Source organism: Barbatula barbatula (genome assembly GCF_947034865.1).
Source record: "Barbatula barbatula genome assembly, chromosome: 11".
Classification (NCBI taxonomy): Eukaryota; Metazoa; Chordata; class Actinopteri; order Cypriniformes; family Nemacheilidae; genus Barbatula; species Barbatula barbatula.
In genome coordinates, this window is record NC_136774.1 from 5,666,705 (window position 1) to 5,947,212 (window position 280,508).

The 280,508-nt window shown below is 38.7% G+C and overlaps 10 protein-coding genes and 1 long non-coding RNA gene across 18 annotated transcripts; 3 read left to right on the plus strand and 8 right to left on the minus strand.

Moving 5' to 3' along the window:
- Nucleotides 1-25,364: 25,364 nt before the first annotated feature.
- disp3 (dispatched RND transporter family member 3) lies at nt 25,365-48,358 on the plus strand (the record flags this gene model as incomplete). The annotated part of the gene is made up of 20 exons (XM_079466933.1): nt 25,365-26,337; nt 27,203-27,422; nt 28,770-28,906; nt 30,861-30,995; nt 31,096-31,256; nt 33,023-33,162; nt 33,577-33,665; nt 33,953-34,117; nt 37,579-37,740; nt 39,591-39,722; nt 39,932-40,068; nt 40,446-40,615; nt 41,412-41,542; nt 42,010-42,185; nt 42,673-42,799; nt 42,879-43,024; nt 43,684-43,843; nt 44,054-44,167; nt 45,381-45,556; nt 47,253-48,358. 20 exons carry the CDS (start codon nt 25,365-25,367, stop codon nt 47,595-47,597), a joined length of 3,996 nt encoding a protein of 1,331 aa, XP_079323059.1. The 3' UTR covers nt 47,598-48,358.
- A 1,423-nt stretch (nt 48,359-49,781) lies between these two features.
- On the minus strand, nt 49,782-101,408 carry bmp1a (bone morphogenetic protein 1a). Its single transcript, XM_079466708.1, has 20 exons — nt 100,969-101,408; nt 82,534-82,647; nt 81,840-81,989; nt 80,710-80,827; nt 77,622-77,800; nt 76,161-76,266; nt 68,664-68,788; nt 66,510-66,625; nt 66,320-66,422; nt 66,111-66,227; nt 65,363-65,508; nt 64,209-64,404; nt 63,838-63,963; nt 61,501-61,661; nt 60,509-60,689; nt 60,288-60,413; nt 58,716-58,843; nt 57,875-58,088; nt 56,717-56,967; nt 49,782-52,414 (listed from the first exon to the last, which is right to left on the minus strand). Exons 1-20 carry the CDS (start codon nt 101,390-101,392, stop codon nt 52,277-52,279), a joined length of 3,219 nt encoding a protein of 1,072 aa, XP_079322834.1. The 5' UTR covers nt 101,393-101,408; the 3' UTR covers nt 49,782-52,276.
- Nucleotides 101,409-108,492: 7,084 nt separating this feature from the next.
- On the minus strand, nt 108,493-122,048 carry kansl3 (KAT8 regulatory NSL complex subunit 3). 4 transcript variants are annotated; one of them, XM_079467061.1, is made up of 22 exons: nt 121,816-122,013; nt 120,995-121,282; nt 120,690-120,860; nt 119,914-120,004; nt 119,614-119,799; nt 119,176-119,307; nt 116,068-116,184; nt 115,852-115,950; nt 115,509-115,580; nt 115,332-115,406; nt 114,988-115,145; nt 114,853-114,916; nt 114,519-114,680; nt 113,986-114,142; nt 112,688-112,765; nt 112,162-112,341; nt 111,936-112,011; nt 111,583-111,710; nt 111,405-111,493; nt 111,093-111,300; nt 110,113-110,225; nt 108,493-109,264 (listed from the first exon to the last, which is right to left on the minus strand). In XM_079467061.1, the coding sequence occupies exons 2-22, from the start codon at nt 121,207-121,209 to the stop codon at nt 109,262-109,264; spliced, it is 2,574 nt and encodes an 857-aa protein (XP_079323187.1). In that variant the 5' UTR covers nt 121,210-121,282; nt 121,816-122,013; the 3' UTR covers nt 108,493-109,261. The 4 variants fall into 4 exon arrangements, with proteins under 4 accessions (XP_079323187.1, XP_079323188.1, XP_079323190.1 ...); XM_079467062.1 differs by lacking the exon at nt 112,688-112,765; XM_079467064.1 differs by lacking the exons at nt 120,995-121,282; nt 121,816-122,013 and having other exon boundaries at nt 119,614-119,773; nt 120,690-120,829.
- Nucleotides 122,049-122,955: 907 nt separating this feature from the next.
- LOC306900972 lies at nt 122,956-125,351 on the plus strand. The gene is made up of 4 exons (XR_013787348.1): nt 122,956-123,177; nt 123,379-123,460; nt 124,051-124,168; nt 124,450-125,351. It is a non-coding gene; the product is annotated as an uncharacterized lncRNA (long non-coding RNA).
- Nucleotides 125,352-125,893: 542 nt separating this feature from the next.
- Nucleotides 125,894-137,406, minus strand: lgi3 (leucine-rich repeat LGI family, member 3). Its single transcript, XM_079468369.1, has 9 exons — nt 136,935-137,406; nt 133,946-134,017; nt 132,394-132,465; nt 130,585-130,656; nt 129,357-129,428; nt 129,112-129,281; nt 128,402-128,566; nt 127,606-127,696; nt 125,894-127,446 (listed from the first exon to the last, which is right to left on the minus strand). The coding sequence occupies exons 1-9, from the start codon at nt 137,147-137,149 to the stop codon at nt 126,717-126,719; spliced, it is 1,659 nt and encodes a 552-aa protein (XP_079324495.1). The 5' UTR covers nt 137,150-137,406; the 3' UTR covers nt 125,894-126,716.
- Nucleotides 137,407-146,064: 8,658 nt separating this feature from the next.
- Nucleotides 146,065-183,207, minus strand: fgfr1a (fibroblast growth factor receptor 1a). Of its 2 annotated transcripts, none has more exons than XM_079466848.1 (18): nt 182,521-183,207; nt 176,231-176,389; nt 168,356-168,613; nt 168,165-168,248; nt 166,968-167,140; nt 163,365-163,488; nt 159,761-159,951; nt 156,958-157,102; nt 153,766-153,956; nt 152,883-153,019; nt 152,612-152,733; nt 151,435-151,545; nt 151,018-151,208; nt 149,437-149,559; nt 149,191-149,261; nt 148,964-149,101; nt 148,774-148,879; nt 146,065-147,933 (listed from the first exon to the last, which is right to left on the minus strand). In XM_079466848.1, exons 2-18 carry the CDS (start codon nt 176,316-176,318, stop codon nt 147,754-147,756), a joined length of 2,433 nt encoding a protein of 810 aa, XP_079322974.1. In that variant the 5' UTR covers nt 176,319-176,389; nt 182,521-183,207; the 3' UTR covers nt 146,065-147,753. The 2 variants fall into 2 exon arrangements, with proteins under 2 accessions (XP_079322974.1, XP_079322973.1); XM_079466847.1 differs by lacking the exon at nt 156,958-157,102 and adding an exon at nt 159,185-159,332 and having other exon boundaries at nt 182,521-183,143.
- Nucleotides 183,208-200,905: 17,698 nt separating this feature from the next.
- On the minus strand, nt 200,906-204,511 carry ankrd39 (ankyrin repeat domain 39). Its single transcript, XM_079466709.1, has 5 exons — nt 204,418-204,511; nt 203,899-204,005; nt 203,715-203,818; nt 203,414-203,617; nt 200,906-203,290 (listed from the first exon to the last, which is right to left on the minus strand). The coding sequence occupies exons 2-5, from the start codon at nt 203,987-203,989 to the stop codon at nt 203,114-203,116; spliced, it is 576 nt and encodes a 191-aa protein (XP_079322835.1). The 5' UTR covers nt 203,990-204,005; nt 204,418-204,511; the 3' UTR covers nt 200,906-203,113.
- A 494-nt stretch (nt 204,512-205,005) lies between these two features.
- On the minus strand, nt 205,006-210,975 carry kctd9a (potassium channel tetramerization domain containing 9a). Its single transcript, XM_079466710.1, has 12 exons — nt 210,776-210,975; nt 210,241-210,362; nt 209,977-210,023; nt 209,783-209,882; nt 209,506-209,564; nt 209,297-209,425; nt 208,811-208,878; nt 208,641-208,736; nt 208,402-208,551; nt 208,067-208,172; nt 207,797-207,930; nt 205,006-206,683 (listed from the first exon to the last, which is right to left on the minus strand). Exons 1-12 carry the CDS (start codon nt 210,821-210,823, stop codon nt 206,567-206,569), a joined length of 1,176 nt encoding a protein of 391 aa, XP_079322836.1. The 5' UTR covers nt 210,824-210,975; the 3' UTR covers nt 205,006-206,566.
- A 12,379-nt stretch (nt 210,976-223,354) lies between these two features.
- npy8br (neuropeptide Y receptor Y8b) lies at nt 223,355-237,747 on the minus strand. Its single transcript, XM_079466932.1, has 2 exons — nt 237,677-237,747; nt 223,355-226,461 (listed from the first exon to the last, which is right to left on the minus strand). The coding sequence occupies exon 2, from the start codon at nt 226,246-226,248 to the stop codon at nt 225,094-225,096; it is 1,155 nt and encodes a 384-aa protein (XP_079323058.1). The 5' UTR covers nt 226,249-226,461; nt 237,677-237,747; the 3' UTR covers nt 223,355-225,093.
- A 23,289-nt stretch (nt 237,748-261,036) lies between these two features.
- klhl22 (kelch-like family member 22) lies at nt 261,037-267,546 on the plus strand. Of its 4 annotated transcripts, none has more exons than XM_079467563.1 (9): nt 261,037-261,181; nt 261,512-261,548; nt 261,679-261,965; nt 263,005-263,170; nt 263,592-263,903; nt 264,012-264,421; nt 265,654-265,846; nt 266,042-266,275; nt 266,403-267,546. In XM_079467563.1, the coding sequence occupies exons 3-9, from the start codon at nt 261,718-261,720 to the stop codon at nt 266,742-266,744; spliced, it is 1,905 nt and encodes a 634-aa protein (XP_079323689.1). In that variant the 5' UTR covers nt 261,037-261,181; nt 261,512-261,548; nt 261,679-261,717; the 3' UTR covers nt 266,745-267,546. The 4 variants fall into 4 exon arrangements, with proteins under 4 accessions (XP_079323689.1, XP_079323690.1, XP_079323692.1 ...); XM_079467565.1 differs by having other exon boundaries at nt 261,056-261,181; nt 261,655-261,965; XM_079467564.1 differs by lacking the exon at nt 261,512-261,548.
- Nucleotides 267,547-270,327: 2,781 nt separating this feature from the next.
- tbx16 (T-box transcription factor 16) lies at nt 270,328-273,146 on the minus strand (the record flags this gene model as incomplete). Its single annotated transcript, XM_079467112.1, has 9 exons — nt 270,328-270,787; nt 270,874-271,051; nt 271,221-271,300; nt 271,653-271,723; nt 271,858-272,004; nt 272,087-272,251; nt 272,661-272,763; nt 272,858-273,014; nt 273,131-273,146. The coding sequence occupies 9 exons, from the start codon at nt 273,144-273,146 to the stop codon at nt 270,328-270,330; spliced, it is 1,377 nt and encodes a 458-aa protein (XP_079323238.1).
- Nucleotides 273,147-280,508: the final 7,362 nt, after the last annotated feature.

Below are 280,508 nucleotides of genomic sequence, written 5' to 3' on the forward strand. Positions count from 1 at the left end.
TCAAAAGATTATTTGAAGCAGAAAAACATTTGAGTCTGTCTTTTAAAACACAGCTTTTCAAAAGTCATACTTTTAGTGATCTGAAAATGAGGGAACAGGTTCTGTAGAAGATTCTGTCATTTTGTACCCCTTGTGTTATACTAGTGCAGGTCGCATTAAGGTTTTCCTATAAAATCAATAATATTAGAAAGGTGATCAGCACATCCTTGAGTAGCGCTGGGGTCAGGCAGATCACACCACAACCTGAGAAAGTAGTTACAATGTCTGATTTTGAAGAAATTGATGGCAAAAATTTGGAAGAAACCGTTCAACACCTTAAAACATCAACCTGCGCCCTTGACGCACTTCCCACATCTTTTTTCAAAAGTGTGTTAAACTGTTTAGAAGCAGATCTCCTAGATGTGGTAAATGCCTCACTTCTCTCTGGAAGTTTCCCAAACTCCCTGAAAACTGCTGTTGTCAAACCCCTCCTGAAAAAGAGCAATCTGGATAAGACCATATTAAACAACTATAGACCGATCTCAAATCTTCCCTTCATAGGTAAGATCATTGAAAAAGTTGTCTTCAACCAGCTGAACAAATTCTTAAGCTCAAACGGATACTTTGACAATTTTCAATCTGGGTTCCGCCCACATCACAGCACAGAGACAGCACTCATTAAGATAGTAAACGACATTCGCTTAAGTACTGATTCAGGCAAATTATCCGTGCTGGTCCTACTCGACCTCAGTGCTGCATTTGACACGGTCGATCACAACATACTTATAGACAGGCTGGAAAACTGGGTGGGGCTTTCTGGGATAGTCCTAAAATGGTTCAGGTCATACCTAGAAGCAAGAGGTTATTATGTGAGTATAGGTGACCATAAGTCTGAGTGGACATCCATGACATGCGGAGTCCCCCAAGGCTCAATTCTTGCGCCTCTCCTATTCAACCTGTACATGCTCCCAATGAGCCAAATAATGAGAAATAACCAAATTGCTTACCACAGCTATGCAGACGACACACAGATATACTTAGCCCTATCGCCTAACGATTACAGCCCCATTGACTCCTTGCTCAAATGCATTGATGAAATAAATAGTTGGATGTGCCAAAACTTTCTTCAGTTAAACAAAGACAAAACTGAAGTCATTGCGTTTGGAAATAAAGATGAAGTTCTCAAGGTGAACGCGTACCTTCACTCTAAAGGTCAAACAACAAAAAATCAAGTCAGGAATCTCGGTGTGTCTCTAGAGTCAGACCTTAGCTTCAGTAGTCATGTCAAAGCAATAACTAAATCAGCATACTATCATCTGAAAAATATTGCAAGAATTAGATGCTTTGTTTCTAGTCAAGACTTAGAGAAACTAGTGCATGCTTTCATCACCAGCAGGGTGGATTATTGTAATGGGCTCCTTACTGGCCTTCCCAAAAAGACCATAAGACAGATGCAGCTCATACAGAACGCTGCGGCAAGGATTCTGAGCAGAACCAGAAAATATGATCATATCACACCAGTCCTCAGGTCTTTACACTGGCTACCAGTTACATATAGGATAGATTTTAAAGTTTTACTACTGGTATATAAATCGTTCAATGGCCTAGGACCTCAATACATTGCAGATATGCTCATTGAATACAGACCCAAAAGAACACTCAGGTCATTAGGATCGCATCAGCTAGAAATACCAAGGGTTCTCTCTAAGCAAGGAGAGTCTGCATTTAGCTATTATGCGAGCCGCAGCTGGAACCAGCTTCCAGAAGAGATCAGATGTGCTCCTACAGTAGTCACATTCAAATCCAGACTCAAAACACATCTGTTTAACTTTGCATTTGATTAATGTGCCACTGTGCCTCTGACCGTCCGACTGTTTGCGCTGTACTTTATTTTATTGATTATCTAATCTAAACTATATTTTATTTTATTTTATTAACTGGTTAATTTTTATTTTTCTTATTTCTTCTAAACTATGTTATTTTATTTTTTTATTCTTAACTGGTTACTTTTATTTTTCTTATTTCTTAACTGTTTTATCAAATGGATATTTTTAATTTCTTCTATGTAAAGCACTTTGAATTGCCATTGTGTATGAAATGTGCTATACAAATAAACTTGCCTTGCCTTGCCTTGCCTTGCCTTGCCTTGCCTTGCCTTGCCTTGCCTTGCCTATAAACATCTATGTATGACAGTTTTTCCTAAACGCTATGCGTGACACGTCTTGGAAGATGGCAGCAATTCATCACATCTGAATTACACACCATCACTTTCCAGAGGCTGTTATGGAGAAGTAATTGCGACACACAAAGCAAATATGCTGTAAAGTGTCATGAATTATGATAAGGAGACTGAAAGAGGGTGAGGACGTGTCTCGCATTCTAGATGAATTACGTATGCAAGTTATCTGTGACGGGAGTTGCACTGTTGCAAGCGGTTGTAACAATTGAGACCTTGGATTTGTGGAGCAAAGTTTGATTTAACTTTAATGGACCTGCAGTGCCACATCACGTCCAGACACAGATGTTAAGTATTTGGAACACACAGAAACAGAATGGCGATGCATCTGCTTTGCACGTGATGGATAGTCAACCAATAGCAATACAAAATATGAGTGATAATAATAAGTACTACATAGCAATAGCATTTTTATTTGCTAAACAGGATTTATAATAATTTATTACATGGTTGTCTGGAATACTTGATACTGATTGGTCAGCCGCGAAATTCCTCTGTATGTATCCCCTGCACTGTAAAAAAGCTATTGTGCCGCAAAATTACAGTAAAAAACTGTTTTCAAGTAAAAGTACGTTTTTATGGTTTGCAATCTTTTTCTGTACCTTTTTTACCCTAGTTCACTGTTAAAATAAAAACGGGGCAGGTGGGGCGCCAGAAAATATGGTAAAATAAAATATATTTTACTGTATTTCCAAAATACGTAAAAACATTGTTTTACATCATACATGAAAAATTTGTTATAACAGTCAAAATCTGTACAATTAAGTTTTTTACAGTGTGACCTTTTGGGAAAGAGACATTGCCTAACATTATAAGGGATAAAGTACAATAAAAATCTTGTAAGATATGTCCCTATGAAAAGCACAAAACGTACATTAATATATCTCCCAGATTTAACTTCCATACATGTGGTCATTCTTGCACAAACAGCAGGGCTAATGAATGCAGTAATAACTTTATTTGCCTTAGGACACATGACATCAAAGTTACTTTGCAGAAAACAAAGTGAGGGTTCAGTCAGATGGACTTCACGCGGAGACCCGTCAACCTCCCGCTGGGCAAAGCCAGGTAAAAGCCCAGCACCGGTTTCAGTATACCAGAACTGCCATGCAAGCATAAAAGGTCATCTGCTCCTCAGTGTGTACTGAAGTACTTATCAGCTGAAATTAAATTAGAAATCTCGGAGGAACTGGACTAGCTTTGACTAACTTTCTCCTTCAGAGGCATCAAACTATATCATTTTCTGTGGAATAGTGCAAGCACATCCAAACACATAAAAATGCTCTGTCAGCACTCATGTGAAGGCCATGGGCACACCGGCTATTTTTGCCCATCATCAGAAAATTGTTAAATGACTGCAGCCTGAACACAAAAAGGAATGTGCACTGAGAAATATTTCACCTTATATTTGTGCTAAAAATCACTGAAAGCGAACTAAACTGTAATCCCTTCATATGCATTCATGAGTCAAATATGATATTCCAAAGAGATGTGCAGTATATATGGAAATGGAGTGGTACAAACCACAAATTCTACACTTTGTTTTCAAGTCAAAGGTGCCCCACACTGAATTATTGATTTGATTTGAACAGATGTCTTAAAAGTGCTGGGTTGTTTTTGACCCATGCTGGGTAAATACTGGACAGAACACACTGCTGGGTTATTTTAAACCCAATCCAGAACCTTAGAGATTGCGTATTTTTGTAGGCTAACCCGTAAGTAAGCGCCACCCGCTCTGGTTCCCTCTACCGAAAGCCAATGCAGTTTTCCCAAATAAGCTGATTAACAAAAATATGATGTTTACACGTTTTTTTCTATCAAGATAATCTTTACAAATGAACCCAAAAGTTGGTACCGTTGTAGCCGAAATTCAATCAGCAGAAGTAAAAAACAAACACGATGCTATAAATGTCTCGATATCGCCACAATACCTCCGACAACTCTTTCAAGCTTTATCAAAAATGTGTTCCCTGGTCAGTAATTACTCTACGAATGAATCCGCATCTACGTTTTAAGAGATTTGTGCCCATGTTGCATTTTTTGTGAGCTTTATTTGCACGATGACGTCTACCGTCCCCGCCAAAGGAGATAAGTCGGGAGCTCCTGGGAGTCTTGATGCCAGGAAGTCCTGTAAAGACACATTTTGTCTCAGTAAGACTCTTGAATTTTGTTTGATTGTTTGACGTTGGTGTCAAATAATGATCGCTCTTAGTTTGCTGACATATTAAACCTACACTGCTAATGCCCTGCTCGTATTTGTTTGTGCATTTATGCAAGAGAACGTGCAATGCTGGATAATCATACAGCAATCTCGGCTGCTTGTTCCTGATTGTGGATCAACCGAAAGAAGTTTGTTCAGATCTAATAGCGGAGGCCAAATGTACCCTTACGATCCTCCCTGAAACAAATCTGACGGAGTCATTTATAAACAGATGCAAGAAATTTCGAGCCAGGAATTTGGCAGAGATCTCACGTCTAATCGAACACTATTACAGTTTAATACGATGTGATATGATTCAAAAGATTCATTGACTTGGGAAAACTATTATTATAACAAACTTGTCTATTTCGCTCGAATTCCTTGACCCACGTTTAGCATGCATGTGTGCTAAGGAACACAAACATGTCTAACCGTCTTTTGTTGAGTACATTTGGTGCAATCCAACATTTATAGAAATGTGGACTATTTGAGCATCATCATCTATTGCTCATGGGAATGCTCTCAATATGCACAAGCAATATATTTGGACCCAATGATCTGTCCTAGAGTGGACCACAGACTATTTTTAACAACGTAATGCATGAAACCGATGAACTGATATCAATGTAATGAAAGTCATGGGCCTCCTCAAGATTTAAAATGGGATTTTTGTGTTATATTTACATATATAAAATCCATAGCAAGTCATTTTTGAACATGACTTTGTTCATCTCACAGCAATGTGAGCAATGTTAGCAACAACAATTAAAACCAAACACTTCTTGAAGTTTGAAACTGCTTTGGATGAATTATGGCAGCATCGTCCTTGCAGATCCGCATACATATACCGTGACATTTTTAGGCTATCAAGCATGAACTTCACGTTTCAGGTCCTGCCACATTTTAATGCCGTGAATGTCTGACTTTGACTGGGCTAAACTGAAATGTTCTTGTTTGTTTAACCGTTCTGAGAAATGCCAGCATGTTTCAGATCACTGTCTCTGTCCCAGCTACGCCATGATTAGAGATGAGATGACATTCAGTGTAAAATATGCCAAAATATGGAGAATAAGACACTCTCACAAAGTCCCTATTTACATATTACACAACACGCTTCAAGAGACTTCACCAGTGTATGACTTCACCCAGTTTGAAACTTTTAGGAATTTTTGATCATTTTCTAAAGTATTCGCGATTAAACTTTATTTTACGTGTCTTGTGTAACAGTTGAAGTACACCGAGTAATAATAATTAACGACATAGTACTCTGATCAATTATTTTAAGGGGTTCTCAGCTTCGACCTAAAGGTTTTTAACATAGAGCCTTTTATTGTCTAGAACAGTTTCTTTCTGGCATCTTCATCTTTCAAATTTGTTGGTGGTAAAAACGACAGCACAAATTATAGAACATTTTAGCAATTGTATAAACGTTATAATGTTTCATGGTGATAAAGGTTTTTCTGGTTTAAAAATGACAATTATTAGCATTTAAAATAAGCAAAGCATAGAATAGAATAGAATAGAATAGAATACATTAGAATACAATAGAATAGAATAGATTAGAATAGAATACAATAGAATAGAATACTGCTGCATAAACTACATTTAGACATACTGCATAAAGAAAGAAAAGAAAATTGCACTTTTTTAAAATATAATGATTATTTCTCAGTTTTTTTTGTTGAGTTTTTACAATCCTTAAGAGAATACTATACTCTTTATATCAGGGGATGTGAACACTTCTGCTTCTATTGTTTCCATATAAGTCTAATGAAGCAAAAACCAGTGTGTGCATTTAAGATGAAGAACTAAGCAATAGCATTAGACATGCAAAATCAGAATCACATTAGAGTCACTAACCGCTTTATAAGAAGATATTTTGTGAACCCTGAGAATTAAAACTTAATTTCATTCCACACAAATATTTTATATTTCTTGCCCATTGTGTGTTTCAGGTGTTTGTTTTTGCTATAAATTATTGCTCTTACTTAAGGTCCTTGGACGAACTCTTCGAAATCTTCGTTTGCGTTTTTCCGTATTTGGCGTTCGTTTGTACGGTGTCTCTGAATTGTCAAAGCGCCTGTCAAAATGCTTGTTCAGATGCGGAAAACGCTGAAAATCGAACGCAGTCCGAATTGTTTTACGTCGGACGAAAATATCGTAGGCAGTTTGTAAATGTGATTGACGTGAGGTTGTATTTATTTTTTGACTTGAGGCAATTTGGTACACATATTTCAACGTGCAATGGCCTTAAGTAAAATACCCTTTCAATCCAAGTATTCAAATATCTCACCAGGCATTGTTTGGAAAATAAACGTTACATCAAATCACGTCATTACATTTATAAATGTCAGGACTACGTGGCAGTGCACAACACTGGTAAACAGCTAGCTTGAATTCTCATTGTGCTCAGCATGCAGAACTAACTGTCAATTTCTCTAAAGAAAATTGTCACATTTGCCTCATGTAGCTTGAAGGAGCATTAAAATCAGCAGCTGTGATATGTATCACAACTTTTATCTAGACTGTGTGAATTTCTCTGTCGGAGTAATGAAGCAATAAAGACAACTTTCAAACTCTTATCAATACTGTTTTCCAAAAACGATTGGAATGAAACTTTTATTATTGATGGTTGGAGAGAATCAAATCTATTTAAAAGCTGAACATCAAGAATTTCTGGCTGATGTAGATTGGTTTCTTCCAATAAAAGGCATTTATATCCAAGTCTATTGATTCTGCTAACATTTGATCCTGACTGGTGGTAATTTGGCTGTTCTGCAAATGCCTCATGATGGTGAGGTCATCTATGGGTCTGTTTCAAATTACCTTCATCTATCACCTCCGATTCGCACTGGATTCCAGGTTATAGTGATATTACTGATTCTGAGAAGAGAAGTTTTAAGGCCATCTCAGTTAAACAGCACACTGGAAACTTCAGCATTTACTTTTCCTCAACATCCACTGTTGACACGTTCATCCACACTTGCTCAAATGTCCTAGTTCAGTCACTTCCATCACACATACACACACGTTTTTTATGTTCCACAGAACAAAGCTGTATCTGGATATTCTTTTACTTTCATGGAATGAAAAATACACGTTTCAACAGTTGAAAACATTTTGATTTCTTTAGCCAAAGGTTGCAAAATGTGGATTTCTGATGGTTGATGATCAATATGATGCCACTATACGTAACAGATTGACAGCAAATAAGATAAGCAAAGAAAATGGCTTCATGAAACAAACACTTCTTTTTAACTAGGTGCACATTTACTGAAAATGTGCACTGGTGTCCATTAACAAGATTGTAATTTGTAGGTTGTTGGAACATGTAGGTCGCTTTGGATAAAAGCGTCTGCCAGATGCCTAAATGTTAATGGAACTGACAGCAGATTGAACATGTCTGTTAATCGACCAATCAAATGCAGTTATCCGAGTATTGTCAAAATTTCCAAATAATGGTAGAATTTATTAGGAGATATATTAGTCTATCACTATCCAATATTCCATATCTATATTCCCAACGGTACCCAATCATAGACAAGAATTAAATGGAAGTGTGTTGATCCGTTTACCTACATTCTAAGTCTGAATGAGTTTTCTTCCTTCTAACAAGCCCCCACGTTCCAGGCATTTCAAAGACCCAACAGCAATTCCATCATCATCATCATCCGAGCCTCAAAAACTTCAGTGCTTAAACGCAATGATCCCAGGGAGATGAGACATTTGGGCACAAGCATAAGATGTGATTACACGGCTCTTCCGAAATAACATATGATAAAGTGTCATAATGGAGCTCATCACCATTCATCATTTTCCTCGCATATGTGTCAAAATATCACACCCATAACTGTTGATGTAATGCGGAAATGTCGAAGAGTTTCAATGCCAAAATATAAAAGCCATCTGAATAAATGGGCATTGGGATTTTTGTAACAAATGTTTATAAGTTCCTATATGTGAAGGATAAATGTGAGATGAAGAGGTTGTATTTCTTTTTGAAAGCTGCCTTTATATTCGTGGACGTCGCTCAGAGGGTCTTAATGTCTGTGGTTTACCCCTCCTTCACAACCACGGTATATTCATTAAAAAGCCAGCAGGGAATGTCATCCTTCTACCAAACACTGCTGTTTAGCATCATGATGGATGTTGTTTGTTTACATGTCACTGACTTTTCGACTTCTCATCTTGAGGTCTTGTTGCGGTTTAAAGGAATGTTCAAGGTTTTAAAATAGTTCAACTTTATCAAGATCTGCGAGGCGTTTTTCATTACTACAGAAATCTGAATCAGAAAGAGCTTTATTGCCAGTGTCCTTGGACGCATAAGGAATTTGTCTTAGTGACAGAAGCTTCCAGTGCACATACAGGTTAAAAAAGTGACGAGGCACAGGTAACAAAAAGTACAAATAAATATGTGAGAGACAATACACATTTGACACAGAGGACCATATTAGACAAACGGACAACAGGCAGTATATTGTATGTACAGATGTGCTATATACAAATTACACTGCGTTATATATACATTATGCAGGAGAATGCGGATAGCAGCAACATATGTATAATAAATATGAGTATATATAGTTGTGACAGTAGGAGAACATTTAACTGGTCATGGGGTAGATGGCCTGAGGGAAGAAACTTTTATGTTTGGCTGTTTTTGGTGCTCAGTGCTCTGTTGTGCCGACCAAACGGCAGCAGTTCAAAGAGAAAGTGTGCAGGGTGTGAGGGGTCCGGAGTGGTTTTGCGACGTCTTTTACTCACTCTGGATGAATACATTTCTTGGAGGGCGGAAAGGGTTGTTCCAGGGATTCGCTCAGTAGTCCAGACAATCCGTTGTAGTCTTCGGAGGTCAGTTTTTGCAGCTGAGCCAAACCAGACAGTTATGGAAGTGCAGAAGACAGATTCAATGACAGTTGAATGATAACTTTAAGAGCAGCTCCTGTCGCAGGTGGAACTTCCTCAGCTGGCGATTTTGACAAGGAGTCAATGTGAATGTCCCACTTCAGGTCCTCTGAGATGCTGGTGCCCAGGAACCTGAATAACTCTTCTGCGGCCACATCGCTGTTCATGATGGTGAGTGGGGGTAGTGCCGGGGGGCTCTCCTGAAGTCCACTATCATCTCCACTGTTTTGAGTGTGTTCAGCTCCAAGTTGTTTTGACTGCACCAGACAGCCACACTCAAAAAAATGATATGTTATATCATATATGGAAATATAAATCCTCTTTTTGATGTTAACAAAACACAACTTCTTTATGTTGTCCCAACATAAAATAATTAAGTAATATGACTAAACATAATAAAACATTTTGTGACCAAATTTACCAAAAGTTATGTTGATTTAAGTTAAGTAAGTAAATTGGACAAGCAGCAAACATCTTATTTTTTCAGTGCAGCTGCTCAACCTCGCTTCTGTAAGCAGACTGTCCTGTATGAGGCCAATAACTGTAGTGTCATATGCAAACTCCAGGAGCTTAACAGAGGGGTCAGTAGAGGCGCCGTCATTGGTGTACAGGGAAAAGAGCAGTGGGGAGAGCACACATCCCTGGGGGGCACCAGAGCTGATGGTACGGCTGTTGGATGTGAATTTACAAATTCTGACTGTTACTTGTCTGTCAGAAAGCTGGTGATCCATTGACAGACAGAGCAAGGAACAGAGAGCTGATCTGGAGGAGTGTCAGGACGATGGTGTTTAAGGCTGAACTGAAGTCCACGAACAGGATCCTTGCATAATTCACTGGTCTGTCCAGATGTTGTAGGGTATAATGCAGTCCTATGTTGACTGCATCATCCACAGACCTGTTTGCTCGGTAAGCATCCAGTAAAGGTCCTGAAAGCAACTTTAACTCCTGTTACCCCAACAACATCAATGAATTTCTGGAAGATTTAAACACAGAAATGTAACTTGTATTTCAGTCACCCAGCTCCCAGAAATTTCCTTTTTTATAGGATTTTTCACAGTTGGTTGGTTAAAGTGAGTATTAACATTATTAAAGCGGCCCTGCAGTGGTGTTTCATGCTTGACATGGTCCACCTTTCAAAAAACGACGTGTGATGTAGTATTTCTGTGCTCGAAACACTCCCCCAAGGTTCGTACAAGTTTCGGAAAGTTTTTTTCGAACACGAAAAATCGTTACGTAACAACTTTTCTTAGTCCCTTATTGGACAATTCTCCCGGAAAAGCACGCTTTGTTTGTCTGTTCACTGCGTTTGGGCGATGAATGTTATATAAACGGTGAATATGGCGCTGGATTTGGAGATGGTTTGAAACTGATAGATGGAGCGGCGTTCCCAGCCCTAAACGATGCCGCACATGAACCGCACCAGGTAAGTGAAACTGTCTGTGTTTGCTTTAGTTCCGGCTCCACCTCCCCACGCGTAGCATGTTTTCGGAAATTGTCGTACAGTTGTATCTGTCTTTTATAAATGTGATCAATCCAAAGACTCTGCGGATAGTTCAAGTTGATACTGTCCTGTAAGTACTCAAGATTAATATGAGATATGCGGAAGCTCTGTGTGTTTTGGCCGCTTTAAAACAATTCCACAGAACACAAATCCCAATGTTACTAAAACAGGCTTCAGTGTTATATTCATTTTACACAAACTTCAATTTCAGTTTCATTCTATTTATTTTGGGTTGAAAAACGACCTGGATTATAATGAGATTTACTTTATTGCTCCTTTCATATATTCTCATTTGTAATGGCAAATTTTATTGTTGATTCTATTACTATCTCATTACTAGTTTATTGGTCTTCTCTTATCTTTCATCATCTAATATATCTCCTCCAGTTTATTCCCTCTCTCTCCCTTTCCCCTCTCTTTCTCTCTCTCTCTCTCTCTCTCTCTCTGTAAGACTAAACCATTAATGAAGGGGGGTGTACACATTGTCTTACTGCCACAGCATGACAATAGTCCCGGATTTGCAACCATATATAAATAAACACGTAAGTGTGGTCAATCTACAGCATCATCAACCCTCTGTATTTATTTCTTATGGTAAATCTTTATATATTACATGGTCATATCTTCTGCACCACCTCTCTCTATTTTTCCGCTGATTGGTAGGTTTGGATGTAGGTATGAACAAAGACGAGGGCGAGCGAGTGAGAGAAAGAGAGAGAGCGTGGTGCTGATGTGAGTGAAGGAACACGCTCTCATTCGGTGATGCTGTCGCCCGGACAACAACAGACATTAGAGAAACAAAAGATCGATGGATGCTGTGAAAAAGAGAAACAAAACGAAAAGCAGCCAGAAAATCACGTAGCGGATGAAAGATAAGGATTCATATTATCTTATACAGTATTAAGATTTTACTGAGAAGTTTGTGGTGTTGACATTAAGAAACAAAGAGAAGGCTTTCACCGCAGCTTTGACTGAGGAAGCTAGATATCTTTTAGAGCGGAAAACTCTTTTTGACTCAGGTAAGACGTTGTTTAAGTTCACTTCTATAGTTCATCCAATTCTCAGTCTAAAAGTAAATGGTGTTTTGCTGCTCATCTGGTTACAGCTTAAATGTTGAATTAGATTAAAAACAGGATGAAGAGTAAAATAGAAGCACAAATTTATTTCATCTCACTCCTGGATTAGCAGGAGGATGTTTTCATATCAGTCTCCAAAGCTGCTTTTTCATGAGAACAGACGAGAAATGCACACACCCACCCACCCATACACACACACACACACACACACACACACACACACATGTATGTTTTATTATCTCTGTAGCGTAATGAGTTGTATACTGTACAAACTGTATATTTTATCCCCTAACCCAACCCCTTAATCTAAAGATCGTAGAAAACTTTTTGTATTTTTAGATTTTCAGAAATGATCGTTCTGTACGATTTGTAAGCTTTTGTGCCTGTGGGGACCTCAATTTTGGTCCCCGTAGTGACACGGGTCCCCATGAGTTGATGTGCATTCATGTTTAGGTCCACTAACCAAGTCAACACACACACGCAATCTTGGTGGGGACTTTTTCCATTAACTTAACTATTGGTTTTACAATTCCTAAACCACAAATGCTTGACTATTTTCTCCAAGACTGAAACTGTGACAATTAAGGTTATTTCATTAAATACCTCTGAGAGTCTCTTCTCCCACCCTAAAACATAAACATACCCAGAAACTCCACCGAACCTCCCCATATATATGTATATATATATCGCACACCAGAATTGTTCATCCCGTGAGACCCGTGAGCACTCGATCTAATGGACAAAGCTTCCTTGTGGACATATCTGTAAGCACGCTGTGGCACTCCGATCGGTTATGCTCTCTCACACACCTCTGCAGTCCACACATACACACATTCATTCACACTGCATTTAGTGACGTTTATTAAACCTATAGGAGAAATATTTCTTTCTGTCTGAGACCCGGAGCAGCCGTGCCACCTGAAAACCCTGGACGTCTCTGCTTTTATGTCTCTCAGCCAGACAGCAGGATATTTATACTTGTGAACTTTCCTGATTTGGAGTGAGAACGCTGTGGAATGAGAATGCTGTTCATTTAGTGTGAGACGCGCATTTAAAAACAACCATTCCACTGTTAAGATGCACGCTTTTTAATACTAAACCCAGTGTTTATGGAAAAAGAAAGGTGGTGATGGTAATGTGGAAAAAGGTGAGCAGGGGCAGGTGGAGAAGGGAGGGGTCTGGACTATTTTTAGCCGCGATCTGATGAGAAGGTTGTATGGTCTGCCACATAGTCATGCGCATATAAAAATAATGCCCTGGAAATGTTTTGTACCGGGAGGAAAATTGCTAATAAGATCTCTACAATATTGCTTTTTCCTAGACGGCAATGAGATTAAAAGGAGAGATACTTTTAAACACCTTTATATTGACTTTATTCTATTGGATTTAAAAAATGATCTTTCATATACTTCAAAATCAAACTACTGTCTATATTTACATTATTATGTCCTTTTATCATTTCAAACCTGTATGACTTTCTTTCTTTTGCAGAACACACAAGAAGATATTTTGAAACATGTTGGCAACAGAAACCCGTTGGTCCCGATTGACTTTGGTTTTGTGTCCATACAATAGAAGTCAATGGGGACCAACGGTTTTCAAGATATCTTCTTTGGTGTTTTGCAGAAGAAAGAAGATCACGTAGGTAAACTAAATTACGACAGAATTTACATTTTGAGGGAAAACTTTTCCTTTAAAGGTGTCCTGAACTGGCTGAATTTTTTATTTTATACTGTTGTCTGAGGTCTACTTATGAAGTTTGTGCGGTTTCTACATTAAAAAACATCAAAATCAATAAGAATTTGACAATTTTCTACCTGGGTTTTGAGTCCAGCTCGACGAACGCTGGACGTGCCGCATTGATGACTTCGAAGTAAACACCCACTGCTATGATTGGATACCAGTTTGCATAGTAAATATCCAGTGATCTCTAACAAAGCAATAGTGACGCATAGTACAAATATGTTTAACTCACATAAGATTGCTGCGCCATTCCTGTCGGATCCAATACTGACTGCACAGCACTGCTTTTAAAGTTTAGTCTCTTCGCAAATCCAGAGCTGGAACGTCTTTAAAAATACATTTAAACCACACATTCCTAATGACGGAATCCAAGGTTATGCCACAACCAGGCACTGCACAATAGCGATCTTTCAATGCCATGTTTATTGCTTTTGCTCGCTCTATCTGGTTCCGCGTCACTTGTGTTACTTCAGTAATGTCATTCGTGAACAAGTGGGCGGGGCTAGAGAAGTGGTCGTTGATAGTCTTCTGTGGAGGCGGTGTTCAACCTATCTATGACTGGTGCATTCGCTGGGCCTGGTGTCAATAACAGTTGTCATTTTAGTAACAAGGGCGTTTTCAGTTCTGAAACTTAAAGGATGTTCGCTTGGATACGACTACTTCTTATATAACAAAAGTTTGTGTTAAAATGGATTTCTTAATTCATCGCCCCTTTACATGAAAACATATATGGAATCCCCATAGGCTTATTCTTATCTGGATTGTGATCATTTGATTGACATTTCTAATATTTCAAAAAGGAACATTGTTTGTTAAATATCCTGTTACATTGTTATTGATCTCTGAAGCAGCTTTACTGAACTTTCTTTATGAAGGGATATATTCAGGCAGTTTTGAACATTGATTCGAAAACCTAAAAATAATTATGAATGGTTATGAGGCAATAAGAATGAGGGTCATTTCCAATATCTAAAAAGTACATTTCACACTTGGATGGGTTGACCCTTTATAATTTCCTCTTCGTCCTGACATTACCGACTTTAATAGCAAATGAAAGTAAAATGATTCTGATTCAGGCGCTCAGTCTATTGTGTATTGACCAACATCCTACGAGAAATTTGTGACAAACAGATACATGATGGATAGAGTTTTCTGGTGTGTCAAAGACAACACAGAATCAGCAAGCAGCTGAAAACATATTGAGAAATAGACATTACAAATAAAGATCTTTTATTAAAATGCATTCAAATACTCTTACTTGTTTCTGAAGTAGGCTACACACATTTTTGTAAGCAAAATATAGACATTCTGAGCAGCGATCAAAAAGCATATTGCATGGAGTGTTGCATCCCACAATGCAATAAACTAATCCTTCAATTTCAAGTATGAAAAATAAGGCAAAAGGGATGTCCGTTAAAACGTTTAACATTTCTTTTCTACTCATTATTTCTTGTTCAGACTGCCATATGCAAATCATTTTTAAATGAAATGAATCACAAAGTTTTTTCCAGTGCCAGGAAACACTTTCTTTATTAACCATGCAATGTAGTGACATCACGTGACAATGCAGCACACTACGTTTCAAAATACATGAAATTGTTGCAATTCACATAGGCCTACAATTTTTTATAGCCATTCAGCAGATCATCATTTGACATTGATCATATGTAGACATTCCAGCGTGTTTGGTTCGGAAAACATACTATCTTTGCCTTGTTTGAATTATTTAAAGCAGCTCGGCACCGAACAGTGAACTCCCAGATAACATTAGATATCTCTGAGCCTCTTATCGCATGGAAAATGGCTCTTGAAAAGCAGAAGTTCTGTGATACAAAAGAAAACTATGCTCCGTCTGTCAGTGTGAAGTTCTCTGCAGGGCCACAACCCTGACAGAGATTTGATTCCAATCCATCCATCAGCCGCATGGCCTGAGGTTTCCCTCTAATGCTGAAAGTCTAACTTGAAACCTTTTGAAGAAATGACTAAAGCCCTCAGATCAGATGCAGAGGGACACTCGAGCAAACCCTTCTCGCAACAGACCGGGATTTCGAGAATGGAAGAAAGAATATAGTCTTGTTTGTCACAGCTCAAGGCAGCACGCCCACAGAACGTCTAATGCATATTTTAAACCAAATTGGAAACAACTTTCTCAAAATGGCAAGCTTCAATTTGACTCGTTGGCATACCCCATTTCTGATAATTGCACTACAAGGTGCTTTAAGTTTTTAGTGGAAGCTGTTACGATGTGCCATTCTAATGGAAATCTAAGCATAAAAACTCAACATCACAAAAGAAGACATTTCCACTGCAAGACCAAGAAGTCTAACAAATATCCCAGAGTTTGGAAGAAATCTCACAGTAATGTCACAAACCGAGCTAAGATTTGATTGATTGAAAACCCAAAGCTCCACCCATACATTTTCAGGACTGGCAAACGCATTTTTGTTGACCTGTGCTGTTTGAACACGTCATCTATAGGTCACAGTTTTTGGTCTTGACCCAAATGCCGTGCTCTACTTAAAGAATTCTTGGATTCTTCGAAATTTTTGTGGCATGAATGTCGTCTTTATGGAAATTCACGTTAGTCACTGTTCACATCTGCATCAAGAATAAAAAGGGATTGACTACAGTAATTCATTCATACAGACGGATAGTTTTTCAGCTGTTCTTCAAAGCTGTTGTATGAATGTGATAATGAACATGATAGCATCAAGTATAGCCAAAATTGAGCACACATGGATGCTACTATAATATAATGATTATTTTAAAGATAGTATATGGTATTTAGAAACATGGCATTAATTGCAAGTTTTTTTCTCCATGCATTGTACACTTAACTCAAATGAATGCTATGTCGTATTGTCAAAAACGGTCAATTATTAATAATAATTTAGGTATATTATTATTTGAAATATTGTTACCAGGAATGGAAACTTAAAATTGCAATATGACAGAAGAATCTGCAATAATACCAAAATGTGGAGAAAGAATACTTTTTGTGAAAAAATTATAAACGCAACATGGATGAGCTCTCAGATCTCTTTTATTATCCAGCGCTACAAAACAACACAAAAATACTGCACGATAACATTGAGATTTGTCACAACAACACTGAATTACTATGCAACGTCAAAATGCTACACAGGAATTAAATATTATTCAACAACATTAACATAAAACAACAAACCGAACAACTAAACATTACCGAAAAGCTATACTACAACAACTTCATACTCAAAACTGCCAAAATACTACACAATTCTGAACAATGTTAATTATTAAAACACTACACATTACCGAAAAAATATGCAATAAAAAGAAAACATTATACTCAAGACCACTGAAATACTACACAATGCTTAAACACGACTGAAAAGCAATGCACCAACATTAAAAAACGACATAAAATTGATGAAAAGCACTGCACCAACGATAATAAACCACACAACATTACTGAAAAGCTACACAACCTCATTACATACCACACAACATTACATAAAAAAGCTACGTGACACAATAAAAATACTTCACAGCATTACGGAAAATCAACACCATTAAAATACCAAACAACAACACTGATGCTGCACAATAATATTAAAATACTACAAAATATTAGTGAAAAGCTATACAAAACACCATCAAATATCAAACATATTACATAAAAAAGCTACGTAACAACATGAAAATACTACATAGCATTACGGAAAATGAACCCCATTAAAATACCACACAACAACACTGAAAAGCTACGCTTCACCATTAAAATACAACTTAACAACAGTGGAAAAACAATGCAAGATGATAGCAGAGTAGAAATAACAAACACAGCCAGTGAGCTGCTATCATAAAATATTTCGCTTTATTTTGTTACTAAACCATGACACCGTCTGAAAGATCTGCCTTGCATGTAGCTTCATCTGTCAATCATTAATGCTAATGAAGCTCTGTGACACAGTGGGAACGAACAGTGTAGCGAAAAACATGATGCCGCGGGAGACTGTACCTCACCACCTCACCACACAAAACCCTGTGGTCCGGCCGATAACAGCTCAGCCGCGTGCTGTCAATCAACAGCTGAATCTATTTAGATATCAGCATTCACACAGCACCCGGGTAAAAGGAAAAAATTCCTCCTCCAGTCTTTTCATCACTGTTTTTAACTACATTTGTAGTCTGGTGCACCATAAATATTGCATTTTCAATCCATACAAGCACTGGAACTCATTCTCTTACTTCTCGGATGGAGAGGCATATTAACATAGATTTTAAAGAATTCTGGCGGACTCCATGGACGGTGCAAATAATAGACCCTGTACATTCTCCTACCATGGTGCTTTTGATTCAATTTAGGTCAACTGAATATTACCGTGGCTCAATAAAGTGCATCATGAGTTAGGCATCAAGGCACAAAGTAAAATTGAACAGTGGCCTTGAATCTTTTCTTTGGTTTACTGATGACATCTCAGATCATGAAAGTGAAGCAGGCAAGAGAGTGCAATGTAAGTTTTGTGTTGTGGTTCTCGCTTTTCTTTAGTATCCTACATTTAAAAAGATTTCTACCTAAATTACCAGAAGACCGTAATGACACACTCTCTCAACATTGAAAGGCATGCTTTACACAATTGTCTTTTTTTCTTTGGGTGTCGTCTGTTAAAAACCATTTGCTCTTCTGAAACAAAATCAGCAGATATTTCTCGTTATTACCTTCTCATTTCACTTTATTTTGATGGTCCACGAAATACATTATATAAGGGATAATCCACGGCTTACAAGGCGAAGCAGAGGGTGATTGTCTCCACGAAGTGCATTAAAATCATTTAATGCACGACTAGCCATGGATTATCCTACTTATACAATGGTCATTTTTGCCAAGTTATAAAAAGGTTAACATCCAAGTGAAACGCCTCTATTCATATAGCCTTAACATACAACATTCTGTGTAGACTTGAATAGGTCGGTTGTGTCAACTGAAATGTGTCAGTTTTACATGCGTATATCTTCTAAACGGGAATTTTGTCAGCACGTAGGAGCATATCGGTTTATTGACGTCCTTAAAGTCCCTGTAAACTGGAAGTTGCGAACCGTATTCTGACGCATTTCCAATTTCCAAATGAGAAAAGGAAGTGCGCGTGGCTTGTTTTTATACTGCGATTTGATTGGATGTTTAAAAACAGCAATAGCATTTTGAAATGGAACTGTGACAGACTGACAGTTGAAGGGGAGGAATTAACGGATGCTTTGCCCAAAGCCATTTGATAGCCACTAAATGGCAAAAGTGCGTTTTCAGATTTGAACAGAAGATAATGAGGGCACATGAATTTTAAAAGGAGAATGACCCACATTGAAAAGGTATTTACAATAAATGCTGCAAGGTTTAATAAAAAATCATTTTTAATTTCACTGGGACTTTAAGGTCAACTTATTTTTAATAACAATAAAAAACTATAGTTTTTATTTCACTGGGGCTTTAAAACTGTTATTGATGTTTACAGTGCAATTTTTGATCAGACAGGTGAAAAGTTGCAGTTACCAAAATGAACCGAAAGACACATCTGTTTTCCCTGTATTTCCATGTTCTTTCAGTCTTCTCCGCCAGCAGGGAGAAGGTAAAAACCAACATGTAGTGAGCAAGTCTGGCCTATTTCTCAGCTGCTGCTTCAGAATCCTGTCTTTCACGCATGGGGACCGCCGGTGACAGCACAGCTACAGCAGGAAAAAACAGCCATAATTAATGTGCTCATGATATGGCATATCTGCCAGTGTTTCAATTCTCCAAGCATGAACACTTACGGTAAATGGATGAAGTCCCAGGCGTCATTTCACTAGAGATAACCGGAGACTGTTTTCCACCTGATTTAGAGAGAAGAATTAAGCCAACACTAATAACCGTTCAGCATTCTGTAGCCATTCCATACAGTTTTATCATTTTTAAACAAATAGCACAAATAGCACAGTTGAAAATGTAATTGTTAGTCAACATGAAATCAATACACACCCGATTTTAGCAAACACTCATGGTCCTATTATGCACGTCTTAGCACAGCATGTTACTACATAGAAAACCATTAGAAATGTATGCAGGAATTCCAGACACTTCGTTCTGGGTAATGCTTTAGTTTTGAGTTCAGGAGTTGATGGGACTCTCTCAACGTCTCTAGGCTATACAGTAGGCTACTTTACTAGACTTGTATAGAATTATTCTGCCACTTTGATCCCCAAACAGTTTCATTGTTCCATCAAATGTGTTACTTTTAAAATAGGCAGACTCACAGCGCAGTGGTATACCAGCACATGAAGATAGCACCTGATCGAACTAGAATGCAGGTGGTTAGTGAATGATGTTAGAGCAATGAAAATACTGTATAGCATGCAAAAGTGGCACTGTGCTGCCTGAATTCACTCTCAAATGTGTACTCTGGTGGTGTGGCAAATGTGCAACGAATGCATAATGTTGAGGTGTAAATAATGGGCCTCATTACCTGGGGTGTCAAAATGACACGTCTTACATTATATCGTAAGCTTTTTAGTATCAAGATGATACAATAAATAGATTGCAGGTTCTCTGCTGGTATTAAATATTTATGATTATCTACTGTATCTCTCTTGGAACTGTGAGTATATACTATGCATTATATAAAGGCTGGAGTACACTACACGAATTGTAAAATCTGAACAGATTTTTTAACAACCAGACATCACACACTTGCAGACTTTTTGAAAGTTTGCAGAGAAATTAGAGATGCACGGATATGTATATTTTGGCCGATAACCGATAATTCTTGAACACTGGAAGCCGATAGCCGATATGTTGGCCAATATACAGTACCTAAATATTAAAATAACATTTTCTGAGACTGAAATGTCTTTTTGCCCTGAAAATACCAAGCATACCATTTCAAGATTCTTAAATTTTTTAACTTTTCTGGTATAATGTTTATTTGATAAACAATTGATAGATACCGATAACATGAAAAATGACCATTTAATATCATTAATCGTGCATCCCTAAGAGAAATACAGGGCATCACACACTAATGCGATAAAAATCTGAATGCGAGACAGAAAATCTTGGCTAAATCTGAGCAAAAGTCTTGTAGTGTATATTGCAGCCTTAACTGAAACGTTTGTTTACCTCTTTCAACCACTTTTTAGACTGAAGGACGTTTCACAAATCACATTAGGAAATAATGGAAACGTGTTTAAAGCTCTGAGATATGTATTTTTGTTTAGTAAAGAGGCAGAACGTTTGGTGTTGGTGTTAGTCTCCGACTCTGCGGTCGTACACCGTGTCTACACCAGACGCGGCGCAATTACCCTGTAGCTTATGATGAAAATATTACTCTTCTACTCTACAGCCCAGCCACTTAACAGTTGTTAAGCCACACATACAGCGATCATTCAAACAACAGTTTACACCTGCAGGATGACTTCTGAACATAATGGCTGCATGGACAAAGCACCAGAATACACGTTTTTTTTTGCGAGTTCGATTGATACGGTAAGTGCTTTCGGAACCACGAAGAAAACCTACTGTAGTTGTTGGTCACTGGGTCATGGCATTTCAATATGCGAGGGTTATTCTATCTTTGCTCTCAATTAGCTATGTGCGACCTGTCAATAACAGAAAATATGGGCATTATGCAGTCAGAGAGCAAGAAAACTCCAGATAAGATGGAAAAAGAACTGACGGAAAACACAAATGTTTTTCATGCACATGATCCCAGAGGGTGAAAAGAAAACTTGCCAACATTTTTACAAATTGAATCCCTAGATATGTTTTAATTGTAAAATAACTAATGAAAAAATATACTTATTATTGTTTCATGGGCCATTTCATTTTTAATTCACGTAGCATTGGCAGGTGTGGAAAGTTCAGTTTGGATTGTGATTTACATCGTTTTTTGTGGCAGCAGCATATACAGGACAATTTGAGTTTTAACACGGTTGTAAATGATGTGAATGCATGGACTAGAGATTCTTCTTTTGGCAAATTTGTCCTCAGCATAATGAATTTGTCCTCTGCAGAGGCAGATGTTGAACTTTCTTCCCACTGTGAAGACAGATGTTGATTCTAATGCTCTTGAGAAGGCACCAATCATTGGCTTCAAAATAACCATCTCCCCCTGTGGAGCAACACGCGGTTGTCTTGACTGAAAACTAGTCCAAATGAAAACAATATGTTTGTTGTACATTGCGATAGCATATGGTTGGTGGCCTTTGTGATGGACATTAAAGTTTTTTGTCTCTCATACAGACAGTTTTTCTCCCCTTTAATTTACAACGTACAATAATAGAAGACATATTTGACACAAAATGATTTGGCATATTCAATTAAAATCGGAAAGTATTTTGTGCAGTTTTATACAAGATGTTTGACTACATACATACATGCTTACTGTGGGGTTATATAGACCCAGGAAATGTTAATATTTGACCAACCATGGGCTAAAACAACCCAGTATAGGTAAATTTTTATACCCATCAGTTGGGTTGGGTTCATCCTTTTTGGACACAGTCATGGATTGAAAATAACCCAACATTTTTAGAGCGAATATGTTTTATTTATTAACACTTGGAATGATTTTCTGTGAAAATAATCTGTCAGGGTATCATTACCTGGAATATGTTATACAAAATCATCTTAAATATATAAATATTTATTTACCCCAACATATTGCCTCAAACACTTTTTATTTTTTCAGTCCATAAAAGAAAATAATATATGTTTCAGATCAAGGTGACCTATGGCATATCCAGGGGCTATACAGATGAAAAATAGCCTTTGGCCAATTCTGGCGCATTTATGTCAATAAATAAATAAAATATAAATAAATAAAAGTCAAAATCAATGTATTAAATTAGAATTTTGGTCAAGAAAAATGATTTACTTCTTACTGTATGTCTCATACCATATGAACGTGAGATCTTTGAAGGACATAAAGTCTTTTCTACTTAGAACAAGGCCAAACATGACGACCGTGAAGGTCAAATAAGTACAAATTTTATGTTTTCAGTAAATCATTCCTTCAGAACCCCACAGAGCACCAAATTTACATCTGGGCTTATACAAAGCTGTGTGTGCATTGAAAGGTGACTTCTAAATGGCTCCTATCTCAGAATGCTAATTACTGTCTCCACAGCTTATCAGTTTTTCACATGGGTTTATTTAACGCCTAAATCAAGCATCGATCCACCAGCGGTCATCTGATCCCAGGAGGAAAATCTGCAGGCTCTCTGTGGGACAGAGATATAGGAATGGAGCGATGAGCCATCCATACCCGTCTCTTCCCTTATGTTGACTCCATTGCTCTGTCTGTAAGGCCCTTGGGCTTTACACTCTGCTGAAAGTCAATGACTTCCTGGCCTTGTCAAGTCAAGTCAAGTCAGCTTTATTTATATAGCGCTTTTTACTATTTTCATTGTTACAAAGCAGCTGTACAAGAAAACATTGACTATAAGCAAAACATATAAGGTTATGCAAGTCAAAACACAGATCAAATATCAGACTGACTATAAATTCCTATATGCATTGTGAATTAAATAAGTCTATCAAATTCTAGCAGCCCCCCGGCCAGGCAAACAGTGCAAAACAGTATGCAAACGGTGGCGAAGAACCCAAAATTCCATTGGAGGAGAAAAAAAAACCTCAGAGGGAAATCAGGCCTAACCAGGGGATTCCAGTTCCTCTCTGGCAAAAACTGCAGCCTCTGCACAAGCTAGACAGTGCTTGCACAACAAGGCAAAATAAAAAAAATTGAATTATGATCCTTGTGCTTGCATACAAGGCTCTGAGGGCAATCTTCGTCCAAAATCAAAGCTTCAAGCACACTTTCACACCGCTTCTGGCTGTATTGTACTTAAGCCAGGTCTTATATTGGGCTCCTGTGTCATTCTGTCAGTAATTAGGCAGTCTTACACCGGCTGAATGATTTCATCTTCAGTGTTGCTGCCAACTGGGTGTCAGCTGCTGATAGCATCTTATCTGTGTCTCTTTGTCCCTGTTCTCTCTCTTAGACTCACTCTGTATGTGTATCTCTCTCTTTATACATATGAAAACTGAGGCTGTTTTAAACCAACAGTTTAAAACAGCCTCTAGCATTCTAGCACCTAACACTTTTTAAAATTAAGATGCTACAAAGGTTTCTTCCCGAAGGACCATTTTTGGTTTCTTAAAACATTTCAGTCAAAGAAACATTTCTTACTTTCTTCCATGGCATTGTGTAGCCCTTTTTTTATTATATTTTTAACATGTTTTGTCCTTTTCCCTTTACCTATACGAAAAGTAATTTAAAGTGTAGTAACAATGTCCCAAATACATTTTATTGTACAACCAGTTTTACTTCAACTATCAAGGTTAAACAATGGCTACTATATAGCAAAGCACAGTTAATTTGTGGTTAACATGATTAAACGAAAGTAACCATGTTTCTGTTGTTCTTATCTGTGGTACAACTATGGTTCATTCTAGGGTTGTCAAACGATTAATCGTGATTAATCGCATCCAGAGTAAAGGTTTGTGTTTACATGTCTGCGTAATGTGCATATTAATTTTGTATTTATGTTTATTCATTTTTATATTTTTCTTAAATATATGCATGTGGGGTTTAGCCCCTACCTACCTAAAAGAGCTTCTATCACACTACAACCCATCACGCTATCTTAGATCTCAAAACTCGGGACTTTTGTTAATACCTAGAATAACTAAATCCACAGAAGGGGGTCGAGCTTTCTCATACGTAGCACCTAAACTCCGAAATAGCCTTCCAGACACTATTCAAGGATCAGACACACTCGCCCAATTTAAATCTAGATTAAATACGCATCTTTTCAGCCAAGCATTCACTTAATGCAAAATATGCTAAATTAACCACAGGGAGACTGCAGACATTAGATATTATTTACTAGAATAATTTAAGTTGTTATATAAACAGCATGTACTGTGTTTTACATTTTTTGTGTTTTTCGTTTTCTTATTTTTCCCTGTAAAGCTGCTTTGGAACAAGGCACATTGTGAAAAACGCTATATAAATAAAATTGAATGTATTTGTATGTTTTTAAATATTTAAATAATATACATAGTAAACAAACATATATTAAGTAAACAAAAACTTGTATTCTGGATGCGATTAATCGCGATCAATCGTCCGACAGCCCTAGTTCATTGTTCGGTGGGTGATATTTTGAATATACACATTATGTGTTCTGTAAAGATGCATTATAAAAAAAAGAGTTACTTCACAAAATACTATACAACTTAAAAAGTTAAATCGATTTAGGAATAAAGAAGCACTGGCCATTTCTTGACACTTAAAATAGGTGCTTATAAGGCTCCTGAAATCTGCTCAGAGTGATGAATATATTATCACACACAGTCGCACACCCACACAAACTTGCTCTGGGTTCAGCATCTTATGCCAGGGGCCAAACCATCTGCCAGGCTGATGGCTGCCCTGTGAGACTCGGTTCACTGTTTTCTTCATTTCCTTTCACCACTCACTACCCAGAGGCCAAACCCTTCCACTTTTACACTTACAGAAAGACAGAGTTAACGGCTGTGTCCTTGTCTCTGCAGTGCCCATCTGAGAATAACCTGCCACTTTTCTGCAGATGCTTCCTAAATCAACTGCGCTTTATCTCAGTATTCACATATCGAGGCACAAAGGCGAAAGCCCACAAGGCCGTAATTTACTTTAAGTGTTTTGTGTCTTTGTCACAGTCCCTGCCATGGACTCAGAAGACGAGCCATTGTTGCTCCAAGGTACTTGGAATGTAAGCGAGTTTGAGGAAGAAGAGGAAGAAGAGGAAGATGATGGAGAGATGGGACAGGCCAGTGGACAAGAGAAGGTCTGTAGAGGGGTGTGGTGGGCTTTAGGCTGGGTGTACACACAGCCCTGGGCAAGCGGGATAGTTCTGGTGGTGGGATTTCTGGTGCCCTTTGCCCTCTCGACTTACATGTTCCTTAAGTGTGAACCTTTAGATATAGACCTTTCCTACAGCGCCTTTGAGGTTAGGAGTCATTCCTCGGCAGAACGCTTTGATGCTCTCACCATTGCACTGAAAAATCAGTTGGGGTCTTGGGACAGGCACAGGCGGGACGCTGAGGGATTTGACCTCGAAGCCGATGCTCTGAGAGACCTTTTGTTACTCATGGTAAACAGACAGGAAGGGAAAGATTTATCTATAATGCCAAATGTTACAAGCCCTGCAGGAATCTTGGACACAGAACCGACTGATACAGGGTTACCCCTCGAAAATGATTATGAGAAAAATAACGAGAAGAAAATGCAAGAGACAAACTCCACAAGCCCTAAAATAGCGGCAAGCCTCAACTCCGATGAGGAAGATCACAGGAAACCCCTCTCACCCTTGATCAGGAAGCAAAGATTTGCGAGCTACTCCTACCTCCAGACTCAGGCCCTGTGGAGGATTGAGCTAGTTTTTGTAGCTCAGGGTGACGAAGATAACAACATCTTTACCTCAGAACGGCTTTACACTATCCACCATGTGGAGAGACTTCTAATGCAGCATCCGCAGTTTCAGCAGTTCTGCTGGAAGCCATTGGAGACGTTACGGGACTTACCCCTGGGACCCTCCTTTTGCTCTCCTCCAAGCTCCCTCCTGTCCTATCTCTTCCCCAGTGAGCGCGCGGCCAAGATCTACTATGACGGCATGGGACCTGATCTAGCAGATATTCAGGGTGAGTTTTCTGACGACCAAACTATTCCTCCTTGCACTTCCACACAGTAAAAACACGTAATTTTAAAGAACATTTATGTAATTTTTTACGGATTTTCCTTGTATAATGTTAAAACTGTAATTTACAGATTTGTACTGTTTCTTTTTAAATATTTTTCATGTCATTTAAAAAATATGGTCAAAAACGTCAAATTTACAAGAAAACGGTGAAAACACGTAATTTTACAGGGACTGTTATTTTACTGATTATTCACTTTTAATAACTTAGAATTCAAACTGATATTCAATACAGTTGTGGGTCTATTGGCTACACATACTTTTAGGCTAAAAAGTGTGTATTAAAGCTATCCTTTTCTACCTAATCTTATTCGTAACTTTACATTTGTTGGTATAAGCAAGTCAATAATTTCAATTGATCAAGCATGCTTATTAAAATATTACCAGTGGCGTCAGTCCGGGGCCAAATGCAAAAAATTGCTTGTATTCACCTGCATACACATTTTACTGATTATTCCTGGCAGAAAATGTTCATTTTTTATGGGATTTTTTACAGTGCACCAATGCCTCAATATATTCATAAGAATTTGTGTTGAAACTGAGTCTAATCATGTGTTTTAGGTTAATACTGATCATTACCTAACGCAAAAGACAATATCTACTTTTCCGATGTTAAATCGGCACTAAAATGATCTTTAAATGGTATCTTGGTAAAGGTAATCTCTGGCTCATCCGATTAGATCCTGGCCTTAGCTATTTTAAAACACCATTATGAACCAGCAATAAAAAAAGGCTGCCATGTTCCAAAAAACCCTCTAAAACCTCTTAAAACAAACTGAAACATATTTTTCAATGTTCTCTATCTTTAGGTGCCCTGAGCTTGGCAATTACCCATCCTCAGTTTTACTGGTATGTGGATGAGAAGCTTACACCAGACAGGCTTCAGTCCTCTCTCCTTCGCAGCGAGATCCATTTTGGGGCTCCTCTTCCCTCTTTCTACTCTCTACAAGACAGACCTTTGGAACAAAGACGTCAGTTCAGAGACTTTGTGGTGCGATATGCTGACATCCTGTCACAGCAATCCACCAGGTGGGTTTTGAAGTTTCCATTGGTGTTGGTAGAGCACAAGAGGGTTTGCTGAGGACAAATGACCATTCACTGCACTGTGTTTTGTTGGTAAATACAAAAACAGCTTCATATGAACAAGATTCAAGATGCACCTTTAACTGGAAAATATAATGCAATAAAGTATATTAAATATCCTTACATTTAAACCGAGTGCCATAAACCCTTCTAATATATTAACATTGTATTATTCTGTATACAGTATATCTATATATTACATTTACAGTATATTAAATCATTTAATATTTGCCCTTTAAGGAAAACATGTTTTCTTTGCGTAAGGGCAAGATGGTCAACTTAGCAAAATGTTCTATGCAAAACATTTATATATTGAGACTAAAATATAGGAACAGGTAAAGCATAGATAAACTAAAATATAAAAACTAAATATAATTTAAAACTGAAACATACAGTATGATACATGAAATAAGCTGTATTTAAAGCATACAAAGGATAGAAATGATCGATACACCAGATCGTTGTAACCTGAAGCAACGCTTCTGTCTTTCTGAAACCTCATATCTCCATGTCTCACCCATGCTTGTCGCTGGGTTTAGCAAAAATATCCAACCAATAAAAAGTATTAAAACGATACGTGTCTACTTTGTCAACACAGTTATCATTTAAAAAGTACAGTGATTTTTCCATTTCCTGAAAAACAGGACAGCCAAAACTTCAGAAGAACTTTGACGATATCCAACAATATTGTGTACATTTCCTCCATAGGAAAAAAATGTATATGTTTTATTGTTACTGTGTTATCTATTCTTCACAAAGAAATACAAACAGCAGTGCAACACACTTTTAGGCAGTTTGGTATACCACATCACATATTACCATTAATATTACTATAAATAACCAGTATTACCTAGTACCTGTGGTAAATAAGTCAGTACGCCATATACGTTCATGTTTTCATCCACCCATGTCAATAATTACATTCACAAAGCATTGCTTAGTAATACCAAGGAGCAATGTTGGATTTTGACAATAAAATATTTTTCCTGGAAGGAACGACGATTAAAGACGTCCTTAAAACTCTACATGTATGTGTTCTTATTGCTATTAGGTCAATTAATGCAAATCATAAATCATTATTGCCTAGATGACAATAGTAGAAGGAACTAGGCAATACTTATACTGTAATAACTTCTTTAAAAGCCCACAGATATAATTAACATAATCTTTTTCCATCTGGTAATATGCAGCTATCTCTTGGTATCATCTCTCTACCCCTCATGTATTTCACATTATATGTCCTCTGATTTCCATCAAGCTGTTCATGTCTCATGTCTTTCTCTTTCTCTAAAGTAAAGTGAAGGTGCTGTATGGGGGCACGGAGCTTTTTGATGATGAGGTGCGGAAGACGTTTCACAGTGATATGCTGCTGGCTTTGTTCAGCGGCGGCTGCATTGCTGTTCTCGTGTATGTTTTAACTTCCTTTTCCGGTAAGATGCTTGATCATTTTACATTAACATACTGTATGAATCCAATGAAGGTAGCGTATTACAGTAAAATTCCTTCACTTAATAGTACGGTGCAATGAACCAAAACAATTACTGTGTTGGATATTGTGTCTGTCATGAAACAATACATGTAACAAAGCTCACTTGTAGATAATTTCGCATAACAAACTATGCATGTTGGTATAATAACTTAGAATTTAAACTGATATTCAATACAGTTGTGGGTCTATTGGCTACACATACTTTTAGGCTAAAAAGTGTGTATTAAAGCTATCCTTTTCTACCTAATCTTATTCGTAACTTTACATTTGTTGGTATAACCAAGTCAATAATTTCAATTGATCAAGCATGTTTATTAAAATATTACCAGTGGCGTCAGTCCGGGGCCAAATGCAAAAAATTATTTCCCCTCCGTCCGTCCACGTTCGCCTCGCCTCTGTCCGCTCCCGATCGGGAGGTGGTAAGTGTAAGCGTAACGGTCATGCACGAAGGTCAAACGCGTGTTAACATAGAAAAACTAAGGAAAAGTAGTGCATTGGAAATGAATAACACGTTCTGTGTGATTGGACCCTGAGTATGACTGCATCAGACACAGCTGTAAGCCTTTTCTTCAGCTACTGATTCTATTCAAAATACAAGATAATCCATTGGGCTTATCAGTAAATGCACAGCCTTAGATAGTTCACCCCAAATTGAAAATTCACCCTCTCGTCATTTTGAATATGTACGACTTTCTTTATTCTGCAAAACACAAAAGAAGATATTTTGAAACGTGTTGGTAAAAGAAAACTGTTGGTGCCCATTTTGTAAGGTTCCCAATGGAAGTCAATGGGGATCAACGTTTTTCTTTTACCAACAATTTTCAAAATATCAAATTCTCTGTTCTGCAAAAGAGACAAACCCATACAGGTTTGAAATGTCAAGAGGATGAGCATATCATGGCAGAATTTTCATTTTGCGCTGAACTTTAAAACTGTACCAACTGTGGCTTCAATTGAATGCATCATCTAGTAAATCTGATAAATTTGTCTCGTGACTCAACACTTGACTTGTCATTTTATTATTTCTCAGGACAGATTTGACACAAGTCTTACTTTCTTGCAGCAGCACCGGTAACTGACTGTATCAGAATAACGGAACATTACTGTACTTTTACATTTTTTGTGTTTTTTTTATTGTGATGCATTTTCATGTTATATAATGTAAGCTCCTCGAATGTGTTCTTCAGCTGTAAATCATCCAACCTTACCAGAAATGTACATTTTCGATCACTCACCTTTACCATGCTTTGCTTTGTTGGAGACAATAGAGAGCCCACTCAGCTTGTACTCCAATTTGTAACTGTTTGTACCAAAACCTTTAACGCTCTCTCGGCTACAGCACTTTGTGTTAATTCAGGGATAAAACATGAATCCTCTGAGAATATCTACCAATGCTCTAAAGCTCTGCTATGGCAAAGAAGGCAAAAAATACCAAGTGTGGCTTTATCAATTGCTTTTGAATACCAAATCTAAATACTTTGATTGCGGAACGGGGAATAATTATTCACATTAGACAATAAGTTCTTGGTAAACATATGGATTTAACTAAAGTAACAAAAGGAATAACTAGACTTACTAACTTAAAGTGATAGTTCAACCATTTTAAACCTGTCTGACTTCTTTCTTCCGCAGAACACAAAAGAAGATATTTTGAAGAAAGTTGATAACCAAACAGCACCCGTGAATGGGGGCCGGTTAACAACGTTCTTCAAAATATCTTCTTTTATGTTCTGTGGAAGAAAGAAAGTCATACAGGTTTAAAATGACAAGACATTTTCATTTTTAGGTGAACTATCACTTTAACATTTTATAGTGTGACAAATGCAAAAGTTAAAAAGTATCTTCCTTGATTCTCCCTGAAAGATTTTCCCCTGATCCGATTTGTTTCCTTTCAGTATTTTTGACATTCTTCGGCTTGGCTAGCATCGGCCTGAGCTGTCTCGTTGCGCTCTTCTTATACCATGTGGTGTTTGGAGTGAAATATCTCGGCATTCTCAATGGAGTGGCAGCCTTCGTCATAATCGGAATTGGTGAATTTGAATTGAATATTCAATTGCATTTTACGTTTGCACATTTTGGGAGTTTCCCATCCGAATTGACCGATTCTTTCCTTTTTCTCTCTTTCCACAGGTGTGGATGATGTGTTTGTGTTCATAAGTACCTTCAGACAGGCAGCCCACCTGACTTGTTCAATACAGCGTATGATTTACACAGTAAAGACAGCAGGCAGAGCCACGTTCCTCACTTCCTTCACAACAGCAGCAGCGTATGCTGCCAACACCTTCTCACAGGTGCACTCAATAGAGCGAAACAAACATGTCCAGACAATTGGTGTTCAAAAAAGAGCCCAAAATTAAGTTTGAGCTGCTTTTGGAGCACTAGGTTCTTCCTGAAGTCTACATGAAACGTTTTAGTCGAACAATTCTTGTACTGAAGACAAGGGTTTCATATCTGACCAAGGTTTCAATTTGTATGCGCAAGCGAAATGTTTTTAATTGCCGTAGCATTGCAAACCTATTTATCAACATAAGCATTTGCAGTTTGGCTTTTATGAAGCAACATAATAATAAAATAAAGCAGTTAAATAATAGAGTGACGTACTCGCCCATTGTCTGGAAAAATTAAGCAATTTAGCTACAGTTTAGTTTGAGGTGTGGAATCCATTCTGTGGGGAGTATTTATCATTTAGAAGTACAATACATTAACAGTTCTCAATCTTCCAGACCCGATGACAATTTCAAACTATTTTTTTCTATTAAAGAAAACTATTAATGTAGAAATGCTTAGTTGTCTGTGCAGAGCTGAAGGTCTGTTACAAAACTGTGACACTGTTGTTGCAGTCACTCACATTGAGTCTGAAATTGCATACAATATTTTTGCACGTTAAAAATTCTCGCACAGTATGTGCAAAGACCTTTACAGGGAGTCAGAATTAAATTGCATACTTTTGCTACTGCACCTTTAAGAGTTCAGCATGGCACCTGTGTGTTAACAAGCTGCTGACTACTGAAGTTTTTATTTCAATATGTGCAGTCATATATTCTAAATTGATGTTATTTAAAATGGCAATCTGTAACTTTAGCATGTCTGTGTGAAACAAATAATTGCAGGTTATTTTAGGTACTTGGCTTTACATGTGTTGGGGTAAAAATGACTCTACATGCATGTTAAAAACTTCAAACTTTTAATTTAAAAAGTTACAGATTGCAGCTTTAATAAAGTTTATTACAACTACTGCTAGCATCCAACAATATGTTGAATAGGTTATGATTGGGAAAATGACACCAACCGGATATTTTGACCCAAATGTCGGTATTAAAGTTGTAAAATGGCAAGGCTCACAGAAGTGAGAAAAAAATAAAACATTTCCCTGTATCTCCTTAGGTTGATCATATTTTCAGTAGGTAGAGTGCCTTAAATACAAAACAATTTTAATAAATAATTTCAGATTTTATTTTGTACCTATTTGTCGTTGGAGCAGGGCCGGCCCTAGCTTTTGCGGGGCCCAAGCAGAATTTTATTTGGGGGCCCCCTTGTGTAAATTAATTTACAATTTGCACACAATTATTCTTAACCTTATTTAATTATAAATTACATGAATCACGTAAATTAAATATTTTTCATATAAATCTGTATTTTGTTGTTTGCATCAGTGAATAGTGTCCGATGTTCAACATTTCAATTGTTACAACTCCCCTCATTGAAGTTGCTTGGGGGGATTATCTAATCCACCAAATCAAAATTTGGCAAGAGCCATTTTTCGGCACCCCACTGGCTCTGGCTCCATGGTACAGTTGTTATCGTGTTCATTGTTTGGTTGATGTTAGATCCAAAGTTTCAAATGATGAAACTCGCTGCAAGAGCGTAAAACAGACAGTCAAATGATTGTTGTATCCCTAAAGAGTGATCCGATTTATACAATGTTGCTTTTGAAGCAATAGGATTATCAGGTTCCTGTCACCAACTCATGTTTATTCAGGAGGAGTGTCGTAATGAAAGTCATAGCTAATTTCCTTTGGCAACACCTGACCTTTAACTCTTGTACATGCATCATTAGATTCCAGCCGTTCATGACTTCGGTCTGTTCATGTCCCTCATTGTGAGCTGCTGCTGGCTATGGGTATCCATTCTAATGCCTGCTGCCCTTTGCATCTGGACGCAATGTGGAAGTGTCCGCAGCCATGCCTGTCCCAAATGGTAGGTTCCCTATACATTTTCTGTCCAGTTTTAAAAAACGTTATTTCTTGACAAAAACACATTTTTGTACGTTTAGCTTTTGCGCCAGTGATTGGGGCGGGGTTAGGGGTGGAGCTTCAGTATTGCTTTTTCAACTACGGATTCATACGAATTAGCCACCTCATAAATAGCTATGAATTATTGTTAGAATGGGTTGGTCATATGGACCACGTTAAATACTTATATTTATCTATTTAGACAAAAAATATTTGTATTACAAGTGTGAGTAGTATATTCTTTGTAAATGCAACATAATGCAAAGCCAATGATGACAGAATGTTTTTCTGGATTGTACAAAGGTGTCTTCTTTGACAAAATTTATTGAAAAAGCACATCATTTAAATTGTACAACTTACATTTATGTCATTAACACAGGTGGAATACTGTATCTAAACTCTCAGCCAGCCCAAGTCCTCTCTCAGATGATGATGATGTAGCTCTGTTAACTGTAGAAATGGACCCAGGTAAAATCGACTCATCAGTGGTCATTCACAATGGCCAAAGCAATCACACAAAGTGACAAATGTGCCCGGAAGAAACATAAGGGATGGACTGACCCGTAAGTGGTCTGGTGGTTGAAGGGAGGGGTTGGAGCAAATTTTCATTTCATTTTGCAATAAACATTTGTATTAAGGAAGACAATACCTTAATACTGTCAACTTTGGTTTGATGTTAACTTTGTAAGTAACCACACACAGTTAGTGTACACATATTGTTGAATAACGTTTTCTTGTCTTCTGTTATGGTCCAGGTGTGTATGACTCAGATTCAGATGTCGCCCTGCTGTCTCTCTCTGTAGAAGCCCCATTGACCGTGTCCACCGACGGAAGTGTTGGGATCATCAGTGCCCACCTTCAGAGGATACTGAGACACTGGGTGGCTGAGCCTGTAGTGAAGAAACGGAAAACAATAATAGGTGAGAAAGTTTCTTTGGTGATAAATATATGGAGGATTTACAGAGTGTGTCAATAAACATGGCACGCTTTCATAATCCCAACATTAGTTAATCATCTTTAATGATTTAGTCTCAGCCGGTACTCGCACAGACCACAGGTTGTGGGACATTCACTTACCGTATCATGCATATTTCAAACACAAATAGCTAAAGCTGGCTGAAATCTTGCCTGGCATCTAAGAAACTTTCTGATACCAGAGAGCAAAAGCTTTAACCAGTTATTTTGAAGAGAAGCGTGATGGGTTGTATTATGATTAAAGCACTGTTATGTAGGTAGGGGCTAAACCGCTTAATGCTTTATAAGTGATTAAAAGAACTTTAAAGTCAATACGATACTTAATGGGTAGCCAGTGAAGGTTTGATAACATTGGGGTTATGTCATCGTATTTTCTGGACCTGGTTAGAACTCTGGCAGCTGCGTTCTCAACTAACTGTAGTTTGTTTATTGATGATGCAGGACAACCACTATGAAGTGCATTACAGTAGACAAGTCTTGAGGTCAGAAATGCATGAATAAGCTTCTCTGCGTCAGCAACACATAGAATATTTCGTAATTTGGCAACATTTCGTTTTTGTGACATTTGAGATGTGATTTCGAAATGACAGGTTGCTGTCTATTATAACGGCTAGATCTTTTACTATATTTGTTGGAGTAACAGTATATCCTTCAACTTGCAGGTTATAATCCGAAATATTCGGTTTACGTGTCTTTGGTCCGATAAGTCACATTTCTGTTTTATTAGAATTCAAAAGAAGGAAATTACAAGTCATCCAATGTTTTATGTCTTCGATGCGCTCTGCGAATTTGGATAGCGGGGAGGAATCCTCTGGTCTTGATGAGATATATAGCTGAATATCATCTGCATAGCAGTGGAAGCTAATTCCATGTTTTTTAATAATGTTTCCAATGGGAATCATGTATATGGAGAATGGCAAGGGTCCTAGAACCGATCCCTGAGGTAATCCATAATTTACTTGCATTAGATTTGATGATTCACCATTTAAATGGACAAATTGATCAGTACTATGATACGGTCTAAAGCCTGCAGTTTTTAGTTTACGTAATTTTTTGTAAGAAAGAGCACAACTGAGTGCACACTACTTTTTCTAGTATTTTTGACAGGTAAGGGATATTTGAAATCGGTCTATAGTTTCCTAGTTTATTGGGGTCTAAGTTTGGTTTCTTGATAAGAGGCTTAATGACGGCCATTTTAAAGTGTCCTGGGACATGGCCTAGATTAATTGACGAGTTGATAATGTTATAAATTTAGTTGGTATGGGGTCTAATAAGCAAGTTGTAGGTTTAGATGTTGCAATAAGTTTAATTAAATCTTCCTGCTTTATAGGTGAAAAACACTGTAGCCTTTCTTTTGGGGCGATGGTTGGTCCTAATTCATAGGACAGACTTGGAGGTTGAGTTTTTGCTATTTTGTTTTACTATACAAATTTCATGAATTCATTGCTACCAAGGTGCGGCAGAATAACCAGGTCAGATGATGTCTGTTTATTTGTTAATCAAGCAACTGTGCAAAATAAAAACCTTGGATTGTTTTTGTTCGTTTCTATGAGGTTACGGAGGTGCTCAGCCTTTGCAGCTTTTAGTGCCTTTTTATAACATTTTACACTCTCTGTCCACGCAATTGGATCTCTAATTGGATTTGTTTCCCTTTGCGCTCCAGTTTACGTGTTTCTCTTTTAAGGAAGCGAATGGTGCTATTGTACCATGGTGCTATGTTTTTCTCATTAATCTTTTTTGACTTCATAGCGACGGCTTCAAATGTATTAGAGAAAATAGTGCCCAATTTGCTGGTCATGTCAGTGAGCATTTCTGTATTTATTGGTATGGTTATTAAAGGAGTCAGATCTGGCAAGATCTTTGTGAAACTATCTTTAATAGCCAAGGTAATTGTTCTACCCTGTCGATAACGAGTTAATAATAATAAGTACAAATAGAAAATAAGTACAATAAATGTTATTGGACGGGGTTTGACCAGAATGGGCTGCAGTCAAAATCACATGTATTATGTTCGGTGCGTTACTGCTTTCTGCACATCCTCTCAAAAAGGGCGTTTTACAAAATCAAACATTTTGGGGGGCTATGGAATTCCTACACATTGTGTTTTTAACACCTAATAAGTCATTTTATGTTGAATAAATAAAAAGGACAACACAAGATTGAGTTAAAGGTGTGTTCTTTATAGACATAATTCACACCCACAGAAATTTCCTCTCCCATCTGCATTTTTTTTTATTGCGCTCTCGCACTATTTTGCCCTGTTTAGTAAATCTGGCCCATAGATGTGTTCAGTAAAAGACATTTGGTCTTGCTCTTTACACTGTGAAAAATGTTGTTTCATATGTTTCATGTGAATTTGAGTTCAGGTCTGGTCTTGTTCTTGACTCAATCTCGCCCTGCCTTGGTCTTGTCTTGGTCTCAACACACTCTGGTCTTGGTCTCAATTGGTCTCGGTTTAGGTGGTCTACAACATTACACTTTATACAACAGAAGATCCACAAATCCAGCGGATCAAGAACGTGTTCTAAGCAAACAATGAGGGGCCCATTCCAAGGGGCAAAATTACATTAAGCGTTTATATAATGTTTATGCAATATTATTAAACAAAGCTTTATGCAATAATGAAGACAAAAATGGATTCCTCATAAAGCTACAAAGTGCTGATTTATGTTTATTGAAAAAAGAACAAAGCGTATAATGATAAATATTCAAATATAGATTTTTCCTTTGTGCAGGAGTAAGATGTTTTCCTGGCTTGTATTGTTTTAGCCACGCATTAATCTGTTTCTTAGTCTCAAGGTCAGCGTGTTCACAGTTCAAACAAAAGAGCTACCAACGTCGTCCCTTACGTGCCTTAGCGTTTATTAGCATGGCAAAGCTTAGCAAGACATTTCAGCAAATTTCTATTGTTTAAATTCATAGTAAGAGCAGCACATGCATGTCAATAAGCTAAATCAGAGCCACATTTTCCCAGGTCACAACTGCTTTTTTCTTTTATGTGGTGAACAGCCTCAGCGCTGTTGATACAAAGGCCGTGTAATTATAGACTCAGAAACAGTTACAATGCAGACTCATGCATTATGTAGAATACATTTTAATCCCAGCATCAGCTTTTTGAAATAAACATCGTCCACATCAGCAGTATCTGTACAGATTGTGATGCTTACACACATGCATATTTAATGATGCTATAATACGGTTAGAATCATATAGACACCTCACTGGTTTTACAGCTAGTAATGTCAATTGTAATGTTTTTCATTCTATATTTTCTTTTTTTCCTGTTTCTACTGTTTTTGTGCAAAAAAATGCATTCTCTGTAAAGCTCCTTTGCCACAATGCAAAATAGTGTATAGCGCAATGGAAATAAAACCGACAACATCTTGCTCTCTCTCTCGTTTTGCAGGTGTATACGTTTTGATTCTGTTGGGTTCCGTCTGGTGCTGTTGTCTCCTGCGGCCCGCCAGTCACGCCCCCGTGCTGTTCCACCGAGACACAAACCTTCAGCGACTCCTGGATCTCCGCAGCAACCTGAGCGCCCAAGGAATCTCCTGCCATATGTGCTCGGGTGGGGCTTTTAATCAGTAAAGAATTGATTTCTTGAATATACTCCAGTGAATCATGGAAAACAAATGCCTTGACTCATTAATGCCGCTTTATTTAATTAGATAACAGATCCCCGCATTTGCTCGCATGGCATGATGCACTTCAAGTAGACTAAAGGGGCAGGCGACAAGGCATTTGGTTTTGAAAGATGACCTCATTTGAGTGCGTTGTAACACTTTGTAATCATTTCATTAATATGTCATTTACCAACGTTAAGTAAAGCTTAACAGATCAGTTGTCCATGAAGTGCATACAAATATGAATATACAGATGAGTCCAACTCCGAGACCACTAGTCTTCCATCTGTGTTGCAAAAGTTTTGGAAAAGCCTTGTCTGTTCTGAAATGACTGTTGCCTTGTATGGAAGTCAATGATGGGTTTGGTAATGAGTGTTTGGCTGCGTTTCCCAATACGTTGTCTCTTAGCGCGCTACAAAGACTCTAAAGGTACAGCTTAACTCCCGTTATACCTTTTCTACGTGTGTTCCCCAAACTAAAATGGCACAAGCAAATTGCGAGCGCTGCCAAAGCAATAGGGGCTGCAGTCCGGAGAGACAGGACCCAGTTTTGTGCCGGCACTGAGCCCCGACGAGGAAAATGCCCTGGCAATCCTCAGAGAAGCAGCCTCACAGGGTATCTCAGGGGGGATTGATCTGAGAGCAGGTGTGGATACATGCTCTCAGAGCACGCCATCGTTACCCCCTCGCACCAATATGCCCTATAACCCCATCAGCAGCGACAGTGCTTCTACAGCAGCGTCATCACCACACCTCTCCGCACCTTCACTAGCCTTCAGTGACGTCTTACTCAGCCCATATCCAACCCCAACCACCTCCAGAAAACTCCCCACGGCATAAAAACGAAGAGCCGCCAGCAGCTGAATTTCGGGTCTGAGGGGGTAGCTCCGGCGAGCCAACAAGATGTAATAGCTGCAGAATTTTCTCTCGTGGCAGGCGAAATGTTTGTAGACCGGTCTCTTCTGACATAGTAGCCAGGGGACTCAAATATTCCGTTATGAAATAGTGCACATACACTAACTGGCCCCGTGGACGGCTCCGTCGCTGTCTCGCTGCCGTAGTTTGACCTAACTCCCCATAAAATTAATTCCCTTATAGACTCCTAAGCCTTTAAACGAAGTTAGAGTAAAAATATAAATGCAATAATAAATAAACTTTTATTGTAAATTATTATATTACATTTTATATGTGGAATTAAACTGCGATGCAGAATGAACCGTCAACAGTGATAAGGTTAGCTAAGAGCGGTCCGGACCAACCAGGCACAGCTACAGGTATGAAGAATGACGTAGCGTTAAGAAGGTTTCGGGAAACGAAGCCTTGAGCTTTTTGCAGACCAGTCAAGTTCTTTCACACTAGACTGAATCAATCTTTTGTTTTGGAATCTTGCTTGTGCCAGGCTATTGGAATAGAAAAGGGCTCTTCCCAAACTGTTGCTATAATACAAGAAGCACGCAACAGTCATGGAAATCATTATATGCTGTAGCATTAAAGGAACAACCCTCAAAATTTTGTCTACCTCAAAATAAAAATGTTGTCATCATTTACTCACTCTCAAGTTTTTCCAAATTTGTGTTCATTTTTTTGTTCTGATGAACACAGAGAAAGATATTGTGAAGAATGTAGAAAAACTAACAGTTCTGGGGCACTTTTGACTGCCATTGTACTTTTTCCTCCAATGGTAGTCAATAGGGTTCAAGAATTGAATTGTTAACTTTGTATCAAGTATTTGATTCTGAATGATACGTACGGGACAGAACATTAAATGAAATATCTGACCTGTTTCACTCTCACAGGTGTTTTTATGGAGCGACCTCATACCCTGCACAGCACTGCTGTCTCCACAAGCTCTGCCTCAGGAAAACATGCCACAGTTCCCTCAAACCAGACCAAACCAATATCCGCCGACACGGCACAGACACTCGCAGGTTTCGTTTTCTGCTCTATTACTGTATGATGAACGGCTGAAAAATACCCACACCTGTTTAAAGTTTGTTTTAGAAAGATCCACTGGAACAACTAGGTCAGATTCAAGTGGTCAGGATGCTAAATGACTTCAAGTAGATTCTCTTTGTTGACCAGCTGGTATACATAGATGCCACATTAAACAGTACTTTCGTATAATGTTATTTTTCAGGTGGTCTTCTTACTGTTTTTGTCTTCAAACTGGATCTGGGTTCTCCTGTCCCTGTATATCGCTATTCACTCACTGCCAATGTCTCTGCACCTTGGCAAGCATCATCAAGCGGGCATGGGGATGTGCCATTCTTTCAGGTCTGGCATGCACAAAAACAGCTTTAATCGTGTTGCTATTTGAATACTTTCTAATAAACAGAAAATATATTGGTTCATACAGCTGGAATAAGCCATTTTTCAAGCGTAATATGGCTGGCAAATGTGTGTTTTCACAGTGCTTAATACCTTCATGCATTACAAAAAAACATCACTGCTTGTCTGCTCATGCCTCACTAAAAAAACAACAACAACGCTTTCAATGTACGCAATCTATTCATCACTCTCCAAATTCCATCATCCTCCTAAGAATTGACACGACATAATGTCTATGGCGTCCTCAGCACGCCTCAATTGCCCTTATAGCCGCATTCCATCTGAGCCGACAAACACTGATCGATGTGTTGTCACGGTAACAGGCCTACAGAAGTCCCCATAGCAACTTCAGCACACGGATGACTGTGTGTGTTTCTCACGCGTATCACCCTCGCCCGAGATGGATGCTTACTCGGCGGTCATGTGACGGCACCCGGCGCTGGATGTCGGAGTTTGAGTTTTATGTGGCTTTGGATGAGCAGCAGAACAGCAGGTGGGGGACACGTGACTTTCTGAGGCTTTCAAAAAAATTGGAATCATGTTTTATGGGCATACCAGGGTGGAATACAATGACAGACTCTATATTTGGTCCACGTACAATATCAAAATATTTCGAAATAATAACTGCAATGACTGGAAGTTGAATCAAACGTGTCACATTTCATCCTAAAATAAAATAAAAGTGTACTTTACGCAAAGACCTTACATGAAAAACTATTATTTGACATTGTTTTCATAAGTTTTTATCCATTTTTTGACAATTAAAGGGATAGTTATTTACTCACCCTTAAGAAAATGTATTTGTTCTGATGAACATAGAGAAAGATATTTGGAAAGCAAGTTCTTGGCCACCATTGACTACCGAGTAGGAAAAATATCACCAGAGTGCACCAGAGATTTCCTTCATTTTTCAAAATATCATCTTTTGTGTTTTAAAAAAAAAGTGTTTTCCTACTATGGAAGTCAATGGTGGCCAAGAACTGTTTGGTTCTTGAGGGCGAGTAAAAGATGACAGAATTTTCATTTTTAGGTGAACTGTCCTTTTTATAGGTCTATACCTTTTGAATTAAACACCCACATTTCACATTACAGAAACACTCATTTTAATGATCGTATAAATAGTTTCACAATGTGAAATAAAAATCATTTGAAATTCATTTACTTTAACATGTTTATTTGCATAGGATATCCCGTATCACTCAAACATATTCTTTACGTGTTTTGTCTGATTCATTCCGTTTTACAGTCAGCTTTGTCTATATTGTAGAAATGCATTTCTCTTTTGACAGGAAGCTCTATTTTGCCCAGCATACGATCAGTCCATACCCCAGTCGCGTGTGCGCGGAGCCACCGGGCTGCGTGTTCAGCTCAGGGCCCGATGGACCCACTCAGGGCCGTTTCTATGCACCACTGCCCCCAGGTAAGCCTCTTAAGATTGACACCTTGTGATGTTAAATGTGTTAAGAACTGTGTGTTTAATCTTGACAAATAGGATGTAAAAATAGCGAATATACAGTACACTTTTTGAGTAGTTACGTTTCCACACGTGTGTGCTCCTCTAGCTCATTGCATTACATTAACTGTGCAAAAGTCATTGGTTTGAAACCCTGGGACAAACACGTACAACTTAATATAGTCAATTAATATGGGGCCATAAAAACAACATCTATCGTAATTAAACCTAAATGAGAAAAAGTGTTTTTTCCGAAAAGTTGCCGTGGTGTAAGCCGTCAAACATCACACTGCTGCACGAAACGATCATTTAAAACATGCTGCATTCCAAAATACCCTTGAGCAATGTTCCTTGTACGTTCTTATTTGGCAACAGGATGTTTTCTTGGTTCTTGTCTTTCATTACTATGCAATACATCATATTTATCTCATCAGTCACTACTCAGGTAAAGGTCTCCAGGACATCGGGATTTAACCCTTGCGACGGAGGTGGTTGTGGGAAACCAGCAGTGCGCCCTCTAGTGGACACCGGAGCCATGGTGTTTGTGGTTTTCGGGATACTGGGGGTCAACCGCACTCAACCCTCGGACAACCATGTTATTGGAGATCTGGTGAGACAGAATTAAACTATAGTCACTGTGGGCAGAATTATCGGTTATACACGCTAGGTTTACATGATAAAAGCGTTTAGTGTAAACTAACCATGGCTGCATCGTAATTTGTATACTATGAGAAATAAGAATTATGGCATTCCAAAAAGAAATCATGAATATGCCGAAGACAACTGAACATCTGTTCATATTTTTGGGGTGTTCACTTGTCCTTAAGGGAGGAATACAGTACTCTTATCAATATGTTCGTATCGTTCATTTGGTCACGAATAGTACAGAATCGACATACACTTCTCGGTTTTAGCGTGAGAAACGTGACGTTTCTTTATTTGCTAGTTTTCTAAATCATTGCACTTTCTATTGATATCCAGGCTTAAGCTAAAACAAATCCCAGACTTTTGGACCCCACTGCAACTTGATAGATTTTCTTTGAAGCTGATTTATGAATTATTCATTTTCTGATTATAGACTTTGCTCTTCCTCAAAGGGCAACGTGATCTATGATCCAGACTTTGATCTCTTTAATGAGATCGGGCACTTGTGCCAGCTGTGCAAAGCCATCGGTGCCAATACCAAGCTGGTGAAACCTGGTGGAGCTCAATGTTTACCGTCAGGTGAGAGAGAATCATCCACCAGAATCTTGTTGATCCGATCGTGGTGGTCTTGCTTTTACCACGCTTTTTTCTCCCGCAGGCAACAGCCTCACGTCCATTCTGCCCCTGCTCCACCCTGACTGTCACTCTCTTCCTGAACCAAACCTCTTGCCGGGTCAGTTATCTCACGGTGCGGTGGGAATGCAGGGCGGTAGAGTGGACTGGATATCTATGGCTTTTGAATCGGTGAGTCCACTCACTCATGTGATGAATTAAAGGGATAGAATGAAAATGTACTTACTGTATGACATCTGTTTAACATTCTTTCTCTAATCTGTGAAACAAAATGAGGACTGTAACCCAAGCTTTACAAGCTACTTAAAATTCTAAAAGATTGTTTTTGGAAAAAGTTTGATACGTTTCTATTATATACTGTTTGTGTGTACGGCGTGTATATTTTAATGTATAGTGTATATAAATACACATCATATGTGTCATATGTACAGTATTTACTGTGTATTAATACTTCATATAAATGTTTTATATATATATATATATATATATATACTGTTTGTGTATATATTTCTTTTATATACTGTACGTACATATACGTGTTTGCACTTAACAATATAAACATAAACTTTTATTTTAGAATCGATTCATTGTGATTGTGATTTATCACCTCTAGACTTGATAACCCCCCGGCCACGTTCTTTTGGAATTGTATGGAAAAGAGCAACGTTACTAAAACAATGTGAAATGAGGTGAAACATTTGAATCGGATGAGAACAATATGAGGGCGACGTAATGATGCCAACATTTTGCTTTAAAGACTAGAAATGGCAAGAAATTATAAAGTGGCTAAGCACTCTCCGTTCTTTGTTTTCATTGTTTCCGCACTTCAGACCACCTACAAAGGAAAGTCTTCGTTTCAGACTCACTCCGATTTCCTCCAATGGGAGAGCTTCCTGCAGAAACAGCTTGCATCGCTCCCAGCTTCATCTGCCTTGAGGAAGGGGTTCCAGACCTGCCAGCACTGGAAACAGATCTTCATGGAAATCATAGGCAAGAGAGCAAAAATAGCAAGCGGCAGAGTGGCAGAGAGAGAAAAGAGCTTTGATTTACATGACCAATTGGAGAGGAATTAGTCTAGATCATTAACATGAGTATCTATTAACCTGAGACTCAAGAAATGACAAGGAGAGCGAGACCGCATTCATGTGCTCTATTTATAATGCAATGAACGACATGTAATCTCCCCCTGATGGCCTTTAGGTGTGGAGAGCGCCCTCTACAGTCTGCTGCTGTCTCTTGCCATTTGCATAGCGTCAGTAGCTGTGTTTACTGCTCATCCTCTTCTGTTGCTGCCCATCCTGCTGAGCATTCTGGGTAAATAATGTCTTTATTGCGTCATATTTCAATAGCTTTCTTGCACTGAAACATTGTATGCTGCAAATTTAACAGCATACTTCATACTTCAGATACTTTACATAGTTTAAATAAAATATACATCATTTTTCTCTAAAGGAAATGTCAGGTTTGATTTTATTTTCATTTTGGCATAGGCCTTAATACGATTTTGTCTTTGTGGTAACATCAAAGATGTTTTAACATTTTTGTACATTAAACCATTACATTAATAACATTTCATGGCATCATCCTACAGCTCATAAACAACCATAAAAAAGGGTCACGAAACATGTCCAGGAAATACTTTAGGCCACAATCAAAACAAAAAAGACTAAATGTAAAAATAGATAAAACATTTTTAGGATCCTGTCGCTTTGTTACATTATAATACATCACTTTCTAAATTATTTTGCAGTGATGCAAAAACAACTCCAACGATAATATTACACATAAAAAATACAGAAGTATAACATCTGGATGCTGACATAATAATATCAAGGGTTAATTACTGTACATACTGTAGTCTTTATTTACCTAAAATATATAATCATTTAATTTTCACCTTTTCTTTTGGGGTGAAATGGAACCTAAACATCTTGGAGATTCACTCTTTAATTTTCTACTGCTGCTTCTTAAAGGGCTTGAAAAGTGGTTTAAGCAAATCCCTTTGGATTTCGTGATTCAGTCTCTGTGTTTGAATAGTGACATCAGCCTGTTTCTGTCCTTCTGTTCGATTTAATTGACTCAAGTAATACGTACAGGTTGTGAAAACCAATCTCATTTATATGGTAATACAATATGCCAAACATGGCCGTAATTTTACTCGCTTTCAACAGGGAAATATCATCACTACAAGTGATTACTCAGACTGAACGAATACACAAATGATTCCGAATGAAACGAGACTCTGAAAATCAGCACACGCCTGAGGGCTGAACAAAACAAGGAAATATTCAAAAAATGGTGCAATGATCAGTGAATTGAACACTCTGACTCACACAATGGCATTTTTCCCACAATCATTCCTTAAACTTTCTTTTTGAAATGTGGCACTCACATCACAAATGGTTGAGCTATAAAAATCGCTTCTTTAGCCATGAAAATTCAAATTGTTTGGCTGTAGAGACAAGAATGTCAGTTAGTCCCAAATGATGTAGCCAAGGACTTTGTAAAATGTGTATATTGTTGGCAGGTATGGTGTGCCTGGTGGTGGCTGTGATGTATTGGCTTGGCTGGGAGATGGGTGCAGTAGAAGCTATCTCTCTCTCCATATTGGTGGGCTCTTCGGTAGACTATTGCTTACATCTGGTGGAAGGATATCTACTGGCTGGAGACGTTGTGACCTCAGGACTGACGGATCATAGTTCGGTATGATTACCATTTATACGTTTCATTATGTTGCTGAGTGTTGGTTTCTTACACGTACAAAAAAGTATGAGCATACTAGCCCGGTTCTGTCAACCTTGCACTGGTTACCTATAAAGCTTCGCATTAACTTTAAAATCTTTCTTATTGCCTATAAACCCCTACATGGTTTAGCTCCTCACTACTTGAGTGAATTTTTTTATATTGCCTTGTTTTGCAAGCACTGTTTTTGCCAGATTTTACCAGAGGGGAACTGGAATCCCTTGGTTAGGCCTGGTTTTACATAACCTATAGTCAATTGTTTCTTGTACAGCTGCTTTATAACAATGAAAATTGTAAAAAGCGCTATATAAATAAAGCTGACTTGACTTGGAATATGGTGGTTCATAGTGGTTAAAGATCTGAGCACGTAACATGAGAGATTCCAGGCTGGATCCCAGGTAGGGGCAGTACTTGAACTGTTAAGCCACTAGGCTTTCCTATCACCACTTTGCCCTCGAGCAATACATTGAACCCGGGGGTGCTGCAGGGAAGTCATTTCTTTCAGTGCACTATAAGCCGCACTGAATAATATAGCATCTTCTAGATAAGATCTCACCAGTTCGCAAAGCCATCTTCATCATAACTCTGTAAGGTGACCTTTTAATCAATTAAAGGGATAGTTCACCCCAAAATAAAAATGCCATCGTTTAAGTAAACGATGACAGAATAAAACATTTTGGGTGAATTATCCCTTTAGGAATGTAGTCATGTGCAGGGAGCTAATATAAGGTATTGATAATGTGGTCATGGTTGATTATTAAATAAATGATGCATTACAACATGTAATGTAATTTTTATGTTCATAATGGATTGATGATACAATTATACTGCATTATATATTCCTGCAGTGTTATCAGGCAAATGTGCATGTGTGCTTCTCTTAAATTTCACTCAAATTTCTAATTTATATCTAATTTATAGAATTGCTATAAATATGTAATAATATGTAATTGCTATGTATGACTGCAACTTTGACTGAATGGCTTTGAAAAGAGGCCTTGCTAAAAGGAAGATGAATGCAAACTTAAGTGCTGACAGATCAGCCCTCACTATGAGGTCATAGTGTCTATAGACTTTGTTTCAAAGCAACGGCATAAACACAGGTTTCTTCGCATGCGTGCGTCCGTGGACTGACCTTAACTTTCGGTACACATTCGCAAATAATAGAGTGTCTGAAGATTATTTCTGATAACATGCTAAAGGAAACCAGGAACCATGGCTTGGCTAAACTTGCCCCTCAGATATTCTGAATTTAGAGTGCGATACCGAACTCAACCATAGGGTTTCTTTAAAAGCAACAAAACTACAGGAACCATTCGACAAATTGTTTATTTAATAAAATGAACAAAATTCAACAAATCGTTTAATGAATACAATTAAAATATAATAAAATAATAACATAAATTGACTTAAGTAGTAGGAATGAGAATAACTATGTAATGTGAATGGGGGCAAATTTTGAAGTGAACAACTCCTTTAACTGCAGTCCCGGCGCGCGTGTTTTTGTGCATCATTTTGATTATATATACAGTACGTATATGTATTTTTTTTGGACAGTTGGCCAACAAGTCAAGCAGAAAAGTCCCCTTATGGCCAGTGCGTCCCTTCTTAAATTGAATATGTTTTTACAACTATACAAATGTTCTTTCATTAACAGGATTCATCCATCAAGCGACAGCTACGGACCCTCGAAGCAGCCAATCATGTGGGGGTTGCAATCGTGTCTAGTGCCGTCACCACGGTGATATCGACCATTCCACTCTTTTTCTGTGTCATTGTGCCTTTTGCAAAGTTTGGTCAGATTGTGGCCATCAACACAGCAATTTCCATCGTGTACACACTATCGGTCACTAACGCTCTGCTGGCGACAATGGGACCGACTGACTTCACTCGACCCCCTGGAGCCGTGCTCAAAGCCGCTGGGGTCGTCCTCATACTGGCTGTCTGTGGAGGTCTCTTCTGGTGGACTGGATCGCAATTTGCTCCAGGCGGACTGATGTGAAGGTGGTGTCAACAAATCACACAACACATTCCTGCTGTTGTGATTTCAAAACCAAGAAAAAGATTATTAGGTTTTACGTGGTATATGTGTGTGATGTGACTGTATTATGAACATAAGCCTGTATGAAGTTTTACTGGAATTTGGGAACGATATGATATTAAGTATTATGTGTCACAGTTTCAGAAGGTATAGCACGTATTAGAAGTAGATTAATAATGTCGGAGACATCTGTAAAACCCTCTCTGAATGTATTATCAGCTATGAGAACCATAAGTGAAGTCTGTCTGGGGTTTACATTTTGTCTTAATGTATGACTAAAAAGAACGGATTAGTTCTCACTGCTTTGTTCCTCATTCATCACTTCAACTGAAGTGACTCAGAGGGCACATGAGGATATGTTTTACTCTGGTTCTTACGAGATGTGTGATGAGGCCCTCGGGTCTATAAAGAAGGAAAGAATATGAATTCTGTGAATTCTTCAATGGGGAAAACAAAAGCGACTTTAGCACGTTCTGTCCTTGTGAAGCGTCGTGACAGCGTTGGAGTTTCAAGTTTTACATAGTCGTCTGACTATGTATATAAACCAAGCCTGGTTAAGGTTAACAGATTACAGTAACACTTTTTCAACTGTTTTTCAAAGTAAACCACGGAAAAAGCATTCTTTGTTTTCCTGTGAAACGTTCAGGGGCATTGTCTGGACTTTTGTATGATGAAACTGTAATGTCATGGTAAATTTCATGCTGCCTTTTAAAACTCTTGTGAAAGAAACATTTGAGTTCCACGGGGTGTTGTTGTGCTTGAAATATGGTTTGTTAAAAGCTCCCGGTGAAACCTTTGTATGTTTGTGTTTCTGTGTGCTGAACCGATCCACTTGACGTTCCCCCAACATGAAAATTCCGTCATCATTTACTCATCCTCTTGTGATTTCAACCCTGTGTGAGTTTCTTCCGCAACCCATAAAAGAAGATATTTCGAAGAATGTTGTTATCCGGCCCCCACGTTCCTAGAATAGAAGTGAGAACCGCCCTGTTTGGTTACCAACTTTCTTCGAAATATCGTCTTCCGTGTTCTGCGTATGAAAGAAACTCATACAGGTTTGAAATGACAGATGACAGAATTAAAATTGAACTATCACTTTAATCCAGTGTGACTTTTATCTGTTTTGATGGTTGCCGTTTATCTTTCAAAAGGCACAGAAACAAAACAGCAATGACCAGAGCTGAGCTTCAATTGCCTTGGTCCTTTAAACAGCAGTCTGGAAATTGTACACCGCTTCAGCATCAATCCACTTGTAACCACATACCCACTGTCCCTGTAATAGCTCTCTACTGTGCTCGGAACAACCTCTTACAGAGAGAGTTCACCTTCGCTAAGAAAGGTTACGACTATAAATGCTCACCTCAGGTGGTTCTTCTGTCCATTCAAATTCAGTACAACATACTTCATATACAGTATTCATTACTGATGTTACAGCATTAATGGAATAACAGATGTTTGAAAATACGTCTGGGGTGCATTACATTTGAAACGACACAATATAAAACATTAAATCATTTTACAATGCAAAGCTATCTTGCTTAACCATTTTTTAGATAAAATATCATGACTTATAGACAGTATATATCTGACGAAATGACACGTTTGAGGTATTTATGAAATTTTAAAAGGCATTAATAAAAAAGATAAACGGCACCTGCACTTTCCTACTAGACTTTGCAACGTGCACCTCCTCAGTCGCCGACTTCATATTTGACTTTATTTAGCTTCTCCCATCAATTCTGCTTAATTTTTAATGCTGGAAACGGTAGATAGGCATTAATAATGCACCGCGGTGACCATTCATAATTGATGATCCGTTATATAGCAAATGCAATGCTGATATGTGGTTTATTTGTAAATCCACGCAGTCATCAAGATGCGCAGGGAAACCAAACTCCGTCCTCCTTCGGCTCAGACCTCAAAACCATTGGACAACTACATTCATGAGCACTGCAGGGATCTCCACATCTTTACACACCAATAAATCTTTAAAAGCATTAAAAATGACACGGCTTTGGCAAGTGTGTTCATGGTCAGGCATATTTTCTTACATTTCTTACAAACTCATTTAATTGTTATGTTCGGGCTTTCATTCATCTAACGCTTTTCCCGAGTCTGCAAGACAAAACGTGACACGAAACATTTCAAAATGAAAATAACATTTTATGAAATAGATGCACTTGTTAACACTATGTGCAATACATGGGTGAAAATTAGCTATACAATATAAATAAATTGCATCTTTTGTCTGCAATTACACATAGCCTAAATTCTCATCGAGTTACCTATGGTTTAGTGTACTTTGAATACATTAATACATATTTACATACATACATATGATAAAATGCATAATCATGTACCAAGTCTTGTGGGAATGCCGGTCAAAGTGAATTGCTGAGGTAACATTTCAGATTCGTGGTAAAACATTTGACGCTTGCCTTTCCCACTTTCTCCTTAAAACAAACACCCTATTTCAAACGTGAAATAACAGGGTGATTCCGAACATGAATAACGCTAAAGAAAATGTGCTATGCTTAGCAAAATGTTCAAGTGCTCCGCTACTCTAAAGCCCTATGCTAGTATGCATATTCCGATACATTTGAAGAACTAGATTAGGAGTTAGTTGATCATTTGCGGATACGACGGTACGTCCGTATTCTCTTGCAGAAATGTATACAGAGCAACTTGCCTGGTCAAGAGCACAGCACACGTGGCTTGAAGTGAAGTAATTCAGTGCTCAGGTCAAAGGCGTTACAGATGAATCACATAAACCTCGCAACATCCTTTAAAAACGAAACAACACGATTCAGCGGGTCGGAACCTGAGATTTAAAAGAGCTTTAGGTAAATCCATAAAGGCAAACGGGTGTGTTACGCTATCATAAGACGAAAAGGGTGCCTGAAATGGACAAAGTCAACAGCCAGTTCTGCAAGAGACAGAGGTAAGACAGCCGTGATGTCGACTCCGTACTTCACTAAATGATCTAACAGAGTAACCACGGATCAAATAATGGAACCCCTGTGGATGTTCACTAGCACACAAACGCACTATTCAACACGATTCAAAACTGTTTTAAAAACAACTCGGGAAGGTCAATAGCTTTAGCCGAACTTGAACCGTCTCTTTTCTCAACTGACATTGGACATCAATACAAACGAGTTATTTCAAGAGACCGACCACATGCGCGTGGCTCATTTGCAATAGCACCATCCTTCCGCTCTACCACACACTGAGGTACAGTATTGATAGAAATGACGACGTCTAGGTGCGGCCTGAGCGCGAAATGCTATCTGAAGATTTAAAACCTGCTAGAACTCCATTTCTTTTAAGATTTCCTACGCCACACTGGCCAGAAAAGCCTCGACATTAACAAGTTTTACGTAAAGAACATGGATCTTTTGTCAGGGTAGATAGCATATTTAATTGAATAGAATGCAAACGGATGAACTGTAGTCCGTTCAAAGTCATGTGAAAACTAGTAATGATGAGTTCAAAGTGACCCCAGGAACTGTGATCTAATTTGACACTTTACAACGATTGTATTTACATTTCTTAAAGTGGCATCTACCCTGACTACAGATCCACACATCCAGATTTCATTTATGACATGTTGGTTACAAAAAGGAGTATAACATTTTAGTGTCGGACTGCAACCAATGGTATAAAAATTATAGAAAAAGGAAGTTCATACATCAAGTCATTGGAAAATCAGTCTGCTAAAACAAATGATAATTGTATATTTTTAACAATAACTCCTTTCTTCTTTTTAGCAAAAGTAATTAACAGCAAGAAGACATGGGCCACGTTTTGTTTATTAGTCTTTTTTAACATAATAATTGTGTCTGGAAAATGTCCTGAAGTATGATAATACCGGTCAGGGGAACTTTCGGATTACTGGTCTGGAAATATCTGGTATTACAGATGCTGGTGCCATCACGTTCTCAATTTCTTGTTAGTGTCTACGTCCTGCTATCCATACTACATGCATCTCTTTGACATACAGTGACATGAGCTCAACAACAAATAATAAACCAGACCAACAAGGCTCTTTATGAACAAACAATGCCTGATAATCTTTTACGTAGAGTTGGAAGTTCCCCCACACTGCAGCGGTAATCTTGTTTCAAGGTTGAAAAATCTGCGAGGAATGCCCGACTCCACTTTTCCAACTCAATCCCAGTCTTGTATAGTCGACTGGCTTGATGAAGGTTTGACTGCTTGGTTGTCCTGCAGGAGGTCCTCAGTGTATCTGCGTTTGTCGCTCTCGGCTCATGAAATAAAAAGGGGGGGGTTCCATGGGGTGATCAACATCCGCCCACCCAACCCACCCTCAAGTATAATTCCCAAAAGTATCCATCAAACTGAATACATCCCCCCCTCCACGTGTTGCCCCAAATGTAACAATTAAAAAGTAAAATGTAAAAACAAGGTCTACTGCGGAATGGCTTTACTCCTCACAGTCAGTAGGGGATGCCAGAGCCCCTGTGATCTACTGAGGTGCGGTTGGCGTTCTTGCGGCTGGTCCGTCGAGTCTGGGTGTTCTTGGCGGCCGGGGGGTTCCGAGCGATGGGCGAGACCCTCCCCCTGGGGCCTCTTCGCTTCCCCTTAGGCCCTGCACGGCCCCTCCCGGCCACTAGGGGTCACTTCTTACGGGAGTGAAGCGTGTCCTGAAACTTGGTGCTCGTGTAACGTACGTGGAAGCCCTTCTTGTTAATAGTGTCATCCGAGCGGAATTTGATGACAATGGAGTCACCAGCTGAATAAATCTCCTCCGGAGGCTGGAAACGCAAAAGACGACAAGGTCAAATGTGAACATTCGAAACTATACTTTGTTATTTACATCTTTACAAAGTTGAGTTGCTAAAGGGACGATATTTAAAAAAAATACGTCCTTATATTGAGGATACACACAGAAAAGAAAAGTAATACTTTACACTTGCATACGATGAAGACTTTATCAATAACCTCAAAATATAACATGTTATATTACACACAGCAGGTCAAATCACGAAGGCCAACATGATAAACGACAATCTGCATACTACACTATATTTCAGTAATGTTACTGTTATCGGACCCCATTGCAGTCTAAATAATCGTGGCTGACTGTGAATTAGGGTTGTCACAGTACCATAACCATATCTTACGATACTATACCAGCCGAAGTATCACGGTACCAAGAAGTGTCACGGTGCTGTGTCATGTTCATAATTCAAATCTACAAAATAAATCAAATTTCCTAAATACACAGATTTAAATGAAACATTTTGTATTTACTGTAGTGAACTCTATTATGCTGTACACTACAATGTTGTATATTATCAACTACAGAAATGGGATAGGTTGTAGCAAATACCGAAGTATACTTTACTATGATAATATTTACTATGGTGAGATTAAAAAACACTAGTGTCTAGGAATTTTACCAAAGTTTATTATAATACTAAAGGACACTAGAATTTTTTTTACCTGGGAACGTATGCAAATGTGCGAGAAATGTTATTTATAGAAATTTGTTTAAAAAGGGAAATGTCAGGATTGCTTTTAAATGTGAATCTAAAATGAGCAGTAGGTGCCGGCAAATTTTTACTAAGTCGCGGCTGATTTATTCAAGAACGAAGCAAGTGACTTGAGGAATGACTCACTGAATCATTATCTCGCCAGAGTCGTTGAAAACACGGATTCATTTAGGAGGGAAACACATTAAAAGAGATATACGTAAGTGTTCATATGAACGTTAATGCGCATGTAACATTCCTTACTGCACTACAGTGCAACTGTTTGAAAAATAGAGCGGTATCGCAGGTATTTTAAAGCGTTAGCATAGCAATGCTACCGTAACAATGGTACGCATTGCAACGCTACTGGGAATAGCACATTTACGCAATAGCATCAGTTTGTAAACCATCCAAATCAGAAGATTCACAAAAATGAATTGATACAGATTATCGCTTTAGATCGCTCAGTTACAAACCTGTTTGAGTAATACGACGTGATGTTAAAAGGTCAGATAACGCGTCATATCAACGGATATGGAGCATTTTATCACGCCACACCACTACAGTAGTTGTTAAACCGCGGTCACACTTAGGCATGGGCCGATATGAGATTCTGACAGTATGATTACCTTGAGCAAAACTATCACGGTTTGACGGTATCACGGTAAAATGTGTTATTTTTAAACAAAAACAAGAAACATATTTTTATTTGCAAGAAACATATAGAACATTTTGGAACAGTACCAGTTTTTTGTCTATTTTAAACCATAATAAGTTATGTATTGCGACTTATTTTAATATAACAATAAATAGCATTTGCATCTAAAACAATTTAGTTCAATACATGTACATTTTATTGTGCTAATTACAATGGCTAGCTTAGCAACATGCTAACAACACTCCAGTGATTTATTAGTAAAACCAAAGCCGATATTAATATTTAATATCTAAAAATATTAAATAGCAACCCGACTGCTGTACCATCAATGCTGTTCCAAAGCTTAAATTGCACAAAAAAAACACATTTTCAAGGTCGTTTCAGCTACAAGCTGGCAAGTGCCTTACAAGACTCGAGATCCCATATTGTATCATTATTTTTTTAACGGTTTTGGGACGGATTCCATTGTGCATTGAACAGCGCAAAAGAAGATTGTATTTTGATTGTGACAGAGTGTTTGACTCTTCTCCGACCAAAACTAAATGGGTTATTTTGGGCTGTGACAGCCTAATGGCACAGTACGTTAAAGCCAATGTTGCTCCAGGGAGACATTCCCTGCTGTTAGTGAATTGTCAAATGCTTTGGATTAAAAGCATACTCTAAATGGCGCGTAACCAAAACATGATTGAGACAAATGTATAGTGTGTAACATCTATGTTTACATTAAACAAATCTTTTGGTCAATAAACAGATTGCATCTGACAGCAGAACAAATACCAGACATCAACATATGATCTCGTCTGAAGTCAGCATAGTCTTCTTCTTATTTAACAAAAGTAAATGAAATCACACGGTCTTGCAGCCCAAATTATCCTCTCACTAGGAACTAGATTTTTACATTTGTTCCATGCAAAATCACCACCTCAATTCACACTTGTGGGTGATTGCCAATGTATTGCACTGTGGTTGCTAAGGTGTCCGCTCTGGGTGCTAGGGAGTTTGGGTAGTTGCAAAACTCGAGTATGTTTACTAGATGGCTCAGATTCCACCTTCAATATGAATCTACAAGTTTTTTTGCCCATTATTAATCTAAAGATTACAGCACATACCAATGAGGTGATTTATTTTTACGATTCAAGTTATCATTTACAGTATGAGAGTAGCACACAATAATAATTTAGGTTAGAGTCAGGTTTTTCTTGATGGGGGGCAATAACATATTCTGGTTGGGCAGATATATCTGATTATTTAATAGATAATAAAAATAAAAATAAATATTTGGTAAGTATTTAATTTTCAATTATTTTAAAAGTCAGCTGGATTTTTTTGGGCGCAAGTAAAATCTGGGGGGACCCTGGTTGACTCTTAAACACCAGGCAGCTCATAAAAATGTAATAATTCTAACGTTTGTTCATTCAAGTCACTTAATAAATGCTAGTTTTGTAGACGTGGTTGCCTGGAAATGTTTTTTATAATTGAAATATTAAACAATTGAACATTTCAATGGTGTGTGCAAAACAACAAATCCATACAAACAAGATCATTAAAGTAAAGTGGAAATAAGCTGCTGTTGCTAATGTATGCACGGTTAATTAAACTAAATTGTTAAGACCACTATAAATATGCAAAACACAATATAATGCATACACCTTTCCAAGTCTTTTGAAGCCATGGTGGTGTTGTAACGGTGTTTCATGCATTCTGACTTCTTTACAATGTTAAACATGCTTAACATGGTCAATACGTAGTATTTCTGAGCTCGAAACACTCCCCCAGAGTTAGAAAAGGTTTTGTAAAGTTTTTTTCGAACATGAAAAATCGTAACGTAACAACTTTTCTTAGTCCCTTATCGATCAATTCTCCTGGAAAAGCACGCAGCATGCCTGCGCATCAACCATGGAGAGCGGGAGGAGGAGCATACGCACAAGTCACATTCACTTGTGTGCAGGAGAGAGAGAGAACTATGTTCGCGAAGTTCAGCCATGTTGTTTGTTCGCCGCATTTCAGTGATGAATGTTATATAAACGGTGGATATGACGCTGGATTTTTCTAGATCATATGAAACTGATAGATGGAGCAGCGCTGAAAGATTCTGGACATGAAACGCACGTGGTAAGTGAACTGAACTTTTCTTGGCAGTGTTCGCGCACATGCTTTAGTTCCGCCTCCTGCCGCGCCTCGCATGTTTTCGGAAATAAACGTACAGCTGTATCTGTCTTTTATAAATGTGATCAAACTAAAGACTCTGCAGATATTTGAAGGGTGCGATTATATTCTGTAAGTACTCAAGATTAACATGAGCTATACAGAAACTGAGTTATGGCCGCTTTAAAAAAAATTAAAATCTCATGCATAATGCCCACGTTGGCATCGTGATGCTGAACACCATTGGTTCTTATGTGGCTTAATGCCACAAGTGGAAGAGCAAATGAGATATAAGATCTGTGTATTAGAAGATCTTCGTCAAATAATGACTTGAATTTTATGTTTATTCAAGTAATTCCACAGAAAAAAGTAACCTGTTTGGAAAGTAACCTGTTCGTGTGGACATAAACTGAACATAAAATCTGAATTTGGAATATTTTATTAGCTCATTTTTACCGAATGCAGACCTTCCGCAAGGAAAAGCAATTTACTTTAGTTTTTAAAGTAAGAAACGACGTTCAAACGTCACAAACAGGCAAAATGGTTAAATTTTTGGTAAATATCATGTCATATATGTTATTTAAAGACATATATAAAATAATTTTTTGTGTAATATTACACTGCCCCTCTCAAAATGATTTTCATTATCCGGTTACAGGGTGTTATTAGTTTTGAGGGGATTTATTCGAAAATAACAACCCTTGGAATGTCGTGACTGGCCAATCAGAATCAAGCAAAATGTTGAAACATAGCAAATAGCAAAATCTTTAAAGCCTTACCCCTGATCCACAGTAGCGTCCCAGTCTGGGAGACTTGACATCGGCCCCGTCAAACAGCTCCATGTAATCATAACCACAATCAGCCTCTTCTTCAATTTCAAAGGTCTGGAAGATGAGCTCCACTCCATAGCCCTTCTCTGCTGAGATCATCCACTGGCAGTCGGATGCTCCAGGGTAGTTATTATCGCCAAACTGGGCGTGGGAGTAAAGGTCTTTAGTTTTGACCTCCGCTTTCAAACGGCCTCCACACTCTGGAAAAGAGAGGAAATGATATGTTGGGAGGTAATTCACTTCTCAAAATAGCACTGCACATCAATGATATACTTCTACACAGCTGCTGCTCTTTTTTTATAGTACATGTAATATAATATGTAATATACATTGTATTAAGTTACATGGAATGGTACTACCGTTGATGTGTGGTTCAAGAAAGACGTATGGTATTCTTTTATCCGATGACATTCATATATTTTGAAGTGCAAAAGTGCAATGTCCACAGTCATGATTTGAAAATGTTTTATATATTGTATAATCGGATAACAATTCCAACAATATTGACTCAATAATAAAGATAATATGCTGTGTTTTTAACTAACATGCTTGTAAACAGTAAACATGGACTTAATTTGGTTAGGAAAACAATTGGAGGGTCTTGTATGACACTAAAGGGGCTTATTTCGCTGTAACAGCCGGCTGGTTGTACATTGTCCCGCTTATTACACGGCTACTTGGACATGAAGTGTGAATTAGAAATATATGATTAGCTCATTTTTACCAAAAGCAGACCTTCCGTTAGGAAAGGTGAAAAACGACATTCAAATGTCACGAACGGGAAATTTGGTTTAATCATTTGTAAATATAATGTCATATATGTTATTAAAACACATATTTATATTTAATTTGACAAAAAAAAGTTCAAAATGATTTCATTGGTTACCGTTTTATTCGTTTTGAGCGGTCGTTATCCGGGAATAACGAACCTGCGAATGTCGCGACTGGCCAATCAGAATCAAGCATCAACGAGCCGTGTGATAAAGTGATTTAACCGTATCATATTATTATGCAAACAAAGTAACTCATGACTTTGGCTGCTCCTTATGTACTTACAATAACAATTCCAGTTTTAACAGTAAATATATTTAAGACGTGACTGCTCACCTGCAGTATGGGAGGCCTCGAATCCTTTCTTCTGCACCGAGTTATCAGAGAAGAACCGTATGAACATCTTGTTGCCGGTGGATATGATCGGTGGAGGTTTCTTTGTGCCGCAGTAGCGGCCCAGACTGGTCGCCTTCCCATCCCGACCGTCGTAAATCTCAATGTGGTCATAGGCACATTCTAAATGAGGCTCCATGTCGATTTCATTGAATGCCTGAAAAACAAGTCCAAGTTTGAACCGCACACAAAATATCAAGTTGTTCAGAGATACGCTATGAGTACAAGCTACTGTAACGATGAATAAACAGGTCAAATCAGACTTTGAAGAACTTAAATCGAAGTTGAAAATAGATTTTTTTAAATCAAAGTTTTATAAATGATATGCACATCGATTTGAGATTAATTCTGCATATGGATTGTTACACTTTCTAGATCTGCAGTCAGGTTTTAAAAGGCCTAGTCAATCAAAGCTTGAGACGTTTTCTCATAAGAGACTTAAAATTTAACATTTCACTGTTATTTTACTAAACCGCAAATGGTCCAAAGCACAAAAATGCATTTTTATGGGCCAATACACTTGTATTCAGTATTGAATTAAATTAAATCAGCATCTCTATCACATCGCAGTGTATTTTTGGATTATCATATCCACAAATATCTACTGTATACCTAATGCTGCCTTATAATTTGAAGAAAACATATTTTTGTCTCCTTACCGTCTAAAAGGCATAAATGTGCCTTCAAATGTGGGCAGTTTGCTTTAAGTTTGTAAGAATGTAAGCACTTGCCTGGATATGGTTTTTGTATTAAAGTAAAGAGATAGTTGAGTGATATTACATACTATTTTAATCCGATGTCCTGGAGTAGTGGAGAGGGCCCAAGTGCAGGCCTTCTTACTGGGGTATTTATCTGGCCAGTTGGGGCTGGTGATGGTTCCACTCACGCTGTTCACAACGTGATCACAGCCGGCTGCAAAAGACACCTCTGACAGTCAATAACACGTGACATCCCGAGCTCCCAAACAGCACTCTCATCATTTGAGCAATGTACTCTCAACGCTGAAAATCACTTCGACGCACAGACCCCCACACTTCCAAACCCTTTCATGCACTCTTTCCCTCTCATTTCATCTTGCTCTTTTCTCTCTACCGCTCCCTCGATTCTTCTATTTCTGCCAACGACTGGCAGACGATCTCTAAAAATATCCAGACGCTAGTTAGTGTCATCGAGCTGAAATCGATGGCGAAGCTTTCTGAGCTGTCTTGAGAGAAAACGGTAAATTAAACCAAGCAGACCGCGGATGCATATGCTACCCAGACAGCACCACAAAGCAGAGACCCTTCAGACACAGGGTAATTCTGCAGGGTTTTGTGAAGAAACCTAAACCAAATATCTTAAGGATTAAGTCACCTCCTGGAATTTTGACACGTCACCATTCCAATATTTGGCTACTATGCCAAGCATGTGTGTTTTTTTCTTCATTTTAAACCCACTTTATGTGTGTACATACGTTTATATTTTCATATTTCATATAACTTCATATAGTAATATCTTTCTTTATTCATTGTGTTCAACATGTTTTTGTTCATGTTCTTGCTTTGATGCAATGTAGTTTGCAAAATCGCTTAAACATTTTTTGATTCATTTTATCGATGAACACACACTTAGGCTGTGCTCACATTTGACTTTTGGCACGGAGGTATTTAGAGAGAGAGTTTTTGAAAACATGGTTTACTCCATAGGATTATAATGTAAAACAGACGCTAGTAGCATCAAAAAAGTCTAGTGTGAACACGGCCTTAGTCAGCCTCATGTAACCCACACCAATATGGTGATTTTTGTGGAATACGAAAGCAGTTTTTATCTAAACTAGTATAAGATAGAAAAAACAAAATGTACATTAATTTTTGGTATTTAGCAGATGATTTTATCCAAAGCAACTTTAAAGCGATATAAGGAATGAAATAATAAGAGAAGTGCTCTACCAAGTTCATAGTATATTCACAGTGATCAGTACTCATTTATTGTGCATCTTAAAAGCATCATAATACGTAGTTAATATATCTCATGTGTAAGTGTTCTGAAGATTGGTGCAAGAAATATTCAAGCCATTATCTGTGATAACAATAGCTAGGATGAGTTTCCCTTCTTCCATATCTCGTAAATCTCATCCGTGCTTACGTTCGATTCAAATATGATTGTTAGTGAATGAGAAATTACATTTCAGTCTGCTCACACAAAACTATTATTCGACTCCAACAGTTATGGAGCTTTACATCTTGGTTACATTCAGCTGCTATTTTTTGTTTTCCAATAAAAACTTACAGCACACCGTTTCGAAAGACAAGATGCTGAGTAAAGTCCAAAATTCAGGTTTTGGGGGACAACTAGATAAGAAAAGCGTATTTCTCACCTTCCTTGCAGTCGTGTTTATTGTCATGCAGTACGAAGCCACTTCGGCACTGACAACTGTAGCTGCCAAATGTATTGACACATTCGTGCTGACAACCGCCGTTCTCCTTTGAGCACTCGTCTTTATCTGCAGAGAGAGCGGCAGATTTTGGTAAAACACACATAGTGACAAACAACACCATGTCGCTAAATCCAATAACACATCCACACGCAGCCACTCACCTGAGAAGAACTGGGCCTTGAAGCCCTTTTTGGAGACGGTGTTGTCAGACTTAAACTCAATGCGCATGTTGTTGTATTGAGAGGTGATGGCCTCTGGTTTCTCGCCTCCGCAGAACTTCCCGTGCAGCCTGGCGTCAGCAGACAAGCCGCTCCTCACCTCAACAAAATCATACTTGCACACCTACACGGAGAAGAGTAAAGTTGAGTCAGTATCTACAGCTTGAAGTTTGGTCAACATGAACCTGCTCTTTATTGTTTTTAATTCACTTTCCTGGTCATAATAAGGAAACTGACATTTCTAGGACAACATTGACTACCATAATAGGAAATTATCCTATTATTTCGGGGGGGGGGTTCATTTTTTTTTGGGGGGGGGGGGGGAGTATCCCATTCATTTAATTGAATTAAGACGCCGTTTTGAGCACTCAACTAAATGTTCCAATGACGGTCCTAGCTTTTCAGAAAAAATACATACGTCACCTTGGTTTTAGTCCATCACACAACACAAGCAACAACTTGGCAATACTTAAATCATGGCTGGTGTGCCAGCTGTAGTTCTCTGGAATTAAATTTGGCAATGCACAACTAAACGCAGCTGAACACAGCTAAAGGCTATTTACACCTTTCACTGTTAAACCAACGTGTTAATTGACAGGCAATTTATTTAGCAAGCAATTTTATATCAAGCTGGTTATTCAGAACACAATCTCTTAACTGCTTATTAAAGCTAGCAGCTGCTTAAATAAAACACTATTCTCAGTACGTTCAACAGACTAATGGCTATTTTAAAGTCCAGGCAAAGCCAATTTGCTGAACTACTCATGATTCATTACATGACTGTACAAAAGTGGCATAAGCCATCAGCACTTCGCGAGTGAGAAAGAAATGAATGTGATTTGCCGGTTGCCAAAACGCCCTGGTGATTTACGCCAATTGAACAGAAATGGACCAGACAAACCCACCCCACTCTGAGGCAAAAACCTAGTGCTCACATCGTTCCCCTCGGTCTCGAATACGTCGAACAGGAGGGTGATGCGGTACTGCGTGGGCGCAACTAGCTGCCAGATACAGTTCTTGTTGGGTGGATACTCCTTGGGCCAGCCTGGGCTGGTGATGGATCCATTCAGCTTGGTGATAAAACCGCCACAGGCAGCTAGAAAACAGAAAAACAATCAAACAAATTAGATTTATGGTAAAAGGCGATTGTAATGGATTGCTGCTCTATGGCAGCTTAGAGGAATGTGATGGGTTCAATACAAGCTCTATCGACTGCATGCTGTCAGTTACCACTGGAAATAATATTGACTACAGGCATTCGTACGGGAATTCATAACTTTGTTCGACGTGGCTAATTGATGTGAACTTGTACGGTTTTATTGGTACATTGGTAAGATCTGCTTCTGCACCAGTGACGGTTAGCTTTGGGTGGCATTTCATAATAAGGGTTTTCTAAAAATCTAAATCGACATGTTTCGTAAATATGTTATATCCTCTGGCAAAGAAGCGAATAAGTGACGTTTGTCCTGCGAGATCCGCCGACGTGCGACGTAGTGTGGAGTGTGACGTTGGTTGCAATTCACTCTTTCACCAACAGATGGCGCTAAAATCTCCACGTTGCTCCTTTAACAAAAAGCCAGAAATGTTTGCGCTTACTGGCTTACTGTCCAGAATGCCTTGCGTCATAGACATCCACATATGTGCACCACTGTAGATGATGAACGAAAGTACGGATGAACCACGGCAGTAGATTTTACAACTGAACTTTTATTGTCCCTGGCAGCCAACCTGTTTATATGTGAAGTCTTTAAGGTACGGTAGCACAAACAACATGTTTACATCATTCTAAGGTTCAAACGGTCAAGAAAAATGATTGATTTCGATGCAGGAAATCCTTTATAAATCAATTACATCAGGGAAAATACAAGACAAATATATGCAAAACAAACAAAGATGGCCTCTTTAAAGAGTGCTTGTTTTCAGAAGAACTGGAGACACACACTTATATTTATGTATATATTTTATATAAACTGTATATACATAAATATACACATTTCATAAAGCACACAAGACAACTATGCACACGTCAAGCTGACCAGAGCTGTGGCATATGATACACATAAAACAACACGAACGGACCTGTTTTAATTAAAACACACAAAGAACAAGCTCAGTCTTTATATCTCCGAAAGCCTAAAGCAGAGTAGTTTAGTTAAGTGCGGTATGATCCAAATTAACGGACGGATCCCCTACAGCGATTTCCACTGAAAACACGCACTTGGGGAAAGATGTTTCCATGGTTACCACCATGCCACTTAAACGCCTTTGGAAAACCAGCGCCTTGAAGTTTTAGCTTTGTGCACATTTAAGCTCCGTCTTTCTCTGTTCCCACAGGACTGTCGCCCAATGATTCCTTTCTACACCGTGACAAAGAAAGAAACAGCTATTATCATTGTGTTGGATTTTCTGCTGATCTTAAGTCACCCATAAGCCACGTTTGGCCAATTTTCCGTTTTATCTAACGGAGAATCATTTTCCAATCTGTCTGTCACGATCACAGCCGTTGAGTCATTGGGAGTGCATGTCTGAACACAGACAGTTTTTTGCTCAATACGGCTGGAGGGTACATGCTGTCCTCGCAGCCGATTCACGGATCTAGATGCAAGCCCACACTATAGTAAGAGACGTCGGATGTTAGCACACTCTGGATACTTTTGTTGTGCGTGCCAGTGCTTTGTTCTGGAAGAATACTTTTATAAACAGACCCAAACTTCCTGACAGTTTCTGACAACAGAGGGACGCTCTGTAATTGCTGTGCAGAGGATGGCAAACCTGATGTCAACGTGAGGAAGGTGCTCATAACTCGCTGGCAGCCTCGAGCCAATAGCACAAAACAGATGTTGGCGGAAAGTCAACAGAGCGTTTTAATACAGAGGAAGCCGTAATACAAAGAGGCTTAAAAAACAGCTTTTTCCTCAAAGATGAAGAGTGTCATGCTCAATGTTGAAATATTGTGTTCATGTGCAAGGCAAGAACAAGAAGGAACAAGTAGGATGTACCGCTTCTTAAAGTTCAACCAAAAATGAAACTTCTTCATCGTTTGCTCACCTTCCTAACCCCTCTTCTGGGAAACACGTGAAGGTACATTTTGAAGAACGTTGGTGATCCCCAAAACCCCTTTTGACTCAATGGAAACAAAACCACTGAGACAATTCTCAAAATGTCTTCTTTTGTGTTACACCGTAGTCATATACAGGGTGAATTTGAAATCCGTTCCTGTTTTTTTCACGCAGTGTCAGTGTCATAAACGTTACAAATGTTCACATACTGACCCTCGCAGCTTCGTTTGTCCGCAGCCAGCTCGTAACCAGGGTCACAGGCGCACTTGTAACTGCCGAGCGTGTTGACACAACGCTGCTCACAGCGACCATTGTCAGGCCTGGAGCACTCATCCATTTCTGCATAAAGAGACAAAAGAATCCGACTAGAATGTGGTATACTTAACAGAGCAGCATCGTTCAAGCAAATAAAACGAAGCAACACATTTTTAAAACCAATATGAATGCACTGTATATGAGAAACTACTGTATATGTATCATAAACAATATTATTATTTGGTCTGAATCATCTAATAATGAATACCTGGGATTTTTTTGGCATACATTATATTGACAGAGATGACACCGTACAACAAATTTCTCACCTTTGAAGAAATTAGCAGCAAACCCAGCCTTGTTTACAGAACCGTCCGACACAAACTTCATCCAGAGCTGGTTGGAGCTGGATTTAATATCATCAGGTTTGTCATAACCACAAAATCTGCCCAGCAGGGGGCTGCTTTCCGAGTTCCCATCCCGTACTTCCAGGTAGTCATACGCGCAGTTGTCGTGTCTCTCGATCTGTGATCGAAATAGCAGAAGATAAAAATATCTTTAATGTACGCATAACATGCTGTTAAAATTACCCTGAAATTAACCAAGCGGGTTTTCATCACTCTGGTTTTATTAGCATTTTGAAGTTTTGCATAAGAAACGAGCGATGGAAAGGCTAATATACGAAATAAAAACACTTAATTCGCAAAAAGTTTTTGCGCTAGCTTGAAGTTGCTTTAAATTTTTGTGAAAGAGTGTTAATGCGAATAATAGGAGATGGAAATGCATTTGCCGAATAAATTCCCCCAAAAAGTCGTAAAAAAACTGCACTATGTGACGGCGTAACCTCACCAACCCGAGTACTGATCTTGTTACACAGCATCAGAAATGTTGTTATGGACTTTCTTAAATGCTTGAGCAAATGTATTGTGTTTCGTAATCGCCTTCTTGTGCAAGTATTTATGAATATAGTATATATGAAAATTATCATATTCAGAGACTTCTCTCACTTTTCTTACTGATATTTAGTGGCCGTTTAGGAAGTGACGGATATCTAGTTGGATGGAAACGGTGCTTATTCGCAAACGTTTTATGCAATATTCCAATTTTGGGCATAAGCTAAATTCGCAACTTTTGATGGAAACCCAGGACTGTGTAAAGGTCTTTCTTATTTACTTACAAATATTTTAAGAAAACATTTCAAATATGGAAAAAGTGCACAAAAAGACTTTAATAAACACCCGATTGAAGATGCTAATGTATCGCTGATCGGAATTTTACATCAATTACTCTCTCACAGCCAGACGAAACTAAGCTTTTATGTATCCATGATAATTTTCTTCAGTCATGAACTATTTACTTTCGGCTTTATACCAGCTTCTCTCAAGCACTGACAGTAAAACAAGGTTTATAAGGCCTTAATTACACGTATAATAACTAACAAAGTAATACGTTATATTATAATAACAGTAATAAGTAATAATACCTCAAAAGACTGGAAGGTGAGGCCTACATGGTAGCCCTGAGCCACGGTTATCTTCCACACGCACACTTTGTTGGGCCTGTAGTCATCCGGGTAATTTGGAGACTGAATTTGACCGTTGTCTTTTTTCACTTCCCCGCCGCAAATAGCTGCAAGACAGAACGATGCCATCATCGAAATCATAATCAGGTGGAAAAAAAGATATTTCTGTAATACAACAGGAGGATACTGAACATGAAAACAGTGATGACATATTAAAGTATACTTCCATTACCACAGACATAACTGGAAAGAGAGGTGTTTACCTAATGGAAACCCTCTGTGATTCATATGTCTGGATGAAGGTTTGTAGTACAAAACGACTCTCAAAACGAATGCATTTGACATCGTTTCTGTTGTTAAGCTATTTCAATTTTTCCATTTCCCCTCACCTCTGAACAGTGACCCCAAAATGTGCAGTTTGGTACATTTCTCACTGGCTACATCCCATTTACATACAATGTGTGTTTGTGTTTTACAGGATGCTCTAATACTAGAGTAATGCCTTATTACAATACATGCTAACAAGTATGCACTTTGCCATCACCAGCCAAGCATTAGTAATAGCCATTGTTTTGAGTATTGAGCTAATACTGAAACAAAGACAGAAAAGGGTACAAAACAGCTGTAAATTCCTTCTACAATACTTTCTTTAAATGTCAGTTAAAATATCGAATAGTGCATTTATGTGTTTGAATGATTCTTCCAGTACCTTCATAAACGGCAGAGAATCCCTTGCCCACCCAGTTACTGCTACTGCGAAACTCAATCCACAGCCGACTGTCTGTCGAAATGATCGGCTCTGGTAATTTATCACCGCAGAATCGACCTGCACGTACAGTCACAAACAAGCGATTCATTAACAAGCTTTATTTTCCGCATCTTTCATCCTTTTGTGAATTTCATAGGTTCATTTCAAACCTTTCAAAGGTGCCTTTCTCCAATATCCGTCTCTGATCTCCACGTGATCATACCAGCACAAATGACTCCGGTATAAATCCATAGAGGTAAAATTTAGGATGATCTTAAAAAATGAACATAAAAAAACGAACAATGATTACACGATAGGTGACACGTAACGCCAACATCAATAAAAAAAAGTAAATTTCACCTTTTCTCCAGGTGTGACGGAGATTCTCCAGATGCAATGCATGTATGCTGAATAACCATTGGGAAAGCCAGGGGAAGAGAAGTTCCCACTGCTCTCCTGTAAACTGTCTCCACATCCTAAGAAAGAAAGAAAGAAAACAAAGAAAGCATTAATATGTATCAACATTTTTCTATTGGTACTGTATGAAATGCTGTGGGGCAAAATGGACCAAGGCAAACGCAAGCTCTCTTGCACAGCTTACGCCTTGAGCACGTTCATGTGATAAACCGCATCTGCGTCTAATTTTATGCACCCGCCTATTATTTACAGTGAAAAAATCTATTTAAAATTCGATATAAATGCAAACTTTTTTGTAGGTTGATGAGTTCAATAGAAAAGAAACAATGGGTGGCAAACTGGATTAAATGTGCTGACTATTTAAAGGCTCTGATCGTCACTGGATGATAACATTTGGTAAAACCGAAAGTACAATGTAATTATAATTATAATAAAAATATTAAAATATGCAATGAAGATGCAATAATCTATTGATTGCAGGTAATGCAACAAGGTCTTATAGAGGAGCTGCAGAATTTTCATCTCAAATTGATCAGATATTTCCGGCTAAAATCTCTTACTACTAGACAATATCAACCAGTCAGTGTACCGGCTTGGTCGCATGTAAAATTGGAGTATTGCAACAGCAGAGACTCTTAGAGGCAAGTGTTGAGTCGGTTCAGTGTTTGAAAACCTTTTTGCATTTATTTGCAGAAAATGGAAACCGGAGTAACAGGTAAAAATAACAGAAAAGATACTGCACAGTTCATGTTCACTTTTAAGCAATGCAACAATAATATTTGAACATGTATTTAGGAGTAATACAGTATACAAATGCATAATCATTTTCCAAATAATTAAAAATGACCAGTCTATAAAATGTCCATATGGAAAAACCAGTGTGCCTAAATGTTATTTTACACATTGTCTCTCAAATGTGAACATAAACAAACGCAAACCCTAAGACGGAATGTGTCATTAAGCGCATGCAAGAAACTATATTACGCACTCTTAATGTGCAACACACGGCAAGTGTAACTTCGTTTTCGTAGTTTCGCGACATATATTTTTATTAAACTAATAACCCGTTATACATTTTTCATAATCAAAATGAAATTGTTCAATTGCGTTTCAAAACCGCAAAAGAAAAACGTTTCCGTTTTTCATCGTGTAAACGTGGCCTTGTACCGTAGTGTTACTGTATTCTTTGAGGTGCTGTAAACAATTCTCTCGCCTCTGTCTGAAACTGTATAACATGGCCTGTTATCCCATATGTCTTAGAATGACCTTATGGACACTGGTATTTCATTCAATAGATTAAGTTAGTGTTCATTATCTCACCAGTGAATGAGAAAAAGCGTTTTTTTCTGACATGCATCTAATCTCACAAAATTATAAAAGACGCCCTGACGACGACTTCTGAAAAAGAACATGCACTGACTTGGAAAATACTGTCAGTTTCATGCTGTCCTAAATTTTTCTCATTCCTCTAACACCGCTATGATGTGTTTGCACACTGCTGTAAGGTTTACACACGTTCACTCTCTGGTGGTATTTGTTTGAAGTTCACTTGGTAAATGTCTTGACCCCCTTGTACTCCATTCACTTGCTGTGTCCTAGAAAGCGACTTCCTTTTTATCTGGAAAAGAAGACATATGGCAAACTTCCTGTGCTTGGCCAGTGTTTACTGTGTCTTTCCTCGGCCTGGGAGTCACCGAGACCGTCGCCAAGATACCGTACCACATCAATCGGATGCTTTGCTATATCCAGACAAGGCAAACTACATTTGAGAACCCTTGATTTGTTCCACCGGAGTACATTGCAATGTAGGGAAACCATGCTAAGGGTCACCAAAATGAGCGTTGCACTATTAGCCGTTCCAACATGAATCACTGCGCGTACTTTTGGGGAAGTGTTGCTGCCCAGACCTAACTGCTCGTGAAGTTTGCGAAATGCAGAGAACATGCGAATAGTTTTCACATCTTCTATTCTCTTCGAAACTGACAGAAGGTTTTCCGTTAAAGTTTGTATGACATTTTCGAAAAGTGCAAAATGCAAGTACGTCTGTGCATTTGTTACGTTTTGAGTAATTTACTTAAGATTGTTTGGTTATCTTACTTGGACACTTGTAAAGTTTGCGTGCCTGTGTGATGTCTCCTTTGCTTAATCTGGTCCTTTGACCGATTGGTGGCCGAACTCCATTCACATCATATCGTGGCAAAATGGTATCCAAAAATATCCCTCTGTAACACAAGGCGAATAAAAAAAAGATATAGTTAGAAACCAGAGATACAAAAGGATTTAAATATAGCGTAACCCACTTATTTCACTATAATACATTTTTCCCTGGAATCCCATGGTAGAAGACCCATTTTAATGGTAACTGAGGAGTTCTGAAGAGTTTTGAGGAGAGTAAATGTTGAGTATATTGAGAAAGCTTTGCTCGGCTTTCAATATAGAAATTTAACATTGCACACAGCTAGAAAGATTATGTGTCTAAAATAGGTATGACAATTTATTGACTTCTGGAGATTGGATTTGGAAAAGAGTGGCATTTTTGCTAATGCATTACTTAAAGTAAGCTACACAAAAACTTTACTTCAAAATGTATCATTCAGTCATCAATTATTTACCCTTGTATATGACACAAAAGAAAAACACGAAAGAAGACATTTTGAGAAATTTTGTCCACACAATATAAATCAACGGGGTTCAATGTTGCTTGCTATCAACATTTTTCCAAGGATCTTCTTTTGAGTTTTGCAGAAGACAGAAAGTAACAGGGATCGTTCACAGAACACATCTTTGCTCCTAAAAACGCACGGCGTACCTTTAAGGAATATTTTTAAAAAAGAACAGTGCAGAATGTGCTTTCGAAAACAGAAATTGCCACGCCAACTTGCGACTGTAAACAAAAGCTCTCAATGGGTGTCAGCACGCCGTTACATAGAAAAACTATGGAAAAAGTTAAGCGTGTGAACCGCTCTATACAGGTTTGGAATGACATGAGGTTGAGCAATGAAAGATTTGTCCTTTTCGGGTAAACGATTTCCAAATTGGTCCAAATGTCCAACGCAAGTAGGTGGTCCTTGAACGTTATCATGAATGCGGGAGTGACTAAGTAGTGTTTCCTTTATAAATACGACGTGGTCGCAAATAAATTGCATTTACAACTTTTATTTTTGACCAGACCACCCAAGATGAATATTACTAACAGGTGTTTACAGCGACTGATTGTCACAAGGACACGAGCACAAAGACTGTGTATCACAGAAATGTTGGAATGTTAAATATATTATATGAATATATGCAACATACAGTATGTAACCCTGGACAACAAATCCAGTCAAAAGGGTACATTGGTCTAAATTGGTTGAAAGCATAATAAATTAGCTTTCCATTGATGTATGCTTTATCAGGATAGAACAACATTTGGTTCACAACGTTCGCCCAGAAGTTTTTAATGCTCAGATGTGGCAGCTCATGAGATTTGATGGATTTCACAGTTCTGTTTCATGTAAGTATCGACTTAGTCTCAGATACTTCTCCTAAAATTGCTTATAAGAAACTGAAAACCGAAATATGTAGATGAATGTAGATTGGTGGGGTAAAATGGCTTGCTTTCTGTAAACTTGATCAGAAATGTCAAGATTTCATATTGAAATCTTTAATAATCTGAGCTCAGTCTGAGACATTCTTGAGATCTCTTTTAAAAATAATAAGAGACAGATTTCTGGGTAGTTTACAGGCATGTTTACATTTCCTCTCCATTGATGTCCAGCAGAAATAATTAAAATATTAAAGAGATTCCAACCTTGATTTTAATTTAGAGTAATTTATTAGCAGCTGTGGTTTGGATCTGCTCACTGGTCAACTCACTTTTGTGTCCATAGCCCCAAAACATACGGTTACTCCAACATATTTATAAGCACAAAGTCACAAGACATTTTCTTTCCTAGGACCTTGGATTCAACATCTCCACACCGTGAACTGTACGCTTGATCTACCGTCCCGGGCCTACAGCATCCTTAAAACTCAACCGTGACATCATGAGAACATGTGGTTGAATCCAAAGCTATAAACGAAAGAAAAGTTGTGTAAATATGGAATGAATTTGGCTTCGGTCGCCTGAGCTTTGCAACAAATCTCATTCTCTAGGTCTACGGACTGAGACCGAAAAAAACAAACGTTTACATAGTGCCACAAAGAATGATTCAGTATCAAAAACCTGTCTCTTTTCTCACCCTTCTTTTCGTACTTTGACACTTTTTGCTAGTTTATCGTCTTGCTTTTCTCTCAGTGGTGCCCAGTGAGGGTCTGCTCATTTGTTTGTTCCCATGGGAACCTTCCAGTCAACAGCAGGCATGTTCAAATAGGGAAGGATGGCCTTTTCAGCTTAACTACAAGCTTCATGTGAAAGACATCTGTAGAAAGAACGTCGTATTTTTGGAATAAAAATACAGTAGGAGACTTAAAATACGGAATTGCAGTACTGAGAATCACCATGGAGAGCGATAACACAAAAAAACCTTATTAAGATGTCCCAACAATTTACGGAGACGGAGTTTAAGCATAAAAATAGTCTTGAATGGAGCATACAAATTGTATTATCCTTAAATACATTTCTTTTTATTTGGAGGAGAAATATGCCAGTGTTTTCATGAGATGTACTCTTGTTGTCAATCTGTGTGTATAGAGGTCGAACAGTAGATGTGTGGGTGAGCGCTAGCACTCGGCTTGGTGTCATCTCACACTAAAGACATACTGCTAGCTCTTTATTTGCTTTTGGCTCGAATGGCCAGTACCAGCATCAAGAAGAAAAACCTCCTTGACTAGGGTGGATAGAATGGGGCTCAGGCAACAAAAGAGAGGGGTCGGAAAACATCCTCCAGACAAAAAGGCAGGACAACCCACTCGCTTCTCAGAGAGAAAAGTTGAGAAAAAAACTTGAAGGAAGGCCATTACAACCTCCCAATACAAGTGCAATCAAATAGCCAATCTTCCCACGGAGATTTACAGTACGAGCGCTTTCCGAACACAGCGGGCATGATGGGAAATAAAACAGCAGGACGGTCGTGCAAATACAGCAGCCAATAACAATACAGGGACTGGTATGAGCCCATCCTTTGGTATTTGGAATAAAGTGGAATTTGTAGGGGAGGAAATATATAATAAACTCCCTCCTGTGACCCACAGGTCTTGATCATACAGTCTCTAGTTATCATCTAAGAAGTATGGGTTGCTGTGAAATGATGTGCGAGGAAGCCCTGGATGACTTCTCACTGTGCTCATCTGTTCTGTGCTATACTTAACTCTGGGGGTTGAGTTTTCCAGAACACTCCCAAAAGATGTTTTTGAAGAAACCAGTCCCTGAATTGACCTTATATAAAAACAGCACCATCTCACGCAAATACTCTCACGCAGAATAGCAAGTGAGGTCAGGCGACAATGTTAAAGCGGCGATCCATCTATATCGACATCTCTGTTCAAAACACATTTGCAGGTTGCTTTACGTACGTTTTTTAGGCGCGTTGTAGACGAATGAAGGCAAACTGGCGTTTACAGCTAAATGTGATGGGACAGGTCAAATAAACAATAAACGATTAACAATTACGATCACTTTGCAAAACATATATCTTTTGGTACTATTTTTGTGTATTTCAACCAAAAAGTTAGTTATTGCAGCTTTAAAAGAAATACAACCCAATGTCTAGAAATATATATATTATAATGTAATAAACAACATATATAAAATACTAGAGATGCACTGACACTAAACTTTTCCACCGACACCGATTATTCTAAGTGATAGCTGCAAATACAGATCAACAAATTCATTGCGTTTCAACAGAATATATTGGCCCTGATCATCAGCTGTTTCTTAACTATCGGCCGATAGTGTGAAAATATGCTTTTATCGACTGATATTGTTTATATAGATGGTTGCATCTCTATAAAATACCTCCATATATACAGTATATTAATCATAATGTTACATATATGTAATATTTGTAGTAATATACCTGTAAATAAAATATTTATATAAAAATACCACGTGAAGATGATAAAGCGTTTTGACGTGGGCTGTGAATTGAACAAATAGAATAATGAAATGATGAAAATAAATGTTTAAAATTTGATTACATCATATCACTTCTTAATAGTCTTAAAAGCATCATCATGTGTGTCCGTAAGTTGGTAAATCAAAAACCTCATTTCAAGAATTCTTAGAGATGAATCTTGTTTGGGAATAAACTATAGACAGGCACCACCAAGGCCCTGATAAGTCAGATAGCTCTGATGTGACTATGTGACAGTTCTAATGTGTCTATCAGAAAACATGATCATTTAGATTTCCCCTGTGGCATCAATAAAGTCTTTCTTTTTCTACATTCTTCAATTCATGTCTTGAGTAAAAGACAGACTTACATGGCTCGACGACACAAAACTTCCCCAAGGAGATATCACAGGCAGAGCAATTCAGATCAACTGACAGTACAATATAACAAGAGAAATATTACAAAGACATCAAATCAAATCTCCCAAAAAAATGAGTAAAAACAAGAACACTGTTCAATAGCAGAAAAGTTACAGAAACGTGACATCTGTTTCCATCATTGCTGTGATTGGCTTAAATGCCTGTCAATGTGTTAATGCCCGCCTCTCATGTTCACGATCAATCCACAAATCCAAAACCTCAGAAATCACCTCTTCTGAACAAAATGAAGCTCAAAAGATGACCTGAGAGTGAATTGTACTTTAGTGATCACATCATTTAAACCTGCTGTGTATGAGACCTTCATGACTTTAAACAGCATTTGTTGCGTGATGGTACCAAACCTACAAGAGCCTTTTACTGCATCATATATGTTTTGGACTTCTGAAATAAAGTAATCCAGACATTCGCTCTCTTCCTAGAATCCTGCAGCCATGAACAAATAGTAATTTGTTCGAAAATAAACCAGAGGCCAGAGGAGAACTGAAGGAGAACAAAAGCTGAGGAAACAGATGGTTCTCATAGACGCAGTGCAGAGCTGAATTCGCTTGTGTTTCGACTCATGTTACCTCGGGCGAATGTTGGCTGTAGGCTGTCAAAACTGTTCTGGATAATATTCGATAAAATCCCGAAATAAGGAAACCATTCTTATATCCGATCAGCAGAAAGTCCCATAAGCTTACTTCACTTAGCTAAGGACTATTCAAGACTTCCTCTCAGACTAAAGCTACATCTTAAATCACAAACTACACACATAAACGGTAAGGTTAAAACCATATCTCAAACCGATTTCTGTAAAACAGAAGTACCTGCTTGGGATCGTACCTTTTCAAATGAAATACTTATATATTTGGTCACCTAAGCCACACTTAAAAATACATAAATGCTATTACATTACATAACTAAGTGATCTTCACGCAAATGATTCTAGACCTGATCCAATATTGTTTGACTACCACAGAGCGTGTCAAAATACTGTATAATACATTTAAACAATTGATACAAATTTGTTTTTGTGTAATGTTTGACTTGAAATGTGTATTTTATCTAAAGAGATGTCGCTTGATTGGTTCACTGGCCATTATGCCATGCTCAGAGTACATTTTGCAAAATGACAGGATAAGTCGAAGTATGGTTTACAGATGTCATAAACAGAAATAAACTGTTTTCGTGTGTGGATGGGACAAAAGATCAGTCGGTCCATTGAGGCACATGGACAAAGGCATTAAGAAGATAAAACATCAGCGGTGCTTAACCCGAATGAAAGACACGACTTTCATTTGAGGTAAAAGTCATTACCATATATTACTGCATCAAAGCCGGTCCGTGTCATACACAAAGAGAAGTGTATCCATGCCACAGCATGCAGAATGAATCTGAATTGTATCTGAATGCAAATTTAATAAATGCATTCGCAAATGTAATAAAGATGAACTGGACTTCAATGCTGGTACACGGTGAAATGCGTAATCCTTTTCTCTAAATGGCACACCAGCAGAATAAAATGTCCTTATGGAAGTTACTTGTGCTATGGACAGTAAGTTCTGCAAATGTTCTGACACTTTACAATACCTCAAGTAAAAAAGTAAAAAAATTGACAAACATTTTTTCAGAGCTAACATACTCCAAAGATACCACTTTAACATTAGCAGCATTACTGTATTAACAATTAACAACATCAAATAGCTCCTTGTCTAAATGCTGGCGGTATTTCTTGCTTAGGTGACATCAGCTAAAAAACAGGTTGATTGTGAAGACAGCAAAGAACAGAAGGAAAACAGTGTCGACATTATGTAGACTTTAAAGTCCCATTGAAATGAAAAATGACAATGCCTATTTTTTCATGAAATATTGCAGTGTTTATTGTAAATAGTTGATCAATGTGGGTCATTTTCTTTTTAAATTCGTGTGCCCTCATAATCTTTAGTTAAAATCTGAAAATGCACTTCCTTCCTGTAATGACTAGCCATCTTAAATGACATATGTTAGACGGCTTGGGCGGAGCATCTGTTAACTCCTCCCCTTCAACTGTCTGCTGCCAGTTCCATTTCAAAACGCAAGGGCTGTTTTTATACATCTCATCAAATCGCAGAGAACGACGAAAGCAACGGCCACTATTTTGTTACCCGGAAATGCAAAAAAATACAACAAGTAAAAACAAACCCAACTTCCGGTTCACGGGGACTTTAAAACCATATGTACAAAAACGTATCTAACCTTTTGGGGTAAATAAACCGCTGATCAGTAGTGCACATTGTACTGCTTTCTGTCGAGTTTGAAAAAGCACTTACCTCACAGAGTCCTCCTGTGACCCTGTTTATTTAAACTTCCTGTTCTTATGGTACACGGTTCTTCCAAAACACTAAAACGTTTGGCTTCATAATTTTATTAAAATGTGTTGAGGAATGTGTCAGAACACATACCACGAATGAAAGGATGTTCCTCTTCCTAGAAGCAGGAAATACAGCAAAGGTAAATCTGGTAGCAGCTTTTTCAAAGCTGAATAAAGCTTAATCCCTAAACTCATGCCAGGATATATTGGCTCCATCACACGGTATTGCCACAGAAACCACGAGGAAACATGAAGCCGAGTATGAATTCAGTTTACCAAGAGATGAGATCATGAAACAGATCTGAAATTATATGAACTTCTCATTCTTTCTACTGATCGGCATGCGAGAAGCACAAAAGCTGTCTTGCGAAAGCTCAGCAGAAAGAGAGATGCTCAGATAACCATGTGCATCTCACAAGTGCTGATGCCACAGAAAAGGGTCACCCTGACACAACGTAAAAAGCCACAGAGCGTGTGTGCCAGAGCGATTTGACTGTTACAGAATTATACAAGATAAAACTGATTTCATGTTGCACAAAAAACTAATGAAGACCCATAAGTTGGTGCATAACGACAATGAATGTGTTTACTGTGTTGTGTATGGCAACAGTCTATAGCACAGTGAGAACATCCTTAATCTCAATGTATATATTGTCCCTTCTGCGTGCAAGCCAATGCCATTTATACCTGTTCATCCCTCACAGGGCAAAAAGAATCACTTAGGAAAGTTAATAAATAGTAAAACGGTATATACAATTGAGACACCTGTTGGAGGACGGGTTCTTACCTGGAAAACGTGTTTCTTGCATAGTGCATGATACTGTCAAAGTCATAGACCTCTCCGAGTGAGTCCACCTCACCAGGCTCCATCTTCAAAAAGTTGTACTCTTGTCCTGTGGGAGGATATCAAGAATGCTTGTGAAAATAAGTAATGTCGATTTACTACTGTTCTGGCTTTTGTTACAAAGTTACACAGCTTAGATATTATTATTACAACATTATATTTTTCAGATTACCTTTTTATTATGTTCAATACATTTAGAGCAGCACGTATGCACTCTGGGAACGTTCCCAAGTATCGTTGGAGGGTAAACATAGCTTACAAATACTGAAGCGTACATCCTGCAAGTTGGCAATAATTCTGAAAGCCGCTGAAAGTATTGTGCTCAAGCAAGGTAAAATTGTACAAAATCTATAATATTTCTTCACTGCATTTTAACCCTCTGACATTTTTAAAGCTATAGAATAAATGCCCTCATTTGCTACAAATATTTACCACATAATAAGGATGTAATAACAACACTATTTCCATAGATGTTGTCAGTCCTTATTTCAGGATACCATGTGCCTTTGTTCATGGGTGTGCTGCGAAAAAAGATTTGATGAATTTTCAGCTTCACGGACAGATCTGTACATGTGCGGCTGGTTGGTTGCCAAAATGACCCGTGGTGAGTTATTTTTGGGTGTACAGTGGCACTTTCAAGAACTTTGACGCTTGGGCACATCTACAGATATATGAATTTTATTGAATTCAATAACAAAATATGAAAACAAAGAGCCAGTGGTAATGCCAGACCTTCCGTCACGCATCCAACTATTTTCAACAATTTCTAATGACTTTAATGATGGCTGGTGATTTGAAACCAAATAGCATTTATGCAGTGTTTAACTGTTGTGGCAACTGTACACTTGTCTCTTGTGTAACAAATGTTTCACATCAAATATTCTGGACGGCAATATCGAAGAGAAATGGATATGCAGGTGGGATTTGTGCTGAGCTCAGCAACCAAGAATGTGTTTTACGAAACGGGCCACGTTGTTCCAAGCATGTGGTGTAACAGCTGATTATGTTCTCTGAATATTGGCACGAAACAATGTTTTGTGCTTTTTGCCTGAACTGGCCTCATGCCTGAACTGGCCGAACGCATCTGTTCGATCTTCTGCATATAACCATGACAATTTATGTTTTACAACAATATATGCAGATTCCTAACACACCATTTGCGCGTGAATCTAATAAACTCTATTAAAGGCCCACGGAGCAGTGCATTGTTGTTTAAAACCCCCTTAGTTGCACTTGTAACCCACTGCTTCGTGGGGTTTGTTGCTTGTATAAAACGGTTATTCCATATTATATATCATTTTACGTTTATAACGGTTTAGAACTCGGCTCAACCAATCAGAATCAAGGACCAGGTGTGACCATTTAATATAATGATCATTTGGGGTGTGTGTTTTTTTGTCCTACCTGGCTGAATGTTATCCCGTATAATACTGACGTGTTCGTCTCTGTCGGGCCGCGTGTGCTCGTGCCAGAATCCGATCACGTGACCGAGCTCATGCACCACAATTCCAAACTTGTCACAGTTTTTCCCGATGGATATAGCCTGAGGACCTCCTCCCCTCCGTCCAACGTACGAACAGCACCTGTGAAAGTCAGGCACCATTATTTATAATATACACTGTTTTATTGCATTCTTTATTTCATTGTATTGATGACAAATGCATGCGGTGGACGGTTATTTAGCCAAATTGCTTTTTTTACTAAATGTAAGACCCTGTGCTGCATTCAAAGTTCCTTTAAATCTATTTTATAATTATTTATTCGCTTGACTCCTTCGTTTCTTTTCCTCTTTTACACATTTCCTATTAAAAGAGTAGAGCAGGACATACGGAAAGGCTTCTTTTATTTTATAAACACCCAGTAGCTTAGAGTTTACTTCACAGCCACAAACCATGATTTGCTTATTCCCACCTGGCCTGGTGGTTTGAAGGAACATCTTTACTTTTGAAAAACGGCAACGTTAAGTCTTCAGCATTTTGGTCTTCGGTTTCCCCAGAAGAGAAACACAGTAGAAGCATATCTGCTAAGCGTTTTTGTTGGAACACGTTAGCATATAGACAGCTCCAAACTAACAGACACCTACAAGCTTAAGCCACAAGCTCCCATTTTGATTTGGAGGGGCCCTTAATACCGCACATGCACAAAACACACAAAAGGCAATATAACAATCTCTTTCTGAAAGGTCATGTTATTTGTGAGAGAAAGACCGCTGAGAGCAGGCTAACACACACAGAGCACAAACACATGAACCTACACGCACAGACTTTGTGGGTGCAAAAAAACACTCTTTAATTACTGTGCAACCAGCAGAAATTTTACCTTGAACTTTACACAGCGTGAACACACACACACACACACACACACACACACACACACAGAGGCTCATCAGACCATGGCTCCCCCCATTTGCAACTACCGCTGGCTGCAAAGGGCAAAAAAGCGTAACGTGTCATCACCTCCCTAGCCCCAGCTCCACACACACACAGTGTTTGCTTGTCCATCACGGCCTGCAGTGTGAGACATAAAGGACCCCTGTACTTTCACAGAACTAAAAATGACTAAGAAGGCGGCACATGATGAAATGTCGTATATTTTCCATTGACCGCTCGACCGCAAAGTCTACTTAAACAAAGAGAAAGCAAACTGTCCATGCAACATTTACCTGTCAATGTTACTTTTTCCTTAAAGGGATAGTTCACCCGGAAATAAAAACTCTGTTATCATTCACTCACCCTCGGGTTGCTCCTAACCTGTATACATTTCTTTGTTCTGCTAAACACAAAGGAAGATATTTGGAAGAATCAAACAGATCTCATTCTCCATTTACTGCCATAGTAGGGAAAATATATACTATTGGAGTCAATGGGGGGATGAGATCTGTTTGGCTACTGACATTCTTGTAGATATCTTCATTTGTGTTCAGCAGAACGAAGACATGCATACAGGTTTGCAATAATCTGAGGGTGAGTAAATGATGACAGAATTTTCGTTTTTGGTGAACTATCCCTTTAAGGGCTTTTAAAGGACTAAATTGTCTCATTATTTATCTTCATGCCATCCCACATATCCAAACCACTGAGTTATTATGTATTTAATGAGGTGAAATTGTAGGCTTGTGATAGACAACTATTAATACGTCGAGCTTATTTAGCACAACTAAAATGTAAACAAACAGATCCAAGCACTTACTTCAAATCTCTTGCATACAAACACAAGAAACACGTCGGATCCCTACAGGAAGATAACATGACAATTTAACATGAAATGATTCAGCTAAAGGATGTCAGACATCTAGGATGACATGATGCTAAATTATGAGCTTCTATTTTTGGTATCCAATCCAGTCCATGTCTAATAAAATGCCACCTAGAAGGGGAATGTCCCCTACCCCTTTAACTGCGGCTAGATTTCAAGATGTAGTTCACCCGAAAAATGAAAATTCTGTTATCTCTAACCCACTCTCAAGTTGTTTCAAACCTGTTTAAATGTCTTTGTTCTGTTGAACACAAAAGAAGATATGTCAAATCAATAATGTGGGAAACTACACCGTTCTGGGGCACCATTGACTACCATAGTAGATTTGTTTCTACTATGGTAGTCAATAGTGCCCCAGAAATGTTTGATTACAAACATTCTTCCAAATATATTTTTTTGTGTTCAGATAAACAACAAAATGAATACAGGTTTGAAGGGATGACATTCATTTTTGGGTGAACTATCCTTTTAAGTGCAGTAATGAATTCTGCGTAAATGGCAAACGCACTATTATGCCAGCCTATACCTCTCTACATCTGTGTAATTCACATGTAAATGTGCTTATGGATGTTGTATCATAACATCATGATTTCTGAACGACACAAAGGTTTTACGGCTTAGTTTTAATACGTTTTTTGGGTGGACTTGAAAATGAAGCTGTGTGTGAAGAAGTTAAAGTACACAGTACATAAAACTCTGTCACTATGAAAAAGTCCTATTTCAATAGATCAAAAACCCCATTCCTGCAGGGGAAAACAGCTCCACGGTGCCAACATTGATTCCAGGGCTCTGATTTGTCAAACAAGCTAGGGGTCTGAACCCTGACACCCTCTGAAAGCATCTACAGGGAGCCATTGTGGGAGATTAAAACCCATACTTTCAGGTGACAAGTCCCGCGGTGAACACTGTGAGAAAGTCGCCTGGTATTTCCTCAGTAAAGAATAGAGCAATCGGTAGGTCAAGACACGAGGGCCCACACACACACACAAACCCTTTTATTGGCACGCAACGAAGATAACCAGGAACAGTGGAACAGGACGGATGAAGAGGACAGAAAACCATTTAGGCGATAAATCAGGAAGGGCTTGAAAAAGAAAGGCCGAGTAAAATACAGAAGAAAAGCCCATGCTCCACATGAGCAGGAGAGACAGACGTGATTTCTTCCTGAAGGAGTCACATCCTCCTGCTGTGGAAACATTTAAACATACTACAGACAGACAGACACACACACACTTACCCACACGGCCGGTAGGTGAAGACGATGTAGCTCTCCTCTGTTGTTCTCTCAATGAAGGTCACGCATGTGTGTTTTTCCCAGTGTCTCATAGCCTGTCTGAATATGGCTCTCTGGCTACCTGTGCAACACACCCAAACACACACACGCAGTCCGGTTTATTAACTGTACAGGTGAGTAAAAGGCATTCTGATAGGACTGTACAACTAAAATTCAATAAAAACGGTTTTAAGTGAATTGCCATAGTAGATGGCAAAATCACAGCCAATCCGAGTGTCACGGCCAACATCGAATGTTTCATATGCTGATGTCCTTCTGAAATTTTGTATTTCCAGAATTCGTGATTTTTCTTTTTCACCCTTCACCCTTTATGTTTCTCGCTGGTTTTTGCAAATGTCTAACTGATATAAAGTATTAAAAAGTACTGGTCAATTTTGACAACACACTATGTAATCATATAAACGTTCAGAGATTTTCTGAAAACCCAATTTGGACATTCGGCTTTGTGAAGCAAGATTTCGGGATTATGAGATTTTGTTGTAGGCGGGGTTATCCATTGCCAAATAAATCTACCAGCCTTACTGATAAATTATTTTATTTCTAAAAAATGTAATTTAAGTAAATATTCTTTGACATAAATAGTTAAAACTATACTTTGTACTTTTTGTGAATTATTCCCTAATTGCTCATTTTAGTACATATTATTTTTTTTAAATGATATGAAATGGCAGAATATGTCATTTTCGCCGCCAGAGGTCGCAGAATATAACAAAGGCGTAGCTTGATAACAAAGGCTCAGTGCGATGCTTTGCCAAACCTTCTGAGCAGCGCCGCATGAAGTCGAACACATGTATGATTTCTAAAGCTGGGATAACACCGAAGTTGACCGGCACCCATTTTCACGCAATACAACTTTTGAATTTCTCCGGATTCAAACATTGATAAAAACATCGGAGATAATAAAAGCACAAAGTGAATCAAATATATAGGGCTGCGATAGAATTTTTTTGTTTATTCAAAGAAATCTTACATATTGTGTCTTAAAGGTCCTCGTTGAAGGCCTGCAAACCATTTTAAACTGTGCCTGTAACCACAATAATGCACATCCTCTCATATCAAGTGAATTCACTTACCACTGAAGTTCCCACTGATGACATAAGGGATGACACCCTCAGGCCACACCCTCTCAGGTCTGGAGGTCGCTGCTCTCTTCCTGCGACGGGACCCCTGATCGGATGCAGTATTGTTTGGACTCGTCTCATTGGATAGTGAACCTACCATTGCTAACATCAAATAAACAGGTTTAATTATAAATAAGTTAGATTTACATTTTAGATGATGATTTCTTACTAAACAACACAGACTGGCCCAAAAAATCTGTTTCGATCAACAATATAGGAATCATTTTATTACGTATTCATTTCAAACTTTTACACAAATACATTTTACTTTCATTTAGCTAAACAGACCGGTCTTATCTAAAGCTTGAACCCGACCCCTGTTTCCATTTATTCATCACCTGCTCATTCGGCTCTCACACTAAACTTTCTATCCTCTCTTTGGTGAGAACATCCTTAAAGTAAAGAGGAATTATGGGAGGAATCTTGATCGCTTTCCCTTTTCTGTATTTTGTATTAATTACGAGAAGTTGTGAAAATCGTTTTTTATCAGCTGGTTTATAGACTTGTGGAATAAATTTATCCTAACGCGTTTTCGAGCACCAATTAAGACAATTTATTATAAAGCACTTCCATCTGTGTGCGCACACAAAGTCACACACACACACACACACACACACACACACACACAGACTTCAGTCAGACTTACCAGTCTCCTTGTTATTAAGAATCGTGACTGTTCTCTGGGCTAGATTTATAATGCGGTCCACTTTAAACATGCGCATGTCTTCTTCATCAAGTGCAATGTCTCCTAGATAGGCAACTGAAAACAACACAAAAAAGTACAGTTTTAATTTCAAGACAACAATCGTTCATGTAAAGCACAAACAAGGCAAAGGGGCTTCTCAGTGAACACTACACACTTAAAAAGAAGGTGCTTCAAAACTGTTGGTACCATAAAGAACCTTTAACATTTCGTTTCACAAAAGGTTATTTGTGGCGAAGAAAGGTTCTTCTGATTATAAAAAAGTTCGAAAAATATGCATCTTTAAAGAAGCTTTGACTGAACGGTTCTCTGTAGAACCAAAAATAGTCCTTCTACGGCACCTTTATTTTTAAGACTGTACTTAACTAATACAGCAAATCAGTCCATTCACCATTAACTCTGATAGTGTTTGTGGCAGATGCACGCATTTCTCCAAACGGTTATTGAAGAACACCCCCGATGAAGCCTGCGGGGTCTAGCTAGCTGATAGGCGCCTCATGTTTTTTTAATGATCATCTTGCGAAGCCATTTATAGATGGGGTCATCACTCGGCCCGTGATAAATAAATCATACATCGGGAGAGAAAGGCGAGAGAGAAAAGGCCGAGTAGTATCACAAATTGAAGTGTGCTACCGCAATAAATAAGGAACTTCTAACAATCACCACGAGATGCTGACCTACGTGGAAACACATGCCATTCACAAAGTTTAATGTGCAATGACAGAAGGACTTTCTGGAACACAGCGCATTGAGAGGGACCATATTTGGCACATCGGTAACATTACGCCCCACTTTAAATCCAAGGTACTTGAAGTGCCGTGTCTGCCATAGAAGGACTATTTTTGGTTCCGCAGAGAACCATTCAGTCAAAGGTTTCTTTAAAGAACCATCTCTTTCTTACCCGCAGAACCTTTTGTGAAACAGAAAGTGTCTTCTGATGTTAAAGGTTCTTTACGGAACCAGTTAGACAAAAGGCGTTCTTCTATGGCATGGTGAAGCACCTTTATTTTTAAGAGTGCAGGCATGCAGAACTCCAATATTCAGATAAATATAAATAAGATTTGAGACATTCATTCTGGATGTGACCCAGGTACTGAGGGTATCTCACAGTGCACGAATGGTACAGGGTAATACAAACAACTACTATATTTATATTTCACTATTTCAACGATTGTGAATATAGATTATAGATAGTTCCAAACTTTTTAAAACATTATAGATCGTACCAAACAACATAAATTTGAGTTATAAACTTTTTCGCACAATGCAACACAATTTCACACCTTAATAAAAACGGAGTGAGCTTTTAGTAATGGGCATCGAAATACTTCTGTGTAGCGTTTTGTTTTGGCAAGAAAATGTTAAACATTGTTTAGTCAGCGAGAACCTGGAAAGTAGAGCACATTCTTTCTCATAATGAGAGTGAAATTACGAAACACAGAGACATTTTACGAGACTCATAAAGCTGGCTGTTTGCGTCTTTATGAAAATGTCCCAGTATGCGTTTGCATGTGTTTCTTTTTTTTTCATGTGTGTGAAAAGTGCGAAAGAAAGAGACAGGAACAGATCAAAAAGACCCTATAGCCCGCTAATAACCCAGCCTGGGGCCGTGGGGCAGTGACCTGTAGCTTCCTGTACAAGACAACAAGGCCAATTATTCCTCCACCAAGAAGTCTGCTGCCTCTGCGTTGAACATTTTAATACTTTTTGTCTCAGGGGTTTGACATCCACAACACTACAAAACAACGTGTCTAACTTCCAAACAGCATAACTTGCTCTTTCGTACTTGGAAAAAGCTGTTTGACCCTAAACAAACACATCAGAACTCAGTTTATGTTTATTATCCAGCTAAGATGAGTTACAGTGACCGGTGGGTTCATAAAGTCTCCAGCGTTCATGAATACCTATTTATATAAAGGTATAGTTCAGCCAAAAAAGATATTCTGTCATCTTTTACTCAACCTCAAGCTGTATCAAACCTGTATTTCGTTGAGCGCAAAAAAAGATATTTAGAAGAATGTTTGTAATCAGACAGTTCTGGGGCGCCATTGACTACAGTGGTAGCAATAAAATGTACTATTGGAGTCAATGGCGCCCCAGAACTGTGTAGTTTTATATATTCTTTAAAATATCTTCTTTTGTGTTCAACAGAGCAAAGAAATGTATACAGCTTCAAACAACTTGAGGGCCAGTAATTCATGACTGAATTTTCATTTCTGGGTGAACTGTTTCTTTAAATAGTCTTTTATAAAATGGTTATATCTAAAGCTATTAACAACGCGATTTCCTTTCTTTAAATATCATTTTAGTTTTAAGCCCAAGGAAGTCGTACATGTTTAAAATGTACATACTATTGCAAATACAATGAAAAATGAAATTACTGAATTTTGTTTTCAAAACTACACATTATACCACTACCTGAGAATAAAACTTTTAGAGGAACAACATAAACAGTTACTGTCACTATTTATATAAAAGTAAAAGGAAATTGTGCAACTTTTTAATTACTATAATTATCTCTTTATGCCATTATGACACTCACTGTGGAATATCCGGTCTGTTCTCGTATGCCTGCAGACAAACTCCACTGAACTCTAAAAACAGGCTGAACTAAAGCGGTTGACAGCATTGAAATAACAGGGTTTTTCTTCTCAAAGTACATCCACACAGACAACCACATTCCACGAGAGGCAGCGTGAAACCATCCTAACAAGAAGCTCCAAAAGAAACATCTATAAGAATAGAGTTTCATCTCACTGGACTTTTCATTGCAGTATCTGAACTTAAAGGGATAGTTCGCCTTCAAAATGAAAATACTGTCATTATTTACACGCCGTCTTGTCATTTCAACCCTGTATGACTTTCTTTCCTCTGCAGAACACAAAAGAAGATATTTTGAAGAATGTTGGAAACAGAAAACCGTTTTTCTAAATATCTTCTTTTGCGTTTTGCCCAACAAAGAAAATGACACAGGGTGTTACAGGGTGAGTAAATGATGGTTTCTGTCGAAGGTGAACTGTTCCTTTAAATGTATGGGATTAACTTCATTAAAACAACCATAACCATAAAAATGATGCATGGTATGGTATTTATACGAAATGATGTTAGTCTCTCTGTCTTTGTTTTACACGACACTGTTGAGGCTGCAGACTAAAACTGACCCAAACAAAGGTATTCAATTCTCCCGACAAGATCGGACAAGAAAATCTTCCAAGACGTAACGTTTCTCTTGCTAAAACTAACATTTCTCCCGAACTCAGACACAGATAAAAGAAGAAGACAAAACCAGTGTAATGATGCCATGTTCTACATCAGAGATCTTGAAAAGCTGTCCAGAGGTGTTCTCATAAGAACCAGTTACCAGATGTCCGCAGTTATATGAGAAACTCCAGTGGTAATGAATGCAGACAGACACGTTTTACTCGTTTAGTCGTAAAAAAACTATTAAATATAAAAATGCTTCATTTACACCAAGAAACACTAAGTCAAAGTAACGCTGCCTTCAGGTCATGTTGGGATTATTGTAATTACAAGATTTAGCAGCAGGGAACATCAACACCACCACAATCACCTGTGTAAAATGTGCATTTTCGTCAAGCCTTTTAATATCACGACTAAGAAAGAATCGTGGTGAAAACCAATTTGTCTTAATCGTCAAGTTTAATTTTTAAAAGCGATCATTTATTTCCATAGCACAAACGGTACGTGTTAGGCACAAACGTTAAATGCCAGCGTTGAAAGAACGGGTAACATGCTATTCCGACTTCTTTAAACGTGCTGGCTTCTCATGCTTAACACGGTAAACTTATAAAAAAATGAGTTGGACGTATGACGTATTCTGTCCAACCGATGAGTGATAGGAAGACCCGCTTACCATCAAGATACTAGGCTGCGCTGCGTCAAGATCGGCTGCGCTGTGGACCTGCAGCTGCAGCTCTTTACTCTTGTGATAGTGAGAGAAGTTGTGCTTTTGTTTGTCAAAGGCATTTCAGTGATGGATGTTATATAAACTGTGGATATAACGCTGGATTTGGCGATCGTTTGAAACTGATAGATGGCATGGTCCCACTGCTAAAGTCATGTGTGTGTGTTTTGTTGGCAATCGGCGTGTACGTGCAGAATGTAAAAAACAGGAAGGGAATATTGCTGCTACCCGATCTTTAAGTGTTTGTCCAAACGCATAAACAACTTAAACAAATATATAAAGAATGCTATATTATGCATTCTGAACAATGCTAAAAGGCTTCAGAGTATACAAGTGCATTAGGGCGTACAAAGGAACTCCAAACAAGCGCACGAAAGATAGCCCCACCAATGCTACGACTGAAACCCAAACAAACAGTTGCTAGGCCACAAAACCTCTGATCTCAGAAACATGGACTCCGAAGGCACCGACGCCAACAACACTGTCTCAAGGGAGAATGCCAGCAACACATGGCACACACAGACCTAGCCAGACGTAAAATTATCTTCCGTGCAGCCAGAGACTCTGAATTTCACCCTCCAAAGAAAAATACACAATCTTCTGTATCTCCACAAGCTTTTCAATCTAGTCCATCAGATCCCAAGGCTAGTGAGGACAAGTGCACTACAGCAGCTCAGCCTCCCTTGTTTGATTTCTTCGTCCCGCGGTGGTGGCACTGGGGACACCCTTTTAATCCCTCCCTCTCACAACCTCGATTTCCTCACCTGAAAAATCCAAATCCTCATGCTTTCTATAAACCGAAATGAAAAAGCTTATCAGAGCGTAGGGCTTGAGATAAAAGAATGACAGAACCTCATCACACAGGGCCTCAAGGAGTCAAAGATATTGTCAGAACATAAGAGCTGTGAACTGATGAACTTCAGCGATCTATAAATGATGACAGGAAACCAGAGGTGGTGATTTTTATGAAGTGGAATAAAGGAGCGCGTGGCAGATTGAGGTTTGGTATTTAGCTGGTGGGGTTAGTCTTTATCCCGACCCATTCATCATAAAGACGTATAACAGCTGCAAAATAACCTCAGCAACCACTGCATGCTATGGACTTGATGTTTAAAACAAAGAAATGCAATTGGGAGGAATTTCTGGGACGTTCTGCCAGTCTGTAAGGTTTTGTGTGAGATATTAAATGGATACTCCACCCAAAAATGAAAATTCTGTCATGAATTACTCACCCTCTAGTGGTTCCATACATGTACACATTTCCTACTATGGCAGTCAATGGTGCTTCAGAACCATTGTCGGTTGCTGACATCCACGTTATCTATAGGTTAGCAACAAAATGACTGAAACTAAATCTGAAAATCGATTTAGCGGATCAATAGGTTTATGGCGTAAAAATTATATTTGCACGGTCTCTTGAAAATCAAGTTTTAAAGGGACAGAAGCATACAAGGAACGTACACTGCAGAATCGTTCCCATTCTCCACACGTGTGTTATGAGGTAAAAACATGTAAGCAAAAATACTTTTTACATTTAGAATGTTTTACATTGTCAAACTGACATCATAAACATCAAATAAAAGATGCTTGGCATACTTGTGCTATCACATTTTACGATATTGCCCAGACAATGAAGAAATGTCTAAAATGATAAAGAAAGTAATGTATTATGACATTATGTATATAAGTTTTATTATATAACATAAAAAGCAGAAATTTAACAATTTCAAGGTTAAAAAACATCTTCCGAATGTCATTATACAATTCAGCATGTATACCATGTACAATATGTACGCAAATGAGCATTGATCTGATGATTTGTCTGTCTTTGTGATATTGGTATAACTCTGCCTTCCAAGGTAATAGACTAAACAAACCAAGAGTCGCAAAACTGACCTTCTCATCTATGTCTGCAGGCATTTTAATAATACACTGTCCCACATAAAGACAAACAGATAGTAAAGCGGTATTAAGCTATGCAATTATACCTGTCAATCAAAACGTCCAGCATCCGGACAGATTTTTGCTGTGAAGCTGGAAAGAAAATACTTTAAAACAGGACAACGGTATCTCTGCTGTAGATTGAATAGGTTAGAAGGCTCAGCCTGGATACTTTGAAGAGGATCTTTAATGGCATCGCAGCACCAGGTCCAGCTGGGTAAGCCTTTTTCTTTACTTTCATGCCCTTTTCCGTCGCCGGGCCCATCTCGACCATCACCTCCAAATACAACGGCAGTTCCATTAACAAAGCCAGTCTGGCACCTATTTCACCAAAACTGGTTTCTATTTAAAGCCCCGAGGGTATAACATGTGAGGTCTAGACAGGTCTTAAAGTTACCACCCACAAAATGAGAGATTTCTCCCCCTTCAGCATCTTTGAGGTAAACAGTGGGAAAGCACGGCCTAGGGATCTTCATGCAGACGCACATTAGACTACAAGCCCACTGCGCATGATAATACCAGTCACGGCCACTACAGCGGCGCCTCCTTAAATGTAAACGCTCAATTCACATTCATGAAGGGACTGTCTATTAGATGCTGAATGCTGGTCTCAGCAAAGACCCTCGCTGTAGTTTCACTTACTACGTGATGCAAAATCAACGAGCCAATAACAATTCACTCACAGTGGGACTTGTTGATTTTGGGTAAATAATGTTGCTTAATCCTCTAAAGTGGTGCTAATTACTACGTACTGTTTTTAAGAGGTTTGATGGAATCGTATAACGAAAATATATTAAACTCCAGAATTAAAGCGGTACAAGAAATACAGTTCATCCAAAAATGGAAATTCTGTCTTTATTTACTCATCCTCAAGTACTTCCAAATCTGTTAAAATGTCTTCGTTCTGATGAACACAAAACACAAGACCTTTTGAGGAATGTAGGAAAGCAAAGAGTTCTGGGGCACTTTTGACTACCATTGACATTTTCCTACTATGGTAGTCAATGGGGGCCAAGAACTGTTTGGTTACTAACATTCTTCCAAATATCTTTCTCGGTGTTCATCAGAACAAAAAAAAACTGATTTGGAACATCTCGACGGTGAGTAAATGATGACAGAAGTTTCATTTTTGGGCGAACAGTTTAAGGAAGCTTTAAGGAAAAGAACAGCAATTTAAAGAACATTATTTTAATTTATTTTTACTTACTTACTCATTCTCAGTAGTATAGAATTACTATTAAGAAGTAAAAGTTTAACTCAGAAGTAAACATGCAGCCAGTTTACTGTAAATAGAATGAGGTAGAAAAATGCCATGAAAAAAATATTATAGTACAACTGTTTGAAGAGATTGAAAAGATCTAGAAGATTAGTTTAATGGGAAGTTCATATTACTTAAATACAAAATGACAGCTTTCATCACAATGTAATCCATATTCCAATATTCTACAGTATATACATTTTCTATATCTAATCTTATTTCTTTTGTTCATACATAATCTGTTACTCGACTTCCTTAGCCTACGTGGTGAAATATGACATTGACATGTTTTCACGAGATTCGGTCAGACAATCAAAGGTCTAAAGGTCCAACGGTTGAGGATTGAGAGCAGGGGTTTGAAGTCCTGAAAATAGATCAAACCGTAGTCAAATACACCTGAAGTAGCTCACTCTGGTTTGAGTTATTCTCTGTATGACAGGCGGTCTCTAGAAGCAAAAACCCCTGATTGAGAGTAATGGAATAAAAGTACACACAAATCCAGTAACAACTGTACATTTCCCTGGAGAAAATGGCATGTCTCTTCTTGAAACACAAACCCTTTTTTCTCTGGACGGACTCGGATAGTGGTACTCTTTTGCGTTAGGATCACGAGGATATGGGATTCTCATAAACACCAGAGCCCCTTTACTGTTCTCTCCTGTAAAAACACTTCCAGCTGTTACTTCTTAACAAATGCTTACCTTGATATTTCCTGACTCTGCAATTTGAACCTCAGGCCACAGAGGCCACGAGTTCCTTTTTCAAAGAGTTAATCATAGATTGCGTTCTAGACCAGACTACAGACCAACGGCGAACCGGGTTTATACCCTAACAAGCCGTGTTGCCTTCAGGGATTGTCAAGGGGGGGCCATGGATGCAGAAAGTGTGATGAAAGTGCAGTGGGGGCTGGGGGGATTGCGTTTTCAAATGTCTGGACACAGAGACAGCCGGAGGGAATGAGACTTCAGAAGGCACGCGGCCAAAGAGGTGCCGGACATTTGGAAAGCAAACAGGTCGTTCATCATGCGCCCTAATCATCACGTTCAGTCACAAATCACACGCCATATAGTCGCTGACTCTGATTATTTGGGAATATTCCCATTACAAAGACCTGCTTAGTGTCTGTTTGGTTTGGCAAAGACTCCATAACATTGCTTTGAGTTTAAAGGTCCAATGTTTGAAATTAAGTGGCATCTAGCGTTGCGGTGGCAAATTGCAAACCAACGACTCATTCAACCCCTCCGTTTGGAAGCACGACAGTGTTCTCATCAGGTGTTCTCTTCTTTGTAGAAGGAGATTATGTATTTATGAAACACACTCTGTAGAGCAGTTTGTCCATTTGGGGCCACCGTAGAAACAACATGGCGAATTCCATGCAAGGGGACCCGCACTGTACTATGTAGATAGAAATAGCTTGTTCTAAGGAAATACATAACGCTTGATAAACAGTCTTTATACACCCCTGAAGACATAGTTGTATTGCATTTCTGTCAATACATCCTACAAAAAAATGATTGGACCTTAAAGGTTGAAGGTATTAAAAAGGGTGCTTAGCACTATTAGCATATATTATTATCGTATGTAGCATTTAACATGCATATATTTGAGCTGCAAAATGTTGGAATAAAAGTAGGAAGTTAGATAAAAATACAAAGTGGTACGTGCTTCGGGACAAGAATGCTGTTATCAATAGGCATTAATTACAAAGATTAAACCCTAAGACCCTGTTTATCTAAAGAATGTTTTGAAAACATATTCCCCAGCTATCACTACATGTTCCCTATTAAACCCCACTAAGCACACACACACAAACACGTGCATGTCTGTGTTAAATGAAAACAGTTGCTATAAGGGTAGCAGGGGGTCAGAACAGTGGCTGCGGTCAGTCTGTCTATAACAAACCAATTACTGTGTCTACAAAGAGCTATTGATCCGACCGGCCACCAAACTTCTTTAACACATCTATGAATAACACCTGGCGAATGGAAACGCTGGTAATATGACCAATTTCATGTACAAATGTCTTCTTTTTAGTATTTGTAAAAGCCTGTGCAAGCCGATCTTTGTTTTGATCCGAGACTGAATGTGTAAATAACGGTACTTCTGAAGACCACCTGAGCACTTAAGCACACATTACATTTGCATTTTTAAACCTAGTAGCCCAAGTACTCTGCACTGAACCTCAAACGGTTCTATGCACGGGAACAAACAACATGCGTTGAGTTAAAATACATGTGAAAGGTCACGAAACGTTTGTTCGCGGCTGAAGTCACTGACAAAAGCGAAAGGGTGGAATTATTCAGAACGACGTAAAAGTGGGAAAGGTGTCGCTGACTCGGTGAGCCAATGAACACCCGCTTTTCATGGTCAGTTTGCGTTCTCATTATCGTGACTAATTAGGTGTGAAAAAGATGATTGGAGCGTGTTCGCCGCAGGTTTTTGTTATTGTTTCACACCAGCCAGACAACATATTGTTCTCTCTAATGCGTCACACGGTGCTCCTCTTTATTTAGAAGACAATGTGCAAAGACGTTTGAAGCTAATGAGCTGAAAACTTCAGAGAATGAAGACAGCCAGACTTGGGGGACAAGTTTTAAAACACTTACGCTATACACGGCGCCTGGCCTATTACTCGAGCTCATTTGTACAAATGCCTTTTGAAGGTACAAGCTACACCTAAATGCAAGTAGTCAAGCTGTGCATGAACAGAATGTCGCTATTAAAACAATGGAGCGATGATATTTAAGATATTTATTTTTATGATCACTTTAAAAACAATAGATCAACTAACTGCACAATATAGATAAACTTTACGATTCTGTGTATCACCACGCACGCTTAGCAACCACCCCAAAACCGTTTCTACACCTTAAACGGCTTGTTCTTATAAGATGTCACACGCCATGTCCGGTGTCGACAAAAATTTAAATTATAATGGGTTCTAACACGTTCGTCTCTTGTATCCGGTGTAGATACGGTGTTAGCTATTTTTTCCAGCAGAAGGAAAGCTTTCAGTGATTTTACTTCATGAAAGTTGTATTGGTACATCTTTCTAAGCTTCAATATTTGTACTCCACTTTGAGTTGTGCCTAACAACGTCCTTAAGCAGTGATATATTCACAATAAAGCACAGCCTCGTATCTTATTGCTTACATAAATATAAATATATATATATATATTTACGTTTCACATTCTTACTGGAAAAAGAAAGCTGAAAGTAAACAATTTTACAGTTCCCTTACATAAAAACAAACAAATATGATAATATTCCAAATCTCTGCGATATGCACATTTGTGACATTTCACTCATTTCTATATATTGCGCAGACCTACAACTAACGTAATAAAGACGTTCTAATGCTGGATTCACGCGGTACACGGTGAGTGGTGGAATTGCTGCGCGGCTGCCGTTCACAAAAAGATGAAATTTTTTTATCTTCAGCAGCGCATGCCGCAAAGAGCCGTGCCCGTGGACGTTGCGGGATTTTGGATGCATGAGCACCGCCTCCGCTCCGCCCGACGTTTTGACGCTTACCGCATTTTCCTTTTGAAAAATGAACTGGACAGATGCGACTGCCGCATGCCGTGTGAATGTCCCATAAGTCATTTAAGAGGTAAAAAACAAATGGGTGGACTCAACTGTGTATCGTAAATATTTACTCTGAAAAGACTATGTTAAAGCAACACACTCTTTTTCTGAACTTTTTTACAAGAACACTTCTCGGAAAACAGCAGAGCTACCTTTGACAAATGAAGGCACTGTAAATTGAGTACGGACGCTCGCTACCTTTTTAAACTCGCAGTCGTGCTTGTTTTATGGATATAAAGAATAGAATATAAGAGGCACATTACATTGATAGCCTCCTGTAATTTATGCACATAGACGTGCGGGAACATACTGTATCTGCAAGAAAACTGTTTCCAAGGGTGAAGTGTTGGCTGAGACTGTGCTAAAGAAAAAATAAAGGTTATCCTGCGACCCCAAGAACAGGCCAAAACGAGAGAACACTCACGGAAACACCCACAGGATGGAAATACTCTCCAGCCTGCTGAAACATTTCCCTAAGGAAGCAATGCCTTGTTCTTCAGATCACTTCATTACTCACTCCTACTCACACCTCCACGGCCTACAAACCTCTCCTCGCACGTATATGAACACATAAACCTCTCCTCTCACACATATAAACATCCGTACGCACTCTCGTTTACGCTCTCTATACACACATGCTGAGGACATCGAGAGGACTCATGGTTTCTTTTTGGATCCTACTGTGTCATTACGTGAACAAATGGGCTGTAATGCCGGAGGTGACGAACAGGCTTGTACTAGTGAATTATGTGACTGAATCTTCCCTCTCTGGTATTCAACACTCGTTGGCTTCATGAGTGCAAGATGGTCTGCTCATCCAAAGCGATTCAAGGAAATAAGGAAAACAACAGAGCGATTCATTCTAAGAGGAATGATAAGTGTGCTATACTTTATTCAAACACAAAGACGGATATTTGATCTGCAGGTCAGTGACATGGTACGGTGTGCGCTTGGCTTAGGAGCTTGGTACATTTAGAAGCTGGATGCCAATGGGGACACATGCATCGAGGTGCAAAAGTGTGAGATTACATTAAAAAATCTGACTATAAACCTTATAATGATTTTGAAAAAGTAATAATATTAAAACAGAAATGTTATCGTGTATTTCCATTTCTGCATTATTGTGAGCACATTTGCGACACGATATTAAAGAGAAAACAATTGTGTCATCATTTATTAACTAAGACCTGTTTAGAATTTCTTTGTTCTACTGAACACGAAGGAAGATATTTGGAAGAATGTCAGAAGTCAAACAGATCTCATCCCACATTGATTCAGGTAGTTTTTATTTCATATATGGCACTAAATGGGGGATGAGATCTGTTTGGTTACTGACATTCTTCCAAATATCTTCCTTTGTGTTCAGCAGATCAAAGTCATTATACAGGTTTGTAACAATCTGAGAGAGAGTAAACGATGACAGAATCTTCGTTTTTGGGTGAACTGTCCCTTTAAATCTCATACAGGTTGCCTCCTGTTAAAGCATTCATGCATTTTGGAACGTTCTCAAATCATGCTGGGATAACATGAATCATCAGGTTTGCACTAACTTGTCAAGTCCACACCAGTTGCAGTGCATGCTGCCATTGAGGAAAAAAGGGACATAGCAGATAATATCATTTGTAATAAAAATGAACTTTTGGATTGACTATTTTTTGTGGCAGGCAGTGGTGTACACAAAGTGCAGCACACAATATATCAGATATGACAACGGATAAAACAGGAAGTTATTTCAGGCCTAAGAGGCCAAATCTAAACTTAAAGGTTCTTAGAATGGCAGATGTATAAAAAACAGATGTGTGTTTTTTCCAAGCTCTTCTTACCTCCTCTGACCTTCTCTTATCTGAGTCAAACAAACTCCAGCTGTGTGCTAACAGTCAGCAGACAGGCTCAGTCAGCTGTTTTAAACATTATTAAAAGCATATCTGCAGTTTTGAGAAGTCGCCAACTAAAAGCAACCATTCTACTACTAACATCACTTTTTAGAACTGTTACAGTAGCTAAAGGTGTGTAATATCAAGAAGGATCTATTGAGAGAAATGCACTATGATATACATTACTACAGTTTTTTTATTATCTTAGAACAAGCTATTTCTATCCACATACATGGCGGGTCCCCTTGCATGGAATTCGCCATCTTGTTTCTACGGTAGCCCTAAACAGACAAAAGCGCGTTTCGAAAATACGTTATATCCTTCTACAAAGAAGAGAAAACGTGACGACATCTTAGTCCTCTGTCAGCCACCATAGTGCTTCGAAAGGGAGGGGTGGAGTGCGCCGGTGGTTGCAATTCGGAATCTCACCGCTAGATGTCGCTTAATTTCATACACTGGACCTTTAAGCCAAGCAATTTATCACTTTCTCAATTCTGATCAACTTAATAGTTAGTTTAGTAGCAAACTACTATGTTGCTGCCTCGTATTTAATCTCTCAAATGTAGCGACAACTATATTAGAATAAAAATGTTGAATTCACCATCATCCGCATGACACAATGACATCAATGGCTCAACCAATGGCATGAGTTGGGGCAGGGCTCTTCATTCAACAAATAACACAATAGAACAGAACAGAAATGACACTCTCCATCTTTCTTCCAACTTCCATAACATAGCCGGGAGTGAAAGTTCAATTTTAACCTCGATTATTTACAAAAGCAGTGGTAAAAAAAGAGTTCAGACGTGGTTTGGGATGATGTTCGAGTGAAGGCTGAGCTGCCAGATGAGTCTGAATGAGAAGCAGTCACATCAGCTGGCAGACAGACACAAACGGCTGCAAGACTGGCCCATGCTGGCATGCACTGAATGATATACAGTCTGGAGGCAGGCTGAACTCCTCTCACTCTGCTATATCAATCTAGCTCTCGGTTTTTGTGATCTTTACCCAGAGGGCAAGGCGGGGGGGATTGAGGGGAAATGTTTGGGCTGGTTACAGTTATAAATGTCTGTTTGCGATAAGCCAGGCTATGAGAGTTTAGGTGAACCCTAAAGCTTGAAAAACAAGGTCTTAGAAATTAAACTTTTTCATTTGTTGTTCTGAGGCTGGATTACGGAAATAATGTTGACAGACCAATCTTACGCAACATCGCTCTCTAATCCCTTTAGGTGAAAGAAAGAACCTCGCTGTCTGAGAGGCGTGCAGTAATTGTGCGTGACTGGCACTCATTCATTTTTCAAACGGTAGAATTTATCTAGACGGATGCTCAGAAACGTCCCGGGACGCCTTCCAGGTTGCACATTTTAAAAACTCCACTTTTATAGCATATTTTCACTTTGCTGTAAAAGAATTCTTCAAGTTTTTCTTAAAACCCTTCCAAGTTGTTTTGTCATGGATTTAATCATTTAGCTGACGCCCAAATCATGTGCCAAAAAAGAATTGCGGTATTGCATCACCAAACGGAAATACTAGCGTTTCCATCAAGTTTCCATCTGCCATTGGTAGGACAAGCAGAACGGAACGTATTGCTTTAGTTGGTGCTTTGCTGGTTAGATTGCTAAACCAAACCGAGCCATCGAGCTGCAATGTTTTCCGGGGAATCAACCTAATAATGGTTTACTTGTAAAATGACATTACCTTTAATGAATGTCATTCCTTTCTGACAAAATTAGATGTAATCACATATAATTAAATAAAAACCTGTCTTGAGGTTAAATCAGTCACACCAAAATAACCAATCCGCCCCAAGGTCAAATGTTTCAATGAGCTGCGGGAGGGTGTGATGTCACCAGCCGTGCACGCTTGACACAGTCCTTGTGCTCGGCTGGCAGCTCTGGCTGAACTGGGCTTGTGGTTTTCCATGTCGAGCTATGAGACAGACTCAGAAGAGGAAAAGAGAAAGAATTTAAGTGCCACCACATTTCTGGGTGAGCGGTGCAACGGGGAATCAGGTCAAAGAGTGCTTTATTAAAACCAATGCTGGGGGAAAACAGTTGCCATGTGAGCGCTACAGACGGCTAAATGGGCAGAGAGCTTGTGGTTTGCCTGTATATTTGTTGTCTGGTGGATTTCATGGAGATTGTGAATTACGAACTTAAGACAACATGTGTAAGACAGATGAGAGCGAATGTTCAAACGGTGAATTTGCTTTACAAGTTCTGATTGTCCCAATATAGACATCGTTTTATGAAGAATAATTGTGCATCTATGCATATTAATCGAAAAGACGAAAAAATCAGTTTCAATCCTTCATCAAAATGTAACAACTTGCCCTGCTTTTGAAACGACTTTCTTTTCATAAACTAGACCACACGGGTTTTATAAACTGTTAAAGGGATAGTCCACCCAAAAATGAAATTTCTGTCATGAATAACTCACCCACTGGTTGTTCCAAATTTGTATAAATGTCTTTGTTCTGTCGAACAGAAAGAAAGATATCTGGAAGAATTTTAGCAACTGAGATTCCTGTGGCATCATTGACTACCATAGTAGAAAAACATGTTATAGTATTCAAAGGTGCCCCAGAACTGTTTGCTTTCCTAAATTCTTCAAAATATAGAATGTTGTGTTCGACAATCTCACTTGCTGACCTCCTTCTTTGTGTTAAACCTAAGAAAGACATTTATACAGGTTTGAAACAACTTGAGGGTGACAGAATTTGTATTTTCGGGTGAACTATCCTTTAACCAAGAACAAAATACCTAATTTTAAAGAGGATGTTCGATGTCTGCCTCCACTTTTCACAATCCAATCAATTCCTGAAAGACAAGATCTAGACCCATCATATTTTTATACAGTACCCATTCGAAATAACATTAAACATTATGGAAGGTAAAATTGGTTGCAAATGCTCTTCGTGATAAAAAAATTCTGTTTAATATCGGCTATGCAGTGTGTTCTTCAACAGAGGGTGTGTACTACGAAAAATAAATTCATCGTATTTGAAGACAAAACAGATTAAGTCTGTTTGACAAAATAGGACAGTGTGAATGTTCTACTACAAGTAAATGTAAACAGGGAGCACTACATCTGTGTTCCTACTCGTCTCTTGTACATACAGACCACACTACTCATATAATGTCATCTACAGCTGTGCCATTTGGGTCCCATCCAGAACCAACCCAGAACCCAAACCCCGTCCCCCCTCTACCACTCACATCTGAAAGCAATGGAGGCCAAATGTTGCTCAGAAAGTCTAGCTTTCTTCTGAGCTATTGACACGTTTTATACAATCAGCCAGGTCAGAGAGCAAGATACATAACTGATTTACATATTTGGGGTTATGAAAGATTGGCCAACACAAACCTCCAGCATTTCTCAAGAACTCCAAATCTCCAAATTTCCCCACATCCAAAATGAAGGACATCACATCCTTTGAGGTGTCACTTTGCCAAAACAGTTTGTCCTTACATGTTCATGACATCAGAGGCTTAGATGTTTAACCGTGATGTACTACATAACTGTGTTTGTTTACATGAAGTGTAGGAGATGAACTTGGGAGGACATCTCTGAACGATGGGATGTATTCTGTGTCTCGTGTAATACCGGCTAATAAACTCTGACTCACAGCAACTTGTGTAAATATCTCACTTCCTTCTGACGAAAACAAAATGTACCAAAAAAAAGAACATAAATATAGAGAAATTGCGACAATTGCAGTGCCCTGAGCTAAACTAACTTGAATGACGCATGAAATGCGATAGCAAGGATTCGCACGCAAAAACTGAATTGCGACGGCTTAACGTCGCTCGAGAGCCTAAATCAGGAGGTTAATCCTCGAATGAGATCGACGCCCCCCAGGGTCTTTGCGGGTCAACCAGCTTAATCTGCCAGGAATACCAATTTCAGCTGGTGGGGTGTGTTATTGTCCTCTAGCCACTTGTTAAGAGAAAAGTCTGTCTCTCGGAGGGGTGAAAATGTAAAAATGAACAGCCAAGGGCCTTATTCAGCTGCAAATGAGGACAAGGAAAAAAGCACGACCCGAAAGAGTGAAAAAGACTAAGATGAAAGAAAGGGGAGTTAGACAGGAGGAGGAGCGGTGCACCAGACGAGTTAATAGAGACCAAGATCTCTGAGATTTGACACGTCTCCTAAGTGAACCCTGAGAGAGAGACTGAATTGAGCTTGGAAAAACTTTGTTTCGCTTCAATCCATCCGCTTAATAGTGCTCATGTTAAACCCAATGGAGCCATCAAATAACATCCCAGCAGGTGGCAAAAGAATGGAAACCAATTGCGTGTCACTAGAAACTCAAGATTACATTTAACTTACTCTTTGAAATGTTCCTAAATTATATTTTTCACGGCGTTACGTCAAATACAGATTTCAGGATATCCTCATGTAGGGAGACTACAGGACAAAGCACAGACTAAAGAGACTTACAGTTTTGCTAGAACCTTTTACATAATTAAGTAAATCTTATATGAGACCTTTCAATGTTTGTAATCCCGCTAAAATCCGCAAAAGAATTTCGTCGTTGGTCCGTTAAAGAAGGTAGTCCCACACTGACTCGCTAGATATGATGCTCAAACAAACAAAGCGGCACAGACCCACAGTGTCTCTACACATTTTCAGGGAATCGGTCAACAACAGGTTAACTGCCTGTTAAAGCATTCAATGTTTGGATATGCCATTTGTCAGGCCATTACTTCTTCGTAAACAGCTGTGAATCTCCATTAACTCCAAAATAAGGGCACCTGCCCTGACAACATGAAATGAGAAAATCGTCTTTGCTTCTCTTGAGACGTAAAGAATGAATTACTTCCCTAGAGCGACCAAGCCATTATTGCAAAATACCCAATTGGTTGAATTCAGGTCAGGTAGCCCAGTTATCCTGTGTGGGTATACGAGTCTGATCTCGCCGGTAGATCGGGGACATTAAACCAAGTATTTTGTTTCGGCACGAAACATGGGCAACATTGAACGGCGCAAAACAAGTGCATTTTCCTGAGATGAAAACGGAACACCACGTTTTGACTTAAATGTACGTGTAATGAGGTCACGTGACAAAAACATAACGTCACGGCGTGCAAAGTCGCAGTAAACAGTACACTGGCTCAACGTTTTGGGGGAAAATGCTCCGTTGTGTCACTGCGCTCTACGTCATGAGGAAACAACGTCATCAACTTGCTGCATGACATAATGCACCTTAAGCAGGAAAATCGAACCGGCCGGGTCGCTACGTCACTTAGGACAGTGACATGGCAACGAGGGGTGTCCATCAACAATACCTCCCCCCCCCCCCACACACACACACACACACACACACACTAAAGGCACGATATGTCGAAAAATAAACATCAACTTTCCTGAAACCGTTTCTCAGTCAAGACGAAAAGTTTTGTAAATACTTTTTTATGGCGCTCCACCTCACATAAACAAATGTCACGCGGTGGAGAATCCGCACGTAAATCAAAACCGCCCGCAAGCGAAATAAAACACCGAAGAAAAACTTTCCGGCCGGGATGTGACAAAAGAAAACAGCACCTTGCGAATATCTTCGTGTCGGATGTCAAAACACCGCGGTATCTCCGCGACGCCGTTGTGTCAACAACATCTGCACTTTCAGCGAAGTATATTCTTGTCGGTAACCGCGGTTTTGTTTCGCGCGGCTCCGCTGTCATCTCGTCGCGCAGTTTAGAGTTCGCACCGTGATCGCGGCAGCTTTACGTGGCTCGCGCGAAAGCTCGCATCAATAAAAGCAGGCAAAAGAAATGACTCTAGTGCTCACCAGCCTTGCAGGGATCTTTATAGTCGATCGCGTCTGAGGAGCCGCTGGTCTCCACGTAGTAGCCGGGATCGATCGCGTCCAAATCGAGCGCTGCGAGCACGGCGAAGCTGGAGAGCAGGAACGCGCACCTCGCTGCGAGGTCCATGATCGGGATAGTGGAGCTGGAATTGAGGTACAGGCGGAGAGAGATGATCGGGGGAGGGAGGGAGGAGAATGGGAGGTTTAGGGGAAATGAGATCCCTCTCGAGGGCGGGTTTAAAGGCACGGCTCTGCCTCCGCGAACGCGCCGTGCTCCCATAGCGGTGCGGCGATATGCGCCGCCGGGCTCAGCGCCAGTTGCGCAGGTAACAAACTTTGCAAAGGAGGAAAGAGTTGGCGCTTCTCGCGCGGCTTCGCGACATACCTCTGTGCTGACGGAGCGCATCCCCTGTGTTCTCTGTCCGTTCAGGGTTGGCTTGGTCTTCAGCACGTTTTGGGAGAGAATGTCTCAAACAAACGCGTTTAACACGTGGTGATGTGTTGTCATTAGCACGTGTTGTTTTTAACACGTTTTGAGTGTACGTGCACGCAGACCTTCTGTGGAGTAGCACAATGCTTTCCTGGCCTGACAAAAGTGTCAAACTGTTACAATGTCTGTAGTTGTCCATTCATTTCTAAAACCAAGAAGTATCAAATAGATGCTCTTTAATACTGAGAAATTGTCTGTTTTACACTTTTTTGCATGCATGCATATGAATATGATTCTAAAAATGTTCCAATGATGCAACATTTTTAAAATCATATTATTTTTTAAATGCGTGCATGCATAAAAATCATAAATACACATTAGCGAAGTTATTTTAAGAATTTTAGACAACATGCTGAGTGGTGCCCCCCATTTGTGTCAGCAGAAATACTTGATATATATATATATAATACTTGAAATATATCACAGCGATGAATGTTATTGTCGGCGTCTTATTGCACAAACAACACTCTGTCATTTGTCACAATACTAACAAAAAGCATGTTGTATTATTTTGTGAGAAGTTAGTGTTCAACGAGTGGGAGAGTGCATTTGTTTCAGATGAATGTTGCCATTCTGGTCATCAATAACTTTTCTGTCTAATATTGCAAACATGGGTCCTTTGATTTTAAAATGACCGCCATCTGTCCGTAGTCCATGACAAATGGGTTTGGGGAATGGATGGATGGATCACACAGACACAAGTGGACAGATATATATGATTATTATTTATTAAATCCAAGTCAGTGCCAGCTCGGGGACCATTGCCCCTCCGGATTTATCTTGGACCCAGCAGACAATCAAAATGATTAAAAATGAAATACCTATAATTAAATACTTATTTGTATTATATCAAAAATGATCTGTTAATTTAATAACAGAAAAATGTTAAAACGATGCATGAAATGAACAGAAGCCCGTCTCCGCTCGAGCCATCTGATCCAACTCCAGTTCTTACAATTATACAGCCTGTCAAGATGTGACAAAGAACAGTCTTCCTGAAGATCTTTAAAAGCCAATAAAATGTAGACGTAAGACGGTATAGTGAAGCCTCCTCTCACTGGTTTACAGCTCATCTAAGTCCTTGGTGTTCTTCGAAGATAAATAAGTGTTTCTTTTACTTTCTTTTAAGGGGGAATTCCATATTTTTTAAGCTCTGAGCCTGAGCCCATGTAACACTCATCTGGAGTGGAATTCCCCCTGCATGCATCTGGTGGGATACATGTCATGTTGTTTCACTATTGTGCATATAATGATATGCTGCTTACTGGAATGTTTGTTCATATCCCAGAAACAATATGCCAGATGCCTTTTTTGATAGAAATATAAAAAATGAGCCAACTCGCATCATGATGATGCTCAAAGGACGATCACCACTGCTTTTGACTTCATAGCAACATTACAATGAATTTCAATTGTATGTTTTCTTCATTTTAAGATTTCCTTTGGTTCCTTTTTGTCATTTTAGATTAACCGATAAACACAACTGATGTTTTTTGGTAGTCAGTTGGAGTGTGTTCAAAAATCTATTTATGTAGGTGTAAAATAAATAAATCTACAAATATTATTTTATTGATTAAGATGATTGAATATATGAATAAAATTATTTTGAGGAGCTTTATTAAATTATTTTTATTTTACATTTCATTAAAGCTGCAAGATGCAAACACCAGAGACCATTTTGATTTTACTTTTATTTTCAAATCTTACAAACACAATTCGATCTTAAATACATATGTTTAACATTTAAATTTGGTTGTATTTTGTTCAAACGTGTGTTAAAAAAACGAAACAGGAAGTTCTTCTGGACCGGCGTTGTTTACGTCATCCGAAGTGGTCACTTATGTTTGTCATTACTATATTGTTTAAGCTTTGGGGGAAACAGTTTGGGAAATATTGGTCATAATATACCATCATTGAACACAGCATTTTACAAACATCATGATCTGAATATGTGTCATTGACATTTCTATGACTCACTGATTCTAAACAATTTGAGCTTGCTGTGATGTCACATGCTGACCCAAGTGCGTCAACAGATTTTTCTTCGCAAAAACAAGCGGTCAGGAGGAAATGTCGTGTTTTTGACTATTTACATTTGTGGGAATTAGTACAATTCTAATATTGGATTGAACGCCAAAGGAGAGTTTAGGGCTTAAATCCATCTTTGGGATATTTCATTCTAAAAACTCATTTACTCAGACCATGACTGAGTGTTTCTTAAACGTATTCTGAATCGCAATATGCAAAACAATCTTAAACAAATTACTTACTCATGTCAACCTTTGGATTTATAATCCAAAAGAGAAATATTGTACCTTTTTGTGGACTGTCCTGCTTAAAGAATGAAAGATGACCCCATTGAGCCCATTAGACATAATGTATAGAGAGACTGGATATGAGATAATGGCCCTATTATATCAAATCATTTTCATTTCGCCCATAAGAGAGATGAATGAAAACCAGGACACGGCTTTAATAGCAACTTCCCCATGGGAATATATGGTACTGAAGACCCATGAAGGAGAATATGTTTCCTAAACAAAAACTGTTAAAAAATGAACAGTTATTAAAATAAGTCTGGCAGCAGAGATACTATTTTTTGTAAAGTTACGGAAAATGCCTGTTTCACAAAATTACATGAAATAAACTAAAAATACAGAGCCAATTTCACAGTGAAAATTTGTTAAATTACAGTCTAGCACTGATGATAATTGCTCATTTAACTTTGGAAAAACTAAAAATTATATAAAAATTCATCATAAAAGCAACTTGTTTTCAGAGTAATCTCTGTAAATTTAGGAATTTTTCAGTAATTCTTTGAAGCTTCTCTTTCAATCTACACAGTAAAAAAAACATTTTAAACGTATAATATCTTATAAACTACTTACAAAAACAAAATGTCTGATCATTTACCAGCTGTAATGGAGATATATATTATTAAAATGCACCAAAAGTAGCTACATTAAAAAAGGTCTATAATAAAACGCTCAGGTCCCAGGCCTACAATCATTTCCTGTTAAATTCTTCACATGTAAAATAAAAACACAATATTAAAAAACAGTACTTTTTACATTCAATGAAACAGAAAAATACACTTTGGGGAAATGCAAAAATATATATTTATAAAATGGTCACTTGACAGTGGGAATGCAAGCTAAGTACACATGTGAATATCGTGAAAAAGGTCAATATATTTTGTCACCCATTTCAGAAAGGGAAACCCATATATTGTATAGATTCATTACACATACAGTGAAATATAGCAAGCCTTTATTTCTTGAAATGTTGATGATTATGGCTTACAGATGATGAAAACCCATAATTCTGTGTCTCAGAAAAATGCTTTAATTTTAAACATGAATGTCAGGCTTCTGAAAAGTATGTTTATATCCGCTCACTGTCATTATATGTCTTCAAAAAAATCCTGAAGTTATCTACTGAAGAAAGAAAAAGTACATCTTAGATGGCATCGGGTAAAAATTTGTCAACGGTCGCGGCAAAATACTTAGACTGACTGCAAATCTCTATGTACAATATACAACTTTCTTTAGTTTACTTTCTTTTAGCAAAACCTCCCAAGAGTTACTTTTGCAATAACCTGTCTTGCACAGTCGCAGTGGGCCAACAAGAATAAAAAAATGAATAATAATGGATATTATCGGAAAATGATACAGTGTCGATCACACTTAATTTATTGCCACTGTCAAAGCAATCGTATGGAATCAAATACCTTGTCCATTTTTGGCAATGTAGATTGTAGATTATAAACAATCCATGGTAATCTGGGGTGGATTAGCACAAGCAGAACCTGAAAATAAAATATTTAAAAGAAGTTTTATTAGATTTACACACACAACGCAACAGTTCCACAGACAGATATACAAAACATTAACAAGAAAATTAAGCTTTTCTAGAGTATTGCTATAAAATTATAGCAAAATTGATAGAGAAAAACTTAGATCCTTTTATCATCTTTCTGGATCGGAAAATACATTTCGATAACGATTTTTTCTTCAGAACACGAATTACTGTATTATCTGTACTAACATTAAAGTCACTCCTTAGCTTACCATAGCTAACTTTACAATAGTGTTAGGCCTACACGCTTAACAGCAGAATGCTAACAATTAGCGTAGAGAAAACGTATAAATTATTACTTAATAACATTTTTGGAACCCTAAAAATACTTTAAATTGCTTTTAAAAACATAATATTTCAGTAATAGTAAATGATGGTTAATTTGTTGTAATTTTAATATAACTATTGTTTTATTACAGCAAAAACTGTAAAATAACAGGCATTAACTGTGTAATGAAAAAATGAAAAATTCTGTGAAACAATACAGACCATTACCTGTAAAATTAAAATCTGTTTAACATCTGTTAGATTGTATCCATTTGATATAAATGTGTATAAACTAATGTCAAAGTTTAAACTCAGCATTCCCAAATAAATTGATAATAGCTAGAAACAGAACAATTTCAAACAATTATACTGGCCAAAAATATCTAGTATATAAATAAATACAAATGGCAAGGTAAAATGGGATGGCTTGTGTGTTATATTGTCTGCCTGAGGAGAGAGAGGCTGCCAGTGATGGTTGTAGAGAAGGACTGATGGGGCATTAAGTTGATTTTTTATGACAATTAAACAGGCATCTTTTGAAGCTTTAATTTTTAACTTTTCCATTTTAAGTTTAATAAAAGCTTTTGGTCACACTTCAACATAGGGGCAATTCTCGCTATTAACAAACCATTAACTACAACTTTCTCCCAATAAACTCTTAATTTGTTGCTTATTGATAGTTATAAAGGTAGTTGTTAGGTTTAGGGATTGGCTAGGATTAGCGATGTAGAATATAGTCATGCAGAATATGTGCTTAATAAACAGCCAATATCCCAATAATAGACATGCTACTAACAACTAGTTAATAGTGAGAATTGCCCCTTATACTGAAGTGCTACCGAATGATTTTGTTATAGGTTGAAGCCGCTTGCTGCTGAAAGCATACTGTAACAAGATCCATAAAAGGCAGGAAGGGGGCGGGAACCGGCGAACGTGAAAAGCCTTTTAATAAAATAAACAAACAAACATACATACATACATATTAAAACCACAAACACAAACTCTAGGCCTGGTCCTCTCTCACTGACGGTCCGGTCGCTCGTCCTCTTATGCTCCCGATCTCTTCCGTGATGATTGCATCTTTTTCCACTGGCTGGATGTTCAGCTTTAACTTTCAACTTTATTCTTTTTTCTTCATTTTTATATCGCACGTCCACATGACGAGCATCCCTGTGAGAAGGTAGAGATTGTACACAGTCTAGAAATTGATGGGATGCTCTCTGCATTTTGTTGTAATTACTTAATATTCCCTTTGTCAAGGTTTAAGAGGGGCAGTAAGTGTCCTGCAGACAATAATATTTGGAAAATGAGCACCTCACAAGTGGGACTTAATCTAATATGTAAACAGTGATAACTGTACCTTAGAACTCAGTGAACATAGTCACTTAATTCTGAATTTAAAATTCAAACTTTTATTGATAATAAATCATTGCTTTAAACCTTATACTCATTGAGTTTCTGGTTGTTTTTCGAGGCTAAGATATAGTTATACAGTATGGGCACATTATACCTTTGCTGAAACCTAATGGTAACCTTAAGACATCTACACAGCACTGTATTGTAATACATTTAATAAAAACAAAAAAAAGTAATGTAGATTTATTTTAATAACCCTTTTCCTGGCTTACTATTTGAATCAATTGTAGCAAAGATCATTATCAAGTGTTAATTTATTTTGATTAAAATAGGCTTTATAAATACATTATAATACTTTATAGTTACTACATGCATGGAATTTCTTGGCAATCTTTCCGTCTGGTTAGGTAATTTGCAGCGGTATTACCTTCGTACCTTTGTCGTACCTCTTCACGCGTTTTGCAGAAAGTGGCGGTAATGCACCAATAGGCCCTTCTCACAATTACGTCATTCAACTTTCGCAAAGCAGCGTATCAGAACTTCCGTTTTGCAACCAAGAAAATGAAGACATTCAACAACAGCGACTGAAAATACAAGTGGTCAACACATCGTTAAGATTATTATTGTGTTTAGTGTCAGGCATATTCATATTTAGTAACGTTATCGACTGACAGAACACGTATTCGAGTACTTATCCTAGCACCTCTGCAAACGCAAAAAGAAAACAAAACACCTACCTTCATAAGTAGACCTTCATCGAAGAATTTGTATCCTTTATCTAGCTTTTGATCCTGTCGACTTGTCATCTAGCTGTATTTGTGCAAGGGACTTAGTAAACTCCATAATGAATGCGCTAGCGGAAGTAACGGTAAACTGCTTCGCGGCAGAACGGAAGATGCTTGACGTCACGTGAAAAGGGCCTATACGCTGGATGTCAACTGCCGTTAAACACATAAGAAGAAGAGCACCAATCACAGCTCTCTGTTCTTTAGCGGATCGATCAACGCTTGACTTGTAGGGCTGCTGAATAAATGCTTGCGTGCGCTGTTATCTTGACTAACTTAAGTTAGGATCGCGTGAACTTAAATGGGTTTCATAAAGTTTAGCTTAAGCCTGACTGATTAGTTCAGTTCATTCAAGTCTGCATTCGGACCTTAATTCCCACTTTTCTAAGCCACTTTTCATCTCTCTCCACTGGCTACCGGTTGAAGCCCGTATCAGAATCAAGTCACTGATGTTTGCCTACAGGACTATCACTGGATCTGCACTGGCATACTTTCACACCCTCCTACATGGTCCGGTCAACCACATCTCTCACAACCTCTTCTGTGAATACTTGACAAATAAAAAAATAAAAACTAACACTCTCTCCTCTCAAAAGGTAGTGGTTTAGCTTTTGTTGATAATAAATATAATTACGCAGAAATCCAAGAAATTTGACTGAATAGTGACTTAATAGGACAGACCCATTATCCCTAATGGCAACGGTTATTTGATGGACAACTACATTACATCAAAAAAGATCAGACGGGTTTATCCGCAGCGAATTGCTGCGTTCATGTTCATTTATTTAGTAAAAGGGCAATTCAAGAGTTACAGATGCGACAGTTTAAGTCAAAACTGAAATGTAAATTCTAAGAGAATGTATTTATTACCAATATAGTGAAACCTCTGTTTTTATTACGTCTGAGCTATTAGTATGGTGAAAACCTTTGGTAAAACTTTTGATCATGACATTTGAATGAAATTGCTCAACTGCATTCCCCCAAAACAGCTTTATAGAGATACAGGATAACCTTTATGATGTCATCTGAAATGTTCTCCTAAATATAAAACAGAGCTCAGAAACAAATATTTGTATGCATATTTATTTCTAATATTTCAACAATTGAACGATCTGTTCTCTCAGGCACATTATTGCAGCTGTGAGAAAAAAAAGCCACGGCTCTGCTTGGGTCGTGTGAGATAAACATTTTGAATGACAAATTGTCTTCATCCAGTCAAGTGTTTGGGCATAACATCTTTTTGAACTAGAAGAACGTGAACTTATGAAGAATAAGGAACAAAATGTCTGCTTGAAATGTTGCAATACAACACGGCTCAAAATAAAATTTTAAGATGGAGTAAAATAATGATAACAACTAAAATGTTTTCTTTTGGGAAAGAAACATCCATGATGCATGCTGCTCCTGCCGGTGTTAAGGCATATCGGCAACACTTAATGTGTACGATTCTCAGTTTGTCTGAGGCTTCGGGAGCTGATGATCATTTCAGCTTTTCACAATGCAGTTCAAAGAGTCCTGATCACTGCAAGACAAAAACACACAGCAGTGTGTTAGTAGTAGTGTTCATTCAAATGACATTGACATCCTGTAGAACTGTTGTATAAAAGCAGGATCACACTTGCCACACTATCATGGTCTGATATTACACATTACATTTAGCTGAAAGAAAATGAACCTTCCTTGAAAGGCTACTTTTGCCTAAATGAAAAGCACATCGACACTTTTCAATTATGAGAATTTTTGAGGAAGATGTGTAAATGTACTTAAAATAAAATGGCAATGCAAAATAATTTAAAGTAACTAAAAAACATCATTTTTCTTTTGATGTCGGCGAGAGACTTTCCTATTCAGTACACCGCCACTCAATTCCTGTGAAACTTTGTAAATAGACTGAACTTTTTCAACTCAAAGGCTATGGTCAGAAAAACCAAACTGTTACTATAATAAAACAATCATATGTTCTTAAATCAGGCAAATCCATTATGTGTTGCTAATTGATCCAAAGCAAAAGTGACAAGCGTATAATTATGCTCTTCAGGGTGATTAAGCAAATAATAACACCTCATCTCTCTTTATGGTCAATGAGACGGTTACCACAGCAACCGCTCAGATGAGACTCATTCTCACTAGGAACACTGCGGGTGGGACACGGGAGTAAACATCATTATTTGACGGTATAAAGTTAGGATGCAAAACAAATGGACTGATCAATGTTAATGGAAATCTGAAATGACTTCCACGAGGCGCTCTTTTAATCTGTCATGAACACATTAAAGGGACTTGCGAAGCCACAGGATTGCACCTGGTACAAAGCATTAACGTGAAATTACAGACAGTCTGTGAAGATTTGAGAGTGCAGGCGTCACACACCTGGTTTTCAGGTGCGCTGTGAGAAGGTCCTGTCGCTCCCATGTGGCCGAGAGGGGGAATTCTGCTGGGCTGTCCTCGCAGTGTCACTGTGATAGTGGTGGGGGCTTTCAGCCCTGCCGATGAACACACACACACACACACAACACACACACACAAGAAGAAACATCCATAATTGAAAATGAGACTTTTCTGGCGTGCGATGATCCCGCATAATTTACTTGGTGTGTAAGAGCAGCATGAAGATTCTTCAAAACTTCTATTGTGTTCAACGGCATGAAGTCACAATGGTTCGGAAGACACATGTGAACGTAATGACAGGATAAAATCTCATCTACATGAGAGTCCAAACGCATGCATGTCGAGAGAACATGAAGAATAAAACGGGGGGAAAAATGAGACACCAAAAAGAAAAACAGTTTGTGGTTGGCAATTTAATGAATGTTTTTATGAAAGAGCAAGCCATATTATGAATTACATACACTTCTCGTCAAACAAATGAAAACAGTAAACAAAACTAACAGATAAACAAAAACAACACAAATAATGGAACATAAGCTAACTGAATCATAATGTAGGAATTTGTTAACGGAGCTGAAATGATCAAAATGTGGAATTTTAACGTTGGCCCATTGGGGATAACAGCAGTTACAACGTACATTAATAAACAAGGTACATTAATATGCAAGAAGCTAAATATCGGGTGACTAAGCCTCATTGTTGTAGAAGATCACCCATTTGAATACAAAAACCAAAACAAATATTTGTCTTTATAGTACATATATACATGCTTTTCTTCTCTTTCAGAAAACTGACTTCTGTCCAATCTTTTGTCTATCACATCTGCATTTTGCAGATATTTCTGATATTTATCGCAACTGTGCTACAATTTAAATGTTGACCTGATTGGTACACTAGTGTCCCCATTCATCGAGGACGTCGCTGTTTGGAGCGTTGTGACATCTGTGCCAAAGAGGACGTACCCGTGCTCTGACTAGACACGTGGGCCAGTCCTGGCAGATTGTTGGCGAATTTGGCCAGGCCGCTGTTGGCGAGGAGTTGGTGGATTGCTGTGGGTTTGGTCACCCCGGATCCAGTAGACACTACCGGTACTGTCCGCGATAGAGCGCCACTCCCCGGGCTGAGAGAGTTCAACACCTGTCCCTGACAGTGGGGCTTCCCTACTGACACCTTAACAACAACACACACAACACGTCTCATTTTACTGTAACAAAAGATCTTCAATAAATTACAAAGTAGGTGTGATTTCGGCGTCATTTTTGTGAGGCTGGCACCTGTGTGACGGAAGGCATGCCCGGTGATTTAGTGTTGATCTCCTGCAGACTGAGGCTGAGACCCTGCAGCAGACTACTGGCTGACGGAGCTGAACACGCACACGCAAACAAAAAATCAGATGAATGTAAACAAGAGGCCTCACAGATGACTACTGGCAGAATTTGAAGTCAGCTGTACCTTGGGTAGTGGCGGGGAGCTGAGCCTGGACGGGAGAGGAGGAACCTGAAATGATGCTTCCTTGTAGGCTGTGAAACGACCCCTCGCTAGACCCCAGAGCTCCAGTCAGCTCTGCCAGACCAACTGACCTAAAAGTACACAACATTCACTCGAACTTGTAGTCAGAATCGCTGTGGTCGCCACATTTTGATACATGTAACGTAAACATATATGTGCATATTATGCTACTCAAGAGATTGTGCTTTGGCCTTGTAACAATCTATGGTTATAGCACCACTTGGTGGTCAGAAGAAGCAAACGCACATTGCAGTGACTAAATAATGATTCTGAATTAGTAATTCCAAAAAAAATACCTTTGTGCACTGAGAAGCTCAGATAATTCTTTGGCCCCTGATACCGTCTGGCCCATAGTCAATCCGAAGGGCTTTCCTGATAAACAAGTAATAATATTGTAACCACAGGTACACAGTGACAAGTTTATATTAGTATACATTAACAAGTAACTAAAGATGAGCAGTGACCACAAAATATCTTCTTATAATTGAATAAATAACTTGGTGAGGCTTTTCTTTTCATTACCTTCCTGAAGCGAGGAGCCAGCCGTGCCCCCCGCCGTATCTCCATGGGAGACGATGGTGACTTTGATCTTGGCACGTTTGGAGGCTTTGGCAGGTGTGGGGGTGGGTGTCTGTCTCCTCTTTAGGTGGAGCCTGAGGTCGTCTCTGTCTAAACCCTCCACCTGGTCACCGGGTACAGGCACTGAAACACACAAACTTAAATGGTCATGGACCCAAAGTCTCCAACAGTCTGATACTAAACACCTAAAGCCGTTTTTCCAAGAAATCTTTGCTGCCAATACTCACTGAAATCACAAACATGCAGCGGTTCTGAACCCTCTCACAATTTAAGGTGCCATCTAATAGAAATTGTGTTCTTACGCGACAGGGATTTTAGGAAGCATTTCAAGCATTCACTTTAGCAAACGCGAACCGGTGAAACGTTTATAGAGAGAGACATCCACCGAGACTAAACAGACAAGGACAGAGAGAAGAGAAGGGTAAGAAGAGACGCAGATAGAACAACAAAGAGAAGGAAAGATACTCACCAAAGAGACACGAGGGGCTGCCAGGAGGAATGCTTTTCCTCACCAGCATATTTTGTTTCATAAAAGCAGCAAACTGAGCTGTATCAAACGGAAGACAAAGATGGAGGGAGAGAGAGAGAAGAAGGAAAGAAAGGAATCACACACAACATTACTGCTGGATGGGGTCCGTAAGGAGGATGTGACTGCACATTCCAAAGTGGTTCATGTGGGTTTAATGGAGAAAACTCCATCAGGCTCAAATGCGAGTGAAGTCAGGGGTTCAACAAAGATTGTTGCTTTCAAAAACAGATGGTGCGCAACCGTATACAACTGAAAGCCAATTGGTTATACGATGTGACAGAAAGGAAGGTGGGAGGAATTTCTTAAAATGTCAAAATACATCAAATTTTACACCACACTTCTTGTAACAGACCATAAACATAATTCGCATTGTGCCCCTCGGTAGATGACAAAAGGCGAATCCAGCTGCAGCAACCATGAATGCTCGCATACGTGCAGATTTGATAGAAAATAAAATGGCAAGCTCACACTACGTGATTTTTGGCTGGATTTTGCTATCGCCGAACGGCCTTCTAAGATCTGCGACAAAACCTCCTGATCGCGACCAAATCCGTGCTCGTTCCGGTCGCTGAAGCTCGCGTGATCTGGACAAGTCTCAAGCTATCCCAGACGCTACGATATCTTCAGAACTGTTCGATATTATCGCCGAGTGAACTCATTGTGTGACACAACTAATCCAGCCAATCACAGCGCAGAAAGTTTACGTTAAATGATTGCGGAACAGCTGGCATCTATTCATTAACATTATAGAGCGTGTTGAAAGGCTAGCAGGGGTGTATACAGTATAGTACAGTAGTCATCATTCCTATGCGCTACTCCCTTGGAAGGGCAGAGCACTTGGAGTTTAGAGTTTGGCGTGAACATTATGTAGACGTTTGGAGGTGTTTCCGCTGTTGATCCTTGACCAAAATCTTGTTGTTAGCGCACTTTGTCTGTGTGCTGCTACAGTAACAAGAAGATGAAGGATGACAAGAAACCTTGCTGTGTAGTGTGAGCGCCACAGCAATTCAAGTATTCTCACAGTCCCGTAGTATCAGCTCGGCTTAAGCTGTCCTGAATGGTTGTCTAGAACACCATCTCAAAGTTTCCCTTTTTAATAACATACTTTGTTTCGCAACAATCCCTAACCTCAAGAATGAGCAACCACCAACGCAACACTACCAATAGCATGCAAGATTAAGTCATGTGTGTAAGCCCCCTTATGTTTCTGGGACAAGAAAACAAAAAAGGATACCCACCTTGTGCTTGTTTGTGTGTCAGCACAGTCCCCGAGCGCTGCATGTGCGTCTTCAGTAGCTGTGTGGCAGTAATGAGACTGGACTTCTGAGCTGGAGACAGCCCGACGGTCTTAGGTTTGGGACTGGCTGTGGGACTGCTGCACATACTGGACAAATCCTGGACAAGAAACTTTGTTTTAAATACACATCTGAAACTTAAGACATAATCTAGATTGCATGCGGGCCAATTGTTTGTGAGAACTGTTCACAGTGGATACATAAGCAGCGCAATGAGCTCATGCACAAGTGGCAGTGGCAAATGAGTTTGAAGCAACTTGTGTGTTGCAAAAGTCAATTTAATCCACATTGCTGTACATGTGCTGCTAACGCTCAATTAGAATGACTCAACTTTTCACTTGAGCGATGCTAACAGACCTTTTATGCTATACTGTGTGACTTTTAATCTCTGAAGCAACAGTGCTAAATTCACATAATTTGAGATTACTTTAAGATCTGTAATATGGCCCGATACCCTCAAAAGGGGAGATAGGTACCCTCACGGCAGGCGAAGAGGGTCGTGACCTTTCAAGGTCAAAGGGGAGTTCACGTCGCGTTTTTTTCTTCTTCTCTGCATCCAAGTCGCGCGTTTCACCCGAGCCATGACCGTGGCTCTCAGTACGGGTCAAAACTCCTGTCAGAAAATCCACAATCTCGTCCTGTGAAGAAGCGGAAAATATTAGACCAATGATATCGCAAAAGAATCAATACAATTAACAGAACATCAACTTAGTACTAATCGTTTTTACAATTCGCATTTCCTAGCCACCTCTTCATCACAACACGACTTTATCCAAGTTACTTTAAGAAAATCTTCGAAGAAATACGGACCTGAATGCAGCGATCCACCATGGTCTGGGTCAGTCCCTCTGTCTTCATCTTTGTTGAGTTGATCCTATAAACAAAACACACATGTGAACACTAAAGCCTTCGTGTTCCTAAATAAAAACGTGAACGCACACAAACCTCAGGTTGTCATCGGCCCCTCCGACAACTACCATGCTGTTGTCCGCCCGAATCCTTTCCCTAAACTCCTCCATGTTTTCAGGACTGCACTGTAGCGAGTTCTGACCGACTACAAACAGAACTGGAGTCTTCATGTCCAACAGTGGATCATCAACATCCTGCAACAGACAATAACAAAACATTAATATTAACATAGCAGAACCTAGTGTGCCCAATGCAGAAAAAAGAAGCTGCCCCCGCAGAACATAACAGATACCCAGCCGTACTCCCCAAAATGAGAAAAATGCAAACCAGTGCATAGAGTTCATGTTGTAGGTTTGACCCTGGACTGAGTTAACTCTTACCCCTCGTGGCCCGCTGACGCTCTGAAGAGGAAAACCCAAACACACAACAGCGGTCATGTATTCCATTAGGGAAACCTGGATACAAAAACAGATTTGTGTGAATTCATTCGTTGCCAGCAGATCACAGATCAATCGGACTTTTTCTCATTTGATTTTACTACATTTACAAAGACTCACATGACACGCGATCAATGCCCCCACACTCCAGCCCACCAGAATGATCGGTTTGTGAGGAAAGTGACTGTGAACCTATAGATCAAACCAACCAAACCAATGAGTGCATGAAGACATCCTTCGTTGCTACACTATTAAATAAAGCACACATTATTGACAAAATGTTAAATGACCTCTTATTTCTAAATTAAATCATCTGCTAAATAAATACATGTAATGGGTCAGAATGAGTTTTAGAATGCTTAGATTAGACAAACAGATACACGTTATATTTTTATGATATTATTGCTGTAAAGTGTACATGCAACTATTACAAGTTTAAGAGGTGAGTGTTGTTGGGTTGTACCTCCATAACCTTTCCTCTAACTGTGCCGATCATATGTTCTACACACTGCGCGATGCTAATGTTGGCCCCACTGCCCACATGAACGTTAATGGGAATGACCTGAATCACAAACAAAAACACATCTCCGATAAATATTTACTTAAGAATTTAAGCCTTCATTGAATATAATGGGGAAGAAATACATTTGACCTATGAGATGCATATGACTCCGCATACCTTTCCGAGACAGGACAGCTGAGATTGCCAGAATCTCATTCGTCGAGAGGTAGAAAAGCCAGGGTTGGTCGGACCTGACGGAGCTATCAGGATCAAAGGGGAACCAGGAAGTTTACTCTGAAAATATAAACATGCACTTACAGATTACAAGATAGTACTGTGCTGCTGGAATAAATACATGAAAACGTGTTCTTTTTACATTTTTGTTTCTTTCCAATTGTGCCGCATGATGTTCTTAAAGGGACAGGTCGACCAACAATGTCAAATTCTGTCATCATTTACTCACCCCCAGAATGTTCCGAACCCGAATACATTTCTTTGTTCTGCTGATCACAAAGTAAGATATTTGGAAGAATGTCAGTAACCAAACAATAGATGACTCTTATAGTATTTGCTTTCCCTAATATGGCCGTAAACGGGGAATGAGAGATCTGTTTGATTATTGACATTCTTACAAATATCTGCCTTGTGTTCAGGATATTTGTCAAACAAAAAAGAACATTATTTCAAAAGGATTTCCCTTGAAACTAACTAATAACGTGCAGTTTTTGAGCTTCTCAGACAGACGTTTCTTAAACTTTGAGGTTATGCCATGCGTGTATGAATCACAGAGTGAATTGAAAACCAGTTTTATGCAATTATGGTGTATATAAACATAGATCAGTCCTGCGATCAGCCAAGGACAAGCCCCAATCCCCCCAAAATAGTCTAATGTTAGTTATTAAATGTGACATGATTAAAAACGGACAAGGATATTTTTCACTTAGCGACACAAATACAAACTATTATAATTACCCAAATCTGACTTGCAATTTTGGAAATATCAGTTCAAATGTTTATTAGTTTATCAGTCAGCTAAATATTTAATAAAGAGGGATGATGGTTTGAGCAAATATCTTATTGCTAATAAGATGAAAAAAAGTTAAGAATTCTGTAGCCTCAAGAGACTGCAATAGACATCCACTAGATGGCGCACCAACATCATTCATACAGCACTTGGCGTCAATCAAGACTCTCTGGATCCAAAAAGATACCTCGCAAAATTATGTTCTGAATGAAGAGGCTGCTCTGCATTTATTAAAAAGCCTGTGCATGACATAGAGAGCGTAGAAAAGATCCTATTGGCCGGCTGTATGATGACTGCGCACATCCCCAAACCCCCACCCCCCCAATCCCGTCTAAAATTAAAATCGATCAAATTTTTGCATAAAAATATACAGATATCCGTATTTATACAGAAAAATCGCTGATAGATTAACATATCAAATTCAACTGAATTCATCATGATAAAAATTCAACTTTTTAAAAATAAAAAATAAGACTCACACTTGTCTTCTTGAGGGTGGCATTGTGAGAGCAAAATGAAGTGACTAGATCTATGAGGAATTTTGCACTCTTGTAAACTGTTTTGTGCTCTAATCTTTAGTTTTATAGTATTAAAGTTGTGATAGGGCACAAGTCACATGCACAACACAGTAATATGATCACAGTTGCAAAAACAGGAAGAGCTCTCAAAAAAGTGAATGTGATATAAATATTTAGACGCTTTAGAAATCGATCGCCTCGCAAACCTGTTTTTTAAATGCCTTCTAGGGCTGGGCGATATGGCTTAAAAAAAAAATCTCCGATTTTTTCACAACAAACCCGATTTTCGATTTTAATCGATTTATTTTTTCTATTTAAAAACAAACTACAACTGACAAAGAAATTGCTCAAAACAAATGTACTCTTTATTTTGTTCTGATTTTCCTTTATGCAGTTTAATCTAAATTTCCCATTGGGGCATAAGTGTAACAGGAAACAAGCCTTAAAACATGCTTATAAACGAGATGGCAGGCCCTGGCATTGTAAACAGTGAAAATGTAGCTTATCAGTTTTCTAATAACCTCAAACTTACAGTGACACAATGCACCTTCAAAATAACTTAAAATATGAAAAAATAATTTAATTGTGTCCCTTTTTGGTCAAATAAATGTGGCAAAAATGACTAAATTAGATTGTACAAAAATACATACAGCAGTGGTATTCATAAAGTGCATACAAAACTTTAAACAGTTTTCCTGAATCCCTGAAATTGTAAACAAAATGAAACATCTACATCCATTACTTTAGTTTCAACATTCTTAATTTACACATTTTTAGCCAGGAAGACAAGCCTGTCTACTACCTCTGGCTTGAGGCATGCCCAGTTACATGTAACAATGCCCTCTCCCACACTGAAAAGCCTATCTGATGGGGCACTTGTAGCAGGGACAGACAAGTGTTTTTTGGCCAGATTACTGAGCCTTGGGAAGTTTGGTTCGTGACGCTTCCACCACTGAAGTGGATCAGTGTCTGGGTGTGCCGCTACCCTCTCAACAAAATCCATGTCGCAATTAGACGCGAGCCGCTTGCCAGAAGCCCCTCCCATGATGCGTATTTCACTCACGAATGGCGCGAATTACACATGCAAATGGCGCGAATTACACGCGTGAATGAAGCGAGTAAAATCAAAATGTTCAAGCGTCCAACTACTCGCGAATAGCGCGTTTTATTCGCGCAACTCGCGTTTGGTGTGAGCACTCGAGAGCGTCGGTCGTAGAAGTTAAAGAGAAACCCGATTTTCATTAAAAAAAATCGCCCTAAACGTCAAATTCGAGTTAATCGATAAAATCGATTTATCGCCCAGCCCTAATGCCTTCATATCTCATTTGAAACGAGTGTGCATGAGCGCGTGTGTGTGACGCGCAGGAGTGTTGAAACAACACAACATCGATCTTTACGTCAGTCTCCAATGTGTGTGTCATATTTGTAACCGTCTTAAGCTGCACCCCACTTCAGGCTTTATAAACTTACTCGCCGTCCTGCTACTCTCCGACGTGACGCCTCCCGCCCCCTTTATTACTTTGGATTTGCTATTAATGTTTGCTTGTCTGAGAGTGATAGCTGTGTTCCTCTCATACCATTGGTACGCGCCGTAATGAACTCGACTGATATCAAGAATGTGATCTTTTTTCCGCAGCCAAACGCCGCAAGCCGGATATCCGGTAGATAGATTGACAAACTTGAGCACATTCAAAGTCCTGCTACCATGCTAAAAACATTCAACCATGACAGTGATGTACGTACGGGTTTGTTGTGTGACAGTACACCCACGGCAGGGTCCCAGGGACGTTTGAGGAGCAGAGAAAGCGCCTCAGCACCTGCCGCTCCTGTTTTCACTGAAGACGACAGCAACATCCTGTCAATGAGTGACGGCACCTAAGAGAGCAGGTCAATTAAAGTAGAATAAAAACATTGTCGTTGACTTGTGTTCCGGCTGAATTAACAACCCCATGAAACTTTGAAATAATTCACATTTACAAACAAATCAATGGATCAAAAACTGTAGGGTGTAAGTAGTTCATTGTTCTTCCTTATACGTTAATGTTACTCCATCCTTAAAACAAGAATGTATATGTAAAATATGCTGTTTATTATTAAATAAAAGTGTCATGCAACAGTTATTCCCACCTCGAATTGAATACAATGGGAGAGGTTTGACAGAATGAGTTCACATTCACTCACCTTGCTTTTGAGTGTCTGCAGCACATCCAGGTAAGCAGCCAGCATGGAAAGACTCAGCGATTCCACCATTGTGTTATGAAGCCAGTGAGTGAGTTTTATGTCCCAGTTGACGCTGGCCAGAGCGTGACGTACCTTCCGAGCACATTTATCCACAGCTGTCCTGCGCAAGACAGGCTCATTACAAGCCTGGGGAGAGAGATGACCACCAAACTTGAATGACTTTCCCCCTAATACACCTTATTCGGCCGGCCAGCCTACAAAGCAGCACTTATAAACCAGTGTTTCAACCCATTTACTTACAGCATCATTGGCCATTCTGCTGAGTCTCTCTGCATGTAGAGCCTTCAATACTTTGTTGAAGAGCTTGTTCTGAGCCAAAGACCAGCCGACCCTAAAACAGATTCAAGAATAGTGCTATCGCCAATTAGAGACCCAACAGCAAGCGTGCGAAAACAAAACCTTATTACTTTACTAGCGAATAAAAATCGTGTTACTCGGCCTCAAGGCATCCGAACTGAATATGGCTTTCTTCTTGAAGAATAATGCAGTCGGAGTTATAATACCGGTTATGGGTGTTGTTTTTTTGAAGCTCGAAAAAGTGCATCCATAGATCAAAGAACTGCTCGACACGGCTCCGTGGTCTTAACAAAGGTCTTCTGAAGCGAATCAATGCGTTCGTTTAAGAGAAATATCCATATTGACAGCGCTATTAACGTAAGACCTTTGTTTAGACCACGGCAGCGTGTCGAGCAGTTCTTTGATCGATGGATGCGCTTTTTGGAGCTTCAAAAAGTCAACACCCATTCACTCCCATTCTACCGATCGGAAGTAAAATGATACATGGTATTATAAATCCGATGCCTTGAGGGTGCGTAAAACATGGGGACATTTTGATTTACTAGTAAAGTATCCCTTTAAAAACTTGGTGCGTGGTAACAAAAACTACAAATTTCAAGCAACTACAATACAAAATTCGACCTCGTGCTACAGAAAAAAAGAACTGTCAATAAGTTAAGCTGCACACTTTCATACAAACGTCTGTGATCTTGTACCTAACAACAGCAGGGTTCTCTTACTTGTTGATGTGTTCCTCCCAGTCGTCGGGAGGAAGTGGTCCATCAGCGACTGTTCGGGCAAACAGAACGTGACGCTCGCACTCATTCATCACACTGCGAGCTTTCTGATCATCGTACAGAGGCATTGGAGTTGGTGTGACCGTCTCCACGTCAATGGAAATGTCTGAATCGCTGTAGAGGGCAAAACGCACACCCAGACAGAGATATCGAGTATGAGATACAAGCGGATCTAACATGCAAGAACTGTTGAAATCAGGATCAAAAAGAGCTAATGATATTCCTGCATAACAGAACGCATCACTCACGCTGAGGGCTCAGTCTGCCGTCGAGGGGTGACAAACAGCATGCGGGTGGGCCGCGCGCTGCTGGCGTCTGGGTGGGCATTCCAGGGTTTGGCATAGCTGTGGTCCAGGAACACCAGATCCAACTCTCGCTCGTGGACTGACAGCTGGAACAGCAGGGACGTTCCCATCCTTCTAGCCGACGTCTGGAAATCTCGCTCTCCACTGGGACGGAGCATGATCCCCTATAGGCCCACAAAGGCGCCGCAGAGTTCCCAGAAACAGGGGACGTTTGTACCGCGAACATGTAACCTGAAATTCAACAACAATACTTGAACATAAAGATTGCAACTGAATACAATTCAGTTTATGACATCAGAGTTACACATAAACTAAGTGACACCATGAAGAAGAAGCAGTGACTGTGAGGGGACTCGTGAGGGGACATGACAGGCACATCTGATCACATCAGCCAATAGGATGCCATGGTAGACACTAGGCAGATAACTGGGTTCAAATTGAATTTCTAAATGCACAACATAGGGAGGTGTGCTGTCGGCGTGGCACTCGTTCACTTTACTCCATGTATCGTTTGTTTTACGGGATACATTGTGAGCTGAACTGGGGAGTGGCGCGAGTCGTGAGGCTGCAAGTGTTTAAGGACCTCATACGCTGTTTTTAAGGCGGTGTGCCATTTAAACTTTACACACAAGAATGTATTTAAACATCACTTATATCCTGCGTGGCTTGGCCTACAAAAAAGCAGCTATTGGGGAAGCAGGGTAGTCGCTAACGCTAGCTAGCAGGCTCTTAGCTCGCAGGCTAACTCGTTCAACAATACTCACTATCAAGCGCCCTTCATGTCATTTCTGTCCATAGAACAATCTTCTGAATGTTAAGAAATAACTGATTGAAGAATCCCGGTCCACGCGAAAGCTGAATCTGTACTCAGGATAGACAATCGTCACTATTATACATGTTCTTATAATATAGCCTACTGTCGCATTGTTTTCCTGCCGCGCCACAGACAGCGGATACATGGGAAACATGGACTGGATCTGCGGAGGAATACAGGGGCTGAGAGAAGCCCGGACTGGAGTTTCCTGTTGGGCCACAGCGGATAGATGGAAAACCCGGACTGGATGAGCATGGGTGCCTTTGCAGCGGACTACATGGGCTGAGAGAAGCCCGGACTGGAGTTTCCTGTTGGGCCACAGCGGATACATGGAAAACCTGGACTGGATGTGTATGGGGGCCTTTGCAGCGGAGGACTACATGGGCTGAGAGAAGCCCGGACTGGAGTTTCCTGTTGGGCCACAGCGGATAGATGGAAAACCCGGACTGGATGTGTGTGGGGGCCTTTGCAGAGGAGGACTAAAGGGGCTGAGAGAAGCCCGGACTGGAGTTTCCTGTTGGGCCACAGCCGATACATGGAAAACCTGGACTGGATATGCATTGGTGCCTTTGCAGCGGAGGACTACATGGGCTGAGAGAAACCCGGACTGGAGGTTCTTGTTGGGCCACAGCTGATAGATGGAGTGGATTGGTGGAGGGCTGGTGTGGGCCGAATAATCCATGGCCGAATTTGCTTCCTCGTCCGCCCCTGCCCTGACGGAGCGAGATGTAGAGAAATTTAGGGCACAACTTTAGGCAACTGGACCGTGGCTATTATGTATGATCTCACTTACTTCATAAAACATGTGATTAGTAACCTGATCTAAGTGTCACAATATTAAAGTCATGTAGTGTGATTACATTTGGACTACTTCCCAGTCGTATGTGTAAATAAAGTCAAGAGAAAAGCAACAATGCTTAGAAGAACCAGAGAGTAATGAAGTTTGCAGAACATCCCGTTCTTAAGGATCATATAGGGACCTAGAAGTCGAAGATAATCTATATTCTCAATTTAATATATCTGTATGAGGCTTTTGACAATGCATGTTGTGAAGTAGATTTTAAAAGAGCAAAAGCACATTAGATATCCTATCGATCAAGCCAACAGTTGAAGAGGAGACAGCCTTGAAGGCTCACTGAACTGTACAAAGGGCCGTGATTGGTTGAAGTTATCGGTAAACAAACAACTGGAATCAGCTTGAATGTTCAAAAGGACATGTGCACACATGACGCATATCAGTGAGCCCACGTCAGCTGTTCTGCTTCTCTTCTTGAAAACATTGTAGCTCAGCATCTTTATGTTTGCAAGAATGGTAAGTTGAATTATTAAATGTGCGAGTGGAAGATTTGTTGGAGCACACAGAACGAGCATGTTTAGCAGTATTGACTGCGTGACTATTTGTTCTCTTCTGCGTCTTAGACCACTGGATGCTTGGCCAATTGAAATGAAGTATACACATATGTAAGCAATAAGCATAACTATTGACTTATTTATAGTCATTTTCCCTTTACAGGCATTACTGGCTCTGAGTTTGATCTTTTGTGTCCTTGTTACTGTAAGTGATTCTGCCTGCTATTTTGCTCTTCCAAAACCAGGTAAAAATAAAAAATTTCATATGATTAATTCATATATTTCTATTCAATTTGAATCCATGAATTTTCTCTGTAATGTAAACAGGAATATTGCCACTTTTCTGTTACACTCTTAAAGGGAAAGTCCGCCAAGTAATGAAGATTCTGTCACCCAGTTGTTTCAAACCTGCGTACATTTTTTTGTTTGGTTGAAAAGAAAGATATTTGGGAGAATGTTTAGAACGGAGATTTATGGGGTACCATTGACTACCATAGTAGAAAAACATTTTATTTCTTTGTTCTGTTAAACACAAAGTAAGATATTTTAAAGAATTTAGGAAAACAAACCTTTGACTGTTTTTTGACTACCCCTGAAATCTCAGTTGCCAACATTCTACATTCTTCTTAATATCTTTGGATTTATTATCTAAGAAATGTATACAGGTTTGGAACAACTAAATGGCGAGTAATTCATGACGGAATTTTTCTTTTTGGGGTGGCCTATCGCTTTAAATATGTCATGGGGGTAAAATGGGTTTTGAATGCTGTTCTGTGTTTTTAGAAAGAAGGAAATTATGTTTAATAGAAAGCTCATTTTTATTTTATTAAAACAGGGGGAAAATATTGTGTTGATGGATTTGATAAATCCAAGCATGCATTGGGAACTACTTGGACAAATGGAGGATGTGTCCAATGTACATGCTCCACTCGTGGAATGGGATGCTGTGACACGTAAGACATTCTTATTCGCATTGCATTGGTTCTGGACTTGGAAAAACAATAGTTTACTGTAAGTAGGCTTAAGCAATATTTACATACTGAGAAAATAGCAGCTCCCACAAACCAAGGTTCACTAACCCGACAAAGTCAAGTGAGGAGTGCAAATAAATTAATTTCATGCCATCTTATCACTAAATCGCAAAAATCAACATTGAGTGGAATTATTTATGCAATTGTGTGTTTGTATACGAATTTACTTTTGATTCTAAAACAGTGTTTGCTTTTCGTCATAGGATGCATACGGCGCATGTCAAGACCGAAGGCTGCATCGTGAAGTACGACTACAACAAATGTACATTTGAGGTGTTTCATACAGAGGACCGTAATATTGTATGTCAATATTCTGCTGTTGGGAAGTGATTTCCACTGAGCAAAAAAAAGATTTGTGATCATGAGTAATAGTATTATTATGATCAAGTAATATTGATTTTCAGACTAGGCTGCGCCATTAGGCCTACTTTACATTGTCTAGTGTGAACTATGCGTTGTAAAAGACGCACCAACTCTGCCGCACGGCACCACACACATTTATTGTCTGGTTTCCATTTCTTTTTCTTTACATTACTAATGTTGTATTAGATCATCAAAGCACACTGTCTCCCTTCTACTCATATTGATGACGACTATGAACAGACACTTGTATAGTGTCAATTCCCCTTAAAATCAGAATCGACAAGTAGAATCGCTCAAATTAAACGCAAACCCATCAACAGGCATCAGGTAGGCTATTCATAGGTATCAGAACATACATCATTTACCCACAAAATATCAAATCATATCAAAAAGGTTCAAGTCTTTTTACTCCTGCGCCAAAGAAATTCGTGTGTGTATTTCACATATTCATCTCCAGGTAAAGGGATAAAGACTGGAAAAAATGTTAATCAGCTGCGTAAGGCAAACTGCTGTCAATGGAAGAGAAAATATTAAAGACACCTTTAGTTATTTGAAATCTGTTGATTTAAATTCGGATTATATTGAGGTTATTTTGAGCCTGTTATACATTGTTCCATTTTTTCCACCCCAGACAAATAATAACTGACATCCATATTTAGCCAAAGTATTTGAATCATTGGAAAATCTGATAATCAAACCAAGCCAACAATGCATATTACAAAACAACAGATAAAATAGACATTTCAACTTTATTTTGCACACAACATTAGTAACCATTTTCATGTTCATTTATTGCAATACATGCTGATGACAGCAGAAGGGTTAAAATTGCTTACTAGTTTTACAGTCGAGTGTATCATTGAGCAAGTTATTTTTCCCAGACTAATCTGCGCATTAAATACAAACAGATTTAATAGTCTAGCTCAGGGGTTATCAAACTTTCATATGGCAAGAACAATCAGATATGATGATCCCCATGTGAGGGAGACTGGGGAGAACATGGGACATTTGCAACATGGCCCATTCCTCCAGTCAGGACCTACACTGCTGATGAGTGATGATGCTCATACTGCATATGCTCAGCTCGACCCTTCAACCTTCTGGAAAAAATCGGACATGTGACCATTCCGTCTGGGCAAACCAAATCTCAAGATGAAAAAGTATTCTTTTTAATGTTCAGATTAGAACTGTTTGCGTGAACCATTATACACGTATATCTTCAAATCGGGGCTTTCTGAGCTTCTTAAAGGCATTGCTAGCGAGCGTACAATTCAAATTTAATGGATTAATAAGGACCTGTTTCAATAGCCACCTTTTAAAGTAGATGCTGTCCGACTAGACCACAATGTAGCCTACATTGAAATATAAAACTAATAATTAGAATAACAACAATAATAAATAATAAACGCGGTTAGTTACGCATTACTTGGAAATATGTTCCAATTTAGTCTTTATACGGTTAAATTAAATGTTCGCGCACACAAACAAACCTTGCAGTTCAGTTGAAAGAAGTGCGCACAAGAATTTCACTAGGCTACTTTTTCAGCATCTAGTTTTATTATTTAAAATATTTTGCCAGTTTAACTTTTTAAAGACTCTGTTTGTTCACAAATAAAGGAAATAAATTGCGTTATAGAATATATTTGTTTTACATTTTTATTAATGTTGTAACTGTCCCTGTGAAGTGTGAAGACATTGGACTTTGTCTGTTCAAGTGTAAATTGTGCGTATATGATCATGCATACGCATGTTACAGCAGTGTAGGTGGGAAGCTGACAGATGTGGGTTTAAAATATACAAACTTTGTCATATGTATGGTATCAGTGTTTATTATATTAACAGTATTTTATTTGTTGTATAAAACTGCTAAACGTTGTACGTCATATTGGAGTAATTATCGCCATTGCAGTGCATATTGTAAATGTTTACTTGCAAAGCTAAAAATATTTTTTTAGATAATGCCATGACAGTAGTCACTCTTACAGTGAATAATGAATCTGTGAGGATTGTTTGTGATGACAATGATGACAATTTGTATGTGATTATGTGTAAAACTTCCCACCCTTGGCATTTTTGCACAAATTTCCCGAGACCAACATTTTGCAGTCTACTTGGCACTGAGGTCCACCACTAAATGCTGGTAGGCCATGGTTTTTCCCTTAAAACTGGCTGCGAGCAGAATATCCTTATTGTCGACCGAGACCAGGCTAAACCCTCGAGGTGCAAGCATGTTCAATTCCTGGAAAGGCTGGAACCTCTGAGTGAGGTCATCCCACAGATAGATCCGAGAGAAGGAATAATCGCTCCCCAGCAGAAGGTACTGCCTCACTCCGACACTGAACGGATACACGGCCATGGACCCCCGTGACGGCAGGGTTTGAATCTCCACAAACCGTTGGCTGTCCCACCGCAGGATCTTTGAGTCTCCTATGAAGCGTGTGAGGCAGAGATACAGCACTTTTCGCAACCAGAAGTGCTTGACCATCTGCACGTCGCCGGAATCGGTGATCTGGGTCTGGTAGACAAATTGCCGCTGGCTGCGGTTCCACTGATACACCACCGGGGGCTGGGAGGCGCTAGAGAGTATGAGGCGAGGTTTGCCGTCCATTTCTAGAAAGTCAATATGAGTGTCGCGGTGCCAGGGATGGAGTGACTGGTGTGAGTAAAAGCCGTTACTGTTCCAGCGGTACAGGCTGGTGGAACCAGCTTTGGAGCTATCAACCACAGCAAAATACCAATCTCCTTCAATCTGGAACGTCTCAATGAAATTGGGTTTACGGACACGGGTGGTGTCGATGTCCTGGATTTTGACGAATCGTAATGGGCCCTCCTCCCATCTGACGACGACAACAAGATCAGTGGTCAAAATAATACTTATAATATATAAATACAGACAAATTGAACAAAACAAAACTCCACAAGTTAATAGTTTACTTATGAATAATGACTCAAAATTGCAAAAAAAACTCCGCAATAATAATAACAAATTGACGTACTTGTAGATATGGGATCCTCCAAAAAGCTGGGCTACAACCATGTAGAGAGTGTTGTTGATAACCACAGGTTTGCAGTAGACAGCAGAACGAGCTGGAATACACACAAACACACAATAGCATTTGATATTTCGCTGTCGTCCTTCTGAATCCTTGCATCTCCATATTTCGTGTTTTTAATTTTTGTGTGGCAATATCAAACCACTAAAAAGGATTTAAAATTGCTTGTCAACTGTGGCGACACAATATTTGATCATTCAAAAAGTACAGTGTTCTCACCATTTCCTGAAGACAAGGGAATTTGGACAAAGTTGTGATTCACAGATCTTGTGAAAAACTCATTTCCACTTAGACACAAAAGTGTGTCAACTTCCCTTTTACTATCAAAAAACTCCATCAACGTTGTTTCTGTCGCATTGTTGTCCATTGCAATGCATCCAGCATTTGGAATAAAGCTCATGGTCCAGGAATATAGGCAAACAAGCTCGGTTTTCCTGCACAAAGACCGATGCCGTATGTCCGCTAAAATCTCAGCCAGCTCTGTTACATCCGGCGCACGTAAGGTCCATAGGAAACAATGGCGTTTTTCACTCGCCTACTAGAAGATGCACCTCGGATTTCAGTCAACGACACAAGTCTTTTTTCCCAAACACTACATCATACAATACAAATGATCTCAGCACAATGAGATCGTAAGTGGCTAAGCTGGCTGCCATTTTAGCGGAAGTACGTCATCACTATGCATATGCCACATTAAGTAACAAAACATAAAATGAGAACTCTGTGGTTTTCGACTTACATGTGATGTTGTAATGTGTCTTGAAAAGCATGTTCACATGATCCCAAATGAACACGGTGCAGATTCCGGTGTTGGGCTGAGCGAAAACCACATACTGGTCATCGCTGAACTCGTATGACTCCACAGATAGAGACTGGAAGGAGTATGTCTCATATCCTGCAAAATCTTAATGAGCAGAAGATTAAGCTTCAGAGGAACTGCAATGATTTACATTATAGTGCTTGTAAGTTTACGAATCCCTTGCAGGATCAGTAAGATGTTTCGAATTTTCTTTTTCATTTGGCATGACATGGATGAAGCTTCATAATAACATATTAAAGAACCAGTCGGTGAAATTTAGTTGCATCTAGTGGTGAGGTTGTGAATTGCAAACAACGGCTCACTCCACCCGTCCCTTTCAAAGCACTACAGTGACTGACACAGCACTAAGATCTCATCACGGTTTTCCTTTGCTCAAGGAGAAAACTTATTTAGGAAATGCGTTCTGTAGAGCAGTGTGTCCATTAAGGGCTACTGTAGAAACAAAATGGCGAATTCCATGCAAGGGGACCCGCGGTGTATGTAGATAGAAATAGCTCATTCTAAGGTAATAAAAATGTAACAGCTCTGAAGATGTATTTATGTATATTATATTGCATTTCTATCAATAGATCTTACAGTACAAACTGGTACTTTATCAAATCTGAACAATTCTCATGATGTGAGTTTACCTGCACTGATACAGTTGAAGTCACGTGGAGTGAGGTCATGAATGCGTCGGCCCTGGAACTCAAAAGGGCTGGCACAGTATATTGCTGGAACTGACGCGTTGCTCTTCTCCATCCAGTCAACCAACCATTTAATCTTACAGTCACAACGAAAAGAGTTTCCTCGCAGGTCTCTGCACAGAGGAAAGCGAGAAATACCATGAAAAGATATGTGAACCCTGATCTGCGAGGTATTGTTTAGTACATACAGGTCTGTGAGGATGTCCAGGTATTTGAAGAGATCTCTGGGCAGAAGCTCGAGGTTGTTGTTGGAAAGAGATCTGACAGAAAGAGACGATATCCAAATCAGAGAGGCATACCATTACCCTTTTTATAATAGTTTAGACTCCTTTATTATACCCACCACCCAAGAAAGTACAATGGATGACACATATGCTACATCATAGACCGGTGATGTATTACTGTATGGAGGGCGTTGATGTGTCTGAACAAGGATATAATTCAAAGACACTAGAAATTTTGTTTAAGAACTGAAAACTGGCTGATTGTCCCCCTTCATGTAAAAGGACATCAAAACACAAGGAACGTTTCAGCATCGTTTAAAAAATGTTTTAGGGACCACAACATCAAAAATGATGTGCTCTTTAAGTCATGTAAATACCTTTCTCCATAATTTTACTTATTAAAATAATTTAACCAATTTCATTCCCTTCAAGTTATGTCAAATGCAATTAGATTTTTAAAGGCAGTTTAATGTAATTTTCACTCAAGTGTCTTTTGGCACATTTTTTTAAACTGCTATTAAACTGAAGTTTTCAAGTGGAATTTTATACAGTGTGAAATGAATCATCTATTCTTTTACAACTAATAAAGTTTATTCAAAGCAGTGGAAAAACTTAAGAGACCATTCTAAATTTTCATTTATACAGCATTTCTAGATGTATTGTGGCCATTCCAGTCCTGTGTTTGTTGAATTTCAACAAAATCAAACGTCATGCAACAGCAATTTGAAAGACTGAAAGCACGACAAGACACGTGAAAACTGCGATAATAAAATTCAGGTTATCACATTAAATGTGTTTGGAACATTTCATAAATGCATGTTGCATTGCTGAAAAGTAAATAAATAGTAACGTGTTTTCTTTGCCGTATTTGATATTGGAAAAAAAATAAGCAGCATCTTTTCTGTTATGTTGTTTTTAAATTTTCTGCAAATCAATTCAAATCGAAACAATGTTTTTATTGAAATTAGAGAGAAACATTGTTTTTACTTCACAGAATGAAACGAAATTACAATTTTATCTGAACGCAAATAAATAATAAATTCAGAAAAACTGAAAATAATCTTCAAATGGTCTCTTGATTTTTTCCGCTGCGTTATTTGATAGTGCATTCTCAACAAATCGTACGGGAGAAAGGGGGTGGGATTTGTTCCGGGTTACATCATTTAATGCAGAAGACACGAGAAATACATACAGATGTGTTAGGGATTTCAGTCCTCTGAACGTGTGTTTGGACAGTGCCTGGATGTCATTGTTTTCAATAAATCTGTAAGAAATGTGGGCGAGAAAGAAATAGAAGAGTAATGTGGGAATTCAGTTAATAATTGAAGGAACACAAACAAGTTTAACCAAGAACCCATTTATCAGACGGCCACATAATGGATATTTGTACATAGGACTGTCGGGTAGAAGTCATTAAAAAGATTTAGGAGTGTGCAATCGGACAGAGATGTATAACATTAGGATGAGGTATTGATCAAGTTGCCTCTCCTCTGCCTTCCTGGATTTATAATAAACAGTAAAGACGCAGAAGAATGCTAGAAGCTATACCTTCCGGGTAGATTCATGCATCAAAGCACCGAGGAAGACTATTAGGGTTTGGGTCCACTGCAGAGATGTCTTATTAAAGCTTTTAGCTTAATGACATGGAGATTGCGAGTGTTTTCATTACTGCTAAAAGCGTTTGGCAATAGCTAGGATATGCCCTCTCTCTCTTTTTCTATCTCTATCTCATTCACTCTCGGCAGTCATTGCTGACAGTGCTTTGGCCTGAGAGACCACGCTACCTGAATCTTAAGGAGTGTTCGCAGGAATAAGCACATCCTGCATAAAGATGGAAGATACAGGCACGCACATGCCTTCAGTCTCAAGGTCCAAAAAGTTATTATGTAAAGCATTGCTTAGTATTTCATTGAAATGTTCTTTTATTCTAACCAGCGTGCCAGGTTAAGAGGAAATCTGTTTTACTGATCAGTACGGAAAAATGACTTTTAGCGAGTTGGAATTTATGATTTGTCAAGTATTTCATTTCAATAGATGGTTAATTCTTGCCGAAATAATATGAATTTGGCAATAGCAGCTATATTGATTCAACGTCGCGCTTGCAGGAATTCAACCACTGAGAAATGGAAAGCTCAGATAGCAAAAAGAAAACGCATCAAAAAGAAAAACCCAATTTGTTTGTATTTCTGTCTCAGTAAAAGTATGAACATATCTCTAAATTGATTTATTTGTAATAAAAGGAGTAGTATGGGTTTTAATGGAAACTATAATGGCGTCTACTGGTATGTGATGTTGGTGTGATGTCAAATCCTATTGGATAACATTGAATAATCCCCAAAACACCCCTGCTGAAAAAAGTGGAAACCCAATAATTGTGGCCATCACAGAAGTTCCAGTGGTTTCCATTAAAATGAACCATTATGTTTTCACATTAAAACCACTACTAAATAACATTTTTGAATCTGTTTTGGGCATTATTCCAATAGGATTTAACATCCCACCAATAGAATCCATCAAACACCCATAGAACCATTACAGTTTTGATTCAAACCAACACAAATCCCTTTAAACCATTAAAATCATTAAAACGTCTTCATTGTTTTTCCTGCTGAAAAAACAATAAACTGCTGAAAAAAACAATAGAAACCCTTTACGAAGTTATAATGGTTTGAATAATGCCCAAATCACATGATGGTTTTAGTGGGAAAAGCTTATGGTTCATAATGGTATCTTATTGGAAACCATTATGACATCTTTAATGGTTTCTATTGTGGTTTTTCATCAGGGATTTTAATGCGAAAAGCTAATTGTTCATAATGAAAACCATTAGAACTTCTGTAACGGTTTCTGCCGGGTTTCTATGGTATAGTTCTTCAGCAGGGGAGATACGTTAACAATGAGAATATCTTAACTTTTCAATCTTGAACAAAACTATGATCTTATATTTTTTATGCATTTAAAGCGAATCCCAATTTTCCAAAAACACAGAAAACATACTTACAGGTATTGCAGGTGTCCAAGGCCAGCAAATGCATCATCAGAAATGAAAGAGAATGTGTTGGAGTTCAAGAGCCTGAGCAAAATGAAGAGAGAGGGACACGTGCTTTAACTTTCATTGATATATCTGTATTGTTTTCATTTTTTTGATAAGGACACAAGTACTTTGGAATAGATATTACATGTACACTACTGCATAATACAGAACATGTCAGACCTGTCTGAATTGGTGGTCATTGTTCATTGTTGAACAATGTCCACTGCCTGTCCATGTACATTATACGATTGCACCCCTTTAGCGTTAACATTTAGTTACGTACATGATTCTATTTATATATATATAATGACTTTTATACTGTTAACTGTAAGGATGAATTGTATCTGTACTTAAAACGAATACACTATCAATACATTATTTCATTAGATAGTCTTAGACAAAAATATTGGCACCCTTGGTAAATGTGAGCAAAGAATGCTGTGAAAATACATCTGCTTTGTTTCTCCCTTTGATCTTTTATTCAAAACATCTACAAAATTCCACCATTTCATTAAACTAAAACAATTGTAAGTGGGGTAAATATCATATAATGAAGCAAATGTTTTTCTCCATGACATGTTGGCTTGTATTCAATACGGGGAGAGACCTCCAGACAATATTTCTCCAGATCCTTTCGGTTAACTCCACCCATTTTGTACAGGATATTGATTTTGTGCTCAGTGACCAATTTTTGTGTTGATTTTAAAGTTAGTTTTAAACCGATGTGCTGAAGTCAGGAGTCGATTTGTTTAATCTGTTGGAATTTCATCAAATCTATCTGAATAAGATGTCCAGGTCCTCTGGTATAAAAGTCGGTCCACAACAATAAAGACCCGGCGGTATATGTCGACGTGGACATGGGGCACTTTTTTATCTCTGTGTGCACCGAACCCATCTTGTGTTAATGCATTTCATATGGCCATAGAACCCAATCCTGGTTGAAGTTTATTTACATTTACATTTATGCATTTGGCAGACGCTTTTATCCAAAGCGAATTGCATTGCATTGAGAGATATTTGACTTGGGTGGGGGGGCTAATGATCATGGCCAACGTATATTAGCCAATAACATTTATTTCATAATGTGACCCCCGCCCCAAACTTTCAATTGTGTTACTTCACTGAAACATTGTATTTTAGTGAAGGTTTAAATAAAAGATCAAAAGGAGAAACAATGCAGATTTATTTTCACAGCCTTCTATTTACCATGGGTGCCAATATTTATTGTCCATGACTATATTGCATTCTGAACATTTTGTATTTAATTTGTTGACTGAATCAGTGCGTAAAGAACTGGCATGCTGTCATTTGAAAACAAACTTGTCTCTGTCTGTCTTTCTCACACATACAGGGAGGACAGAGATGCTGTTGTTGTGTGAGCGTGGGCAGTCTTTAAATGCAGGGTCTGTCACTGATACCCTGCTCACGCATACACACGCACGTGACAGACACCCCTTTCCAAACTCTATACTTTCGCAGCTTCAAACGCAGCCAAAGACCAGAATAGATTAGTACTCACAAAAACTGCAATAGGTGCATGTGGGAAAAAGCTCCCTCGAGAATAGTCGTGAAGGCAACGTTCACCATAGTCCTGCGGTGGAAAAAAATGTTATGAGTACCATTGCCGCTGTCCTCTTCCCGTACAGAATCTTTCATACATCGTAAAACATTTCTGTACAAATTACAGCATTATTGGCAATGTACTGTAGATTTAAATTTTTGTAATTTACTGGCAACAGTTTGTTCAAAGATCGTCATTAAACATTAACAACTCATTACAGAAAAAAACTATACAATTTTAGTTGGAGTCTTCAAATTGTACTTTTAATTTGGACTTCTTTGGTCGTTGGAACAATATGTTAAGATACATTTGTTGTGGCAAAGTAAACTAAGCTAAAATAATATTAAATGATGACAATGTTTATTATGGAATTAATATGCCCACTAGTCATAAGTGTGTTGTATTGTGCAAATGAATGCTGCAGTATGAGGTTAAAGCAGTGATATGGATTTTCTATTCACAAACTATTGAAAGACTTAGACACACAAAGAATCAGTGTATGAAACTCAACAATAGTAACAATCAACAACAAAATAACCTTCATGACTCCCAGCATGCATTGCAGTTGATCTGTTTGTTTGAATTGGTTGGATGATTGTCACCATTTTCGAGGTTTGTATGATGAGTGTTGATGTCAAAGTATGTCAAGCATGTAAAGTTTGATCGAGTGCTCGTGCATTTGCTAGCCACAGCACTCTTATCAGTCATGAATGGCCCCATTTTATTTCATCAAATGTAAATATTTCATTATGGCTTAACAACTATCACAACAGTAACTTTGACTGAATTGACATTGTCGTTTAGCAGGCGCTTTTATCCAGAATTCAGGGAGCAATCAGCCTTGTGTCATAATAGAGCAATAAAGTTACTAGTTTCATCAAAAGCCAGTCCACTACCTGTTGAGAGAATATAGAGGGTTAGTGTCAAGTGTTTGCCGAAGAGATGGGTTTTAAGTAGGTTTTTGAAGGTTGTAAGAGATGTGGTTGACCGGACCGACTTAGGAAGAATGTTCCACCAGGAAGGAGTTGTGAAGGAGAATGAGCATGAAGGGGATTTAGTGCCCGTGAATCGAGATGTAGATCTGGGTGTCGTCCGCATAACAGTGATACGAGAAGCCATGTGGCCATATGATGGGTCATAAGGATGTCATGTAGATGGAAAAAAGCAAGCGGTCCAAGCCCCGATCCCTGGTGAGAATTCTTCTCACCATCTCTTTCTTTATTGACAAGAGTGTGATTCTTGAAACACTCTTGTCAATACTGAAAGAGATTTCATGCAAATTCTGATCAGAATAATGGTGGTTTCATTAAATTTCAACATTAATTGCAGGTGTAAACGTGATATTGGTCCAGTGCAATTACAGAGATCACATGGACATCAATATCAGACGTTCAGAAGTCATAAAAATATATTGCAAAAACGTTCGTTCTGGCGCCTCAGGGAACGTCTTTTTAACGTCATCAACGACGTAGAAAAGACGTCTTTCGGACATGGCTTTGTTTGGTGGGTAGGTGCATAACTACAGCACAAATGTTTACAGTGTATGGTTGTACATGCAAACACATTGTAAAAAGAGTAGATATTAACTACAGTCCTCTTAAGGTAAACTGCTCAGGTAATATGAAAATAATGTAAATAATAAGAAAGTGCCCTAATTCATCCGAATTCTTCCTACATTGAGTCAAGTACAGCTTTTTCTTACAGTTACTCTGCACACCTGGATAGATCTCGCAATCCAATGCCCAATTTAATCATTAGAAAGTAGGACACAGATTTTTCTTAGGTCTTACATTTTCAAAGAATAAGGGCAAAGTCAAAGAGCAGAACTCTCTAACAGAACAAAAATGGAAAAGAAATCCTCGTTTTATAAAAACTACATTATGTCCAACATGAAGGCGTTTATACATTTTTATCTTTAGTATGCAGACAAGCAAGTAAAGCTGTTCAGAAACCTCACATGATCACTTGTCTTCAGGGCAGATAAATCTTTACTTAACTGAATAGTATGAAATTGAGTGAAAACTTAATGCAGTTAAGTATTGCTTATAAAAACACAAACAAAATGTATTCGGGGAAAACTGAAAACTAAAGAATCCAGATCCTTGGACAACTGTGCTCTCAAATACATTGAGTTTGTGGTTGAGGGAGAGCCTCAGTAAGGGCACTTCATATAGTCTAAGCACTGACATAAGAGAACAAGAGCGAGCAGGTTTACCACAACCTCATAATCCTAACATTAAGCCTAATGTTTAGACTTAAAGGGACAGTTACCCGAACACAAAAGAAGATATTTTGAGAAATAATCCATACAAGAAAAAACAATGTTGTTTGATTACCAACGTTCTTCAAAATACCTTCTTTTGTGTTCTGAAGAAGAAAGAAACACATACTTGTGTGGAATGGCTGTACATGATGAAATAATTTTCATTTTTGGGTGAACTATCTCTTTGAAAAATCACTATGAATTGCAATGTAAAAGCAATATTCAACCCTATGGTAAAGGTGCTTAAACAAGTGTGAATTCCCGCTTTGGATGATGTCACAACAAAATCTTAAAGAAATGCAGTGACGTAAAACTAACTCAATATCTCTTCAAGGAATGTTCATTCTTTTGTGGGTCATGTCGTCATAATGAAATCCAAAGTGACTTATGAGAGAGCATTTAACATTTTGTCAACAATCCAAAGCGACTTAATGTACATGTACAATGCAATACATTTATACATTTGAGCATTTCATGGGTTCCCTGGGCATCAAACCCACAACCTTTACATTGCTCTAACTGTAGGAAGACTCTAAGAGATATAGCCGTGTCAACTCGCCACCGTTTCCCCTTCTTTAGACGTTCCACGTCACTCAATGATTTACGAAAGCCACGATGAACGACTAAATACGAAGTTCCGTAATAAACTGGCTGACTTACATCCTTCAACATGTCAGTACTCACAATGAGATGATTCCTGGTGGGAAGCTCTTGGGAATGGCTTTGGTGTCCACGCAGAAGGCACTGTCTTTAGTACAGGAGCAGGTCGCTGGACATTTCGGGATTTTGGGAGCTTTGCGGCCCACTGCGAACCCAAGCACACAGAAAAGAAGCACCCAAACAGACAGTCGCCAATCTTGCCATCGCAGTGTCCGCATGGGCCTCGCAACCACCATCATCACCACCTTCTCTTCTCCTGTCAGGTTCTCTCAGTTAGGGAAGACGGATGGCTGGAGAGGAGGAAGAGGTGCTGTCGTCTCGCAGGAGAGGTGAGGCGATGCTGTTCTCAGAGAGCGAGTCGCTCACAGATAGAGTGAGGCTGGTCTTCCCCGGGTGCGTGTATGAGCGCGCATTAGCTTTTTTCTCACTGTGGTCTGCAGTTCTCTCTCTCTTTCTCTCAGCGTTGCAGCTGTCAGAGTACAGACTGCAGGAGTGTGTGTCAGCCAGGGCTGTTGTGTGCACATGCTGCCTCAGACCAGAGACACTGAATTATTCACAGTAACGTGGACTAACACTTCAGCACAGAGATGGGTTATCACAGGCCTGGAAGAGGGTCCTGACCTGAAGTATTAAACATTGATAGTGTGCTTTTACTTTTCGAAGAGAACGGACACATGATTTACGACCGGCTCTGCATTGGTAGCAGGACACACTGCGGTACTGCTGGATGCAGAATGCAGCTATGCTGACCTCATTTTATTAAATATGACATTGAGCTACCAGTTTTAAACAATATCTGATAAAACAAATAGACAGACATAAACTCTATGTTTTATAGACATTATTCTCTTTCATCACTTTTGTTCACACCCATTGAAAATGTCCAGCTGACTCTTATAACAAAAGTAGATCTTTGAGATTTATTTGAGTTACTACACAGTTTTCGTTGTGTGTTATGTGTGTGTTGTGTGTGTTATCACCTTACACTCTTAAAAATAAAAGTGCTTCACGATGCCATAGAAGAACGCCTCTTGTCTAAATGGTTCAATAAAGAACCTATAACGGGCAAAGACCTCTTCTGTCAGTTCTGAGTTCTTGGTGGCGAAATACATTTCTTCAGATTATAAAAAGGTAAGAAAGACATGGTTCTTTGAAGAATCTTTGACTGCATGTTTTTTTGTGGAACCAAAAATGGTTCTTCTAAAGCAGTGGTTGTCGAACTGGGGGGTCCCAAGTTGGATTCAGGATTTTGTGGCATTGTTTGAACATTTAGACATTTATCATACCTTTTATGTAAGAAAACACCACCAACCAAAAGTATTGATGTTCCAGCATTGTATAACAGAATTCGTTTTTGGCTAAGTTTAAGATTATAAGCAAAGTGATGCACTCTATACAAAGGGGGCCGTAAAATGGAAACGTTTGAGAATAAAAAACGCTGAAACGCATCTCTTCCGTCAACATGTAGCTGATTGATTTAAACCTCTAATTCTTTTCTGTAAATAAAAAAATGTAAAAAGAAATGTACTAACCTCACTATTCTTAGCTTTGTATACTGTGCTAGGCTTTGATGGACTAGTTTTGATGCACTTATGCATTGTGTTATAATTGCTTCCAATGTTTCCTCATCTATAAGTCGCGTTGGATAAATGCGTCTGCTATATGACTAAATGTATAAATGTAAATGTATAAATGTAGAATCACTGATACATCGTTGTGAAGAACCTTCCCGTGTTCACTCCCGACACATGTTAATGAATTCTGGAGTGTAACTGAATGGTTGCTAGGGTGTTCTGGGCGGTTGCTCATTGGTCCAAATCTAAAGAGACAATCGTATTAATGATATTTTGGGGACATTATTAAAGAAACTTTCTTTAAGTCTTAGGTTTAAGCCTTATGTTGAGATCTGACAATTGAAATCGGAATTGTCATTACTAGGTCCAATCTATCTTTTCAAAGTTCAGTGTTCTAAAATGGATCCTGAAATCGTGTAACCATGGTTACTAAACATAGCGCACACTGAAGATAAAAGGACCAATGACTGTTGAGTAGTTTAAATTTAATACAATGAATAGGCCTATGTTATATTGACATAAATTAATACTAATATAAATTTAATATAAAATAAATTTGCATATTATATCCAAACACAGAACGGAAGTTAACTCTGATGAAACTGTATCCAGTTACTCTTTTGAATCAAAAACATCAGTCAGAGTGATCGGTGTTGTACGTGCCGTGAACGCAAGGGGGCAATAGAGTATCACCTAACAGTTTGAGATTCATGGGTCCTCTACAGAATGAAGAACAAGCTCTTTTTCTTTATTCTCCTGGTCACTCTGTTCTTGGCAGGGCAGTAGTGCCGCGGCAGGCACCGCTGTCACCGGTTGACACCACACCACGCGCACGCCTATTCGACAAGGTACTCCAACCAACACTCCCTCATTTCATTTACAGGTGAGATGGGAAGGATATTTGGCATCTCTTGTGTCCCTTGAGGAGCGAGTCAGAGCCAGAGCATTATAAATGCTTTCCATCTCACAATGCACAGTCAGCAAATTTTCCCACTGGCATAAAATTACCAGCTGTGCTTCTGGAACTGACTTCACAACTTCTGCTTTTCTGCAAATTTTCTGCTGCCAAACATGGTCATGGTCCTTTGAACAGTACGTCCACCTGCCCGTCCGTCCGTCAGTCTGTCTGTCTACAGCATCTATCCATCTTGCAGGTAAACGAAAATGACTTCGCATTTATGCCTGCTTTGGACATTTGGATTTTTATTCACATCGTGAGTCATGACTTCCGTTCTACTTCGAGGGGCTATATAAGCTATTGGTCCTCGTGAATCACTCTCATGGCTCATACACATCGGTACATCGCAGAAAAACCTTATTGAGTTAAGATCCCAAACCCACTTCCCGAATTCATCCTGATGCCAGGTCAAGTGAAAGAGTGCCTGTGTGTGTTTTTTCTGTCTTTATAGAGTTTGGTCAGTGTTTGGGACTCCAACAGAAAGCTTTATGGTTTCCATCTCTTCGGGACAGGTTTAATGGTTTCGCTGCTTTTAGAATATGGATGCGGTTTGGAGACACGGCTTGGTTCATTCAAATCATTCACATCTTTGTTAGGCAGACCAAAGTGCTGTAAAGTACAGGAATGGGCATCCAAGGGCATTTTACAGCAGTACAACTACATCTCAAGTGCAGTGAGGAAGAGGCCTTGAGCATGGTTACCTCCTAAAGGCGAAAATATAGTCGGTTGGTGTCCCAATTTGCATACTATCCACCCTAACAGTATCCAAGATTGGTATTTGGTGAAAATACTATCATGGGCCAATCTGAAATCTAACTTTTGTGATTAAAAACCAGGTCTTGTCTGTCATTTGGATTGACAGAAATTACCATAAAATAGTCTTTTATTTCTGTAAAATTACAGTATTAAATAAAGGAAGATATTCAAAAAAAAATCCCTGTTTTCCTTGTACACTTGCAGTCTTTTTACGTTTTTTAAACCATATTTCAAAGATAATTTTTTTACAGTGATACCCTAACAAATCCACACCTGTGAAAACCTTAAAACATTTCACAAGACATATTTCGAGAGCTGAAAGTTAATAACAAAAGGGAATCTTCTCATTTTCGTTTTTGTATATTTCTATTATATTTTAGCTATGACTGGAGAGGGTCAATCTCAACATACAGCCCTGTTACATTTAGGCATTTGGCAGACGCTTTTAACCATTACCATACATTTGTCACTATGTGCAATCCCCTGGGACTGGGAAAAGAAATCGGCAAAGCACTACAATTTGCTCAATGTCCTGTTGTTGTTAGCATGTTCGCCACGTGGCTATATTTCATGTACTGAATTTTTTGTGTTCCGTTATAAGAATGCATCCATAATCCATTAAAAAGCATAATGTAAAAAATATAAAAACGTTTTCTGAGATTGACTAATCCACATTTTGAAAAGTAAAATAAGTGTGTTATAAAATCACATCATATTTCAAAATCCTAAGTGTCAAAAAAGCATTTTCATGAGTATTTCTTTGGAGAATCAAGTTCAGTTGATCACTGACACAGAGTTGGGCATGGATTCTTTCAATACTCTGTATTAAAGGTAGTACATTAAATAAGCATAAATGTAACACCACAATCGTGACAGTTTCAGACATCCGTTTATAAAATGATGTCTTATTAATGTCATTGATATGTGAAAGAGCCCCGGTCATTTTCCAAATCCTTTCCGAGTGGCAGGAGTGACTTAAATTTCCAAAGACAAGCAAAGTGCGTACATCTGGCTTAGACCCTGACGTTGGGCTAAGCACTTTTCCACGTCAAAGACCGTTTTACAGTAATAAATATGAACGTTGCCGTGGATTTTTGTGTACGCACACTTTACGATCAAAACTGTTTTTTAACGGAGGCCCCTGGATTCTAGATGGTTCCTATACTTAAGTAACATACATGGTGGGGTTGAAATCGAGAAAATGCAGGAGAGAGAGAACATTGCTGATGTGATGCATGACACATTTTATTGACAGTATGTTCAGCCCTGCAGTCTTACTGAGGAAGAATCGTGTCCCATTTTGAAGTTAAACAATAGGAGTGCTGTGTTGCAATTTAATCTAAATCCAATTCAATTACGGAGAATACAAATACATAAGCTTCAAGGTTCAGTGATATGATTAGAGCGATTCAGGCAGACATCAGTCTACTGAATCATTTCTTCTTTTATTACATAAACCATGAAGTAACCTAGGCTGCCCCCTTTACTCTCATCTCACTCTTATGATCAAAGTAAAAGATGAAGTGTGATTAACACCAATGACATTCAACTAGAAGTTGAGAGATCTGAAGAGAGTTGCATTATGTCACTTTGTAATATTAGGGCCTTATAAATACCGTATAAATAATATAAATAAAAAATAGATAAAAAAGCACCGTATAAATGATATAAATAACACGATTTAAATGACAGAGTACTTCTGGCATGAAACTCTAGATGGCGCAGTCCGTAAGTCTAAACCAATCTGAAATAATAACTTACACGGTGAAGATGATTGGTTCCCTCCGTATCAGCAGCCAATGAGCTTGCTGCTCTATGTTCAGATATTGGCTTGTGATTGTTGTAGCAGTGCAGCGTGTTTCAGAAACCCGCCTCCTTCCCCAGGTCCACACGTACAGATCTGCTACAAGGTTATCAAGTAGTTATGGGGGTTTATTCTATGTTATATGTTCCTTATATGCACACAGCAGCATGCTGTGGATGTACTGGCAGTAGCAAGTCTCTGTACTTGCTCCGCCGCAGCAGCAGCGTTGCAGATCTATTCCGATTTTTATCCACATCACATCTGATGTTTTTTTGCAATGCACCAGGGAGAAAATCTCCTTCAGCGGCGCACCCATCCCCTACAGTGATTACTGTGACTGTAATGTCTTCACAAGCAGCATTCACGGCATCTAACAGAGACATCGGATTTTGTGGCCGATGGTCGTAAATTTCCAACTCCATGCTGAAAAGAAATCTAAAAATACATACCAAAGTTATTGTGCTGTGTCCATGTACAGTATATGCTTCCAAACCTGCTTGATTGGCTGGCAGACGGTATTTTGTGATTTATTGCAGTTTATTCCAATGACAATTTGCCATCTTAGCAGACATTACAAACTTCCCATTACATAGATATTCACAGAATACACATGCATGCCTGATAGGTTTTGATAACCGGATGGATCATGTGATGGTTCACACGATGGAAGAATGTTCAGAAGTTTTGACGGTTTCACTGAGAATCACTCAATCAGTTTTGATCCACAAGCTATGCATTTAGATATTGTGCTTGAGAACTGTACACAACCTTTTGCACGGATGTGCTAAAACACATTTGCAATTTGTCTAAATCAATAAGAGATGTCCGATGTGAACAAAAAATTCAGAGACCCAAACTTATTGTTTTGAGAAAGAAATGGTCGAAATTCGAGAAATTCTGGTCTTCTTGTTTAAAAGACTTAAACCTCAATGGACGGCTTTTTTCAAACCATTTTTTAGAGCTTGTCTTTTTAAGCAAGTCTTAAAAAACGTATTTTTTTGAAAGAAAGTGAAAGATTTTGGAATGACAAAGGAATTGACATTACATTTTTGAACAGAGAACTATTTGCTCAAAGGTTTTCTCAAAGGAAGTCATGAGTTGACTTCAGGAATTGCATTAGGATGCATTTTCTTTTATTAAATTGTGAAAGCTTATCGCCTCCGCATCTTGGTAATTGTCTGCATTTTTAGTCCGTGTGAGATTTAAAAAGTGTAAATGTAGAATCTGCCTGAAGCCAGACATTTTTAAACGAAAAATGATCTGCCACGTATCGCTGTCTCTGTTCAGACAAGAAACCCAAGTTTAGCCAAAGGGCTAATGCTGTGGAACAAGTTGACGGGCCAAGATTATTCAGCCCCACCTATAATGCATGTGAGTGTACTGCGACCAGCCTGTGTCGGAAATCCGATCTATTGCGAGTAATGCAGAGCACAGCCTCAGGGCAACAGGTGCATTATGGGGGAAAGACTGGTCTAGCACAATCCAGCGATTTCTTTTTCAAGTACATTCATAAAAAATAGGATGTTTAATAAAAAAGTTGCGTTTAACATCATTTAAACCACTTTGCGTACTGTGCATGTTATTTTAAAATGTGATTATTACTCCCTTCCAGTTTGTAATGAGAAAACACATTTTTCTAGATGCTGTTCTAGATTTCCTGTCATCTGCTTCTGTCACGTTCAATGCACGCACTGCTACAAACATTTGATCCATTCTAACAATCTTTTGTTGTTTTATTGTTTCTGTTGCTTTCTTCTCACACTATTTATCTGAATGAAGTGCGGAAACAGGAAATAACAAACAATGCAGACAAAAGATTGATTGACAGGTCGGGGCCTCTGAATGCCCTCTATGTCATTTCTACCCCAGTGAGTGACTTCCATATGGACCCCAGTCAGTGGTACAGACACACACACACACACTTCAGGGGTCAGTGACCTAAAACAAGCTCCACCCGCGGTAAGATAGCTCTGCATCTGCCAGTGACGGCTCATAAATTCTCATAGAAAAACACTTGTCATATGATTTTCTTGGCAACACTTTGCAATAATGTAGTTTCTGTTGACATTAGTAATTGGGAACTGCCAATAAATAATAAAAATAATAATTTTATTGAATAATAATTAATACATTTCCTAAGTAAAAAGTATCTGGTAACATTAGAATGAACAATTGTTTTGTATTTACTAACATAAACAAAGATTAGTAAATGCTATAAAATGATGTCGTTCATTTTAAGCAAATGCATGAACTAATGTACCATATGTTTCTTGAGGATCAAGATACTTTCATTGCAATAACTTGTTCTCTAATCCACACACATTGTTTATTTAACTATTTGTCACAAAGTAAATAAAGAAATGTGCAAAGAAATGATATTTGAACTAAAGTTGGTCATTTTTTAATAAATGCTTTCATTTAGAGGAGAAGAATTTTTAGCGAGTTTCCTTAAGACACGTTGTTTTCTTTTCAAAGAAAGTAGATATCAGTGACCTTGCACTCCACCCTGAAGATGCTCCATTTCAGTCAAAGATATCAGGATCTGGGCAGGTTCTTGAAAAAGCTAAATAAAGGAGAGGTTGTAACATATTTATCTGTCTTCAGACAACACCAGGGCTTGTTACCGTCATCTCATTCATCACCCAGACGAGATCCACTAAATACCACTGAATCCTGATGACGTCATTTAGACCGTTTTACCAAGAACTAAAATATATACGATGTTTATATCGAGATTTTTTTAATCTGTGTACAAGTTCATGACTTGCGTTCTGTCAATTTGGTGTGCTGGAAATGTTTTGCTGATGCTCTCGAGAACACTTGCAGGCTGCAGGCGTCTTGATCTTGCTGATGTCTCCATGTCCCATCATCTGACCAATGTGACAACACGATTCACTTAACATCTTCCACTTTTAACCCGACCATTACCTACTCACCCACTTCTCTTGTCCACAGATAACAGTGCAGATGATCCCTCAAGGGTCAACGATAATAATAAAGCTGAAAACAACACACAGCACTTTGAAAAGGGTGTCGCTGCCCAATACAGTCCAGTCCAGGCTCTCACATCAATGCACAAGGAGGAAAAGATTTAACCAGTTTATGTTCTTTTAGTTAATCAACTTCTGTTTCACAATATATACTGTATATATTATAAAATATACATAAGATACAAATGTATATATAATTAACAATATACAGCTTTCCTGTAGCTCAGTGGTTAAAGCAGGGCGCTAGCAACACAAAAGTCATGGGTTCGATCCCAGGGATTTTACTCAGAACCAAATGTATAGCATCACGCAATGTTAGATGCTTTGGATAAAAGCGTCTGCCAAATGCATAAATGTAAATGATATGCGTGTATATACATACATACTGCTGAGTATAGTCATTTTTAACTATCAAAATGATCATAACCATCATTTATTATAAAAACATTATTGATCAAGGAATAAAAATTCCCCACAAATTGTGATTCTGTTATTTACGTTTACTTACATGTCATTAAAAAACCTGAATGACTATTTCTTTGGGGAAAGGACGCTATTTTTGAAGAATGATGTTGACCAAACTGTTTTGGTTTATAATTTTGTAAAAATACAAATTCAGCTTCTGAAAAACGAAATGACCGTTTTTAGCTTGAAGATGTAAATAAAATATCTATTTCTGAAGCTACTTTTTGTTATATTTTGGCAATAAGTTATCATTTGGGGCTAAATTTTATGTGAGATTAATTAATCGGCACCTCATGTAATTAATTAGATTAAAATTGTAATCGCTTGACAGGCCTATATATATATACATATTTATATATACACACACTCACATTCTTTTATCATTTACCCGGTATGACTCTTTCTTCTGTAGAACATGGAAGATATTTTGAAGCATGTAAGTAACCAAAAACACTAGCTATTGACTTCTGAGGTTTCTCAACATACCATATAATAACATATTCAGGTTTTGAACGTGAGTGCCTAAATGATGACAGTATTATGTCACGTGGACAACTTTAATTGTTGAACAAGTCAAAATAAAATTAAACACAAGGTCATAAAAAAGTAAAAGCTGATACCTTTATTGATGAATTCGATCGGTAAATTTTGCGTTGACTCGGCTGCAAGGCAGCCATTCCAGATTAAATTGCACATGCTTTAGAAAACAAATAAACATAAGCGTTCAGTAGTCCATCTGTTTGACCTGCGTTACCCCTTTTAAAACATAACAACGTACCAAAATTAAAATTGACCGCCACTGTCCTATAAACAATTATACACTTGCAACAAGACAAACGCCAATACATTTAAACCGCTATACACCTCGTAACCTTCAACCGTAGTCTTTTACCGTATAAATCAAGACTGGTACTTTTGTCTTGGCAGCAGGAGCCGTGAGCTGGTACTGGCCAGAAAGGTTCAATTGGATGCATCATTCATTGGCTGGGAGCCAGACACCGTTGGAAACAGCGCCTTCAGTCTGATGCATTCGTAGCACAGAACCTTACTAAGAAGGATCATTCACGCCACTATAAATAAAGTATTAACGGTCACTCTCATCTTTCAGCGGGAGGCGGCGTTTACACCGTAGGCTAGGCATTGTGATATTTCATTGCCGCTGCCAACCTACGCTAAATGGCAATGTCAGTTTCGCTGTAAACACAATTTACGTTGTAAACTCGTCAGCAAGATATTTACAAGGTTGTTTATGACGTTTTTCAAACTGTGAAAGGTTTCGTGATTTGTTTATTAACAGAATTTTATTGGATGTTATTCTTTTAGCATTATCATAAATGATGTGCAGGTCTTTCCCACTGCGACAGAGGCACCGTTGGGTTAGCGTGTGGACATTTCATTACATCAAATCGATCATTTCTATTTGGGCGATGTACATTCGTGTTCATCTGAATAAACCTTTTTCCTATGATCACCAATGAGTGTATAAAGAGCAAATAATAAGAGAACAACCATAAAAAGTAGGCTAGTTGTCTTTTCAACAATGGCCGCCTACATATATAGCTTAACAGGGATGTTGTACCATCTGAGATGGCGGCAGTTCTGAGCCACTTCTGAATCGATGATACAGAAAACAACAGTAACAAAACTGGCCATATATCAGCTCTTAATATATAATTTCATCTACAATTCTTTTGGACGTTTTAGCGCCCCTTTCGAAAAAGCTACACTTCCAAAAAGTTCTACATATACGCATCCAGGTACAAATAAAAGCAACGTAATTCAAAGTGTAATAAAAATAAGGGTAGAGTGTAAATATATATTCATATTTATACATTTCTAGCTGTATTTACAAGACTGTAAGTCAGATGTGTGACGTTGTTAAAATGAATCTGGGCAGAGCATTTATAGTGAAAAATTTGGTCTGAGCAACAACATAAGAAACATCGTCATTCAACTTCAATGGAAAAAAATCGAAACCTCCAAACATCCCACCATTAGAGTCATACTTTTAAGTCTTCTGTACCGCCAGTCACAAATTGTATATGGAAATGTTTTCACAAATGCGTAAGCATCACTCTTTGCTCAAGTGACCCATAGCTTTATAACAACAGGTAAAATGGGGTCTGTAGGTATCCGGTTTGTTCTCTTCCAGACGCATTCAAACACAATCTCCATGCCAAGCGCTTTCACTCCAGGCAACTCTGTAGTGTGCTATGTGGCAAAGCTTAATCTCCTGGAGTCCATGGGCTGAGTCCAGCCAGGTAGCACACTGAAGTTAAGGGTGGAAGGTGAAGGCTCAGCGCTTCTTAAACGGCACTCCGCGGTTGGGGTGTGGGGGAAATTTAGGCAGACAGGGTTCATCGGCGCTGGGGTCATGGGAGAACACGGAGTCTTCGCCTGAAGAGCAGGTGGAGCTGCGCGTGTCGGGGAAATTTGGAGAAAATTGGTCCAGGGATAAAGACAGGTCCAGATACTCCTTAAAATGACAAAAGAAAAAAACTTGTTAATCTTGTTGTTTATCAGTTAAATGACCACATATCTCTCTAACAACAGGTAAAAAACGCCTTAAATATTTACTTCCAAAGCACTACCAAAAATATAAAACCAATCCTAGGATGTTTTGATGAGTGATTAGTTTCAGTGATGTCACCCCGTAGCCCCACCCACCATGCAATCTCATTGGTTAAAAATGCCAAACATTATACAGCAGATTCTGGGGCCGGATTCACGGAACTGTTCTTTAAACAAAATAAGATTAAATTATAGGAAGCTGGTAAGAATGTTCCTTCTTACGAAGTTCTTAAATATTTTCTTAAGAACAATCGTAATTTTTATGCTTTGTTAATCGATCTTGAGAAAATCATTCAGAACTGCCTTAAGTGTTTTCGATAATACAAAACTTTTATCTTAAATCCGTTTAATAAAAAATATGGCAATTAGGAAGATTTTTCTTCTTAAGAATGTTTTGTGTATCTTTACCCTGATTAGCATTTTTGTTTACTGACAATTTGACAAATATTTGTTGCTGGAAACTTTGTATTACACCGAATTAAGATATAACGCATTATGCGAGATCCTTGAAATTGGCATCAAAACATTCCGAATCGTTTGAACATTTATTTCTAATTCCTGAGAATACATTTTGTAAAACAAAAAAACGGCTGAGAAATCTGAAAAGTTGATACATCTTTACAGTTTATAAACTCTATAAACTGTTTTCAGTTAACGTAACATTGAAAGTAAAATCTTTACGTTGACTTAAAAATCTGATTTGTGCAATCGAAAGAGTTTTGATGCAGTTTCTGCATGCACTCACCTGATTGGATGTCATAGAGAGGGTGCGGTCTAGATCTTCCACCAGCTGTTTAAAAGTGGGTCTCTGAGACGGAACGGCGTGCCAACAATCTCTCATCATCATATACCTGCGAACAAACAAACACGTTACCACCACGTTCCAAGATCTCTAAAACACTGTCTGGTATAACTGAAACAATCGGGACTCTTACAGTTCATGGGTGCATGTGGAGGGGCGGTCCATACGATGACCTTCCTTCAGCAGTTTAAACAGTTCCTCTACGGGCACACCTGGATATGGCGAGCCGCCAAGAGTAAAGATCTCCCAAAGCAACACCCCAAACGACCACCTAACACACCATCAGAATGACAAACAGTATTCAGCACTGCTAAGCAAGCTTTTTTAATAAAACTACAGTAAGACTACAAATAAACATACACATCACTCTGGTGGGCGTAAATGCGATCGAACAGAGCTTCAGGTGCCATCCATTTAACAGGCAAACGTCCCTGTGAACAACACAAACACAACATTAATACGTTTGTCATCGTGTTCAGTACAACAGAACAACGGCGAGTTACTGTAAATATAAAAAAAGCAACAAAGGGTTTTATGATACACGCTAAGAAAGAAACTGCAGACTTGCAGTACATAACACTGTGTTTTTCTGACTATGATCCTTACATTGGTGGTCTTCTTGTAGTAATCAATATGATGAATGTCTCGTGCAAGGCCGAAGTCTGCTATCTTCATGACGTTATCTTCGGTTACCAGGACATTACGGGCAGCCAAGTCTCTATGAATACACTAAAGAGCAAACACACACAGACACGCACTTAAGGGAACAGTCCAGACAAATACATGCCTCAAAACCAACTCTCAAGAAAAGTTTACAACTAGGGCTGTCAAACGATAATAATGTTATGAATAAAAGCCAACATTCTAATATTGTTGGCATGGCAACAGATGTCTTTATTAAATATATTTTTTTTTGTACTAATCAGACCAATTATAATAAGTGTGTCATTCCTGCTTGTCTAACAGATAGGAAATATACAGAAAATAAATAAAGTTCTTAAACACTTTACTGTTAAATAATTAAATACAGAATAATCCTTATTACAGCTACAAAATCACATTGATTTCTTCTTTTCTTTCGTTCTTTGATCAACATTAAAGACAAAATCACAGCAGCATGATTAAAAACGTGGCCCCTTTAAGAGCAGACGCTCTAAGCAGGTCTAATGTGCTTCTTATTTACTATACTAGATAAAATGTGCTTTCTGGCATAATCTGGTATGTTTGTGTTCAAGACAACACACACATCTTTTTTCTAAGAAAGAAGTTAACACGGGTGCGCTGTCTGACAGATTCTGATATAACTTTGTGTTCACCAGACGAGACCGCCGTCGCGTTGAGCTGTGTTCCACAGCCGTCAATTGAAGCTGTAAATCTATACTGGACGTGTCAATTCAAATCGCGCCTACTTGTTTTAAAGGCCTTTATATGAATAAGAGTGTGATTATATAACGTGACGCTCGACGACGATGTTGTGTTAATATTTCTATACCGTAAATTTGAACATTCAGGTCGTCATTGACAAGTTTACACACACACAATGTGAGCGCATTGCTACAATTCACTGGTTGCTTTCACTTTCTACGCCCGTCTCCGTCTTGCGCCCATACGCGTTGCGCAGCTTGACATCATACTCAACCGTGGATTATCGCGAATGAATGAGCTAGAAACTTGGGCAGAATGTCTCCACTATCAACATTTGTCTCGGGAATGTGCTGTACGCGTAAGCGGAAGGGATGTGCGGACGACCGCGGACCCTCCTGATGACAAAAATTGCGTTATGAGGGTGAATCACGATGCCGGCCCAACATCGTGATGGCTGTCTGCCATCGGCGATGGACTATTTCATCGTCTATCGGCCAAACCATATTGCGTTTATTCTGGATGTGATTATCGCTTGACAGCCCTATTTACTACACTAGGAAATAATAATAAACATTATTTTGCTACAGCATCTATTGATCTATGTGAATCTTATTTTATTAATAAAATATCGTTGTGTTTATTCTTGTTTATTTATAAAACATATTACTCATATAATATATAATATTGTATATGATATATAATATATTTTTTTTTATATATTATATTAAATTTGTCAGCATTAGATAATTGTTACATAATATATTAAGTCAAGTAATCATGTTTGATGGGTACAGATTACACCAGAAAAGCAGACATGCCCACCTTCTTGGATGCCAGGTATTCCATGCCACGTGCCACCTGATACGCACAAGAAACCAAGTCTTTGACTGACATGTGCTCCAAGGGCACCTGATCAGGGTTGTAGCAGTACTCCATTCCAGGAGGACGGCGGGCACGCAGGTATTCCCGCAGGTTACCCTTCTCTGCAAACTCCACAATGACGTACAATGGACCTGAAAGCAGCGGTACAAAAAGAATTGACACAGTAAGTGTTTTTTCGTTACTAAAACCAATGGCCGTAACTAGAGAATGGGGGTGATGACCAATACAATATCAATAAAATACAACATATAAAAAAGCTTAATGTGACGTACATGACACACATTATAAAATGCTCTGTACTGAATCTCTAAATGTCTCCGTCCCCCCATCTGTCTTTCTGCCTCCTCCCTCACTCACCATCTTGTGTGCAGGCTCCCAGCAGGTTGATGATGTTCTTGTGTTTGCCAATAATCTTCATCATTTCCATCTCAGAGATGAGGTCTGACAGGTCCTTCTCTGTGGCGTCGGCTAAAAAAAGCAATATTGATGAACGCACAGATTTTAATATGACAGGTCACGCAACCTTCAACCTCCAAGCCATGAAAGATAAATAGCTAACAAGGTGATAGACCATTCAGATGGGTTATATATCAAATGGGTCTGTTCTTTTAATATCCGGTATAGTGTGGCATTATGTTTACTTCCATAGTCGAAGTGTGATGTTTGTAGAAGTCATATTTAAAGGGATCCCATAAAAATACATCCAACACACCAAACTGCAGCAAGAAATTATAGGATAGACCAAAGTATGCAGAAAAATACTTCAGAAATAACTCAGATTTTGCTGATGTCAGGTCATTCGCTCGCTGAAGAGGCGAGAGGGAAAAGACAGGACCTAAGCCAGAATAAACACAGGCTTGGTATGGAATGTGACAAGAGAGCTCGATAAACACGCTTTCGGAGTGGAGGTGGGAAAGACGAGAGCTCAGTAGACCATCAGATTCCTCATGGGACACAGAATTCCAAGCAGAGTTTGTTGCTGTGGGCTGTGACGATATCGCGATTCACACCAATAATACCTGTCTAGGCCGATTCTGTGTTTGATGCACGGCTCTTCCGTAAACTCTGGCTCTTTGATCAGTAGGAAAAGTCCTACCTCTGTGTTTTGTTGGCAGTCGGTGTGAACGTGCATAATGTATAATACACGAAGGGATGATGTGTTGCTTGCTCGTGCTGTAGTTCCGTCTCCCCACCTCGAGCAGCTTAAAATAATCTTACAGATGTATCTCGCTTTTATCAATTTGTTCTAACTAAATACTCTTCAAAGATACGACGTATGCAATACTATTGTACTAATACTAATTCTTTTGTATAGGCACTCAAGATTAATATGAGATTGTCAGAAACTAAGTGTGTTACCTGATCTTTAAGTGCATAGTGTGTAGTATGTCATTTGGGACATAGCTTATGTCACGCACTCTTGCTTTCGGATCTGGCGGCACTTAATCGTAATGCATTGAGAATCTGAACAATACATGAAATATCGTCCCAGCTCTACAGTCACATAGAATGTTGAAAAAAAGTGGACACTTACATTTAAGCATCTTGACAGCCACTTTGGTGACACGGTTGGGTTTGTCTTTGTCCATCCCCTGAGCCTCCGCCATCATCACCTGCCCAAAGCAGCCCTCTCCCAACGGCTTCCCAAGAACCAGCCTGAGACGAACACATTTTACAAACAATATTAACCATCCGCTTGGATACAGTCTGCGATTGTTTTATCCAGTTAATCAAACTGGAACTGAAGTCTTGCCATTTCTGTGTTGGTTCTTCAAGGCTGAGATTCCAATGTGTGTTCATTTTACCTGTCTCTGGAAACCTCCCAGCGTGGGTCCTGAGGCAGTTCATATTCAGAGACCCCTGAGAGCATCGGCGAGCCACTGGAAGAGAGACGGGAGGGCCGGACCAGCATCCCTCCAGAGGAACTGGAGTCTACAGACACCTGCACACAAACACTTAAAATTACTCTCCATACAAGACTGCACTATAAAACCATGTGAGCAAACAATGAGTGCTTGTCTGTGAGTGTCTTAACACTGAAGGATGATGCAGCTGACTAAATTACCAAAAATGATGTAAACCATCAAAATATGGGGTGTATGGTACACAATAGTTTGGTCTAACAGCAAAGCACAGATTATCGGGTAATATGGGTTTTATTCTAATATACAAAAAACGCATAGAAAAAACAAGAGCTCACAGGAAATAAAGCAAACACTTACACCAATTTTCCGTTAATATTATTTGTTGATCTTCTTGAGGTGAAATATAGTCATTCTCAATGTAGTCACATAACAATTGTCACAACTGAAAAATGGGCAGTCTTAGGACATTCTTCGCAATATCATCTTTGTGTGTTCGGCAGAGGAAAGTAAGTCATACAGGTTTGAAATGACAAGAGCGTGAGTAAATGATGACAGAAATGTTTGGGTGAACTATCCCCGTCATAACTTAATAAACATTTAGATATGTTTCATCATTTTTGGCTAAACTATCAATTATAAAAATAACTAAACATGAATAAAACTGCATGACTGTTCTTCACTGATCATGGCCTCTTTTTTCTAATGAAAATAAGTAAAACAACACAAGCAACAACCCTAATATCCAACTAACAAGCTGTTGAGAAAAGATTGGAGTTTGTGTTTAGTGGTAAAGATATCAAACCCCCTATCTACTTTCTGTTACCTGTCTGCGCAGGGGGATGCTCTTGGCCAGTTTGTGGACAGCCAGCTGGCTGTTGAAGTCACTTTTCTTGGCCGAGCTGTGCATTTTGGCCAACACGGCGATCACCACCATCACGCAGATGAGAAAAAAACCCACGCAGTAGATTAGCACCTCCAGGTAGGTCTGGTTTTGCTGTGGACCTGGGGGAGGATCTAGATTTGGGAAGAGGGAGCAATGCAAGGTGGCAGAAAGGAATGAGGTTGCTGAAAATTATTTATTTATTTCATCATTTTGCTTTCCCTTCTGTGGTTAGTGTCGGCTTTTATTGCAATCTCTGTAGTTCATTACATTAAGAAAAACAGCACATACAAACGGCATCACATTTCATTCCATGGGTGTGTGATATCCACAAATTTCACTACTTTTCATTTATATACACCGCTCACAAATATCTGAGGTTTATTCCTATGGGATGTTTTGCGAAGCTTGCCTTAGTGAACAACATGAACCAAAAGGGCCAGAGCTTAGCAAAGGGTCAATAGTCGCATGTTACTGGTAAAAGTAAATGCTTGAGCCTTTAGTTTGCAAGGCTTGGATCGTTTCTTGTTTTTACAGAAACCTGTATGTTTATCTGCGATTGAAAAAAATCGCACGCACCGAAAACAAAGAAAAAAGGCCAACGCACAAATCGAGAAGTTGTTCACGTGACTGGCACATTGCATGCAACACAAACTGCTATTGTAGCGTCATAATTACTTCTTTCATGGATCGAGTTTCTCGGCACATTCTTTTGCCTATGTGAGCAGCGAGAGAAGAAAACCGTGGCTTATGATACTTGGCAACTCTCACTTTTAAATGAGGCCAAAAAATAGCTTTATGTAAACTATATTTGAAACACAAATAGAAATGTAAATGGAGAAGAAAGGCTGGGTGGGAAGACAATATCCGAGAGGTTATGGGTGGGAGTATAAATGGAGTGAGGTTATGTGGGTAAAATTACATGAGAAGTCTAGGAGAATAAAGTATTTCCTAAGCTACTTGGTTGCTGTTTGTCAAGCCCTGACTTATGATACTGGGCTGCATTCATTCACACAATTCACGCACACAAAGGATGTTATGTGTATACATTTTCACACAGGAAAAAAATCTATAAATAGGCAAATGCATCACATTGATGAATTACTCATCTTTCATTTGGCTTTAAAACACTACATAATACATTATTTGTGTTATCATGCTGCCTGTTTCTCTTCTTGCACAATGTGAATGCAACATTAACATTCAACAGTAAGAATGATACATAATTCTCATTCCTAATGTTGAACGTCTCAACATTACCGACAAGCATCTTGATAAACTCAATCTATTCCAAAACCGAACAGATTTGTCCTTTAGGTAAGGTGTTTATCGGTTTTGACCCAAAGAGGAAATGACATTAGCGGAGCGCTTCTATTTCATGTCATTCTCTTTGGGATGCTTGTCCAACGTTGAGGCGGGAAGAAATGTTAATTGGAAATGGGTTAATGTTGGAAAACTAGAAAAAGCATTTTGTAATGTACAAGTACCGTTACAATGGAAACAAAGCCTTGCCAAACCACTGGCCACAATGAGTCACACACTGTTTTGCATGAGGCAGTTGCAAAATATGATTGGAATTCTTGCCAAATGTGACCTTGCAGAAAAGATTCAACTGTTGCATACAGCTTGTTTTGGTGAGACTCTGTGAAGTTTGACTTTGCTCTGATTCCATGTTTCTAAACAAAGAGATGAAACATGTCATTTCAACATGTTTCAACCGACATTTAACAGAAGAAGAGCAGAAACGCATCAGGGTTTGAAGAATAGTGCAGTTCACAAAGTTTGCATTGTCATTTGCTATAGACCAGCGTTTCTCAAACTGTGGGGGGCGCCCCACTGGTGGGGAATAGAGACGTGGCAGGTGGGGTGCGCCAGACGGGAGGAAATGTTCCTTTTTATGCCTTATATGGAAACATCAAATCTAATTTGATCTTATGAAATAAATTAGGCTGCCAATAGCACGGCTTAAATTTTCACCAAAAGCTGATCAAATCTTCCGGAATATTGTATTCATGGTTACAAATGAAATTGTAGTGAGGTAGGCGGGGCGAGAGGCCGGTGCGTGAATGATTACGAGCGTCAGCTGTACGCGCACCGGTCTGGTATCACGGAGGAGATTGTGAAGCATAAGTGGACGAGCGACCGGACCGTCAGTGAGAGAGGACCGGGCCTGGAAGTTGTGTTTGTGTTTTGTCTTTTACGTCCTTGTTTATTTGATTTGATTAAAGATGTTAAATGTTCGCCGGTTCCCGCCTCCTTCCTTCCGAAACCCAATAGTACGGTGCGCGTACAGCTGACGCTCGTTATCATTCACGCACCGGCCTCGAATCCTGGCTCTCGTCCCGCCTACCTCGCTACAGAAATGTTTTACCTTTTGAGCGGTATCCGGTTTGGTCCCATATATGGGATATTATTTCCGTGCCCCTAAGAAAGCTCCCTGATATGAGATTTAGAATGTTCAGTGACTGCCAGGATCAGAATCATTACTAGTCTACATGGAGTCTATATTAAAAGAACATTAGATATGAGACTCCGAGAAAAATGTAACCTGGAACCGAAGTGCCAAAATAACATGACATCGGCATATTAATTGTAACGGAACAAACTTTCGCGGCCATATTTAAATGTTTTTTTTACAGATTTCAAAATGGCACTTTTATATCTTTTCTATTTTTGAAATTAGTAGTGCATAGCTGCACTTTTTTTTCTCTATTTTTTTTATTTCATGAAAGTTATTATGACACAGCTGCACTTTTATTTTCTTTATTTTAGAACTTTCTGTTATTTGATGTATATAGTTTGTATTTTAGATACAACTTGTTACTCTGATACTACTTTTTAGTTCAATAAATTGGAACATGTAAAGCTTGTTGCGCATTTCATTAACATTTTGTTGGGGCGATGGGGGCAGGTGGGGCTTGAAAATTCCCCCTTGTCTAAAGTGGGGAATGACCAAAAAAGTTTGAGAACCACAGCTATAGACAGTATAAACAGTAAAGCTAGTGTCTGCTAGCACTGACAATGTATTAAGCACATTTCCATACCGTATGGAAACCACTGCACTAAATTCAACCCGCAGCGTGAACTGCTGCAGTTAGACAGAAAGAAACCATCAACCGAAAGAACCAAAGATACCTTTATAGACAGTCAACCATGCAGAATGATGGGAGTGGCCGATAGAATTCCCAGCCAAGCAGGTGTACTCTCCAGCATCCTCTAAAGTCACATTCTTGATCTGCAGTAGCTCCATCTCCTTATCCGTGGTGTTGACGCCTGCCGTCTAGAGAAAAGAACCACAGGATGAAGCCGGAGAGCTTCGGGAAAAACCCACCAGAGGAGAGAAAAGGCGAGATTTCCGATAGAGAGGGGCAAGGATTGGATCGAGTTAGATGAACAAGAAAAAGGAGAAACCCTCTAAAACAAGATCCTTCACCGTCCCTAGAGAAAACAAGACCATTTCCTGATTGAAACTGGACCGTTCGATGACCCTGATAATAGATTTGTGGTTAAAGCTGGAGAACGGAGTGCACGGCTCCACCTGCTAAAGACCCAACACCTGAGGACGAGACATCAGAGAGGAGGGTGACGTCCACCCCCCTAGTCACCCTTCAGAATCCATCTCCACATGCACAAGATGGGCCACATGGAATATTACCAGCAGAGACTGTAAACTAAGAATGACTTTTATATACGTGTGCACACTGTAAACACAAATTTCGAAGAAGTATTGATCATTAGATATTAGATCATTAGAAAGAAAATAAGTACTAGCTGACAAATAAGAAAATTAAAGAGGAAATATAGAAAAATGGTATCGTACTTGAGCAACTATTCAAAATCCCTAGTTCAGACAGCAAAGTTGCACTGAAAATTTTGTTGATCACCTATTATTGTTAATAAGGCGCAGACTTCTGGTTCGCTAATAAGCCATAAACAGCTATTTTTCTTTACTACAAAAGTTAATTATAAAAATGGAACCAATACCACTGGCATTCGTATAATATATTTGAATAATAGTGACTGTCACAAATCTTGCGTTTGCTTTTGAAAATAATCCAGAATCCAGTCATTTGTTTGTATTTCAATTGTTAGGCTCTCCATTAGTAACAACAGAAGAATGTTTTACTCAGTACGACTAATAAACACACGCAAGAAATGTGTGTTGAGTTCCTTGGTAAATAGTTAAGAATAATTTAAGTTTGATATTTATTTTTATATAGGGCAGTCAAACTATTAATCGCAAACTAATCGCATGCAGAAATAACAGTTTAAGTTTACATAATACATATGTGTGTACTGTGTATAATAATTATGTGTGTATATATATATATAAAGTTCACACACACGTGTATAATTTTAATAAATCTTTATATATGTGATATACATTTATATAGAATTTATATTATATATATATATATATATATATACTTATTTAATGATAGATGCATGCATTACATACTTCTATTTATATATAAAAAAATCTATATAAATATAAAAATCAATACTTGTGTAAATATCTCTAATATATAAATGTATGAGTGTGTGTGTGTTTACTTATATATATACATATTTTTTCATAGGCAGTACACACATATTATGTAAAAAATAACTTAACTAGGGCTGTCAAGATTTAATGGTGACAAAATGCAAATATTTATTTTACACTAGATTACTTTAGATTTAAAAAAAATGTTCAAATGCCTACACTAAAGATAGATACTTGAACAACTTCAAGCTTTTTACATAATGTTATATACCACTAATGATTGATATATATCTATATCTATATCGCCTACATGTTACTAAGCGCTTGAATTCCATTTCCTAATTATTGCATCTATATAAAACTTTAAAAGAAGACATTTTCAATCCTGATATTGAAAAGATTGGACATTTTCTGTTATTGGAAAGAACAAATTACATGTAAGAATTATGCGAGATAAAAAGACTGCGGGATGAAAAGATCACGGACCCAAAGTAGTCAGGTTGTCAAGAGGAAAAAAATCATTTACCCCCGAGTGAGGTGAAGGAATTTCGACAGGCGCATTTAAGGTGCCGCTGAGAAGCCTTTGAAGGGCAAGAGAGTGCAAGTAATTCTTTAGAGGGCACAAACACACCCTTATTAGGAGGGCAGAGCGTAGCACAGGCATGGAGAGAAGGAAACTTCCAGTGTAAACAAAAGCCAAAATACTTCCAGTTGCTCTGCTGGGATTTTCCATGGCATCATTTATAGCAAAGGGCTCCAGAGTAAACAAGAGACGAGAGAGAGGGCCGATGTGTTAACGGTCAGCGTGACTGCCTGTACCCCTGTCTATCTATGTATTATCTGCCCTGACATTTTCGCAGCCGGGTCGTGTGTTACCTTTAGAGGGCTGTGTAACGGTGAGCCATGCTGATTGGTTGGCTTGGCCTATATAATTGGAAGCTTTACATATATACTCTCCGCTATCTTCTTCTGTCACGTTGTTCAGCATCAAGACCTGTGTGTCCGAGCTGTTGACCCCTGAGTGCTGCGAAGGTCAAACACATATTACAGGTCAAACACATATTACAGGTCAAACACAAAGTCCAACTTGCATTGCTATTGGTTTCACTCGTTGTCACTGGAGGAGGCCACAATGCTCTTGAGGGGCTGTTACTGATCTTATGAAATAAATTAGAGCAGGCTGCCAATAGCACGGCTTAAATTTTCACCAAAAGCTGTTAGTCCTGCTCCATTCAAGGTGTTCCTGTTCACAGAGGTTAAGTAACTTAATGTGAGTTACTTTGAGGAAAAAAACACCTACATATCAGGAATTATCTACATTAAGAAATAATACTTCAATAAGCAATTTTAACAATTCACAACTCATGTGTTATGCCCTATGAGGAAAGCAAGGACAAGCGTTGGATTTAGTCAAACTGAAATTCAGACTAGCAAAGAAAAACATATCTTTACCTTTATGATTCGAACATAAGGCAGTCCGTCAGTTCCCACTCTGCTGCCGTTGACCTCGATGTGTTTCAGCCACTGGATGTGCGGCTGCGGATCGCTGAAGACTTTACACTCGAACTCCACGACACTTCCCACCACTGCCGTACGGTTAGCAGGCAACCCGGCCTGAAGAATTGGCCTGTGGGGTGAACGCTCTGTATCACACAAACATAAACGGTTAGTGAGGTATCAATGGCTGTTTGCATGCACCCATTTTCGTCAATCCGAATGAATTGAATCTGATTGCAGATTATGAAAGTGTTGTTTACATGTCCCCGTTATAACATGATTCAAAACTTCATCTAGATGTCCATGAAATATATTCTAAACAGACCTACTGCGGAAGTGAACAGCTAGGGTTGCCAGATTTGCTTAACCAATCCAGGCCAATGGCCATTCAAAACGATCCAAAAACTAGCTTAGCCCAATTATCAACATCTGATAGAGAACATTATTCCACTTACAAGAAAAAACAACGGTGACAACCATTCGAAATGTTCTTGAATGACCAAGTACTTGAAACATAACAGGACCTGGCAACACTGCGCACAGCGTCAAACCTCTCACTTCAAACTTCTTTTCTGGATGAACGTCAAGTCAATATAGTTAGTATTTACACATTTGCCCGAGAAAACAACGTTTCAGAATAACACAATGTTCTTTATATGCTTTATGTAATGCTATTAAAGAACTCACGAGCCCTGTAGACTCTACAACGCTCGTCTCCATTTACTTAATAACACGCGTGCCATTGAATGGATAAATGATGTGGTTGTGGTTTTTCAGTCCGATTGAGCAATCAATCCGATTACAAGTGGATTATCTGGTTGCATGTAAACGTGGCTAATGGGTGATGAAAAAGGCTAGTTTTGAACCTCTTTGGCTCGCAGTGCCAAATGTTAAATGTCCCCTCAACTGTAAGCTTTGTTTAGATAAAAGCGTCAAGTAGATGAATAAATGTAAAAGTTTTAAACCCTAAAGTGCCTAAATGCCTCTAAAACCAGAAAATCAGATCAGCGGCTGGAAGGTCCATTGGGTGATATTGGGGTAGTTTAAGCTTTGATGCTAATCTCACACAGACTGCAGGGAGAAGCCCTCTTTTAACATGCTGACCAGAATCTCATTCTAATTGCAGCAATTTGGTGGAAATGAGTGGCGCTGTTGATTTAAGCCACAGCCCATTTCTCGGTGGAAGTATTTCACGGAGGGCAGGAGGTTGAAAAGTGAATTAAAGTGCAAGCGATTTTGGTTTGCTGTTCCTGAAAAAAAAGTTCTAATGCAGTCCAAGGTTACCGGGGCGGGCAGGGCGCAATCCATTTCCAGACCTGACAAATGCTGGACGAAGGACGTGGCGACTCTACAAAACTTCAGTCGCTATTAGATTATTAATGATAATTTTAAATCTAACTTTTTTTATTTTGCCTTGTTGTGCAAGCACTGTTGAGCTTGTGCAGAGGCTGCAGTTTTTGCCAGAGGAGAACTGGAATCCCCTGGTTAGGCCTGGTTTCCCTCTGAGGTTTTTTTTCTCCTCCAATGGAGTTTTGGGTTCCTCGCCACCGTTTGCATACTGTTTTGCACTGTTTGCCTGGCCGGGGGGGCTGCTAGAATTTGATAGTTTTATTTAATTAACACTGCATATAGGAATTTATTGTGTGTCTGATATTTGACCTGTGTTTTGACTTCCATAACCTCATATGTTTTACTTATAGTCAATGTTTTCTTGTACAGCTGCTTTGTAACAATGAAAATTTTAAAAAGCGCTATATAAATAAAGCTGACTTGACTTGACTAATGTCAATTGAATCAAATGTGATCTCATGTTCAAATATATGACTGAATTGTACATAAATTTGCCAATTTTTATATTTGAATTCAATTTGACTGGAAAATCTAAGCTAGCAAGAAAACAATGACAAAACAAGTGACAAAACCCGTTTTTCCAAAAGTCTGTGGCAAAACTGCTAAAATGCACAAGTCTTGATCTTATTTCAATAGCATTTTTCACATTATTGAAAAGGTGTACAAAAAAACCCCATTGTGAAACAGTGAGACATAATCAGATTTTCAATTTAACATGCATAATAAAAGGAGCAATGTGGAGATTGTAGCGACATTTAGTGGTGAGGTTGCGAATTGCAATAAACGGCTCATTCCACCCCTCCCTTAAGAAGCACTACGGCGGCTCTCACAGGACCAAAATGTCGTTGCATTTTCGCTTCTTTGCTGAAGAAGAAAACATATTTATGTAACACGCTCTGTTGAGCAGTTTGTCTATTTAGGGCTACTGTAGAAACAACACGTTGAATATAGATAGAATAGCTCATTCTAAGATAATAAAAAAAACATAAGGGTCCATTATAAAAGATCTTTATACACCTATACACACAATATATATATTATATTGAATTTCTGTTAGTTAAACTTTCTAAATATTACAGACCGCACCAATAGCACTATGAATATATCCCTGTTATCTTTCTGAAATCTTGTCTCTAATTATAGTGATTCATAAAATCACTAAATATGGAGTCAACCTTCATGTTTGTCACGGGTCTTGCAAATATCCCACCAATAAAAATGATTAAAAAGTGTCAACTTTGACGACATAGTATGTAAACATTTAAAAAGTAGTTTTTATCCATTTCCTGAAAACCAGAAAATTTGGACATAAAAGGTTTTAAAAGGACAGTGACGATACGCAAGCTGTGCATTAGAGACGTAAAACGGTAAAAATAATTGTCTTTAAGATCGTAACTGAGCCAATATATGATTTATTCACCTAATGTTTATCCGTTGCATTACAGTTCGCAGTGACGATATTCAAAACCTTTCTCTCTTTGCCGGGAAGTGAAAGAGAAATAAAAATGTCTATTTTGTTCTGACCAAAATACCAGCACATCACATGACATATGCTTGTTTGTTTGTGCAAATGATGTCATGTTGGCTTTCCATCTACACCAGGGTGTGGCTCTGATTTATTGGCCACTTAATGAAGCCATCAATCAAGTGTCTGTCCACCAATCAGCTTTCTGAACCAATTTATTCCAGATACTCTGATCTCATCCGGAGTCACTAACCGCATCTCTAACTCATCACGGCATCAACTAAACACTTTATCTTTTCAATGGATCATTTAACGCACACCATTAACAGACTAGGGTAGACCCGTGTGTCCTTGACAAGCACGTGCACACAAGCGCTCCTGCACGAGGTGTAACGGCACCAATTACCTCAGTTCACTGCATTTAAGTAATGATAGCCATTAGTGGTCCCGCACCAAAACATTAGCTACATGGTAAACAACAGCCATTTGCATCTGATGGACTCGAGCAAACACTGAAGGGCTTCTATGAACCTCCCTTGGGGATCATTTGCTACGGTCTGTGCTAGCTAAACACAAAAATCGATTTAATCAAAGGCTTAGCGATAAATCAACAAAAATACACTGGTGGGGATGGAGAGATGGAAAGTGAAACCGCCCATGACCATAAAATGTTGAAATAAAACTTTTGTTCACCCTTAAACTTTAAAACAAGAACAAGAAAATAAGAGAAGAAATGTGACTGACCGACGACGTCCAGCTGGTAGGTGTGATTGATGCTGCCATATTTGTTCTCTACCAAACAGGTGTAGTTGCCTTTGTCTGACGGCACCACAGACTCCATTATGATGGTCCACATGTGCTCTCGGACCTGTGTAGCCAAAGAGAGGAAGACATACATTGATCAGTTAAGAACTGTGTAGGAATGACTTAACCTGTAAAAAGAGTCATCTGCAGGTTTTACACGACATGAAGGTGAACAATTGATCACTTTAATTTGTTATTGGTGGTGACCCTTCCCCCAAACCTCAACCAGCAGGCTGAACAACAGTGGACCTTTGTTGGCCCCACTCGCCACAAATCCAAGCCAACGCACACATATCTGGACGTTTAAAATCGCTTAAGGGATAGATACATCCCCTGCACCTTGTCTATTTAATATTTTAAAAACGCATCTGTGCTTTGAGGGTGATTTAACACAACACCATATTTACGACGCCTTACGGTTGATGGTTCCTCTCAACGCACTCACTTTGATATACAAATTATTAAGAAACATTTCAAAAAATTGCATCCATGTGTTGTGAAACAGATCTCTATATGTATATACAGTACATAGTAAAAGTATCTGCATACACGTACACAAAGACAAACCATTTCTCCAACCCAGTTTAAAGCGCTAGTACTGCTAAATGCATTAGCAGCCCATTCAACTTTTTAAGATCATTTCGATGAAAGGCTGAGGAAGTTTAACAGAGTATGTTGGCAACAAATCTGCATCAGGTCAGTTTAACATCCAGTCAGGCACAAGATCAGAGCTCTGGAGAACATCATGTTCCATGAAGAGTGGGAAACGAGCCACTCCATGTCCACTAAAACAGGCTTAATTTCAAACCAGCATGTCTGTAAAGTGACAACCATCAAACATTCACAAAGTTTAATGTAGCAGAATACTATAGACATTCTCCACAAAAGGCCAATATCCTTTTCCATAAAACACCAGATAAAAAAGACGTACAGCTCTTTATGTAAAACATTAGCTGGGCTTTAAGAGGCTTTATGAAATACGTACAAAGAGCTTTTGGTTGGCCAATTATTATGGCTTTTCAGGTTACAGAACCCCAGATGTGATCTGCTAAACTACGTCTGCCTGGCTTCCTTTTCACATACACTTAATGTAAATGAACAATTGGGCTGGACTCTTGTAAAACAAAGAGAACTTAAACAGGGCCGGGGGGGGGTCGGGGATAGTCCAAAAATCTACAGGGCCCCTCACCGGAAACCCCTTCACACTTCTGTAGCTCAGAGACACACTGGACGGATCCACTCTTGTTGTATTGACACGATGTTGAGCGGAAAAGCATTTTGCTTCGTGTACTTGTACGTTTGTATAAAACCAAGTCAAAATGCACATGTAATGGTGAGCGTGCGTGTGCATGCATTGCAGTGGTCTCAAACACACACCAGATGGTAAAGTGTGTATGCGGTGAGGAGAGGAAGAGAACTAATGCCTCCCAGCTGGAGTACACCTTGATGAGAAACACAGACACAATGCCACGATACAAGCAGAGAACTTCAGAAAATATCACCCCCTAATACCATGTAAAGGGAGGAGATGTAAAGGATATAGGGCTGTGCATTTAACATTTTTATCGCGTTTATTTTCCAATATCGTGTTAATTGTAATTCAAGCATTATGGAAAATTAACGCAAAAAAAAGTAACGCACCGCCCAAGACATAAGTAGTACACAGTTGCCTAATGACAAACACGATGCTGGTAACAACTTACTGAGTGATATAATAAAGAATACTGTCAGAAAGAACCAAAAAATTTAAGATATGTGTGCGCAAATTACCTTGAATGAGCGTTTGTCTCGTATTTATTTAATTATGCAATCACCAAAGTGCAATATCATAGCAGTGCTATTAGTTTTATACAACAGTTCATTAAATAAGAAATTAATTTGAAGATACATTAACAGAGAGTGCGTTTACATGCATAGTCTTGCGCCGATTATGCTTAATAAGCTGATATATGTAAGGTCATGTAAACAGTTTTCTCTTATCGGGGAAAGGTCATAAATGGCTTAAGCAAAAACGGATCGGTAGAGGTAGTTTTTTGCCCACTACTCTGTAAACACCTTTACCAGTTTTCTCTAAGTTTTGTTTATGTGCGCATGTCTGAAGCCGCAGTAGTAAAAGTCCCAAACAGACGTAATAGTAAACAAACGGAAAAAAGCTCTCGAATCATGCAGTGGATGTAGAAATGTCAAAATGAAGAACTATTGTTGCAAATGCAGGTACTGCGGACAAGAATAAAGCCTCTGACCGTTTTCCTGCTGCATTTTAATTACTAAACAGACTATTGACGATGACGTCACTACACGTGAGAAACCCGTCAAGTTTCAAACTTCCGTGTAAACGCGGTTTTCTGCGTAGCCGGTTTACTACTATGCATTTAAACACGTGAAAACAGGTTTCTGTTTAAGCAGATTTTTGATAGATATCAGTTTATTTTGTGCATGTAAACGCACTCATTGTCTGTTTCTTAATTTTCGTTTCTGAGGAACACACAGCGTGGTTTCGTTTCTAAATGAGTACGTTTCTTGAGCGAATCAATTGATCAGTGGCTCATTCACGAAGAGTCATTTACTGCATTCCTGAACGAATTCACTGAATCTAAAGAATTCATGGCATTTACCGCCACCAGGCATATTTTAATTCTTTAAAGAATTTGAACAGTGTTCAAATAAAAAAATTAAATAATAACTAATAAATTGGTGATTTTTTTCCATTTAAATAATGCGGATAGGAAGACTCTTCAATGAAAAAACATCGCGTCATTTGGATCATTGTGGACATAACCTTAAGCAGGATGCTACAAAGTTTTTAAAAAACAAGGTTCCCTATTAGATGACCACATCATGAAGCAATCAAAACTTGCCCATAAGTCTGATTGAGGAGTTTAACTTAACATACAAAAATTATTCCGAGCAAAATCTAAAACTGCATGGTAACAAGTAAATAAGCAAAAGTCTAACATAGTAACAAAACAAACAGCAATGTGTTCCTTCAAAAAAATGTTTAAGAGTTTTTATTTTGGGTTTGCTGATATCCAAAGATAAAGATTCATGTTTTAAAGAGTGAAAAGCACAAATCTGAGGGACTTTATTCTCGTGTCTTGGAAGAGAACAAGTTGCGCAAGACGAGGACAGTCAAGCAAAGAAGACCTGCTTCCTAGAGAAAGCCACAGATCTAGTGTCTGCCTTCCAGGCATGGCTATTCAGTTCCTGTCATGCTATAGTGAGGTGTCTGGAAGACCGATCTGTTGAGGAGGATCTCTGCCCTTCTAACCTCCAACCGAGAGTAGGGGGCCACTACAAATGTTTCACATGCTTACATTAAGAGCGAGCAGCCAAAAAAATGTACTTTTATTCATAAACCACACATGCTTGTTCATGTAAAAGCATCTATTTAAGAACATTGATGATTTGAGGTGTCATTCAAGAGTGTGCCGCAAATGCTGCTGAACGAAACCCCAACTCTAGAAATGCTGATGTTACCATGCTTGTCTTCGCACCTAAAGTGTCCACGTTTAAACCCTTCGTTGAGTGTCCAGGTGCTCTCACCTTGAATCCCCCTATTCGCTGGTCTCTCTTGAATTCTTTGCCGTTCTTGAGCCACTTGAGAGTCGGGGTAGGGTTACCGTTGGCCTGGCAACGAAACTTGACGGTTTTGCTGGCGGGAACGGCATGGAGCTTCTTCTCCATCTTATCAGGTTGAGCCCAGACTGGAGCCATCGCTGTGAAACAAGAAGGAGTGCATAAGACATAAATTCTAATAATATTCAGGTATGAAACACATGTAATTTGGTGCGCACATTTTCTCCTTCCTAAAATCTTAATAGGCTGTGGAAACTATGCTTTAATCTACAGTTGTAATGCCATCGTATAGACGGTTTCATCTCAAGAACATAAACTTTGATAGCATTAATGTTACGGCGCAATGTGACCTCAACTTAACTTCCAGTTCACATTCACAAACCACACTGTGCTCGTAGATTATTTCTGATAACACTAAAAAGAAACCGAAAGGAACCGTTACTTGGCTAAACTTTTCCCTGCAATATTTGGAATTTAATCTGCGGTACCAAGCTCAACCGCTAGATGTCAATGTACCGTACGGTTAGTTTAAATGCGACTATACAGGACCCATTCAACTAATTGTTTATTTAATAAAATGAACATACAATAAAGTTCAACAAATCGTTTATTTAATACAATTATCGTGTAGTTAAATAATAATGCGCATTAATATCAACATTAAATAAAATATAAATAAACCAAGCCAAACCTTAACCGGAAGTTAACTGGGGGTAAGGCTCGTGCATCCGATAAAACGTCTATAAGATTCTGCTTAACGTCTTTGTGTAATGTTATAGAGCTAAGTAACATAGGTTTGGAAATGAATTGCGTCATAATTTTCCTTGTTGGGCGAGTTATTCATTTAACATCATAAATGCAAATCAACAGCAGCAGCAGACAACACAGATCAAAGGGTGCAATGTTTGTGTGAGTCTGAGAAGTCAGACAAAGACTAATCCATCAAAATAAACCAATACTTTTAGTCTAATAGACAAGCTTGGCAAATTTCACTGGACACGGCTGTGGTTTATAAGACAAATATGTGCAGTATTTCCTGTTTTAACTCCATTTCAAAAGACAAGCACTTTCATACGGTACTAATTCTGTTATTGACATTTTTTAGGTATCGGATCTCCGAGTTCAGAAAGCAGAGTGTTTTGCTTAAAGTGGAGAGAGACTCACGAAGCAGTTTCTGGCTACTTGATAGCTTTGTCTCCTCGGAGGAAGATTCCTCTTCATCATCATCTTCTGAGGAAGCCAATCCATCTGTCCGAAGAACAACGTTTTGTTTTGTAAGGTTTTGATCAAACAAAGCAATAAAACTGAACAACACAAATTTTACATTCAAACATTTTATTCAAGCAGTTTCTCACCTGTAACGTTGACGTTGAAGTAGTCTGTGTGGTTGCTATTGAGTCCCTGAGCAAAGCAAGCATACAGACCGGAATCGGCTGGCTCCACAGTTTCGATCTCTAGCAGATCGTTTCTCAGGCGTGTGTGGTCTCCGTCAACCAATTGAATGAGGTCCTTAGTCCAGGTCACTTCCTGTGCCTCTTCTTTACCTTTGCAGCTCAGCTCCAGTTTGTCCCCCAGATAGAGAGTGAACGGCGTGGGCTCCACCAGGGCGACAGCTAGAAAACACAAAAAAAGAACCCCATTTATTTATAATCAGCCAAGTTTATTAGAAACGACCCGCGAGTTCAGTGGTCTGTATCGGTCGAAAACTGAACTAGTCAAATTACATTTAGATTTTCCTTCATTAACAAAATTGTATTTTGCTGTATGTGTTTTTATAAATTTATGACGACCAATTATGGTGGATTGAAACGGATGCACATCCAGTGTTATTAGAATTCGGCATCCTCCAGATATTTTACAAAAACACCTCTCAAAGAAACAAGGCATATCAAACGTATTTCTGAATTAGTCAAGGGCCAATTGTCAGGCCAATTCTGAGAGGGAGCTCAAATTTGATTATGGGATGCGAGGTTGGGGGCATTGCCTCAGAAAAGACCACCTGAGACTGGCCGTTGCTGCTAGTGACCATTATATGCAGGGGGGCTGAGATCTGAGGATGGGGAGGCTTAATATAATTATGCTGATTCATTCTCCATCAACATTTTGTCACCCATCTGTACCCGTCGTTGTAAATCCTTAAGGGGCCTGATTCTAGTAAGGACACAAACGTACTGTGGGATCATCCCTGTTGGGGGTCCTCCTCAAAAGAATAGGCTGAAGTTGTCAAAGAGCACACACTGACTCCATATGTTAATTGTGGCGCCTTTCTAACAGTAAACTGAGGAGAGATTTTTGCATTTACAAAGCAAATGGTAACTGCTTGAAATTCAGATGGTAATTGGGTTTATTTTCGTTTAGCAATACTATATCTGTATGCACTGAGGGATTTAAATGTTACCAAATGGTTTCCTGTAAACAGTGCATCCCGGCTGAATTGTTGTTAAAAAAGGTTACATTTCCATGAAATGGTGCCGCTAGCGGAGACTGACATTTACACTATTGTTTCAGTATGTATAGTGGATTAAGAAACAATGCTTGACCCACATCCTTGCGAGTCACTTTGATGACCCATGAATAAACGTGACACTGCAAATGGCACCAAATCGTGCTTCATGTGCTGGCAAAGTAAGTCAGAGAGAATTCTCCAGTTTTAATACAAATTCAACTGTATTGACATCTGTGGCATGTCGTTGTTTTCTGCTAAATGACGAAATGTAAAATGTAATGGACAAACTTACAAGGAAAATCTATGAAGCGAGTATTCTGTGTGGTAAGTGACAGGAGCCACATATGTTGTCGATGAAGCCTAAATTGTGTTTATTCAGGGTCATGCCATTAAATGTAAATTTGTAATGTAAATGTTCATGTACTAAATTTATATAAAACAGTAGGGCTTCATGATATTGAAGAAAAGTGCAACATGCAATAACTTCCTTAACAAAGCGTTATATTCATGTTTTTAAGTGTTAATGTTACGAACTAATGCGTTTTACATTCTTTCTGATTTCTGATCATCTTCCATGTAGATGCTTACATTTTAACTTTAGATGTTTTTGAAATATAAGTGTTATTGCCAACATAACAATATGCACATGTGCAATATTTCGATAATGTTTATATATCGTCTAGCCCTAGAAAGCATCGTTCTTTCCTAACATGGTTGCATGAGAACCAATATTATATCATTGGTTGATATTCTTTTAACCCACCTAAATGACCTTACACCAGCCATACATTTTGACTACAAAAACAAGATAATTTTATTTTTAAACATAATTCTATTCTTTCTTGTCATGCAAACAGGGTCAACCGTGATTGTTTTGTCTTTAAAAGTAGGAAGGAAACGGCTTGAGCAGAACAAAAACATAGCACAAGTTTCCCCACGACTAGTTTTACTGTTGTAACTCCACCCTGTCACCACCGCTAACTCCACCAATAAAGGCAAACTAGGGGCCTGTAGCAGCAGGTTTTTGGTTTTGGTCTCCATGGCGACCACAATAGGGTCTAGTCAAGGTATTTCCTGCTTCGCATGTGTCTAACAGGCTCTTAATCCACACAGGAACAGGGCCCAGAGAGAGATCAACTTACCCTACCGAAACATTGCAGGAAAAGGTTTGATGAGCTAGTTTAGTCTTATTTAGCCCCAAAGACTTCATTGCTCAGTTTTATTACCTCTTTACTCCATCTCTTTTGTCTTTAAGGTCATTATCATAAAAAAAATAGGATCCCATGAAAGCAACACAACCCCTTTGTGTACAGCCAGAATAAAACATCAGCCTGAGAGACCTAAAACCTTAAACCAGTTCAGGGAAGTTGAACAGGGGACTAACATCTACATCTGTATCTGTATCTCTGGTCCGTGTAAACCGAGAGCCCATGCAGGTACTAACTTTCGACCCCGAAATCATCACGGTCCGACTTGAGTTTTTGCCTGTATGAGCAGTACAGAGGTCATCACAACTGGCGAGCAATTCAGACATATCCCAGACACACAAAAGATCATACATTTGTGACAATTTCGTCTTGGCACCTAGCATCGAGCAAAACGGATCCCAAAAACTTTTCGCGGCTGTCACTAGAGAGGTTGTTTACTGTGAGGTATCAAGCGAGAATATTCCACAATAATCGCACTGGGAGGAAACTATACAGCTGCCTGATGATTTATGGTCATTAATCGACATGTTTTCCTACCAGGATATTAAGTACTGGCATGCGACCAAGCCATAAGTCACTTCAAAGAACGAAACGATGCATAACGCAACGCAAGCTGAAGACAAGCTCCGGCGTGTGAGCCATCCAGTCCAGATGTTGCCATGCAAACTACAGCGTTACCTGACAACAATGGCTAAAAAGACAGTAGAAAACACATTTGGGCATAAGGCTTACAATTTATATAAAAAGTGCTGTTAAACAAAATATAAATTCATCAAAGTATCAATTTGATAGTTCAAGAATTTGATACCCAAAAATGTCGTCATCATTAATTCACCCTTAGATTGTTCCAAACATATGAATTTCTTTGTTCTTCTAAACGCAAAGGAAGAAATTTGGAGGAATGTCAGTAGCCAAACATTCACTCGCATAGTATTTGTTTTCCTTACTGTGGCAGTAAATGGGGATGAGATCTGTTTGGATTCTGACATTCTTCCAAATATTTTTCTTTCATGTTCAGCAAAATTAAGATATTTCTACAGATTTGGAACAACCTGAGGGTGAGTAAACAATGACAGAATTTTCATTTTTTGGGTGAACCATCCGTTTATATAAATATAAAGTACAAAAACTGTAAAAAGATGAGCCGTTTGCTTCTCCAGGAATCCCAAACCTGTTAATCCTCCAGATTCCATAACCAGATTAAGTTGGATTACAGTCAGTATTTTTGGAAAAGCAACCCAGCTGGAACAGTCATCGTATTCATTTTTCCTGCTTCATGCTAATAGGAAAAGATGATTGATGTCTCTGCAAATCAAGTTAAATAGACTAAGTCATGGAAGGGAATTTTCCATTTTTTGCAATTGACAAAATGAGAGGTGAGTAAGGCCCAGGCGGTGCTCAGGAGGGGAAAAGCGGCCTTTTGGAGAGAGAGTGGACACAAGAGGAAGCAATACAGAGAAGAATGACCACAGGGATTTCCTCTTGCTGAAGAGGAGAGAAATAAAGAGCACAAGCCAACCAAAAATCCCACGTAATTTAGCAATAGTTATTTAACTATCTTTATCTTTTATGTAGAAATGCATGGATAGTAAATGTCTTCATGATATGGTTTATTCAGAGTGACATCTGCCAATTGTGAAGATTAAATGAATGTTTCTTACCTTTCTGAGAGTTATTAATATTAAACATCAAACTTGTGATGCATCTTAACATTTTATACACACAGACCAGTAATTTATTGCATTTTCCTGTCCTCTTTTGATTGACAGGATATATCAGCCCTGATCTTCGGCTGGTTTTAAACTATCGGCCAATAGCATGAAAAAATGCTTTTATCAACCGATGGCCGATATATCGGTTCATCCCTACATACTAGACACCTGTAAATTATTCTTATACGGGCACACTGCCACAAATTATCCACCCAAAAAAAGTGCATTACGATCAAAAATCTCATTTTGTCAACAAATCTGATGACTGTGACTAATACTTCATTATTTTATAACACGATTACTTTATGCGATTACTTAAAGTGTTGTCTCACTTTAACACTGGACAAGAATATAATAAATCAGCGAAATAAGTAAACAATTCTCTTTTGACCTCCTCTGTCATATGCTAGCGATGTGAAATACAGCTCACGTCAGGACTTGGATGCTAATGGCATGTGTTCACAATGGCCACGGTTGTACAAACATAATCATTGCTTGCCTACACATGAATGTGCCCATGTAAACATGCACATGGTCTGCAAGAGGACAAGAATGAGATCAGTGTGAATCGCAGCCATTGTTTCCTCAAAGCATTTCTTCATCTCCATTTACAGAGTGAGCGTGACTGTTAGTGAGAAAGAGAATAATGTAGTGGAAGAAACTACACGTTTATATACACACCAAAGGACGTTGCACTTCTGTGTAAACTGTATATCGGTGTGACTGGCTAATTCAATTTCCGATTTCAATGCATTATCTAAACTGTTTGCCTATCTATTGTACTGTGTTTGATCTAGCTCCATGTACACTATCACTTCATCTGTCCGTCTATTTTATAAAGGTAAGATTCTGTGTCTGTGTACATGACCTGTGTCGTGACCCGCATATGGTAATGTTTGTCTAGAATAGACATGTAATGTGGACTTCTCTCTCTGCCTTTCGCACATACGCGAGATGAATAACATTGACTTTAACACCCGAGCACATGTGTAGTGTTATGACTTAACCTAGTACTAAACTGACTTGTTTGCATATTTAACTCCTGTTGACCGGAAGTGACCAAAGGGAAACATACAAATATTAGCCAGAGAAAAGTGTAGGAAAATTACCCTCTATAACCTAAAAGAAGGATATTATATTCATACACCAACTATTTATAAAAGATTTTGCATGTCTGCTTGTGGCAGAAAGAAGAAACAAACAAACTTGCATTAAAAATCAATTATCTAGCATAATTATCTACCGAAACTAAATAATAGGGACGTTATCTTCCTCTAAAACATTCATCTTCAACAGGTGGTCTGAAGAGGATTCACCAATAATTGTTTTTTTTAATCGAACAATTTCTTGTTACATACGGAATACAAAACATTATATCATCAAATGTAATCTTTAAAATAATAGTATAATAAGAATAGCTACTATGTGCTGTCACATGCAGTCATATGGATGTTCAATACGATGTGATCTTATTAAAGACTATATGCGCTAGAGCCAACTAAACTCGCTTAAAACTAGGGATGCACCAATTTTTGTCTATTGCATAATACTTTAAAATGCAAAACTAGTTTTTTTTTTCTGCCTTACAATAGATTTTCTTGAACATGAATTGGATCCATTTGACATTTTAAGAGAGGCACATGTTAAGATAAAAATATAATAAGACAACATGTTCTTCTAAGGAGATTTTTGCTATCCAATATTTGATTTAATATATAAATTGGTTGGCGGCGTGGGTTTCTTTCTTTCTTTCTTTCTGAAAATTTATTTCGCCTTGCTGTGGGCGTGCTTTTCCAGGAGATTTTACCAATAAAAGCAAAAGGATCCTTGTAACGAAACTGGGATCCAGACATATAAAAAACTTTCCGAAGCAAGTTGGAGTGCTGGGGAGTGTATCAAAAACTGAAATACTGTGTCTTTTAGAACATTAACTCAAAACTTAACTCATGAACATTTATTAATAAATAAATTTTGATCAGACACAAACGTTGGATTATTAACGATTACACTGCATATGAATTATAGTGTCCAAAGACTTTTCTTAACAGAAACGTTTCTCACCCTCGAACACTCGTGACGTCGTGTCATGTAAAAGAATAGCAATGGTTTGACTGGTAGCCGCCAGGCTACTGAGGTTCTATCATGGTCTACACGAACCCCTGCTGAACTTCCACCGAATGACACAGTAATGCAGAATTCCCGACTTTTACTTTAATATTCAATTGCAAAAGTACATTCTCGTCCCTCTCCTACCTGAAAAGTAAACACCAGAAAAATGTTGACGACCACTGCTCCATTTTTGGTGATCCAATATATACACACTACTTCAGGAAGTCCTGTTGTTTGCACAGGCTGTATTCCCACCTGGGGCAAAAAACAAGTGTAACCAAATACTGAAGTTTCAGTCACTCATCCACAGCTGAAACTATCATTTACACCACAGGAGGCCCAGGGGGACAGATAGAGATGAGCTCTGTCCTGACAGGAGGAAAAAAGACAGAGGAAACACGTAGATGGTCTCGGCACGTCTGGCCATTTGGCTGTCAAGAATGAAGTGGCTAAAAGCTAATCCATCACATTCAGGGCTGGTCTTCCTGTCTAGGTTACAGTCTTATCAAAAAACTTCAGGATAGCGTTCTCAAGTAGTGAAAAACCAACACTGTAAAAATAAATAACTTAAATTTTGCAGAAAAGTACTGCAAATTTACGGGAAAACTATTTCTTATATATCCTTATATCCTATAACTTTCAAGAAAAAAATATAATTTTAAGGTTACTTTCTGTCAATCCATCTGACGGAAAATTCCAATTTTTTAAGGAATTTGTTTTAACAGGGAACATTTAAACCAAAATAGTTAGAAGTCTTGGGGTATTGACTCTATATTATGACAAATTATGGGGCGATAGATCCCAAATTGAAATCCAAGATCAGCCCTGCATTGTTACAACCAAGAGGCGATAAAGATGTGAAACGTTTTAATTTAGTCCCATTATTACGACCCAAGTCTGGTCCTTAATCTTTCGCTACACTGTTCTGACTTACATATTGTACTTCATATTGCATTCGCTCCTACGTTTCACCAACTTCCTGGGCAAAGTTTTCATCAAGAGTATTTATGCTTTACCAACCTACCAACATCCACCAGAAAACTTGTTGCATTTTCCCAGAAACATGATCTCCACTGTGGACTAGCACCACAGGGCGGAGTACTTTCTGTCTCGTCTTTTAAAAGCAGTCATTTATAGCATCTCCGGTAGTCAACTCTTCCCTTGATAACAAATACCTTCTCATTACAAAAGGAAGAGAGAGAGAACAGAGGTATTTTTGCTTAGCTGGAGGCTACAGACGGCAGCTATTTCACACCTCCAGCTCTAGGGTAAATTCAAACCAACTTGGTTTATTTAAAGACTTCACAGTTGGTCAATGAAGAAAAGAACACTCATGTCATAATGGTTGAAACTGTAGCGCAAGTCTTTGTCTCCCCAGCTCACTTTATTTCTCAAATCTGAAGAGGACTAAGCTACTGAAGCACGTTTGGGCCTGTGAGAGACACCGGCACTCGCTCGGCTGGAATGCTGCCAAGAAGACGAATATTTCAGGGTTTCATTTCAGCTGCCGTGTTTTCCTTCCGTTTCTCGCCTTTACTCTCCATCTATGCAAGTACTTGGGTTTTTACATACAGCGGTGGATATGGACGGTGTCAACTTCGGCTTACCACAGAGAATAATTTTCCTCCTACATTTCTCTTATGGCTGTTTGACACATTAGAGAAATAATATGACCTAAAGTATGCGAATAAGCTAAATATTTGTGCATTTTTAGCTGAAAGATGCTACAACAAAAGTGCTACAGAAAAGACTTACCAGGGGTGTCATCTGGGGTGGCAGGTCTGGCCTGAGTTAGGAGAACTGAGATCAGCAGCAGCATAGTCTTCATCTTCATCATCATCATTACAAAGGATCCTCTACATCTGGAGTCTCCACCCAGCCCAGCACTCCATAAACCCAACTAGGACATCGGTACTGTATGCAGGACAGACAAAACAACAAGACATGAGAAAACAATGCATATTTCAATTAGTTATGAAACATTACACAACATAAAACGGATTTCCCGATGCCGCTATTAGTAGGCTATATTTTTGTCCAATATCAAGTATCACCATATGATTACATCACCATTTGTAAAATCAAAGAAAGTTTTATAAGATATTTCCATTTAACCACATCGGAAAAGCATTCCAGATAATGATTTTTGTAAATACATAGGACACTCAGAAAAAGCCCTGTAATGCTTAAGAAACACAGATCAGAGCTTCTTTGAAATAGTCTGATAAAACTCCTCTGCCTCCTACTTCCAACATAACCATGAAGCTACATGGTTCAAAAATGTTGCTGTATAAGGCTAATGGTGGAACAGCACGTCCTTTAAGAATTCAAGGATTCTCACTACAGTTTATTTACTACAACTAACAGAAAAACTTGGTGTCTTTCTGAGTGGAAATCAGTTGAATGACTTGGAACAATTTGAAGCTGAACTTCTTGACTTAAGTTACAAAATGCAATGATGAATAAAATAAATGTATACAGCAGGCCCTTGAAGAACCTAATTTTTCATAGTGGAATGACTTTGTGTCTGGGTCACTCCATCAGTTTGCTCTCCCAAACACATGGTTAAATACACAGAGACACAGAAACACAAACAAACGTACGAAAAAAAGTCCAAACGTTCACAGATATCTTTCAACTCTGTGCTGGTTTAGACCCCAGCGTGACCCCGACACACCATTTGTCTTAATAGCTATCGGAACTCCTCCTTCAAACATCATTTCCACATTTCAGCGCATACTCCAAAACGAGTGAATTGGTCTAAAGAGAGGAAGTTTTTAAGCTCTCTGTTAGTCTCCGTCATGCGTTTATTTTTTTATGTTAGTGTTTATGTGCCAGACAGTGATGTAATGTGATGACCATCGAACTGATGGCCCAATACAGCACACAAATTCTAAATCGCACTAATGCATTTATCTTCTTAATGAAAGAACACACTCTTCAAATTATTTTAGAAACTTAGTAAAAAAATGAATAACAAAAAGTATTATCACAGCGAAACACAAGAATTTCTTATGACCGATGCAACAGATTGATCGGTTTTGGCTTAAAAAACTTCTATATTCTGGACTTTTTAAGAGAGAAAAAGGCAAGGTTAACAGACGAGAGGGAGAGGCAGAATGAAGAGAAATAGATCCATTCAAGTGGAAAGTAAAGTTAGTACCCTAATTAATGGACCCTGCCATGTTTTTTCCCTCTGTCTGATCTTTGAAGGGGAACGCCGCTATAGTGTAGAGCAGGCCCAGCTCATTACCGCTGCCTACTACTGGAGCGTAACATTCCAGAGGAGCGGCATTGGTTTGTGTCGGAGACGGGACGCCTGACCTCACTCATTTCAGCTTTGGTGGGAGCTGGAGCCAGAGCTACAGTCCGTCAACCCGCCAAACCATGCGTCCCTAAACTGCAACTCCATGGGGAGGCCATTAGGACCACAGGCTGGTGAACTTTACCAACAAACATCTTTCCTGTAGCCTCCTTATCTTTTAAATCTAAAATTTCTTAAGAGTAACTTAAAAATTACATTTCATGCAGTGTGTAGTGTTGCGGTGTGTGAATGCGAGCAGTCTACAGAGGTGTAAAGCCGAAAGTGAACGAATAACAAAGTTATTGGCTTGGGAAAAAGTTGTTCTAATTTCAGTTCTGTGTCAGATTTACGTCACTTGGTGTTATGCACGCCTACGCGGCACAGCGCTGTTGTTTGCTCAAAAAAGTTAGACGAAGGCAAAAGTTTATTGTTGCAACTCTCAGACATTTGGGTAATAGCAACTTTCCTTTTGAAACCACTGGGCGATAGTTTGCCGTTCCTGCACAACCCTGTCAGCTCAGTAAATTAGAAGGCAAAGAATTCCTCTTCACTCCAAACTTTCAACAGCATACTTCCACCGGAAAAACACCCACAGCAAACACTGGAACAGACGATTTCACTGTCAAATATTCACCACTACACCACTGCGAAAGCCCAAAAGGTTGCGTCTCTAAGCCACAGAGGGTCAAACCGCTTATGGAGTACATCAAGCCAGTAAACCCAAATACACCCGTATTTCACTTTGACTAGAACTGTTAGAGAGTATAAAAAGCATATTGACTTTCATTAATACAACTTCATTAAAGTGTCTAAGTCAACTTTCAGTGTCTACAGAAATACTGTGAAAGTAAACCTTCACTGAACCACAGACCTGTTCAGAGCGGGTAAACGTACAAATGCTGGTCAGACAGCCGCTATAATGATTTCCTCTCTATTATTTAAGTAATGACGGACTACACAGCTGTATTTTTACAAGGTCCGTTACAGTTCTTCAGTATTTGAATGCCTGAAAATAACTCCACTGACAGAAACTCGAGGGGCTGTAAACCGACAGATACATTAAAAACTGCCACGTGACACAATATCACTAAGCATAAGTTCTTAGTAGTGCAGGGTATCGATTCTGATTTCTGATTTGATGCAATGATTATAGATTTAATACAAATCCTATGGATATTTCTAAAAAAGATCAGTAAATAACACATTACAATGGTGAATTCAAAAATGAAATGAAGAGCCACAAACCTGTATATTAAACTTTGAACACACTTGGGTATATTGAAACAGAACAGGTGATTTTACATTTAAAATAAAGAAAAGGCACATATAGTGGATAGTAGTAGCAATTAGGGCTGCACGATATGAGGAAAAGCTGTGATGTGCGAAAACATTGTTTAATATTGCGATGACGATATGACTTGCGATAAATATTCAATTGTGAATGTTAGCTATACCGTTCCCATGTCTTAGTGCTTTAATAGGTTCTTTGAGAACCTAAACATTGAATAGCCTATTCCCTCTGAATAAAGTATACTACAGTATTTTTATGTAGACAAAAATATTACTTCGGGATGCACCAGGGCTCCAGACAAAACAAAATCAATTAAGGAGCCATAGGCTACTATGGAGAAAAAAAACAGGCGCCAAAACGTTTTTTAAGAGCCACATTACATGACTTGAAACTACTTTTAGTTATCCTGTTGTATGTACATCTTCCCTCATGGGTTTTGCTCACATAAAGTTTGTTGTTTTTCCTCATAAACGAGTACATACGGAATCTGCAGATTTTTCATGCACTCAAATTTGGGGAAATTCTGTGGAATAGTATCAAATGTGTTTACATTTGTCCACAAAAATGTTTATGTTTTAAAATTGCAGTTTTCTTATTTGACTCAAAACATATTTTTAAGAAACGTGCAGCATTTGAGAAATCATAAAAATGCAGTTGATCATTTCTAATTCGTCTCAACTCATTTTGTAAAAATAAATCTTGAATAAAAAAATGGTATCATGAGATGAGTATTGCGAATTTAGTGAAATCTCTAGAATGCAAAAACATTTTTTAAATTAACCATGATATGGTAAAACATTTATGTTCAGGCTTCGTCACAAATTTCAAAAAAAGATTCATATCTAATTGCATAAATTCTCACATTTCAGTGCTGTCTAACAAAATGTCTGGGTCTTTTGCTAGCCTGCGTCTCTCCATTCGGACACGGATCTGCTCCCCCTTCAACGCCCCTATCGCAAGTGAAAAGGTGCAAACTGTCCGCGAATGTCTTTACATCAAATGACAATGGGCACTCAACATCAGGAAGAGTTTCTGGTAGCTGAACAGGATGAAGTTTGTGTTATCGTACGTAACGTTGATGTAAAGTATACATTAAGCCTTTTTCACGCATTGTAAACAAGCTTAATACATTATTACTGCCTGTTTAAAGTTTAGTTTAGCTATAAAACACCCCACAGCTGCTGTTTTGGTTTTAATTTAAGGTTTGTACTGTTTACGGGACAGCAACCTGAGTCAGGTACTTGCTGATTTGAACTACTGAACTGCATATAATAAATCCGGTGATGATGTTCTCTGTCTCATTTTATTCTTTATGTCTGTCTGGTTTGGTCCTGCATTATATCGATAAACAAACGTTAGCAAAGGCAGCGCGTTGTGCTGGAAAGACATCCACCAAACCCTCCCGTCAGACTCAAGCTCTCTTTTTCAGAACATTTCTAAAAATGTCTACTGTTGTCTGTTCTCGCTAGTGCTTTTGACATTATCAAAATATTCGAATAATGTAAAATATATAATAAAGACGTTTTCCTCGTGGATGCATTGGATCATTGCCTAATGAGTGATGAGGAGGGAAAGAAAGTGACTGTGTGTGATGGGTGCAGAAAAACATCAGTAACAGAACAAAAGCTCTGGAAGCTGCTACGGTTGTGCTGGAAACAGTTCTGTATTCATTTCTGTAAAAATTATATTAATTTGCTGCCAAAATAAGTACTGAAATAACGTCTTCCAGCTGGACAGTCTTTTAAAGCACCCGAAATGCATCCAGGATGTAATGTGTCACTCATCATTTTGATGATGTTTTTTTTATGAATTAGCCCTCAGCCACAGGGGCCTTCCAAGCTTAAACTAGTCTAGTTATGTTGTTTTCCCTTTTAAGATAAACAAATGCAAGAACAAACACGCCTTTGACAGAGAATATTGGAAAGAGGCACTCTGGCAAAGAGAATATGACAAACACCAGGCATGGGGAAAATTAGGTAAGGACAACTGTAATTTAACTTGAAAGCCAAGGCAAGGGCAAACAAATTCTTATAGGTTCAAAAAACCTTTATAAAGTTACCCAATATCTCAAGAATGTTTCAAATGTTAAATCGGTTTTCTCCAGAAGCCACGAATAAGAATCTACAGGAGACTTTCGACAAAGTAGCTAAAGCTCAGTTTATACTTGTGTCTTGGACCTATGTGTCGGTTTTAATTTATACTTCTGCATCGTTGTTCGCGTCGACAGCCAATGACCACTAGGCGTTCTGTCCATGCATGTGTTGCCTGTGTAACCAAGACAAGAGCCGAAGAAGAAGCAGCGCGTCAGAAGCAAACAGTCAATTTTGTTGCAGCTTGAGATGTTAAATACAGAAGAACAAATCATTTACATTTAGTCATTTATCAGACGCTTTTAACCAAAGCGACTTAAAAAGAGTTCGATCAGCAATAAGCGATATGTCATAAAAGAGCAATAGCACGATAGGTGCTAATACAAAGTTACAAGTTTCAACAAAGGCTAGACCACTACCTGTTGAGAGAAGAGGGCTAGTGTACTTTTGTGTACGTTTACTTCGGAAACGTGTTTGAACCCCTCCTTCAGATTAAAAATCTGTAATACCATTATGTTTAATCAAACGCATTTCCGAATGAATAAATGATTTGTTCTTCTGTGTTTAACATCTCAAGCTGCGACAAAAGTGACTGTTTACTTGACTCTATCGCTGCTAGTGCTTATCAAACGAGCTGCTTCTTCTTCGGCTCTTGTCTTGGTTACACAAGCAACACGCGCGCGGGCACCTACGCCTAGCGGTCGCTGCCTGTCGACATGGACAACGACGCAGAAGTGTAAATGAAACCCTACGGCGTAGGTCCGAAGTAAAAATTGGGCTTTGAGTTGACGTCGTTGCGTTTTCGGAGAGGTGCGTGTCAGGCTACGCGGCTCGCTTCGGCGCGAGTATAAACTGAGTTTAAGCCATAGCAACCTGTACGTTTCCCTCGCGCTTACTGCCTGTTTGTAAAAGATTCGCGAGAACGCGCAGGTCAGTACAGGAACGCGCAGCTCAAGTAACATTTATTGATATTCCAGTCTTTCGTCATTTTTATAGACCAGTCTCATCTAAAGGGATCACATTTAAACAAACTGCTCGACAAAAACACTCTGAAATCATTTCAAGAAGCAACAGAATGAGTATTCTTGTGGTTCAGAGAGATTCCTGACTGAAGAATAAACATGTGAATAATTACACGTTATAAACATTGTGCTAGGTAGCGACTCGGACCAAATAAGAAAAAACAACACCACTTCTGGAAACGTCCAAGTTAACCCACTTAATGCAAACGGTTAAACCCCTTTAGCGTTGATAAAAAACGATATTAATAACCAATTTACAATAAATAAATACAGCAAGTAAACGTCTTTATAACGTGAATGTAAGAACGGGAGACGTCCCATTCACAGACGTTACTCACCTTGTCCTTTCTAAAGAAAATCCTTTCTTTGAATGTAAATGTAAAGTTCGTAAAAACACTTCTAGATGCTCATAGGACGAAACTCCACATTCCTGCTCCGTCGTGATATAACTTTAGTCTCTGTTGGTTTCCATTAAACAGATGTTTTCCGACTCCGCCGTTTGAAACCAGTGAAAATACTCAACGGAGGCGCGTGCAACTCCTGAAGATCGCGCGAAGACTTCGCCCAGGTACAGTTTCGTTTAAGGTTTACTTGGAGGACCTACAAACACACCTCGGACCCGTTTCGCTGATTCTTCTTCTCAAAACCCCAGCCGTGCGGTTTTTGTTTGCGTCCACGCGAAGAGATGGAAGGGGGAAAGTTTTACACCGAGCGCTCCTTCGGTCGACAATCCGTTCCAAGTCACAAACTAAGACGAAACGGCCGTTCGCTCGCGCAGCAGGTCTTCGTGAAGTTGGACTAGTTTCTCAAAATGAACTTTTTTTCATGTGCTCGTCTGTAGATCGTCTGCCTCTCCCCGGCACTTCAGAGGATACTGCGAGATTCCGAACTCATGGATGTGATCTCACACATACCCTGACATCACTGAGCATAAAGACCTGACTGACCCCCCTCCATCAGTAACACCTCAGTGATGCTAAACAGCTCGCCCGGTGCACTCTGGGATTGTAGTTTCTTTGACGCTGAACGATTCTGGTCGCCATAATAATATTTCATTCACATTTTAATACATATTGTGTCAGTGAGATATTGAATGCAAAGTGTGGCAAATATTATGTTGATGGTTTGCCAAATATTCACATTCTGTCATCATGTATTCACATTCGTCATTCCGAACCTGTGACAAAAAAACACAAAAAATGGGAAATATCTCATGGTTGTGTGTCAATACAGTTGAAGTCAATTGCAATGTTGTTTCCTTACCAAAGTTCCTAAAAAGATCTTTTTGATTTAACATTTGTCTCACATTTTTAGAAAAGAACTGTTTAATTCTGTAATTCCTCTGGCCAATATATTGCTGAATAAGATATCATTTTTAGACTTTATAATGTATTTTTTAATTTAAATTTATTGTTTATAAAACAATTAAATATTACAATAGCATTCTAAGCATTTCAAATCATAACAACAATTCCCTTCAAAATTCGCCCCGATTTACTTTCCATAGGAATAAAAATGACTATGGAAAGTGAATGGGGGCAAATTTTAAGTGAACTTCACCATTCAATAGACTAAATAAAAATAATACTATTTTAGATGCTGTTCGGTATATAGGATGAGTGATTAGGTCATCTGTAGATAAAGGTGTTCCGCTCATTCTTTTTGTGTGTGTCAACAATGTCCACACACCCCTGACACGGCTTGTGTTTGCTTAGTAAAGAGGACAACAGCAAAGTTAAGAGCCGCACGTTTACTATCTTAGCAGCGGGAAACACTTCGGTCGAGCTTCAGATAGCATCTCCTATTTAATACGCCTACCATTCATTCAAGGGAACTATAGCACGCATTTGTTGACCCCAGAGGTTCTGCATAAAGACACATTTATCATATTAAAGATAACTTTGAAATAAACCGTTCTGAGAAACAAGCAAGTTTCTTTTGAAATTCGATTCGAGCAGTGTTTGTTTGTCCGCTTTGTGTTCGGAGTTGTGAGGTTTCCCCGCAAGGCTCGAGGTGACGATTTTCTCTCCACTAAAACCTTTATTGACCCAATTTGCTCTCCAAACAACAGCAAAGTCCGTGAGAGTGACAGCAGACCCCTCTGCGATGTGTAATAAGCCCCTTGTGTTCCAAAAGCCCCCCGGGATTAAATGTTTCTTTTCTGTTTTCCTTCCTTTTGACACAATGTTTTATTAAAACATCAGTTATCTTAACAGCATTGTTGTTTTCCCAGTGACAGAGGAATGACTCTAAACCTCTATTGCCCATTTAACCATCACATGCTCTTGCTATCCCATCTTCGCTTACTTGAGACCAGAGGATGGTGAGACCAAAACATACCTTCTCTGAAACAAGGAAATGCTCTCTGGAGCTTTAACAATGGAATAAATTTAACTAATTGTCTGTTAGTGCACCCCCTCTTATTCTTCAGGCAAGCAAGCAGGCAGCTGAATCTGAAAGGGTCCCATTGACCTACTAAAGGGGGCTTATCACCAAATACAGCAATGAATGGAGGTGCCAATGAGGTGTGAACCGGCCTCGGTGAGACTAATGAGGGGTAGAGTGCAGGGAAAAGAGGGGGAAGTGCGCAGGCAGACATCCACGGAGAGAACATGTGGTCACAAACATCGAAAACTACAATAGCAGAACAGCAAGTACAGATATCTTCAATAGTGTTCAGTAAAGATTGATCTGGGATCTTTTGACTGGAGCCACTCACAACATCTAAGCAATTATGCCTATGATCCCCACCAACGATGTCACGAGTATTGCAGACGTGCACAGTTTCAAATGATTTGCTTTTTAACTTTGGTGCGCACAAAGTATATTCGTATTGTAATCCATATGCGCTCATTGTCTTGTCACAGCTGTCATATATTTCAAAAACCCCCATATGTGACTTTGATGGTCAGTGAGCAGATTGCAGCTTCATCTTTGATAACCACGAGCGCTCAGCATTTGCCTGGTAAGTGACACTGGCGTTTCTTCAATTGAATCTGCAAATCATCTCGACTGTCAGTTATATCCTTTCTCTGAAGTAAAACAGAGCACTCTTTATTCACAGCTCAAAGAGCGTTCTGCTGCCTCACAGTCCAAGATTTGTTTTTCACCAAGACGTTGATTTCTTAAGACAGTGATGGAATTCTTTTGGGTCATCGTTAATATCTGTAAGAACCTTCACAGCTTTTATTGATCACAGCAGCAGACAATCGAGTTAAAAGCAAAAGCTTGTCTATTCTCACCTCGCAGCTTTCCCTCGTGAAAATTACTGACACCTTTTAATCACAGAGTTGAATAAAGTCGGTGAAATTTAGCAAACTACTTCAATTTGATGTGTCAGTCTGGCGTGTTGAAAATGAGCGAGCCAAACTGTGGGTGCTGTATAACACCTATAAACATTATGTGTTTTCAATATAGAAACGGTTGACATAGGGCGGGGTCCCAGACATGGTTTAAGCCTTGTTCCAGACTAACTTAAATGTTAGAGTTGTCTTGATCGAAAACAACTTGCACTGACGTGTTAAAATATATCAGTGTGATTGTTTAAGTGTCAAGATGCACTACAGTAATGTTTTTTTGTGAAGTATGTTTTGAATTATCCTGTTTTAACTAAGGCCTAGTCCGGATTCCTGATTTAAGACAACCCCGTCCGGGAAACTGCCCCTAAAATGTGCAAAATTACATTTCTTTTCCTTATTATTAAAGTTGTTTTTCCTGGACATCACAAATGGAGAATCTCTTGCTTCTCGGATGAGTTTCAAAAAGACCAAACCACGTTTCAGATTTCTTTATACAGCGCTATATTTTTACTGTATGTTGCAAATTCTGTCATTTCAATTTCTGTGACACAATACAGCTTTCTTCAAAGCAGTTTGAATCTGAAAAGATACGAGAAATGAAATAAACACTCTTAAAATACTGGGTGGTTTTAACTTCGATTCGATATGGACAAACCCAACCGTTTGTTTAGATAAATGATATAGTGAAAACTCTTTATAAGTTAGTTCATTCATTTTAGGTTATTAGTGCGTGTAACTTTTATACTCTTATAGAAAAATGTGTAACAAACTTATTTTGGCAGAGGAAGTTCTACTGTAACTCAACTGAGAGCACATAGCGGCCATAATGGCGAGTTAAATCGTTCCCCCACATATTTTAAAAGTCTATAGCTTGAAGGTAGAACAGTCACTGGCACAAAGGGTGTTCTGGATGCACTGCCATATAAGGATGCTATGCTATGCTGTTAATTGTGCGTTGAAATGCAGTCGCTAGATACTTTTACATTTACATTAAGTCATTTAGCAGACGCTTTTATACAATAATTCAGCGATATGTCATAAAAGAGCAATAGCACGATAGGTGCTAACACAAAGTTTCTAGTTTCAACAAAAGCCAGACCACTACCTGTTGATAAGAGAGAGGGTTAGTTTACTTTCTTTTTTTTTCATCTGTCTGTCAAGTATTCAAGTATTTTGTGGGGTTGCTGGCTTGCGGCCCCTGCTCAATGTAAATCTATAGGTTTTTTTGCTGGTTTTGTCCTCTCGGTAAGTTGGATCATGTAGAAAAATAATAGCTTTTTCAACAAGGCGCATATATAGTGTTAGATATAAAAAAAATGAGTTGCCTGAGCAAACAACACTAATTTATGGCAATTCATATAGTGTGACCAGCTGCAGATCATTCTTACACCCAGCACGAAGCATTTCAAAAGGCCCACAGACATTCTTCAGAACCCCGGAACGTCCTCACCATCCGACATGTATTTGACCCTATGGATGCATGTGGAACACATATGCAGTTTGGTTCTTCATCATCCCAGTCACACTGAACGTGAGGTCCACGTGTGTAATATACAAGCAACATCTAAAGTTGCAATGCAAGTGAACTGAATCATAAAAGTATGTTGAGTTTGCAGTATATTCCTGATTGCTGAGTTTTATTTACATTTATGCTATTGGCAGACACTTTTATCTGAAGTGACTTACATTGCATTGTACAATACTGTACGTTCGTTTCTGACTATGTGCAATCCCCTGAGATTGAACCCATGGCCTTGGCGCCTTGTACACAAGGAGCTGTCAATGCATAACATCTCTGTTCCAGAATCTAGTAACCTGCATACTATCTCTAGTCTTCTTCATAGACTTAAGAGGCAGCGTCCAGGCTGAAATGACCTTCAAGAGTGGTCGATTTGGAATGCTTTACGTGGGAATCAACACTGTGCACACGGTGCTCCTGATGTGAAACACATGGGAGACTCAAGTCACCATTGAGCTTAGTTATGACACCACAGAACAAATGGTAGTACTTGACAAAGTGGATAACACGAGCCATACAGTACAACCTAGAAATGTCTTTGCCTCGAATGATCAGGGCCGTTACCAGAATTCATGGTGCTTGGGCCAATATTGAAATGGCGAACCCCAGCCCCCCACACAGAGATAACACGTTTAGTGGGCTTGTCACAAGGGCTCTTGTCACACCCCCGCTCCAACCAGAGCCAGTATAAATACAATGCATTTTCTACCTTCTGAAACATTCTTTGGTGACCATAATGACTTGAAACTTGGTTCAGAACGGGGATCGAGCTTGGAAAAAAGGGCACACAACTATGTAGGTGAACAGACAGCTGGGAACTAGGGATCTTTCAAGAGCGACCGCACACACACGCACGCAAGTCACAAGCCGCCATAAAGAGGCAATAAAAATGAAGGCTTTGTGTCATAATGTATAAACTCCGCTCCGACGTTTAATCATTGAGTGTTTCTTGGAACCTCAGAATATGCGGCCAGCATATTATTCTGGAAACGTAATGTAATACCAACAGCACTTACCCGTTCATACAATCTCGGTCAAATGACAGTCGCAATTTTTGCATAGGACAAATAAGACAGACGTCTTTGTCTTTTCAGTAACAAACACCTGGCACTAAACACCTATACAACTATTTCCCTTTATAACACAGGCTGTTGACTTCTGCTTTGCTTCACAAAGACACGCATCCTCCGAGCACGTATGCCTCCGCCCTCCTTTTTCAGCATAAGGAAATTCTGCAGGCACCAGTTAAGACAGAAACCCTCTCATCCGTGGAGAGGAAAAAAAGAGAAAAAAACACACAGTGTCACAAGCCGGAGCTAAGAGGAGAAAAACTCCTCTCTGAACAATAGAACCGCGGAATTGTGTTTGCATACCGATTTTCATACTCTGCTTTTAGTCCCTAACTGCTCCTGCGGCGTCTCATACCTTTTTTCTGAGCAATTAAGAACGAGTTTTGCTAAGAAGGTTTTGGATATGACTATTATAAGGGTTGGATCATGTAGACACGGGTGGAGTTGTTAGGATTTGGATGAGGTAAAGCAATGCAGGCACCACCTCCAATTGTGATAAAAGCTCATGCACCTGTCAACGTGCCATTGTGCCCTCAGTCAGCCTTTCTGGGTCTTTCCGGCGAGTTCCTCCTTTGTTTGGGATAGATTGAGCAGCTCAGTGAGTGAGTGTGTGTTGGGGGAATTGGGGTGTTTACTTGGAGACAGATTTATCTCCTGAAGTGAGCTAAATCTGACACATCCTTCCCAGGGACATCCTCCTCTGAAATCGGACCCTTAAATTAAACAACAATGGTTTTTTTTGTTAAAATATATAGAAAATAAAATTCACAACATTTTCATACGCTCCATTGTGGGGATCAAATGGCTTGATAAGGATAGTAAAACCTAACATCCACATAAATAAATATATGCTATACCATTAGGTCAGTATAACAACAATAAAACATTCTAGCAAGTCCCCACAAAGATACCAAAACAAACGCGCGTGTGAATGTGTTTCTTTCATAAACATGGTGAAACATGCAAAGTTTAAGTGGTCCTCACTAAATCGAAATGCCTTTACACTGCCCAAACAGTAAAAAATAAATGTTATTAAAGTTGACATTATTTGAGGTTCTACCAATGTCTGGGGGGGACAAGGGGGGAAATCCCCCCAAGGTTTTCCTTGGAAAATTAAATACTTCATTTTTTAAATAATGATCTTCTACTTTAACACAGAAAAATACACAAATTATGCACGCAATTATATTAATAGATAAATTATCGCCCAATCAGAATATCTGATTTCTCCCCAGTTCGGCCAGTCTTGCACTGGGCCTTGGTTCTAACATTTGCATTTATGGTAGGTCCTCTCTTCTATACAGTAGAGGTTCTATGTGAAAGAAGAAGAGGAAGAAAGAAACTAAATAAATGAAAAGGTCAGAAAATGTATTGATCACAGATTACAGCCTTTCAAACGAAGGTTTTTTTTCCCGATCAGACACGAATTCCTTCGAATAACACAAGTGTGATCTCATGCAGGCTCAGACAGGATCTTAAACATCACACATTAATGTACAGGGTGTGGGCTCCTCTATGCAATTTCACCACGAAGAAAATGACAGGGGAGGCTTTTACAGTATTTCCCCCGGCAGATTATTTTTAAAACAGGGAGGATGACAAAAATGGGACGCATTGGATGTTTTTCTGTGTGAGCACATAGTTGGCTGTAACCCAGCTATAGTAAATTTTGGTATTATAGTCGGCAACATGTGAGGTTTTGTTGAATAGGCTTTAATGCGTTGAGGCATGCCTAGAGATAAGATCAATAAAGTGCGATGCCTGGTTGATTTCAACAATAAAGGGTAAATTCACTAGACATTTCTGACACTTTTGAATGCAGTATTTCAGTGTAAGACCCTCTTATTCCCACTAACCACAAGCAGTGCAGTTTAAATAGGTGTGCTGACTTAGTCTTGTGAACAATTAAATAAGATTTTGTAAGTATTTTCAGCACACAAATTTAGTTTTTCAGTCATTTTTACAGCATTTTACAGTAAGTACTGCTAATATAAAAACTTTCTAAAAGAAAATGGCACACAGACTTATTTAATTAGAAAAACACAGACTTACGTATAACAGTCAGATTGATTTCGCTGATGGTACAGCTAATGTACTTGTATTTTTTTATAATACCATATATCCTATAAAAGACCTTTTTGTACCTGTTCACGATATTTGTCTTCCAAAATCTGTACAGCCCAGTACAAATGTGTGCACAGCAAAATCGTCAGTGTTAACAAAGGTCAAATTAACTCTCACAGTGTATATTTAATCCACACTTTGAGTGTGGATAATATATACACTGTTAGGGTTAATTTGACATTTTTAATAGCCTATATGTATTTTAAACTACTAACCATATTTCTATCAAATTAAGAAAATAGTTTCTAATTGAATTTATTCGCAGGAAAGGAAGACTGGAGAATCAAGTCAAAATAACAGAAAAGATGCACTGTATTTTGTAGACCTTAAATACTGCAAAGAAAACAAGATTATATTCACTTTGAAACAACACAACATAAATATATGTACAAATACTAAATAAATGATTTTGATCACAGTTTCATGTGTCTTGTCATGCCGTCAGTCTTTAACATTGCTGTTGGATGACTGTATGTCACTCCTGAGGGTTGCTTTTGTTGAAATTCAACAGACACTGGACTGGAATGGTCTAGAAATGCTGCTTAAAGGAAAATTTTGAGTATAAAGAGATAAAGTGACACAATTTATAGTTTTCATCTAGAGGGCTGTTCACTCATTCTTCACGGAGTAATTCAAAACATTTTGTGATGCTTTCGAGCATATTACATTAAAATAATCAATAACAACAAACTCACTGTCCTGATCCGAAAAATCTTCCTGCTGAGCTGAGATTTGAACACATCAACACCAAAAAATGAAAACTGTGCCCATGGGGTTTCCCAGTGTATAACTGTGCTCTCCAAGCGATGATGTTATCTCCTCTGGCAGGGCTACATATTCCTGCGCCGTGATAAGATCCTCATCTCGTGACCTGAATTGAGCCCGGAGATGCTGATGTTCAGCACATACCAATGTGCCAAAACGATGGCCTATAAATTAGATTTATTTCCAACTTTGCTCAGCGTAAATTCCTGTCCAGCGTTGCAGCTGCTATCGCAGACTGTGCAGCTCTCAGCTGAGTTTGTTAAACAACATCGCAGCCAAAACATTTCCAAACCAATATCCATAGTTTAGGAGTAAACTGGTCTCATCACGAAAGGTTTATTTGTAAAATGTGGCAATGGTTACAAAAGCAATGTCAGACAATTTGGTATTTTTCCATGTGCAGTTATATGTGCAAATCTAAAAAATGAATGATATAGAAGTTGGACAATAAGACTAAAAAGCCTATGCAACTATTTGAAAAGCTATATTGCATTTGTAAATGTTTTTAACAAATATTTTAATAAAAAACATGTTATATGCATGTATGCATGCAATACTTTGTATAGAGAGAACCAAGCAAGAGAGAACGTCAGTTGAGGTTTTAAATTGAGATGTGGCACAAATGCACAAATATGCATTCTATAAAAACCAAATCGACTGCATTGTGTGTGTGTGTGTGTGTTTTGGGAAAGGTTAAGTATTCTTTTACAAGACTTGTTTAACTCTTGTAGTGCGACGGTATCTTTGGAATTCATTTGACCAATAAAGTTCTGATTGTTAAAGCAGCTGCTGATGTCACTATAGTTCAAGACAGGTTGTTTTCTCTGTTAAATACCTCTATTCTACTCTCTCTTTCTGCTGTCATTCTCTTCTGCTTCCTGACATCTGAACAAACAAGATGGGCCTGGGTGTGAACATACACACGCTCAAGTTTAGCAATGTGCAAATTGTTACCGGCTGCTTTTTGTTAACAAACAATCCAAACTGAAAAAACAGGGCGTGGAATATCAATAAAGCATACTGCCTTTAAATATGCCAATGTTACAACTTGTTAATCATGCTCGTTCACACGAGACTCATTTGAGCCCTTCGGTTTAATGAAACGACTGGAAGTATCTGGAAAAGGAAAATCAATGTTGTGATGAACTAACTTTCAAGGTTGTGGCAGGAACGCAACTTTGTAAAACAAAAAAAGAAGGCGAAATAGGACTATTGGGATGCTTTTTTCCGTTTGAACTTTTCGCCTCCTCTTGCTCTATTAGAAGTGAGACGGGCGTCTTTTGTCTAGTTAACAGGGAAGTCTGCAGTCTATGAATGTATGTCATTCAGATAAATATCTGACGTGTTGGAACAGGCCCACCGCTACACTGCGCTATATTCTGTAAATGACCGCCCGGCTATTCTACGTTCAGCTCAGATAACTTTGAAATATTGAAGGTAAACATGTGTTTAATTTACAACTCATGGTTGGCCTATTTTGAATTTCAGAAGTTGGCTCATGTTGACCTGCAGAGTTATTATTGTCAAACTCAAACATCGTGTCTAAACCGGACGCAACAGGAGTTCGGACAAAATGTAAAATTATAATGGCTCTAATGTTTTTCTAATGTCTTTCGTTGCCTCGCGCCGACCGCGTCCGGTGTAGACACGGTGTTAATTTACACAAATAACTACTTGCAATGTCTAAACTCGCATTATGCATCATTCAAAGATGTCTAAGTATTATAAATATGAAACCATATTTGGAAATACAAAAAGTCTAGGACAAGCAAATCTAAAAAATGTATGTGGATAATGTAAACAACACAAACTGTAATTTATGCTGGGTTGTTTTAATCCATTGTTGGGTCAAATATAAAAGTTCTCTGGGTTCATTTAACCCAACAGTTGGGTTTGTCCATCTTTGACCCAATGATGAGTTGAAGTACCCCGACGGTTTTTAAGAATTGTGGATGTTTTGCTAAAACTGGATTACAATTGAGAACGTACAGCATAGCAGACACACAACAATGTCAGAACATAAGTCTTGACCCTGAGTTAACAAAAGGTTTTGCATTATATCCTAATAGCACTTCACACAGCCCCACCCTTTGACCATTTAACAGACCGCCTCCCCTAGACCTGACCTTGACCCTCCCCTCTCTCTAACACCGCCTGGCACCTCCCACCCTGCAAACAACGACAATCAACAGAATGACAAGATGCTTTAAATCAAAGACGGGAATATTCAATTACCTCTCTCTTTCTCTACCTCTCCCTCCATCACACTGCAGCCCGTTTTCTGTTGCTTGCGATGCTGCCCCCATAGATTAGATTACCGCCCACTGCCACTCCCCCACTTTCCTCCAGCGAAGATCCACAGAGGCTATTAGGTAATTTGGGACCTGTCTACCTCTATAGATGTGTTGTGTTGTCTGGAGATGCGGAGTTCTTTGAAGTGGTGGGACACGCTACAGCCACTTACCTGATTAAACCTTGTACCTGAAACCAGATGCACTTTTTCTGAGAATACAGGGAGAGAGGAGGAAAATAAGCACAAGCAATATAAATGAAGATGTGCGCAATTGTTGTTTAGTGGCGTTTGCTTAGGCACCCAATACACTTCAATTGAATTCATTAGTTTGTTAGCGAGAATCTATCACTTCAATTGGCCGTGTCATGGAGACATCGAAAATACTTAACGTTGGGGATATTTCAGGAGTCAGGAAACACCGACTTATTTGGCATTGCACATGTCCTGTTCATTGCATGGGTTCGAAAAATGTCTTTCTTCCAAACACCCATAAATCTTGGAGTTGATTTCAAAACCACCCTAAACAAAACCAACAACCACACTCACGTCTGAAAGTGGCAACAGAACCGAGGATGTGGATTTTGGGGAACTTTCATACTTTCCAAATGCACTTTACTCACTCCAGAAAAGGTCAAGATTATTGCCTTTGCTGTGTTTTCGTTTCTATCCCTGGCTTACTGAAAAAACATAAAAAAGAAAGGAATTTACTGGCATCGGTTCATGTTGCTTAAAATATACGTTTAGTTTGCGTCTCACTCCTAAAGCGGAAGAACAGATTTTGATTGAGCTCGACATGCAATCTGTTAAAAGGACCGCAAGCGAGATCTTGAGGGAAGAAGAAATCATGGGTTGTTTGGCCCTCTGAGTTTGCATATTCCAACGAGGCATAAAAAAGCCAACACACGTCTTGCCACGATCCTGTCTGTGTTTTCCCCGGTAGTTTGGACTTTTAGTTTGTTTCTTTTGAGTTACGTTTCATTTTTGTAGTCATTTGTAGATATTTTGTTGGCTCTCAGGTCTGTCTTGTTTGCCCTCTTAAGTTTGTGCCCAGTGTTTCCTTCATCTAGTGTCGATTGTTGTTCATGTTATGATTCTGTCTGTCTTGTGTATGTTTGTATGTTTTGTGATGACCTCATGGATTACATAAAACACCAAAACTCTCTCTCTCTTCCCTTGCTGCACCATAACACATCAATTGAATGAACTGAATGACATTAGCACAGGTTTTAAAACAGGTTTATAGCACCATGTACACAATAACGTTTGAATAACATTGAAATAACGTAGGCTACATGTAGCGTTTTCATTGCGAAAACATCTAGCGAAAATGAACAATTCATTAATTCTCCTATGCTTTATTAAAAGTAATGGAACACAAATGTGTATGCGATCTATATCCAGAGATTACACAGCTGAAGTGAAAACATGCTTTAAACTAAATTAAAATACTACCATACTACAAAGAACCCCCACTCTTCTGGTTAGACCCTTCAAACTTCACGTAAAACCGATATCAGTTCCAGGCTTCGCAAAAGACTATTAACCACATCAAAGTCTGAGATATTCCTTTATTCTCACACCACGCACACAACCTCACGCATCACAATGTTCGGCAGCCCTTCTAATTCTCTTCTTATTGCTCCTAAAGGTCGTTTTTTCCTTCTCTCTCTATTTTTATGAGAAGCTCTTTGGCAAACCCGAGGCAGTGGAAAGCCTCTTAGAGTGATTGTTTGAATTCTCACAGAATCAAGTATTCGCTTGAATCCGGCATCTGGCCACGTTTCTGCTCGAGCGCTGCCCGTGCCATCTGTAATGAATCAGTCAGACTGCTGTAGTGTATTAGGCTGCATTTTCCATGGCAGTGTTCGCAACCATATGCATAGGCACACGGGCATTTTTGTCCGGCAACGACTAAGCTCTGGAGTCCGTCTTTCCCATGACCCAGCTGGAATGGCATGAGTTAAAAGCGTTTTGGAGATGTATTATCTGCCTGGTAGGGGGTTTTAATCACTGTTGTTAGGCTAAGAGGAAGCTAACCTGCCTTGGTGAAGGGTTATGCAGCAATATACACATATATACAGTACATACGCACTATAATATTCATTGATACACACATTTTCCTGCATTGTGGCGTCAGCTGCAATAAGCCCCAGATGGAAGCTGGCTCTCCTTCAGGATAGATCAATGATGTGGTGAGAAACCCAAATGTACGCATACACACGTTTAACCCAAATTCCAACCAAAATCCTAAAACCAAGTCTTGACCCTCAAACACCACTTTAAAGGGGTCTCCGGAAGTGAGGACCGCCCATAAAGTCCTCTTTTACTCTATCCGCTGGTCTAAAACTCAAACTGATCCTCACAAAAATAGATGTAAAGGTACACACACACACACACCTGTTTCAAGGGATGCTCCAACTTTCTGTTTCAATAAGAAAATAAAACATCAATGCAGAAGTGAAAACTGCTTTTGCTTAAAGAAGTGTGTCAAACAACCTAAAAGTATTAAAACACTTACGGCTGTCTGTAAGACAATTGGTTTTGTGGACAACATACTCACTATGTTATTTTACTGGGCAGTTTATGACCATTGCAGAGAGCTCTCTAGACACTTTCAGAGTTCTATAAAATGTATCTTGGGTGGGCCCTTGTGTAGGGATTTACAGCTGTTTTGCAAAGCCGGCACAATAATTGACCAAAATGAATATGTGGTGATAATATCTGCGTTTAGTGTGGTTGATAACAGAGCTAAAATGTTATTGCCGTTTCAACAACATGCTGCACTTATTAAGGCAAATTTAAGTTGAGTTTAGGCTTTAAAAAAACAAATGAGTGGTTTATATGACTTTTATGACAGGTCATGAGATTATTTTATCTTTGGCTACGTGGCAACAAAATGTATGTGGACATATTGTGGCGGAGGATTAGCTGCCGGGCATATAAACCGCACACACAGACACACCACTCTGGGAGCTTGTTCTCCTTAAGGCTAACACCGTGTCATCGCTCCCATCAGAGTCCAGTGTCTGAAGAGACCACGAAAGGAATCATTTGCACGAGCACGGACTGGCAGCTTATTTTTACCACGTGTCATAATAAATTCCCCTCCGGGGTTGTTTACACCTGCCGTCTTGTGTCCGTAGTGTCTCTTACCCTGCCACAATATAAAGGGGTAGTTCATCTAAAAAATTTTACTCTCATCATTTACTCGCCCTCAGAATGTTCCAAACCTGTATACATTTCTTTGCTGAACACAAAGGAAGATATTTGGAAGAACATCAGTGCCCAAACAGATCTCATCCTGAATTTACTGTGCCACAGTACGGAAAATAAATGCAATGGGAGTCAAGGGGGGGTGAGATCTGTTTGGTTACTGACATGCTTCCAAATATCTTCCTTAATGTTCATTAGAGCAAAGAAATTTAAACATCTGATAGTGAGTAAATCACAGAATTTTCATTTTTGGGCGAACTATCTCTTTGAACAACATTTGTTCTTTAAAACGTTTTTCTGACCCTGCAGGGTCGTGGGACCTTTAAGCAATTTAAAATGTATTTAATTGTAATAAATGTAAAAATGTCTATACTTGTAATGGCTCCAGCAAACAAATGATTGTAATTTGGTTTGGTTTTTAACTTAAAGGAACTGTTCACCCAAAACTAAAAATCCTGTCATTATTTAGTCAGCTTCAGGCGCCTATTTGTGCTGCTGAACGGAAACTCAAAATTTGTAGAATGTTTGTCAATGGTGGCCCAGAAACTTTAACTGTTGTCAATGGTGGCCCAGAAACTTGAACTGTTGTCAATGGTGGCCCAGAAACTTTAACTGTTGTCAATGGTGGCCCAGAAACTTTAACTGTTGTCAATGGTGGCCCAGAAACTTAAACTGTTGTCAATGGTGGCCCAGAAACTTTAACTGTTGTCAATTGTGGCCCAGGAACTTTAACTGTTGTCAATGGTGGCACAGGAACTTTAACTGTTGTCAATGGTGGCACAGGAACTTTAACTGTTGTCAATGGTGGCACAGAAACTTTAACTGTTGTCAATGGTGGCACAGGAACTTTAACTGTTGTCAATGGTGGCACAGGAACTTTAACTGTTGTCAATGGTGGCACAGGAACTTTAACTGTTGTCAATGGTGGCCCAGAAACTTGAACTGTTGTCAATGGTGGCCCAGAAACTTTAACTGTTGTCAATTGTGGCCCAGGAACTTTAACTGTTGTCAATTGTGGCACAGGAACTTTAACTGTTGTCAATGGTGGCACAGGAACTTTAACTGTTGTCAATGGTGGCACAGGAACTTTAACTGTTGTCAATGGTGGCACAGGAACTTTAACTGTTGTCAATGGTGGCACAGGAACTTTAACTGTTGTCAATGGTGGCCCAGGAACTTTAACTGTTGTCAATTGTGGCACAGGAACTTTAACTGTTGTCAATGGTGGCACAGGAACTTTAACTGTTGTCAATGGTGGCACAGGAACTTTAACTGTTGTCAATGGTGGCACAGGAACTTTAACTGTTGTCAATGGTGGCACAGGAACTTTAACTGTTGTCAATTGTGGCACAGGAACTTTAACTGTTGTCAATGGTGGCACAGGAACTTTAACTGTTGTCAATGGTGGCACAGGAAAATAAACTGTTGTCAATGGTGGCACAGGAACTTTAACTGTTGTCAATGGTGGCACAGGAACATAAACTGTTGTCAATGGTGAAACAGGAACTTTAACTGTTGTCAATGGTGGCACAGGAACATAAACTGTTGTCGATGGTGGCACAGGAACTTTAACTGTTGTCAATGGTGGCACAGGAACTTTAACTGTTGTCAATTGTGGCACGGGAACTTTAACTGTTGTCAATGGTGGCACAGGAACTTTAACTGTTGTCAATGGTGGCACAGGAAAAAAAACTGTTGTCAATGGTGGCACAGGAACTTTAACTGTTGTCAATGGTGAAACAGGAACTTTAACTGTTGTCAATGGTGGCACAGGAACTTTAACTGTTTTCAATTGTGGCACAGGAACTTTAACCGTTGTCAATTGTGGCACAGGAACTTTTACTGTTGTCAATGGTGGCACAGGAACTTTAACTGTTGTCAATGGTGGCACAGGAACTTTAACTGTTGTCAATGGTGGCACAGGAACTTTAACTGTTGTCAATGGTGGCACAGGAACTTTAACTGTTGTCAATGGTGGCACAGGAACTTTAACTGTTGTCAATGGTGGCACAGGAACTGTTGTCAATTGTGGCCCAGAACAGTTTAGTCTGCCACATTCATCAAAATATCATCTTTTGTGTTCTGCAGAAAAAAAGTATGCTGATATGTAACAACTTGCTTTAAAAGTGAATACTTGGCTGAAAAGATGCGTCTTTAATCTAGATTTAAATTGGGCGAGTGTGTCTGATCCTCGAATAATATCAGGAAGGCTATTCCAGAGTTTCGGTGCTACGTAAGAGAAAGCTCGACCTCCTTTGGTGGATTTAGTTATTCTAGGTGTTATCAAAAGTCCTGAGTTTTGAGATCTTAGAGAGCGTGACGGGTTGTAGTGTGATAAATATAGTTGGCATCTCAGACATGTTCATTATAACTCTTAGAGCGAGACACAGTATGTCAGTATGTGAAATTACACATTCGTGAAGAAAGAGAAAAACTGCAGAATGGTTTGAATTTGTGCACACAGTAAAGGATAGATTAGTTTACACAGTGAGCTTTGAATCTTTGCTTGGCAGTTTCTGCTAAAGGAATCAGGAGGACAGCCAATGTTCCTTCAGCCAGGAGGCATTATAGTAATACTAGACCAGAGGCCCAACCAGAGACTGACGTGTACACACACACACAATAAAATACATAACCCAAAACAGAATTTGATAATCATGCCTGAATTTGGAAAAGGCCTTTAAGGGATAGTTCACCCTAAAATAATAATTCTGTCATCATTTACTCACTCTGAAGTTGTACCAAAGTTGATAGACAAATCCACATAAGCCCAAAAGTCTTTTGTGATTCATAAACTACCATTTGAAACTTCCTGTATCTCCAAACGCCATATTTGGGCCTGTCTGACTTTCTTAAGTCAATGTCATTTTAAATCCTGATTCAATCTTAAGAAATCTATCACATTGTGAATCAAGGCTTGTTTATAGGCAACAGTAGTATTGAGACATTCCTTGACAAGCTTCCATACGTTTTAAGTAAATGATTTTCATCAATAAAACAAGAACACCACAATGCAACATATTTGTTGAGTCACGATATGCTGGAAAATGTATGCTCAGGTTAAACTAAGAAGATTTCATCCAATAAATGTTACATTATTCATCTGTTTTAAATGAATGCTTAAGTGAAAGTGATGATTCATTTTCATTTCCTAAAGGAAATAATAGTGTTGCAAGCCAGACAACATTAGCAGCTGCTTCAGGTCACAAATCACGGGCAGTTCAATTTTGAGCGCCAAACAGTCAGTCAAGTCAGTGGAAGATTACTCGAACCCCCCTATTTATTCCCGACTGTCAGCCCATTCTGGGAACTTGAACAGCTAAGCCGTTGGAGGGGGAGATGGGATGGTCACGCCGGTGTCATGACTGGGATGAGCAAATATGTCAGAGAGACATTCACAGTGTAAATAATCGGATTGAAAAGTAATTCAACATTAAAATGGTCAATTTTACAATATTTTTTTATAGTATTTCAAGGAAACAGTGAGAATTGGTTGTGAAGTATTAAGCATAATGTTTTTGACATTATTTACATTAACATTTAACACATTCTTCTCTTGAATCAGGAAATCTTTTCTTAAGGGTAAATTAAGCCCAAGATTGAAATTCTGCCATCGCATGTCATAATAAACACATAACAAAACCTGGAAACATTCATGCAAGGACGTCAGTACCTCGCGTATGAACAAGTGAACAGCGCATCAGAGATGCAAATTTTGGCAAATTCTTTAACCAGATTACCAAACATTATTAATCAGCCGTGAAATGGTCAACGACAAGCCCTAATTCAAATGTGACCCAATGACAAAGGGTGAACATGTTTTTGTCAGTGACACTTTGTTGGATGAATAAACAGATTCCTTAAAGGAACAGCTCACCCAAAAATAAAAATTCCGTCATCATTTACCAAATCTGTATACATGTCTTTGTTCTGATGAACACAGAGAAAGATATTTGGAAGAATGTCAGTGACCAAACAGATCCCATCCCCCATAGACTCCCATGGGTTTTATTTTCCCTATATGGCAGTACGTGGAGAATGTTTGGTTACTGACATTTTTCCAAAAATCTTCATATGTGTTCAGGATAACCAAGAAATTCATACAGGTTTGGAACAACCTGAGGGTGAGTAAATGATGACAGAATTATCATTTGTGAGTAAACTGTCCCTTTAAGGAATTGAATGCAGAATTGATTAGAGATGGCGTCATCTAGAGGATACTTTATAAATGACATGTCATTTCATGCCTGGAAGCTCCAGTAAAGGGATAGTTCATTAAAAACTAAAAACTCAGTCATTACTTATCAGTCATTCTCTGTGGAACACAAAAGAAGATATTGTGCTTATTGTGCTGGTCTCAGAATCTCCCAAAGCGCGTTGTGCTCGCTGCTGTGACATCATTTAAACTGCTGACATAACAGAGAAGTATTGAATGAAGGAGTCTGTGATGAATGTTTTTACTTTGGAAAAAAATTACTAAAGCATATATCACATCTTTTGCTCCACTATATTTCATAAAACAAATGTTTTTTTTTTACCTCTCAATGGGCGACTGAACACATACAAATCTGGTACTTTGTTGTATGAAGTATTTTTACTTAAGAAATAGGACATTTCTAGATTTTTTAAATGTACTATAAGGGTACATTTTTTACAAATGTCACTATTTTAATATTTCTGAAATGGAGTAACACATACTTTATAGACTGACATAGTGCAGTAATGTTTTTCCTAAGTAATATAATCAAATACTTGAAAAAAGTACTTGAGCAAGAGTAAAAGTACTACTGTGCCACATGATGATATATCCATTCCATCCTGCCACAGGACGATGGTTTGATTTATTTGTTTATTGCCAAACATTTTGGAATTTGCTTAGTGCGCGCATACCCAATAACATACATTCAGTTGAGAGAACATAAATGGTGACAGTACACATCCCTGTGGAGCCCCTACACTTATTGTCTTAGAACTTGAGAATGCATTATTAATTTTAACTGCTTGTGTTCTGTTCTGCAAAAAATCTTAAATCCAAAAAGCAAGGGATTGTTCAATCCCCAATTGCTTCAACTCATCGAAAAGTTTAACTGGAATAATTGTATTAAATGCAGATTTATAATCCACAAAAAAGGCCTTTAACATAAATGCTAGGGGCTTCAAGATGTTGAAGAATAAATATCTTTGTGGTGTATTCTATTAAATTTGGGTCAAAAAGTATTTGCATGTCATACTGTGTGCTGTAAAATGGGCCAGCTTTTTATGTAAAATGGGTCGACATAAAAAAGAACAACACAGGTAATTTGGGCTGAAATCATTTTCTTTTTTAAATAAGGCCATTGTCCTTATAGCAACAACACTGTTAATGTATTTCATAGTAAATTGAACAAATATTTAATTGAAGAGATTTTGGGAGTACCCCCAAGAATGAAAATTTATTTCATCATCATTTACCCTCTCATATTGTTCCAAACCTGTACACATGTCTTTTTTCTGCTTAACACAAAAGAAGATATTTGAACTTATGTCAGTAACCAAACAGATCTCATCCCCATTGACCCCCGTATATTTATTTCCCCTACTTTGGCAGTTTCAGGAGCTTCAGGTTCAAAGTACTGAAGCAAAATACTTTGTATATCGATAAACAACAGTGTTATTAGGCCTATTTTTAGACCCGTGTGTTGCCATTTGATGTGTTAGACCCATACATTTTAATAACGAGTCTACAGTGATAAATTAAACACAACCGTTTAAAGTCACCATGAAACGGAAGTTGCGATTGACTTGTTTTCCGTATGGTGACTTGTATCCCCGAGAAACGGCTTCTGAAATTAGAATAAAATCTAGGGCGGGGCTTTATTTTGCCCTTCCCTTTTTGATTGGTTTGTTGTAAGTTGGGCTTGGAGGGGAGGGCAAAAAATGCCTGACCATTGGATAGGGAGTATAGTCCTACCTCTTTTTCGTTGCTGGCGTCATATGGTGAAGAGTTGTTGTTAAGAGGGGGAGTGGAGAACGTACTTTCCTCAGTGCGACATAAATTAAGATATGAAAAATGTCCCGTGCAATTTAACTTAAATGGATAGTTCACGCAAAAATTTAAATTCTGTCATCATGTAACCAAATCGATCTCACCCCCCATTTACTGCCATAGTAGGGAACTGTGGCATAATATCTGTAGGATCGCTGACATTTTTCAAAATATGTATACAGGTTTTGAGTAAACGATGACAGAATTAAAATTTTTGGGCAAACTATCACTTTAAGGGGGACCCAGTGTTATTTTTTCAGAGTTTTGGGTGACGTCCATTTCATACTTGAAGGCCCTTTTTATTTTGTCGTCATATACCAGACAACCTTTAAGTTGCTGCCATTATAGAAATATGCTTTTACGATAGAATTTTGATGTTACACCATCTAACCAGCCAAACCTTGAACGACATGGTCACTCCATTCAAAGGAAATTTTAAAGCATTAGCCACCTAGCTAAATGTGCCGTCTCTTCAAGCCCTTTCGTTCATTCAGCGATAAAGTCTCACTTCACAAGGGAAGCTTAGGTGATCTCAAGACTTACAACTATCCCAACGATAAGAGGCACTGTGTCCAAAAGCAAAGCCTCGATAAGCTTCCTCTTTTATGAATATGCCAAAAGCATTAACATAATAGACTGTGGGTTAGATCAGGTCGTGGTGGTCTCAAAAACTCCCAAAACATGTTGTGTTCCGGGCAGACATCAAAAGGAACGCGAGATCTTTTATCCTTCTGACTTCTCAAGACTGGAAAACGGTTCACCAACAGCTCACAAACCTCAATACGCTTCTGCTCAGCAGCCTGCGTGCACATACAAATGATGACAAACCCACAAAGTTGACTTAAAATCTACTACATGTAAGCAAGGTCTACACGAAATAAAAAATACTTGTACCAAAAGTGAAATGAAAGGTTGATCGGTACCTTATGAAGTGGGGTAGTTCCATCGTCATCGGTCAGGTGTGGATCGGCACCACGGTCTAACAACAGCTTGACCACACTAACATGACCACAGTAAGCTGACCTGTGAAGAGGGGTCGCTCCACCGCGGGTCTGGACGTTAACACAAGCTCCGCAGTCCAGAAGTAACACGCACACAGACAGGTGACCTGCTCGACCAGCATAGTGCTTGTATGATAACGGAAATAAAGACGAGTTATTCATCGACACTCTTTTCGTACGCACAATTGTACTATAAAACCTTGTGGTAGATTACACAACAAACCAAAGCAGTGTAGTGTGACTGGTCCCTCAAATTTGGATCAATCCCCTTTTTAAGAAACGACCTGACCTTCTCCAGATCTCCATCTAGAGCAGCTGACCAAATACCTACAAGAAAACCATTTGTTAAAGGATAAATATAGATCACACACACACAGAGATAAAGAGAAAGCTTGAAGACGATGCACCTCTTTCAAACTCCATCTCATCCAGGGTTTGATGAACGCTTGGTGCTGAGCGATGGGCGCTACATGCGCATTGAGTAACGCGCGAATCCATCTATTTATACACAACACTGTAATATATAAAGTAAAGTGTTAGTAACTATTTGCATATGTGTTTAAGTGAAAAAACACGTGCTCTTATTTTGTACTAACTAAACATGCAACAAAAACATGTCAATGTATGCGTCTTATTAGTAAACTAGCAAATCTTTAACAGCCACCAACTACCTAGTATTTATTTATTAGAATAGTGAATAAAACACCCGTTACCTGCACATTTTTTATAAATAACCAAGCATTACAGGCTACAAGTTAAGAAAACATTTTCAATGTATAACAACATAACACGACATTTTAAGAAAACACTGTATGGCATTTAAAAAAATCATATCTCTTAAATAACTGCAATAATTGTTGTGCTTTATGACGTTTCATAATAATGAAAGACGCTATATATTAAGATAGATCTTGTTTAAACGTTACCTGCAGATGAGCTAAAAACAAACGCAGAGACCTAAAGTAACGTGTGAAGCTACTGCATACTACAAAGCAGAGACCTTTCAAAATAAAAGTCCGCTTCTCCGTCAAAATAATGGCAATACAAATATTTCCAATGTCCACCGGTTTTGTTTAAACTACATTTCAGTACAGTGGTTGTTTGCTTGCTGTGGGCTAAACACAAAAAAAATCTTACAGTTTACATGTACAAACAACTCTAAAGGTTTTAAATGATGAATCATGCTGTTTTAGTATTACAAACTAGTTTAAATATTTTTCTAAATAAAACAACAGTTCATTTAAAACCGTGGTCTCCAAAACATTTTTTTTGCAAAAGAGCTGAAGATAAAATAAATTCGGACACTTAATAATACTTTAGTCCTGTTTCCACAAACACTTTTTGTTGCTGGTTCACGGGACCATATCAAGCCATCATATCACCCAATGACTTACAACAGAAGGTTAAAAACAACACATTAAAGAAAATCTAGCTAAACAGTTATATTTCAAAGGTTTTGTGTTTCAATGCATTGAATAGATTCAAATAAAATAAAAAGAGTGCCTGAGTGCGGTTGCAAGTGTTTATAAAGTGATTTATGATGCGCAATAGACAACCAAAACACAAGTAAATAAAGAGTCAAAAGCAGTTTATAACAGTCTATTTATGGAAATACACTTCTGCAATAGAGTGAGTGCAAGATTGGCAAGGAGAGAATAGTGTCCTCGCCTATACATTATACATAAATACAGCCGATACATAAATAAATAGCTTGCACCCTTTCATCAAGGGTCTGATATACATAGAGAATCACACTTAAAGTGCAAAATCTATTTTGATTGCCTTCATTGAACACGATTGATAGAGTACCTAACAATTCGACATGAAAAAATAACAGCATGTTGTATATCACCAAGTGTCATTTCTGACTGAGATGGGTCGGTTTTCCTTTTTTAAACCATGCAGCAAATAATCCAGGTCAGATGATATTAAGGTCTACAATGGGATCGATATTTGTGAAGCACTTACCTAAATTGCATGTTATAAATGTGCTTAAATTGTATAAATAAGAGCTACATTTGTAATAAAGTATATATAAAAGTTTAGCTTTGGATATGAGTGCACAATGTCAAGTCCCGATTAAGTGCTTTTCAGATTAAATATCGAGAAGTGACATGATTAAGGACAAATTCAATACGATAACCACTATGTAAGGAAGCACCGGAGATGAAAACGACACGAGAAACATCACTTTTTGGTATGGATGAACAACAGTTGGTCACGTCAATGCTTAAAAACAATCTTAAATCAAGAAGTGGGAGTGAAAGCTAAAGAGTGAATGGAAAACATAACATACACACGAATATAATATAAAGATAATATACACCCGCATATCGGCACCATTGGTTAATTATTGTGCATATTAACCTATGGCTTATAACACAGTTATCAAAGGATTCAAACGTTTTAAAGTGTCGCCAACATGTGACAAAATTTGGTTTATATTTGGTTGAAGTCTCTGCATGGATTTAAAAGAAATTTCAAGTGAACTGAAACAGAATAAAGAACGGGCGAGGAACATTAAACAACGAACGCCGAAACAAACAAATTCCTGTGAAAATATGAGAAAAGGATACGTGAGAGCTTTGTGTTTATGTTGCATATTTGAAACCAGACCTGTGTGAGATATGATTAAGGTATTTTCCATTATTCAGATATTGTACATACAATTGCTACTATGAGTGTGCAACAAAGGCAGCAATAAGCCTTTAAAGCCGTTGCCTTATATATGCGATAGCTATTTTTGGTTGTATTCACCGACTGAAATGTTGACTTCATCCCCTATACATTTACTAAGACAAACTCAAAGCTTTATAACTTAAAAGCAATGGATTTGGTTAACCTATGATCAACTTCTATACATTTGGAATATCTAAAAGCTTTTGCCATTTTGACTATAGACCCTGGATGTGCATTAGTGCATGAGGGTAAAGTTAAAATATAAGGGGCGGGGCAAATCAAGTGCTAGTATTGCATTGCATACGGTTCCACAGGAGCGTGAAACAAGAAGTTGTGGAGGGTGGTGCTATAAACAGCTGGCTGGTAAGGTTGTTGGGCAGGGAGCATTCTAATTGGTTATCTCACACTTTGGGACATGTGCAGTGGAGTCAGCATCTCCTCAAAAATGGCTCCTTTCACATTTGAGCCACGTAGGTTGGCTTCCTGTAGATCACAGCCTGAGAGATCACAGTTCTGCACGAGAACAAAGATGCTTTTATTGTACATTTGAAAATGTTAGTGGTTTAAGAAGAGTGCATTTATTTATAGCCATCATGTTCTTAAATATCAAAGAGCGAATATTTCTTTGAAATATCTATAAATAGTTTCTAGTAATATTAGAGTCTACAACATAAACAAATGTTATGTGGCCCAGTAAACGTCCACGAAGAATTTGCGCATCACTTTTTCCACATGTTGTCATGTTACAGCCTTATTCCAAAATGGATTCAATTCATTATTTTCCTCAAAATTCTACAAACAATATCCCTGTCTATATAAGGTCTCACAGTTAACAGTGCATGTCAGAGCACAAACCAAGCCATGGAGTCCAAGGAATTGTCTGTAGACCTCTGAGACAGGTTTGTATCGAGGCACAGATCTGGGAAAGGGTACAGAAACATTTCTGGAGCATTGAAGGTCCCAATGAGCACAGTGGCCTCCATCATCTGTAAATGGAAGAAGTTTGGAACCATCAGGACTCTTCTTAGAGCTCGAGGCACAGCCAAATTGAGCGATCGGGGGAGAAGGGCCTTAGTCAGGGGGGTGACCTTCCAGAAGAACAACCATCTTTGCAGCACTCTACCATCAGGCCTGTATGGCAGAGGGGCCAGACGGAAGCCACTCCTCAGTAAAAGGCACTTGACAGCCCGCCTGGAGTTTGCCAAAAGGTACCCGAAGGACTCTTGGACCATGAAAAACTAAATTATCTGGTCTGATGAAACAAAGATTGAACTCTTTGGACTCGAACCCAAATGAACATCTCTGGAGAGATCTGAAAATGGCTGTGCGCCGACGCTCCCCATCCAACCTGATGGAGCTTGAGAGATCTTGCAAAGACGAATGGGAGAAACTGCCCAGAAATAGGTGTGACAAGCTTGTAGCATCACACTCAAAAAGACTCGAGGCTGTAATTGGTGTCAAAGGAGCTTCGACAAAGTATATGAATACTTATGTACATGTGTTTTTTTCTTTTTAATACATTTTCAAAGATTTCAAACAAACTTTGCCATTTTGGAATAATGCATGACAAAATGTATAAAAAGTGAAGCGCTGTGAATACTTTCCGGAGGCACTGTATTTTCTTACCTCGAGATCTGTGCCTGCTAATGTAGCACCTCGAAGGTTACAGTTTTTGAGCTTGGCATTCTTCAGTGTAGCCACACGCAGATTTATCCCCGTCATCTGACTGCCCTCCATGTCAACGCCTTTCAGATTAGCACCTATTGAGCATGAAGACTACAATTGTTACCAGATTACAAACAAGTACATTTCATATATCAACAATGTTTGGCAGTGAAACTGTGTCAAGTTATTTGTTTACTAAAGATAAGAAGTGTTGCTGTATAGTGGTTTTACCCTCCAGATTGGCCTTGAGCCCAGACGGATCCTCAAAGTTGCATCCTTTCAGAGACGCTCCTTCTGCATTGGAGCAGAGCATCTTCACACCCTGAAGATTAGCACCCTGAAGCACATGATGTTGGCATGTCAGAATATTTGAAAGGACAGTTCACCCAAACATTAAAATGCTCTCATTATCTGATTTTCTGCCGCTCGTGTTGTTCTTCGGTGGAACCCAAAATTATTTTTGTAATCTAGATTTTTGTGATAATGATTTCCTGACACGAACCTATTACATGTCTTGCAATATAATACACAAAAAGTACCAAAATGGAAAGAAAGAAAGATCTCACATCCAGATTGGCTCCCGATAGGTCTGCTCTCTCCAGGTTTGAGCAGCACAGGTTTGCATAGGTGAGATTACACCGACTCAGATTTGCCATTTTAAAATTAATATAGCGCAAATCAAGCCGAGAAAGATCAGCTCCACTAAAATTCAGACCCTGTGAACGGAAAAACAAAACGTGAAAAGAGAAACACCACTAACTCATGAAAACATGACTGAAGAATTCAATCCCAACACATCCCCTACCTGACAGCGTAGCTCTGATTTGGTCGGCGTGGCCAGCAAAAATCTAACAAACTCCTTCCGGGAAAGTGGAGAGTGATCTTCAGGCGGATGTGAATTCTGTTTTAAAACCACAAATAAACTAAGAAATACAGATATCAAAGAAAAAGTTTCAAACATTTCCAATCTGTTACCTTTATGGTGACTTCTAGCTGTTCAGCCAACTGCTCTATTCCAAAGAATCGAGCTTCTTCCAGCACTCCTAAAAACATAAATAATTCATACATAAGAATATCGCTAACAGTATGTAGGATAAAACATGATGTTAGAGTACATTTACATGTTACATTTTTAAAAGCAATGTGTTATTATTATTAAATATGTATATTAAGTTCTAATATGCCTAATTCATTATGGCATTAACACCATTTGATAATTTTTCTCTGTGGTTTGCAAAAGGAGATATGCCATTTACTTTTATTACATTTTTGAATGAATAATCCTTTAATGGCATTATTTCATTTAATATAGCATTTCACAAAAATGCCTGGCAAGCACTTTTTTGCTGTAGGTTCCATACCGTGTACATGTAATGTCTTTAAAATGTGACATGATAAACAATATCACATGGTGGGTGAAAAACTTATCCGATCAGAAATGCCAAAGGTGGTCTCACTCACCGAGTAAGTTTATTCCTTCATTGACAATGAACTGGCCGTGCCTTAGGTAATTCAGAATGGGTTCAAAGTACTCTGGGCTGCGGTCAATGAGGTAAGCCCCTCGTCCGTCCTGCTTATTACCCCAAACATCTGCATAACAGAGAAAATAATTCAACTTTAAACCCCAAGTCTGAATGAGTCAGTGTCATTATAGGTTAAACCACACGTACCTTTCTCTCTAAACATGTGTGCCAGCATACTGTCAGGCTCCTTACTCACAAGAGTGCTCCTTGAACAATACGAAACATGTTATATAAATAATAAAAGTTGAATGTATAACATATCAATATACTATCATTTTATGAGTAATCATTTGACCTACAGTACACTGCTTGTATTGCTTTACTTTACTTATTTACACAACACTGATACGTTTTAAACAAAGTCCTTTGTATTTTATTCGAATGTCTTTAAGCGAATTCGGCAGCGGGTCGTCCATATGATCACCTAGTCGTCGTGAAAAGCCGCCCACCAATATTCAGCGTTAGCCAATCGGTGTGCGAACCCGAGTTGTCGTCTGATGATGTCTTGCTGTCGCTCTGGGGATCTAAAACATAAACAGTGACACTATCACACGCCGCTTCATTGCAAAACAAGATGAATCCCATCCGAACAACGAAAGAGATTTAAAAAGCACTCACTTAAGAAAGAAACATCTCCCTCCGACACATAAAGCACATCATCATCTCTGTAATAGAACATATACACAATGATCAACCCTGACGTTTTATCACGACGTCTTATTTCCCTTAAGAAACGAGTGCACAGCTCTCTTTCTTATTCATGCTGAGCTCACGGTGGTACAGAATAACAAAGAGAGGTGCGATTTTCCATTATGCCCCATTGTGACAGCTCGCTCTCCCGAAGTGCACATGAAGAATTTCACAGTGTCAAGAGAATCTCACCTGATGAGGGCAATGTCATCTATGAGGCCGCCTTTCCCATTATAGACATTGCAAGCCCTTATTCCCAATTTATTGCTGGCGACTGTCAAAAGATCGGAAAAAGTCCCATAAACAGCTACAACCTGCAAAAGAAATCATGGAGAAACTCATATTGCACTGCATTGGCAAGTTTTATGGACTGATAAAGCACAATGCTCTGTGGTCTATTGAATATGTAAACAAATAAAGCATTCCACATAACTCAAATATAAAAACATATGAGAAATGATAGAATACATGATGTGAATAACACTACACTGCGTGATAAAGTCAAAACAATACAAGATGCATTAAAATAACAAGGCTTTGATCTGGCCTTTAATCTTAAACATCAAGTGCTAAATCATAAATCGTAGGGTCAGATCTGCATGAGATCCAATCGCCTGCCGTGTCTTTTATAGCTTGTATCTGCTTCATGCCTTTAACAGGACGCCAGTGCCCGATCACACTTACTGGAGTTGGGCAAGCTAAACGCGGACTGCGTGTGTGCACTCACCTTGCCATTTTTGGAGGTTCCGTTGACAAAAAGCGTCACCCTGCGCATACTTTACGTAAGCTAACTGAACGTATAGCCTGTACGGCGAATATCAAATAAACAGATCGTTCACTTATCTACGTGTTAAACTAATGCCTAAGTAAAAGGAGGAGGAAGAACCAGCCTAGCTACATTGTATCAAGATGACGAATCCACCGTCCAATCAAAATGCGAGTGCTGCGGCGGACCTCGGAGACGGACCAATCACAGGGCACGGTTCACGGACTGGGCGGAAGTTCGGACCAATCAGACACAATTGCGGTGTCATTTTTTATGTTGAACTTGCGTTGTAAGAATGGAATTTTGACGTCAGGGGAAATGAAGATTTTAGTGAATGTGACTGTAAAACGGCAAAATCACAGGAGAATAATACAAAAAAAAAAAGATAATACAACGAACCTGACAACAATGAGAAAAAAGAATGAAAAAAATCTCACAGTTTTCAATCCATCCATATTAATAAATTAACAAATATAATTGATGACGACACGAAATAAAATAAAACGTATTTTTATGCAAAAAAAAAAAACGTTAGATAAGCGATTTGTGAATAAAAAAATACAATGCATATTTTGTGTAGCACCTGGGTAGTGTACCTTTTTCTACACTAGATGGCGGAGTAGAACACAAATATTTGGCATGATCTGGCATTCCAAGAGTTCTCAATTCAAAGCCTTTGCTGTTTTCCAACGCATGTAGGTCGAAATGCTTTTCCTGAATGAAGTTACAGTTTACTTTAACCCAGACAGTCTTTACAGGGAAGCCTTACAGTTCGAATATACACCGACACACATGTGTGAACCTGTCCTGGAAATACAGGCATAATGATCTAATTCTAAGAAGAGCATCAAATGGATTTCACTATGATTTGAATAGTTGTAGTGGCTTTACTCCTTCAATGTTTTAAATATCAAGGTTATGTTTTCACAGAATGACTTTTCGCAAGTAAGGTCACATCACAATATATTGTTTTATACTTTATAATATTTACACATCTAAATGCAAGATGAAACTCTTAATACCTTCTTTAATGCAATAGATATATTTGTATAGCATAATTGTTTACCAAAACTAGGATATAAATCTCTAGTACCCAATATCAAGCTGATAGTAATAAAATCCTGTTCCACATAAGTGAAAAATTACTTGGCCGGCATATGTGTTTGCCCTTCTAATAAACGTAAACCAAAGCATTGATAAAATATGTCAAGCAAGTGATAATATCCTGCTTACAGATGATTGATTCCTACCTAGTGGATACAATCTTATCTTTTGCAAAGACTGTTCTCAAAAAGTCCCCACTGCTCTGCAAACACACGGACTGCTAATCATTTTTCTTGCAGACTGCTGTTGACAAAATGTGTTCCAGTTTTCGGGAAGTTTCCAATTCTCTCTCTGGATTTTTATTCTGTCTTATTTAGACAAGGGCATTACAGCAATGTAATTCTACCTCCTATAGACGATAGGAGCTGATGTATTTTTCCTTAAGTGTTCCATTAATACGTCTATTAACTGTAGTTTTTGTGATTTATGTGTGGAAAAAGCAAATCCATGTGAAGTACATTGTCCTCATAACCACCTTCATGTAAAAGCAGTGGCAATTCAAATACATCAATTTCATCTGCGATAAAAAGCGCTTTATTCATATTTTATTAAAGTATAACAAAAACATTTTAAAACAAGATGGTGTTTTTGTCCTGTACTGCTGCGTTGCGTTAGATTTATGTATTGTTGCAGTCTGCCATTTTTGTCTTCTTGATGTTCGCTGTTCCCCTTCCTGTAGGATTATTCCTGTGTTCTGTTTTTGGACTTTGATTTGCCCCTCATGGCACGTTTTATGTTTAATCCATGTTTTGAGTTCCTGTTTCCCATTGGGGATTTTTGTTTAATTTAATGTCTTTTTCACATAATGTTGCCTGCAATTGGGTTCTTCCCTCCCCGATCCTGACAGGTATACAGTTTACATTAAAAAAACATCAATTTTGAGAGGGGCTAAGACTAGAAAGAATTATAAAATACAATACAACGAACCAAACAACAAAGACAAAAAAGAATGAAAAACATTCACGATTTTCAATTCATCCATATGAATAAATTCAAAACAAGGAATATCATTTATATTATCGAATAAATCAAACAAGCCTATCACTGTATTTGGCCCAAATGTATCTTCCAGAAGACCTCAATCCGTTACCTCAGAGATTAAATTTTTCTTTAGGCGAGTGGGTTCCCTCAACCGAAAGCCTATGCATTTTTCCCATAGACTTTTGGAAGATCGCAAAAAAAACTTCTAAGCAGTTTACGGTGTGTACACGTTTTGTAAATCAAGATAATCTTTACAAATGAACTCCACATTTGTTACTATTGAAGCCGAAATACAATCGTCAGAAGTAAAAAGCTAACACAATGCTCTAAACAGAAGCCTGTGTCTGAAACCGCTCCTTATTGGGTGTCCGCCATTTTGTAGTTGAGTCCGAAACCTGAGTGAACTGCTTCATTCCCTAAATTCGTTCACTATTTTTACACCGCAATGCACTGATTTTGAGTGTACAATCGATGTACACTCGCTAAGTAACTAGAGCTACGGCAGTCACGTGACCTATTCTGTTTACACCGCCATCCTGGCAGGCAAGGACAGACAGTAGCGAATATAAAATGAATGGCGCCAACATGAGTTTCAAGGCAACATAGTTCACTGCACACTATAATTCAAAAGACATAGACATGTGCATATCAACACTAAAGAGATTAAACATAACAGATGTCTATATTGCCCCCGGGTGCTTTTAACGTGTATCTATAAAGAAATGGATTCATTTCCTGACCTAATGTCTACAACTGCCCCATCAACTTTTATTCGTCCTAGTCTGGAGACTCTTCAAAGCCTGAGTGGTAAAAATGTACGTGAATCTTTTGATGGATATTCAACTTTGGAGTCTGCCGGCTTTAACCTGCATTCGCATCAACTGTGCTGTTGGCTAATGGTATTGACCCTAACTATCATTGTTTGTTGGTATCTTAGCCAGCATAACTAAATCCCTGATCTTGCAGGTTAAAGATTTCACAAAAATCAGAATGACCTTCCATTGAAGCCATGGGTGGTGGTCAGACACGATGGGGTTGTGTTAGGAGCCCACTGCGATTGCACAGCTGGACTTGGTGAGTGCTGCTCTCATGTGTCTTGTTCAGGATTTGGCAGTATAATGACAGAGAGGAAGAGAAAGAGGTGACGTGTTGGTTAGTATGTTTGACCACTGTCAATACCAGGGCTACAACTGCTCTAGTGCTCTCCTGAATGCCTGCCAAAATGGCTGAGTTCAGATAGCGTGACGTCAACTTCCAGAGCTCTATTCCCCATGATTCAACACGCAACGACTGCTTGATTAGAATCAGCTGGAGGGGAGTGCCCGTTAATGCCACAAATGCACGTTTACACACTTGTGTATGCTCTTGTTGACAGTTATTGTTTTGTTTTTGAGATTAAACCAATTACATGAAGGTTAGAGACAGTGGTGCTTTATTTTAAATATATTAAATAATGTTATTAAACGTATTAAACGTTAAAGTAAATAAATGTGGCAACAGTTGTTTTGTTCTCTTTATTAAAAAACGTATACAAAAACGTGATAAATTAATTGAAATTTAACTTTACCATTTTCTTAAAGGCCCACTGCAATGACTTAGACCGCACAGCATTATTTGATATGTTGATGTAATTTCAACTGAAAGACATATCGAGTGGCCCCTCCCCCGTTTAAAATAACCAATAGCCTTTTGTTACAGCACAGCCAGGCAACTTTTGCATCTTTCTTCCCAAAGAAAACAACCAAGATCAACAGTCTGTTGTCATCGTTGCCGCCTATTGAACATGGCCAAACCCCCGACACATGCTCACTCTCCTCTGTCTCTTATCTGAAGATGATATTTACAAAGTTATTTCTTCTAACCACCCGACTACCTGCCCGCTAGATCCCATCCACACTCATCACATTATCAACTCATCTCTCACCAACGGTACATTTCCCACAGTCTTCAAAGAGGCCCGTATTACCCACCTGTTAGATAACTACATACCGTTATCTCTCCTCCCCTTCATTGACAAAACTCTTGAGCGTGTTGTGTTTAACCAGTTCTCCTCCTTTCTTATGCAGGACAACCTCCTGGACAGCAACCAGTCTGGTATTAAGAGCGGTCATTCCGTCGAGACTGCGCTGCTCTCAGTCATTGAAGCCCTTAGACTGAATGCTCAAGAGCAGCCTCTAACTCATCTGTACTCATCCTACTGGATCTATCTGCAGCCTTTGATATGGTAACCACCACATCCTCCTGTCGACCGTCAAGGCTATGAGTGTCTCAATGGTGCTACAATGGTTCGAGTCTTACTTTTCAGGTAGGTCATTTAAAGTATCATGGAGAGGTGAGGTCTCTGAGTCCCAACATCTCAATACAGGGGTGCCTCAGGGCTCAGTGCTTGGACCGCTGCTCTTTTCTGTATACATGACATCCCAAGGTTCTGTCTTTCTGAAATATGGCTTTTCCTATCACTGCTATACGGATGATACACAACTCCGCAAGTCATTTCAGCCTGACGATCAGACTGTTTCTGCATGCATTTCAACATGCCTGACTGACATTTCGCTCTGGATGAAGGACCATCACCTGCAAATGAACCTTGCAAAAACAGAACTTCTTGTAATCCCGGCCGACCCAAAGATTCATCACAACCATCAACATTCAACTGGCCTCATCAACCATAACACCTTCCAGAACGGCCTGAAAGTGGGAGTGGTAATCGATGATCATCTACACTTCCCAGATCATGTTGCCAGCACCACCTGCTCCTGTAGATCCATCCTCTACAACATTAGGAAAATTAGACCTTTCCTGTCCAAGCATGCTACGCAAGTCCTATTGGAGGCTCTTGTTCTGTCCAGACTGGACTATTGCAATGCGTTGCTGGCTGGACTTCCAGCTTACACAACCAAACCTCTACAGATAATCTAGAATGCAGAGGCAAGAGTGGTCTTCAATGAACCAAAGAGAGCACACGTCACTCCTCTCTTCATTTAGTTACTGTCCAATGGCTCCCTATAGTCGATCGCATCAAATTTAGAGCTATGCTCTTGACCTACAAGACCACCACTGGTTCGGCAACCCCATATATTCACTAGGTAATACAGACTTATGTACCTGCCAGATCCCTGCACTCTGCAAATTTTCTAAATGCAAGTTTTCTGAAGATTAGTTCTGATTTTGATTTCTATTCTACTCTTTCTATCCAAGATAAATCTTAGCTTTGTATACTTTGGTAGGCTATATGAGACCAGTTTAACTGCACTCATACTTGTTGTTGTCCTTATGTTGTTCCAATTTGTTCCACTGTTTACCTCATTTGTAAGTCGCTTCGGATAAAAGTGTCTGCTAAATGACTAAATGTAATGTAAATGTCATTTGAAGCAGCTTGTTATTACTTTGGTGAGTGACACTAGCATTTGTCTGTCCTTTACTCATCAAGGCTGTGGTGTCTGTTTTCTTCACTATCTTCCATGAAGCCACACAGGTGTAATATAACAGTTATGTTGAATGTCCGCGACAGTACTGTTAGACGCAGGTAATATTACATCAGTGTCCGAAATCGTTCACTCGTTTTCATTCACTTCTTTCCCATACTCTATAGTGTACTCAAATGTCATTCGCTATATAATGAATAGTGAAGGAGTGGGCGAGGGAGCGGTTTCAGACACAGCAAGACTACACTTTGGCTCGATATCAACGTCACCAAAGCGTCCGACAACTCTTTCAAACTTTATTAAAAATGTAATAAATTACTCCGTGAATGAATCCCCATCTATATTTTAAGAGATTTGTGCCCAAGTTACATTATTTGTTAGCTTTATATGCGCTGATGTCTAATGTGTCGGCCAAAGGAAGTAGTCGCCTTCAGCAACTTGTTAGCCAGCAACTTTATTAAGACACAATAAGGCTTTTAGAAAAATCCCAAGCGGGCTTCAACTGGTTTGTTTTATGTCATAGATTAAAATTGGGAACATTTAGAGGATTGTTTACCACAGACCTTATTTCGAGTGATTTACCAAAAACCCATTAAAAACCACAGACTTTGGAGCGACGGAACAAAAGGACACGAAGGGGATAAAGACAAATGATCCAGCACAGGACAGCAAACACAAGGGCATTAAATAGAAGAGGAACAAAAGAGATATAACAACGGCAACAGATGGAGGGCATGAACTGATAATTTGATAATAAATAAGGAAACAAGGGGCTGGGGCTAAGACCCAAGACAGGAGAGCACATGGCACAATATATATAAACAATGGCCATGTGCTTCCAACACAGACACAAGACATGGGACTGTCATGATCCTGTCACTCCATACTCTCTTGTTTGGACAGGATCATGACAATAACTGTTAAGTAGTTTAAAATTAATTTAATAAAATTAATATACAATAAAATATTCATATGAATTAAATATAAATGGTTCTATGACTTTATCAAAATCAAATAAAAAACTAAGCAAATAAAGAAGAAACAAAACAAGTATTATTAGTGTGTGTGTGTGTGTGTGTGTGTGTGTGTGTGTGTGTGTGTGCGTGCATGCTCAACAAAAGAAAAAACAGCATAGAATATAGGTAGATATTCTGTTTGACAAACCTCCACTCAGCCATCAATGTTTCGTGTGATAGGATATCGCATCCCCTGCAGCATGTAAGATATAGAGAGTTGTGTACACAGTCAGTCATACTAAAGCTTCCGTATTCATCTGTGTAACTTGTTTAAATAGTTTCTAAGCAACTGTGACTCGCATGATTCTGGGACGGTTAATGGGTTAATAAAGCTCACTGTCAATTATCATAAACAAGTGTCCCCCATTTAAAGATACAAGTCCTATTAACTATTTCTTGTGCAATAGTTATATTCCACTTGTGTTTCAGGTTGCTGCTGTATTTCTGTTCATCCGAACCCTGTGCAGAGGTTGCAAATGATGCTGATATGGGATGCCACAGCGCAACATTTCTTAAGCGCTTCCACGGTATTGAGAAAACGGTCTGTGTAAGAGCTGCTCTTTGTGGCCGTGGGTCATCTGGGTGAGATCCCAATCCGTGAATAAAACATCAGGTTCCGTCCAGCTCTGATCTGTTTTTGAGGAACTCTTTGAAACAAAGCAGATAGATAAATAATACATGTATATATGAGATAGGAAAAAGAATGCAAACCCAGAGAGGAGGAGAAAAGAAAAGGAAGCCAGCCAACATTGATGCAACTTTTATAATAAAATACGTCATTATAAGTTTGCAAAGACTCAGATTGCAGCTTGTTGAGATCTTTTTTCTTTTCTAAGTGATAATTGTATTTTGTCTGGCGTTAAACTGCAGAAATGTACAAAGGAAACCAATCCAACTGGCTGGATTTACTGGAATATCCGAGAAACTTTGATGCTCTCTTTTTGACAAGTAACCTAGCAACCACCCAGAACATTTTTATCATACTGGTGCCGTAGCAACCGCTCACAACGGTCTATCATCTTGGCAGCATGTTTACATGGGCAATTACCATTTACAAGTTCTTTAAAAAATAGACATAAAAGAAGTTATGTGGATGGAAAAATAACTGAATATTTAATGATGACACGTGGAAAGGGAAGAAACTGTCATCTATTGCTACATACTACTAATAATACCTTTTACACGGAGTTTGATCTCATCTGGAGTAGACTGTGACCATCTGGAGTTGTCATCTTTGACTTTCCAGCACAGAGTGGTGTCAGATCAAAGAGCAAGGAAATGATGCTTCAGTTTCAGATGGGAAAATAACATGCTCCTATCTTAGGTGTCCATAAGATGATTGTTTCTTCTTTAGCAATTCAGTTAAATGAAATGAACATTGAGATTTCTGTTCCAGATTTTCTTCTGAGATAAAGCACCTATGAGCGGCCAGCATCTGGGCAACACAGTAATGCTACTAGACATGCACAGATCACTGAAATGAAATAAATATTGGAGCCCTATAATGGGGCCAAAGCAGACATTATACGTGATGGCTGGGTGTATGTTGCAGAAGCCAGAAGTACCACATTTTTTAAAGTTGATTTTTCATTGTTTGAAGAATGTTTTTTGGGGGAACAATGGATAATAGACAGACTTTAATATAAATCTTTTGTGATGTAAAATTGTAAAACTGTGATGATTATTTTACCACTGATCGGTGGTGTAACAGAGAAGTCTTCTCAACCATCTTTCACAGGCAGTGGAATTCCATTAGAGTTGGAGCTAAACTGTTTTTTTGCTGGAAAGCTGTGGGCATCGAGGGCCAGAGCGGAGAACTTAATGTGAAGTTAAGTGACTTCTCCATGATTTGTCACGGTTTGCCAGGAAGGAGAACCCAAAAGCAGGTGGCGGGTACAAAACACAAATTTTATTCAAAACAAAACACCCACGATGGGGCAAACGATAACAGAACAATGAACTTCAAAACAAAGACTTCCCTCGAGGGGGCAAAAACAAGAGGGACAGGGTCAACTTAACTAAACACACTTCAGGAACTTGTAATACAAGAACCAGGACACGAGGTAAGTACATCAACAAAGCAAAACGAAACCACACAGAACAACAAACACAGGGGCATTAAAGAGGGGATCTAACAAGGGATAATGACAATAGGCAGGTTGAGGGGATATTTACAGGTCGAAAGCTAGACGAGGAAATGAGGGGGCGGCTTCAAGACACGACAGGAGAGCACATGGCACATCACAGCAAACCATGGCCATGTGGGACTTTCACGATCCTGCCACAAGGCTATAAAAGCCTGATAAGGCAAGGCAGAGAACACTATTCACTTTACATTACATTACGGTTGTAATTGTTAACATTGCTAAATGCATTAACTAACCATGAACTATGAGCAATATTGTTTCTCCAGCATGTATTAATCCTTGTTGATGTTAGGTAATGTTAATATTCAAGTTAGTTCATGAAGTTAATATTCAAGTTAGTTCATGATGCATTATCTAGTTAATATTCAAGTTAGTTCATGAAGTTAATATTCAAGTTAGTTCATGATGCATTATCTAGTTAATATTCAAGTTAGTTCATGAAGTTAATATTCAAGTTAGTTCATGATGCATTATCTAGTTAATATTGAAGTTAATTCATGATGCATTATCTAGTAAATATTCAAGTTAGTTCATGATGCATTATCTAGTTAATATTCAAGTTAATTCATGATGCATTATCTAGTAAATATTCAAGTTAGTTCATGATGCATTATCTAGTTAATATTCAAGTTAGTTCATGATGCATTATCTAGTTAATATTCAAGTTAGTTCATGATGCATTATCTAGTTAATATTCAAGTTAGTTCATGATGCATTATCTAGTTAATATTCAAGTTAGTTCATGATGCATTATCTAGTTAATATTCAAGTTAATTCATGATGCATTATCTAGTAAATATTCAAGTTAGTTCATGATGCATTATCTAGTTAATATTCAAGTTAATTCATGATGCATTATCTAGTAAATATTCAAGTTAGTTCATGATGCATTATCTAGTTAATATTCAAGTTAGTTCATGATGTTAATATTCAAGTAAGTTCATGATGCATTATCTAGTGTTAACATTTAAAACTTTTGCATTTTAAAGAGGAGGTTAAAGAGGAGGTTGGATGCAATTGAATTTTCAACTTAGGTTAGTAATGTAGCTGTGTGAGCATAAACAACATCTGCAAAGTTACAATGCTCAAAGTTCACAGCAAAGGGAAATATTTTCTTTCACAGCAATCGCTTTTTAAAGACTACAAAAGAGACAGAGGTGAAGAATAAAGGTCAAATATGTTATAAATAATCTGTTATTCAAAGATTGAACACTTGTTATACTGCCGCACAAGAGGAAATGAAGAGAAAGGCCTCGAAATACAGTGAAATACCTAGACTTTGAAAATGAGCATGAACTAAGACGCTGTAAAATTGTTGTTTTATTTATGTCAGCTAATGCATTAAAGCTGCAGTTTGTAAATAAAATGCAACTAGAGGGCGCACAATCAAAACAACAACAACAACAATGACGTAGCTTGATAACGTGTGAGGGAGCGTGGAATGATGTGATCAACTCTACCGCTGATGGCCGTCAATCAGACGGGAACGAGAAATCATGTTAGCGGACGAGGTAAAGTAATAAAGTTTTATAAATGTTGCGTATAATTGTGGTCCATAAATAAGTGACTGCTCGAAACAAGCTAGTGGCTTGCTAGACACTTCTACCGCATTTGTCCACGACACTTGTTATGCGGTTCTATGTCAGTAAAGGCGGTAACAAAGGGTAACGCAGATATGACGCCATTGACAAGCGACTGTGCAGCCCCGTGTCACTTTTTAGAATGGCGATTTTCTCATGATTTACTAGTAGTTGGAAACATTTGAGATATTGTAAGTACTCATCTGAACAAAATATATAACACTGGCCTAGTTGTTTTTGGATATTTTACTGCAAAATTGTTACAAACTGCACCTTTAAGTAACCGTTAAATACAACCCTATTGTAACGTGTTACCAATATAACATTAAAATAACGTTTCAGGGTACTAAAAATTATGCATGCCCCATTTAAATGATGTTAAATTAAAGAAAGTTATACTGTTATAATACAGTAGCACAACACTATATTCATTTAGCCTGAAAATGTCAATTCCAAAAACATCTAATATAACCTGTTACTGTAACACTCCCGTCCGTTTCCCTGCCGGTTTTTCCCCATGGACTTATATTCACTATCCCGCACCTGTCCGTCATTTGTGATCACGCTGTTCCCGCACCTGCCAGCCATCATTGTTCGTTATCAAAGACTATTTATACTCGGTGTTTCCGTTTTTCCCATTGTCAGTTATTGATTGTCTTGCGTTTTGTGTACCAGTCTGTGTTAGTGATTAAAAGTTTCCCGTTTTTTGTATGCCTGCATTCTCGTCTGTCTCGATCCGGCACGACACCGTGACAGTTACATTTCCAGAATACCATTTTTGGTCAAATATTCAAATCGGCTATATTCACACATACTGGGATATATAGTATACAGAATGGCTCTTGCACTTCAAGAATATTTTATTCGTGTTTCAAATGTAAATGTTAAGCCAGATGAGTGCTCCACATGTACAGATTTCAGAAAGACTCTTTTGCTTTTTGGCCCTTTCCAAAATCATATTTATACTGAATTACAGTTTCTATTCAATATAATTGTTTGAGGCTCTAGATCGGAGTGCTTCCTCTTCGCTATAATTGAAATTTGTATTTCAACGAAGTACTTTTCAGAGGAGCCATTTTGTAGTCTTCTCAATATTGGTAGGATATTTTATTTAAAAATACAAAATACATTTGCATGGTTCATAGGTCGGCCTTGGGCAGAATTGTCATGTGCTGTCTGAAGGACTGGGGTCACCCATATGTATAAAAGCCCCTGCAGTGTAACTCCCTCATAACAAAGATAGTAAAACACAAAAAGACATATTTATCCAAACGAATTAAGGATACAGAAATTGACCCTCTGTTTACTGTATGAAGATGTCCAGGACTCGTGGTTAAGATCTTGAACCTGAAGCTCCACTTGGGGGCAGTACAAATATTTAACGTTTGGTGATAAAAATGTATATACAGTCTGCTTCTTCGAATCCTGTAATCTACATTTACAATGGTTTATATTTCATACGCACAATGCCTTGTATGGATTTAAATCCACGCACTCTTTTGACATCCTATGAATAAGTGAAAATCGAATCTGAAAAGGTGAAACATAAGGAAGGAGGATGTAAGGGGGAAAACAAAGAACAAGGTGGGAAAACAGATCTTATTATAGGTATGAGCTGGCGGATGGTAAGAGAGAAAAATAAAGTGGTAGAGGCTCGGGTTTCCTTCTCCTTTCTTTCACGAAGCTGTCAGATTACTTCTCTATTTTTTCCCCTCACACTCATTAGAAGTGAAGCAGTGGCAACGCATGTTATATCTTGCTGAATAATCTGTAAAATGTAATGAATGTTTAATTCAAGGTGCGAGAAAGAGACGTGATGAGAAAAGATGAGTGTGCATTGAGTTGCTTTCCATTTCTGTCTCCCCTGCCGGAAACATGCATGAGCTCATTCAGATAGCTTTAAATTAGAATTGCATTCATTAAAACATCATACATAACCTGGAATGTTTTATTATGGTTTTCTTGTTTATTCTGTTCATCACATTTATTACACCGGTGTAACTAAATGGACCGTTCACATATAGATTTAGGCTTAGTATATTCTCTCTTAATGTACTCGAGATCAGTTCTCTGAGTGGGTCTACTACTTTAGGACTCGTGATTTCATTATGATAAACAAAATTATGAATTCAATATTTTTTAGGAAGCATCTAATGTACCCTTAACAATTGCAAAGTATGGACATTATTTTGTTCTGTTTTGATAACCAGCTGATTCTTGATGCTTTAGAAAACTAAGAAGGGTGCAATAGGATTTAAAGTGTGTAAACAAATCAAAGGCAAGACATAGAGAGGAAAAGATCATTTTTATTGAATTGACAAAAACATTAACATATGTTTTATATAAACTTTGGTCATTTTTATATGTACACTGTTACTAATATCCCATGATGTGAATAATGTGCAAATGCTAAAATCCTCTAAATTATCAAAATTAAAATCTCATTTCTAAAAAGCCTAATATGGCACATTCGTCTGTCCTGCACAGGCCCACATTCCCACACAGCAATAAATGATGTATAAAAGAACACATATTGAGAAAGAAAGAGAGGGAGGAAAACTACTGAGTTGAAATTTACCGTAACGTCATAAACGTCATTGTAAATGGTTTCTGAATGTTTGAGCTTTTCCAGGTGAATGGTTGCTATGTTTTAAGGCAACACGTGCATGCCTTTTAATCTCTTGAAACTTCAGCCATGTTTGGAACACTCAACGTAATTTTGCATAAATGCCTCTTTAAAGCCAGAATAAATCAGACCCTAAAATCAATGTGGTGCATTTCTACAAAAACAAAAACAATCTTGAGGTCTTTCTTTTTTCCCGTCTCACTGATGATCGCATTTGTGCTCAATCTTGTCTTGGTTTTACATTAAGAGGACATGGGGTTGGATCTCAAGACCTGTAAGGCAAACTGCGGCAAAATCAATTTTATGTGCCATTGACTTGCCCGATTTATTTGTTTATATTGTTTTAAATGCGATTAAAAATGTATTCCTAATTTGATTGATAACCCAGAACTTTCTTAAAAGACATTCCACATCAGTATTTAAGTAGAAAAAGGACAAAAAAATAACAACGGCATAATTCTTAGTAAGTATAATGTACAATGATCAATTTACTGCTATATAGTAAATACTACAACAATGACCAGAATACTAGATCATAACTTCAAATAACGTGAATATTTCATACTTGTTGTAAATTGATATTTGTATGATACTTATCAGTAGTGATATCATGATGCTTTGACCACACACTTAAATATACATATATTACAAATACTACATATAACATGCACAATGTTAATGATTGAAACCACAGTCGTGTGACTGCGTTTTAGCATAGCCCAGAAAGAATGGGGTGAATTGCATTCAGAACATCAATATAGAGATATATAGACCAACATTAAAAAATGGTCCTTTACAGGGACACCCAAAGCTTTCACACGGGTTGTAACAAGAACGAAGTTATGGAAACTTGAAATAAGAAGGTTCCAGAGACAAAATCTCCAACGACAGTTTGCAGTGTTACATATCACAGAGGTTGAGAAAAGAACACGTCGCCGCAAAGGCGACTGGTACATGTATAAAACATTAACCTTTTGTACATTTCTGTCTTGTAACTCTTCAAAATATCATCGTGTGGCATGAGTTTAGCCAGTCAACATACACTTGTATCACTGGTAGATTTTTTATCTGGATAAGGAACTACGAAAAAAAATTATCAGACATGAAAGCCCCTGTTATAGAAGAACCATTTTTGGATTCCCAAAGAACCATTCACTCAAAGGTTCCTATAAGAACCATTTGTTTCTTGACACACCTTCATTTTTAAGAGTGCAGTGGTTAAAACATTTACGGAAAATAGTTTTTAAGCCCAGCTCGAATAAACCTCTCCTTAATGTGTTGAAGAACTTCAGAACATCTTGAGACTTAACAACATAATGCAAAAACAGGATTTTGGCAGTGTTATCCAGCGATTAAATGCTAAGTGATATCTTAACAAATCTCAAGACACCGGACACTGTTTAAACATTGTCTTTCTCTTCGAAACTGTTTTTCTTGTGTGGCTGATAGGCATTGATGCAGACTGAGCCGCTACTCAGGACTGACGCCTTTGTAACGTCCGTGCTGACAGTAGACAGCGAGAAGCTCTCGTAACTCTCAGACGGTCCCCAGCAACGGCATCCATAAAGCAGGGATTTCAGCTCCTTCTGGAAGTTATTGTTCAGGAACCCATAGATCACAGGGTTAATGCACGTTGACACCATAGCAGTGAGGTGGCAAGCTGAGAAAATAGTGTCATGCAGACACACTGGCATTGCCTCATGGTTCCAGTCGAAAACTGTATTGAACACATTTAGTGGCAACCAACACAGCATGAACGCCGCTACGATTGAGGCTAGCATGGCGTTGACTCGCTTTGAGCCTTTTGCCTTTTTGTGCCGTTCACCTCGAGCTCTTTCAACCATGTCTTTGCGGTGACTGAGGCGCAGGAATATTCGGACGTAGCACACTAGAATGAGCGCTAGCGGTAGACAGTACTGGAAAAGCAGTAGCGACGTAGTAAAAACTAGCCGATAACCGCCAGACGGCCACTGCTCAATACAGATAAACTGATCACTGAAGGGGTTGAACTGAAGACTGAGGTTGTGCAGGGGCGAGATCGTGAGGACTTGAAACGAAAGGAAGGGAAGGGAGATAAAAATAGCTATAATCCAAATAAGCGCTACAGCCAGATAAGAGTGTCTGATGACGGGCTTCCATCCAGTGGGGTGAATGATGAGTTGGTGTCTCTCCAGGGCGATGAGAACCATTGAGAAGATAGAAACCGTCACAGACGTACACTGGACGAACGGCGTCACCTTACACAAAGTTTCACCCAAAATCCATCGATCCATAAGCGTGTAGATAATGGTGACTGGCAAACACACCAGGCAAACAAGGATGTCGGAGCACGAGAGGTTTACGATAAAAATGTTGGTCACGTTACGCATCTCTTTCTGTCGCGTGATTACTAAGACTAGGCAAGTGTTGCCCACTAAGCCCACTGCTAGCATAGCGCTGTAAGCGATGATGAGGAAAGTTGTACTGCTGAGGGATGTCGGACAGTCGTCCTGGTCCCAGAGTGAATCTTCTAATAACCAAGCCTTTGAGCTGTTGTTTGGATGAGACCTTTCCATCGCTACTAGTTAGCTACAAACAGATTTTTATTTGTTTTCGGTTTGCTGTAGTTGCTCTTTACAAGTGTGTTGGCTGATGTGAGAATGTCTTGCTGGGGTTAGCAATCCAACTCCACAGGGTGGTAAAGAAGAATTTTCCAAAATGAGATTGTTTCCCCCAAAACCAGTTTTATTTGTTCCAAAATTGCTTCATCCTGTTTTGATCTGTGAAACCTGCAGAGAGAAAATAAAGATCTCAAGTTCATTCTGAAACATTAAGTGGATGGAATAAAAACATACAAACACATTCATACATACAAACACATAAAGCTAAGTCAAACATGTCCCCTCTGATTATTTTTCAGTCAATCCTTAGAGCTTGTTAATATTTAATACACTAAATGCAGTTCTAAATGGAGATTCGGCCAGAGCCTAAACATTCAGTAGGACAGATTGTGTTGTTTTTGAAGGTCTGATGAAATTTCACTTTTTAGTGAGTATTGTACCTGTTTGAGCACAAACGACATCTGGCAAGTCGCAAACGCTCAAAGTTCAAAGGAAAGAAAGACATTTTCTTTAACAGAAATCAATATTTAAAGACTACAATGAATGGCTCGTTGGGACTACAACAAACTTGATCCTGGGTTAGTGACATCATGAATCCCAAAATGTACATTGACCCTGCCCCCTGGAACCAGGATAGGGTAGCGGGCAGGTTTTCTCAACACACTGTAAGTGTTAGACCATCACAAAAACATACAGTAGGTGAAATATTTAATATATAAAGCCTTTTTTGAAAATCGAAACATGAACAATTGAAGTGCACTGTTATGAAACAGAAAAAGATTTCTTCAATTGACGTAATAAATCTTTCTGATCGCACCCCAAAGCCACGTAAAGTTAAGTGGGAGAAAATCATACCGCTATTAAAGATAATAGGAAAAATAGGGATAATGACATTCAGATTTTCTATTTTGCCTTCCTCTTTTTCATTAATTGCACCATTTCTCTCTTTCAAAACATTTTCCAGATTTCAAAAGGTAAAAACCAAGACAAAATCAAAACACGCAAGCAAATGCTTCATGCCTACATTTCTTTGTCTTGAATTCTATAAGTAAGTTATTTCAAGTCATTACTTTGCAGCAACGGTGAATTGTATCCCAATGAGAACATACACAACTTGCTCACAAAAAAACAAAATGCTTGAATTACAATGCTTTGAAATAATGCTTGACTTATTGCTGACAACCTGACTGAAGTTGTTTTTGTGTGCATTTTTGGCTTTTTATAATGAGACACAAGCTGAATTTACACTAGGAAATCCTTATGGAAGGTTGGCTTAGTGTTTATTGTCAACATGTTGAGACACGAAAGCAAAATGGCTAAGTGTCTAAGAAATGTATTATACTGCTGTAATATCCAAGTCTCTATAGATTTCTCAGGTCTGAAGATTGCGTGATTTTGCATGAGGTAGAATGGCAACCATGGTGACAACAATCCTTCTCACATGAGACTATTAACATTTTCCTAATTAAACAGAACCAGTACTAGACCAGAACTCAACTATTTACTATGTAAAATGCTGGAATGCAGAAGAACATCAGAAGAAAAGCAGCTCCTGTTCTTGTTCTCTCTCTCTCTCTTTCTATCTCTCTCTCTCCATCTGTTTCACTCTTCTCTTCCATCCTCTGATGGTTTTTGATGATTTTTCAAAGCCTGTGCTCTGTGGTAGTACAGTAATAGCCAAGTGAGCGTGCACATAGTGCAGATGATGAATAACCCAGTCCATGTTTGACAAAGTTTAACATTGGGAGAGAATCTAATTCCAAAGAAAATCCTGCTGCAAAGTTTTGAATGAATCAAATGTCATGTTGCTATGAGCAGTTATGTACCTGAACCAAGATTTACATCAATTGTAAGTAATAAGAATAGAGTGAATAGTGAATGGAGTCACAACCTATAAAGTAAGTTAGTGTATTTTCTTTGAGAAAGTCAAGTCAGCTTTATTTATATAGCGCTTTTTACAATTTTCATTGTAACAAAGCAGCTGTACATGAAAACATATTGACTATAAGAAAAACATATAAGGTTATACAAGTAAAAACGAAAAAGGTGAAAACACAGAAGACAGACACAGACACACAGAATCGGACACACCCACACACAAAACACTCCACATAACATACACAGACACAGTGTTAGTTAACAGCAGAGTTAATTAAATACAACTTTAAAATTCTAGCAGCCCCCCCGGCCAGGCAAACAGTGCAAAACAGTATGCAAACGGTGGCGAGGAACCCAAAACTCAGAGGGAAATCAGGCCTAACCAGGGGATTCCAGTTCCCCTCTGGCAAAAACTGCTGCCTCTGCACAAACTCAACAGTGCTTGCAAAACAAGGCAAAATAAAACAAATGGATTTAAGATTATCATTAGTTATGTAATAGGAGCTAAAATGATGTAGTGAAGACATGTCAAGTCACAGCGTCCTTCTTTATCCAGCTCTATCATCTCAGCTTTTGTCAGGTCTAGGCATGACCTGTGTCCTGCCTGCTCTGGTAACCATGGAACAATGAGACAAGACTGGCTGAGAGTAGAGTACTGTTCTGCACTCTTTGATGCAACACATACATCAGTTGTTATTGGAAGTGTTCCTGGTTCCGGTTGATCTAACTAGTGCAGCCTAAACCTTCGGAGTATATATATTATGATTGTGTAGTGTATGCAATTTTAACAGATGAGTCTTTAGTCTAGATTTAAACTGACAGAGTGTGTCCGCCCCAGTGCGGGGAAGACTGGTCCAAAGTGTAGGCGCTAGATAGGAAAAGGATCTACCACCTGCACTCGATTTTGAAATTCTAGGTATTACCAACTGACCGGACGCCTGAGAGCGTAGTGCACGTTCTGGACTGAAATACAAGAGAAGTTCACCCAAGTAGTGAGGAGCTAAACCATGCACGGCTTTATTGGCAATAAGCAAGATTTTAAAGTTAATGCGATGCTTTATAGGTAACCAGTGCTAGGTTTACAGAAACGGGCTTATATGCTCATACTTTTTTGTACGTGTAAGAACTCGGGTTGCCGCATTTTGGACCATTTGGAGTTTTTGTAATAAGCCTGCAGGGCAACCACCCAATAGTGCTTTACAGTAATCTAGTCTTGATGTCATGAATGCATGGATTAACTTCTCTGCATCTGATGGTGACAGCATACAGCATGATTTGATTAAGATATATATTTTTTAAGATGGAAAAACGCTATTTTACAGGTGTTGGCGACATGGTTCTCAAATGACAGACTACTATAGAATAAAATGCCAAGATTCCTTGCTGACGAGGGTTTTATGAAACATCCGTCAATAGTTAAGCAGTATTCTTGGTTGTTACGTATGGTGGATTTGGTCCAATAAGTAACACTTCTGTTTAATCTGAGTTCGGTGTTAAATGTTTTTACTCATCCACTTTTTCGAGGAAATATAAAGTTGCGTATCATCAACATAACAGTGAAAGCTAACTCTGTGTCGCTTTATATCTCCTAGAGTTAGCATGTATAAAGCAAAGAGCATAGGCCCTTCGGGATCTATGGTAGATAATAATAGGGTTTCCAAGAAGGTGGAGTTCAAATTTTCAAAGCTAAAGTCAGGATCTTCAACGTTATTACTCATGCTAGAGATGTGAGACAGGCAGATTATCAAGAAACGCACCTTTGGTAGTTGAAGTTATTGTTCTACCATATTTGTAACAAGGAGTCATAGGCCAGGGAAGCAAACATAATAACAGATAATGATCCGAAATGTTTTCGCTGGGCTGAAGAAATTTAACGTCGTCCACATTTATACCGTAAGACAGTATTAAATCTAAAGTATGATTACGAAGGTGAGTGGGTCCTGACACATGTTGTCTAATGCCCATGGAGTGTCTTTAAAAGCCATCCCGAAAGCATCTGTATTGTTATCTAGATGGATTTTATAGTCACCAACGACAAGCACTCTGTCTGCAGCCAGTCCTAGTTCTATTCTGAATGAGTCCCACAAAAAATGTGTGTAATTTTGCATTAAACAAACAGCCAGATGGCATTTAACACTACACACAAATGTTATCGCACAAAGCCTGAGAGATTACATAATTACCATAATAATAATGCATTAGATTATTGTGCTTTTGAATGTATCACATTGATCACTTTAGTTTAAGAATGTTGCGTTTTCTTTTCTATCTAACAAGAAACGAGAAGTCAAAGATGTTTCCCTAAGACAAAATATCTTTCATCATTTATTCCCCTCCTGTCATTCTAAATCTTTATGACTTCTCCCGCAGAAGATATTTTGACGAATTTTGCTAAGCAAACAAAATGACTAATTTCTCAAAAAAACATCTTCTATTAAATTATTATATATTTATATAACTTCACTTTTTAAAAAACTGCATCAAAACACATTTATTCTATTTCTCAGTTTGAGGTCGGCAATGCTTATATCACGTATTGTAATTATTTGTCACTTATTTCTGACATTGTCCTCCTCCGCAGGATATGATCCAAATTGATGTCACAGCAAAGGCGCACATTGCAAATAATGATTTATTTTCTTACATATTATGTATGCAAATCTGGCAACAGCGAACACACAGCCAAATATTTAAGGTTGAATGCAAGTTGCTTGGTGCCCCATCTTGCAAACTTCGGAATGCAAAATTGCAGAAAATGGTACTACATCACTCCTTCAATACAATTCAGACATCTACTGTAAACTATAGCATGAATCTGCACATTCACCTGCATTAGTTCCTTATCATTCTAAATGTAAATGTACCCAAAGGTAGAGGATTGTTTTAGTGAATTCATCCCATAAACAGACATTGTCATGTGACATCCATCTAAATAGAAACAGCTTAACTAGCATTGTAATTCAAATAGATTCTTAGCGTCATTGAGTTTAACAAGCGACAGTCAATCACTTACAAAGACTAAGCCCAGATGTGTCGTAATGAAGCTTATTATTGCCTCAGTTCCCTCCGTCTCTAACTGATTCCCCCAAAAGGGTGAAGATCGTTTTCAATTAGGACGCCAGACTTTGCAGATGAATCTCCTGGGTGATGCAATGAAGCAGAGATGCTCTGTTCAATATCGGAGACAAAGTGTACCTTATACACCATTGATTTCACACAGAGCCTTTCAAATCTGGACAGCATCTCATTCCCAGAGCCATAAAAAAAGACACATCGTACTAAAAGTTGTTGCTCATAGACTGCCATGCAAACGTCTCCTGCTACTCATTATGCGTTTTAAAGTTTTTAGAAGAGATCTCAATATTGTCTAAAACTGGATTCAGTGCAGCCAAAAGTCATAGATTCTATGAACTCATAACTTTATACATCTACTTCATCCAAGATCAGTTATTTGTCAAAGGCTAGCGTTTACTTCAGTTATAGGCTATATTGTTGAAATATTGCTGAATTTATTATATATATTTACAGAGAGTAGATATAGAAAGAGAATGACAAACTGGAAGACATTATCATTGTGGTACTATAAAAAATAATGAGCCACGTCATTAGCTGCGGAAACTATTATATGTGAAAGACATTACTGCAATACTGCATGCGGTATTTTATAATATTACAAATGAAAATCGCATCTTGATTTAGATCATGTGTCCTTTTGTGTTCATGAGCTAAACAGAGTTGGATATGGCAGAAAATAGGCTTGTTGAAAAGCATACGTCCCCTCAACTTTCAAGTTGACAATCTGAAGAGAGAGAGAGACAGATATTAGACAACTCAACCTGTTTTGAAGAGCATATAAACTGGCCGCTTATCATTCTGAGCTTTTCTGGTGCAGGAGCTAAAGCAGCAGGTTATCGATGGCAGAAGTGCAGGTATGAATATTTAAGAGGCTCTGCATGGGCTCCTGATGAATATGAAAGTGGAAGTAATGCTGAAGCTTTGAGTTCCCGCAAGTTGCCACAAAGCGATGCTTTTCTTTTTCAATTTTCACAGTGCCTGCTAAATATTTAAGAGACAGAGAGAGAGAGAGAGAGAGAGAGAGAGAGAGAGTATTCTAAGGTATCATAGGATCCAAAAATGTAGACAATTGAATTATGTTTGTGTTTACATAATACAGTATATGTCACTGTGCATATTAATTTTGTATTTATAAAAGGCTGCAGCTATTTGCACTTAGTGTAAATAGCAATAGATGCTATTTACATTAAATTTAAATAGAAGTAGATTCTTTTTACACGATGTGAAAATAGCAGCAATTCTTTGCGATATGCTATTTACATTAACCAAAAATAGCTGTAAGTAGAAATAGTAGTTAGATGCTATTGGTACCTATAAATAGTTGCAGATAACGTTATTATTTGCACGTCAATATTGCTGTGCATTAAACATTATGTAATAATAACTGTAAATTATTACATTTATAAAAATGATGGCAACTTATTGAGATATTAAAGCCCTACACCAACCCCTAACCTTATCTTAAATCTTTATGAATAAAATTGAATTTTAAGTCTTATTTCAATTATATTGAAGAGAAAATAAATAAATAAATAAATAAAGCAAATATAAATACAAACATAAGGACCTAAGATTTAAAACAACCCCTCTGAGTTTTTTTACCGCTCTACTATATACATATTGGTGGGCGGAGCTAGTGCAAATAGTCTCTGCCAACAAGGCGGGCTATTTGTACTCAGTGTAACATACACATACTGTACATGCATATATTTAAGAAAAAAAACACATGTACATATATTTCCACAGTACATATATTTTTATTCTGTATGGGATTTATTGCGATTAATCGTTTTACCGCCCCACAAAAAATGCTTGTTATTTATTTCATTCAGTACTGAGAAGTATTAATGACAGTTAAATTTGATTCAAAATGTACACAATGTTTTTCTTGTATCTGTGCTTTTTTGTCATTAGGTTTTTTTGCATGTAAATTTGCAGCATATAACTGTCATTAAAATTTTTGTCTGTAATTTGACATTTAATTTTGACACTTTGTTACCGCACTTCCAAAAATATATAAAACTTTATCTGCCATTAGGTTCTATAATGGTTAGGATGTTACTTATTTAGCCATGTTAGCCAGCTTTTGAAAGACTGCTTTTAGCTCAGCAAAACAATGCATTACTGCATATTAAACATGCCATGTGACGCTATTGAGCTTCACAAACTAGCGCATTAGCATGCGTTACACAGCGAGTGCCTATATTTATGACAGAGCTCGCCATAGGCGAGCGCACACTGTTATAGCAGGGGGTTCCAAGATTAGCTTTTGCTTTGATAGTTCTCAGATGTGGCACATCCTACAGTGATCCAGTTAAATGAAAACATCACATGAACATACAAGTTAATGAGAACAGTGACGTGAAATGGTGTGGAGTGCATACATAAATTCATTAGTAGTTTTATTGTACAAATGGGAAATCAAGTCTTCTGATCATGCTGTGAATTTGATAGGAAGAAAAACATGGTGAGTTTGAAAGCTGAAGTGTGTTATATTTGCACCACTTTTGACAGTAAACATAGCTGTGAATGGTTGTTTTCAAACAGGTTTCCCAAACGATTCCCCTGCATTTCATTGGTAAAAAAACACACAGTCCGCCTTAAACTCACAACATGGTTTTCCAAATGTTGGGCTGGGGTGCGTTTCCCGAACAACGCCGTAACTCACTGTTTGACAACCATAGTACAATGAACTGTTAGAGGAAATAAACTTTGTAGTTGAGACTCTGTCAGAGAAGAATCGCTTGAACCAAGTTGGTTCAGCAGTATAGTTGATGACATCACACATGTGGTGGAGTAATAACGTCTATTAAATAAATATGTTTACCCGGACACTGTTTATACTCTGCCTGTTCCTTTGTTCATTGTCTAGTCGAAATGTAACTGGAGTCTGTTTTGATCCTCCATGTTCTTGCGTTTCTTCGTGTTCTCCCTGGTTTGATTCATTAAAAGTTATATTTATTGTTTTCATCATATCGTCTGGAGAGAATGTGTTACAGAAGACAAGACCTACAAAAAGATGGATTCCTTGAGGCTCAACATCTCTCCAGAGGACAACCTCAGGTACCACCTCAGCCAGGATGGCCATCCTCTAGAGAGATACGTGGAGGACTTTGTCGAACTGAGCCATCAAGTTAGTTGGGATGATCGCTCACTTAACACGTTTCTTTTGATGGGATTGGATGATAACTTCAATCAGTGTCTGGCTCCTGAGTTCAGAGACAGACCCATGGTTGAGTTTATCGATCTTATCCGGTGGGTAATGGGGTCTCGTCTCGGTGTTAGTGAGACCATTCCGGATAGGATCGATCATCGTTCGTTCCCGTCCAAACACACATTGAGCGACCTAACTCATCTCATTCCCCAAGTCCTCCACCGATTCTGAAGCCTGCAGTTAGCCAGGTTTCATCAAGTCCGCTGCCCAGCCACCAGAGCCCACTGCCCAGCTCTTCCTCGAGCCGGTCCCGCCCGGTCTTCAAGTGTTCCCGCTGTGACCATCATCGCCGTGGGTTTGGTGATGTCTGGGCAGTATGGACCAGTCCTGAAGCTGTCCCAGTGCCCAGTCCCGTAATTTGCCCAAAGCTCCGTCCCGAAGCCTGCCCAGAGCCACATCCCGAAGACTGCCCAAAGCCCCCGGACTCGCCCCAAATATTTTTTGGGGGGCACAGTATAGGGAGGAGATGGCCAGCATGGACATGAGCACCGTAGGCCACAGATGACCTCGGTGTATAGCGGTCGTGTACTGCCTCTCAGGTTTCCTCGCCAACAACCATGGGGGCCGTACCAAGCACCTCGTCTCCTTGCTCCCATGTAACTGTCTCAGCGGCCATGCCAATCCTCTGGTCTCCTCGTCCCAAGGTCGGGGCCACGGTGGCCATTCCTAGTTCTTCGTCCCCATCCTCCAGAACGGCCACGGCATCCCATGGCAGACCACCATGGCATCCGGACCTGGCCATAACTCCGTTGCCACCTGAGCTACCGGCACAACCACAGAATCCCGGTGTCCGTAACATCATCTTGGAGGCTCCCTGTCTTGTTACCAGTGTCCTACACAAGTCTCTAGGACGCCCTCCCCGGTTGGTCTTTGGTGCAGGTCACCATACTCTTCCTGTCATCAGCCTGTTTTCCACGTTTTCGCCCCTGGGACTTAATTTCGCCACGCTCCCTCACCTGTCCCCCGTCATTATCCCTGCACCTGCCTTCATCAGACTCGGACACTATTAATACTCTGCCTGTACCTTTATTCATGTCTAGTCTAAAATGTAACTGGTGTCTGTTTTGATCCTTCATGTTCTTGTTTCCTCATGTTCTCCCTGGTTTGTCTGGATTTATTAAAAGTTTATTTTTTTCATCTCGTGTGGAGTAAATCCAATACACCTAGAGCCCGCCCGTAGGACTACTCACATGTGCACTTTTCAAAAACTGCGCTTAAATTCCTTTGACAAACTAAAAATGTTTACAGATTTAGAATGGTTGATATAGAATGTAATGAATGTTGCTTGCTTATTTTGCTAAAAAGCACGATGTATGGAAGTCTACATGTCATAATAATAAGGAACCATGCTTCTAACCCAGCTCAAGTGCTGTATACTTGCGACCAAAGTTAGCAAATTATGCTTTTGTGAAATGCACCCCTGGTCAGGTCCCTCAATATGTGCTTTCTCTAAAACAGAGATGCTTTGAATAGCACCACATTGTTTACATTTTTGAATAAATTAGTTGCATATTAAGCTTGTATAGAGATTATTAACACAAATACATTTTAGAGCTGGTTGTTATAATTTAGCTGGCAAGCCAATTCCTTTGATCTACAAGCTTGTTAATAGGTCATTTTAAATAGGTTAGATTAAGTAAGGACATTTTTCCAAAACCTTTACATTTCACCATTCTAAAAGAGAGAGAGAGAGAGAGAGAGAAACATAACAAACCAGTTTTAGATCAGCTTCAGAGAGGCAACCATCAGCTGAATACACAATAGATGAAAGGAGGTACAGAGATCTGTCAGAGATGCACTAATAGCAAGTATTATTTCATTCGTGTCTGCACACATCGATACCCCTAAAACCCACAAACATCTTTACAATGCCATGCATCAAATAAGTGTCTTCCAGTTGAATTGAACTGTGTCATTTGTCAAGCCCTTGTCTTAAATCCTTTCAAAAATTATACCAGTATGGAAACTTTCATATGCTTTATTATGAGTTGAGATGGATTAGATAATATAAATTAAATCACAAAGGTTTCAAAGGTGAGCATTGGCACATTTGGTGATGAGTTGTAACTATGCCTGTGTTCATACTCTCTAAGACAGATTTCAGGCTCAAAAATAATGTTTCACAGCCGTGTACCACATGATGTGAGAAGACAAATGTTGGCACCTGTTAGGTGAGACATTGTGTCCTGTGTAAATGTCTACCTTCAAAACGAATATGTCATCTATGGAAAATATTACATTTGCAGCAATAATCTAACAAGATGAATTGTTCAGCGTCATCCTTGCCAGCGTTTATCTGATCTGGATTCGGTCTTAAACTAATGAGGGAAAAAATAGCTCACTTTAGCCCTGTTGCTGTTTGCACCAGTGGTGGGCTTCTTTTTCACACTCCTTGTTTATAACTTCATGCTTCTTTTATGTGTATTCCTCGTGTCTGGTGATAATGGGCAGAGCTGCGTGTGAAATTGTCTATTTTCAGTCGCTTGTTTCTGACATGTTCGTCTGTGTTTTTTGTTTTACAGTGAAATACTTATTTTAAGATGTTGCATTGGAAGGAGCTTTTATAATAAAAGATGTTTAAAATATGCCCTAAAGGGGAAGCTTTTTTTGGATGATGATGATTATTATGTAATATTCTTTTGGAAAGATTCATCAGATTTTATCCTTCATTTGTATTTGTCTTTCATATGTATAACGCTGCCTTCATAACATGCTTATAACTATAATCAAATTCACACCGAATAAGATGCTGACAATTGAAAACTCGCATGTGATATTTGCACGCACATGAAGATTGCCAACACACACGGACGAAGACATTTGTTTATAATCCGTCATACAAATCTAACATTAGCCTTCAGCATTTTTGCAATTTCGAGTGTTGTTTCCTATAGTCAAACCTGGCTTGAAGACACGTGTGGTGAAGTTGAATGAAACGGGTTAGAACAATCATACAGACGCGGTCCCCAGTGCACCGTCCATCCGATCTGAACTAAAAACCACTGGCATCTCCAACATCAGATGCCACTAAAAAGTGTTCAACAATTTTCAGACCTCTCTCTGTATTTTTGCATCGAACAACAAAGGTAATAAATCAAAATTGCACGGAGATAAAGATTGTATCATTTAAAAACCGGCTGTCATCAAACCCGGAATCCTTACAGAAGTTTCAATACGCATCATCAGTCTAATCCAAGCATCGCGCACGGCTCTTACCGTGTACTGTTCGCGCAAGTCCTCCGTTGTTATAGCTGGAACCTTCGGTCTTTTCTCTCCAGTGAGAGAGTACCTGGTGGTTGGAGGATGCGAGTTTATCAAGCAGACTTAAGGCGACGGAAGGAGGTGCTTTCCAGATATTGAGCGCTGGATGAAACGCGCGCGCGCGGACGCAGCGGAATATGAAATAACTCTTGTGCTGACTTGGCATTGGCTGCGTGTATAGCAAGAGAAAACCATCTGATTCTTTATTTAAACACAGTAAACATTTCTATTTAAACTGTAACCATCTGTCCCCTCTTTATTAGTTCATTAGGCTACCAATTGCGCATATACATTCAACATTTCTTAAGATTTTCCCAACACCCTCTGCATAAATATGCTCAGGTCATAAAAACAAAAGAAAATAAAGAAACCTTGGGAGTGGGACACGGATACACACAAAAACAAGATGCACTCTTCAGAATCATGAGAATGTAGCAATGGCCGTGTTGTATTCAGGGGTATACTTGGGTTTTCTGAGACCACAGGCAAGATAAAGCCATGAGGTATCAGCCTGACACTAGATAGTAAAAAGAGCTAAACAGAACATGAAGGTCAAGTGTGACTTGTTTCTTGGAAGGAGACTGTTTTCTCATTCTCCTAATAGCTGACGATTACTTATGAGGATAAAAGACCAAATAAGTTCATTCATGTAAAATTTTGGATTGATTTGTATAAAATCCGCATGGAAAAACGTGTATGTTGTTTGATAAAAACAAACCCACCTTTATGTAACGCAGCAATCCAATGATTCAGTGAACTGTGCGCTTTAAACTCAGTGCTAAAGCACAATCTGTTTATTTAATAGTTGACTTACGGTTGGTTTTATGAGCTCATCACTTATACGAAGAAAAGCACCGGCTTTATAACATAAGGATTGGCTTCGTAAAGTCTTGCCTCATTCACAACTCAGACTATTCACCCTTGTACTTAATACATCTCAATTAAAGAACTGATTAAAATCCGCTAATAGATCATTTAAAATACAATCTAAATCTACCCTTTGCTATAATAAATGTCATGCCATACCTCCAAATTTAGTGCATTAGTTATCATTTTAGTGCATTCATCATTTACATTTGCATCATCTCTTCATTCTAGTTTGACATCAAGGATCGGTATTCAACCTGATTAAGACTCAATTAATCTTGACATTTAATCAAAAGAAAATGTAACACTCGTGATTGATCCAATGGCACATTAGATGGAACACTATCATTAACCACACACTGAGTTTTCTGGAACAATCTATATTAGTCTCAGGGTGGCCCAACTTGTTCAAATGTTTAATCTTCTGTGCAGGTTTAATCGAAACCTACCAGCTTCTCGACGTACTTGCAATTGACGTTTCCCACTGAAATTGTTTTTCCATTGGCAGTCCACTTAAAGGAATTGAATTGCTCTATTGTCTACTCAAAAGATAAAACGTATGGACTGTTTGAATTTTGGCCTATAAAAGATAATGAACTTGCAAAAAGCAAACAACTGAAACTATTAAGCCTGACCATTAAAGTAAAAAAAGAAAGATTGATGTTGAGTGGTTTTCAAGACCCTAATCACTTCCAGGTTCAATGAGTAGTAATCCGTAAACTGGTTTTAATTGAATGGGTTTGTAGTGGTTTGTTGACCTCACGGGTCTTAAAACAATGTCCCAGTCATGGGCGAATAATAGCTCTACGGGGTGCACCTGAATCTTCTGATAGACATTTATTCATCAGTATTTTGTGGCAGGCTTGTTACTTTTGTAATTGAAAAGGAAAGAGTTTTTTAATATTTGTACTTTATTCTGTAAAAACGGAAAGTGGAGTTTTGTGCGTCAGTGTAAAATAAATTATTTGTGTCATAATATTTGCAATTTGACTGTTTAGTCAAGGATGCTGCATTATTTCCCCTTGACAGCTTGTCGTTTAGAAGGTGAGCAATTTATGAACTATTCCAGTATACAACCCTGAAGCCTGCCACATTTATCAACGAGTCATTTAAACCACTCCACGCTGTAAACGTATCAACACATCTCGAAAAAAAACGTACACGTTTATTGATTTTTTTTATTGAAACAAAGGCAAAGTTTGAGATGAGGCTTATCCTCAATTCTCCATGTCATCATCTTAACAGATCTGATGGGTCAAAAGCTTGAAAGACTGTAGAATTGTCTCAAAATATACCCTGTAGTAGTAATCATTGGGACATAATATTCATTATTTTGACTATAACAAATATACGCTCATCTCTTCATACTTATTTATAAGTTTACTTATGTCCTTAAAATATCCTTCTTCAGTTGACTGACTTTAAGATGCAGCCTAACAAAAACAAATGCCTTAAACAATTTCTGAAGGGTAAAGAAGGTTAAAAAGACCAAACAATATGCTATGTTAATTCTTCAAATTTGTCAAAATAAGTACTCTGAAGTGTTCTTCGCAGCAATGCCATAGTTTGCACAACAAAGATGCATTTTGTGGATGCCCACGTCCGACAAAGAACACTTGGGACCTGCTAGGTCTTTGAATTGCATGTTGGCAAACATTCCTGTTTTTCACCTATAAAGAAATTGGAAAAAACAAGACTTACGTTGATTCAAAGTCAAGCATCCTGCAGAACAATGTATCCATGTGTCTTAAGGCTAAAATACACGACAAGACTTTTGCTCAGATTTTGGCCAGATGTTCAGACATTAGAAAGTCTGTGCCCGTCTGCAGATTTGATCAGTTAGTGTTTTTCTATCTGAAACTTTCTATAAGTCTGCAAGTGTATGATGTCTGTTCAGATATTCAAAGTCTTGTAGTGTATTCCAGCCATTAAACATGTGTGAATCAGACATGAACGATATCTGAAATCATGTGGAATCTTAAGGCATATTTTTCTGTTAAAATAATGTTATTAAATCATTATAATATTTTTTATATTTCTACGTAATCAGATGATATTACAGTCAAAAAACATTATCACAGATATTTATGAAAAAGTGGGTATCCTTTTCTATAGTGCTATTTCCACATTTGCTATTGGAGTTGTTTGAGGATTCCTGAAGATAGTTATTTCATCATAGAGCCTTTATTACAAGCTTTTATTTAATCCGCTCTTCTGCACTTCTGACGCTTTGGATAAAAGCGTCTGCCAAATGAATAAATGTAAATGTAAATGCACATTTTCAGACAAAGTGAGAGGAAGAGTGTGAGAATGTGTTTCATTGTGCCCTGGTACATCCTACAGTGTGGGAACCAAATGTCCCAACAGAGATAATAACTCCAGTCATTTTGACCTTGCAGAGATATAAAATGCAAACGTTTCCTTTGATGGTTGGTTAGGTTTAGGATATAGTTAGTGTTAAAGGATAAAATATATAGTTTGTGGAGTATGAAAATCATTTTGTCTACAGAAAGCACCCTTAAAACATGAAAACCCAACATGTGTATGTGTGTGAACGGGGACAAAAGGGGATGTGTGTTTCAAAGGGAGGTTTTGTAAATGTGTGATAGACTGTTTTTCAGGGGCAGCTGAGGTTCAGTCATGGGAAGGTTCAACATGTGCATGTGTGTGTTTGTGTGTGTGGGGGGGGGGGTAGAGTCAGGTTAAGGGACAGACTTTGACTGAATTATATGTTTTCTAGTTTTAAAATATCTTCAGCTCAACATTAATACAACACTATAGTGATTCAAATTGTTAAGGCACATTCATATTTTATGTGTTTTACAGCCTGGTTTTAATGTTTTGGCATGTAGGGTAAATAACTGCGAGTCATCTTGACTAATACTGTAGACATGGAATATAAATATGCATAATAACTAACACATACTATATTAAATTATGCAAACGTTTAAACCAAATAGCATTTTTATCGTGTTTGAATTTCGTGTCATGCCTCCACATGTAAAAAACTGCATTCAGAAAAAAGTCATTTGAGCTTTATTCTGGTGTTCTACTGTTACTGTATGTATCTCTATATAATTGTCTCTTCTTCTCTGAAATGCAAACACTATTTCAAACACATCTGTTCCACATCTCATTTATTATCTCTATGCAGACACAAAATCTTGTTGAAGACATTTTTTAGAATAAATGTTTCCAGATGCATCACAAATGGGTGTGTATTTTTGTAACAAAGAGCGAGCGAGGCAACGGATCCACGTGCAGTAAAGATTTAATTTAACAAAAAATTTACAATTGTGAGAAATGAGCAATGTCCAAAGAATCCTGAATGTGGTCCTCGAGGGAGCGCTGACATCATGTGTTAAAGGCTGTGTCCACCAAGGAGCTTTGTGTGTGGATGAACGGCAGGAGCCCGGCTGAAAACTGCTGACGCTGAACGCGGAATAAAAACTGCAGCTGCTGACGTTTAAAAAACGCGATGTTTCCAGAAGATTTTTTTGCTGGCGAGAAAACGCAAAGAGCGGCGCTGAGCGAGATAAAAAACAGCAGCTGCTGACGTTTTAAAAAAACGAGGTGTTTCCAGAAGATTTTTTTGCTGGCGAGAAAACGCAAAGAGCGGCACTGAGCCGGAAAAAAACGCCAGCTGCTGACGTTTTCCAAAAACACAGCGTTTCCATAAGAATTTTTTGCTGGCAAAAAATCGCAAAGAGCGGCGCTGAGCGTGGAAAAAAAACGCCAGCTGCTGATGTTTTAAAAAAACGCCGTGTTTCCATAAGAATTTTTTGATGGCAAAAAATCGCAAAGAGCGGTGCTGAGCGTGGAAAAAAACGCCAGCTGCTGATGTTTTAAAAAAACGCGGTGTTTCCATAACAATTTTTTGCTGGCGAGAAAACGCAAAGGGGCACTGAGCCGGAAAAAAACGCCAGCTGCTGATGTTTTCCAAAAACACAGCGTTTCCATAAGAATTTTTTGCTGGCAAAAAATCGTAAAGAGCGGCGCTGAGCGCGAAAAAAACGCCAGCTGGTGACGTTTTCCAAAAACGCAGCGTTTCCATAACAATCTTTTGCTGGCGAGAAAACTCAAAGAGCAGCGCTGATGTTTCCATAGGAAACAATTGTCCCTGCTTTAATGTGCTTTGGCTGTTTTTGGAAATTGTGGCTGACGGATGTTTTTTGTTTTTGATTGCAGAGTAGTTCCAATAATGCGTTGCATTCAATACTAATAAAATAATAAGTCACAGATTGTGAGCAAGTTATAAACCTTTATTTCAAAATGTATCGATAAAAATAAACTTTGATCTCCTTTAAATGTTCTGCTGAACATTACAAATCTGTCTTATGAGGTTTCATCGCCACAGAACATATAGACGGCAGGGTAATACTACTTATAGAGAATCTTCATTTAACTAATACTTAATAAGACATATAGGCCCAGTTTAGCTTAGCTTAAGCCAGGACTATGCCAAGATATTCACTTCAGATGTGTGAGGCCACTGACATATGCAATTTATTTTCAGTTAAAGGTCCAGTCAGTAATATCTAGCGGCAAGGTTGCCAACCGCTTACTTCACCCTTCCCTTTTGAAACACTAAGACGGCTGACAGAAAGAAAATGGAATTATGCAAGGGGACCTTTGTTATGTAGAAATAGCTCATTCTAAGGTAACAAACATAATGCTTCATTGTGTACGCTCTTTATACACATCTGAAGACATAGCTATGTATAATATATTGCATTTCTATCAATAGATCATCCCAAAAATGACACACTGGACCTTTAAGATAATAATAATGAAGAAATATAAACGGGTACAGTTTTTCCAAAAACTATTTATATTTTATTAATGCATTTTAATTCACAGTTTTTCTACATTTACTTAGGTCAAATTGCCACCTCTTACTCTGTGAACTATTTCTTACACATTTCAAATAAAAATATTATTGAAAAAAGGTGTTTGCGTGCAATGGAATAGCCGCAATACGTGTATAAAAGGCTCATTTTAAGTGGTCTGCAATCACGGCTCAAAGACCTTGAAAAGTTGAGAAATCAAGTTTTTAACTCATGACCCTGAACTATTTTGATGAGAACAAGGTTTTAATGCTTCATTTTATGACATTTTGGATGCTGGCATGCTGGCTCGCAGTCTAAGAGATGCAATAGAAAACATAAAAACTATTGTATGATTGTTTTATGTGGAATTATCATTTCCATCATCCGCTTATAGTTTAAATACTGTCTAAAGACTGTTTTGTAGTCATTATGCAGCTCGCTGGATTCTGATTTGTATTCTGTCTCTCGAAGTTTAATCGACATAGATATTTAATGTTAATGTAAATGTATTTATTTGTTAAGTAGCCATGTCATTATCACAAAATAAACCCCTGCTTCACATCTGAGTCCTGACAGCCCTACTGGAGTTCATTTAGCGATAATGATCGGCTGACTGTGCACTATCCTTTACTTACTGTAGCCCATAATAAGGGACATGAGAGGTATACAGTTGTAATGAAAGAAGCTATTCAATTAAATTATACTCTTGCTCCCTGACAACAAAGATAAAGAAGTGAAGATATCTTTAAGACTCAGATAATGATCATGTAGCTCAGCTAATGATCCTCTATCTTTAGCCATAAAAAAAAGACCTGAAAACCTTGCTGGATTCCGTAGCAACCATAGAGCGGCATGCACCCTGGCAACCATCATTGCGCATGGCAGAGCAGCTCTTGCACTTAGGAAAATAGTAAAAATGAAGTTTCAGTTTGTAATTGTTATAAAAAGGACCACAAAGGCCAAGGAATTCAAACACACGCAAAACTCAAACATAAAATCTTTTGCAAAAATTAAGTAGGAAATTCAGATATGACTATAGAAGATCTAATTGTACCTCGCTATTGATGATAAAGAAATGCTGGTTCTTTATCAACCTGACGCTTCACGCACAGTTCATATGCAAAAGAGAGTCCTCATACATAAACAACACTTTGTTTTGTGTCGCACAATGCCAGAGAAGAAAATCTCTGGTTCATGTACCTCAGACTGCACATCATTCTCTCTGCCCCCTGGGAAACTGTAAATCAGACAGTAATGTGACTGTACAATGTCAGCTTCCACCAAATCTGTTTTTATCTTCTAACAAGCCCAGCTTGGAAGAATTCCACTTCTTTGGGTCGTTTTCTCTTCCATTTCTTCCCTTTTCTGTCTGACCTTCATAAAGGCCAAAAGTCTCATTTGCTATAACTGTTCCCAAAAATACACACTTTGTAATTGAATCTGCTGTTACGGGTTCGGTACAAGCACACATTTTATGCAGTGTGGATTCATATTTTCAGCATTTTCTATAGTTTTATGAGCTGCTCATTTGTTGTTCTCATTCATTATTAATGGTGTGTGCTTAGGCAAGCGCTATTACGATTATTCATACTCCTTTGAAACAAATTAGAGTTTAAAAGGGGATTCGAGCCAACCTCTAGCTCTTAAAGGGATAGTTCGTAAAAATCTGACATCATTTATTCACCCTTGTGTGGAATGGAAGTCAATAGTGGTCAATGTTGTTTGGTTATCAACAAATATATTCTTTGAGTTCTTCAGGAGCAAACTATACAGGTTTGACTTTTTGTTTTGGCAAAACGAAGGTCATGGGTTTGAATCCCAGCATGCTGACTGCACTGTAAGTTTGCCTTCACTCGAAAAATTGTTGGGTGATTTACATCCCTGTGTTGGGTCACAAATGGACAAACCCAACGGTTGAGTTTAATTAACCCAGAATATGTTAACACTTGACCCAACAATGGGTTAAAACAACCCAGCATAGGAAAATGTATAACAGTTGGGTTTGTTAACACAGCGCTGGGTTTAAAATAACCCATACATTTTTAGAGTGTTGAATTGAAGCATTTGTGAAATGTATGCAAGACATGTGTTAATATTCGATCAAGTCATCCGTTGGTATATTTGGTTTCCAAAGCTTTATATGGCAGCATACACAGGTAAGTTTGGGGCTGCGTGTTGTCTGAACCGTTCAGATGATCGCCCAGAGAGAAATGGAGGTGCCAGTTTTACCTTGCTGCTGATTGGCTCATGCTGGGGCAGCAGATGGTGGGTGGATGTGGACACAGAAAACTCATTACACTAAACAGAATGAAATATATTATCATTGCTCAACAATTATGCACCTGCAATTATTTCGCTTGAGATTCTGGAGTTTAGGGACTTGTGACTGGCGCGCTGTCACACCGTATGTGGAATGGTAAGTTTGTCATTTTGATTGACACTGTGTAGAGTTAATATAATTGCCATCACTGTTGATATTTTACCAAGTTGAACGTAATGGGATGTCTCATGCAATTTAAATAAGGGGCTTTTGCCTTGGCAGTCAAGTCATTCAGCTCAAGCCAATATTCTTTTGAAAGAAGACGAATATGAAGTGAGCGCTCTATTTAATTTTATTAAAATCCACTGAATACTCTAAAGACCAGAGAGTGACTTTATTTAAGCAACGTAATGACACCATACCATAGGCAGAGAAGTTAAGTGGAGCTCAGGAGTTTCATTTTTCTACAGTTGTTCCTTATGTCTGCCTGTACTCATACAGTATGTACTGTTACGCTGCTTAGCTATAATGCAAAACTGTGAAAAGCTCTTTAGAAATAATTATAATAATAATAAATTGAATCGAATCGAATAAAAAAGGTTGGAATTTGAGAGTGAGCAGACTCTGAAATGCATATGAGGGTGAATCCAGACGATGTGAATGGGTGACCTCTGCCACAGCATTTGGACAAATGATTTTAGTATTCAAATAATTGCACAAAGAAATTATGGAAGATTATTATGCGTTCGAAAGAGCAAATAATGTTTTTCTATTCAAAGAATGAGAGGGGACACGTTTGTTGGCCTCATTCACATCCAACAATCAGCTTTTTTATGTGCTCGGATGAATACAGAACATTCTGGACCAAGTTAAGCTTGAGTTTTGGAGATGACCGGCCTTGATTCTTTTCCCTTCATTCCCTGAGAGACCGAACCGTTGCTAAAAAATACAGGCCAAAGCATATTGAAGCATAACGGGCCATCTGTATGTGTCTCCAGAGAAAGTAGGAAGCCAAAAATGCATTATAGTTCCAAAAAAGAAGCGCATTAAATAAAAAAAAATGTTTGGGAGAGAGACAAATATGGGTTGTTGTGGGTCATTGATTTCATTTTCACAGTGAACTCTGAATGATCAGAAATCAGAAGGATAGGAAAGTTTTCTCCGGTACTTGCTAAAAGTTTGACCAAAACCCAACACTACCTTTGCAGATGTAAATGACACCTTAAGATGGTTATTTTATCGATCCGAGTTACATGCAACATTCCAAAACGCTCACCTTAGCAACCCCAAAGCAACACCCTGGCAACCATTTATAACACATGGCAAAGACGTGTAAGCAGACAAGAAGAACCACTCACATTTTCTTCATATTCTGCACAGCGAGCCATTTCAGAATACTGCTTTATCAAGATTCAATTACATTAGGAGAGCAAAAAGTAAATGGAAATCTCAGTGGATTAAATCCCCTCTCTGTCTCTCCAAACCCCACCAACCCATTTCTACCTCACTGGTTTTGCTCAAAGTCACTTAGGTAATGCATGTACACGCATTTATTATATATGTTGTAATCTTGTTTGTGCTGTATCATATCCGTCCATTTTAAATGAACCTTTATTTGGAATCAAGCATTTACCACCGAGCCAAATCCCTTTGTTCATTGTAGACGGTAACTGAATTATGATATAAATTACCATTTGTTAAGATCCTCTCACTCAGTTATTGTTTATAGCACAGAAAAATTAAAGTGGTCATATTATAGGAATGACATTATAGAAATAGTTATATATGAAGTTAACTTTTCACAACAAACTTACTATAGAACTCTAAAGTAAACAAAATACATTAAATCAATGTTATTAGATGACAAATTAATTTGCAATCTGTTTTTAAACGTCTATGGCTTTAGATAGCATGGAATATTGTATAGAGTTTGTATGGACTACTGGTATAACTTTATAACAAACATAACTTTTCTTTACATAAATGTCCTTATTCCTTTCACTGGTCATTTCCCCCCTCAACACCACATGTACATACATCAACCAGAATTAGAGCGGGAAAGAGCACGCCAAGTGCTTCGTTTGGGTTACAAAAGTTCGGTTTGTCAGGGTAGAGGAGGGAAGAACCCAAGTGCAGGACAGCGCGTGCAAAAACTCAACATTAATGACCAAAAACAAAGCACCCACGATGGGGAAAACAGATCTGAACAATGTTAATGAAAAAAACTAAGACGAGGAATGATGATAAAAAAGAAGGAATCAGGATAACTAAACAAAACTTCACAGGACTTTGACAAGGCTAGAAAACCTGAGGCGTCAAGTCACAAGGTAAGTATATACAGTACATACTGCGAAGAAAGACATGACATGATGAGGCAAAATCATGACACAGTTCTGAAAGTGTGTTTGTTTGTTCACAGGATTTCGATGATGAATGTTTTATAAATGGTGGATATAGGATATGCAGATCGTTTGAAACTGATAGATAAAGTGGTCCCAGCGCTAAAAGATGCCGGTCATGAACCGTACACGGTAAGTGAAAATGTCAGCACATGTGTGCATAATGTAAACAACACAAATTTATAGTGAATAAACGGTTATGCAATGTATTGTGTGCTCGTGCTTTAGTTCCGCCTCCAGGAGCTCAACTGTTTTCGGAAACAGTCGTACAGCTATGTCTTTTATAAATGTGATGAACTTATAGACTCTTCGGAGAAGTATGCAGGTCTACGCTATACACTGTAAAAAAAAGTACTGGCAGCTCATCAAACAGACATTGTACCGTAATTAAAAACGTAACGTTTCCTTTTATTTGTCATGAATGCCGTGGGGGAGACAAGGACAGAGGACCCAGGTGCAGACAGCGGGTAAGGCAAGACTTCAATAATAAATACAAAACCCACGAGGGGGTAACATAAGAAAACAGGGGAAAATAATAACATGACACGACAGGACTACACTTAAACAAGACTAAAATAAACTTTTAACCTAGACTAGACTAGATGAACAACACAGGAACTCACCCAACAACAGTGGTAAGAGCATTGTGTCAGCAACGCCAAGGTCATGGGTTTGATCCCAGGGGATTGCACATACTTAGATACATATGTTTAGGATAATGCAATGTAAGTCGCTTTGGATAAAAGCGTCTGCCAAATGCATAAATCTATATGTATGTAGCAATCAATGCTGATCCTGATCATATGTCTTCCATCTTTTGGTAGTGGTCTCCTTTAGAAAATAAGCATTAGTAAGAGAAGAAAGAAAAATATAGAGCCAATAAAACATTTCACATCATTATTTTGAGTACAATTGTTGGCAAGTAGCTGTCTATAGACTGATTCCACTTCGCTGCCATGTTGAAATCTAAGCGAGGCAGAGGTGCGAAGGAAACCGGAGGTTGGTTGAAAACTCCAGGTGGGTTGTATAAACCATTCCACTCTATCTGTCTTTCCGTTTTTTTTCCCACCTCTGCCTCGTTTTCGATTTCAACATGGCGGTGGCGTGAAATCTATAAGCGGTATAACCGTAACCTGTGGTTTTCGCATAAAAAACCCACTCGCTAATATAAAATAAGTTATCAATATGCAAACAGAAACACAGACGGTCAGATGTTCCGTTTAAAATAGCGATAATTTGAAATACACTGCGAAAACTGTCAACCAAACTATACAATATCACTAACTTACCTTTCAATGCTCGCTCTTGTTGGTTGTACCACAGCATGGAGCTGAAGGTAACCGGTGTCTGTCACGCAGTAGTGCAGCGGGGATGGCACGTCACTTCCCGCGCACCAAGCAGATTAAACATACTGACAAATAAACAGATAGCATATTCACTGATGAGGAGAAGACAAATATAAGTCAAAAAACAATAAGTATTATAAATAAAAACTCATAGTTCAGTTTGTACCTGAAAAAACATCTGTTCTTGTTAACAATATCCAACGAAATTCACTGTTTTACTTTACATGGCCGGTCCGTAATAATGATAATAAAGCAGTCGTTTAATTGAAATGTCGTGTTTCTTTTTTATCAACAGTACTTACAAACTTGGGTAAAATGTTGTGTTATGGCTGTGCCTGTACGACCATGACCATCAAAAGTTGTCGAAGGCGCGATCACGGTCCCATAATGCAATTCGAAAATGTATATAAACGGAAAAACACTGTAACACATGTAGAATTTCGTTTAATATAATAATAATAATGCATTTTATTTCATGGCGCCTTTCAAAACACCCAAGGTCGCCTCACAAGCAATATACAGATCACATAAAACAAAACAAACAACAAACCAACAGCATATAAATGTATAGTGCAGATAAATCTCAGTAAAACATGTTATACAAAAGCCTGTTTAAAAAGATATGTCTTTAGACGCGTTTTAAAAGTAAGCAAGCACTCACTATTGCGAACATCAAGAGGAAGAGAGTTCCATAGGCGGGGGGCCGCATAACTAAAGGACCTAGCACCCATGGTGGTAAGTCGGATCCGAGGTACAACAAGAGAAATTGAAGAAGAAGATCTGAGTGCACAAGAAGGAGTGTAAACATGGAGAAGGTGAGTAAGGTATTTTGGTGCAAGATTATGAAGTGCCTTATAAGTGAGTAGCAAGATTTAAAAAAATTTAATACACAGTCATTTAACTGTTAATTTACAGATTTTTTTTACAGTGTAGGTACTTCAGATGAACATGAGATGGGTGTTTTACCTCCGCTTTTAATGTATGAATAAAATCGTACGAATTAAAAAAAAGACAAAATAATTGAATTGAATTAGTTAAGAATTCCTGTGAGATTGTGTCATCATTTTTGGGTGAACTATCCCTTTAAATAGAAAACCTGAGAATGTGTTCCAACCCTCGCAACAAGTGAGGCATGAGAGTAAAACACACAGATAAGAGTGAATGAGTATCTGTTATCTGTTGTGTTTAATATTATCTTTAATTGTGTGTCTTTGTGCATGTGTGTTATTGATCAATATACTGTAACCTAGAAGTTGGACTGTGGACCTTTTAAGCAGGGAAAATGTTCAGCATGGTTCTTAGTCTGATAGTCTCGATGAACCACAGTTCAAGATGTCCTCTTGTCCAGAGTAAATATCTATTATTTAGAAGTAAATGACTAGCAAATAAATCTATAAAAGTGTGCAGTTAAAATGTGAATTAAACCACTGCTATGTGTCTCTTCATTGAACTCAAATCAATATTCCATGTCCATTGTTTATTTACTTGGTAAGCCATGTAATAAGAGAGATAAAGTTACTGTAGGGCATATACAGTAAGCTAGATCTGGTACCCATAAAAATATATATGATCTAATACTAGACTCATAAATAAAGATTAATAAATCATCATATGATAAAACAAGACAATCTGCTGAAAATGTACTGATTGAATGCACCGTGATCCTTATATATTAACATAAATGCAAAGATTCACTTCATATTTAAAAACTATATGATCTGTCACTATAAAATATTGATACATTAGTTTATTAGTTTAAAGGGATAGTTCACAAGTTCAAAGCTATTTGAGGAACAAATGTTTGTGTGTTGGGACGGCTGGTTCAGTTTTTTTGTTTTTTCAAGCAAAACCATAAAATGGGCCGTAGGCTTGTGTGTATAGCAGGGCTGTAATGCACATCAACTGAGAAACCATAACCAAAAAAGGACATTTCACTTTTTTTAAAGGATGGTTCACCCGTAAAAGAAAATTCAGATCAGATTGTTCCAAGCCTGTATAAATATAAACAAAAAGATATTGGAAGAATGTCAGTGACCAAACAGATCTCATTCTCCATCGACTCCCACAGTATCTATATTCCCTACTGCAAATGGGGGGTGAGATCTGTTTGGTTACTGACATTTATCCAAATATGAAGATTGGAGAGTTTGATTCCAAAATGAGATTTTTGGACAGTACTTTTTTATTGTGCAGTCCGATTAATTTAAATGATGTTTTTATTTGAGCCATAATAACTAGAAAAAGACAGCCGACCCACACAATGAAACGCAATAAAAAGATGTTCACGTAATAAAAAAAAATTCTGACATTTTTTGAGTTTGAGTTTATCGAGTTATCGCATCTTGGGGCCAAACTCTTCATAATTTCCTTTAGCAGAACAATGCGATTTACACAGGTTTGGAACAACCTGAGGGTAAGTAAATGATGACAGAATTTACAGTAGATATGAATTACAGCCCCGGTACTCACACAAGCCTGAGGCCCATTTTATGGTTTTGCTTAAAAAAACAAAAGCAGCCGTCCCAATCCTCCAACACTTGTTCCTCACACCTTTGAACTTGTGAAGCTCAGCTCAGCCAGACTTCCACCTGTAATACAGCCGAGGAAAAGCTCACCCTGACCTCGCAGGGATCCGTTCGTACGTTCCATTAAAACACAGCTTCACAAAAAGTCCTCCGACAATTACTGATCAGAGATCATCGGGGGCATCGGAGAGATGACGGGTTATAAACAATGGTGCACTCGGAATAGTATGGAATAATGGCCAGAAGGAAGGAGAAGAGGTACTCTATTAATCTATTCATCGAATCTCTAAACACATCCTTAAGACTTAAAAATGTAATGTTCAATGGCCCTCCAGAAATGAGGAATGCTCAAGTCCTTTAGAAATGCCTCAACACATGCCCTGGGTCAACTCGAAATGGTCCGAAAAAACAGACAGTTCCTTTCCTCTGGGCCAAATTAACAATGATTGGTATTTACCTCTGGCCCTTCCGTCTTTCCTAATATAGCTTTTTAAATGCCCTGGCCTTTGTCGGAAAGGACCACAAATCATTCCACCTAAGTCCAAATTCTCTCAGAAGGATTGTGAGAGAGGAGAAAAAGACCTTCAGTGACGCAACACGCAAGAAGAGAGAAATCGCCAAAACTGCCAACGAAGACTGTGTTGAATAAATATGACAGGTGGATGTTCATGGCTTATTCAAAATCCCCATGTAGTTTCATGGGTTTGCACTGGTTACGTTAAAGCTACAAAGAAAAAGATTCAACTTGTGGGCAAATTAAACAGAAGCATTATATTTTAACACTAAACCTCATTCACTTTACTGTTGCTCAGTTTTTAGAGCATGACACTAGTAAGGCCAATATCCCAATATTGCATCATTCTTCTACTTCATGTATTTACGCTCTACTGTTTTTGTGCGGACATGTTTTGTGTAAAGCTGCATCGCATTGCTCCATATTGCGAGTAATATGAAACAATAATACAAATTCAATTGAAATAAAATCTTCATTCTCACTTGAAACTGATGATCAAATGTATACCTTGTATGCATTGTAAGTATCTTTAGACACAAGCGTCATGCAGATGTCTCATGTCCTCTACTTAGCCTGCCATAACAGTACACATTGCTATCATTAAGTCAACACATTTATTTTCCAAAAAAACATTCTTGTTCTTGTTGTCACGGATCCTAAAATAGAGCTTTAATAACATCCACGGGGACGCACAGGAGATAAAACAACCACAGGTAACATAATTGAAGGATGACAATGAAGTCAGGAACGGAACGGGCTTAGATACACAATGAACATAATCAGGTGTGGGGAAACAACCGGGGAAACTAATGAGGGAACACGCAGACAAAACCACAACATAACACCAAAACGGACTGAAACTGTGACACTTCTTATGTGTGATTCATCGGTGCGTTTATTCAGAAGAGATCAAATGTTTGTCCTTGTACTTTATGTGTAATAATAACTTTTGATAAAAAGCTTAATAACAATTTTCCTGTTTGACAGGCGTCACCGAGCTTCGGTTTGGAGAAATGACAAAGAAAATGGGGATTGTTTGGATACTGTTGCAGATGAACTAGCCACTTGTACACACCTGAGCACTCCTGTTTGAACGGACATTAATGCAAAGATCTAATCAGCAACGACACATGGTCAAGATGATGAGATTTTAGAATAGCTTGTCAATCGATGTCAGGCGAGTTGCATGCTGGGGCGGCGGCTCCATCTTCGAACGTTGTTTACTAGCGATTGATACATGATCCTCGAAGTGACTTCCTTCGCGTTGTTGACAAGTCTGAAATCAAAATAATCTTATTCCGTTGTCTAGTGTTTGTCCTAAATGACTGTGCGACTTGCTGTAAAAGTTTATAACACAGCACAACCGACCCACCGTGTTTATGTCTTCTTAGTCAAAGGGAACAGCATTCACTAGCAGGATTGAGCCGCTACCACCTACAAATATGGCCGCCACACTCAGCATGCAACACGTGGAGTGACGTCAGCGCCACATTCTCTATTGGAAAGGTGATTAGATGACTTTGAATGTAACATGGCTCTTGGTGCCAGACGGATTTGAGTATTTTAGACACTAAAACCATCTCCAGTCTTTACAGATGGGATACAAGCTTTGCCAATAGCTTTTCTCAAAACACAAAAGAAGAGATTTTGAAGAACGTTTGTATCCGAACAACATTGGACCCCATTGACTTCAATTCTATGGACATAAAACCACTCCTATTAACAAAAGCAAAAAACGAAATTCTATAATTATGAAAATTTTCCATCAGAAATATCTGTTCCTCACACACAAAGACACCCACACAATGTACCAAAACCTGCGTAATGTTCCCAGTCTGTAGCATTGACAATCATATTTCATCACAGCGTTTTTTATGGCACAACTGTCTCCCGTGACTGATCCAGAAGGTCGAGGGGCAAGAGAACAAGCGCATAATGTCTTCGATTTATTATTGCGGGCGAGATATGTGACTTTATAAAAGTGCCAGAAGAGACAGGCCGTGGAGCTTTGACAAGCATTGGTTGTAGCCTTATAGGATTTTTCTCCATGGCTGAAAATTGATCACGCAGCTGCTTGGTGAGAGCCAGAGACAAAATTGCTCTTGTCAGGGTCAGCAAGCTGTCAAGACACCATCCAGACCTGATTAATACAGTGCAGAGGTAAGCTCGCCCTCAGGAGTGCTCTCCTGAGCTTACTCGAAGAACCAGAACCTTGCAATGCAATGGCTTGAACCTACAGGAAATTAGATCTGCCAGTATTCCTGAGTGGTTACAGTGTGTTAAATAAGATGATGTACTGTGAGAACACAACTTATGGCACATGTTGAAGTATTAAATAAACTGTTGTGTAGGACACAGGATAATTCAGTTCCTGGAGGAACAGACTCAAGCAGATCAATACGCAGGTCACGAGAAGAAAAAAGGCCAGGCTTTATTTTTTCCATTTGGATTTGATTGGATTGTAAGAAGTGGTCTTTACACGTCAGATGTTTGAAGGGATGGGCTTGAAAAATGAGAGGGCTTTGCGACACCATCGAAAATGGAAAGTCAAAGTGAATGAATGATCAAAAGCAAGGACCCATTTTCCAATAATCAAGGATACATTTTCTTTAAAGGTGCAATATGTGAGATTGAAGACATGCAATATATTATACATAGCTATGTCTCCAGAGGTGTATAAAGACCTTGCATAATGAAGCATTTAGTTTTTAATACCTTAGAATTAACTATTTTTATCTACTTCCCCTTGCAATTCGCCATCTTGTTTCTACAGTAGCCCTAAACTGACCAACTGCTCTACAGATCTTGTTTTGTAAATACGTTATCTCCTTCGGCAATGAAGCGAAACACATCTTTGTCCAGTGTCAGCCGCCGTAGTTTTTCGAAACGGAGGGGTGGAGTAACCCGCTGGTTGCAATTTGAAACCTCACCACTAGATGCAGCTAAAATTCACACACATTCCTTGTCACAAAAGAAAGTCAAAAGAAAACAGTCACAAACTCACAGAAAGCACACACAGTGTGTACATTGTTATGCAACCAGAGACCAGCATCTAACACGTTTTCTGGATGCCTCCTGAGTTGAGCTGTGGACCAGCCTCTGCAGGACCTGCCAGTTGGCATGGAAACCAACCTCCTCGGCTGAGCACAAATTCATCATGTACAGATGAAATACTTCAGCATGCACACGGTGAAAGTTATGTCGAAATGATCATTCACGTGTTTACTTTATGTGAGAAAGTCTTTGTTTAAATCACCAATTGTGTCAATTCTTATGAACTGCAACGTTGACGTTATAATGTAGTTATAATGAAGTTGTAGTTGCATGCTTTATATACTGTTTATAGAGAACAGAAATTAAAGGTTGCCAGAAAACAATTCATTTAGCCAGGTTAGAGCAAATTGCATTTTCTATCATTTTCCATGGCAGCATAAAATTTATATACACAGACACCCCTGTACAAAAATTGAATGGTAAAAATGTCTTTTGGAGACTTAATTACAATTTGTAACCACAGTTTACTACAAATATACTGGTTAAATAGTTCTTTCAAAACCGCTATAAAAAGCTTTGTGTGTGTGTGTGTGTGTGGGTGTGTGTTTGAAAAGAGACAAAGGTATCTGGAATTATCAAATGTGTGTGTTATTTACCTCCAAATATACTTGCATTTATAGTCCGGAAAACACCATATGGCACTGTTCTTATAAGCCAAAGTAAGGTTCTACCAGAAAGACTCGGGAGGCAAAATGTAGAGTATTGGACATTTATTAAACAGTTGGTAAACAGAATATATGGTTATGGTAAATATGGTTATTGAGTTTCTTTGGAGTAGGCCCTGTCCGTGGCTTGCATCCAGAGGGCCAAGAAGTCCTCCACTTCCCGTCTTAAGATGAAGACGGGGGCGTAGCCAACCCCCCTTGGGGTTGTAGGGACAGGGACCTCCTGGTGGTGGTGGGGAGGATGGGGGTGAATCACTGTTGCTTCGACTGCGGACGTAGAAAGGGGTAAGCGGCGATCTTTTATGTTCCATGTTGAGAGGTGATTGGTTAGGTGTTGATTGGTAGTGGATGATGCGAGATTGAGTCTTCCCGGCAGAACTTGCGCTGCAGCTATATTTCCCCAATTTTTTAGGTCATATCTCATACATTCTTACTTATAACTCAACACAGTAAAAACCAATAAACTCTCTAGTGAACACCCAGAGAGGCTCTATAAATCCAGTCAAAGTGTTTCTTCTCTCGTGAGCAAAGCGAGAAACTTTCAATATATCCTATCAAAGAGTCAATTCAGACATGTTTTAATATTTTGGAACGATGCTCTGTCGTAGACCGACTCCATAAAAAAAATTACACCTTACAGTTTGATGTATTACAATGTGAGGCTGTTCAAGAGCCACAGAGGAATGAACTGGCAGGAAAGGGAAAGAAATGTGTCAGGTAGTGATTGAAAGCAAAGAAATGTGGCTTCCGGGCAGCATCACAATTCGCATACTTTTACTGTATTGAAAAGTATGAAGGGGGTTTTACTAGTGATGGGAAAATACATAGTCGGTTTCCACTGTATTTTGCATTTTTACATTGTATTTTTTGCAGATCTGAAATGAAAAACTGTTCACAGATAGCGCACAACGTTAAATTAAGAATGCAAAATGGAGGCAAAGATGGTCATAATGCTCGATTCAGCACAGAAGATTTCTAGTATCAAGTAATTCAAGATTTAATTCTGGGGGATTTTGCTTAGAATTTTATAGTTTTATCTGATATTTGACCTGTGTTTTGACTTGCATAACCTTATATGTTTTGCTTATAGTCAATGTTTTCTTGTACAGCTGCTTTGTAACAATGAACATTTTAAAAAGCGCTATATAAATAAAGCTGACTTGACTTAGTAGTAAATGCTTATTCAATATGGAACATAACAAGCAATTTTTCATAAGAGCCAACAGGGTATTACCAAGTAGTACACTGCCAAACTTAAAGTGTAAACACATTTATATTCACGAACTGCAGCAAAGGTGATAAACACACGTATGCATAAAACTCTCAATAGACAATTTCAGTTTGATGAATCCCGTGCCCTTGGGACAGAAGCAGACTGAAAAACAAACCGAGGTCTTGAGAGAATCTGTATATCAGGAGGACATTGATCTAGTATCAGTCAGTTTAATTGAATATTCCACTCGAGACGGCCGCCATTGATGCTCATATTTGTGCTATGTGTCACTGAGAGGACAATCCGTTTTGACATTTGCAATCTCTTTGATTGTGGCCAAAAGAAAACGTATTACTCAATTGTTTCTTCGAGACAGCATTAAGATTAAACGGAGGGCAAATGGAGACTTTTGCTTATGTTTCTTGTTTCTTACTTATTTATCACACGAAACAAAGCCTGGATATATCACGTGTCTCCTCCAGTTTTGAAAGGGACAGCTTCACAAACCGAGCCCCAGGCGTTGTCCAAAAGCTTTGACAGCTGACATGTTGCCTCTCTGCCCTACCAGAAGCACTTTGGTAATAAAACGTTTCAAATACAACGTGTAAATAAATAAATACTATTTTATTTAATGACCATTTTTGAGCTTTTTACTTTTTGAGCTTGATGGTAACCAAAGAATTCCCAAATGAAGACAAGGCAATGTTAATCCACTAAAAAGTGTTTCTGTGCTAAATAAAAGCAATTCTGAAATCTTATTTGTTCATTCAGATTAGTAAAATAACATGCCCGCACAACCACACAACCTTTGTATATCCATATGTGCTCTTTAAGAGCAAACTGCTCTCTTTTGTCTAGTTCAAGACATAGAGAAATACAGCTTGGCATGTTGGGACACTTGACTGTCACATCCATCTCGTGCACTACACCAAGCAATGGCATGATCACTCTTGTCGGCATCACTGCACTGGCCAAGTGGTCAGGAGACGCTAACCGAAGGAGACAAGATGTTCCTCTCAACATGAGTCTCATCGAACAGAAGCGTGCATGTAGACAACCAGCACGAAGTAAACACCGTCCTGCTATCAATTCAATGACCACTGTGATATAAACCAGTCATAACTGTCTTAGAATGATATTATGCATGTTTTGATAGTGAACACGCTGCATTTGTATAGTAGCACAAACCAGTCCAGACCACAAAAGAAGAAGCTGGTCTAATCTGGTCTTTTCAGCAGCTTGTCCAATGTTCATGAGAAAGAACACGACTAACGCGAACTATCCGATTATCTATTTTAAAAGACAATAGATTCTCACTTGGCAGATTTCTATATCCACACGAACAACACAACCAATGTTCCAGGAAAACAGTCCATTCATTCTCCTGAGCTATGAAAAAGTTCAATCCCACAGTCCTCCGGGTGAATTCTGTTTAATACCTCATTTTCATTCCAAGTCAAAAAGTGCCCGAAAGGTTAATTTGCGACAAGCACAACTTTAAAGGAGCCATATGCGTCATAACCAAGTGGATGAATTTTGATTTAAGAGGCGCTGTGAGCGCCAACAAAACAAGTTTTACATATTCAAATCATTCACTGCCACGATTAGCTATGAATAATTAGCATCTGAAAGCTCGAAGCGACATGCAATTCGTGCAGGAGTCTCATGGTACCAGCGAAGGATCATCATCATCTGTTTTATGACCTCGCTGTCCTGTCTCCATGGACAAAGCTAATTCAATGAAGCGTCAGGTCATTAACAGTGAACAGAATAGCAAGCTTATCTCGGTAAAAACTCATTAGCCAACGTATCTCTGCCCTTGCGCAATATATTGACATCGTTTTCATTTCAAAAGGGTCATTTGACAGATAGAGATGTATGAAATGGTCGCAGGTTGCAGGTGGTTTGTCATGTGAAATGAAAACAATAGTTACATGCTTAAGTTAGTCTCTGTGAACGCCTCACTGATACTACAGAGGAGAATTAGGAAAAGCAGATAAGCCTTTTCTGAATGCGGGGACGTTTAGAGACAAACGCCCGTACGGTTGATCGAAGATATTCTGCACAGCAACAAATGTTTCCTCGAACGTGTCACAATGGTGTGAGATCTCTGAATATTTTAAGAAGAGTCTTTGAAAGTGGAGCGGGAGCGAGCTGTTTATTCAAGTGAGGAATTCTTCAGATGTGGAGCCGAATGTGTTCATGAGTGTGATTCTGGTACAGACGTCTCTTGGGAATGCAGACAAGAAGGAAAACGCTGCAATAAGAGTCGAGAGTTGAGCACGCACGGGGAAATAGATTGTTGGCTGGGCTCTGTTTGATCGGTATTGATTTCAGACTTATCATTAGAACTGGACATATGTCATGGTTTACGAATGACCGGGCCAGGGGCTCAGCTGATACGAGCCGATACGGGTAACATGCTCCAAAGAACCAACCAATCACACATCAGCTGGTTATAGACGTGACTCAAAGAAAGTAGAACACGGCTTCTACCTCTCTTAAAATATATATAATTAGGAAAACGCTGCAAAATGATTTTGCATTTATCTGGATTTACTATTTATAGGTTAATGGTTTCATTCTGTGAGATCATTTTTCCCAAATTCCAAGTGAAAGTGTATTGTTAAATTTGCATTTATGTGCATTAATAACGGGGCAAAATAACAAGAAAGATGCAACGTTTGCGGATCTTAAATGCTGCAAAGAAAACAAGTTCATGTTTATGTTTAAACAACACACCGCTCTATTGTATTCATCATAAAAATGAATATATGATGGAATAAGCCTGGTTTTCTTCACAACGTTTGTGTGATTTTGCATTCTCTCAGTCTTTCAGATTGCTGTTTGGTGACATTGTCATTCCTGAAGTTTGTTTCTGTTGGAATTTGACGCAACACATACAGAAATGACGATTAAAGGCAAATCGGGTTTGATTTTCATAACATACGACCTGCACTCATTGTGAGATACGGAGAAACAGCGCCATCTGCTGGTTAAAAGTGAGGATCACATCTCTAAAGAGACACAGAGACATTGTCAAGCAAACATTCATTTAACTTGAACTTCACTATCGTGACAATATGACAAATGACTCAGTGTGATATAAATCGACAAGAGATTACGCAATTCAGAAGAAAGACTGAGTGACGTCATATCCCTATATATATTTGATTTCATGGTTATGTATTTTTAATGTGGGGGCATTTTCATGAAAGCCAAATAAATATCTTAATTCAAGGGATAGTCCAGACAATTGTGTAGGGAGATTATAAAAAATGAGTTTGCAAAAATGCTCAAATAAAAGCGTCAAACGTCATGCTAAATACGTGTTTTTTTCCTTTCCTGTGACGTGGAGGCGCGAATGTTTTTTACGAATTATTTAAACCGTTTGAAGTAAACAGCGGCCATGTTTTTATTACAACAAAACAACTGTGGATATAATATCGCAAAGTATTGAAGGCATTGACAGCAGAAGCTCCCACTATGAGAAGAAATGACAATGCATATAAATAATAAATTAATATATGTACTATAATCAATCAAATAAATCACAATACGCCAAATACACGTTCGTAGTCGTTTACAAAAAGTGTACAACTTTTCATTTGAAACAGCCATGTGACGTCATTTGTTTTTCTCTGTACCGGAAGCGTGTGCGTGAGCCTGCAGTGACGTCACGGGGCCACTCTCAGCTGGGCCGTCGGAGACGAACGCGTTGAAGTATCTTTACCGTTGTCGCTGTCAGCCGCGGCAACAGGCTCCGGTCAATCGTCCGCTTATTTCCGGTAAGACTCGTGGTCTGTATTCGGCTGCTGTGCTGAAATGTTCACGTTGACATCACAAGATGCAGAAAACAAACACACACACACACACACACACTGCTGCTGTGATGTAAACAAATCGCACATCTGCCTTTATGTAACGTAAAGTGAGGGGTTGATGGGAAGTCAATGTTTACATCATTTCTTTCATATGATTTCATATTTGTATATGTTCAAGTAGTTTCACTTTCTCTCTGGTGTGTGTCTAAAGCTAGCACTCCCCTTTGCAACTTTATTTAAATTGGTTATATTTTGAGATACTGTACCTTATTACTCCATAACATGTTTTTTTAGTGGTTACACTGCGTTTCCTGTTAAAGTTTTCCCTAAGGTGAGCTTCACACTGTATATGTTTACTTTATAATAACCATTAATGTCGTTCACGGCACCAGAAAAGCTGTCAGTCGTGTGTTATGTACCAGTTGCTGTTCTTTCAGTTTCACCATCTTATGTACCTGCAGCGTGGAGACGCGAGACAACAATGTGAGCAGATCCACCTTATGTTTGCATTTCATGACAAGATGGCAGATGATGTGATCTCGAGCACAGCCGGGGCACGAGAGACTGCCCGCCCCGCTCAGCCCTGTGCCAGGCAGAAATACCGCAGTAATGCCCATTCGCAGGGTCTACTGGACGGCCTCCTCATGCTGCGAGAAGGAGGGATTCTGTTTGATGTGGTGCTCATTGTAGAAGAAAGACCTATCCAAGCTCACCGTATCCTTTTGGCAGCCTCGTGTGACTATTTCAGGTAAGCAGGAACGTGTGCCTCATTAAATTCATTTGAACTGACAGTGAAGCAGTCAGAAATGTTTGGAAATGGACCGAATAATGAAGATTTTGCTTAAGAAGCACAATGAAACAATTCCAATATGAACTCTTATGACGTTTAATAGCATCCTTGAGTTAAATATTATTCTAAAATGTGGAACAAAATACAACTAAAGAACGAGTTACAGACCCACTATCATTGAACACAGGTCATACAAATATGGTACTGGGGTGGAAGTCAAAGATTTAACTTTGTATACATTCGTTGGATGACTATTCTGAGATATTTTAATGGATTTTAATAAATCGATGTTGTAAAATGACGTCCATAAATGATAATATTTACCATTTTATTGTTAAATTAACCTTTAAGCTGTGTATCTCACATAAATTCCCTTTGATCTCAAATTTCTATAACTTGTTGGGGTCAGCGATTATCATCTATCGGAATATTAAAATGAAAGAATTATTCGTAGTATCCATTTGGGCAATTCCAGCGAGTTGGATGTGACATTCAGTGAAAGCTTGAAATTTAAGTTGACAGAGAATGTTTCATTACCAATGTATTGAATCATAGAAGCCAGACAAAAATATGAGTCTACGCATTGTGTTTGCCGACTATGGAAAACCATGCTTTAAGAGAGACTACACATGGGTCTTAAAAGGGAAGAATCACCCCAAAATGAAAATTCTGTCACCATTTACTCACCCTGAAGTTGTTCTGTACCTGTATAAATGTCTTTGTTCTGATGAACACAAAGGAAGATATCCTTAAGTATGTCAGTAACTAAACATCTCATCCATAGTATGGAAAATAAATACTATGGGAGTCAATTGTGGATGGGATCTGTGTTTGGTTACTGACATTCTTTTCCAAGTAAACAGTGACCGAATTTTCATTTTTGGGTGAACTGTCCCTTTAAACCACCAGATTTGACATCTGACCTATGACTATGGTAAAACCTATTTTTTTCATCTGCAGGATGACATGTGCGTGTGTTGTTTTGTGGTTTGTGTAGGGGTATGTTTGCTGGAGGTCTGAAGGAGATGCAGGAAACACAGATCCCGGTTCACGGAGTCACACACACAGCCATGACTAAACTGCTGGACTTTATTTACACCTCTGAGCTTGAGCTGGATCTTGATACAGTGCAGGAGGTCCTGTGTGCTGCCACTTTACTGCAGGTCAGTATGAGAGGACATTGGGTGTCAGACTTTGTAATCAAATGAATAATTGTGGGTCAATATCTGATCCAATATAAACAGTTTAGAAATAAGTTCAACTTTGCATATAGTAATAATTCTGTTAAGGGCTTTACATTATTTTATGACCATTAAACACGTTTCCTCCCTAATCCTTTATTTATTGTGAAACATTTCTTTCGATCTGTCACCAAAAAAGTTCAATCATTTCGCATTAAAAACTTCCTCAAAGGGCAAATGTCAAAGCTGCTGAAACACTGATAACACAACATTGAGTTTTAAAGCTGCCGCGGAAGGGACCGTCTTCATTGAATAACAACTTTCAGTACAGTAAAATATAAGATACTGTATATATATCATTTACATATAACAATATTTCCGTTCTCCCTTATCCAATAACCAGGTTCGAGACGTGATTGGCTTCTGCTGCGACTTCCTGTTCTGCTGGTTGGACGATGACAACATCCTGGAGGTGGAAAAGCTAGCGGACATCTATGGACTGGATCAGCTCGGGGGTAAAATCCGCTCGTATCTGCTCCAGAACATCCAGACCTTCTCGCGTACACCCGCCTACCGAAAGCTTCCCGCAGAGAAAGTGCTGAACATTCTGTCCAGCAATGAGCTGGAGGTGAACTCAGAAAACGAGGTGTTCGAAGCGGCTCTACACTACCACCACACCCCTGAAGAGGTGGAGAAAGATCAGGTGGTCCTGCAGGTGGGAGACAGCGGATAATAGCTAAGCAGTATCTCGACCTCTAGATGTGGAATAGTCAATGACAAAGTCGTGTTTACAAGTTTATAGACAAATCATGTTTTCCTGCAGGATCCATTACAGATGTTGGAAGCTGTGCGTTTCTGTCTGATGGAGAAGCACGTGCTGCAGCGTCTGCACGGTCGGTTAAAGCAGTGCCCGCTGCGGGATTCTGTGACCGCCGCTCTGCATTACCACAGTCAGGAGCTATGGCAGCCGGTTATGCAAACCCCACTGACTCAGCCACGCTGCAGCTCCCAGTGCATTCTGGGATTCGGTGGCATGTATTCATCTAGCGCGCTTGTAGACAATGAAGAGCGCTTCCAGGTGTTCCAACCCTCCTGGGGCGAGTGGCGTAGTCTGGCTGCAGACCGAGCTCCTCGCATGTCTAACATGGGCATCGCGGTTCTTAATAACTTTGTCTACTTGGTCGGGGGGGACAAGAACACCAGCAGCTTTCGTGCTGAAGCTCGATGTTGGCGGTAAGTGACACGAGTCTGAATTGAATTACGTTTTGACGTCGGTGGCACCTTTGCATGAGAACATCTGTTAAAAGCGAAATGAATGCTGATTATGGTTTATATGGTTCATTGCTCGTATTAAGTGCTGAAAATGCTGTTATTATTTTCTCACCCTCTTGCCATTTTAAAACTCTATGACAGAACACAGAAAAACTATATTTTGATAAGTGTTAAAATCCTTTTCTATTATTCTCTTTTTTACAGATCCTATTTTGTTTCCCTTTCCTTTATTGAATTGTTATTTTGTTACCATTTTTAAATATTAAGATCAGTTGCTCAGATGGTTAAGCGTTACATTTGCCATGCAAGATTATTACAACAATATCCATATTAGACGGATGATATAATCCAATAATCCTGTATAATCCAATAAGTGATCATTGGATTATTGGTACTGATGTACAGTGTGTGCAAATTAAAGGTTAGTATTCTTTTAAATGAATGTTTGTAAGCTAGTTGAGTCTTGGTTACTTTTTTTCTATTAATTTATGTCATATATATATATATATATATATATATATATATATATATTTGTCATATATGCTTTTGCAAGCAACGTGTTTCATCTTTAAAATTAAATATGTGTAAATATATGAATTGCCCTTGGTTTTCTTTTTTGTAATGTTTTTGTGGGATTTGTGATTTAGTCAAATAAGAAACATGGATGGGGTGTGAACACTTTCCCAGACTGTACACATCTTCCGATTTCCATACCATAATTTGTCAAGGCGAATGTAGTTTGTGTAGATGTTTTTTGTGTCGTGTACTCTTAGCCTTGCGAATAGCTTTGGACTTCATAGTTAAGCTTCATAGTCAATAATCTGTTTCTGAACTACTTGAACCCATTTTGACTCAGTTTGGTTGTGACAGAGCACTTGAATGATGTCTGTTGTTTTGATCGATGGAATCCATGCGGACATATTCTTCAACAGTTTTTCTGCTCTGCTTTGCTTGACAGCTTCACTTTAAACATTTAAGGCTTTTAGTGATAACTAAAAAGAAAGACTTTGTATAAAGCTTGCGGCCAAAAACTTCGCACAGCTAGCAAGCTAGCAATCTGGAATGACATCACATGAATATCGCGATTCAAATAAATTAAAATGACAAATAGCTAAAGCTGAAGTGTCGTTTATTTTAAGAAAGTGATTTATTTCTGAATCAATTGTTGTTCAGTCTGCTCTTCTCATTGGCAGGTACGATCCTCGGCACAACAGCTGGTGCTCTATCGAATCTTTACAGCAGCAGCACGCGGATCATTGCATCTGTGTGGTGGATAAATACATCTACGCCATTGGAGGACGCAACTACACCAACGAATTGGAGTGTGTGGAGCGCTACAACACACAAAGCAACACCTGGGAATATGTTGCACCGCTGAAACGAGAGGTGAGCGATTTCAAGCCATTGAATTAGTTGCAATTGTAACTACTTTGGTTATTTCTAAGGCAAGAATTACCATAACAATTGATCTTTCCCGGTCAAACAGGTCACGTCAGTATGTGTTTATCATCCTGTAGTATGGTTCTGTTGTTTTATTTCATATTTTCGGGTGGACTTCAAATAACATGCGTATGTCTGCAGGTGTACGCGCATGCGGCAACAGAGATTGATGGGAAGATCTACATCGCCTGTGGTCGCCGGGGAATGGCTTATCTGAAGGAAACCTACTGTTATGATCCCATTGGGAATCACTGGAGCATGTGTGCCGACGGCCCGGTGGAGCGCGCCTGGCACGGTATGGCAGCACTGAACGGCCGTGCTTATGTCATCGGAGGAAGCAACGACGGATGTGGTTACCGAAGAGACGTCCTCAAGGTACCAACATCCAAATCCGTGATGAACAATGACTTGCCACTTTTGAACTAAAGAAAGTCAAGTAAAAGCAAAAAAGCATATTAGGTTTTGGAACAGAGCTGAGATGATGCGCTGTCTTGTTCTTCAGGTGGCATGTTATAATCCAATAGCAGATGTCTGGTCTGTGGTGAGCCCTTTGCCTGCTGGGCACGGAGAGCCCGGCGTGGCGGTTCTCAACGGGTGCATCTATATCCTGGGCGGAAGGTCGCACGATAAGGGCAGTCGCATGAAGTACGTTCACATTTATCACGCGGAGGAAGACCGATGGGAGAGTGGAACAGCCTTGGAGGACCGCGTATCTGGCCTTTCAGCATGTGTTGTACTTTTGTCACGGGCAACCATGGCTCAGGCGCGGAGCTGGGAGCAAAGAGCCAAAGCATCATGGGAAGAGGTTGATTGGGATGACTCTGACAATTCCAGCGAAGACTAAAGAGTAAGTGAGAAGATTATATGCTTGTTACTAACATCATTTTTAAGAAGGTCGAGACGATTTTCAAAGATCATCGTTGTGCTTGTCTAAACGTAAGGTAAATTTGAGGTGTGCAGGATTATTTACCTCCATCTCCCACTTCCTTACATTACATTTATGCTTTCGGCATCAGTTTAGGCTACATGAATACATGTGTGTTGTATTCTCAAAACTGGGTTTATATTGCAAGTATATGTCAAGCTCATATATCGCTCCACAATCTAAAGAAACAACAGATCATTGTTTTTTGCATCAATGTTTTGTTTTTATAATATGCTAAATAGATTAGCTTTTTTCTATTGACTTAAATATGACATTATTCATTTCATCCAAAAGCGCACTGACAATGACCTCTGTGCTACTAGGACACATTGAGCGGTAACACTGTACACGCACTTTAAGATCAGAGGGGATTCGTTTTTTCTTTAGAATAAAAGCATCATGGGATGCTGCCTTTATTTGACTGTTTTTCCTATGCCTTTTTATTAAGAAATGTATGTGTGCAATAACATGATTTGTAAAGAATAATTCAATAAACAAACTCACCCAGATTCTCTCAAATGGCAGTTAAAGTAAGAGTTTTTTCTATTCAAAGGCCATCTTGTTAAAAAACAGTCCTGTAAAACAACCCTGGAAAAAGGTGTGCACTGAAACGGGCTTAAAGCACTGCTTTGCTCTTTTATTTATTTTTGTGTCTTGAAAATATCAGAATTATTTGTCTCTGAATGTCCTAATAAAGATAATCATCCTTATAAATCTGTCATTATTTGTCTGGCATATTTTTATTGAACAATTTACAGCACATTTGCTTATAGGCGGTTTCAGCAGCAACAACATAAACAAACGTCATGTGACTCCAGGTATCCGCAAAGATATTTTTCAATTGAATTTAGCTACAATTAAAATACGATAAAATATTAACATCAATTTATATGAAAATTAATTAAATTGTAAAAGTACTAGCCGTTCGCCAGATTGATAACCAATAAACACACACTGGAAGTTCTAACTTCGGTCCATTCGCGTGTGTCTGATGAAACCGCCTACAATGATTTAAAAATCATTCATAATTTGAGATGATAAATAGCCATTCACTGGATTTTAATGCTTTGAATGATAATTTGACATTTAAAAAAAATATGATTGCTTAAACTTGTATATCTAATATTCTGGAACACATTTGTTTCGACTGCATTGTTGCTTGTTTTCAATGTAAAAGTGGATTATTGATCATATTCATAATGAGATTAAAGAGAAATCTTCCGAATTGCAACTATTTTAAATCTTACACAACAAACAGTATTTCTGCCCTACAACATTGTCGTATTTAAATAAACAGAGACATTTTAGTTCTGTAAATGTTATGATTGATGAATTAACATCCCCTGGTGTCCAATATTGTTTTACCAGCCACTGGCGCATTAACAGATGTGTTTTTAACTCTACCCAGAGGAGTTCTTGTTCGGAGGGTTTTTACACCAGGAACACATTTTTTTTAACACTTCATTTACAAACATAAAAAGCCTTTCAGCATCTGCTCGATTGATTTCCTTTACTTGATATCCTTCACAACAATCACTTTGGGAATAACACGCTGGCATATTTTTGTTGGTCATCGACATGATGCTACACAAGTTTTCAACGTCAGTGTTTGATGTTGCCTGAGAAAATGCCAATATTCTTAACAAAACAATAAAAAATGTGTATAGTTAAGCAAATTATCATCAAAACAGAGTTTATTTCTTGTTATGGGTTCAATCATTTTCTATCTTCACTTTTTCTTGGCAGGTTTTGTAAAACCTGATGATTTTTATAATCCCAACATTTTCTGATCAGGTTCAAGTGTCCGCGTGCTTTAAAGAACACAAAGAAAATCTGACCTTTGGTTAGATGAATAAATAAATACGTAGTTTTCTTTATAATCACATAATAGATAAAGAACGCTTCATGGCAGCCCTTGTTTGTTCATAAATGTAAAGCAAATTCAAACATGATATATTTTAACATTTCGCTTAAAGATACATAAAATGTGTCATTTCATTCAAAGGAGATGTTTCGAGAAATGTTTCAGTGGTTTTGTGTCCATACAAGCTAATGGGGGGCAACCTTGTTCGGTTACCAACATTCTTCAAAATATTGCAGACATGCAGGTGAGAAGATTATGTAAGAATCTTCATTTTTGGATGAACTATGCCTCTAGTACATACAGCTACCAAATACCTGCTAAACTTGTCAGTAAAGACCTTCATGATGAACAGAGTTTGGCTAATTCTCCCCCCCCCCCCACCATTTACGGCAGTCATTAGCGCCTGACATCCGTGACGGGGCGACAATCAGCCTCCGTCTGCATTTGAGTGGTGAGAAGAGACCCCCCCCGACTCCCACCCCCCACACTTTCACGCCTCTTAAGACTCTTTCATGAGCACAGAGTGGGCCATCGCATGCATTGTTATGGAAGGTATTACCTTAAGTGTCTGAAGGATGCAACATCACATAGTGTGTGTGTGTGTATACAGACAGAGATGGGTTGAGCTCCAATTAGAGTCAACAAAAGGGAAAAAAAGTGAAACACAAACAAAGACTGGCTAAGTTACATGGAATTGGTATAAATTGAAACATTAATTGACAGAAATAACAAAGACCAAATGTAAACAGTTTATGAAAAATAAAGAAAAGTTATAGTTTGGAGAATTGATCAAAATTGCTGTATCCTATAGCATATGGCAGTTAATAGATGTCAAATGGATGCTGGGAAGTTCTTTGTCCAGTTGATACTTGGTCTGTTTGTATTTTGCATTAAACAATTGAATATGTCTTACAAACTGAAAGATCTCATTAAACTAAATTCAAGATATTTAGTTTGTCATTGAATTTGTGGTTTCAGTGCCCAAAGTTGAATAGTACAGGCATCAGAAATGAAGCCAAATGAGTTCAGACCTCGAAAGTTAGTCTGCTTCACTTCCTCAAACTGAATTTCTTTAGAAATCGATGAACATTTCCATATGAAAATAATGAAGACGCCACAATAACTTTCAAGATATTTACTGACATGAATTTTAGACATACAACAATTTCCGAACAGCATTCTGCACTACACATTTCTCTTTTTAACAAAATAAAATTAAGTAGCAGCAAAGCCAAACACAAAATAAATAGACATTTGAACAACACAGCAAGGGAAACAGTCCATTCTGCATCCTAGATAAGAAGCCGTTTGATAAGTCAAAATGTATCAAAAGAACAAATGCATTGAAAAGTACATTGCACGACACAACTGACAAACACCTTGTCTTTTCAGAAAGTGGAAAGAATAAAAGCTCTCAAAATCAGTCAGCTTTTCCTAAACCAAACGGTCCTCGGTTTGCATTAAGAATATATTCAGAAACAACAATCTGGTTAGTGCCACCTGATAACGTTCACTCAGCGTTCTACTGCTCATCTGATACTCGCGGGAACCGTGCACCATCGTCCAGATGGAGGCGCGAAGAACCAGACGGAAGTTCCTCGTTCAGTTTTTCACTCTACACTTCAGTTCCTCATCCACTCACCAGCAGGAGTAAGAGAACAGTGGGTATTGGCTCCAGTCCCCCACGTTGCCATGGTGATAGCTGTGATGGACAGCCTGACTGCTGTATTCCGTGGGTAGGTGATGATGTGGTGGTGGTGGCGGCGGTGGCGGGTACTGGGTGGACGGTGCCCCGCTCCATTGCCCCAGAGACTGTTCGGTACTGTAAGGGGTGTAGAGAGGATGGTGGCCCAGCACACCTGGCTTGGCCTGAGCGATGGCCATGTTCAATACTCCTGTGTAGTCTTGGTGCCCAGTCGAGGGATGAGGGGGACAAGGGACGGGGCCGAACTCGGGGACGGATGGCTTGCTGGAAGGGTCATGATCGGGGACGGTGGCGACATCAGGCACTCGAGACTCAAAGCTTGAACGGCTGCCACAGCCGCTAACGCTGCCCACGCTGGATGAAGGAGATGGGGATTTGCCATATTCGTGAAATCTGTGAAAGAAATGAGCAATACATTGTTAGATGAGGTGACAAAAGAAAACGCTGTTAAAATGATCATTGAACGAAGATTGACGTACCTGCTGGGGTGGTATGTGTTGTGTCCAGGTACAAGCTGTTCTGAACTGTACATTTCTCTAGGGTCTGACCCCAGAGGAGAATCTGCACGGAGAGCGTGGTTGTCAGACACGGTGCCCCATGGGGAGTAAGGCTCGCACTTCACCTCCAGTTCCTTGCGACCCACATCATCGTCAAGATCTGCAAATTCAACACATCAAAATAAAAATCTGTGACCATTTTATATGATCTAGTCATTGAATAGACTGTAAAAAACAACTAGTAAAATCTACTTGGTTTTTTTGCACACGTTTTTTAAAGTGAATTTTACCATGCAAAAACTTCACAAAATCAACATTTCAACAATTACCTCTTGGACTACCATGCTCGGAGTCTTTTGAGATCTTCTTTGCACCTCTCTCGGGATCAGCCAGACTTCTATTCGCTCGTCTATGAACGTATCATTTTGAGTTAGATAGACACAGCACTGCCTATTAAACTTCCAAATTGACTGAATAATGAAATCACATTCTTATCAATAATATATTCTCAAAGAGTATTGTTTGTGTTTGAAAATAAAGGCAACCTTTAAAAAGTATGAATGTCACGACCCATGCCAAGTAAATGAGGACAAATTCAGTTTAGGAACAACAGAAAATGAAAACAAAAGCAACATTTATGACGTAAATGCCACTACACTTCTTTTTAAAATGAACTATTCGTTGTTTAGGAATAATTAAATCACATTTTTGCATAATTTTCTTCAAGTCAATTTAGTTCATGAAAATAAAGGAAACCTCACCTTTTGGAGTTTGTACTCTCATCTCTGAAACCTTTGGCAAAAGGGTTGTGGTCAATTTTCAACTTTGTAATCTGTGAGAAAAACAAAGTCTTAATCACGACTGTAGCCAAAATGACCTTTTACTAACATCATATGAATACTATATATAGAGTGGGAATAAGAACAAATGCTCCACGCGGTCTTAATGTTTTATATAGGCTATTACCTTTGTGTTCTGGTACGCAGTGACTGCTGTGAAAGAAGTCTCCGGGAAAGTGAAAGTTTGGAAGACGCTCCAGCGTACGCTGTACAAATCGTCGGCCTGGACGATGTGGAAACGTGGGTGGTAGCGGTGCATGGAGTGCAGGATAATCTGAATCAAGAGAGAGGAATTAACATCAAACTCAACATGGAATTGCGATTAAATAACTGTAAGAATCGAGCGTGAGACTCACGTGTCCGTGCTGGTCAAGAGCATTGTTTGTCAGTTTGAGCTTGAGGAAAGACACGGGCTGTTTCATCCAGTGGCTGCCGGGAGCTGGAGAGTCATGGTGCAGGTACGTCCTGTAGGGCGGCTGGGGCTCGGCTTTACCGGCGACCTCCCACTTGTCCTTGTTCCACTGTGGGAAACAAAAACGAATCATTTTACTAAATCTGAGGGATGAAAATAATCGCTTTGCCGGTGACATAAGGTGGTGGAGGGGGGCTGTCTTTTTTGGGGTGTGAGAGTATGTGTGAATAAGAGTGTGTGTTGGGACAAACCCCCCAGTGGGGTCTGTAAAAACAGGAAGAGTTGGGGCTCTTTGAAGTTGAAGACCCCAATCAGTAGTGAGAACGTTCCTGGGTGACACATGGCAACGTCCCCCAATGCGTCCGCCGTTCACCACTGATCTCTGATTCAATAGTGCGCTAGACTGGATTAGTCTAGATAAATCCAGCTCCCCAAAGTAGCCAATTTGTACGACTTTTTCAATTCTTCAACATGTTGCTATTGTTAAAATCTGTAATAGGTCAGGTTTAGGTTCTAACCTTATATCTGAGACCGTCTTCTGGGACCATGTCCACCAACAGGATGTACTTTGCATACGGCACCAATCCAGACAAGCTGATCTTACAGTGTGGGAACATTCTCCTGCAAGATAAACATAGCAAAGTCAAGTTCTAAAATAATGTCATCTTCTTTAATGTTAGGTTTTAGCAGAAAACATTGTTCCTCGAAGACGTACCTTCCCGGTTTGGTGATGATCATCTCTGTGCCGATCTCATGGAAGGACCTCCACAGCTCTGGTTCCTCCAAAGTCATTCGGATGTTACCTTGGTGATACGAATCGCCAGATCCAGCCATGGATGGTGGAGGTGGAAGGCTGAAATTGTGCTTGAGGTCTAAAAAAGAGAACAAATGGGATCAGTCAATGGAACCCATCCAAAGCTACCTTTTTAACAAAAACTGCAGTAAAGACTTGTCCAAACCAAGGGTAAAGCTGACAATGAAGACTCACCTCTGATAGGCTGCATGATTCAGACGTCTCAAAAGGAATACAAAAAGTAAACAGTATTTGTATTTTTTTTAGCAAGGACTCAAGTTCTCAACGTTATTAATCCCAATGGCACACAAGTGCAGAAGAGTAAAGTCCAAGGATGAAGGTGTGTGTTCTCTGTCAGCTCGTTCTTCTCTAGATGCAGAGGGGGTGTCCCAGACCTTTAAGTGGGATCCTGGCTGTGGGCGGGGCTTGGCCCCCCATTCTCAGCCTTTGAAGTGACACGGTGATGAGTCAATGTCATGATCCTATTGGATGATAGGGAGAATCAAAGAGAGTTAGCAGAGCCTTGATAGAGTCTCAACAGGAAGGGGATAAATGGAGGAAACATGTCCTCATGAACTGCTGAAGGACTTATAACAAATACGTACAGGCTCAAAGTATACAGAATGGCAAAATTCTCTTCATTAAGGCATCTAATGTGAGGACGGGTAAAGAAGACACTTTCTTATTGACAGTGTTGACTCATTCACGCAAACATGGACACGGCCATCGCTCGCGTTTGCTAATTCACACAGACATATGCACTAATTCTCACTGATGCTACAGACATCAGGCCTCGGTTTTTACAACCAAAGCAGACTACGGCAAATCATTTAAAATGCAATTGAGGGAATCACTAAAGGTTTCTCTGAACAGTCTGAAAGTACTGGGTGCTTTTACCTCATATGGGACACCATTTATTCCACCAATCTTTGGCCTTAAACTTCAAACCTTCAAACTTGAATCTCTTTGTATGTAGATTGAAGTTCCAATGTTTGCTACAGAGAAAAACAAAGTCACACAGAGCCAACAAAACCGTTGTTCTAGTTTAGTTTTCAGGTTTAGTGTCGTTTTTTTCCTATTCTCTATTTGCATTTAATTTTTTATGTATTCATTTTCTTGGGGATTTAGTTTAATATTTAACAATTTAGCTTTTTACTGGTTCATTTCTTTCCTTTTTAGCACTTTGGTTGTGCTTTTGTAAATTTCATGGTCATTTGTTTTTCATTTATTTTTCAATTCGTTTTTATTTGTATGGTTAATTATAGTTAAATATGTAGCTATTTTTTGTTTGCTTTTTTAATTTGAGCGTTTCTTTTTACATTTTGATAGCGATCCAAGTTTTTTGGTTTTTATTTGGCATTAGTTAATCATTTAAGAGCCTCAAGCTCACTTCAGTTTATTGCTGAGGCAACATATCTATTTTTATTTTTCAAATAACATTCTGGGCTTTATTTGAAGCTTTACTTGATTTAAATCAGCAGAAATGATTTAATCATTTTAGTTTTAGTGAACTATAATAACCTTGTTTAATGCTTTACGGTGGAGTTATACTGTTTATTTTACATTTTTTCAAGTAAAGCAGCTCTGCACACCCCAAAGCAATGGATTCTCTTATCATGAGCCATTTCTGAATATAACTATATGTTTTTAGACCATTTTGAGGGATTTTACTGGTTTTGTCTTCTTTTTAGTTTCACGGATGATTTTCTGAAGAACCTTGGAAAGGCTAAAATGTTCTTTTATGGTTTCAGGCTATTAAACGTTTTGCTTTTGATTGGCAACATATTTCTAAAGGTTGAAAAGACATTTTTCAATAAACTCTTTGCATGTGCTTTTGACAAACTGCACCAAAAATCATACAATGATGCGTATGCTTGCAATGAAGAAACATGAATTGAAGACCATTAATGTAATTATTGTCTGAAATGGTTTAAGAAAAAGAAGCACATAAAATAATGATAGAGTTATGGTAGTAAACAAACCCTGGGGGAACTCTACAGGTGAGGTTTACCTGAGAAAGAGCCTGTGTGTGTGTGTGTGTGTGTGTGATGGGTGTTTGTGTATTCAGGGTGTCTAGACATGACCGTCCCTTGATGGCTAATCTCATTAGCCCTCAGAGGACAGCAAGCTTTCTATTCATGCAGAGATACATAGAGAGGGACATTTAGATACATACAGGGAAAACCAAAAGAATGAGCCTGCGGTGATTTACAGCCTATTAGCACCGCAGATCAACCGTTGTATGTCTTCCGTGGAAGTAATATGAATAGGGAAAGTCTATCTGAGTGAACGATCTTTGCGTCTGGCTTTTGTAATGTATCTCTGACTGTAAACCAACTACAATTTTAAAGCCTTAACTATCTCAGTACAGAAATACAGATCTGGAATCACAAGACCTTATGTGTGTCGCTGGTTTATATTTTTCATTTAGTCAGTTTTTGTGATGCAAAACTTTCTATCTACTTTGGGAAACTTTTATAGTAAATATAAGAGTTGTTGTGTGTATGTAAAATGAAGAGGAATATATCATTTTGAAGTCAAGGCATTTTATCTTTGTATGACATTTTATGCAAACGTTTTGAAATCATCAGATCTTGCACTTTTCATAAAAGCAAAATGAGGACACCAAATATGATAAGACGAAAAACATTCTGCTGAAACTAGTAACTTTGGATTAGCACCTATCGTACTATTGCTCCTGTATGACATATGGCTTATTCCTCCCTAACTCTTTGTAAGTCGCTTTGGATAAAAGCGTCCGCTAAATGACTAAACGGAAATGTATTTTTTCTAGTAACATCGTTGGAGTAAAGCATTGAATCTTGTGATGTGGTTTGTATAAATGTAGCACAAAGAAGCAGCGGTCGATCAGATGAATATTTGACTAGTTGCGATGGTTTAAGCAGCAGATGCAGAATCCACAGTTTATTCAATTCCTCCACTTCAGTATAGAGCACTGTTAGCACAACTCTTTATCATGTTAAACTGTGACTCGGCCAAAACAGACTGCTAATCACACACATTTCCTAGATTTGTAAGGGCCGTGAAAGCACTGTGTTTGAGAACCCCTAGATAAAAGACCCCAAAATGACCGTTCACTCATGGCCATAATTGTTTATATACACTGCGAATATGTAAAGCTTTTTGTAGGCCATAGCAGATGAACACGAAATGGGTCCTCAGGTTTAACCGGCGTGAAACTTTATTTGTAATACAGTGATTTCCATTGGATGTAATAAAACGATTTCTTTTGTTTTCATTATGCATCTAAAATTGTTCAAATGTTTATAGTCACCGAACAAAAAGTACCATAGTAATACTACGGTATAGTCCTGTTTTTTTGTTCATTTTTTGGGGGGGTGCACAACCAAAATGTTTTATTGTCATGTACAATATACATCAAATCTGAGTAGTTTCAAGATCAATTTATTCAGCATTTCTAGATGTGTTGTATTTGAATTTCCCTAAAATCAAAGCTCAGGAACGACATAAAGTCCAACAGCAATGTTGGCATAACTAGACACATGCAAACTGTGATAAAAAGTCCAGATTATCACATTAAAAATCCTTTTTTCTTAAAGTATTGCTGTTGTTTTGCTTAAAGTGAACATGAACTTGTTTTTTTGCAGAATAAAACGGATCATCTTTTCTGTTATCTTGACCTGTTACTCACACTTTCTGCAAGTAAATCGAAATATTTTTTAGAGAAATCTTGTTAGTAGTTCACAGAATGAAAGAAAAGATTAGAATTTTTCCCAAACACATACTGTACCTTTAAATAATACATTCAGAAAAAAGAACAATAATTTCGATACGGTCTCTTGATTTTTTTTCTGCGGCTGTGTGTTTGTTATAGCAGAAGCCTTTACACTTGTCATTTTAAATCCCTTTATTTCTTTCGGTCAATGGCAAATGGACACTCGGCACAAACTGTCGCTTTAGGAGATGCAGTAAAGACAAAAACACTTGCTCTTGAGCGGCAGTGAAACTAAGGGTTGCATTGTTTACAAGCTAAAAGCCCACAAACGGCGTGACCATATTGATTACGAATATAAGGCTGCCTGAGGGGACATAAGTCTTGTACTTAAATTCATCCATACAAAGCAGAAAAAGCCCTCACACCTCACAGCCTCTCTGGACATTAACATTGAGAGACCTAAAGCTGGAGAAAATCGCAAAAGACATTAGCCAAACACACGTTCAGCTATATTTCCATCATGAAGGTGTGATGTATAGGTTTCGTTTCCTTCACCTGCAACTAACCGGTATTAGTCACACATTACGCGTGGCAAGACTCACTCCTCCGAGGACACACGCTAGAACAGAACGATTGTTTCATTAAAGAGGTTTTCACAAACATGTTAGAGGTTTTTTCTAGCGCAGATAGCAATGTCAAGGTCAATGGTTTGTTTTCTGTAAGCTGCTAAGGTTTGCTTAAATGTTTTTTTTCAACGAACATATCAATTTACCAACATTTACATGCAATGTAACAAATGATTTTTAAATGGACTTTGAGCAACTATTGAAAAGCAGTGGAAAGGTGGAAATAATGCTGTGTTAAAGACACCTCGGATTTAGATCCAACCTCGACCTGGAAATAGCGCATGAAACAGCACTCTTTTAATGTTAATATCACTAGGAACGTTACTTAAATGTAATTTAATGTTCATTTAATTCATTTTGTGTTACAAAACACTCCCAATTTGACTAAACCAGACGTCACTTCTAGGTGTGTGGTTGGAACCATCCCGAAACTTGAACGCAGCCTTAGTCCTTCAAAACTCCTCAGGAGCATTTTTATAATCTGAAATATTCCTCACAGCGATGCCATATAAGAACCATTTTTGGTTCCACAAAGAACCATTCAGTCAAAGGTTCTTCATCTCTTTCTTATCTACCCATAATCAATTCATAAACCTTCTTTCACCAGAAAGAACCTTTTGTGAAACAGAATGTTAAAGGTTCTTAATGGAACCATTAAGACAAAAAAGGTTCTTCTACGGCACCTTTTTTGAAGAATATCGGAACGTTTCTAGGTGCTTTTTAATGTGGAAAGTTCATGGCTAGCGGTAGAGTCACAGACATCGTGCGTTTTAAAAAGGTTGACACGGGAAGGCTTAAATGAAGGCTTTTCGAGGCCCAAAAGCAAAAAATCGAATGCAATAAAAACGGTGGTGAGGATTGAAAAGCTGACGAAATGGCCTGAACGTGATCCGTGTGAAGAGCTTTAGCTCTGCTGTCATTTGAAACAAGTCAGTCGTTGAATCGGACACCAGTCTCCATTTTAAGGCTTACTAACTTATTAACACCTGCAAGGTGCCTATACGCTTGGAACTCAGACACATTAGATGAGATTAATGATGATAAAAACTGTTGACCATTTCTGATGTCTCCTGACGCAAGTGTAGATATCTCAGTATATACTTAAATGCTTAAAATTTCTCCTTCACCGTTCTTCGTCTTCGCTTTTCTTTTATTCTCTTTATTTACAGTAAATATCAACCACGCCACGGGAACCACAAACTACTGTATTATCTCAAAAGGTCACATCGCTGACTTTTTCGTAACCTTTCGAATCTGTGAAATGGATCATAAAAGAACCCACATCCCCTTTGATCAGGTTAAAACATCATTAATGTGTAGCTGAAAACACGCGGCTACTCTTCAGAGGAAGCGCGTGGTTACGTCAAGTGTCGTATCTAAACATTACAGGAGGTTTCTTAGTGTAGACCCCACAGGGATCAAGAGAGTCCCGCTGAGACACGCTTCATTCACACTGGGCACGATGTGTTTGCACTTCGGCCCGAGCAGCTGATCTCAAACCAGGCGGGCTGTTGGTTTTAGGACGGGGTAGCGACGGATCAGGTGAAAAAAAGGTGGTGTAGGACGACCAGAAGGAAGCGGCAATGTCACGGCCAAGAACGCCAAACAGCATCTTCGCAATTTCTAATGTATCTCAGATTCACATCCTGTTTCTGGACGATCACGGATATAGGAAAAGGGTTTCAATTTGCAGCACGCTTAATACAGGAAATGCTTTGTTTTGACAAGAGCAAAACACCGGCACCCATTCAGATGTTTAGCATGTCTTGAAATCTTTTCTTCCTCAAAAGACTGACATCTCTGGATCCATTAGTTATCGCAGACGCACCAGTCTAGAGGTGTTGGCCGCCTCTGCCATTTGCCGTGGCTTGTGTGGACGCATCGTCACTCAATAGCTTAACAGCTGCCAATACACAGGGGCTCTTGGCTGGGATCAGACGGCTGTGGGGTCTATAAAGTGCCCCCCCGCCATGGGCCGACGAGAAATCTCACACCTTTCCCTGGCATTAGCCATGCAATTTTACCTTTTGATGCTCTAACTGGCCACTTTGAGTGCTCAGGTACAGGCCATCAGGGGGATGTTGAGGAAGACTGCGTATAAACTGCGCGCCTGTTAAACCGCCGATTCTTTATGCGAGCAATAATACGAACGTTTGTGCGCACCTTTAAAAGATGTTCAATCTTTATGAAATCCCTTCAGGTTGAGTGGGAACGCAATTCATTGGTGCAATGAAGGAAGTGAAAGTCAAATAAATGTCACTAAAAGACTTTAAAGTAGAGATTCATGTGGACTCTTGTCAGGAAGTGCCGTTTCTGGTACGTTAAATATTGTAGGGTCAGTTGTGACAAAAAATATTACATTTGCATCAAAATTCTCCATCACTTGTTGGGACTGCAGACATTTTGAGTGGCTTTTTTCAGGCCTAGAAATGATTTCCACTCATTTTTTTCAACATTGGGAATATTTTGTAAATATGGATTGTTTAAATGTTACTTTCGATACGTTTTTCACAATGTTAAAGTTCCCTTTTTCACGATCATGAAAACCCTGATCAAAAGGCCGTGGGGAATGTATATTGTGATGTATCCACATTTTCCAAAACAGCGGGGTGTCAGATTCTTTAAATATATTTGATTCATTTCAATGAATTTTTCATGACATATAAAATTTTATTTTCGTGATTGTAAGAACCCTGTCCTGACGCCTGTGGGGAATAAAGATTTTTCATATTCATTTTAATAACACGATTAAATCTCTGTTTAAACTGTTACCGTCAAGGTTTGAGTAAAAATGACAAATCACAAATGTCTGTTATACCTCATACCCCCTTCAGCTGGCTGGACGCAAACGCACACCTCCTGCCCCCACATCCCCTTGAGGAAAGATCTGAAACACATTTGGTCCTGTATGTAAGAAAACAAACCCTCAGTATAGTGTGCCTGACAAAGAGAGTAAATGACATATTGGCAGCACTTCATAAGAAACCTCTGGGAGTTGCTAATGGGTCTTAATGGCCTTCCTCATGGCTGAGGGCTTCACACCAGCCCAGACCCTCCCTTTGACATGGCCTGCCTAAAAGAGACGGGGTGGTCTTCCACCCAACTGGGTTTCAAGAAGACTCGACATGTGAGAGGATGTGATGTCATTGCGTCTGTGTTTCTGTATCGAGACGTGTTTGACTTTATCTAGAGGGGTTCATTTCAAAATGTGGAGTGAAGATGGAAGAATAGGATTTTATATAGAGGTGGA

Bases quoted from the DNA above. Each gene is read 5' to 3' on its own strand.
- fgfr1a (XM_079466847.1), bottom strand. From the start codon at position 176,318: ATGATGATGATGAAGATGAAGACTATGCTGCTGCTGATCTCAGTTCTC. The intron at 163,489-166,967 runs GTGAGAGCACCT...TTGGCTACACAG, and splicing joins AGCGAATAGGGGGATTCAAG to GTCCGAGAGCACATGTGGAC. The intron at 153,957-159,184 runs GTAACACACGAC...TCCCAAATCTAG, and splicing joins CGTTACACAGCCCTCTAAAG to ATCCTCCCCCAGGTCCACAG.
- klhl22 (XM_079467565.1), top strand. From the start codon at position 261,667: ATGTACCTGCAGCGTGGAGACGCGAGACAACAATGTGAGCAGATCCAC. The intron at 261,966-263,004 runs GTAAGCAGGAAC...TGGTTTGTGTAG, and splicing joins GCCTCGTGTGACTATTTCAG to GGGTATGTTTGCTGGAGGTC. The intron at 266,276-266,402 runs GTACCAACATCC...CTTGTTCTTCAG, and splicing joins ACCGAAGAGACGTCCTCAAG to GTGGCATGTTATAATCCAAT.
- bmp1a (XM_079466708.1), bottom strand. From the start codon at position 101,392: ATGCGCTCCGTCAGCACAGAGGTATGTCGCGAAGCCGCGCGAGAAGCG. The intron at 80,828-81,839 runs GTAAGTGAATTC...TGTGTTGCACAG, and splicing joins CATCAGTGGGAACTTCAGTG to GTAGCCAGAGAGCCATATTC. The intron at 63,964-64,208 runs GTGAGAAATTTG...CTCTTTATGCAG, and splicing joins TGCTGCTAATTTCTTCAAAG to AAATGGATGAGTGCTCCAGG.
- lgi3 (XM_079468369.1), bottom strand. From the start codon at position 137,149: ATGATGGTGGTTGCGAGGCCCATGCGGACACTGCGATGGCAAGATTGG. The intron at 129,429-130,584 runs GTATGTATTTCT...TCTTTCTGTCAG, and splicing joins CTGAAATCCCTAACACATCT to ATCTCTTTCCAACAACAACC. The intron at 128,567-129,111 runs GTAAACTCACAT...CTGCTCATTAAG, and splicing joins CTTCAACTGTATCAGTGCAG to ATTTTGCAGGATATGAGACA.
- npy8br (XM_079466932.1), bottom strand. From the start codon at position 226,248: ATGGAAAGGTCTCATCCAAACAACAGCTCAAAGGCTTGGTTATTAGAA.
- kansl3 (XM_079467061.1), bottom strand. From the start codon at position 121,209: ATGCTCCGTCCCAGTGGAGAGCGAGATTTCCAGACGTCGGCTAGAAGG. The intron at 119,800-119,913 runs GTAAGTAAATGG...CTCTCTCCCCAG, and splicing joins GCAGAATGGCCAATGATGCT to GCTTGTAATGAGCCTGTCTT. The intron at 119,308-119,613 runs GTGAGTGAATGT...CTGCTCTCTTAG, and splicing joins TGCAGACACTCAAAAGCAAG to GTGCCGTCACTCATTGACAG.
- ankrd39 (XM_079466709.1), bottom strand. From the start codon at position 203,989: ATGGATTCGCGCGTTACTCAATGCGCATGTAGCGCCCATCGCTCAGCA. The intron at 203,618-203,714 runs GTTTGTTGTGTA...TTATCATACAAG, and splicing joins AGTCACACTACACTGCTTTG to CACTATGCTGGTCGAGCAGG. The intron at 203,291-203,413 runs GTACCGATCAAC...ATGTGCACGCAG, and splicing joins GAACTACCCCACTTCATAAG to GCTGCTGAGCAGAAGCGTAT.
- kctd9a (XM_079466710.1), bottom strand. From the start codon at position 210,823: ATGCGCAGGGTGACGCTTTTTGTCAACGGAACCTCCAAAAATGGCAAG. The intron at 208,879-209,296 runs GTGAGTGAGACC...TTATGTTTTTAG, and splicing joins TGAAGGAATAAACTTACTCG to GAGTGCTGGAAGAAGCTCGA. The intron at 208,552-208,640 runs GTAGGGGATGTG...TTCCGTTCACAG, and splicing joins AATCAGAGCTACGCTGTCAG to GGTCTGAATTTTAGTGGAGC.